A 283665-nucleotide genomic window follows, 5' to 3' on the forward strand; every position below is an offset into this window, starting at 1 on the left:
ATTACACTGTTTTCTACTCCGGAAACTCTCAAAGGACAAACTGATAGCATGACACAGCTGGGCCTCCTCATGATGAGCAGCTCATTCATCTGCATTTGTGAGAGCGTGCTTCTCATAGAATGAAGCGATTGCGGGACACTCGCTGAAAAATCTGTCTTCATTGAAACTGTGACTATAGAACTATTGAGTTGCATAAGGCACAGAGCCATTGACAAGTGCTCACTCGGATTGAGTGGGTGAATCATACATCGTTGTCATCATCAGCTTTAACCTCTTCTTCTTCCCAAATTGTATCGTGGACATGAGTGGTCCGCTCTAAATCCCAAGCCATAAAATACTGAATATAATGACTTAATATTTTCACTTAAGAATGAATTATGTTGGGGTTTTTTTCTGCTTGATTTGAGTGCTTGATTTGTTAAGCCAGAAACAACTAGAGATAAATGCGTGAAGCAGATGTCTTTGTGACCTTCTGCAACCTTGAACAAACCCTGATGGGAAAAAAATAAAACATTCATTCTGTATACCAGCACTATCTATGAGATATGAGCTTAAGAATGCATGCTCTTTGTCACAATTCTACAATAGCACCATCATGGCTCTTCCATCTTTATTGTCATCTATTTCAAAGAACACAAAACAAATGCATTTTTTAGTAAATTATTATGTTTAGGTTCCAAACTTTAAAAGAACACCAAAAGTTTCACTAACTTATCCATATCACAAATAAGCCTAATGGTAGTTTTTTTTTTTTCTTTAACCCAAATTTGAAGGACTATATATTTTTTTTAAAGACGGTTTTATGCAAGTAATATTGAAAGGAGCGATCCAGAGGACACATTAAAAAACGTTAAAATCCATGCTGATCTATGCATATAAGGAGGAATTTGAGAGCATCTGATGAATAAATGTATCCTGATTAACCCCCCTCTCCCTCTAGCTCTCTCTCACTCTCTCTCTCGCTCACTCTCTCTCTCTCTCTCTCGCCCACTACCAGTGCAAATGCGAACAGCGTGCCACAACATCTCTTCGCTTCACAGCTCGCGGTGGCGCAAAGGGGACAGCAAGAATCACGTCTGAGGGGCATTTGGGACGTTTGCAGAGTTTGTGGAGGATCAACCTACGCAGCAAGGCGCGCGTCATGGCCTCCAAAGAGACCACAGCGTCGGGCTTTGCCAGTATCAGCAGGGAAATGACAGGTGAGCTAAAAATGACTTTTCCCTTGGGTTAAGCGTGTTGTTTAATCTCCCAATCATAACACCGCTCCGGAAGTGAAAGCTGTCAAGATTGTTTTGCAGGACACGATTAGTTTTACATGCTTGTCTAGTTAAGAATTACAATTTTGATTTAATGATATGTGCATCTTGAAAGGCTGCAGGTTTTTTTTTTCTTCCCCCTTTTTATCCACTTTCAGAGTGATTCCATCTTTATTTATTTATCTAAAGTTTGCTTTCACCGGTGAGCTGCTGCAGAGCACGCACACAATCGCATGTTTGGTTGTTGAAGTGTTGCACAAGAAACGCATCTCTCATTGCTAATTAACCTGACGGGGTTTGCCACTTTAATCTAGTTGTCAACCAGCTCATCCTAGCCAAGCCCCTTCTGTCTGACCATGCTGCATTAAGTCATTAACACACCTGACAGATTCCAACCAACCTATGCAAAAAAAAAAAAAAAAAAAATCTGTCTGTTTGCTTGATCCACAGTATGAGAGCAAACTTTTTTTGGTTTCTTGCAGGAAAATGACAGGTCTATTTATAGAGAGCCTGCAGAAAGGCATCTGCAAAACACATTTCCATTAGCCAGGCCACTCGAGTACACTTACAATATGTGCAAGCCCCTTGATGCATCTTTGAAGAATATATTTTTGTATGTGCATTGGTATAGCGAGTAGGTGGAGGACATCAAACTAGCTGTGGCTATTCCAGGCCTTCAAGATCGCAGCATCTTTCCAGGTTTTACTGGAGTAAGCCGTGTTGTTTCTATTGGGCTGAGATGCTAAAAATAGCCCAGATACAGTAGGAGTCCTTGTTTAGAGGTTCTCTGTGTTGACAATGTGTGCTGGTTTATAGCTCAGTCTTTGAAATTACGGATTTTTGTGATTACGTCAATGGTTTTAATGGTTGCACACATCTGCTTTGTATTTCTTTCATTTACTCATTTATTATGCTGAAATGAGTCATGGGTGATGCCAACATTATGATAACAGCAAAATGCCACCAAACATAAGAAAATAGTCATTGGAATGTTAATAAAGTTAAGGGATGCATAATTCATTCATTTGTTCTTGATTTAAGATGCCCTCACTAACATTTATCATCATCATAGTTATCATTATTAATACATCGGCTTCCTGTTCTCCATATTTGTTCATGTTTCTTTTTAATAGGGGACTAAAGAGAGACATTTTCTTTACAATAATCTTTGCTATTCACCCCCCACTAGTTTAAACACAGTTAATATTGCAGGGTTTTTTTTTTTATATTAATGAAGCAGGAAAATCCACCCAATTTTATCCTAGGTGGCCATTATGCAACTTGCTGTACTGAAAATGACACCACATCTCTGCCCATAGAAACACACAGCTCACAAATTTGCATGCATGCTAGCGATATTGCTAACATGACTTACTCCTGATTAGTATTGCCCAACTTTTTTTTTTTTTCTTCTAGCATGAGTGAAATTAATTGCTGCAGCTAACTGGCTGTTTTTTAAAAAAAAATATTTATCCTAATTACAGTATATGAGGCATTGTTGATTATATTTTATTATTATTATTTTTCTTTTTCTTTTTATTTTTTACATTTATTTATATATCTTTTAAAAATGTTTTACATACCGGTCTTTTCTTCCTCCTCCCAGAGAATATCAAGAAGTTGCTGGAGAAACAGGCCATTAAATTTATGAGAGCCATCAAACTGGACACCAAAAGCGGGAAATCGGAAGACAGGATTCTGGTAAGAGAGCCTGATAAAGAGTCACTTTCAGTCCCCCTATTACTCTACCTTCTTGTCAAATCATCTGAATGAGCTATTGCTGATTGCATCTTTTAGGTGCGACTTGATGAATATGGACTTGAATGACACAAACGTCTTAGAAGCCAAGCACAAATCAATCGAGCTTGATTGAAACAAATTGAGAGACCCGTAAGAAGTCACAGATTAGGCATCTTGCCACATGAGACAGACGCGTTGAAAATCAGGGCTTAAGGCAGATGCTTCCTAAGCAGAGCAAAGTGGACACCGTGTCATGGCCTACTGAATCCAAACCACAGAGTTTATTAGATGTGGCAGGATGGCCTTAATGCCACAGGCATAAGTTTGCTGTGTGTATGTGTGAGCCTGACATTGTACTGTACACTACGTCCCGTATTATTTATTTATTTCTTACAAAGAACTGTATGGGGAGTGCATCAGATGGGCTGTGATGCGTTCAAGGTACAAATGATGACTTGGTCAACCACATTAGTAACTGATCACATAATTACGGTTGCATGGCTTGATTCTTCTAAAGAAGGCAAAAGAAGCTTCAAATTATCATATCCAATTATCAGTATTTTTTTTTTTTCCATCCACATCTTTTGTCTTATGCCACCCCCCCCCCCACCACCTCCTTTGCCATCATTACCCCTCCCCACTATTTCTGTCATGTCATCTCTTTGTTTCCTCGCGACCTCCCTCTTTCCCTGTCATTCCAATCACTTTCCTCCTCATCATCGCCCTCGATTGTTCTCCTCCCCCCCGGCATGCCAGTTGCCTCTTACTTTCCGCTGCTTCTCCCTCGTGTCCTTCCCTCTATCTTTAATACAACCATTAAAAAGTATCGGGGTCCTCTTTTTATCACAGGCAATTCAATTAGTTCCAAGATTTTTTATTTTTTTTTACTGTCCATATGGGCCTTGGCTACTGCTCTAAATTTATTCAAGGAAGAAAAGAGATGAAGGGATTCATTCTTGTTTCAATCTGGAAATTTTCTCCACTTTTGAATGTTATATTCACAAAACTTGAAAACTAAGCACTAAGACTCAACAGAAGGCCTGTGATGGTTCTTCCCCCTAAGCAGGCGTGTGGTTACCTTTGAGCTGAATCTCCAAGTTGATTAAGTTTGCGGATATATTTAGCACATCATTTTATATGTTCCAATTTGCTGTTCTCTCTTTTTATTGCCTGGCCCCTTTCTGCCCTCTGGAGATTGATAGTATCCAGCTGTCTGTATGTGTTGAGTGTACCAGCCATCACGCTATGACACACATCTACATCGACATGGTTGAGCCACCACCCCTGTTACTATTCCAGACACAAAGCAAGGGTGTAGCATCGCAAACAAGAGCCACCCAGGGCAAAATCCTTTTTGTGGAGCATCCACATATATGGTTCAGTGACACAAAACCTCCTCAAATTCTTCTCCTCATTATTAGATCACCCTAATTTAGGGACAACTTCAAAAACAAAGCACATCTTCAAAGGCAGAGGGGGAGGTGGAGATGGTGCACAAGGGTGGGGTTACTCGAGGAAAAGGAACAGAGGGAAAGAAGGGATGATGGCGATGTGATGCCCCAGTTGTCGATTTGGCTCTTCCGCCACTTATTTGTCCTGATTGGTTGCTATGTTTTCATCCGGTGCTGTTCCATTGCTCCAAAATATGGTTCAATGGAGGTCCTGCTAGTGAGACTTCAGCTGGGGGATGTATGAGGGAAAGTTTGTGGTGTCAAATATTTCAGTCTGCTTTGTGGTCTTGCCAAATTGAGTCTCACTTGGAGTTCCCGCATCAACCTTTAGTGTGATTTGCTCAGTTCCAGATGCTCTTGTTTTCAGGGCCTCATTTATCGACATTAAAGGTGTAAACAATATGTAAACCAGACAGCGAGCTGGAAAACAATAATTGTAAAGCTGCGTGATGAAAACCTAATCAGACTCATTGCACAAATTGGCTACATAAGACAGCCATTCAAAATGTCATGAACAAAAAAAAAAAATCACTTAATTTGCATAGAAAGTTCATCAAAGAACGCAGGAGCAGCAGGTTGGGATGAAGCCAATTGGAGAACTGTTTAAAAAAAAAAAAAAAAAGACCAGAAACGGCTGCTAGTTACATTAGAAACTACTTACTTAATTGATAAATGCAACATTTTTGAGAAATACAGGCTGGAGTATTCTTCTTGAACATATAAAACAAACGCTTGTCCTGGATTTGAATGCATTTGTGCGTGGGTGCTACAAAACAAAGGGAAAGAAAACTACTGAATTTCAAAAGCAAGTTTGCACCTTTATCGTGGAAAACAAGGTCTTTCAGGGCTGTGAAAAAAAACATAGAGCAATAAAATCAGAGACAACTTACGCTAGTGGCAGAGTGCTACGTTTTCATGTTTGCACCATTCTGTCAACACTCTATTTCTCTGTCGAAGATGCTTGCGTAATGGTGTGTATTACCACTTCTCTGTTAGGATTCGCGCTTCCACTGCGTGTGATGCTCACTGTGACTATCCATATTTACCATCTGACAGTGCGTGATATCAGCCCTCACTGCTGTAATTAGAATTTGGGTTTAATACGATTAACATACCACATGTTGGTTGCCCCTGGCGGTGAGTCTATGAAGTGTGACTGCTGACCTTCTCTCCTCCCCCCATGAGGAGACAAATAAGTGTTGCCCTGCAGTCCTACACATCACACCAAGTATTTCATCTTTTATCTCTTAGTCGTTTCCTTTCTTTTAGTTTAGCGTCACTTTGATGGAATTTTTGGAATGTGGGAGGAAATCGATGTACCTAGAGAAAACCCACGCATGCAAACTCCACACAAGAAGGCAGGATCTGGGATCAAACCCTTCAACTCGGAACTGTGAGGCAAACGTGCTAACCAGTGCTCCACCGAGCGGCTTAAAGTACAAAAAATGTTGAATTGCTTTTGTACAAGTCAAGCCTCTAGGGCATTCCCACGTGCGAGTGAGCAATTTGGAATTGTGACATCACAATTATATAATCCACCCTCAAACATAATTTATGAATTACTGTGCAAAGATCCAGATACGAATTGACAAGTGTGTAATGTAGAGCCTTCACAAGTTAAAATGCTTTTGTTGTCCTTGCCAAGTCTGGTTGCAACCTATTTTACAGGTCATAATAGAAATGAAAGACGTACTCGCCACTGGCAGAGAACTTTATAGGGTGAGCTGAGCCCTGGCTCAAATACTTGAGACTAGACCAGTCCTGGAAAAGGCAGCAATGCTATTATTATTGTTATTATTGTCATCCAACCCTGATATGTGCTCAAGAGGCATGTATATGTTTTTCTATAAGCTCGCATGCTGTACCGAAGCAAGCAGCCATGTCAGATCGGTCCGTGTTTTGTTCTTTCTGTCTATTGTTTACAATTTGTATCATTTATATGTCCTTGTGCTTGAGCTCCAAATACCACAAGTGACCAAATCTGGCTCTGATCTGCAGCTTGTTGCCTTAGAGGTTTCGCTGCAATGTACACGGCCCACAGACTTATAATGTGATTTGCGCCATGTCGTTTGAAGTACAAGAAGCGGATCCTGACAGTTTATGATTAATATTCCCACTCCCCAACCCCTGCCCTCAACTGACTGCAACACACACGAGAGGAACCATTATTTCTGTTTACAGCTTGTACTTGCACTCTAACATTGCCTTGACATTTTGCTATTGGGCCTACCGGTTCTTTAAACTAGTGCAATCTCAGCAAGGGCATGACTGTTATCTCTTCCCACCTTCATCTCTCAGCTCCTTTATTTTTATTCATCTTTTGGTTACACAGACGCTGACGAGGCGTGTCTGACTAAGTCTGGTGGTTTAAAAATAAAAAAAATAAAAAAAATTCAAGTCTAGGAGAATTTCTGATGCAAAACTGAAGCTTTTCAACCTGCAACAAATGAATTCAACTTGACAGGATGGGAAATGAAACGTGGTAGCTAAATATGCTCTATGAAAAAGTTTGACTTTGATACTATACTAGCATAAAGTACCTTGAAACCTGTACTGAAATGGTATACCTAGACAAAAATCTGAAAATGAGCAAAAAGTGCAAAAATAAAACTGGCACAAAACTTAAAAAAAAAAAAAAGAATAATTCAGAATATTAGGATAAGCTTCATCTGAAAATCACAACACAACAAAAAGAACAGTGCTGAAAATAAATAGCATTGAGACGTTTTTATGAAGGTATGGTACTGGTATTCCACGCAACACGATTCTCATGCGAGCTTTATGTGATCTAATATACTTCATGGCAAAGGTCTTTGGACACAATTCAGCCCATTCAGATCAAATATTGGATGCAGGCTCAGACACTTAAATTCCCCATTAAATCTTAACTCCAGCTTTCAGCTTGGACAGTTATTTGATCCTGACATTAAGGGAAGGCCCTTTTCTATTCCAGCATGACTTGTCCCAATGCACAAAGCAAGGTCCATTTAGGGATGGTTGAATAATTTTCTTGTGAGAAAAACTCAGAAAACAATTGCAAGTCAGGACATCTTCTGACCATTCAAATGTTCAACCACAGCAGGATTAGACTTTAGGAAGTGACTACAAGCATGTGCTTGTTAATAGTTGTAGGTAAACACATTGTATTGGAAATTATAATATCATAAAGAATAGTGCAGAGTGGTTCGAAGTCTATGACAAAGCTTGCATATCAATTAATCTCCTTCAAAATTGCCATACTGCTCACATGTCCATGTATTATCGGCTTATGTCTAAAAAGAATTCCTGCCAAAACACACGGTTGATCAAATCTAACTCATCTGAAGGCCTGAATTATTGATGCCTCTATTAATACGAGGAGAGCTGCCAGATTGTCTTTGAAGGAAGGAGATTCCCAGTCTGTCTCTTGTTCTTATTCCGAGACCATATGCTTTGTACTGGTTTTATACTGGTGCCGTGTCGGAACGACAGTATACTGCAAGTATATTGCATTGTTGCAATAGAAATTATATTTTCCATACCTTTCTAATTGCCAAGGTTTTTTTTCAACTCATTGCTTGGATGTATCAATAAAAGTTGGGTTTCTTGAGTGCTCGGTAGTGGAAGAGAATAAGAAGGCTATATTATCAGGATGCAAATCTCTCCCTCCCACCCTGTCTCACTCGCTCGCTTTGTACGTTTGGTTTTTCTTTCTTCTTCGTACCACCTCTCAGCAGGGCGCCATTAACCATTCAGTCCAGAGAGGCCTTGAGGAATTGTAAGCGACAGAGCAGAAAAAGAATAGAAAATACTAAAGCTCAAAAAGGAGATGGGGGGAGTTGAGAAAAAGAGAGAGTTGAATGGTAAGGATAGGATGAGATACAGACAGGACACTGTCACACATTAGGAGATGGAGGGATTAGGGATTAGGCGTCCGTAAACGAATTTCCATGGAAATGAAAAGCGAAATCTGCGGAATGACAGAGGGCACTATACTTGGGTTTTACGGTCAAGACGGATACAAATGGATACACACAACATGTAGAATAGACAAAGTGGTATTTGTCTGTGTAGGTATTATTGCTTACAAATTTTGCATTGTGAATTAGGTCAAGACTCATGACTGTATTGACATGACCAGTACTGGTATCGGTATCGGTATCGGTATCAGTGTGGATGTGTGAATGTGTCTATACTGCGACAGAAATACATATATTTTCCAGGCAGTTGTAGTTGGAGTGTCAGCTACGTGGAGATACTCAAATGTAAAACAACTGGGCTGACTGCATATCATCCGCAAAAATGAATTTCTTGAGCTCAGTCAGGCTCTCTGCTCAACAGCGGGGTATCTGTCATGAAGCCATAGCGGAGAAAGCCAAGCGAGGGCTGGCACTTTAAATAGTGAAGTAAGCAATCCTGTGACAAACACTTCAGTTCTCCTTTCAGGTTTTTTTTTTTTTTTTTTCTCGTTCTTGAAAACACTCAATAAAAACTTGTACTGGTGCTCGATTGCAGCAGCCGTCATGAGTTACATCAGTGAAAATTGACCCCATTTCCAGATGAAGCCATGCAAGCCTGTGCCGTGATGTTACATCTTATTTTTTTGTATCTGTCCTTACAGCTCTCATACATTATTATTATCATTATTATTACTATTGTTCGTTTTTTTGAATATTGTTTTCTCCCCACAGGTCCTTGCGACATGGAGACTGTATCTCTTTGCTGTCAAAGTGCCTGCAAAGGTAAATATTTCTCCTCTAGCTCTTGAATTTTATGGCTTTCACTCTCTAACCTTGATTCGTTGATATAAATTTCTGTTTGAAGTCGAGAAGATAATTACAATGACTCCAAGGCCTAAAATGGCAGCTGGTTGAAAGAATTTGGGCCAGATTTTTGGCAACCAACTAAAGTTGCTTTTGTTGTTAAATTGAATTCGAACTATATGAAGTCATCAGCTGTTAATCCTCCCTTATGTTTTTTGCTGTTTAGAAAATATGGCAGTCTGTTCCTAGTCTTAATACTTTAAACCATAGGTTTCAAACACAAGGCCCGGGGGCCAGATATGGCCCACCACATCTTTTTATGTGGTCCCGCAAAGACAAATTGTGCATCAACTTCATGTGTCAATACTAAAATTATAAATTGTCTTTTCTCCAATTTTTACAACATTCATCTTTTTAAAACATTTGAACAATGGCCCTCCGAAGGAAACAATAACTATGATGCGGTCCGTGATAAAAATGAATTTGACACCCCTGCTTGAAGCTATCCATGATGCACGATTTATGTGACCAAATGTAATCATAGTTTAATCAGTCTTCAAGCTCATTGTAAAAAGAGTGATCTGATTATGAATATGGATTATAATTAATTTACCGTATTTTCTGCACCGTGTGAGTGTTAAGAATGTATTGAAAACAAAGAACCATGAAAGTTCTAAACAATATGACAACGATCTGTTCTCTTCAAGGTGGAGGTCACGTTCAACTTCTTGGAAATACGTGCAATGAACACTTATCAAGAACATCAGGTACCGTTGTTGGAGAGGTTTCCTATTCCTCCTTGGCCTGACTAAAGATGAACACAAACACTATCTTGTCTACATCCTGTAGGTTATAATCGATACAGACAAGACCACTTATTCGCTGAGACTGGAGAGCCAGGACCAGTTGGATCACATGGTCAGTCACATCAACTACGCCCTCTCCCGAGTCTTCAACAACTCCATTTATGCGTAAGCATGCAAGACTCCCTTTTGCCTGAAGGAAAGAAGTCTTCCTGTTTTTGTGTTGTGTAAGCTGAAAAGCAAAGACAAGTTGGCCAACAGTAAGTGTGCTCGACAGAGCTTTGGGATGTTGGCAGCTTCACTTTTTGGCCGGCTTTCCATTTCATCAGCCAAGTGAATCCTTGTATCTCTGTAGTTTGCATCCAACCCATTTTGGTGTCATACTACATTTTAACACCAAGCAATCATTGTGGACTAATTTATCCGGCTGACACTGAGGAGCTGAGACCTTAAGATAAAGCCTTGGCTCATTTTTACTTGGTGACAGACTTGATGCTTTACCTCAACATCATATGTGGGGCATCCATAGAAGATTGGCTTAGGATGGATCAATTGTTCTGAGCAACATTGTCACTCATGATTAGAATTTAAATGGTATGAAAATTGCACATCACGATTCATACGGAATACACTTTTTTTCCTTTTCTTTTACAATTCTACGCAATATTCCACAATACCTGCAAAACAGCATTATTTTATACAAGAATCTAACTCAATCTTATGTACATACACAGCCTTTGCTCAATACTTTATTGATGCACCTTTGGCAAGTGTGTGAATATGATGCCACAAGCTATTTTTACCTACTAGGCAATTTTGCATGTTCCTCTTTTGCTGCACTTCTTAAGACCCATCAGGTTCGATAGGGAGGTGCACAGCCATTTTGAAATCTCTTTGGAAGCTTTCATTTGAATTCCAGTCTGGCTGGGGCCACTCAAAGATATTCGCAGAGGCATCCTGAAATCACTCCACTGATAATCTTGGCTGTGTTACACCCAGGATGTCTCTGTACAGTGTTGCCTTTATATACTATATATATATATATATATATATATAAGCAATATATATATATATATATCTTTTTAACATTGATTCTACATGCATTTTTAGTAATGTTAATCTGCATAGCAGTTAAATTTGAGCTGAAGTGGTACACCCCTTCCATTTTTTTGAAGCGGTTTACTTGTTTTGTATGCATGAGGATAGTGTTCATACTCAAGCCGCACCAGCAGAGCAATTAAACTTTCCTTTCAACCAAACTAAACATGACATGTGTGCACTACCCCATTTATCTCAACTGCGGTTGTCTAGTACCCTTCCAAACCTTTGGCACTGAACTCAGAATATTAAATGACATTTATTCTTATATCACAACGCACAATTTATTAAAAAGTCAGGTTTTTTTTTTTCTTTTTAATTCTTTAGTATAAAACTATCACACTGTATGATGTGCATATTACAGTTGCAAAATATTTTTCAGCCCACCTATTTGTCGAGCGGAAGGAGACATGGCTGATGGGATTCACCAATATTCACCAATTTCAGAGTCATCGTTAGACCCCCAGAAAACCTGTGGTAAATCGCTCATCTCTTTTTGCTGCTCCAGTACATGATGAACACTCATAGTGTCCATCTGATTATTGGCTCGGTGAGCCACTAAGTAATCAGATGTGCGTTTTTAATCGTTTTAAACTACAAGCAACAAAAGTCAGTCACGGTGCACGCACCTCTTTGTTTATAACTGTAATCGGTTCGCTTTCATCTTTTTATCTTTGTGCTCGGGATTAACTTCTTCTTATCTGTTTTATCGTTCAGGAGGTTTTTCAGAGACGTATGCAGCTCTTTGTGACTATAATGGAATTGGGTGCAAAGAGGAAGTGCAGTGGGTAAGGAAAATGTACAAGAGACGTCTTTTGCATTGTCAGTGGTGGTTGTCATTGATTCTATCAGTCTGTGCAGTGTTATGCATTGTTTATATGATTTCTATTTGTTAAATTTCAAAAATGATTCTGTGTGTTGCTCATGCATGCAGACAGTACTCGTATGTCTATTGAAATACTTTTGTATTAGCAGCTGGTATTGGTTTTCTGTCCTTTTGTACTAAGTGGTTGTAGACGTGTAAAACCTTAGCCTGTAAAATGGTTTGATTTTTATTTTTTTTATTTATTTTTTTAGGATCTGTATTGTCCTATTGAATACTGCAGTGAGAAATGGCTTTTTACTAGAGATGGGAAAATAAAGCTTCAAATTAGCGTAATAAACCAGTTCTCGAGATGACATTGTTGGTTTTAATAAAGGGGTTTAAGAAATGCTAAGTCAGTGAGCTTTTACCCCAATATTGAACAGTGTGTCGTTAAAAAATATTACTGGTTCATGAAGCAAATTTGAAGCTTCATGTTCCCATCATTGTCTTTTACATGGTAACCCATATTAAAAGTGTTTGTTTTTCATAATATTGACGACGAGAGTGAGTGAGTGAGTGAGTGAGTGAGTGAGTGAGTGAGTGAGTGAGTGAGTGAGTGAGTGAGTGAGTGAGTGAGTGAGTGAGTGAGTGAGTGAGTGAGTGAGTGAGTGAGTGAGTGAGTGAGTGAGTGAGTGAGTGAGTGAGTGAGTGAGTGAGTGTTCTTGTTTGCCGCCTACTCGTTTGTCGGAAGGCCACCTAAATGTTTTTCTCAATCTTATGTTTCTTCTTCAGGATGTTGACACTATCTACCACTCTCAGGATAACCGGGAGTTAAATTTACTGGATTTCAGTCATCTTGACAGCAGGTGACACAATTTTCATCTCTGCGTGTAATGGTTGTTCGTTTAAATATATTTTCATAATGGACTATGGTGGAAAGGAAACATGAAGTCATTTCTTAATTATCGAAGCCACACTTTTATATCCCATCTAAGTTTTAGCTGGTGAAAATCCTATAGCCCTTCAGATTGTAAATATTTTTATTTAAAGATTTTTTTTTGGGGGTCAAAATGGTTATTTGCAAGTGTTTCAGTGCAAGAATCTCATCAGCTGTCACTTCATATCCAACATCGTCTTACGTTAAGTGGTTGTCTAAGAAGAACATCGCAGGGTCTGATGTTGAGTGCCTTAGTCTGTCATTTCTTTCTCGGGCTGCTCAATTCCAGTTCTCCTTTTTATTCTCTTGTTCCAGCCAATCGCTAGGGAGGAGGATGGTTGGCTGGGGTGATAGGGAGATGAATGATATGCTTGTCAATGTCTGAACACAGGAAGGGAGAACAACTGTGAAATGTCATGTCTTCACTTGAGGTATCTTTTGCCCCCCCCCCCCTACGTAAAAATATGCAATCATTCAAAATGTTAACGGACAGCAGCTGAATTACAAAAAGAAGATTTAACCTTCCCTTTTTTCACCCTCATGATTGAAAGCAACACTTTTTATGTCGTGCATCCATCCAATGCTTTCAAATTTTTGAAAATGCTTACATAATCAGGAGGGGAGGACTTGCCATGTGGGTATACAACAAAGCCATTCTTCGAAGCACAATTGCAGCAATTCATGCATATATTAATGCGTTAAATGGTGAGCACCAAAAAAAAAAAAAAAAACATCATTTGAACTTTTTGCCCCCAATTATTTATTTGGTATGTGACTTTTCTGGGGGAAGTTGTTGGGCGTCATAAATTTTCAAGACCCCTCTTGATTGATTTGTCATTTGATGTGTCACAGTCTATTTCTGGCACATGAACTTTTTCTGCCCCTTTTGAGTCTTTCCAAATTCACATTCTCTTCATGTTGCCATGATTGGAGCGATTATTGCAAACTACAAGGTGATCATTCTTTGGCTGACTGATGACAGACCAAACAGCGTCAAAGCTCATTACCCTTCAATGAATGTGCAAGCTCTTTTCTCATCCATTTTCTATAGCGTGTCCTGTTTTTTCTCACCTCATCTCCTCCTTCCTTTGTCTCTGAAACACCGCCTGTGATGAAACTCCAAATGCTGTGCTTTATACAGTAAATTCTACTTTATATTTCTGTAACTGTGTTTTGCCGCTGCTCGTCTTAGCCAGGTCTCTCGTAAAAAGAGGTGGTTTCTCAATCGGACTAACGTGGTAGAATTGAGGCTAAATAAATTGAATAAAAAAAATAAAGATTCTCCCTTATTGTATAGTATTGTATTCCACTTCTTTTCAACATCTTCCAAAATCAATGACCGACTTGCTGCACTTCAAGAACAAGATGGACCATCAGACCGAATGAGTATAAGACATCAGAGGTTAATTACACACCCCCGCTGTCAAAACATGAATCGAGAGTGAGCGCCCGATGATAAATCTTGACACCACCCATCATGTTTCACATTGAGACTCAGCTGTTGTAGTCTGGTGTGACGCACGGCCTGTCGCTTGGCGGTTGCAGTCACGAGCAACAGGACCGCCTCTGGCTACATCGCACTTTCAATCCCCTTGTCTTTGATTCGGTTAGCTTTCCTTGTCTTCCTCTGGGCTTATTGTCTTGTCACTATTTGTTGGCACAGTGATGTACGGCAGGTATTGTTGAGCTTTGGTTGGACGGACACCTTGGTGAGGAGGGGCGGGGCTTAATCATGCACAACACAGACTCTGGGAGAGATGGCCTCTCAGTTTTCTTATTTTGTTATTTTTATGTGTGCAGGATTGTGCTGAAAATATTTTAAGGCCATTGACCTTTTTATTACTGCTCAAAGGTTAAAATGAAAATCCTGGATCCACGCTGTCTATTTCGATTTGCATCAACATGCGTTTTTCGACCATAGTCTTTAAAAATGTTTGGAGGACCCTGGATACATGGATTATTGAGCCTTAACATACACATTACACACATGCAGAGTAACAAGGAGCTTAGCTGCAATAATGTGACTGCATGAATCTGTGACTGATGTTTGGAGGAGATTGATTTGGCCTATTTATATGTCTGCTTTGTGTGATGTGTGTTCCAGGGATCTGGCTGTGATTGTGGCATCCATTGCGTACAATACTTGGTTCACCAAGCTCTACTGCAAAGACATGCGTATTGTAATTATTATTTTTAAATTATTTTATTTTTTATTATTATTATTTTTTTAAATATTATTTTTTTTTATCTTCTTTACTTGACTAACAGTGAGCAGTGATGTTTTAATCAAGAGAATTGCTCAACTCTTTTACTTTGTAGGGGTCAGAAGTGGTGGACCAGGTCCTTCACGCAGTCAGCAAGTCCAACAGCCTGGAAGAACTCACTCTGGAAAATGCCGGACTGAAATCGTAGGTTTCTCCGTGTCCTCCTCCCACCTGCCCGGTCACCTTTGCATTAAAAAAGTGCCTTTGTTAGACTACTCTTGTTCTTTTTTGCACCCTCACGCTTCATAGAATTTTCTTCTTTTGTCCTCCCACTGCTCCCAAGTTTTTTTCTCCTCTTTGCTTTGCTCTTTTATTTTCCATCTCTGCCTGGCCTTTCACCTTACCTCATCTCTGTATCTCACCTCAGCTACCACGCTTGGCATGACCTTTTTAGTGCCATTTTCTTTGTGTGTTCTACAAATTTCAAACCATAGTATTGACGTGGTCTCTCCCCCACCTGCCTGCAGACGATGGGTTATTTATCTGTTGAAATGTTTTGGCAGAGGAAGTTCCACATTTTGGAATACTTCAAATGAAATGGATGTCTCAGGGAGAAAAAGAAGTTGAGATGCTTTTCACAAGCTAAAAATATCATCAAATATGCTTTAACATCTTTGGATGAAAAAAGTATGACTTGTGATGATACTCAAACATGAAATATATTTTTTTTGTTACTGCATGGTTTTGTTTTCCATCACAGTTTCCAGGAGGTGGTCAACTTAACAAATCTGTGTCATTTTTGCTTAATGTTGTATTCACAATGCCCATGAAGTTTTTTTTATTTATTTATTTTTTTTTCTCCGCTGGGTAGCTTCATGTCTGAGCTACAAACATATCACAGCAAGTTGTAGGCGAGCTCTTGGTTTGTTTATGTAACATGTTTTGAAATTGTCAAACTCTTTACCAAATTTGACACGTTGATTTGGTAGAAACATAAAGCAATTTTTTTAATTTTAAAAAGAAGATCAGTATCAAAAAATACAAACACGAGTAAAGAACTTTCCAATAAATAATAAAAGTTTGGAGTGGTAATTTGCCCATAGTTAATCCAATTTTTTTTAATTATAATTATAAATAATAAAAATTAAATAAAATTATTCATGGATGGAACTGCATTCCATTTTTTGCTTTTATTCTTTCAGAGATTTCCCTCAGAAAATGGCAACGGCCCTGTCAGAGAACCCAGCCTCTGTGATTCACTCTCTAAACCTGGCACACAACACGCTTGACAACCAAGGTATCAGCCTGAGCTTCTCCTCCACATCACACTCTCTCGGGCCACCTCTAATCTTTTTACCTCATCCTGGCTTTTGGACGCTTTTGAAGAATTCTAACCAACGGTTCTCAGTGATCCCTCATTTTCACCTACTACTTTTTTTTTTTTTAACTATATTTAGCTGCTCTTGATGCCCCACACATTGATGCAAGAATGGTCACACTGATTTCTTTGTGAATCTGAACGCATTTATTGCTGACATATTACGGAACCCTTTTCATGATCTGCTGACAATAGGGCTGAACAATTACAGAAAAAAAATTGTCTCTGGTTTCATAAATGAAACCCACAGCCAAATTTACATCTTAACCTTCACTTTCTCGTGAGAACGAAAGATAGCATGGGCTAGCATTGCCCACTCCCTCATGATCTTCAAATTTCTTATCTCATTGTAACTATGCATGCATGGCACCATACTTCCCCGAAGAGGCCAACGCGTGCACAACAGGAATTTTATTTATTAATTTTGATTTTTTTTTAGCATCTCTTAACTTTGTAAATAATTTTGTGGTTGTTCTTTAAAGTTATATTTCAAGTTGAGTCTTCAAGGATTTAAGTCATTTCTGTCATCGCGCCAACACACATTTCCACAAGACACGGCATGAAATACGATACCCGAGGTCCCAGGATAGCTCGATAAGTCCCAAGATTTGTGAATAGGAAACTAGACCAATAAAATTGGATTAAATAAATATGATATGAGTACAGGGGGGGGGGGAAATGCTTATTCACGGTTTGAATGTGTGCAAAGATACATGCGGCATAAATTTTGCTGCAGTAGAATGATAATGCAAGAAGTGCTCAATCCACGCTCACCAATTCCGTATCATCTTCAAAAAAGATGTGACACATGAAAAAACGCTTTACGTGTTAACATCTTTGTTTTTTTGTTTTTTTTACCATGCAACACTCTCGGTTACCATTGTTTTCACATTTGTTTTGTATTTGACTTTTTGGCAATGTATGGGGGGGGTGAGGCAATTTAGTTTGATAATAGGCAGCAGAGATGTGCGTGGGCTACTATTTTCATAGTATGCTTCATTAGTGGATGTGATTTTTTATTTTTTTTCCTTTTATTCGGGGGGGGGGGGAAATGAAAGCCATATTAGTCACCCGCTTGTTGTTTTCTCGCTTATTTCCACAGCCAAGCAACTGAGAGGTATTGTTTTAATTGCTCTTTGTTATGTTAGCGGGATTCTGAAATAACAAAGAACAGTTTGGCACAAATATTCGTTTATTTTGGCCCTAATCTATGATTTAAAAAAATGTGGGTGGAATATTTTGTTTCCTCTCTTTTGGTTGTTAGTAGCAACAGAACCATTCCCGACTCCAACTGTTTGTGTTGAGTTAATAACTCAACTTGCTTTGCACTTTGTTAACGTTGTTCTTGTCTTGCCTTCCATCAGGAGTTTCCAATCTGATTCAACAAGTGTGCCGTCTAAACAAGGGCCTACGCCTCCTCAATCTCTCAAAGACTTCACTCTCTTCCAAAGGTAAGAAGCAATTATGTTTAGACATTCGCAAATTCATCACCCAAATTCACCTCATAAATCGTTCTGCTGATCAGTTTGATAACTTGCTCGTCCACCAGTTTAAGGCATCTGTGTGGATTTCTCTTTATATCTCGAAGAGTGGGAATATGTGAAATGTTTAATTTACAAAAAGAGGCAAATTTGTCATCATGGCATCCTTTTAGATACCATCGTTTTTATTTGTTCCTAAAACTAGACAACCGACTTTGTTTGTGCTAATTCTCGTCAGATACTGACTGACACAGAGCCAGGACAGAACTGCAACGATAACCAGGTCAAAATCATAAGTTGATCTTTTTTTTCCCCCTGAAATCCCACATGGATATAAGGACAGTGTCCCAGTATTATTGCTTTTATCCCAGACAATACACAAATCTTTTCACGTTCCAGCTGATTTGATTTCATCCACTGCCAGTCAAAGGTCACTTTTTATGCAGTGAGGAGGGCAAAATAAATTTCCTCATCAGCAAATGCTTTCAATATTTAAGAGCTCACTACCATTTTCAGCTTTCAATTCTCCCAATGAACATCTCAAACAGCTGACCTTGAACAGTCAAGTTTATTGACTGTCCGTGCTAAATACTTTTTTTTTAAGTATCTACAAGATGTCTCTCATTCCCGCCCTCTTCTACTTCAGATATCCTTGTCTGTTAGATATTTTTAGTCTTTCAGACTTTATAAACCTCTTTTTTTCCCTCATCCTTAATCTTTCACTTCTGTATCAGAATCGTTCACACGAATAGCTGACTTATAAAGAGGGTATCACACGTCCCCTCATTTCATTTTGAATTACTAAAGATAAAGTAAACACACGCACACACATGCTCACACACTAATTAGGCTCAAAATAATTATTATAATGGTTTTAGAGATTCCATTTTTTTTTTTTTGCAAATCAATGGCTTCATTTTAGGCACAACATTTCAAAACACAATATCTATTTATTTATTTATTTATTTATTTATCTGCAAATCAATTCCAGGGTGCTGGAGTGAGGGTTTTATTTAGCAATACAAAGATGACAAATGTGTCAAATCTATTCTCTTTACTCAAAAACAAGATTTTAAATTGACAGTACCTAAATTATCTGGATTGGGCCGTAGCATGACCGGAAATAAACAAAAATGTCGATCATTGTCCTCCTGTGAAAATACTAATTAGGTATCAGGTCATACATCATAATGATGATCGATATAGACTTGTATCTTGCTTTTCTCTCATTATATTGCTACATTTATTCCACGTTGCACTTTTGTGGCTGGATGATCATTTTAATGAGCTCTCTCATTGATGCTATGTCTGTAATGTGAAGTGAGCTCCATTGAGAGAATGCTTTTTCTTTGTTCCAGCTTTCAGGGGACTCTTTTGAAAAGACGATAGGGTTGGTATGGGTTGGTGGGCCCGTTTAATATTAGCCTGCCGTATTAGCTCAGCTATCCCGGGAGTATGAAGTGCTGCAGAGCTTCTCTTCCATTACTCGATTTTGAATTTGCAGATGATTTCAGATGATTCATTGAGTGAAAAGCGTTTGCAGTTTGGTCATACAAATAATCAAATTCCCTTTCCTTCGTCTCTCCCCACTCTAGGTGTAGTTTCTCTTTCCCAGGCATTGTGCTCAAGTGACGATTACTCCAATTCTTTGCTGCACCTGGACCTTAGTAAAAATCCAGGCGTTCTATCTGGAGAGGATGCCACGGTGAGACCTCTGCATGAAAGCACAGTTAAATGTATTGTTGCATTTACAATTTTCTCCCGTCTGTGCAGAATCTGTACCTCTTCCTCGCCCAACCCAACTGTCTGGTCCATTTGGATCTGTCTGGGACGGACTGCACGGTGGACTCGGTTTGTACCTTTACTAAACATATGCTGTCATTTTGATTCAGGTAAAAAAAATCAAAACAGACCAGGGATGGCAAGGAGAATATGAAACAGTAACTTACTAAAAATAAATAAGATATACCTCAGAGATGGACTGAAAGGCTCAATGGACTCCACTTGGGTTGTTTCACTGGCCATCTTAGTTGAGTGGATGTAGCCCATTGTGATAAGAGCTGACTGGGCAGGCGGGCTGTATGTGTTGTTTATGACCAGTGTTCTAACTTTACCATAAAGCTGACATATCACACTGCGGAAATGAAGGATGGAGATTCACAAAATAGAATTTATCCTCAGTAGATACCGGTCTCAGTTGAGTGGGTACTCTCACTGGCCATAACATTAGCCTCATCTGCAAATTATTGTAAACTCAACAACAATTTCTGCATCAAACGTTTTGTCTTTTATAGATAATGCTACAGAATCCTGACTAGGAGAAATGTTGATATTGACCAATGTTTAGTAGTTAGACTGAACAAAAATATAAACGCAGAACTTGGTTTTGCTCCCAGCTTGACTCAAAGACGAGAAGAGCCCCATTGGAAGACGTGTCAGTGAAAATAAGAAAGTCTTGAAAGTTTTCAAATGATTATTAGCTCTTAATTTACAGTGTTGGGAACTCACTACTTGTTCAAAATCGAAACTGAGTTATTGGCCGTAAAATAACACGTTACCAGGGAAAGTGTTGCAGTTAAAAAAAAAAAAAAAAAAATGTACCTGCGTTTTCTACATTTGGATCCTTGCCGCGAGTACTTTGCATCGTTTAAGCAAAATAACTAATGACTGCATTTTTAATCTTGACAGGACAAAAAGCGCCACAGGCGAGACACTATTCAATTTTTAGCCTTTGATATATTTAGACCAGCAAAAATTGTCTGCAGTGCACAAAACGGTTAATTCAGCAATTTACTGAATCAGTCATCCAAATAGCTTTGCATCAAGGTGTACATTTTTTAATGGCTATAAGAGATGACTAATGCACATTTGCAGCCATTTTATGGTGTTCTCAACTGAAATAATTGAATGGACACCACCCCCCACCCCAGAACAGTTTTAATGCCCCTTGAAATGGATTCTACAAGTGTGGAACTCTGCTCCCTTACTAATTTATTTTGTTTTGTTTATCTAATTGTGAGGAATTTGCTCAAACACGGTCCATGAAAACATCTCGTTTACAGTGTAGCAGTGTTACTACTGCATTTCTTACATCCAAATCAAATGTATTAAATGCATTCATGTATGTATTAAGAAGTAGAATAATATTACCTAATTTTCTGACTTCTTTACCCCACACAGGGATGGATGGATGGATGGATGGATCTTTTTTTACTTATGTCTAATAATCATGCACTTCTTCCAATGAGGCTAAAACAGAAAAATGAGACATTATTGCTTTTATTATTCCCATTATTATTCCCATTACTTTGAGGTGACCCTTGTGCACAGTTATTAACAAAATGGCGCATAAACTAATTTTACTCAGGAGAGACTCCAATAGCCTCGGCTCACTCCATCAGGTTCAGCCTCACCCTTGATTACTCATAATTATCTGAAACACTTCCTCATTTGTTCACGGTTTGCAGCCCGCTGTTGATAACATGAAAATGACAAATAGTCGTTGGAGAAATGCTAGTTTTCTTCCTGACTATTTTCAAGGTGCCCTTGAGAAAGCCACTGATTCTTCTTCACTCTTTTCGCATCACTTCACTCTGAGACCACTCATTGATCGTGCATGCAGGTGCACGCATCCAGGTTACTGCGGGAAATCATTTTATAGTTTCAAAATCTGGTCAAGAATCCACTGCAATCGCAGCACGTAACATTTGCCCATCAAATATATATGTAAAAAAAAAAATTGGCACATCATTTTTTGTAAGCAAATTGCTTTTTTTATTAAGTATTAAGTCATCATGCACATGGGCCCTTTGCACAGAAAGCTATGTAAAACTGGTACATGTACCAGATGTTATTTCATCATTAAGTCATGTGATTGAAATTTGAATATGATCCTGGAACGACTGCAAGAGGCAGCCTTGTCCTAATCTGACCAAGAGGATTATCTGTTTTTCTTCTAATTCTATTCAGTCATGCATATTACAGGATGCAGCCTTCTTGTTTTTAATATTTCAATGTGTTCTGTGAAATTCTTCTGTGATGGCTTTTTAAGCTGAATTTCAGTAGTCAGCATTAGTGTTAAAATATTATTGTGCTAAAATTGCGCAGAACAAAATACCGTGAACATATCAGATTCTGTCTGTGCAGTTATTTGGGGCCTTGCTGAGAGGCTGCTGTGCTGATCTTTCTTACCTGAACCTGTCCAAGAATTGCTTCTCTAACAGGTGGGTAAAACAGTCAACTTTTCTTTTCCTCTACCAAGAAAACTGTTTCTTTTTTTTTCCCTGACTCAGCAAAATATATATATATATATATATATATATATATATATATATATATATATATATATATATATATATATATATATATATATATATATATATATATATATATATATATATATATATATATATATATATATATTTATTTATTTATTTATTTATTTATTTTTGTTCCTCACAACCAAATCATTATGCTGGCTAAACACTGCAGGTTCGACTGTTGCAATATTCTGGAACAATATAGCCAAAGCTTGAAGCGAGCTGATAAGTGGCTGGCTCATGACTAAGGAATAGTCCACCTCACCGCCTCCCCTCTCTCACCCATCACGCAAGCCGCAGCCTCGACACTTACGAGAAGTAATAAACAGTGACACAGACTCGGTAATATGTTGCTGACGCAGCTCGCTGGCGGCTGCGACGTAAGAAAGGCACCGATGTTGGATTGGCTTGTGTGCTATCTGCAGAGGTTTCATAGGCTCAGTCTTAATTAACACAAATGGGTCATAGACGAGCTGTTGACAGTGCGAGACTACGTCAGCGGTAATGACGGGACTTTTATGTAGCGGACTGACCTTCCTTCACTAATTACCATCATTTACTCCACTTCTATTTCCTTTCTTATCTTTTATTTTTTCACCTCTCAATTATATATTTATCATGTTGTGAATAGTGTGACTCACCCAATGTTTGTTCATGTACCCGAAAGAATACCCAGAGCACTGTTATGCATTGAGATATGAAACATCTTCATAAGTCTGAATAATTGGCCTTTTGCTGTCTACGATCGCTATATATTTGTAAAACATCACGTTTGAACTATTTCTTTTATTTCCAGGAAAGCGAGAGATTCTCTACCAACTTTCCGGCAATTTTTCAGCTCAGCATTCAGTCTGACTCATGTCAGTCTGGCCTCAATGAAGGTTCCTCCTGATTGGCTGAGGTGAGGTGAAGACAGTAAATTAAATCTTTGAATTTAATGTGTTGAAAATGTACACATCTTGTGAAGTATAAGTTTTATTTTAAGATTTTAAGAAAAAAAAAACACATTCAGCACTTGTATGCCCTGAGAAATTTTCCACTTGGCAACAGAAACATATCGCCAAGTTGCTCATAGGATAAATAATTAAAAATTCTAGATGGATGAATGATTGCCAATTAACCAGATGATGCCTAAATTTAACCAAATAATGGAAGTAACTTCTGGTAAGAATGTTAATCATTCATTTTCATGTATCACAAAACATTGTTGGCAGCCATTTAATTGAATACCATCAGATCAAATTTATAAGGACTGAACAGATTTTATGGGTTTAATTGCAGCATGGTCATAAATAAGGATTGTCTCCTGTGATTTCTTACTTTAAAAAAAAAAAATTGCTCAGTTGCAATGCATTGAGATAAAATACCATCTATTACATATAGTATATCATTTTTATTATAATCATCTTTCTTGTCATATCACACACATACATGCATCTACAGGAATATTTAAATTCTAAACCCCGGCCTCAAGCAAAATGTAATTTAAGCACCCGAGGAGCACTTGGCTTATTGTTTGTACCTTGAGCTCTTGAATAGCTAAACCACAAGGAATTGGGCTTGAATTCACACCACAGCTGAGTGTTTTTCCTGGTGGCTCGCAAGATGTGATACTCATTAATATTAAATTAATAGAGCGGTTTTTAAATTAAGGACACAGATGGAAGCTCCTGTGTTGGTTGGCATGCCCGCATAACCAAATGTGTTGCAAGATAAGCTCTGTGAAAAATGACTTTCCCTACAGACACAGACTTCAATATTACCGTCTCGCCTGCTGTTTTCACACAAAGTAAATAAGGAAACCCACACAGCACCAAAAGCTGAGTAACATACTAAACTGCCAAAAGCTGAGATGATTTTGTGTCTGATGGATTGTGTCGCCAAAATGGAAAGAACAGGCTCCCCACTTAAAAATACTTTTCAGGACCTCATCATATAGCAAGTGACCAAAACATTTTCTCGATTTCTTTAAGTGTTTCTTAAAGCCAGTGTGCCCATTTGAAATTACTTTAGTTTTATGTCTATAATCTTTTTTTTTGGGCTGGTGATTCTGACATTTTTGCCAGGGGATGTCTATGTGTTTTTAATGTATAGATATTATTTTCAAGTGCAGAAATTCTAACCTGCCATTTCTGTTTCATTTTTAAACGTCTATTTCTCTCCAGAGCGCTCTTCCTTGGTCTGTCTAATAATCCCCATATCACCGATTTGCAGTTGGACATCAGCGCCTGTGAAGTATGTTCTCTGTCAGCCTACGCTGCAAAGGCTAGATTCATTCATGTCGTTGGTTATTGATGCTTGTGTCCTTCCTGTCATGTTCCACGTCTTTGTGTCTTTCCTTGACAGTTAAGATCTGCAGGTGCTGCGGTTATTCAGGAGCTCTTTCCTAGGGTTTCATGCGTTGGGACTTTAGATATTTCTGATAATGGTAAGACACACACAGGAAATTCATGCTTTGACTTAAAAAAAAAAATCATTAATTTATTTATGTCTGATGTTTACGTGATCAGATTTTTTATTATTTTATTTATTTTATTTTATTTCATTTAAAATTAAAGTTAGAAAACAATGGGAAAAATATTTCATATATATTATTATAATATATATATTAGACAGCTAAATTACATTTTAAAAAATTGAAGTGATTTAAATTTATGGAGGTGCACCTGTATGAGTTCAGTAAGAAGCGCAATGTTCTCTTCCAAGGAGACTAATTAAAGAAAGGAAAAGTATTCTAAACCCCAAATATCTTTCCAGGCTTGGATTCTGACTTGCAAGCTGTCATCCCAGCATTCTCAAGACACCCCTCTCTCAAACACCTGATGCTGGGAAAGAACTTCAACATCAAGGGCAGGTATGAACCTCGCAGTGTTCGTGGTGAAGACGATCTCGATGATGAATGCTTTCTTTTTTCCCTGTTTCCTCAGGTTGCTGGATGAAATACTGCAGAAACTGGTTCATTTGGTTCAAGAGGAAGAGTGTGTGAGTTGGATTATGTAACATTCCACACATGGGTGCACACAAATCTGCAGTAGCATCACTATCAAAATGCACACTCATGCGCTAATTCAAAAGCTCACGTCTAAATGGCCACAAATATGAGCTTGTCACAATTTATAAAGTTATTTCCTCGTGTGTGTGATGTTAAACACAATCTCCCTGTCACGTATACAAAATGAAATCATGCATGACAGCTGTGGGCCCAACAGATGATTAATCTGGTCTCGTTTTATTTCGACACCCAATTCCCGGCGGCCTGCTTTCCTCCTCACGTCGCGAGTGACGAATACATTAAGTATTTACTCCAGTGATGTTGAGAATGCCTCTAAGCACATGTATCTATGACTTGAATTTGACAGGAATTTGCTGAAAGAATTATTTCCCAACACAAATTACATTTTCATGATTTATCCCGAAACTGCGTGCATGCGCTCACACACCTTCACCTTCATCTCACAGGTTTTGCAGGCTCTCTCTTTGGCTGACTCGAGACTACGCCAGCGAGGCACCATGTTTGTAAATGCTCTGGGCTCTAACACATGCCTACGGAAAGTGGACTTGAGTGGCAACGGACTGGAGGATTCGGGAGCAAAGATGCTTAGCAAAGCACTGCAAATTAACACGACACTCAGGTGGGAGCCCAAATATTTACTCTAAGGAGGAAAGAAAGGGCAAACTGGGGTCCTTGGAGGTGATGCGAGGATCATTATGGTGGTTTTAGACGGTAGAAAGGAAGAATAAGGTCAAAAAGAGAACAATGTTATGTTTGAAAGTGTTTGAAGAGATGAGCCCTTAGAGGCAGAGCTGGGAGACAACGAGTGAACAATGCTGCAAATACGTTGCCATTCGCCAGTCGGGCAAAGCTCAGAGAGAAGAAGAGAGCTTTGATGAATGCTTGGGATCCTTGTGACCTTGATTCTTCTTTTAAGCCTTCCCTCCCTGTTCGGCTGCATAGTCATGCAGTATGGTGGATCTGTATGTCGTTATTATGCTGGATTTCTTTTTTCTTCTGAGCTATAATGCTTGTGGTTATTTGTTTTGTGATAGTTCTTGGAATAAAGCCGTCTGTAATTATGGCAACTTCATTTTTCTACTTCTATATATATATATATTAGTGTTGTTAGTACGTAACTTCGGAATAAACGAATATTGGTGTTGAATTGGGAATAAATGGAATCTAAAATTGGATGAGTGATTGACAGGCAGCTTTCAAGGCATCTAAATAGAGGAACTACATAGAGAGCTCGATTGTTTTTTTGTTTTTTTTCCCTGATTACATTTCAAGGGCATAGATGGAAGCAGGGGACGGAAAAGAGGAGTTGAAATGACAGCTTTATTAAAAATCAGGTGGAGAAAGTGCAAGTGTAGGTGAAAGATCCCGCAACAGAAGCTCATTAGAATCATGGCAGTTGGATATATGAATTCATTGGAATATGCATAAAGCAAAGACAAATTGGGCATTTCTAAATTGATCAACACAACCTCATAAATACTGTGTTCCTGTGATTTTCATCTTCAACCACCTCTGTGGCTGTTTTTTTTTTTTTTTTTCGTTATTGGTTCCATCCCCCCGCAGAAGTGTTACATGGGATCGCAACAACACCACGGCGACGGGCTTCCAAGATGTGGCAAGAGCATTGGAGCAGTAAGATGAACATAATAACATATGTACACCAAGCATATTTTGCAGGCAAGATGCACCCCATAAAGCAATGAGTCACACATTTGAAAGACACATCATTATAATGCATCAGTCTTACACAATATTTCATCAGTCCTAGGATGTATCCAAAAAAAATAAAAAATACATGTGAAATTTGATGTTTTGTCAGTACAAAGATGTGTGGGAGCACAAGCTTACATTTTTACACCCAAAACAAGCGCTAGGATGATTTAAAAATGTAATAATTATTTGCCAAATGCCGCCCACAGCGTGCAGCGGTGTAATTCCCAGAGGGAAGGCGAGTTCTCTCTTTTTCTCTCTTTCTCTTTCTCTCTTTTTCTCTCTCTCTCTCTCTGTCTTTCATGTTTCCCTTTTGAACAGATCAAGCTCTAATTGTAGTTTCTAATTGTAGTTACTCTAATTGCCAGTGAAAAATATGACTCTTACATAATATCTCCCCCCAAATAAATCTACATGAAAATCAATTTTTACATACTAATAAAACTTAAATATTTTCAAACTATGCTCTGCATACCATCCAAGTCATTCAAAGCCTAAATGAACTCAGATTTTTCTCAACATGATTTTTGAGGTAGCACAGTATTTACAGACCTACGTGTTTGTTTTATGAATGTTTTTCATTTTTCTGTCATTTAATGAAATGAAATTGATTTTTCTAGCGTGGTAACTCAATTATTCATTGATGAAACGTCTCTACTTTTCAGCAACTTTACACTGCAGTACATGCCCCTCCCCCTCAGTGATGCCACACAGGCGTACCGCAGTGCCCCAGAGAAGACCGACCAAGCTCTGACCAAGGTACAGCGAGAGAAAACCAAAAAAAAAACATTTGAAATGTACAAAGCAGGGACGTAAAAGGTAGTGAAGAATCACGATGCCTTTGAGATCAAAGAGAGACATGGGTCTGATTAATGACTTCAATTTCTTTTTGCATTTGTAATTAAGATGAAAGTTTGCCTCTGACAGTGCAGACTTTACACCTTTCTGTTGACTAATTTGAATTCGAGTGACTCATTCGTGCACAGCACGAAATATTTAAAATTGGTACGTCTCATAAGTACTTTTCTGCTATTCTTTTCTGTTATGAAACACTAAATGTTTTTAAATATAGTCAATTGCCCGGTAACAGTCGCACTTTTTTTTTTTTTTTGCATTCAACCTCAATAATAAAATAATTTAACCTTGTTAAACATTAGCTTACAGTTTTGTCAACATTGATAATTCACAAATTTTAAAATGACAGTTTTCGGGTGGCTTTTGCTAATGATGATAAAACGCAACAGGAAATTAAACACTATTCATTATTGCACAGCTATAATGTGTAGATGCTGTCTAATTTCAAATGAAATGGCATAGAGCAGTAAACATTTCCCATGTCTCGATTTCAGATATGCTTCATTTGTTACACTTGCCAGCACAGCAGTATCTGCTCACAAATCATTTCTTTTAACTCTAGGCACACAATATTCTTCTCATCCAAATCATTTAGTTCATAAATTAAGTTTTTGTAGCAGTGATTATTTTTCGGGTTGTCACTCCTACGATCCACCACAGACTTGAATGCATTCCAAACAATATTGAAATAATCTTCCAGACAATCTATTCTTTGATAAAACTCAAAATATTCCGTATAGTTTGTCATTAATCAGCTCACTTAGGATATCATTTGGCTGACATCCCTTCCTCTGTGAACACTTCCATCTACAATTACATAATTCTATTAGACAGCGAGCATACCCACCTGCGAAAAGGCTCATTTGCAAGGATCAAAGTTCTCCTCAGTCTCCTTATTACCATGCAAATTGCCTTTTTTTTTTTATCCTCTCACAGTCACAAACTATGCTCTGTAAACATCTGCTATCCTCCGTGTGTGTGTTTTATGACAGATCCAACGTGCCCTCCTTAGAAATAACCAGACACAACGTTTCTCTCAAAAGCAAGCTCTAAGGTTGCACCAGGGTCTCGTCACCAGTACGGCCGAACAGGTCTGTTTCTGCGTCTGGATTTGCGTAACGGCTCAAATTTCAAGTCTGGGTTACAGAGATTCCAAAATAAATATTCATGTTTTTATTCATCTTTGTGCGTAGGTGATGGAACGTTTGTGCGTGCGTGTGCAACAGCAGGTTGGTGTTCTGAAAGGCTGTGAGGAAGCAGAGGAGGTCCAAACAGCCAGGCAGATTCTTAAAGAAGCCAGAAACTCCAGAGCTGTAAGTGGGAAGAAGATGAAGAAGAAGAAAAAAAAACATCATTCAATTTGAAGCCCTTTTTCTCTTGGTCCATGCCTATTAAATGTGTTTGATAGCCTCGGGATGTACTTACACTCGGCAATCCGTATCGTGCTGGGGCCGTTTGACACGTAAACCCCAGACTGTTAAACCAGATTGAGCACACCAATGCCTGCTTGAAGTTTGACAAACTCCCTTGGCCCTAGCAGCAATTGTTCCTGCCCTAGCAGCAATTGTTCCTGCCTAAGCTACTAACAGCCACTTTGGGGGAAAAAAAAAAATAATAATAATCAGATAAACAATGTCACATGACCAATTTGTGAGAACACATACAACATCTATCCATTCATTTTCTGTACCGCTTTGTCCGCACGGGGGTCACCGGCGTGCTGGAGCCTATCCCAGCCGTCGTCAGGCAGTAGGCGGGGCACACCCTGAACAGGTTGCCAGCCAATCGCAGGGCACACAGAGACGAACAACCATCCGCACTCGCACTCACACCTAGGGACAATTTGGAGAGCCCAATTGGCCTACCAAGCATGTTTTTGGGATGTGGGAGGAACCGGAGTGCCCGGAGAAAACCCATGCAGACACGGGGAGAACATGCAAACTCCACACAGGGAGGGCTGGAGGTGGAATCGAACCCGCACCCTCCTAACTGTGAGGCGGTCGTGCTACCCAGTGCGTCACCGTGCATACAACATATTACAGGAATTTAAAGAAACGTTTTGACTTCCCTTTGACCTAACTGTATCTGAGATCTAGTGGATTTGAAATGTAGTTTTTTTTTGCCATGATTAAATCTTACCTTCTCTCTCCTGTGGCTTGTTTGTTAGCTGTATCCTTCCCTGTGCGAACTGGCTCATGTTTTGTCAGTGGATGGTCCAGTCAGACAACGACTGGATACTCTGGCTGGGGAGTTAGCAAGGGCTGCTGACAAAGAGCTGCAGGTAGGCTGGCTGTGAATTTCTAACCTTAAGAAATGGAAATATGTCATTTATAATACAACTTATCGCATTTCATTTTCATAAAAATTCATTAAAAAAAATTTCTCCCATTGTGTTCGTAACGGAATTTATAAATGGGATGTCGTACACCATGCCGAGCATTTGGACCAACTGTCGCTTTAAATTTCAACTTCCAGAATTGTAAAGGAATTGTGAAATGAAAGTATGATCATATCGGAAACCTCAAATGCCTGATCCACAATTTGGTTCACAGGTGGTCGTAGACTCGATGGTGTCTCTGTGCCGCGAGTTGTGTCCCATGTCCTGCTCAGCTGCCGAGAGACTCAGCCCACCCTTGTCGTCCATCTCTGAGCAGGTTTCCATCCCTCGCTCTTCCATACGTAACGCCCTCACGGAGAGAGCGTCCGAGGATATTAACATAGCCCTCGAGTAAGGATCGAACTTTATTTAAAACAATCTGCTCTCCCAGTACCATCTCACCCTTTCTCTGTGTTTCAGGGAGGTCAAGTTGTCCGTGGTATCCTATTTAACCAACTCCATCGTAGATCAGATTTTACAAGAACTCTACACGACCCATAAAACACTGGTACTGGTAATACCACTTTTCTGCATGATTTCTTTGTCGAGCTCTAGTAAGTAATGTGTGTTGTCGTTATATAATCATATACTATTAGTTTTCGAAAGCAAATTATAAAAGTGGTCAGTACTTCAAAATCCTCAAGTTCCCAAATAATGCACTATACAACACTGCCAAATTTATAACAAATATTTTTTTCTTGTTCAAAATCTTCCTGAGTAATAAAATTTTTAAGAATCAAAAATCCATTCATAGAAATTTCCTGCTCATACCGCATTTGCAGGGCGGCGTTGAAATAATACATGACACTCAAGTCCAAGAGACCAATTTTACATGCATTCTACAACTAAAACATTGCACAATTCGCCATATTTTTACAAGCCTATAAATATGCAAAATTATTCCGGACTTTTGCACACAGAAGGAGAAAATATCCAATTAATCTTCCCAGCATTGCAGCACTTAAGAACCAATGTGAGTGTAAGAATTATTCTCCAGTCGAAGCAATAACACATTTTATTGATTGCCCACCAGAGCTGCAGTAGAAAAAGTTGCTTTTAAAATAAATAGGTGGCATTGCTTTAGTGTTTTTAAAGCATGCACATATTTTTCAGGTTGATAGGTGAAGCATGTCAACTTGTACTGGTAACAAGTAAGAAAACAACAAGATTGGCTGTGAGGCCAATCAAACAAAAATAGTGAGGGACGACGTTAAAATGATTGTATTCAGTCCCTCAGAGTATACCTCAAGTGAGCACACTCTATAGAGGTTTGTTTGTTTAAAATATTTAATTATGAATTCTGCCCAAATACAATCAGTATAGTAACCCAAATTTGGAACTCTGGTGGCAATACCTTCCACGTTCCTTTTTTTTTTTTTTTTGCATTCTGTTCACTCTTTGCTTGCCTTATACTTTATTTTCAACTGTCTCTTTTGCTGCAATCTATCTCCCCTCGTGATTCGCACCCTTTTGATTGTCATGAAATTGCTTTTCCCCGTAGGTCAGCCCAACAGCAGTTTTTATCATTACCCTTGTGGGCAGATTTCTCCCCCCCCCCCCAATAGTGTCGTTCCAGTTGCTACTAAAGGTGTAATGATATACTACAGTATAATGTTTGCATGTGTTGCATCAGCTGCGGCAGGTGTCCCAGGTGAAGCGTTGGGATGAGGTGGGGACAGGAAGACATACAATCAGACATTCCAGAGTTGTGGAGTCTCTGGAATTCACAGATGAAGACGCGGGTGTCAACCTGGGAATAGTAAGTGTACAATAGATTGATTGCAGTGACAAAAAAAACCCAACATATGTTTGAATTTGAAAGATGTCTACTGATTGAATTGTGAAAAGCCTCTTTTTCTTATGTTTTGTATTAACATCTGCATCACTGGAAGAATTTTGGTTGGAATCCAGGTTCTCCTTACGATTTGATTGACACTAGTTTTTAAATATTACCAAAAAAATTAAAGTGCAAATACAATTACTGCAAATAAAAAATATAAAAAATTGAATTTTTCTTTGTAATAATCTGTGTTTGATCCTTAGTACGCAGTTTTAATTCATATTGAAAGATTATGTTTTGAGAACCACACTTAATCAGCCCTTTTTTCATGATGAGCAATGAAATCGGTTTCAAAGTACATACTGTAACAGTCGGTATAAATTGTGAACAAAAATGACTTGTGTTATGTGCTGTTAAGATTTGAGTAACTATTGCAATTGAACTGCAAATTAAAGACACAATTCTTTGCCTCAAGGACACCATGGCTATAAAGAAGCGGAGCTCCAGAACCAGAAGAATCCGTCCCGTCTCCACCAGACCAAGTGAGTCTTTTAGCCAAAGGTCTTCTTTATGCCATTACCGATTTGGGTTAAAAATTACTCTTATTACTTCAATGTATTAGAAATGAAGCAGGATATTGAATAAATATCAATATCAATTGTTCCAACTTTGCTTTCTTGTAGGTCTCGGAGACGAGCCCAGTTCCTCCCCTACCCCCTCTGCTCCTCCACCCTCCACCCATCTCTCCCACTCTGCATCATGGGAGTGTCTCTCCACCCTTCCCACCAATGGCTCACCTTTGCGCCATGTGACCCATGTAAGGCCCCGTCCTCCACGGAAACACAGAGCAGTTCACCTTCCCCCAGAATCTGTGAGTTCATGGCAAATGACATGGCAGTGACCTTTAAAACTTTATTGAGCTTGCAACAGCTTTGCCTTGAGCTTCTTGCAGAATTTCTGAAGGGGAATCATCATCGTCACTAATAATATTGAATGATGATAACTTGAGCTGTGCACAGCGTCTCTTTCCACAGGTCCATTATCGTGAGAAAGAAAATGTTGTTCAAACTGTGTTAGCTTTCAGAAATTCAATTCTGGGTACCAGCGGTCTTTTCAAAGAATAAGCTTCTTTTGAATTCAGAAGCTGTTGCCTAGCTCATTGTGTAAGTTGTCTCCTGGAAAGCCAACAGGCAGCTTCAAACATTTCAACACAAATTACTTCAAAAAAAAATTAGGCAGTCCTGATTCAAGTTTGTTCAGAAAATGATTACGTATTTCATTTTATCTATTTATTTATTTATTTATTTATTTATTTATTTTTCATTTATTTATTAGTTGATTTTGTTTGGTTAGTAAAGCTAATGGGAGCCTTTCAGCTGCCAAGGTTGTTCCTTTGATATGTTCTTCTTTCTTTTGCTTGTAGCATTACTTTGAAAACGGAGGCGTCAATACACTAGAGGATGGACTGCCAGACTTTTACAGCAAGAGAGTTCTCCCTGACAGGTAGCATTTTTTTGTGTGTGCACATGAAGTCATTCAAAATATATCATAGAAATAAAATGTCTCTGATTTCAAAACTAGTTATTCATCGGTTTGTTAACTTACTGTATGTAATATAAGCCGTTGACAGTCATAATGGCCCTCCGAAGGAAATTATTACAATGCGGCCCGTGCCAAAAAAAAAAAAGTTTTGACACCCCTGCTCTAAGGCAATAAACTAGTTGGGTTTGAAATAATTGCTCCCACCGCTGGTTGCTGCCAGCTAATGAACTTTATTATGCCTGCAATGCTTCAAGTTGGCGGCAACTGGATGAGTGATTGTCACCCAGTGTGCCGCGGTACGTTTGTGTTTTGTAAATTCCACTTGCCGGCTCCGGTTTGTTTCAATTAGCAAGGTAACACATTCTAAATGACCCTTTGTACGTTTGTCTCATTCTCTTTCAGTCAACTGTCATCCATCCATCAGGCCCAGTCACTGAGGCGGAAAAAAAGACGCAGCGTGTTGTCCATTTTCTCTGGTTTCCGCAAGAACCGCAACTCTACCATATCTAACCAGGATTTAGAGTAAGGCTTGACTGAATGCAAAAATACTCTTCATTTACTCAATGTTATTTTGTAAATACTTGGAAGAAATCGCCGCCTCTAACTTTTTCCTGTTTCGCTTAGATAGCTCTTAGGACATTTAAGTTGCGTAATGTGGCCGAAAATCGAACAAAATACGGCAGGAGGGAGGGAGGCTCGTAATCTGTGGCGAGATAATTCAGAATAATTATATAGACTAATAATAGAAATGAGGAGAATCACTTGAAAAGGTATAAATATAAAAAAATGCTACATGCTGATTCATTCAGTCTAACTAGTTTTCTTGTCTGTTGCAGCAGCACGTCAGAGAACGTCTACTCGATGATTCAGCACCCAAAGGATGCTGGGAGAGCCGATAATTCCGTGCACGGAGCAAACGGGACCGTGCCATCACCTCAGGTCGGTCAGGGTATTCCTGTGCAAGGCTTGAGGCCCGCCAGCCCTACTTGCCTCATTCAGAGACAGGTACAGTAGCTGTTTCCAAGTTTTTCCCATACATTTATGGAGTGAATTTGTTGCTTTCCACCACTGATGGTCTAATCTGTCTTCATGTTTTGGTTTAGCCCACGGATCTGGTTAGTATGGTGTACAGCTGCATCGGTGCTGACATCGAGGAATCGGATACCAGCAGCACTTGTGACACTAAAGCGATGGAGGAAGTTAATGTCAGGCCAACGGGCATCTCTGAGGCCCCGACAAACAATCACACGAATGGACATGAGGGGGCGTCGTCTAAGCAGCAAGGAGAAAGGCTGCCGGAGACGGGCAGACAGGAGAGGATCGTACCTCTGACTGGATTGCGGACTGACTCGGACGAGGACGCTCAACGTAGCGACCAAGGTGCAAGAGTGAGGCCTGAGCCGCCACCCCAGAACGCCAAACCAAGTATTACGGTCATGAGGCAGAGACATCTTCAGGAGAGTTTAGGTACTGTCACTGTTGTGTATGTGCTCTGTGAAAGTAGGTCGTCTGTCATTTTGATGTTTGACATCAATGTTGGGTAGAAATACTGAAAATGAAATATTGATATATATATTGTTTTGTTTTTTCAAGTATCTAAATTTGATTATTTTTTTTTTACTACAACTATATGTTGTAGAAGAGATTTTTGAGATGAAAATATTTTATTGTATTTTTCTTTTTGGGATCTCCAGTCTATATCTACACACTCCTAACTGCGTATGAGGAGTTTGTCATTGTTTTGGAATTTGGCACAAAGACGCGGCATTCAACAATTGACTTAATAATGTGCATTGTGTGGCAAACTGCTGTGTTGTGCTTTCTTTGTGAGAGCTGTTTTGTTTTCCAGCAGAGGCAGGAAGGTTGGTGGTACAAGAAGAGCAGAATGAAAGGAAACGTGAGGAAAAAGAGAAGACGCGAGGACCCGAGGGGCAGCGTCCCCTCATTCCTGTCAAGGTGTGTATTTACAAGTGTTTGACTTTATTTTTTTTATTTTATTTTTTTATGTTCCTTCTGCTATCATTCCATCAAACATTTAATCCCACATTCAGCCTACTCTTGACATTGCGAGAGACAAAGCCTCTCCAGAAAGCGCCAAGATTTCTTCCAAAATCTCACCCATCAGTCAAGAAGGAAGTGATGCCCAAAGGAGTGTGCCTCTCGCAGAGTCTGTCAGTCACCAAGAAGTCACCAGTAGAGAGTGGAAAAGCCCGCCAGCAACTGCCAAGCTTGAAATAGATTCCGATGCAGAAAGTGTTCTTGCTGAAGGTATGAAAAGTTTTTAAAAAAAATAGAACATTCCACTACACAATACTTCTCAAACTACTGATTATCTTTTTATTAATGGCCATGTTTACATTCGTGTCGATAGGCCGTGAATTGTTGACGTAAAAAAATAAACTAAATCCAAATCAGATTAATATAATTACAAGTACTTATCACAGTTAATGGTCATGTTTTTCTAAAAAGCTATTCAAGCCCATTCAGGCAAGCAATTGTCTTATTAAAGCCCCATTTTGTGGTTAGAAACTGCTCCCAAAATGATCCATAGTCACAAAGACACTGGCTTCCTGCAGGCTTTTTGCATTAGGTAAAATTGCCTCACAAATGTTTTTGTGTTTTATGTTATGCAGTAGTTTTCTTACTGCAGGTTTCTTATGAAATCAAAATGAAACATTTAAATGGAGATTGTCCGTGCATTTTGCTATTGGCACATACCTGACCATTGCTTTTGTTTATGGCGATAATTTTTTTTTTGGTAAGGGTGGCATTTTTGTGGTGAATTTGTCTACAGAAGAAAAGCTCGTTTTTTTTCATTTTAACGCTGCATGAATTTCTTTATCATAATAATTGTCACACGTATCAGGTAAAAATGAAGACCGCAATGGATTTCCAGCCCCATCACGTGGCACGAGAAAGTCCACCTCATTTGACACAGGTATTGCTTGTTCAACACTTTAAGTTACTGCACCATGGTGATTGTGCATGTTGTGCATTTTTATTTTTATTGTTTATTTTTTTTTATTTCCTTTTTTTTTTTAACTCCTACATTTATAAAGCATGTTGGCTGTGTCCCATTCTATCTATACCATGTCATTTCCCCTCAGGCATGGAGCGGGGCAGTCACTCTGATCCAGAGAGGTTTTCAGATCCCAGACTCCCTGTGAAAAAATATTATTTCCCCCAGAACAGAAACAGATCTTTGGACTACCCCGCTGGGACAAAGTGTATGTACTATGTGGCAATGAAAGGTTTCTCACAAAAACGTTTTATTTATGATTTACCATCTGAGTGATTCCTATATAATGGTTTCACTGCTGCAGTGGCAGGCATGGTTTGATGATTTGCCATCACTAAACTGTCAGCCCGAGAAGATGAAAAGCCCTCAGCAGTAAAATTATCAGGCAAAAGTATTGCAAATGATCTCTGCCAGGAATCTGGAAGTACACATGCAAATGCTGCAGGGAACTCAATTAGCATTAATTGGAGAATGATGAAAGTCGACATGCCGCAAAGGATGGCATCAAAGCTGTTATCAAAGAATGTGTGGAACATGCTAAGCGATGCTCTGTCAAGTTCCGTTTTCTGTAGGGTGATGTTTGTGGTTGGGCCCCCACTTTGGACTGGAAACTGAATATTACATTTACGTTTGTTTAGCCTTTTGGGCAATGCAAAATGGACGAACGTAAAACTCTTGTTTTTTTGTTTCTTTGTTGCTGTGTTTGTTTAAAAATAAAAAATAAACTGTAGCAGAAGTTAAGATGAAAAGAAAGAAAACTTAAATCAAAGAAAAAGAAAATTCTGCTGCCCTCTATAATTCCCATCTGTGGTCGACTTGTGCTCTGGTTTGATCACAGGTGACAAACCCAAGGCCTGGGGGCCAGATCTGCCCCACAACATTTTCTTATGCGGCCCGTTAAGGCAAATCATGCTTTGTTTCTTGCATGTTGTCGACACACTTATAACACGGAGATGAAATATTGCAAGATTTTTGTTACTGCCCCCCCCCTATTTTAAATTGAAAAGTAGAAACCACTACAAAAACTAATTTGACGCATTTTGAGTCTACAGTATAAATAAAATCACATTTTTACTCAAAGTTCAACTTCCACTGACATTTTATTTGCTTTCTAGGCTACGAAAGTCCACCCCATGGTAACAACGATGCTTTATGACGTCACACAAGGACCAGGCAAAATTTGCATGGAAAACAAAAGTGGAAAACTGAGGACTGGAGTGAAACGAGTTTTTAAATGGCACTGTCAATTGTTTTGATTAATGCAAAGATCCGTTGCTGAGTGTGCATGTACTGTATAGTTTTTAGTTTAAGGCGATTGCACTTATTAAGTGGCATTTTAAATGCACCTTTCATACAACAAAACAGTACCATATCTCCCATATTTGCTGCAACTGTTGTTTTATGCACTCAAGCTAAATTATTTCAAAGTATCCTGTATTCGTGTCCCCTGCTTGTTCTTCACAGACAATCGTCTCGAAAAAAAAGTTTGTACTGTATTTATTCAAATGCAAATTTACATATTTAATATAAATCTGCACTAACCTTTTGTGGCAAATCTACCGGTGAACAATCATGCTTTTTCTTTTTTGTGATAATTAATCATTTCTTACATGTGATCAATATGCGCTACTGTATGCAAATGATTGAGAAATGTTTTTAATGCACTAACAATTCCATCTCTTTGAAGCTATTCATTCATTTTGATCAGTTAGCCTTTGAATCTGATCATACCAGAAGGGAAATGTGTATTTTTTCTAAAGATGCTTCTGTTAATCAGAATAAATAAAGTCTTTACACACACATGAGGATTCTCATGCATCATTTGCATTTGAATCATTGAATGTTTACGATCTAATGATGTCATAAAGTGTGCGTGCGTGCGTGCGTGCGTGCGTGCGTGCGTGCGTGCGTGCGTACGTGCGTGTGTATATATGTGTGCATGACTAAATGTGTAAATGTGTGTATGTATATGTGTGCATGTATATATGTGTGCATAGTTGTTTTAGGATATTCAGAACAGCAGAGGGCAGCAGAGTCTGAATGCTTCGTGTACTTGTGTAAAAAGTGAGGCCTATGCATGACCATTATGGTCTGTATCTGCAGCTGAGCTCCATGAAAGGTGGTTGCCTTGGGAGAGCGGGGCCAGCGGATCTCGAGGAGATTTACTAATGAGCGAGTTGATTGCTTAATTGTGTGCCTATTCATTATTTTTGTCGCTTTGCATTTTAAGTGGGGAAATTAGGCTCTGTTGGATGTTTCCAGGCCTGCCTTGTAAACAGATAAGTCAGGTTTTGGAACGCCCATCAGCTTTTACACAGAATGACAACTTGAGGTTTGTAACCTGATCACTCACATTGAGTACAGAAAGGCGAGAGATGCTGCAGGTTTAGAATAATCACTCATCCCATGTTGGATTTCCCCCCAGACACTTAACAGAACACCATATGCCCCGTTTTTTTCACCGTACACCATTAAGTCCATTGTGACTCTCCATGGTCATTTCCTGAAAAATTCATACTGACGTATACAAGGCAAGTGCACGCACACTTGCACAAGCCGCCTTATCTCTTGCACCATGTCTCCACTTGTAGAAGCGTGTGTTCTGTCGCCTGTGGATGCATGCTGATGTGTATATTTTGTGTGCACAGCACTGGCAGATGGGTCAGCAGTAAGCCACTTGACTGCTGTGTCAACAGTGGAGGGGTGGTAATGAGTTGATATGAGCTTGCATGCATCACACTGTTCCCACAGAGAGAGAAAGAAAAAAAGCGCAGTGTGTGAATATGAGTTTTACTTGGAATGTTAAGAAATAATTATGAATTCAATTTTGTAGTGGAGTAACATTGTTGGAGATGCCTTAGAATAAAGGATGAGGTGGATTTAGATGTCGACGATTCAATAATGCTGTTATGTGGGCTACAAAAGGGGTCTTGCTCAAGGACACTTTGACAATTTGTGGAAGGCTGCAATTATTCGAGAGAGGCATTAACCTCTGGGCCCACAATGTTAACCTTCAGGGCGTACTCACACAAGGCCAGTAGGTAAACAATCTCAATACACTGAGCCAATTCAGGCATCTAGCACAGACAAAAAAAAAAATAAACTAAGCCACAAAATGTTTTGGACATGTAAAGTGACCACTTGCCAGGTTCTCTTATCTAACAGACACTCTAAATTTTGAAGACTGCACGTTTAAGCCGGATAATGGTCTTTGTGTGTAATGGCCTAAATATCTTTTAGTCCATCTGTCATGATTCAGCATCTGTTGAAAAAAATATATATATTTGTGCATCTGCTGGACTGCAAGTGACAGGGAAGCAAACAAAGCATTAAATTAATGAGACAAATGACACGCCGTGTGGCATTTAGTGTCGTGTAGTGTCGTGCCTTTGTCTGTGTTATTTGGGTTGCCAGAGGGGATGGATTGGTAATTAAGGTTCCTGCACAATGCTGGCAGTAATTACGATCTTGGACATGATGCTATTTTTGGGAAGAGCATTTTTTGGGTATCATGGCATTTACTGAAGCATTAGTGGCTTGTAGAAATAAATAACACCATGGACTTTGACACGTTGAGTCACATTGCGACTGAAAATATACAATGTTAAAAATGTGGCATGTAAAGGAATGTGGCATGGCCCTTTTCTGGAATGTTTTGAGGTTCTGAATGTCATTTGATGAACTTTTTTGCAAGCTAATGCTGAGAGCGCTCACTTAATGCTGAAATTATTTGATGTCAAATCACGTTTTTATTCGTATGTGTAACGTTTCAAAGAATAATTTAGAGTAAATTGATGCCATTTCAACATTGAGTGGCAGGAAGTCCCAAGTTGCCAAGGAAACAGCATGTAGTGTTTTGAGTACTCTTTAATGCAGAATACATGATTGGAAAAAATAGTTAAAAGAGGATGAGCTTTAAAATAAAACTCAATATGCTCAGTTTGAGTGACATGATTAGGGAAGTGAGTATAAAAGTTGTAATTGCTGAGGAGACATCATATTAAGAGCTCTGTTAAATGTCTTATCTCTGATGGAGCTCAATAAGGAAATGCATTATTTAAAAAACTTCAGTAAAAAAAAAACATTGTCTTTGTAAAGGCAAAATAAACAGTTCTCAGCTCAGATTGTGTAATTTTACGGCTGTCAAGTTTATTTGAGGCAAAGATTTGAACTTTAACTGCGGCTCTGGTCTCATATAAGCTGCTTCTATATCTTCAACTGAAGCAATGAACCAAAAAACTGTCCCAGCCTCCTCCAGAGCTTATGTGCCTGGCATACTTGTATTCACTCTTTAAAAGGGAAGGAATACGAGACGCAAGCGAGCAGCACACACTTGACAAGTTTCCTCCGGCTCCATTCTGGGTTCCGCTTGGAGCAGATGTGTTTTATTTCCTCCATTACGATTCATAAAAGCTATCTATTCACTTTTTTTTGTCTTTTTTCTATGTGAGGAGGCGTGTTAAGATTGAGCGGTGATAGTGAGGTTGTGGGGCAGAAGCTGAGTCAGAGTGAGATTGAGTGGGTGTGATAGATGAGACATTTTGCAGACAACATACCCGGGAGCTGAATGGCTAAAAGCAGAGACGAGGGTTGTATAATGAAGATGCAACTTTGTCATAATTGTTTGGGGGGGGGGGGGGGGGGAGGTGGTGATTTTCTGCTATAACAGCCTGGAGACTTTCTCGCTGTTTTCTTTCTTTTCACGCTTTGGCATTTGACTGCACGAATTTGCTCCTATTCACGGTCGAATGGTTTCGTAAGGTCATGGTTACTGATTGTGCATGGAATGAAGCATCCATCCATTCATTTGCTATCCTGCTCATTAGGGTTGCGGGTAAGCTGGAACCAATCTCGGCTATGGGTCGTACGCATCGGCGACAACCTCCATTTACTCTTTTCAGAGATAAATTAGGGGTGAAAAGGTTAGCCCACATTAAAAAAAAGAAAAAAGCTCTATTCATTTCCACCTTGTTTGACAGAGCACGACTCACCATTCTTTCATGAGTGGAATCACCTAGCTCATTCTCGTTTGATCAATAACCACTTTTCTCTTCCGAAGCATCTCTATCTACATCCACCTCTTGTTTTTGATTGATATTTTTTGCTGGACTAATTTAATCTGGACATACTCTATTTGCTTGCAATTGTTTATGACATATCAATGTGTGCTTCTTGGGCCTTGAAGCTGTGTAGGTTTTATATATGTATATATAGTATGTATTATTATTATTATAAATGGACAAATATACGTTGAAAAATATTGCAGAGGCCAGGTTTAGGGCAGCAATAAGCCTGAGTGATTGTGTTTGAATGTTTTTGTATTATGTCGGTGGATTTCATTTCATTTTTATCTATTTTAGTATTTAATATTTATTTTATTATATTACGATAAAATAAATTGTATTATATTCTTTATCATTTTATATTTTTTCTTTATTTTAATGTTATTTAAATGTGTTAAAAGGAATCCCTTAAAAAGTAGACAATGCATCTCAAGGGGATATCTTTTAAAGGAATAATCGAAAAAGATAATACAAAGCAAGATGGTAGTTCAAATTCCAAAGTTGTGAGCAACTTCAAAGACAAATCTTTTTGCATCATTTTTTTGTTGAGGATAAAATTACTGGTGTTTGTTTGACTTCAGGGTGTGATGTTGCACTGCATTTGCTATCATCTTTACCGTCAGTTTTATTTGCACTGTTTTCTCTAAATAAGCCTATTAATGTCAAGGTTTTATACTCCGGGGGATCCACAAGTATTAAAATACTTAAAAGAAAAAGAAGAAGCTACACAGCAGGTGAAAGCTGAAGATTGCAGTGTCTTGTTTATCTTGTTTTATCGTCCCCTCTGTGGAACAAAATGAATTTGAGCATCTAATTACCAGACAGCAACTCAACCTCCTGAGCTATGTTGTCATTACTTGCCAAACAAGTATAAATTCAAAACAACCTCAAAACAATTCCTTAAGGATGCAGCTTAGAATTAAGATGAAATATGTGTCAGTGGAATCTAAATTAGAATGGGCAAAAAATAAAAAAATTGTTAAGCGAGTGAAGTTAAGCGCACAAATTTATAAGCAAAGAGGAGGAGCACAGGTTTTCCTCTCTTCACCCATCGCATCATGTGATGGTGAGCAGAGGGTTGTTCCTGGGAGCAGATTGCTGTGCACAGTAAGTTTTTCTATCTCTCTGTACCAAAATTTTAAAAGCCAACATTTTAAATCTTATTTTTCATTATTATTATTTATATATATTTTATTATTATTTTGTATTTCCCTGTACAACGAATGAAAAAATGAATTACAAGCACGATTATTTCGAGACACCAACTGCAAATGAGTTCAGCCAGAGGCTTCTGTGTCTAAATTTAACTCAGCCTTTGGCCTTATGCTCACTTTTTTTCTTTCTAGCATCATGTCTGTGTTCCAGGTTGTCTTTAGAGGCCCAAGAGCAAAAGTCTTAAAATGAACCATAGATTTTTCAGCAATGTAATGAAAAAAATTAATCAAGAGTCTTTCACCCCAGATGACAGTTTGGTGTGGGTTGTGTGGAGATGGACTTTTTATTGTTCTATTTTTATGTGATTTGTTCTCTGTGTTAAAAAAAAAAAAAAAAGAGGCAAAATGGACTGGTTTAATATAAAAGTTTTTAGAGGCCCAAAACTTTAGTTTTATTCAAATGAAAAAAAAAGAAATACCCATTACATGAATATTGAACCCACTTTATTTTTATTTTATTTATTTTTTTTGCTCTCATGTTTACCTGCATATTGTACAGACTGTACAAAAAAATGGACAGAATAAGCAATTGAAAACAAAAAAAGACATTTTTCTTATCAACTTGCAGTGTGTAAGACAAGAAAAAGGGCTTTAAAGTTGTAGTCCATAATGACATTTTATATTAATATTTAAAATACAGCACACAGAGCATAATATTGCCCTCATTATCTACACTAAAACTGCTTGAATAATTATAATTGCACATTTAATCACAGTGGTTAGGTTTCACTGACTCAGTAATGTGGCGTGATGGACCAGCAGAAATATTAATATGCAGATTCCAATTTGGAAAATCCAGAGCCAGTTGGCTAATTTGCTTTTTCCTTCCTGTGAATCTGCCTTCCTGACTTTTGCCAAGTCCACATGCATAAAATGAAAGGTACATGATGAAACGGGGAGTTTAGGCTTTAATGAGTGGCTGCAGGACAGGCACAGATGGGTAAAGAACAAAAACAAAGATTTGTTCATTTTGCTTGTCCATCTGTGCCACACACACACACCACAGAGACATACTTGATCAGATTTTGACAAATGGGAGTAATGCAGTCATCATTTTAACATTTGGATCCGTCACGAGCAAACCTATAGAAAAGCTAGTTTGGTACTAATCCGACCAAAATTAAACAACATCAAAAGACATTATGCACAGCATTTCTGATCTTCTTCACAACATCCCAAAGCAACATCATTGTTTGTGATGATAAGACATGAGAGATGTTTCATCTCATTCACTATTACCATATAAGTGTGTTGCCTCTATGGATGCATAAAGCCCGTGGTAACATGAGTAACAAATGAGTCGTGCAGGCTTGTTTATTTACTTGACTCATGGGGAAAAGGTTATGGCAGGCCGGACTGTGCTCGGATAAAGATGAGGCAGCACTTACTCAGCAACTTTCACTTACATTTTGAGGTATTAGGCTCCTTGACTTGAATAGAAATGCTCCTCAATTTTTCAAAGTAACTGTTCACCCTTCCATTTCTTGTCCGTGCATGTTGACAAGCTCCCCCGCCGCTGCCTTTGAGGTGAACTACCTTGTTTGTGCGGTGATGCAGTCCCAGTTGTTCATGTCTCGAAGGGTTTGCTTGTCTCCTGAGAGAAGGGGCTGTTTGTGAAAGAGTTGCGGCTAGACCGTCACATCTGAATCATCAGGCCTGTCAGTCATTGCCTACTGAGCGCTGAATAGCAGGTGATTTCGATGCCAAGTAGTGCAACTATTATCGGCATGAATAATGTATGGGATGAGTTGTCCAAAAAAAATTGATCTCTAGGAATTTGATCTGGCTTGTTTGCATTACATTTATATTTCTTGCCTATTATGGTAGTTTATCTTTTGCTGTCTCTCCCAAGATGTTTCAACCTCCATATTTATTTATTTATTTATTTATTATTTATTCATCATTTTTATATATATATATATATATATATATATATATATATATATATATATATATATATATATATATATATATATATATATATGAAAGAATGACTGATGAGGGAAAAAGCATCAAATTTGCTTCATGAACCAGTTGTTGTATTTTATGACTCCCATCCTGTGCGCAACGTGGGTCCAAAAGCCCACTGACTCAAATCCCTTTAATTAAACCAACTGCGCCATCTACAGGAGCCAAAAAATACAACAAATGGTTCATGAAGCAAATTTGAAGCTTCATTTTCCCATCTGTAGCTGTGGTTGTAGTCAAAGTAAACAAGGAAGTCGATCGACGTACGATCAGGATTGTTTGAGGGGGGAGATTAAAACGTCAAAATAAACATGTAAAAATAATAATGGTTTTAACTCAAGTCAAACTTTAGGAATGAGTTAAGCCTTGATTTTGAGCCAAGAGCTGTGTCTGTCTTCAGTGAACATTTTTTTTCCCAAAAGCTTTGATTCATTTATTTTTTTCATTTTGGCTTACGTGTCAAGTGTTGGGTTTCGCATTCAATATATGTATCACAGTTCTATTACTGTGTGAAGCACTCTTTTTGTGAAATTGCTAGATAAGAATTAGTTACTTTTATGTGCTGTACAAAAACCCATTCCTTTCCTCGACTTCTAAGCTGTGTTTCATTGATTGCTTCTTTACAGGAACAACTTTCCCCACACCTGACCTCCATTATGCCCGCCATCGTCAATCTTCTTTTCAATGTCGTTTCAACCAACACCACCATCTCGTTTAATGTGGTGCTGCCCTTGGTCAGCCTGGTATCTCTCCTTTGGGGGTTGGTGGGTCACCTTCTCGTGTGGTTGGTTCTGATAAAAAATCGTCGGAGTCGCTCAAAGCCGAGCTCCGTCCTGCTCCTGAATCTAAGCCTGGCAGATATGGGTGCTCTGCTAACCTTGCCCTGCGTGCTTCTGAGTGCTGCCTTCCAGGACTGGCAGCTAGGGGATACCAGCTGCATCTTGCTGGGATTCATGACTTCCATAACAGTGGGAGTGGAAATTTTCAGCCTGGCTACTTTGTCTGTGCTTCGGTACCATATTGTTGCACCGGGGACAAGACGACCTGTGAACTTGACATATGTGTAAGTAGAATTTGATGATTTGAGAATATTTGAGTCCAGTTCATTTAAGCTTCAAGTTTAATTCATCTCTTCTACTCAAACCTTTCCATAAATAATAGGTCAAGCAATGTCACATGGTTTGTTGTATTCAAAAAACACACCAACCAGGGGAACAGACAAGTTTACACATCCATTAATGGAGAATTGAGAAAGCAGCCTGTCTTTAAAGCCACCGTTAATGCTCTCCTCTTCTCTTCCACAGGTTATCAGTCGTTGCGGCTATTTGGCTCATCTCAGTAGCCATGGCTTTACCCAAAGTCACCTACATTGATTTTAATGGCGGTTGCACATGGTCAATAGGCCGAGATGACTGGCTGTTTTTTCTGGTCCCGGCCTTCCTTGTCTATTACGTCGGCCCTCTCCTTTGTATTGCCATCAACTGTGGCCTTATCATCTTGCACCTTCATGGCTACAGAGGATCTTTAGCCGCGCACAGGCGTAACAAAAAGGCTACTGCTCTACTAATTGCTTCAACTCTAGTATTTATTGTGAGCTGGTTGCCCTATTATGCACTTGAGTTTGTTAACGTCATGTCTCCTCATATTAGTTCTGTCGCTTCTCCCCACACCACATTTACCCATGAATTTTTCGCTCCTTCATATTTATTAGGCACAACACCTGAGCCAAGTGTAGAAACGAAGACAAATGTCTCCCTGCTATGGGAAGTGTCATCTTTGAGCGCCATATTGTTAGTGTGTCTCGCACCGTGCTGGAACCCGCCACTTTATTTTCTGTTATCTCGGCCTGCCGTGCGTCAGCTTCGTGCTCTGCTGCCTTCCTTTTTCCGCCAGCATCACCCCACTTCCCAAATCACGCCCATTCCCTACACTCGATCGCAGCCTCCTGTACTGACTCACAAAAGGGTTACCGAGTCATTCAAAGTTAAGAGACAATGTGACAAACTATTCACAGCAAGAAAATAAATACTATTACAAACACTTAAGTCCTCGCCTTACTGCAGTAAATGTGAAAAAATATTCACATTAACAGTGTTTGACTGGTAACAGGGCCATTTGGAAAATGCATTGCGTGCCATAAAAACAAATACCAGACTCACTAAGCAACACACCTGAGAAGCTGTGAGAGCATACCTGAAATGAACGAATGACCTTAGAACTCAGTGTAAACAAGCATATTTTTATTTGCATGGAACAAACACAAACTACATCATTTGTAAATCAAGGTCACTGATCTCTTATAGTGACGCCCCCCCCCCCCACCCCACCCCTTTCCCACTTCTACATGAGCCACCAGAGCAAACAACTCTCCACACAATGTTTAAACAACCTTCCCAGAGGTAGGGTTAAAATAAAATGTGTGAATACAACAAAGAGACAGAACATGGACGCAGCATGAATACATATGCATATCCTCTATCTGATATACCATTGTCAGTCACATCACTCTTAAATAATATTCATGGAGTTAATAGAGTAAAACTTAAAATAAAGGGATTTCTATGCATTAGTTATTATTATTATCATCATCATTCATAAAATAATGGGAAAAAAAACTAAATAAAAAAAACGGGAGAGTGTTTTGTTCGGGCATTAGTCCTTGAGGTTATAAATTATGATGGGCAACAGAGCAGAGGCACAGGAGGGGTGTTTCTCCAAGGTCAGATTACAGCTAAATGGTTAAAAAAAAAAAGGCCTCTGAGTTTTTCTAGCATTTAACTATAATAAAAGTGATTCTTGGAAGACCGTCATTTCACCCAGGTGAATCCCTATGAATCTAAAATGATGTATATTTTTAAGAAAAAGAAAAAGTATACAACCAATATGAAATATAACAAGTGAAGGTTGTGGTTTATGGAATTAATGGGGGGGGTATCGAATCATTGCGAATATATTATCTACAAAGAGGACTGATTGTACGTTTGGTGGACAACCGTTTTTTGAAATATGATTGCGGAGACTCCTGTAACCGTTCATATCAGCTGGCCTGGCTCAAATGGTCTTTTAATGGCACCTATGAAAATGAGTGAAATGTGAGAGCAAAAAAGACCAAAGCCATGCAAATTGTATCACGAGGACATTTTCGTTCGAGTTTTGATTCCCTCAAAGGGCTTTTTTTGTCACCCGCCTCCCAAACCAAAGGTCACCATTGTGATCATTTAGCCGAATGTTCTTTGCTTTCCACGTGTGTGCGTGCGATGCCATCTTGACATCATTTTAGGCAAGCACGCTACAATGCATGATGCAATTTGATCCAACGTGCTTTACATGTGTGCGTCTTCGCCACTCTTTTTCCTTAAAAAAAAAAGCAAATGCAAAACTTTTCATATGAACTCTTATTTGCATGCCGCATCAATCGTAAAATAAGGAAGTGACGTCATCCCAACATCTACAGTTCTCGTATTTGGCCGATGCTGATGGATTCCTTTCTTTGAGTATGTTTGCCTATGCAAAAATAACAAAGCTAAATCAAAACGCTCGTATTCTTAGGAGTGGCAATGGCAGGCCAAGCGTTGTGGGAATACAACAAATTTAAAGGACACGTGGGTATATTGCGGACAAGTGGTCGTCTTCCAACCGGCCAAGACACCGAAGCCTTGCTTGCTCCCGATGACCTGTTCGGCATTTAGATTAAAGGAGGAAAAGCCATTCTTGTGTCAGGCGTGTGCATAGAACAGACGGTGCAAACTCGTTCTAATGTTTTCTTTTAATGAAGTTGGAGCGCACCAACTGGGCGTTAGGCCTTTTTGTGCCTTTATGCTTGCGCGTACGGTACGGCAATTGGGAAAGGACAAATCTGGTGGATGGCCGGCTCGCGGGTGCTCAGCTGCGCCCTGCAGGCCACCTCTTCCGGGCTATGGTGGAACAACGAGCACGTGGGCTCCTGCTCGCCGTCTGCGAGCGGCTCGGTATTCTGCGGGCGACAAAGAACCACAGTGAGGCGCGCGGAAATGTCACATCTGCTCTCGGCGGGTGGGGACTTACTTTGGGGGAATAATGTTCGCACTGGAGTTCTCCCACTTCTGCGTTACTGTGCGAGTAGTAGGTCTTGCAGAAGACGTGGTGCTTGAAAAGGAAGTCAAACCATCAGTCCATAGGATGGACGAGCCCGCCGCCATCAAAACACCCGGGCAACAAGACGTCGCCTCGTTTCGCGTTATATTGGCCTTTGCCAAACGAGCCAGCCGACTCCGTTGCTGTGGTTTAACGCCGCTACAAGTTTCCCCGGCTCAACAGACAATGCAATGCACACATTTTGGTTCTTCCAAAATCATCTTCGGCGAATAAGAAGCCTTCTGCCCACGGCCTCTCGAGGTCGACTGAGTCCAGGTGCAAGTTTAGCTCTCGGAACGTGTTCGCCATTAGCATTAGCACAAAACCTAACTCACAGCTCTGTCCGGGCAGCGCAGCGTGCAGGCCTCATGCACAATCTTGGAATCTTTGCGGCAGGTGGACTCCACCAGGGCGAATTTCATAAAGGACCTCATGCCGGTGCCTGGGATGTACTGGAAGAACACAAACCATGATGAGAAAGACGTACGCTGCTGCGTCGCCAAAGAGAAAGCCGTGGAAAGTCGGTATTCACCCCAACTGTCAGAAGAGACATTTCCATCAGGGCATAATAAATCATGTTGTTGCTCTCACGGTTGAACTTCTTCACCGCCTCCTCCACCCCCTTGACACCCGTCTCGTCATTCAGAGGCACCAACGCTGGGCAGTCGGGACAAATCCTCACCATCTCTGCGTTGCTGAGTTCTGCGCGTACATCAACGGGAAAAAAGCATGTTACGGCAGAGAGCGTCGTCAGAAAAGCACGTTTGCCCAGGTCTTTGGGCTTTCTGCCCCAGAGGGATTTTTTTCCTGCCCTGATGCAACTTCCATTTGTGATATTACATTGTGAAACAACATGAACAGAAATGTCTGTGTTCCACTTTTGGGCAAATTAAATTTGGGATCAGGCAGGAAAAAAAAAGTGTCGGCAATTTGTTTACAATCAGTATTGACCTGGTTTGGTGATGCAATTGTGACTGGTGACTGTGGCCACGCCTCCTAACACGTTCAACTTGCTGCTGCAGTTGGCAACTGCGCTCTAGAGTCCACATGCAAACGCACACACACACAGGCTGTGAGCGCATGTGAGCGACCAGCACGATACGACACGATGCCTGATCTGTACCCTTTCCGTCTGCGTCATGAAATCGCACTGGTCTTCCAGTTTGGGGTTGGTGATGTGACAGTTGCTCTGCTTCAGCTCCATGTCGATGTCAACTTGGCATCCTCCCTCCACCTGCGCGCACAGACAAACAAAGAAATCCATGAACGTGTTCTCCTTGCAAGATTTATTTTGGTTGAGAATAACGGCGATGCGTGCCAACGCAAAGCATCCTTTTGAAACCTGGCGCCGGGCTCACCGCTTGGTATTTGCTGCTGCGGACTTCCTGCAGCTTAAACTTATAGCCGTGCTTGTGATGCTCGTTGATGTGTCGAACAGCCAAGTTGGCCGCCGCCGTCGCAGTGTCCTCGCTGCACGTCACCTCCGCCGACACCCCCAGGAGGCCCGCAGGGGCCAGGGCGCAGCAAATCACAACAGCCAACAGATGAGCCACCATTGTCGCAATGAAAGACGAGGAAGAATCGCCACCGGTGCAATCGGGATGAGCCGACGGTGTGCTTTTAAGGCCCTTGGTGAATAGGCGGTCGGTAACAGAAGAGGCGGACTGGGGACAAACAAACACAGACTTTGCCCATGCTAACCGTCTCCGAGGGGCTCTGCCGACCAATCGCAGAGGACAAAATGGGTCACGTTTGTGCTCGAGACCTTCACCTGTCCTAACGTCAATTATCGGAAAAATATATCCAAATATGCAAACAGACTTTTTATTGACTTGGCAGTCACGAGGGAATGTTAGACAAAAGTTGTACTAAATTCATTTTGTTTTCACTTGTCAATTATTTTACTGGTTATCTGATGAAGGCGGAAGTACAAGCCGAAACATGTCAGGTCATGCAACCTAAAATATCTTGTGTTAGACAAAAGGTCAACACGAGGACAACAAACCAAAACCGGTGGAAGAAAAGTCACAGTTTAAGGAAATCATTCAAAGGAATAATAATAGGCCGAGTCTCAGCCAAATATTTCAAACCCGCTATCCTTTATCACCCAGAAACTTAAAATGCAAACCATTTTCCGCACATTGGAATGTTTGTCCCGGTTCCAATTGAATCTATGCGCACGTAAAAATGGTTTCACCCTCTCATCGAAACCTCCATTCGTCACGTGGCTCACCTAATTTGGCCTCAAAATAGCATATTTGCTCAAAAGCTGAGTTGGTTTCTTGATTGTTAGTGGCAAGGAGGAGGCGGACGGTTCCAGGAAGGCCAAATGAGGACAAACAAATTCGGGCTTTAACTGGCAATGTGCAATGGTCTCAGACGACCAATCGCAGCTCAGGGGACCAGTTCATGCGTGTGCCCGGGGCTCGTAACCTTTTGCTGAGAGTGCAGGAATCATCACAAAAATCAATCTGAGCACACAAAGTCACAGACATTTTGGTGAGCCGGTAGTCACTGGGCAAAGTTTAGAAATAAAAATAAACACTTTGAGAATTGTTCTGTTTCTCTTAAATGGCTCCAGCACGTGAAAAGTGAAGAACATTCGGCTAAATGAACACAATGGTCCCCTTTGGTTTGAGAGGGGGCGACAAAAAAAGCCCTTTGAGGGAATCAAAACTTGAACGAAAATGTCCTCGTGATGCAATTTGCATGGCTTTGGTCTTTTTTGCTCTCACATTTCACTCATTTTCATAGGTGCCAATAAAAGACTGTTTGAGCCAGGCCGGCTGATATCCGCAATCATATTTCAAATATATTCACAATGATTCGATACTTCCCCCTTAATTGCCAAAACCACACCCTTCTGTGTCACGTGTTATATTTCTTCTTGGTTGGATACTTTTTCTTAAAAATATATATAATTTTAGATTCACAGAGATTTACCCGGATGAAATGACGCTCTTCCATCAGCCATAATGTTTCGCTCAGGGTCCACTATCATCTCATGCCTTTGATATGAGTGATTCATTAACCGTAAATCATATTTTATGACATCATACACTTTGATATTTAAAGCGTTTGATGTGTGAGCCATCAATCAAATGTTTGACAGCTTGACCTTTGACCCCATCAATCAAAGTTTATCACTAAGCGCATTTTCCCTCTCTCTCTAATGATTCTACCAAAAACCAGAATCTAAAGAAAAAGTCAAGTCTTAAAAACATGCATGCAATGCCAACTTGTTACCTTGATTTTTTTTTTTTTTTTTAATGCTGGCGACAGACAGTGCTGTCCCCAAGCCATGTCTGCAAAGCAATTGACCATCCCAGAATGTTAGACTGTAAGATTTGAAAACAGACTGAGTATTAAATACAAGAATCAAATCAGACAAAGGCTAAGGGAAATGACTTTTTAACAAGTGGAGCCCATCTACTTTCAGGTGATGGTTCAGATAGGGACAGGGCAGGTTATGGAAATGTCTTTGGCCTTTCGATCTCATCTGAATGTAAAATAGCTGTAATTAATTTTGCTTCACTATTTGACTGCTCTCGATCCTCCAGCAAACCTTCTGTATTTTAAATAAGCTAGTCCACGCTAGTATTCCTGGGAGATATACCATTAAATTGGTATATCAGCCAAGAAATAGTACTACTTCATGTTATACTTGTATATTTATACTTAGGTACTCATCAGTCAGTCACAGAGCTGTCACACTGAAAATCAGTATGAACATTCACACGTGAATCGGGTCATTGTCGGTCACCCATCCATCAATTTTCTATCACGCTTATCTTGTTCAGGGTTGCGTGCAGCTGAAGTTTATCGTATCATACTTTAGGCAAATCGTAGACAATGCCCATAGCAGGTCACCAGGTCAATTTAGAGACCGACAACCATTCGCATTAACATTCACAATGTATTGGAGTGGGAAGTGATTTGTGTTTTTGCAAAAATCCAGGGAAAGGCCACTTTAAATTTGGATTTATTTAAAAAATATATGAATATTTAAAAATATTTTTAATGACTTGGGTATTTTTCATACGGTGCCAGAACCAGGCATGAACACCAATTATTGGTCTTCCTTTTCTTTTCGAATTTGTACTGTAAATGCTCAGATGTATGATGGATAAAAATTTGATTCATGGGAGGGTTTGTGTGTCTTTGTTGGAAATGCATTATGAAGGTCATAATCTTCTGCAGCAAGACATGGACACCATAATGAATGACACTGATGTACTGGCACCTGGTTTCCACGTTTCCCTGCTGCAATACAATTGACCTTGATGATGCTGATCATTTCAATTAAGTGTAGTGCTGTAAGGACAAACATAAAACAGGCAGAATATAGCTCTCATGAGATCAGAGTTTCCTTTCCCTGGTTTAAACTGTGAAATAAGTCTTGTTTTTGTTACAGGGAGAAGTACAGTTTGACCAAATATTGTAATGAACTGTAATTAGAAATGATGACAATGTTTCAAAGTAAAACAATGCACACAATAATTAAGGTAAATCTCAAGAGCCGACCACCAATTTTTTTTTTTAAGGAGCCTAAATTCCCGCCAGTGACGAACAAAAGCCGTGCTAAAAGATGAGAAATACATTTGGAACAAAAAAAATATTAATTTCAGTTAATTGGGGCTACTCCGACTCGTTGTCTATCCCTTTGGCTCCCTCTCCCGGTAGAGAGAGAGAGAGAGAGAGAGAGAGAGAGAGAGAGAGAGAGAGAGAGAGAGAGAGAGAGAGAGAGAGAGAGAGAGAGATCCAGAGAGAGCAAGAGGCAGCGAGAGAGGGAGAGAGATGGGTGGAGGGAGGGGGGGAGAAGAAAGAGATGGATGGAGGGAGGGAGGGGGAGAGAGGGAGACAGGTAGAGAGTATTGGCAGAGGTGGGGAGGGATGCGTGGTTGCTCGTTGGGACACATGAAAAAAGGTCAACTAGAAGATGTGATGGATTGCTGATGGCTTTGTGTCCTTTCCATCATCCTATTCCACACAGAGAAGCAGGTGGTGCCTTGTCGTCTCCTCCAGCCTACTACAAGCTTCCCTACCTCCGTTTCCACGCGCCGCGCCGCGCCTTTTCTTCCGCCACTGGATTTTACGCGCCGTAGTAGGAAGAAAGACATCATGATAAATGAGACGTGGAGCGTCTTTTTATTGCAGCGCGTGATGACGCCGATGTGCTTGTGTTATCGGGACTGCATTTAAGAGCAGATGACTTGAGCCGGTCCCGCGAGGTTGCAACTACTACAGCACTTGTTTCCTCCAAAGATCATTCCTGCAAACCATGGCTGACCAGGTAAGGCGACACCTATTATTTTTTTCATCATTTTTACCATCAATGATTCAATCATCTTTATCGGTAACCCGCGCACACACACACGCCCATTGTCTTGTCTCTGTCTTAATGTGGTAATTAAACAACAGTTTATTGTCTGCAGATGAACTCATTTAAGGCTTGTTCATTTTTTTTAAAGTATGCTACTACATGTGTCACTACTCATATATAACTCTTCAACTGTGATATCAAACCGTTAATAACAATAGATAAAAGATAATAAATGCTGCTTTAAACATTTCTTTCCTAGCACTTATTATATGGAAGCATTGCATAGCTGGCTTTTGGAGAGATCCAGCTGGCTGTGTAAAAGCAGAAGCACAAAAAAAACATTGACTGGAGAATTAAATTTGCATCACGCACTGTTGTTTGGCCTAGTTTCTCTCCAGCCTGCAGAGAGAAGCAGATTAACCCCTGACAACTGGCTCAGTCTGCGGTCAGGGTTACCTTAGCCTACATATAGGGCTCCCCTGAGTCTGTTGACAATGGAGGCCATGCTTAATTGATTAGCGCTTTCAATTAACGTAATTGAGGCAGCTGAGTAAGCTTCTCCATGTGTAATAAATAAATAATATATTAGAACTTAATACGCAGCACCATATTGCACAATACTATATGTATATATCATATATCTGTAACTTTATTATCTAACTTTAGAAAGCAATATAAATTAGACACAGTGTCAATGCGGTTCCTAATATTTTAAGATGAACTATAAATAGAAGTTATGCAGTAGTAAATAAAAATGAACACCTGATACTATGTTCACACTTTGTAAGGCAGCTGTTGATTCAATATTGTAGCGTATAAGTGAAAGGAAAAAATGATATTAGGTTCTATTTCCTCTAAATTAAGTGTCACTTGAGTATTATAGGCAAATGCAATTTCACACACAGCCTGCGGGTTCTGCATGACAAAGATTGATTTTTGTGTTAATATTGATGAGCATCTCTTTCGCCTGAGCTGCAACGGCATCACATACTACTTTTATATTAGTATTTTTTTCACTCATGGTATAATTTTCCTTCTATTTTTTATAAACCAGCCATGCTATCACACAAATGCCTATTGTATAAAGTGAGTAAGGCATCTTACATACTTTTTCCCTTTTTTTTTTTTGTACCTGTCTAGTACAGTATGTTTCTAACCACGGCACCCCCCCTCCGACGAGGAAGCACACCTCTTCCTGTCAAGCATCAGCTTCGCAGAGAAGAAGCTGTGTCTGAGGATTGCGATTGGATCCCGGGATTGGAGGAACCTACCACATTGCCTATCAGTGACACATTACCTCGTGATGAATCCTTCAGTCAAACGTCAGCAGCCCAGTCAACCTACCACAGTCACGGAGGGGCACTAAAGATTGTGCTACTGGGACAGAATGGCGTCGGCAAGTCATCACTGGCCTTGTCACTGGCTGGCCAATCAGACAGATCCCTCTCTGTAGACTCTGAGACCCAAGCTTGTGGTAATGGCTCATACCTGTGTTGCTCAGTTTGCATACATGGCATCGGTGTTCTCCCTCAGATTACATTTTGAAAGGATTTGCTAAGAAATTGCAAAAACCAATCTCCAAGGATATTAAATCATTCACCCAGTTTGTACCCAGAAACTGACTAGGAATCTGTAAGATATATTTTGCACATATCACTACCTAAATTATTTAGTGTTCAATTTCCATTCTGGTAGACTTGCTGAAATCCCCCCCCAGCTCCTTCTCGAGTGACCTCACTTAGTCAATAGAACTGTGTTGTCAAATTTATCGTTAATCATTAGTCCTCAATCACCCATTCGCCCAATCCCTCCATCACTGTCACTAAGGGGCATCTACCAACTTGCACAGTACTCACAATCAAAGCATAAAGCATTTTTTACTTTAAGCTTGATAAATGGACAAATGTCAGCTTCATCTATGTGTAACGGTTTATTGATTTGGCTTATCTTCTGCAAATGTATTCTAGAGTGCTCAGTCCTCCTCTGAACATCCAACAGGATAAAGAAAGAGCAAATTGTACTTAATTATCACTTTGCAATGACTGGTGTACCACCATATCAGCTTTGTGAGTGGATTAACACTTTCTGCTAATTAAAACATGGCCTGACCGAGTAATTGCCAACACAAGTCAGCAGTGTTTAACAGCAGAAGGTTGAACCTGAAAATAGAATGTATGTATGCATCCATGCATGTATGTATGTATGTATGTATGTATGTATGTATGTATGTATGTATGTACCGTATTTTCCGGACTACAAGGCGCACCTAAAAACCCATAATTTTCTCAAAAGCCGACAGTACGCCTTATCGTTGGACCAAATTCCTAAATTTAAACTGGCCCGAAGCATTATGACATGAAATCAATCATAAGTGGCCGCTGAAGACTACGAATCATGAATCAAAAAGACTATGGATCATTATTTTGTGATTATAAAGTAATTTGTTGCATCTGAAGTTGAAATAAAAAAGATAAAATGGACAAGGATTTGATTTGGATTAAAAATCTGACATGATGCATTAATGGTGTGCCTTATAGTCCGGTGTGCCTTATATAAGGATAAAATTTTAAAATGGGCCATTCATTGAAGGTGCGCGTTATAGTCCGGTGCGCCTTATACTCCGGAAAATACCGTATGTATGTCTCTAACAACAATATAACTTATTTCGCAAATTTCAGTATTGTGCAAAGAAGGTTAATGTCACTCACCACCTACCTCCCAGATATTCTCACTTTTTTTTTTTTATTCTGGCCCAAGTGACAAACTCTCTTGATAGCGTATCCACTCCAAGTTCATTCACACCTTAACAACACCTGCTCATCACCAAATTTAGAATATGACGTTTTCTTTTTTTTTTTTATGTTTGGACTTCCTCCCACTAAAATTGGCATTTTCTGAAATGTTAATGCAGCCTGGAAAATATTGTTTTCATGTAGCTGATGAGACAGTTGACATTTCAGTCAAGTTCAAATTCCTTTATCGTGCTCTTTGTTCTGCTGGCTATTATTTTATAGATTGACATACCATTCGGCGGATATTCACTGCTTGCTTGAATATTTGCTTGCAGGTGAGGGCTACGAGAACACAGTCACAGTTGACGACGAGGACAGCAAAATCATCATTTTTGACAATTGGAAACAAGTGAGTCATACAATTTTTTCTTCATATACCAGTCTGAAAACACTTAGTCCTTTCCCTAACTGAAAATGTGCTTTGTTCTTTATTTAACAAGAACAATCAAATTAACCGCAACGTAAAAGATGGGAACGTGAGCACACTGCTTATTTGCACAATCCACCACATTTTAAGATACTCAAAAATGTACTGTGCTAAATATGCTGAGGCAGATTCCATGATGTTCTTGCCTAGATTATTAACGTACTTAGTTCTGAATTCAACATCTGTTTGATGAGTATTTTATTACTACATCTAGTCTGCTTGAATTAAAAGAACCAAAACAACCAGCATTGGTGTAAAGCTGGAATACATAAAAGATATTGAACAATTTGCAAATAAAAATCACCAGTGAAATTATGAAAAAATAAAAAAAAGCAAGAAGTTATCAATGCCAGTTAATAATCTAATTAGCAATTTCTACAGATAAATCTGTATGTATCCTAGTCTAGATGTCTACTCTGGCCTTCAGGGGATTCCCCTTGAGTTGAAATTATTCATACTCATCTTTGAGAACACCACTGAAATCACGCTCGCTGTGCTTTTGAGCGTGGCCTTCCGTCTCTCTAATTATTTTGACATTCCTTTTTCTTCTTGCTATCCTTCCCCAAATCAACTGCTACAACTTTGCAGCTTTGTTCCGCTGGCCTTTTTCTGCCGTCAACCCTCACTGGGTGTTGATTACATTCATTATTCTGTGCGTGTTAATTCAAGGCCAGGGTATTAAGGCTGAAGTGACAGACGCGGGGGCCAGCAGGACACATGGACAGACTCCAGAGCCTGAATCAGTTGGCGAGGACGGGATGGTGCCCTAAATAATCCACCAATGCATGCTCGTGTTTGTTTATTTCTTTTATTTTGATGAGAAGCGTGCACATGTATAATCCCAATTCACAAACAGACGGCTGTGTGAGGTAGATACTGCACAGCTGCATGACAAATGATGTGGCCTCCACCCCTCGTGAACTCCATGTGTGCTTCGTTGGACACCCTAACCCATAGGTGTCAAACCCAAGGTCCAGGGTCCAGATGAGGCCCACCACATCATTTTATGTGGCCCGCAAAGACAAATTTTGCATCGACTTTGTGTCATTACTAAAATTACAAATAGTCTTCACTTTTAAAAAATAGAGATGTTTAAGTCACCTAACAACATACACACGTACACACACACACACACACACACACACACGCATGCGCCTTTGCTTTTGTTTACATAAACACACACAATACAAAGCTGGCTCAATAATGTGTAAGCTCCTGCTCATCATCCAAATCTTGACTGTATTGTAGGGCGTCATTTTCTCCCAAGCCAGTGTGAGCAGCACCTTTGTTTTGCCATGTAAACTGCAAACAGAGCTGTCAGATTCTCCCTTCGTGATTGTTCCTTCCAGTACTTTCTTATATAGCACTGATTACCAAAGGGAAGACAGCTATGTAGCCATTAAGATTACAATCATAGTTGCTGGGATGACACAACTAAACACTTAACGGCCACACACGTGTTTGCATGTTTGAGCGACGCTGGCATGTGTAAGAGACATCACTTAAATGGAGGTCAACCAGAACTGTGAGCTGCTTAGAGTATTGTTGACGTCACAAGGCGGGAACGATTTAAATAAGTCATCCGTGGGACTAAAATAGAAACAACAAGACCTGGCCTTGACCTGGCCAGACAATCTTGTCCTCTGCATGTAGATTAACTTTACTCGTGTGATGTGGTTCTTCAAAACGGGAACATTTGCAGCCAGTTATGGAATGGACCAAGAAATTGAGGTCACCGAAGACCAGAAGGGTTCCTCGGCTGTGTTTGTTTTTCATTCGCATTATCATCATTTGCCATCGTTTATAGTTCTGTACAGTGTTCAAATTATTATTTGATGGATTCAAATTTCAATATTTATTTATGCCAACTAAAAAGGGACAATGCTGATTTGTAGCAGGAGAGAAGAGTAGAAAACTAATTATCTACCCTTAAGGACCAGACTGTTCATTCTGATGAAGACAATTACATTGGGCAAAGGCAGAACTTGGAGGGAGTTAATTGCTGCTTCAGTGCATTTTTTGGTTGTTTGGGTGGAAATAAAAGAAGGAAAAAAACAAAGCATTGTTTTACCACTTGGGGCAGGAACAAATTGTGCATTTTAAATGTGGAGGGAGTGCCGTCTTTGGGCCTGGTTTTTCTTTTTCCTGCTTTGCATCTTTGTATGTGACTGCCCAGTTTCTGCCCCTAATCCACAGAAACTTAATCTCTTTGTCTTAGTCTCAAATGGGAGGTTGAATCTTTCCACTTGGGTGTTCTGTATAAGTTAAAAAGTTCAAGATATCGACTGTCAACTGAAGCACTTTGCTGTTCAATTCGATGTAACTTGTTAGTCAATCAGGAAAATAATCATTTCGTTTAAATGAGGTCATTAGTGTTTGGCAAACGTAATGAAAAGGTGTTTTGTTTTTTTTAAAACGAATTTCAAACAACCATTTGTGTGTTCTTTAAATTGTGTCACAAAATATTTTAATTTTAGAGATAAGGCAAAGTGAACAGTTGATAGTATATTTTTAATGCCAATGGCTATTTGGTTGGGATACAATGGAGATTTATTTAAGGCCTTTTTTTTTTTTTCTTTCCCATCCCAAATGTTAATGCTTTAAACTGAAAATGTTCATACGTAACTGGTAAAATCATAATACCTTGCACTAAGCTTAAGTCAGCTTAACCCGACACTGTAAATCAAATTTTATATCTTTCTTCAAAGCTCTGGTGTTTTCTTGTATTATGGGGTCAGCATGGTTAAGTAGTGATTTACAGATCGGCCTTTCAGTCGAGGGGTTCTGAGTTCAAACCTCTGTGTGGGGTCTACATGTTGTTTTTATTTTCCCATGGGGGTCTGGCACTATGACTCTGAGTCTGGTCAACATTCTGGTCAACTGGAGATTAATAACTTGTCCATTGGTGTGAATGTGAATATTGTTTGTCTATATATGCCCTGCCAATGACTGGCGACCAGTCCAGGATGCTGCCCTTTGTGTAAAAAATGTGAATAGATTGAATTGAAATCCACCTGAAGCTCCTTCCACAATTGAACCAAAGGTCAATCATCTTTTTTTGATAGTGGTAGGGATTTACTGCTCCTACAGGAAGATGGGGGGAGGGAGGAAGGGAGGGCAGGTGATGAGTCAGTGCAGGCCAGATGGCCTCGAGCATTATACTCCCTCAGGGGGGTGTTTTCTCTGCAGCAGTAAACAAGACAGAGAAAAAGAACAAGATATAAACTCAAAGATTTGTCATCCAATTATGAGATGTTAGCTGTGTGAATACAGCATGAGCCTTTTCTCATTTGGGCTTCTTGTCACTCCTGATCTCTCTTTTTCTGGGTTTCCATCCTTTGTAAACTTAATTCACCTATTTTATCACCCTCACAACTTTGTTGCTTTTTTTTTTACTTTTTCACATGATCTATATTTTATTATTATTTGTATGTATTTATTTATTTATTTTATTATTGTAGCTGAATTATAGTTAGTCTAATGGAGGAATTATATGGAATGCAAATAATGTCAGATAATTGATATATTGTCCTCAATTGAAGTTTGTGCGTCACTGTGATAGATTGCGCATGGGTGCTTGGGACTTTGCTGTGGATCACTTCATTATTTGCAAGAAAAAAAAGACTGTATTTGTCCCCGGATTGGAAAGAAAATTATTCTCTCACATTTGATGGGCTTCTTTGAAGCTGGGAGCGACTGCAGTACAGCAGTGACAAGAGCTTCTTCCTTCAAGCTTATAAAAATGTAAATATTCGAGTAACCACTCATTTAAAAAGTCTGTTTTTTTCTCACAATGACAACATTGATATTTTTCTGAATATCAAGTAGAGTATTTTTTAAATAGAGCCATATGGTGTAAATAAATCCTACTTGGATGTTTTCTTAGCTTTGTCTACAGCAAAAACAGACCCATTTTTGAACCATTTCTACTGATAGAAGAAATTGGCTTGTCTGACTCCAATGTGAGCCTTTCATTATGAGAACATTTTTCTTCAAATTGGAAGGCCAGAGCAATTTCTCCACAATGACAACAATGATAAAAAACAAACAAACATCAATCTATCTAGCTATCTTGCTATAGCCTGTATCGATTTGACACAATTGGGGACTGTACCGCATTGAGCAAACTTCAAAGATTCTATTCAACTATATTTCAATGAAACACTCGCACAATTCGTCTTGGCCATTACTAATAATTGATGCATTCATTTGGAAAATATGGTCCAATAATCAGCATTTCAGGGCATAGCAGCAATTTTCATCAAAAAATATGATTTATTCATAGAAGTCATTTAATGTAGCCGCTGTATTGCTAACCAGAATGTACTAGGAATATGTAAAGAATGTGTTATGAAAAAATATGAAACCTTACAATTATTAAATAAAGTACATTCAATAGGGAACTCTAACCCAATTTGAACAATCAAAATTTGGATCATACATCTTCATCAGAGAGTAAAACCAGGTACGGTGCAATACACTGAGTGACCTCATTTTTTTTCCTGCACTATTTCTTAACGTAACATTTTTATTTTTTTTTCCTGTCTGTGAACTGGTTCTTCATGAGGGAGTAGTAGCTGACAGATGGCCTGCTCTTAGTGAACAGAGAGAAGGTTCTTTATTGAGATAAAAAAAAATACCAAGTGTCGCCACAGTCTGAAGTTCCTCTGCCTATGATTGCATTTACTTGGCTCCCTACTGAGCGCTCCATCAAACTCCTTCGTTATATTTGTACATGGAAAATGCACACTGCTTCATCTCTGTGTGGTTCCCTTTGCTTAGCTTATTTTCATTCCTCTTCCTTCCTCATTGAGACTGTGACAGGTGGCTGGTGGCTGGTGGCTCCCTCCCTTTTGCTCCTCTTGTCCTTTCTTGTACTCCATCAAACAGATTGCCAATACACTCCCCACAAATATCCTGCTGCGGGGTCTGATCTGATACTACTTGGCCATTTGGAAGATGGTGAATTTTTCAAGCGTCAGGAGCTCTCTTGGGGGCAAAGATTTACCTCGGGGACAAGGGATGTAGGGCAAGGGCAGTTACATACTTGTACACTTAGTATACAGTCAAAATGTAGTCCAAAGCTTTAGTTTTCTACGCTAAGGATGATAGATTTTTATTATTTGTTTGTGTTTATTTTTACAAACTTGTTCAGTAAGCAAAATTAGACAGCTTTTACATTTTGATTTCATTGTTAACATTTATCACGTATTCCTGATTGTCTAGTGCAGGAGTGTCAAACTCATTTTGGTCAAGGGCCGCATCCTAGTCGTAGTTTCCTTCGAAGGGCCATTATGATTGTCAACGCCTAAATTATATACAGTACATGCCACGCAACAAATTGCTGAATAATTGGTTTTAAAATCTGAGAGTAGTAAAATATTTTGAAATGATAAATGGTAATAAATACTGCCAGCAATATATATATTTTTTTTAAAGTGGACAATTTGTAATGTTAGTATTGACACAAAGTTGATGCAATTTCTGTCCTTGCGGGCCACATAAAATGATGTAGTGGACCGTATCTGGCCCACGTGCCTTGAGTTTTAGACTTATGGGCTAGTGAGTTTGAAACTTGGATCAAGCCCTCTTATATGGATTTGGCCTGTTCTCCAAACGCCTATATGGGTTTTCTTTCTAAATTGCCCTGAATATGTGTGTAAATCGTTATTTGTCCGTAAGAATAATGTGAATATTGTCTCGTCGTGTTCACCGTCCAAATCCCCAAGTCAGCTGGGATACGCTCCATCTCACTCATGACCCTAATGAGCAAAAGTACGAAAAACAGATGGCTGGATGAGTGTGTAAGGTGTAAGATTTGCTGCTGACCCAAATTAGAATTGTTCATCCTTGGCCAATGTTTGTGTTTTTCTATGTGAGTCTGCTCTGTTTGTACCATTTAAGATATAGAAGTGTTTATGACAATTTGAAAACCATACGAAATATGATGTGATTGTTTTTGTGCCTGGCATTACCTTATGGAGTCTACTCTCGGGTTTCCATCAATGGGAAGAAATGTGTTTGCATCGACCATGATGCTTTGAGAATCATTTGAAGTTAAAGAGGATTTTTTTTCCTTCTGAGGAAGAGAAATAGATGTTCTCACTAAATCCTCCATGCATTACCTAGCTTGATCTCCTATTCCTTGTCGGCAGAGGTGAGAATGAGTCATGCAATGCCTGCTATTCATGAAGACACCAAAATAAAGTGAAAAAAAAAAAAACGGCTCTATGTATAGGATATCATATCACATCCAGTAACATGTTAACATGATCATTTATTTATATCCAAGTAAATCGAATGTAGATGTACTGTTTTGTTTGTGGTGTGCTGTGTTAGTCTTCTTGAGTTAATAGCAGTAGGCAGACTCATGAAGATTTTGTCTTTTCATGTGTTTGGCACTCATGTTGGCACAAATCTGTTCAAATGAATTTAATGAGCTCAAAATTGGTATGAGCGTATGACCTCTGGTGTCGCTGCTCCAAGACAATAACGTAAGCAATTTTACAACGGCCCGCTAATATACGCCTACATTCAGTCGCTCATCGATTCAGTTCCAGAAAGCAAGAAAAATAGCCTTGAGCAAGTCCGAGATGTTTTTTTTCTGCTCGAACTATTCTGGCTAATTGAACCTCTATGACAGGAAAGCCCATCGGGATGTTAGCGCTGGCTGCTAAAAGGGTCAGGAGATTCAAAACGAAGCGTGATGCATGCACGGCCGGCCGTCAAGTTGAACAAAACTTCTTTTGCCTCTTGACATAACGGCAGCGATGCAAAACTTCAGCACCACCCACAAACTGCCTTCCAGTGGCTAAGTTGTAATGAAGCAAGAAAGTCAAGGTCAAATTTCCAATTACGCTGATTGCTTTTATGAGATCTTTTTTTACAACGCATCTTAGCCAAGTAATCTGCTCATATCCATCTGCCATTGAAGATCAACTTCATTCCCTTTATAGTAGGCCTACATCATGCTAATGCCGTTTTAATAATGCACACTTGCGTATTCACAGGACCTCTCCACTCTACAGTGTGATGTGTGCATCCTGGTCTTCTCCGTGACCGACAGGCGTAGCTTCCATCGTACCGCACAGCTCCGCCTTCTCCTCAGGGAGTCCCAGCCTCACACACCAATCATCCTGGTGGGCAACAAGAGCGACCTTGTTCGCTCTCGTGAAATCAGCACCGAGGGTAGGTACAGCAGATAGAATCTCTTGCGTCTACCTACACACAAACGCAAAAACCCACCCCTCCCGCTAAAAGCCATTATCCAGCCATGGTTTAGTGTGGTATCTCTCTTCATCCAGGCGCCTCATGCTTTGTTTATCTCCACATGTAGCAACAATGCACTTTTTCTTTTTTTTTGGGTTCAACAGATACACAGATATGATAGGAAACTGAAACACATGGTTATAATGTATATATATATATATATATATATATATATATATATATATATATATATATATATATATATATATATATATATATATATATATATATATATATATATATATATATATATATATATATATATATATATATATATATATATTCTTTTTTTTTCCTCCCTGAAAATTGTACTAATGCTTTTTCCTATCTGTCATTGTCCCTCCTGTATCACTATAACACAATTACCTCTAGTCTAAATTAAACGATGCTATAAAGTGTGCATCAGAGGCTTTCCTTAATAGATCTCTCATTGTAAAATGAGGCCATAAAAAAGTCAGCTGGTTACTCATGAAATCTACCAGTAACTTTAATTTCATCTCTATCTTTAACACTTACAGTCACCAGACTGAGTGGGATGCAATTGTAAACCAAGTGGCCATTTAATATCTGCTCTCCGTATTAAGTTTTCAAATCAAGACCAGACTAGTGATAAACGTTTTCATTGTGAGAATAAACCCATATGCATGTTTGTAAATAATAGTTTATGAATTAGTATGTTGTCATAAGTTGAGTATTTGTAGTCAGCTATTTTCTATTTTGTGTCTATTACATTAATTTGGTTTGAGACATGAGACAGAATGTGAGATGTTTGGTCCTGTTTCATTTCATATTTCTTCAAAATCACAACGTAAATAAATCTTTATTGCTAAACTGAAACATGGACATTTCCGTCACTCAAAGAGATGTGTCAAACAAATTTGTTTTTAATTTCCTTTTATTTGGTAGTAGTTAGATAGTCCTGTTCTATGCTGTACTTTATTCCACTCTGGCAGGATTAATTGATGCTGTTACAAGTGGTTGGTGGATGGACCCTTCACTGTAAATCTTGTTAACACACAAGGCGCTCGGCTCGCTTCTTTGTTAGGCTAGTAGAATTCTGCCGTTTCTCTTTCTGCCCAAATTTAATTCCTGTTTCGAAGGGAGACGCACATCGTCAATCTTCCTACACTAGCGTCTTCGACTGCTCTGGAAAAAAAAAAAAAAAAACACTTCCACTGAACAGATGAGCAGATGGAGCACTGGAACAAGCAATTACGGGATGGATAGCTGTCACGCTGTTCTTTTCTTTTTTTACTCTTCGGTTACTTATTTCCGTATCGTTTTTTTTCTCTTAAGTTAAGTATCGAGATGAAACGTCATTCCTCGAGACAATAAGACAAAGTAGGGAGACTTCTTTGCAATTTATCACGGATGAGCCGAATCAATGTATTTCTGTTTACAAGACAAATCCTAATTCGATTATATGTTGGGCTGGACATTCATTTGATCTATAAAATGAATCTCCTCTCTGAATGCTCATTAATTTGGCAAATTACGTACTCAATTAAAAGTTGACATTGTTTGCCTCAGAGGGGAGCCAGCCTTTTCGAGTTTGTTGCGTTTTTTTTTTTTTTTTTCCCATACAGAAAATAACAAATGATGTTTGACCTGGATAAGCACAAAGTGCCTTACACTTTTTTTTTATTTCATTGAGAAATAAAAACATATCTTTCTGCAGGTGCAATAAATTTCATCCCTATTAACTCCTCTCTTTTTTTTCCCCCCTTCCAGATTATTTCCCTTTTAAGGGGCATTGCTGTGCCTGCTATCTTTATGAATGTTTGTGTTCATGGTATGTGCACATTTGTCTGACTCTGTGCGAGAGGCAGAGTACATGCCGGCCAATCAATCGCAAGACAAATACAGTATCGACAAACCACCATCTCTTATTGACTTAAGCCAAGATTTGTTCAGATTTGTTTTTCCAATCAGTGGTAGATGTTCCAATTGTACTCATGCTGATTAGTAGGGGAAAAAAACAAGTAGCATGAAAGTGTCTTTGTCTTTAAACATATCAATCTTTGGTTGAATCATGCTTGGCTTTATTTTTTAAAACCTCAACAGCACTTGGAGTTGCAAAATGTTTCTGTTGGCCTTTGTCAGTCGAAGCTTTGGTGTAACTTCAGTGGATGGACGAGGAGCAATGTTAGATTTGAATAATGAGAAATGACTTTACTGTACTCAGCATTTTCACACCACTAGAAACTAAAAACAACCTAGGAACATGGATGAGGTCAGCAATATGAAAATATATTTTTTATATTCCCCTTGGCACCTGACAAGGAAGTTCTATGTTCTCTTAGGGCAACGTATGCACATTCCCGTATTGATGTGTGAGTCTGACACAGGGAGAGAGCATTTTAAACATCTTCCTTACGGAATTATTGGTCAGGCTAAAAGAGCTGAAGTCATAAACTCTATTTATGGCATGCACAGTGACACTTTTATTCCGTCATACCATTGGTTCCTTCTCTCTCCCTCATCTTAGTGCATGGCCACACACACACACACATTTATCACTGACTCGATATGGGCTTTGATTAAATTGTACTTTAGCTTCATGGGCTTAGTTGTCATTCTCATTGGCTGTCTCCTTTCTTGTCAAAACCTTATCATTTCAAACAACTTTTCTATGTATGTACTAAGCAACAATTTTATTTCTTAAATTCACACGGTCAATATTAGTAAACTGTATTTTGTTCAGAAACATTTTGGGTGGGGCAATTTCTAGGGCAGCTTTGTTCACTTATGTAGTTGACCATGAGTGTGAATGTGTGAATGTATCAATAATACATCTACTGTGAGCGCTTTGAGTATACTAAAGAAAAGCGTGATATTATTTATTATTAATGTGAAACGGCTTATTCCGAGCCTTGCCATTAACACTGTCTCACCCCGGCTCTAAGTTGATGGATTTCAACTGTCATGTACAACCTGGTGCCGAGAGCATCGTTCTAAAATTGAGTCAACATCAACTCATTTCTTGTTTGTTGTGCCTGCCTGGGCCCAAGGGCTGTAGTACACGCGTCTGGACTCGACACGTCTTTTTTGTTCTTTCTGACTTGACTCGTTCCCCTAGGCATTTATCTCGGACTCAAGTCATTCCACAAGATTTTGAATATGTTTCTATGACTGAAAATTAAGAAACTTGACATAAAGCTTATCAAAATATGTCCGCCAACAGCAAGGTTATAAAATGTGTTTTTAGCCACAGAATCGAGGTGGGAATTGGGGACAGCCAACCCCGCCAAAGGACATGTTGGTGTTCATTTATTGAGTTTGAGTTCCACGTTGTTTTGTAGCTCCCCTGTGTCCAATCTCGTCTCTCCCTCGAGGCTGACCGCCAATAATAAAGCAACATTGTTTTGGAAATGCTTTTTGTTCTTTATCTGCACATACGCTTAATGAACATCAAATCGAGACTCGGGCTTGGACTTGACTTGGACTCGGAGCATTGTGACTCTAACTTGGATTCAAACTTGACTTGAACTGTAGGGTTGATGCGTGCCTTTTCCCCTCCACTTCCCAAAGATACACTTTCCAACATAGGAGACATTTTTAATCAGTTAACACGACTTTATCTGTCTTCTCTCGTCCTTCATTTTGTGCCCTTCTATTCAGTTGTCTTGTCTCCTCCCCCCAGTTTCATCTCCCTTTAGCCTTGTATTTCCTCTTTTGATTTCTTTCTTTTACACTTCTCCACCCCCTCCTACTATTCTATTCAGCTCATCAATGTTTGGCTCCTCCTTCACTTCTATATTCACTTTCCACTCCAACAATAAATCCCAAATGCTGTGATAAACTATTTATAAGATTCAATTCAATTGAATCATGATGGATTGGGATCTTGCTTCCCTGTATTAAGTGATGCTGCTGAGGTTTGACAGCTGCTGTAATGCTTCAATATTGAACAAAGATTAAGATTTATTCTTTAATGTTATATATATATATATATATATATATATATATATATATATATATATATATATATATATATATATATATATATATATATATATATATATATAAATTCTTTTTTTATTATTTTAATATTATGCCTTTTTTATTTACTATTATGCCTTTTATCTTTATTTATTTATTTATTTATTTATCTATTTATTGTTTTTCTATGATATCTGAAATTCAATGGTTAACCTTATTCATTCACAGCTTACTGCTTTCCGCCAACATTTGTAAGATCACTTTCTCCTCTTTTGTCACCAGAAGCCCAATCCAGCGCCATGATGTTCGACTGCCACTACCTGGAACTCTCAGCCTCGCTGGAACACGGCACCAATGAGCTGCTAGAAGCGGCTGTTCGAGCTGCGAGGGGCGACTGTGTGGGACCCAACTGGGCAGACGGTGACCCCGGTTCAGGACGCAGGGAAAGCTTGACCAGCCGGGCCAAGCGCTTTCTGGCAGGCCTCGTGCCACGTTCCTATGGACGAGAGCGTGACAGAGGACGCTACCGAGAGATGAGTCGCCACCGGGGCAGCAAGATCCTTCGCCAGAAATCTCGTTCCTGCCACGACCTCAGCGCACTGTGACATCCATTACATGCATACAAGCTCAAGACACACTCCAACACTTGTAGGTACACACATCAGACATGCTGGATGGGGGGGCTACGTATGGAATGTCAAATGAAAGAGGATAAGTAGGAGCCGGAATGACAGGGAGACAGAGAAGGCACAATTGTGCATGCTCTCTCAGCTTGAAAGGCACATTCTGCATGTCCTTCAACACACCATCCGGAGATAAAGCATTTGATTTAGACTACTGATGAAACAAAATAAAAAAAATCCAGGAAACAGTACACAGTTGGCTGGCTAGATATTACAGATGAACGTTGAACCTTGATTTACAAAACCCAAATCAGAAACAGTTGCTGTGACAAGTGAGGATGGTGGGGTAAGGACTCAGAAGTGAACAGGGATGTAAAAGTAACAAATACATTTTATTAAATAGAGGGAAAAAATCAACACATTGAGGCTGTAAAAAAATAAAAATAAAAAATAAGAGACCAACACAGGAAACAAAACTGCTATTGTTAACAATATGATGGAATAGTAAATGACTCAAAATATGTTTAACACTATGATATATATAATTACTGGAGTTAAGATCCATCACATAGCAAACAACAAAATACAAGCACATTTCATGTTTCACCTCAGGAGGTTTCATTTTTATGATTAGATTTTTATTATTATTTAGATTACTGCAATACTATGTATTTTACAAAGCATAACTATTTTGCAAATTTTCAGGAACGGGAGATAAGTGGTGAAGTTTTTTGGGTGTGATTACTTTTGTTCCTTTCTTCAGGAGTGCAGGGGTCTTTACAGTATTTGTATTTCTTTTTTATTATTACTTTTTTATTTTTCATTTTTAACACGTAAGATTTCAACTTTCCCGACTTTTCCCGATTTAATGATCCGTAAAGGATAGAATTAAATTACCAACGACCACATACCACATGCTTTATATAACCGAATGGGGATGCAGACAGAAGGACACAGAAAGCCGGATTGATGGACGGGGGGGGTGGATGTCACAAATAGACACACAATCAAGTAGCACGCACTGATGACGTAGACTGATAGAAACCTAATGTAAATATTTTTGTGGATCCTATTTTATAGCATGCTAAGTAGGTGGCTGGCCCTGTAGGTTAATGGATTTACTGTACCTCACTGGCCAATAGGTAACGCACAATCTAGCTAGCAAAACCATCGCAAAGGCAAGACCCTTTATTTCACATCACCCATTGATACATTTGTATGCCTTTCTGTTTCCTTACCGAGCTGAAAAAGGTGTTCGTCATCCTCTTCATGTTGCTCAAGCCATATGATTGCAACATAAGCAATCAGCACAGAGAACCCTTTACTGCAGGAAGAGGAGTCAAAGGTCAAAGGTGACACGGGACACTTAATTTGTTCATTGAGGGGGGGAAAAAAAAGAAGAACAAATCTGAACTTCCTGTGGACGTTTGATGTTTTCATGTTACTCTTTCCATCTACTGGCATTATTATTATTATGTATGCAGCCACGCAGGTGACGTTCCGGAAATAATATCTCAAGAGATGTTCGGCACTCACATTGGCCTATTTGTTTGTCATAGTCTGCTGAGCACTCACACATCTTTCCACTGAGAATAAACTTTTGTTTGACATTCCAATGTTGCTATTGTGTGTTTTCTTTTGAAATCATTCTCCTTTATAAATTTGATTTAGATGACAAAATTAGCAATTTTGAGAAAACTCCACAACGTGTGGATGACCCATGTCTTGGAAAATGTCCGTTTTATCCGAAATGTTTTCAACTCAACTTTATAAATTAACAAAAAAAATGGTGGCATCAAACATAATTCCAAGATGACAAATCGAATACATCTTGTGAGTTAGCATTTAAAACTGTTATGACTTCATCACATACAGTAGACTCTCGTTGATTCTCCAAACAGTGAACTTCTTCTGACCTCATGGAAATTGACAGCCAGCATAAAAACATAAAAATCCCATTACATAAATAGTCGAGGATCTGTCAGCTGCTTAGAGAAGCTATCCCATTCCTGTCAGTCTGTAAAAATATTACGATAAATAGACATGAGCAATTGAAGGTTTGTGAGTCAAACTAGCAAAGGGCTCCCGTATCGGACACTTTTTTATTTCCCTACTACATCCTGGAAGGTCAGAAGAATTGTTGAATAGTAAAACGTCGGTCAACCACATCCATAACCACAGCACAAGCTACTATTCTGAGTTGACATATATATCAACTATCAAGGGGATCCATAAGAGGACTCTTGAGAGGAAGAAAAAAACTGGCAAAGAGACTGATTTGAAAAAAGTGAGTGAGAGGTAGAGAGAGTGAGAGATGAGGTTAGAGAAATGCTTTGAGGAGTAATGGTTGCTTGGAGACTGTTGTCTAGGAGATCATGAGTCCCTAAGTCCTTTGCTATCTCGATTGTCCTATATACACTAATGTTGAGCTTCTCATGTTTTACTTTTTCAACCAGTAGATGAATACAACATAATGAGAGCTCAAGAAAGAATGGCTGCTTTTTATTTATTTATTTATTTATTTTTTTAGGTTGGATTTGATTTCGCAAACAATAAGATCCAATTTCATTTTGTGACACCAGTTCACTCTCTCACTGTGACAGCACACCTCCTTGTCACTGTCTTTGTCTCTGACTCATTCGGTGGGCATATACACTGTAATTTTTCTGCTGTAGATGAAAAGGACTTTTTAGGATGTGGGAAGAAAGCGCCAATTGTTGGCCAGTGAATTCTTTTTTTGGGAATAATTTCTCACTTGTAACCAAAGAAGGACTATTTTCAGTGCTCTTTATGCATAACCAATGAGAATTTTTCCCTGAGATGTGGGTGTTGGAGTGTTGATGACATCACTGTGGTGGGCATAGATAACATGCAAGGTTCAGATAAGAAAGATAGAATGGGGAAAAGGTCTTATTGCGATGAAGGTGATTCCATTAGGTCATTGTGTTTGGTCAAAGGTCATTGTGTCATGCCATTTGCTTGCTACATAGCAACTAGAGAGAGAGGGACAGCAATCAATTGAATCTGGTAACAGAAGAGATGAAAAGCCCAAACTGCCTCGGGACATTTCTAACGAGACTCAACTGGGTCTCATTTAAAATAAAAACATAACGATGTGTTTAGACTGAGGCTCCAAAGCCCATCACTTGTTTAATGCAATGACAACAAAAGTGAAAGAGAAGATGCCGATGATGCTGCCCAGTCGCACTTGAGAAGTGCATCAAGGTGAATCATCATCCAGTTTGATTAAATGATTAATTGTGTAGCCCATCTTAGAGACAATTCAGCACATTATGTTCATGTTAATTGTATTGAATAATTTGACAGTGAGCTTAATTGAATTCATTTCCCATGTGAAATACCCACAATACATAAACTGATTAGGAACTTCATTTCTTTGTTGTGAAGGTTAATTGAACTAGTTGTTTGAACTTTCAAAAAGGTCTCTGAACAATTACTTGATTATCCAAAATTTAATGATCGGTTAAATGGATAATCAATTCGTTGTGAATTAATTGCACCTATAAATTAATATTCACAGATGGCTGCACTGGGGGAGGTGGAGGCAGTACCTGCCTCGCCTGCATGTAGAATAAGAAAATCAAATATAAAAACAACTTTCATTTTAGTTGTGATCGGTGATTTTCAATGATGTTCAATTGGAATTTAATAATCATTGATTCCATCATCAAAACTACTATATTTGCATATTTCCAATTAGAATAAATGGGCGAGGCAGGAAGTGCAAGCATCCAGTCTTATCTCAGATCGTGCAAGCCCTCACAAAAACTGCACAAAGCAACATCACCATCTACTGGTAAATTTAAAGTACTACAACAGAGGATGGGGAGTGACTTCTTTTTTAATATTGCCACTTGTAATATGCTTTATTGATTTTCTGTTGTCAGGTTAATATTTGTAATACAAATTTTGCTGATCACATAAAAAGTTGTGCTAGGTTTGCTCAACTGGGAAATTTTCATTTGTGGTGTGTTTGATTAATATTCATGGATTATTTGTATGCTTTGGTACTAATGCCATTGGTTTGGAAGATGATGAAATTCAAGAAAAAAAAAATCAAACCATCAGAGACTCCTTGTGATTCTTTCCGTACTTTATACACAAGTAATGGACTTTATTGAAGTGATTTTATTTTCAAATGTTTGAATCATTGAAGGGCAAAAAGTAAAACAATTACGAAAACCCTTTTCACTCGAGTAAATCACTGAATAGCTTGCGTTTGTTAAATTCGCCGGTTTGAATCTCCTTCCAGACGTCTGGTCTGTTGCAAAAGTTGAAAAGAGCAAATTTGGTCCACACATGGCGAGCAAATTGATCTGACCTCAGCTGGTGTTCATTTGGCACTGTAAGTGAAAAAAGGACAGAAGTTCAATAACATAGGCAAACACTGTAAATCCATAAACTGTTGTACATGAATCATATTACCAAGCTCGTGTGCGATGTTCTGCCTATGCTTGACAGACGCACTGCTCCATATGGCCTCCAGTACTCGACTACCCACCTTGGAGCATGCCATTGGGACAAAATGACCCTGGGAGGAAATAAGAAAAGAAAATAAGAATAAATGATCACAATGTTTGGAGACAAGCAAAAGACTTTAAGAAACACTCAAGTTAAAGGGTGCCAGATGCACATAGAGGCAGTTCTTCACTTCTACTTTTACCTCAGAGCAGGTCAATAACAATCAATACGGGCAACGTGCTCGTACCTTCAGCTTCTGGAGGATCTTGGCTTTTGTGGTGTCGCTGGATGTGGTGAAGAGCGCCTGGAGGACGTGGCTACCAAAGGAGTCGGACGCCAGTGTCAGGAGGTCCGCTGCGGTTAGTGTGTGCAGACTGCCGAAGAGAATGGAGCGCTCCCGGAACCTGGCTAGTGCCTGGACCAGCCGGGAGCCGTGATAGCAGATGGATGACAGAGGGACCTAGACGACACGAGCCGTATTGGAAACCTGCTGTGCGTCTGACATTTATGCAACAGGAAAAAAATGCCTGAAGGACTATATAGTACTGTTATTCACAGCTTGGAGGTTTTCCACTTGAGACTGAAAAACATTTTTAAGTTCACCTCTGTCTGTACACCGCCCTCTGCTGTGTCAGAGTGGTAGTACACATCGTAGGTGAGCAGGGACATAAAGAGAGGCAGGCAGTGGAGGTGCCGGCTGCCAGGTTCTGCACAGTGGAATGCCTGAGGGCGTGACAATTCTATTTAGCAAAAACGAATATTTGATTGTGTTCAAAATAAGTGTTTGAGAACAACATCAAAACTTACAGTGAGTAAACACTGCATCAGTTCTGCTTGCCGCTCTTCAGCTTCTGCACAGCTTTCTACCAGCTGCACAATCACACCCATGTGACCTGCAGCCAAGATGGCCTCCACGCCTTGGACTAACTCGTCGAATAACTTTGGAAACTTCAACGATAGAGAAACACATCGGTCATCCTTGCTGTTGTACAACTTTTTCTCCGAAACCCACCAGTTTCAATTTAGCTGACGTTGCTGTCAGTCTCTGTACAGGGAAGTTGGCAAATGGATGGAGAGCAAGTTCAACCAGTTGACCCTTGAGGTGATTTTTGTAAAGGTCTTTCAGTTGACCTTTGGAGGACAGCTGAAAAACGGTCTCAACGAGGCGACTAGAAGTTTGGTCCTTCAGGAATACCAGGAGCGGACTAAAACAAAAGCAAAGCAAAGTGAGAAATTGTTTCCCTTTCTTTGGTTCTGTGGCTATAAAAAGACATTTCAAGTCAGACCTAACTCCTGGACCAGCGGGGCAACTTTTCAAATATTCCATGATGCCCTTGATTAGCTGTTTACAAAGTTTGGGCCGTTTCCTGTGACATACAGTCAACATGGTCTGGAATACTGCACTGGACACCAAGCTTGTGATGCTTACTAGCAAGAGAAACAGTTCAAGACAAAAGACACTAGAATGACCCATCCATCCAAAAGATAACTCAATCCCGCAAATAACGGTGCAGCGAACTTACATTTAACGTCGACCATCAAAGCCTCTGTGAGGCTTTTTAGCTCATACCAAAAAGATGTAGGAATCTCAAAGTCAATCAGCTGAGGAGAAACATGGCGGTCTTTTGCGGCTTGTAAAAAATATGAAAGAAATATATCAATAACAGAAACAAATTGTACGTAAACTTGTACGTGTGTGCGTTTACCTGGACGTGACGGGATGCGGGGAGGACCCAGGCAGCCTGCCAGCACATGCAAAAGTGTGCGGACGACGTGAGAACCATAGACATGTTTGAGGAACTCTGTGCTGTTGTCTCTCACCACCTGACTTAAGGATAATACTTGGACCACCAGAGGGTCTTCACTCTCTTCTTCTTCCTCTTTTGCTGATTTGATTAAACACATTGAAAACATTATATAAAAAATTGTCAGAGTCAGTCCTGTTTGGTGTTACCAAATTGTTGCGTATTGCTAAGAAAGCCCCAGGCGCATACATTTTGTTACAATAACCCCTATTTGAGGATGGCACACATCAAACGAAGGAATATTTCAAAGAATGATGAGAACCACTCCGAAGCTAAACAATTCAACATACCTGACAACGAAGCCACCTTTCTGAGTGCACTCTCCACAACATGGCTGCCGCGAGAGTCACAACAGATGCCTTTAAAGTCGGACCCTGATTCTCCACCCAGTTCAGCCATTACTTCTGCCACCTGATCAGGGCTTGACTGCTCAAACAGGCGGTGCAGCGTGAAGCTTCCAGTGCTATCCATTGCCACCGTGCTTGCTTCACCTTTGACTTCACTCAGAACATTTTTTACAAACACATCTGCAGAAGAAAACATGTCAAACGCAGTCAACGCTGTGTATTGTTACATGACAATGTCTAAAAGGAGCCATAGGGGAAATTCATTGTTTGGAGTCATTGTTTTATCAATCATAAAATCAATCCGTGAGCAAACGGCTATAAATTTGGCCATACTCTGATGGCGCAAATCGGCAATTGGACTTATTCCGTCCCCACATTGTTTGTTTGCTCATGACTTGAAAACTAGACTGGGTGAAGACCTGTAAATGCAGATTACCCATAGTGACGCTACTGAAGTTGTAGTTAGTGACAAATGTGGAGCTGCACTGTAAGATAATTAGTTGCTATTTGTAATTTGCCTAATCTAACAACATTTGAGAGAATCTCAGAAGATCTAAAATGATTCAATTGCATGGATGTACTATACGAGTAGGCCAATTCATCAGAATACACTCGCAACTTGAAGCATACTTCACCCTTACCTCTATCCTCAACATTTTCAAAGTCTTCTTGCAGTCTTTCTCCAACACGCCGGTAATAGCCAACGTTGGCACCATCGAGTCGCTTTTTACAGTCATCTCCTTCTGTCTTTGACTGATCTTGAAGTTTTTTCTTCTTGCGTTCTCCTGTATGGTCTGCTTCCTGGGCTCTCTTTTTATCACCTTTTTTCCATGGCTTCTTGACCTCTGCCTTTTCCTTCATCTTTTAAGTCAGCACAATATGCAGTTTAGTGTCATGACAACTGACAACAAAATCCTTAAGAGGTTTTTTACCTTTTCAAATTATTTGGCCAAAGAAGTTGACGGATGAAGTCTGGCGGTATTAATTTAGGATGTCACTGCTCTGGTCACCTTAACTAGACGATAATGAGAAACACTTTAGGGAGAGCATGCAAAATATATGAGATGGGAAACGTATAACAAGAGCAATTCAAGTGTGAAAGTAATAAATCCATGCCATCGATCAAAAAGTAATCTCCTAGAAACAATTTTAATCTCCCTTGATGTTGCGCATACGTCCTAAAATATTGAGTCTGATAGATTTCTGAAAATGTATAAAATTGCAACATATTGACAGAAAGTTAACTATGTGCGATAACTTACCAACTTGGTCATATTAAGTATTTTGGAACGAAATTTAACATGGGCTTCAAACGCAAAGAAAAATATATACTCACGTGCAGTGCATGGGCGAAACAATTCCACTTCCGGATATACAGAGTACGTCACATCCGTTACATTTTCTTCTTCTGCGATTTGTCAGAGCACAATTTTGTACGCTAACGCCACCTACAGAGTGGCACCCACTATAAAACATGCATCTAAAAAACTAATTGCGATTGCATGTATTCTCAAACAATTGATTTATTTTGCTTAAGCCGGTGTCATCATTTTCTCCCAAACCCTGAAAAAGTACTTTTATTTTGCTTAACTGTTTTGAGTGTACAACATTCAATTTCTGAGAGGTTAGAGAAAAGAATCACACACGACATTCTTTTATTTTGAAAACGAATTGAAGACAAAAAGCACTTTAAGATAGTCACCAACAAAGAACTCTTGTTCAATGCACAGATTTTCAAAATGGAATGCTATTTTAGATCAAAAGTAACAGCGGTGAGAGTAGTGCCAGTCATAACCAGTGTTTAATGGATGTCAACGGTGTGAGTTTAGGGATGCAACCATTCAAGTAAAAATATCACACGGGGTTTGGTGGAACAAAAGTGGCAGGTTAAAACTAATGACTTGCCATCAGTATTCATACACTAAACCCTGGAGGGCATTTTGCCTGCGTGCCGATAGTCAAATTATTCATCATCATGCAGATTCATGGCGGACAAATGGCATCACTAAATCATGGGAAATACAAGAGAACAATGACGCACTTCTGGTCTTCCGAGACTGAATTACTGTGACATTTGCTGAACCGTTTAACCCCGACATATGCACATAAATAGAAAGCTGTACCATTTTATGAAGCTACATCTATACACTATATTCATATCGTAAAGCTGCTCACTGCGGCAGCCATGTTGGCTCTTCTGTCTTGTTATTGAATTGTGGCTGAAAGGAGGTTTGTCCCCCTCATGAGGTCAGTAATGTTTATAGTGAAAAATTGCTGGCCATACAAAAGCCTGACCAAATGACCAGTGTCTGTTAGGCTCCAACTAATTATTAGTCTTCCGTTTTGACAGCTTCTTTATAATGGCCTGATGGTCAACACCTACACTGGCCACCAGTCCTCCTTCATTCAGCGGATGCTCACTGTAGTCAATTTCCTCTCCCTCCAGAGTTGTCATGTGGCCGCCTACAAAAGATGCTTAAATGTTAGTGTATTGTAGAGCCCATTGGAACACACATTACAGGGTCCAACATGAAGCCCTTTTGGGTGGTAGCCCAAGAACAATGTTTTCACATCGAAGGGTCAAAAAGGTCAAGATAGTTCGAAGATTACCGAGTGCAGAAAGTAGTGCTGCACCAGCGCATATGTCCCACTTCTTAATAATGGTGATGTGGACGTAAACATCTGCTTGATCCATGGGCTCTTTATCACCTGAAGCCATCTGTAAGAGTGACAGGACCTTATACCCTGTGGGGAGAAAAGACCACCATGGTTGCAGTACAATACATATACAATATTAATATTCATTCATATAGATTTATGTTCAATGGTACAGAGAAGAATATCCCTTGACATATGGTTATTTGAAAAGCGCTTTACTCACCTGCTCCTCCTGCTTCTACAATTGTGGTACTGTTTCCAAAAACATCATGAATGAAGTTTTTAACTTGTCCCGAGTGGGAACGGGACACGATTACTTTCGGAGGGTTAATGTTGTAGGATGAGCGAGGAAGCATATTGGTTCCCTCATTCACAGCTGCCCAGGCTATGAGAGACAGGGAAAAAAAAAATGATAAAATAAACAGAAAGCCTTTCTCACTGGTAGTAGTATGATTGTGTATAATTTTTGGCGTGTCATTTTTTTCAATACACTTACCAGTGAAACCAGTGAATGGCTGGTGTATGACACCAATGACTGGTTGACCGCCAACAGCCACGCATACCATTGTCGTCACATACTGGACCAGGGTTTCTGGGAAGTGGAGGAGTAGTTACTAAAAGTGATGCTAGGATATCAACCAAAAGACTATTTCAGGAAAAAAAAGTGGAGCGAAAGACGAACAATACATTTTTATGCAAGTTTCAATAATCTAGACCATTTTGAATGGATGTTTATTAACAATACCTTAAAGATGAATAATTGTACAGTATTCTCCATAAACTGCTTGACGTGCTAATGACCGCAGTTTGAAATACACGAATTCTAAAACATGAAGATACTGAACCTGTATATTCCTGTGTGGCATCTAATGGATCGATCCACACAGTGATGCTCTCAGGAGGAACTTCCCTGTGTCCGCCGATCTTTTCTAATATGTCTGCTGGAACGTCCCGACTCCATAATGCAGTCTTATCCACAAAGTTGTCATGTTCCTCACTGTTCACCTGGGATAAAAAAAACAACAACACACAATCCAAGTTTATCCATTTCTGTGAAGAAGGAGCAAAATTTCTAGTGTTTTTAGTTTAAATACTAACTGCAAGTTTTATTTTATCAACAAAATATTGATATATTATAAACAAACAAAAAACAACCAAAAAGCATACCTTGATCTCTGGGAAGGTGTTCTTAATAAGGTTGTACATTTTTCTGTGTGAGAGCAAGTCCCCCATGGTCAGAAGCTCAATGGCCCCCTCCTTTGTCTTCCCCTTCGATTTCTCCTTCAGACTGTTTTCTTCACGCACTTTCTTCACCTATGTAACAAAACACAAATATGTCCATTATGCTTATCACTGTCATAACCAACAGTTTAGGGGTACTTTTTGTTCATTTGGGCGGGAAACAAAAACTTGTTTTGAACCTCTTTGCCTCCGAGAACTGCCGCCTCCACCGATACAGCCAGAAGTTCTCTCAGATTTATGTTCCTCCTCTGGCTGCAAAAAAAAAAACATTACAATAAAATTTAAAAAAAAGCTCTTTTTTTCTAACCGCTATGAGCTAGCAGAAAATAAATCCACAAAAAAGTTACATGTATCTGGGAGTGGAACTGACATCCTGGAAAAGACACACCCATACGTTTTGACACGTTTTTTTGTCAGAGAATTTGAAATAAAAGTAGAATATATTATAATAATATATATCTGTACGACAGTCCCTCTTGTTAATAGCAAAGAGAATCAATCTGATCATTCCATCCTGATTTCTTAATCCTAGAATAAAATGAGATACATCTTTTGAGTTGTATCCAGCCTTAGTTTGTAGGACAACGGTGGATAAGAGACTCACCTGAAAGCAGCCAGTCTGCTGGAGATGACACCGGCGTAAAGGTGGTATAAAACGCCCAGTGCTAGAAGGCAGAACACGGCCACACCGAAAGGAGACAACCGTATACCCATCGGAGACATAATTATCTATATGCTCGTGATTTATCCGAGAAAGCTGAGCAATCCGATCACTAGCTACGTGGCGTGGCTATTGCGGCCGATGCGGAACCTTTAGATTAGAAACGAAGGCTCCGTCGCGCATTAATTAAAATTTGGAGTTGGACATGTAAAGTTACTACATACATACTACGACATACCAAATTGTTAGTGAAGGGCTGCCAAAAAAAAAGACACGCGTGTCTTCCATTCAAAGGGTCGATCATTTATCGTTAAGCAAGATTGCACAGATTAAATTCTTCAAATTTGCGATCGTGTCTTTTGCTGAAATCGACATTGGCGTTCAATTGAAGCTCCGAAAAGTAGACATGGTTTCTGGAGTGACGAATAGAAAGCTGAACAATCCCGTCTCTGTTCGCGCATCCTCCTCTTCAAAAAACACCAGGGTCAGCTAACGCAAACATCTTTTCCGGGTTGATATAATGTCGTCATCACTGTGGGACAGCTATCGAATAAACAAACACGCTTCATTATTCAGTCTTATTTAATAAAAATGTCAAAACTAAGATTGAAAGTTATTTAAAGTCTTTGTACAAATACATACTGCAGTTAACACAAGACCAGAAAAAAAGAGAGACCAGGGAGCATCCTGCAGTGATTACAATTTTGCATTTTACTACTGTGAAAGAATTGAGAATTTTCAAACTAAATTCACTTTTGTATAACCACATTTGAGTCTCATTGGGCCTCTGAAAATTATTATTTCTGTATCGAGTATTCTTTCTGTTCAGGACTTGAAATAAATGTTTTTCTTTTATTTATTTATTTATTTATTTATTTTTATTTATTTATTTTTTTTCATTACGCTTTTTCGCCCCAGTCATTTTTTTTTTTATTAATCAGTATCAATGACGATACTAGTCTTGTTTCAAAGTATCAGTGCAGTTGCCCTTTTGTGACTGTTTTACCATCATGTCTTTGTGCAGATGGCCTTTTCCTCTGGAGTGTACTGTCCATCTAGCTTTGTTCTAAATCTTCACACTTCCCATCCTGTTCTACTCCAGTCTCTGTTGTCTTCTTGACTGAAATATGGTAGGAATTCAGCACCTCCTCTGACACAAAGTCTGGAGCGCGACTCATAAGGTCATGACCCCGAAATGACTTTGGGAAGGCGATGACATCACGTATGCTGGAAGCAGCCACCATGATGGAAACCAGCCGGTCCAAACCTAAAAGAATGCAAGTATTATCATTTATTTGTATTTCAGTTGTGATAAAATGCCTCAAAAACTTAGTCATAGAATCTTACCAAGAGCAATACCACCATGTGGCGGCGCGCCAGAATCCAAAGCCTCAAGCAGGTGAGAAAGGATAGTGAGATCCTCCTGAGGAGAAAAATGTCACTACTGTGAGTTGAGAAGCCTAACAAATGATTGTAATTGTGTTACTTCTACTTCCACAAGTAAGCAAAGAAACTTTTCTATATCAGCTGGATATGTGTGTATCATTTCACCTTGAGGATATTCTTTAAAACGTGACGTTGCTCTGAAGCCTTGTGGATACGAATTGAACCTCCTCCAATCTCACAGCCGTTCAACACAAGGTCGTAGTGTTGGCCACGAACCTGGAATAACAAAAAAAAAAGTCTAAACACATCCCTTACAACAAAATGATTTAGCTTATCATCCATAAATGAATACAAATTACGCAGCAACATACTTTTTCTGGCTCCGTGTAAAGCAACTGGGTGTCTTCCGGCATTGGAGCAGTAAATGGATGATGGGCTGACTCAAGCTCTTCTGGATTGTCTTCTTTAGGCAAGAAGAGAGGAAAATCCACAACCCACAGAAAATGAAAGGCCGATGAGCCACGGACTGTCAAGCCATGAGACTCCAGGAGCTCTGCACACTGCAAACGAAGACTACCAAGCATCGGGCGCTGAAAACAAAACATTACATTTAATTTAAAAAAAAAAATGCTTCATACAGCAATAACACTTATTAAAATCTATTTTTATATCGTAACTTGTTGATGCCTACTAATGTATGTTTTTTTTTATGAGGAACATGTTTCATACCAGAACTTCACAGGGACCAGCAGCTATCAGTAGCAGGTCGCCTGGTTTGGCGGCAGTCTTCCTCAGTAGAGCATCAGTGTCAGAGGCAGACAACAACTTCTTCAGAGGAGACTTTAACGTTCCATCTTCTCTGACCAGCACCACACTCACCTCCTTGAGACATCGTTGACATGATATCATCATTAATGTGGTTTTACTCGCCTTATTGGTGCCACTGTGATGTGCGCACAATCATTCACTCACTCTCAACTAACTTATATGAATTTCACATGATTTAAATTAGCCATCATGTGCAAGTGTTTTTTTTTAGAAACAGACGATAATTATTTTTTCCCCTTTCACTTCATTTGTTAAGTATGATTTACTTTCAGGTCTCCAGTGGTAAAACGGATATTGAAAGACATTATTAAGCTATAAGAGAACCAAAACCTCTGTGGATTCATATAATTTTCATCCCCACAATGTGCGCCAAAAGAGATAAAAGTACAATCTATAAAACGCATTTTAGATACTTAAATTATTTTACTACACTACACAGAAAAAAAAACCAAGCAATTATTCACTTACCTGGTTAAAATTAGTCTTTGATGATTGTTTCAGTTCTTCTAAATCTTTCCCAGTAAATAGTTTCTAAAATTAAAAAGTATGAACATTGCAAAGTCAACAATAATAGAAATGTATTGCTTTCTACCAAAAGAATGAGGTTTGCTCTTACACTCCCACTGGGGACACAGATAGCCAAAACTGAGCTTCCTGGTTTGCTAACAGCTGATTTGAAGAAACCAATATCTGTGGACAGGAAAACATCTCTGAGGTCCATCAGCTGAATACAAAGGAATGGCAGAGGTTCAATGTTAGTTGTGCAGAATGAACGTGACTGCAAACATCTTTAGAAACACTAAACCAGCTTTTTTGAAGGCAATGATAACATAAAATCCTGGTCAACATTATTGCTTTGTGTTCTATTATGTGATATTATACCTTCATGTCAAATCTGGTATCAGGTTTGTCCACCCCATAGTCCCTCATGGCCTCTTTGTAAGTCATGGTTGGGAAAGGAACCGGGAGAGGGCCTTTCTCTGCAGGCCACGAGTATTTCAACAAACCTTCCACGAGGGACATGATGCCCGTCTGGTCCACAAAAGACATTTCGATATCAACCTGTAGAGTCACAATCACAATAAGGCTGCGGAAAAAAAAAAATACTGCTTCCAGCAACGGAACTCACTGTTATGTCAACATACTATGTAGAAGGGCAAGAAGTTACCTGGGTGAACTCAGGCTGCCTATCTGGTTTGGAGCCTTCGTCTCGATAGCAGCGAGCAACCTGGAAGTACCTGGGGGCAGTAATGACGGCCATTTTATTTGACTTGATTTGCATGAGCAAATATTAGAAGAAAAAGTATTTACACTGTACCAGTCAAAAGTTTCAAGTTGATTTTAAATTCAGTACAAATTCTAGCAAGACTGTGAACTCATAGTCATTCCAGGTCATGAACAATCTTCCACATTATAAAACTCACTTAGAACATACCAAGAAGTGCAACGCTACTATCTGGGCTAAATGTGCCTACTGTGAAGAATATAAATTACGGAACATATTCTGTTTTGATCTTGTTGTTATTGAAGGAATTATTTAAATCATCAAAAACAGTGGGGGGTTTTTTCAAACTCATTATTTATTATATAAATGTTGAGAGAGTGGGTCATGAAAAGAATTGTTGATGAAGACAAATAACTGCATTGTCCCACCTGTCAATTCCAGCCACCATGAGAAGCTGCTTGAACTGCTGTGGACTCTGAGGGAGGGCATAGAAACGACCCGGGTCTCTGGATGGAACCACAAACTCTTTGGCTCCCTAATACCAGCAGAAACAGTAGACAGTTAGATGCCTCAAGATTTGTAAGATAACAAATCTCACAAAACTGCAGATTACCATTGCTGATTTTGGGCATTGTGCTTGACTCGGTCAGGTACGCAAAGCTGGTAGTTCAATGTACGCAAAAGGCTGTTCTATGAAAGGGCGATTTCACTCTTCACTTAAATTGCTTAGATTAGAGATACTGGCTGTCTGTCAAACTTGCATTGTGTGATCTCATGCTCTATTTCTGTTCTGGTTTTAATGGTTATACCAGGTTTGTCTGCTTCTGGGCCATATGACAAGTCATTTTTATAGTAGAGCCAATAATCTGCAGTCACTGTACACATTGAGTCCATAATATTGTAAACAAATACAGTCTTTACATTCGACTAAAACACACAATGTCTAGAAACCCATTTTTGTTGCAACTCTACAGAAAACAAATGGTATTGCCCTTACTATTCCTATATGGACAGGAGAGTAAAGCAAACTTATACTTACCCCTGGTGTTCTTTTAAACAATGTTGGTGTTTCTACATCAACAAAATCTAAAAAGACAAAAGTAGATTGAAAGAATAATTTCAGAAGCATGTAATAGATGGACGGACAGACGGGAACGTGAATAAATGTCTGCTTGTTTTTTTTTTTATGCATGCAAAGAACGTATAACAGTCATTTTCCATACCGTGTACATTACAAAGATATTCCCTCATCTTCATCACTAGTTGGGACCTCAGTCGGAGGTTCTTCTGTAAGCGGGAAGACCTCAGGTCCAGATAACGAAACTGCATGCGTAAAGACTCTGATTTCTGGGGAACGGACAACATAGCGACATTAACATCATTAAGAGTGCGAGAAGCAACGTGTAGTCACTTACTTTCACAAAGTCTTTGATTTCAAACGGCAACTTCTGGCACACATTGAAAACTTCCACATGCTCAGCAAGGACCTCAATGTCACCAGTTGGCATCCCCTGTCACAACCACATCATGATTACTAGAGCATCTCTAAAACCACTTCTGAAGCCTAAAATCAATTATCTTCAACACGGGTGTGGTTAAAAACAGTTAATAATTCTTGTAGGTTTTTGGGAGGAGCCAGTAGCTCATCTATTTGGACTTGGAAACAACAAATTGGTGGCTGGAGAAGATGCTAGTCTGCATGCTGAAAAGACTTGAGGTGCCCTTGGGTACCCAACAAGCCTCTGTGAAACTCGGGGGGGGGGGGGAGAATTATTTCACAACATGAAATTATTGAATCCAGTACATTTACCGCACCTTGTTTTCATGTCCCGCTGGCCGCTGCTTAACTGTCCCAGTAACTTTGATGACAGATTCAGCTGTGAGATTACACAGTACTTCTTTAAGACGGTGTGCACTCTACAAACAAGAAAAGACTTGTTTATTTTTGTTTTAAGTAGCAGACAGCAGGAATCTAAAAGCCATCGGCAGACAAGGAAGATAATACCAAATAGGATCACGGTGAATACTTACTTCCTGCTGAGGTATAAGTATTTGGGTGAGACCACTGAAGTCTCGTAGAATGACAAACAGGTCCTGTCTGTGGAAGACAATTATTCCAATTGTCACAGCAGGAAAAAAAAACATTTATATGTTCATTTATATGCACCTTTTTCTTGTGATTACTTAGAAGGGCCCTGACATGAAATTCTCTAAATATGCAGCCCAGCCCAGCCTGACTATGTCCCCAAAGTTGTGAGAAAAACGACCCATGTTTCCCTTGCCTATGGCTATTGATTTAGAAATAGTTCTGATTACTGTCATTAGAATGTTGTAATTACACATGTTGTGATGCTATTTCATACATAATGGAACAATTTGGTAACAACCTCTTGAGTGGAAAGCATGTGTCAATATTTGTTTATGTGCAGCCGTGATACGTGAACTGTGAGTTTGTGTTAACTTAGATAATAATAATTTTAAAAAAAAAGCACCTCAGGTATTGGACCCATCCACACAATGTGACCTTGTTACCAACATGTTCAGATCTTAGTTGTCCACAGGTATGGCTCCTAAAAGACAAAGAGCTGCTTCCTGAGGATTAAAAAAAGTAATAGAGACTGTTGACACACATTTTTATTTCTATCAAACAGCTACTGTTTTTTTTTTAATAACAAATGGTTATATCAGACGATGCAAATGTATTTGGTCAAGCACCAAATATGTTCTTTTATCAAAACTATAACGTCCCTACGCAGTTATCACTTTATGATTATTATTATTAAAACAAGGAAGAAAAAAATAATCGTAAAAAAAATGCTACTGACAATCGCATTTGTTATGGATGCACTACAGCTATATCAGATTGCTTGTACTAGATCCCAATAAACATGGAGTAGACTTTCCACGTACTTCAGCATGCTGATGTAGGCTACCTGTAATCGAAGAGGTAGATAAGCGGGAATTGTCAGGAGAGCTCAGGTGTCTGGCTTGTGGTCTCCGAATGAGGTTTCTTTGACTTGAAGGTGAAATGAAGTGCCGATAAGAAACTCCACGAGCTCCAAGTGTACAGAGTGTTCTCCGCACCATGTATCTGCACGTTGTTGCCATTGTGTCGTTATTTAATTGAAGTACATTAGGATAATTTGATGCGTGGGATGAGCCTCGTTGCTGGAGCAGACTCTTGCAAAAAATGAGTCTGCCTCTCGAGGAAAAAGAACAATAAAATAAAAAGTAGCAGGACAAAGTGCTCGCTAACACATTTTTGTCTATTTCCGATTCAATAAAATTCGACGATCGGTCTTTTTAATACACATTTAAGGACACCGGTAGACGGAAAAGAAACCGGTCAGTTTACTTCCTGTCTTATGCCGGATGTACAAAACGGTTGCCGTCTTGTGGTTGACGCCAGATGGCAGCCATCTTACGTTGCCACCGTAATTGACTTTCTGCAGTTTCCAGTGCGTGTGTTAGTAATGTGCTTTCCATTTCTTCTGAGTGAACTGAATGTTTAGAATCAGTTCACTCAAAAGAATCGTTCACCGAATCGTTCGCAAACATGGGTTAGTTAGTCCAATGTCTCCTCCTCTGGAGTGCATTCGCAAATACACCGACAGCGCCTCCGAATGGCAACAAGTCCGTTTTTTTTTTATTTGACAGCATCTTAAGAGTTTAACCAGTGACAACAACTTTTGCCACAAATAATGCATTTAAGTTTGTTGTAATATGCCAAATTTGGTTCTTCTACAGACATCTGTAGTATTTGATCATCGGGTAGCGTTAAAATGCTTGAGGCTCAATTTTATTATGCGAGAACGGTCCACTCCAAAGGTAAATAGTACGACAGCAGCAGTAATCCTAAAGTCAATTTTACGACAGTAGTTGTAGTCATCGTAGTAATAGTCATACTAGAGGAAGTCAAAAGAGTACAGTATGTCGGGCTTTAAGTTGATGAGGGCAATCCGAGTGAGTCAATTTGGACCTCCATCTGTCCTTGAACTGTGCGCCAATGTGAAAGTTCAACTGCCTGGAAGGGGAGAAGTAAGTCTGAGCAGCTACTTTAAACTTGCAAAACCTTCTCACCCATGGGAGGTGCAACTCTTTTAAAGCATGCAAATGTATAGTAATATTGCAAAGCAAGCTACAAAATACTCTGACTGCTTTGTAATGTAAAGTGTGGACGCTTTCATTTTGTTATGCAAAACATGTTTACATTGGAGGACTGTTATTTTTGAACTCGGTCAGTGTGTTCAAGCAGCTCTATAAATTAGAATAAATAAATAAAATGGAGAAAAAAAAACTGCAAAGTACTGCAACTGTCCACTAGTAATTGTTTTGACATTACATGTGCACTACTGAGAAGGAAATTGAAAGCCCATTTTAATGTTTAATATATTTATATATATTAATATATATATTTAATATATATTTCTACACAGTTATTTACAGAAGTCTATTTCTGAATACTATACCATGATAACAAATTCTCTAAAAATAAAATTCAACGATCCCCACCTATGTTTAAAAACTTGTAATAATTGCTATAATAATATAATAATCCAGGTAATAATTGCTCAAATTATTTCTTATACATTCATGGCATGATAGAAAAATTATTTAAAAATAAACGAAAAAAGAGAAAAAAATTCTCCTGAATGTACTTTTGCACCTCCCAATGTAATAGTTTTTAATCATTGAATTTGCTTCTTTATATTTTCACACACTTTTGTCCATGCATGTGGTGTGTAGGTATTAATCCGTGTCCATGCATGTGGAGTGAACCCTGTGGAAACGTACATCCGAGCTGGGACCTTCAGCCGAAAACCGTCACTTCCGTACACACCTGGCTCCGACATAGCCGGCGTGGTGGAAAGTGTCGGCGAGGGTGTCACAGCAGTGAAGGTTGATGAACACATCAGTATTATGCATACATGGTTGGCCACATGCAATGAGTTTAATTACTATTTACTATTTATTTAAGTAAAGTTGTGTGAACATTAAGCTAAACTGATCTGTTTTCAAATCAAATGTATTCAAATTAAAACTGACTACTAATGACAATGCTATAATTTGAGAAGCCCAAGTATTTTTCTTCTACGATGGCTTTCTAGGCAGGAGATCGTGTTTTTACTACATCCACCCAGTCTGGAGGCTATGCAGAATTTGCTGTAGCCACAGATGAGAATGTCCACAAGCTACCTGATACTTTAGATTTCTGCCAGGGAGCAGCCATCGGCATCCCGTACTTCACTGCCTACAGAGCTTTGGTTCACAAGTGAGACACAGCTACAACATATTTTTGAATTATTAATCCTAAATTGTCAATATGGGCTTGGCTATTTGCTGGCACCCACCTTTCACCCAAATCAGCCGGGATGGATCACAGTTTACCTGCGACCCACATAAAGATAAATGAATGGATTTGAACTATAACCCCAGTTGACAAATTAAATGAATTGCATTTTTTGTTGTGTGTTTTGCAGGGCTCATGTAAAGGCTGGAGAGACTGTCCTGGTCCATGGAGCCAGTGGAGGGGTCAGAATAAAAATTGAACATGCATGATTTAGTTAAAAAATACAAACTTTTAACAAAAGATCCTTATTTGCGCTCATAGGTTGGTCTGGCAACTTGTCAGCTCTCCCGTATGATGGGCCTCAGGATAATGGGGACTGCTGGGACCAAAGAGGGAATGGAGCTAGCGGCCCAAAATGGAGCTCACCTGATGTTTAATCACAGGGAGAAGGACTACGTTGGCAAAATAATGGTACTGTCAGATACACATTAAAGACCCTAAAATAAAATTCAAAAAACATCTCATTTTGGTATAACATTATTATTTGATGTGTATAGAAACATTTTTTTTCTCTTTGACCTTCATAATCATGGGATCCAGTCTGACAGTTCGACGGGCCAGATTGGGCACACAGGCCGCAAGTTGATCACATGGGATCTCATGTGTTGTCATTTTGTTGCAGGAAGCCACAGAAGGCCGTGGAGTGGATGTGATTGTGGAGATGTTGGCTAATGTCAACCTCAACAACGATCTCCAGATGATGGCATCTGGAGGACGTGTTGCGGTGAGTATCATCAGTCGTCATCTCAGTACCCGAAGCTCACAGAAGAGTTCTTGATTTGGAGATGTATTTTTTATTTTTTTTTAGTTAATGTACAGGTCTCTCCATATACAAACATGTTCTCTTGTTCTCCTCCTTAGATTGTCGGCTCCAGAGGCTCAGTTGAAATTAACCCCAGGGCCACAATGTCAAAAGAGAGCAGCATCATAGGGGTTGCCCTCTTCTCTGCCACACTGGTAAACATCCATCAGATGAACCATCAAATGTCCTGTGGTCAATTTAGGTTAAAACAACTTTTTGTCCTTACTCAGGCGGAGACAAAGGAGTGTGCAGCTTTCCTCTTTCGTGGGATGGAAGCTGGTTGGCTGCGTCCAGTTGTCGGTGATCAATATCCACTGGACAAGGCCGCTCAGGCCCACCATGATATTATCGAATCTCAAGGGGCCACTGGGAAGATTGTGCTGACCATGTGATCACATAACCGAATTATAGGAAAGGGGTTTAATTGCATTATAAATCAAGAAATGTTGTGTTATTACCATATATTATACTCCAACTGACCTGTTCAGAGGATAATATGTTAAGATTCTCCCATATTTTTGCAGATTCATTTTTTAAGGCTCGCTTTCAAGGGAAATTGAGGGAAATTAATTTGGAATGCTGATGAATTTATTCTTTTTAATCAGTGCTTGATAGCGCTAATTGATATTCTTATTCTGTGCTAAAAATGTTTGTTCTAAATGTTTTTTATGATCAAATTGCTATATCAATGTTTTCACGGTAGAAAATTTACTAACAATAAACAACTAAAATATGAAACTGCCTGCATTTATCTTAATGAATTTTAGGATGAAAAACGGTTTTGTTTTGTCCGACACAATATCCTCTCGGGTGACATTTGGTGGCATTGAGTGTACGCCGCAGTTTAGGTAACCTAAGCTACACACAAACAGTGACAGCACAGAATTGAATAGATTGTGCTCTCGCTTCCTTACCAATCTTTCGTGATAGATAATCTCGTTATTGCTTCATGTGTGTTTTTAGAACATAATCAGCTATACCGTCTCATTATCAGGTGAGTTTCTTATTTTTTTTTTTGCTCATCCAACCAGTTTGTTTCAGGAAACGCTTTTGTGTTTAGGGAATAAAGCATAGATACATTTAATCCTTCATTATATTTGCATATATTTCCCCATAATAACTGAATATTAATATGATGGCCTGTAACAAAACAAATCCAATGTATAATTATAGAAGATATAAATATATTTTTGTAAACATGAGGATTATGAATCATGAAGCTCAAAAGTAGGTGCTCCATTTCCCTTAATGTAACAGAATAGTGTTTCTGATCTTATTTAAATATGAATGGCATTATCCCCTCCATGAGTACAATGATCCTGGGAGCTAAATTGTCTGGGGCTTATTGCATCTTGTCAAGCTGTCTTTTTGAACAGTTTATTTTATTTTTGGGTGGGTGCAACTTTATAGCTTTTCCTAATTCCCAAACTTTATCTGTAGAAAGTGTTAGGAATGAAATCCCCAAAACACTTGGTGATCTGAAGCACTTAATTTCAGCTAAAAGTAATAAGCCTTGATAGTGCAGCTGGGAATTTCAAAACGAATAATGTTGTTGGTATTTCTTGTAATCAAAATTCATTCTCACCAATTTTATTCCCTTTCAGCCTCAGTGGGAACGATGGCGATGTTAATGGCTAAGCTTTGTTTTGTGTTGACAATAATGGTACCGTATTAGGGTGCAACCTGATTGACGAAATGTTACCTCGCCATCCCCGAACATCCACTGTAATGCAACATGACAAGTAAGTATCCTATACTATCTTGTGTCATTATCAAAAACACAATTCAAATGTTTTGCAAAGGAAGGCAATTTCCCACACAATTGAAATGGAATGTTTCCAGGTACTATCTTGCTGATGTTGATGTTGTTACTCATCATTGTCCAGCGATGCATCCCTATATCATCATGCCCTGCTTCGTGTATGGTTTGTTCTGACAATGCTGTCATCTGTCACAGACTGGCTTATATTATAGGTATTGCACATGCATCTATTTGTGCTTGGAAAGTTCTCCTTAATAAATGCCGCAAATATTTTGATGTATAGATAAGAGGCCTAAAATAGAAAATGTACCTGTGTGTGTGTATGACCAGATGCTCCAGACACGACCGAGGCGCTACTTCTCACACAGGGCTCCATCGTCACGGTCCAGTCAGCCCCATTATCTGTCCTCGGCAACATCACTGTCATAGGTTATCATTTTATTTCTCTTGAATATGGAAAGATATAGGAATTGACAAGATTTTAACATCAATAAATTGCATATTTGAAGCAATGTAGTTCGTAAGTTTGCCCCACACTGAGGTCAATCACGGAAAGCCCCAGTTTATCTGCGACCCTAATGTTGACAATCTGTAGTGTTAATTTTATCAGCTATGTTTTAATTTAGTCTCAGTTTTAGTCTGAGGAAAAAAATGACAAGTACGTACATTTGAAATGTTTTCCTCCTTTGCAATTGTGGACTGTCATCCAACAGGTCTTAGCCATAATCGCATTTCTGTGATGGATGAATTATCCTTCAGAAATCTGCCCTTTCTGCATACATTACTGCTAGACCACAACCTCCTCACCAGTCAGGCCTTGCAGGGTGATGCTCTGTCCAACCTTTCTCATCTCCAGGTTCTCACATTGGGCCACAACCTTATCAACCATGTGAGTCTCCACCCATCACCCTTCAATGACTTGATAAGAAAACCAAAATAAAATTTGTAGCTCAGACAGAAAAAATATTTTTGATTGATTTCCAGATCCAAGCTGACTGGTTCAAAGGTACCATGGCACTTAGGACCTTAAACCTAGAGGGAAACAGGATCACCAGATTAGATTCTGATTCACTACCTCTAAATGATCTCAAATATCTGGAGAATCTGGATCTGTCTGATAATTTAATACAGAGCCTGGACATAAACAGGTTAGTGCATATTATTTAGAAGTTCCATATAAATGGCACCAACAAATATTATCCTGTATATAGCTTCCATGGTTTGGTCCATCTTGGAAATTTGGATATATCCAGGAATCGTCTCAGTTCAGCTCCTTCTCAGGCTTTTTCCTACCTCAGCTGGTTGACCAACCTCAACCTTGATCTCAACTTATGGAATTGTTCTTGTCAGCTACTGGATCTAGCTGCCTTCCTTTCAGCCTTCATCCAACAACCTGACAAAGTATGAACTCGTAATCTGGTCGACATGTAAAATATATTACAAGCTGGCTCGACTTTGAACACAATTTTTTCCCGTTGCCCACAGACATTGTATAACGGACGCAAGATGGTGTGTGTAAGCGCTGACAATCCGGCTGTAACTACAGTGTTAGAGCTAACTGATGCTAACTGTGTCCCATCCAATCAAAACATCACAGTGCAGATAGAGACAAGAGATAGTGTGACACCTCAAGTTTATGCTCGGGATTTGGCCATTACAGCTGTCCTCTGCTTTGTTGGTGAGTATGTCGTACGTCACACCGAAATATTCAAAGCTGAATTAAGGGCTCCTTTAATATGCCACAGAATTGTAAAACAAGAAGAAAAAAAAGGTAAATAATGTCATTAAAATATATTGCTGTTTATCAGGTGGCATTGGCTTGACACTGCTGGTAGTCCTGATCTGCTATCAAGTTTCTCGCAGACAAAAAAGAAAAGAAATTCCAAAACAGCGGGACACGGAAGAAGGCAACGGACCAGTCACTAACTTTTCTGCTAAACATCGTGATGTCGGTGAGAAGTCGAGGGAATTATTTTTGCAAGCCCACCAGCTATTGGATAATGAAAGCATACCATGGGACTCAAGAACAGAGAACTATAGAAGCCAATTTCATAATAGAGCTGATGAAGATGACCCATATTTCATGTGTTCGGATTGCAAGGTCGAAGGGTTAAAGGTGAATCGGTGGGACAACAGGAGGAATGGTGTAATGGAGAAAGCGCATGAGGGAGACAGGAGAATGAGCCAGCAAGACATTTTGGGTCGAGACATTCCTCACAACTCTCGTGATGGCTTCAGATCATCTCATCAACGAAAACACAATTTAATTCCTACACAAGAAGCCCTTGCTACTTGTTATGCAAATAATGAGATGAGAGCTGATATGGGGATTGAAAGAAGGCAACTTGCAATATTGCATTGCGACACTTGCCATCGGACATTCAATAGGAACGAAAGTAAAAATCACCCTCACGTGAGAGCCGCTTCTATGTTTGATCAATCAGTTTCTCACATCAGCAATAGAAGGAGGATTTCAGATTACGACCGGTTTGATGCAATGAATAACATGAACATTAGAAAGCAAAGAAGAAATGTAACCTTCAATACTGAAAGAAGGGATCAAGGAAAGTCAAGGAGGATCGATCCGGCAAAGAAGCCCAGGAACGTGGCGAGAGGAACAGAAAAGAACCACAAAGGAAAGCTACACTTACCATTTCGAAAGACAAAGGTCAATCCAAAAAGGAAACCTGAACAGGATAGGCAGAACTCCAAGAGGAAGAAAGACAGAAAGGAGAGTGAAGGTTCAGGTGAATATTCAAAAAGAAGCAGCAAGAACGGGAAGAAAGCATCAGAAAGTGATGATGGTGAGGATAAGAATGATGTAGGAAAAAATCAGAAGGTCAGTAGTCTTTCCCTCCAGGAAGAAAATCTTTTAATCAACACCACAACCTCAACGGGTGGCTCATTGGTACCTACTGCTCCTATGTCACTTAAGATGGTAGGTAGTAGTAGGTCCATGTCTTTAAGTGGAGCTTCAAATAGTTTCCAAGAAGGCTTCATATCAGGAAATGCAAATGCTTTGCAGACTACTCCACTTCACGATTCCCTGCCTGGAGGACTTGAACCCAATGTATCAGTAAATTCTTCTCTTAAACAAGTTCTCTCCCAAAGCCCATTGTTTCTTGACAGCTCTACTCTTGAACCAAGAGTGAAGTCGGATGAAGATGGTGATAGACAATCTCCTCTGGCTTCTGAATCTGAATTGCCAATAAAGGCATCTCAAAGTCTAGATTGTTTTAATCCCAGTCAGACCGAGAATGGAACTGCAACAGGTGGTCTGCTAGACAACAAATATGCTGAAACTGAAGTTCAAGCCGTTTCTGGAGTAAGCACGCTAGCTGCAGATGTCTTTCCAGAAGGTGCAACCACACAAAGCACATCATCATCAGGCAGTGCAAAGGCCACCTCTCCTCTGCTGCAACAGGAGTACCTTTCGGAGGAAAGCGGCTCCTCTTCAAGGAGGAAGTTGAGGCTGGTGCTCCCTGAGAAAACTTCCAGCCGAGAACCTACAGCACTGGAAAAGAAGATCCGTTAGTTGTTCAAACCTCGAGAAAGATACAGAAAATATGATCAAAATGGTCAGAAAGAATATTTGTAAAAGGGAAGAATGGGGAGGAGGAATTTGCAAGAAATTGTTATTAATCTGTGGCACTCCACATACCTGATGGATGAATGTGGAATGGATGGAACAATCGATTCAGGAGTTGCAGTATCTACCTTTTACCACTAGAAGGCAGTGTGTTCCTCTTTGTACATGAACTGGAGCTCTGGATGGATGATTCCAGTTAAAAACCTGTCAAATAAACCTATAAAAATACCGTGTAAAAATATGCTGGATAAAGCTGTGGGTTATCTTTAACCCCCGTGACAAATAAAATCTAAGGGTATGAAATTTTTAGATAATGTTTACAACAGCAACAATTCAACAATCTCGTGGTCAATCCCATCTTAATTTCAATGAGCAAATCAGTGTTATTTTGTATAAAAACAGGTATAATTGTGTTTAATCTTTGTATGTAGGTTATCTCACTTGTATTTTTTTGTACCTTCTTATGATATATGTCACACTTCATACAGCATTATTTATTGTGCTCATCTTCACTGACATTCATGGATATGGACCAAAATACATTGGAAGCATATTTCATCCTGCCAAGAAGATGTGGAGGTATCTGAATTAAACTGATGTATTAACTTTGCATTCCATTGGAGCAACATACATAATGTAATGTTTTCTATTTATCTACCGATGAGTGCAAAAGCTAAAATAAAAAAAAACAAAATGAATATACTATTGCTACTGTGATATTGTTAACAAATACTATAAGAAAAACAAGTACAAAAAAAACAACATCAAGAGTTGGGAGTAATGACTGCACATCAATGCAGCACTGACTTTATTCTCAAACACATTTTTAGAATCTAAAAATAAGAAAATCTTCATGTTTGTTGCCCAGAGTCCTTTTATCTGCCAAAACCCCCACATAAAATACAAAAAGATACAAGGTGAGCAAGAGAGAAAGAGTCACTCTCTTCATCATTAACACTAAAACATAACGTGATTAAAAACATTTAAACACAGCCAACAAAGCAATAGTTATAGGTTCATAAATAGCCTCTGTGCACAGAGAAGTAGCGATGCCAAAAGAGACCATGCAGCACTATCAACCACTCCACTCCACTTCAATTCAATTCACTCGCTCACTCGCCAACACACACACATTTTGGGTCCAAATCAATTTTGGAAACAGACAGACATATACATGGAGAAGGAGCTGTCATCATATAAACCTTTGAATTCACCTCATAATTATTTGACATTTCATCATTTCAAGGACTTAAAATACACTGGATTTGTGCCCAACAGATGTGAGCAGTAATGTGAGAGAACAACGTGGGCTTGTGTGTGCTGTGCTCTTTTTTTACTTTGGCTGCAGCGGTACAGTATACTATGGAGGGAAAGAAAACTAATTAACGGGATTTAAAAGGGACACCGTGAACAATTACATTACAGTTTTATACAAGCGCTCTTCAGAGCTTTTCTTTTAAGAACTGCTAGTCCAGTCCGACTATACAAAAAGAAAGACAAAAGTAAGTAGAAAGATTTTTTTTTTTTTGTCGTAGGATTGAGTATTATAGAGTATCAGGGCCACACTGAAAATACAAAAATATAATACAAGAAATGTCATAAAATAAAGACACAATTTAACAATAATGAAGTTGGAGTGTAGCAAGGGAAAAGTATTCAATTGTGATGGAAAATTGCCACATAATTCTAGTAATATTCTCAGAGATTAATTGTAAAGTCATTTCCCTTTTTTTTTTTTTTTTTCTTTTAAACAGTGTGACCCTAATATTCCTTTGAAGCGGTTTGCTAGAACAATCGTTTTGTAAGGGCTCATCTATTCCATTATATACATCAACCTTCACTCTTGTGAGCCCAGACTGAAAACCTCTCCTTTGTGGAACATATCCTTTCAGTCCAAATCAATATACATTTAAGTAGCAGATAAAATTCAACCATTCTAAGTAATCTATGTGCAGGAGCAGGAAGTCTTCTTGTTTTGACCTGTCCTCTGCCCTACCTCTCAAGGATACGGGAAAGTGGCGCTATACACTATGCTCCATTAAGTTTCTCATATTTGCTGTCAGCTGGATTGTATGTACTGTATATCATTCCGGCGAAACAAATATTTAGTTAGGATTTTTGTCTGTTTTGCGGGGGGCCGTGCTGCAAGTTCACTTGAGTGTCTGGCTCTCGTTGAGGTCCCGCACTGGCCAAAGCAGGATGTGAATGACGTTTTGGTCTCACTTTGTTCTGAAATTAACTCTGGTACAAAGTTTTATCTCGCTGAGGACCTCTGGAGGACAGAAGACAACATTGAGGAAAAAAAAAAAAAAAGTAAGCAAACATTCATATGGTATATCTTAGAAAAAGAACTTGATTTAATTTGACAATCTGACATGTTTTTGGAATGTGGCAATGCTCGTAATGCATTGTGCATGCATATTCAACTTTTGAGTGAGCATCGATGATCACTAATTTTCCAAGTGCATTGTGGGTGATTCTGAGTGTCCTACATTTAGGCTCCCCGGACATTTGGACACCCCTACAAAATGGAGTGACCACTTCATAGAGCACTATATAGGGCATAGTGTGCATATGCATATATATATATATATATATTTTTTTTTTTTTTAATTCTACCTTGGGCTGAAACACTTTGATGTAGACAATGACGTGTTGGCCCAGTTTTCACGTGTTTACGAACGTCCATTAAAAATAAATAAGAAAAATATTAGCCGCGGTTTCATTTTTTTTTCCCCTGTCAAAAAAAGGAATCGGCATCCATCTCCCATATCGGTCGGGCTCTACTGTGTATCTTACTTTCTGGGTAGCAGTGTGAAATGCAACAATAGACGAAGAAGAAACCAAGGCACACTTCCTTGGACTTGTGATGTTCCTCGAATACTTACCCGTTGCCATGGTAATCAGTGCTCCAGTCAAGAGATGGGTGATGGTTGGCCATGTGTCGACTCAGTTGGTGGTAGTCCACTGATGATGACATTACCGCTCCGCTATTCATCAGACCCCCTCCGATTGGCTGATACTCCGGCTGGAGGGAGTAGGCCTGGAATGGAATAAAATAAAAAGAAGGGAGTGAACAATCATTCAGAGAAACGGCAGTGAGCGGTGGACGTCGAGATTCGTATTCCTGAGGCTGTTGCAAAGTTGACTGAGTACATGCATAATGGGACTTAGTAGATTTGTGGGTGTAAAATAGCTGCCATCAAGTTGATCAATTACACAGTTTGGAGTGTCTTGCCGACTGCGGGATGAGAGCCACGAGGAGATAAGAGAGGGAGGTGAACAGGAGCTCATGTCTCTAATGGCGAGATACTTGAAGAGTAAAATCAGCCAATGCGGTGAAATATATGTGCGTGTGTGTTTGTGTGTGTGCACGGATAGAGAAAGGAAGCTGAAAAGGAAGTTAATCGGAGTGTTGTGTGTGAAAGAGGAGGACAGCAGGTGGTTGGGGTCTCCCCCTCTCCTTCTCTACCTCACCTATTCATCCTTTGTTGAGCAAATTCTTCTCCTTCACTCCTTCACAAAGACCCCATCTGCCTCTTTTGTCTCTCTGTCTTTCCCTCCCCCCACACAATTCCCCTCACTCGCCACTCAGAGAAGAAGAAAAAGTTTGGAGCTCTGCAACATTGTTCTCTTCCTCTTTTTGGGGGGGCAATACATACACACGCACACATGATTTTCCCCAAAAAGTGACAGAAAATTTGATTTTTTTTGTCACATTAGGAAAAATAAACATGGTTTGAAGCTAATGTGTACGCTGGGGAATCGCTGTCGGCAAGCAAGCAAGAAAAAACAAAGATGGATACCTTAATCGATTTGATGCTGCAATGGTTAAATCTTGCCCAATTTATCTAATTTGGAAAATCTTATGAAAAAAATTCGGAGCGCTTTTTTGATGTTCGTTCATCGCAAAACCTGACATCTCTTGTGTGCAAGAATTTGACCCAACTCCAAAATGACACTGAACTGGTATTATGCTTTGTGAATCAAAATCAATAACTGAGTCTACTTGAGTCTCTTGAACTAACCCTTAGCCTTAACTTATACAGTAAGTTTACGCTCGATCGTAACACTTCAAAGTCACATTGATTTTTTTTTACCTCCTTCATTGCGGCTATCCTTATGCTCCAGTTAAGATTCTCCAACACCATAAAATGCACAAAGCTTCTCACAAAAGGTGTTTCATGACATCATTTCTGTTGAATTGTGCCATGCAATAAATCATATATAATACACATGAAAGTGATTACAAACATTTGACGCTATTTTGGAAGCTCCAGATTTTTTTTTTTTACTTTCCCAGGGGCTCAAGATGGCATAGGGTAGCAGTGAAAAATATTCAAAGTATTTTTTTGGAATATGTAAGCAAAAGCTGGAGGCTCTTAACTGGGGCTTTATAGATTTGTGATGGAATTATAGCTCCCCCCCATATAACGCTATTTCTGTCGAGGATATATATGACAAATGACAAGTACATGATGACGTGATTGGCTTTCAAGGAGAATGATACAAGCTGAAGTGAAATGTATTTAGCACTTAAAGGTCACGGGGGGGTTAGGAGATTGTACGATACCGTGATAGGCAAGTCTACTTAAGGCAGTCTAAATGGTGCTTGTTTCCTTTTTGAAAATTAACTCCTCATACGGTTGGCAAAGTGGTCTATAATAACGGTGGACCAGCTGAGGCACCTTGCGTTGTTTTAGTATTGTAAAGCTAGTGTTAAAAGTCGTGTTACATGTGGAAATGAATATCGTTACATGATGTTAACAGCCACTGACCTGCGTGATGGCTGGAGAGTGCGTCATTCCCAGTGAGTGAGCGCTGAGTTGCTGGTGCTGCTGATGCGGACTGTGCAGCCCCCCCAGGTGAGCCTGGCTGTGGAGCGGGGGGCTAACCTGGTGAGGCGGGGTGGAGGCTTGCACCACGCCGCCGAGGGACAGACCTCCCTGGTGAGGCAAACTGTGCCGTGGTACAGTCCCGCTTGTGGACAGGGCATGCAATTGCGGGTGAATCTGAGTGTGAGGCGGGGGCAGGTGAGGGTGTCCGAGGCTGGGGCTCGAGGGGTGGTGGGTGAGGTTGGACGGGTGAGGGTACGCCATGTAAATGCCCGGGTGCTGGTGGGGAGGGAGTGGGTGGGCGAGCGAGCCGGAGGAAGGGTGCGGGCCTTCGTAGACAGACGCCTTGGATGTGAACATTGAGGCAGAGGAGGAGGAGGAGGAGGAAGAGTGGGGCGGCTTCATCTCAGGATCGTTGTAACTCTGAAGAACGAAAGAGACAATCAGTTCGTTGTCATGTCCGGAAGGCATCGCAATGTGTGTGTGTGTGTGTGTGTGTGTGTGTGTGTGTGTGTGTGTGTGTGTGTGTGTGTGTGTGTGTGTGTGTGTGTGTGTGTGTGTGTGTGTGTGTGTGTGTGTGTGTGCTATACCTGAGAGACCAGACTGGCCCTGTAGGCAGCCAATTGTTTCAGATACTCCTTCTTTGCTGTCTCCGTCTTCTTCTTATATACCTTCAGGCACAAACATAACATTTCATTTTGACACCACTGCTTCCACTCAAATCAGTTTTTTGCATGTAATTGAACTAATAAGCACGCCACATAAAATATTGTACAATGACAGAAATATAAGTGTCGGTGTTTACATGCGTATTCTCAAATTAATCGGCAACTATTTCAATTATTGAGTAATGAATTACAGACTTTAATTAAAATTGTCCAAATCTTCAAATGTCAACTTCTCAACAGAAATTATCCATTATTATGTGCAATGGAAGGTAAACAGACTTACATTATGATTTCTAATTAGTACAAGACATTTTTTGCTCGGGCAATAACCACCATACCTGTTTCTGTTCCTCTCCCAGGCCATCCCACATGGAGGCCACGATCTTGGATACCTCCCCAAAGGTGGCGTTGGGGTTCTGGGCTTTAATGTTGGCCTGTGTGTCTCGAAAGAACAAGGCGTAGGCAGAAACTGGCTTCACTGGCTCATTGGGATCCTTTCGCTTCTTCTTCTTTGGTGTCTTCGGTTTCTTGATGTCAAACGATGCTGGCCGTTTCTCACCTCCATTGCCCTGCTAAACAAGGATGACGTTTATATATATATATATATATATATATATATATATATATATATATATATATATATATATATATATATATATATATATATATATATATATATATATATATATATATGTATATAATATACTTTCTCCGGAACCTTTTTTATTCAAATATTTTCCGAAGGATATCCAGTAATTACATGTACTGTGAAATTTTTAATGACAAGGTACTAGAAAAATATTTCCTGGTAATCTAATCAAAAAGTAATAATTAAAATGTGAGCAAATAACTCCATAACTTGACGTAAGGTGCCACCTTTTAAAGGTGTGGAAGTGATTTTTTTTTTTAAAAAGCAATTTCCCACCTTGCCTAAAGCCAATATTACCTTCACGTTTTTCCCATAATACCCAAGGAGAACAGAGGAGGAAAAAAGCTGGTAAATATTATTCCACAGAACTGTAATTGTTTCATTTCCTCAGAATATCAGCAATAACATGTCTTTTTTTGGTATGACTCACCCAAGAGGGAGGGAGTTGATTTACATTTATTTCATGTGCAGTGCCAGTGAGCGTATTATCTCACGCGTGCATGGCTGCATGCGCACGAGCACACACATTGCTATAAAAAAAGAGCTGATTGGTGTTGTCACTATTCCGTGTATGTGGTTTTTTTATTTTTTACCCTGAATCCATCATCATTGTCGTCCTCATGTACTGAGCTGGACGGAGATGGCGTAGCCGATTTACTTCCAGGCGGGGATGGAGAATTGTGGGTAACTGAGTTCCCACTGAGTCCCAACTGGGTTTGGTTGATCGTCGACAGCTGACTCGGTTGATTCATGCCTGATTGGTTTTTGGGTCCGAGCGCCGCTTCAATGGGCTGTTGGCTGCTCGTAAACCGTGAATCGGAATTTACCATCTGCTGCATCTGCGTGAAGACAACAAGTTTCAAGTTTACACTTTGGCTTAGTAGTGTTTTGACATGAATTTGTGATTTATGATAAAACTTCAGTTGATTAAAAACAATTGTTTCGATTATTTTTCCAGTCACTCGTTTATATGGTGCGATCATAACTACATTTAAAATGTCACTATGCAGCCCCACCCACTCAACTCTTTGAATGTCATGCCCCGGGACAAAGAGTTCATGAAAACAGGAAGTCAGACATAACATATAAATGACCAATACATATGTTGCATTTCTTTGAACTAAATATGAACTAGGGAACTGCCTGAGCACGGCCCCTTATTGGTCTGTTATACTTGTTATATATGATTCATTCATCTTCCAAAACACCCTGAACTGGTCACCAGCCAATCGCAGGGCTACTTGAAATCCATTCAATTTAAAAAGGAATCAAATTGGGTTGGTGTTGTGGATTGGGCTTCGTTTCTGGTCTTCTTTTGTCTGAGCTCCAAGTCCTTTTTAAAGTGCCTCCCACTTTTCACATAAGCTGTGAATGAATGTGCAGGTATGATTCAAAACATGTCCTTTTCTCAAAACGTGTGAATAACATTGAAATCTGGGAAAAAAAGATAAAGAACAAAAGTGCTCAAGTCGACAAGGAGAATACACAAAAGACCAGATTTGACAGGGAATGCCCACATTTTAGCTTTTCTCCACTCAGAGCGCATAGCTGTAACAAAAGAACAGAAATGACAGACTTGGGTGGATGTGAAAATCTGCACGGACAGAAAAATGCACAACTGTGCGCCTTTCTGCACGCATGACCCGAAATGAGCGGCGCTTCAGATACATAACGATAAAATCATTCAAGAAATGATTTAAAGCTGGGCTAGTTTACATTCAAATCAAACAGAAAATCTCAAACAAACTTAAAGTACAAATACAAGTGCAACATGTACTATATGATATCAAACGGCAATATACTGACTGAGGCTTAACAAAATTCTATTGAAGCCACATCAAATGTGGCTCATCCTGACCTCTCGAACAGAAACTAATGACATCTGATGTAACCATGGCAACACGGCAAACTGGTGAGAAGACAAGCTATCTAAAGTAATTTATTTCATCTGTTAATAGTCATTCGCAAGTACATCAATATAGGTTTATTACTCACTGGAGAAGTCGCTATAATTACTCCCTATGCAATGCATCTACCTTCTTTAAAATTTGTTTGACTGCTATTTACATGGGTTAATACACTTTTATTGCCCCACCTGTGTCAAGACAGTAATATTTTATTGCGTGGTGTTGTCTTTCAAAACAACTGCCTCCCTCAGAGACAATGAATTTAATAATAAATCTTGACAACAAAGGAATAAAATGTCAGCACGTCTGAACTCATTGATACACAAGAGACCGGTTTCACCACTACCCATTTTGACAATAAAGTGAAAGACAAGGTGTTAATAAAAGGTTAGAAATAATAATAATAATAAATCCCTTTCAAGAACTTAAAATAGATCGTAGCCTCGTGAATTGGTTTAGCACTACAATGGCATAAGTTAGTCATCACCGCATTACATTTCTGAGGAAAACAAAAGTTATGGTGGAACTTTGACACCTCATATCACATATATTTAGACGAATGTAGGTCGATGCAAACGTTCGCACTTACTAAGCTTACACCTAATAGCGGATGCATGGTGTGCTGTGCCCCTTTTGGGAACACATTACCAGAACTTGATTACCAGCTGCGGTCTCTGAATACATATGTGGTATTTAGATGGAACGCCAAGCGTCAGTGGTCTAGCAAAAGAGGAGTCACAATGACACATTTGAAAGCTATAATGTAGTGAAGAAATTAGATGTGGTTTGGGTGGCTTGAGCCTCAGATTTGGCCAAAACACACATTGAGTGCTCAATTTATTCCATTGTAAAGATTATTACAGTTGACTGTCATCTTGTCAAACACATACACAACATGTTATTAAATAAAATGGTATATGTGTTCTTTTTTTTTTGGTAAAATTGCCTTGGTGGCTTTTGAAAAGGTGATGGTAACATTTTGAGATTCAGGGGCATGAAACCAGTCTTAGATACAATAGATAAAAAAAAAAAATGCATCAATTAATTAATTGTTAAAAATATCAATATCTCTAAAACTGTGAACATTTATAAAAAAATAAATAAATGACTGAACATGACCATAAAAATATCTTTAATTTGATGGTTCGCTCTTCCTCCTTCTGTCAAAGTATCAAAAATGCCCTTGAGCTTCTCCCAATTTGTAGGTCAGCACCTTGCACTGGTGCTCTGCTGGTTGTTATATTTCAGCATGAATGTGGGGTAATTCGGTCAAGTGCTTTTAGTTCACAACACAATTATCTCTGAATCGTTACAAATAAGTCAAAGCCCTTCAAAAGAGCAACTGGGCTCTTAATATGAACTGTCTTACCTTCGCTCTATAAGAAACATACATGCACACACAATGACTCGAATCTCTATACTGCTCTCTCTACCTCGATTAGGCTGAGCCAGGCATAGTTGCTAGGCAACCATAAATCATAGACTGGCAGTAAATGTATAGTAGCAAGGGGATATAAAAGCAAGAAATGAAAGAAAGACAGAAAAGGGAAGGAACTCAGATAAACAGTCATGGAAAAAAGTGTCAAGCCAATACAATAAATGTGGATTTAAAGGTGAGACAGTGAAATGAAAATAAACTATCAATGAAAGAAAAGACCATCACATAACCTAATTCAAAATTATGTTGTGTTTTTTTTTTCCCCACAATAAAGGGTTCTCACAAATGGAAAACTGTACAAATGTACTATAGCTTAGGGATTCTTGCATGTTGCCACATCACATTTGTAGATATTTAACTGACCTGTCGCCGCATCGACTTTGCCACTGGGCAATGACAACTATATTGACTAATGACCACTTCAATGTTTTAGTCAGGGACGCATTGCCCAAAATCATCAAGTGTTGGGTTGGTTGTGCCCAAAGTGAGTGGCAATATTTTACGAAATTGAAACAATGAGCACGGTCTCTTACAAATTATACAAGACAATAAATGGTCGATCATTCAGGGGGGGGGGGAAGCCTCAATGAGTGGTTCATATTTAAAAGAGAACATCAAACTGGTATTTCTCCAGTCTTCTAAGCTCTGCTTGGCTGCAGCACAGATGCTTGTGATTCATAGATGCCTTCGGGGTCTCAAAGAAAATCAGCACTTATAAAACTCTTGCAGTTATCCACATAACGAGATAAATGTTAGGATACACTTTCAAGACTATTATTTTTTTACGGGGACCACTATAGTCCTGTTTAGCCACGCCAGCCAGCCAGCCAGCCAGCCAAGATTGCACGCACAGTTTTTTTATTTTTTATTATTTAAAATATTTTGCTTATATCCTCTACTTCTATTTAATTAATTACTACATCTAATATGGAGACTGAGACAGCAAGCAGAGACGGAAAGTTTAAAAGTGACAGGTGAGAAAGTTTCCTTTTCGCTAAGATGGAAGAAACCTTTTACACACACACACACACACACACACACACACACACACACACACACACACACACACACACACACACACACACACACGTGCTTCTGTCAGCCCAAAAACTTCAGTTTCAGTGACAGCCAAACTACTTGTTTCATGCATCTCATTGTCACAGTGGAAAACACCTTTATACCTAATTTGAAATGCATATTGTTAAAATTCAGTCTAAACATTTCTTCCTACGAGTGTAGGAAGATGACGGTACCCTAAAAATATTATTAGTATGATACTAACTCCTAAATTGTACTTCATCTTATCAGCAGCAGCATTCATCATGGACTAAAATGAGTTTGTTAATGAGTTCACGGCTAGTAAATGTATAAAGATAATAACAATAATAATGAAAATAATAGCATCAATCAAACACAAACTTTAAAATTTGTTCACAGTGGTCCATCCATCCACTTTCTAGACTGCATTTTCTTTTCAGGGTCACAGAAGTTTTGAATCATATAATAAGAGTTATCACAATGAAACTTGTATTTTTTTTAAAATATACACAAAAATGTTATTGTTCCACTCACCACTGATAGAGTATTGGTCATGGCTGACCCATCTGGGCTGTATGTACCCCCATCTTGTTTGAGCATGGACGCTCCTTCCTGACTGGCAGGCATTCCGGCCAGATTCATACCCTGCAGCTGGTAGGGGTGGTGTGGAGCTGAGCTGGTGTTGCTATCCAGAGGTCGATAGGGTCCAGTGGAGGAATCGTGGGGCAGATGAGGAGGCAGCATGTGGTCTGGAAGTGTAGGGGGGGTGATAGGTGGAATGTTGAAGTCTTCATCACCCAAACCACCCATTGAGTAGGACTGAAGACAAGAGATTAGATGGAATATGTTAAAAATATGTGAAATATGTTCAATCCATTTTTTTTTACAATCCAGTTGTAAACAACGATGCAAAACAACATTTACAGTACACACACAAAGCGCAAAAATCCATTTTAATTACTACATAAATACAGATACATTTTTCAATTAAGCATCAAATATTCAGGTAACCCCTCACATGTCCATATTAAGTTGTTAATGTTTGACTTTCGGCTGAATACAAACAAACATAGCTTGTCGTTTCACTGTTACAACTATCTTTCAATGTATGTATGTATTTACAGTCCGAATCATAATAAACAGTCAGAATTCACAATGATTTCCTTTCCAACAAACAGTATTACCGGTGTGAATTTAAAACTTTATAGAATTTATTTAGACTCAAAAGATGTATTCATTGAAACTTGGGGGAGAAGGGGAATCACCACCTATTCATCAGCCTCGGGCATATGCTTTTGTAGGGTGAGAAAAGAAACCACGACCCCTCAGTCAAGGAAGTCCTTAACCACAGCAGACCTGATTTTGTCGACAATCTGAATTTCATCTTTCACTTGATCCAAACCCATTATTCTTATTTAATTGTATTTTTGAAGGGAAAATGGATTCTTTTCCTACTTCTATAAAACCACCACAAATAGTTAGGTTGATAGGAAAGCTTGCAGATGACTGTAAAATCACTTGGGGCATTGGTTTTCGGGTTCTATCATGAGAGAAATGAACATTTCCAAGACAGACTAGAAAATTGCATATGAGAAGTGACCACACTGTCAAGAAACATTACTGTCAGAAACAATAACTAGCGGGATGTAAACATTGTCCGTTGCGATTATAACAATGTGTATATGTACTATACAGTATCTTTGTAGTTTTGTCTTGTATTTGTCTTTCTCCCAGTAATTATCACTAATGACGTTACCGTCCTTAAGACAAAAACATTCATTTATATGTACAAAAGCAGTTCTAACAAAAAAAAAAAGAAAATAGATTCAAGTTCTGACACGCTGAAGGAGAACTATATATGCGTAATTATTCGGAGAGCTACGACACAAGTGAAATGGAGTGAGAGAATTGTGCAAGAGAGGAGTGAGAGACACGAGGGTTAAAAGAAAGAGGCAGCGTTCGAGAAGCCCTCTCATACTAATCTGACAGAGGAGATCTTTTATAGAGACTGACAGCTTTTCTGCTTGGCTGGCCACACCAGTCTCTCTCTTGGACTCTTTTGCTCCTCATCTCTCACCATCCTTCTCCTTCTACCCCTCGTTGGCTCTCTTGCTCTTCTAATCTCATCCATGATTTCTCTTTCATCTCTCTCACGCTTTTGCCAAAGCAAATGCAATGTTGACTGCTGAGATGCATGACTTGCGTGTTGTCAGTTGAATGATGGATATGCTTACTGTGTAATAAATGCTCACATTGGTAAGATGAGATTTCTCATCTTTCAATGAAAGCTGAAAGATACATAAAAAAAAAAAGAAAGCAAAAGAAAACCCACAAAATCTAAAATGTATGTTTATAGTGGAGCTGTGTGGAGATATCACATTTTGTAACTTCAGTTGCTATTCATAAACAGTCAACCTCATTATGAGGAAGTTGAACTGTATCTGGCCCCGGTTTCATGCATCTAATTTGCTTTTTTTGTTTTTTCCTAAACTTGTCACGTTGTGACAAAGATGGCCAGTCAGAGATTGAAGAGATGGAAGGCGAGACTAAATGATGTGTCAATCATTTTTAAGCACTCAGCCTGCTTATCGTGGATTCAGCACCCAGTCCTGTTGCGCTTAGTTATTTTCGGCTGATTATTGAACTCCGGTCAGGAAGAAAAAACAGCCCTCGAGACAAATCAAGGGTTAATTAATGTAATAGTATGTGAACTGAGCCCTGGCAATCGTGATGTTTTCAGTTGACAGCAAGTGGCAGCAAAATTTTGCTGTTTAACTCATATTCTACAAATGTCAACAACATATTCATCAAAATGTTGTGTTTAGATGAGTGGAGGCACATACAACATAATATGATAAAGAATTATTCAAAAATGTAAAGAAAATCTTTGTGTTGACTTCCCTTTAACAGTGAGGTCATTTAAGTTAATCATCTCTGTTATAGCTTCACATTCCCTTAAAAAAATCAAAACTTTGACATATTTGGCCACTTTACAACAGAAATAAAAGATTGTTAATTTACCATTTGTGGGACAGTGTGTTGAAATTTGAGTGTTGAACTAATAGAATGCAATGACCTAAGTTAAACTTGTCAACCTGGTCACTCATCAGTTGAACAATCTTGACAAGTTCACCCTGTCCTCTTTTCATTCTCCTTCCTCCCCTTCCATGTCATTTCTGAGCTTAAAAGCCCCGTGATGTGGGTGAGGTCTTTGCAAAGAAACAAATCTAACTGTAATGTAGTTTTCAAAAACTATTTGAGCTCAGAGAGCTGCATAAATTACACTTTTTGTCTGTCTGTCGACTGTGTGCGTTCAATCACTTCTTCATGTTCTGCATAAATTACTGCCCCTTGTGTCTCTCCTCTTCCATTCATTTTGACACAAAAGCCAATGCTGGGAGCTTCGAGAAAGACTAATGTAGTCAGGATTAAGTCCTTTTACTTATGTTGTGTTCTCATTATTTGCACATTTCCCACAATTCCATGTTTTCAGTACGAGAATGCATTTACAAATATAGCGTTTCAGCCGTTTTGACCGTCTTGCACAAAACTGCACTTTTCACTGCGTTTTAGATCTGATCAAGTGAATGTTGTTTATGTTGGACTAAAAAAAAAAAAAATGTCCATCTGATTTTGTCAGTGTGTGTCTCGTTCTCAAGGGAATATACTTTATTTAAAACTGATGGTAAAGGCTGATTAGCCTCAGGGTGGACCTCAAAGCATTCTTTGAAGCTCAACAAAATTGTTTGTGCATAGAGAAGCTGTGCGTTTGATGAAAGCCTGATTGACATTTCTTTCATTCTATTGTCAACACCATTCTCTGCTGTCAAATAATTTGTTTGAGGTAAACTACAGGCTAGAAACAGCAAACTCATGAGAGCTTGCTAGAGAAAATTATTTCTTGCAAGCAAGTTGCAAAAAACTAGGGATGGGCAAAATAACCCGTCAATTTATGTATTGTCGAATTGAATTGTGACAATTGTGTAAACTGCGTTGATTAATTGCATCTTGTAGTAAATGAGGCTAAATGGAGCTTTAATAACTTATGACATATTACATTGTGGACTGTACATTGTGAAGTAGGTATAAATATATATAAATGTGTTTTTTGAATGGCGTGATATCAAACAGGTACGAGAGCATCAATTAAAAAAAAAATGCTTTGCTTTCAAGTACAGTTATGCATTGACTCGTGGCACAAATCTTTGGAGATACAAGCTGCCGCTTTGTCAATTGTTTTTTTTTCATGCTAGCCAGAATTTGACATATGAACTTAAATCATCTCACTTGGCAACAAGCAGCAATTTGGCACATGGTAAACTATTCTTCAAAAAGAGGTTTCAAGCTTTCTCCCAGTTGATATTTACTGTCAAACTACTCTAAAATGAATAAAACACAAAATAATTTACACATAGCGTATTCAAAGTAACCACATCATAGGAGCGTGGTTGCAAAACAAAATTCCTATGTCAAAGGCACCACGACTGTACAGAAGAAAAACACGTCATACCTACACTACAGTCGTTCTTAAAAACTCATTTGTGCTTGAGTCAAAAAATGGATTTGTTGAGTTTTTTATGCTTTCTGTATTCAATTACTTTTGGTATTTAGGTTATTTGTAAAGGATTCCATCTTCATAGGGTTGATTCACTCATAACACCATCATCAAATATTATGATACTGGTTCATGACTGTTTGTGTGTGTCTGTGCGTGCGTGCGTGCGTGCGTGCGGGGTGGAGGGTCAGCACGCATTTGTGTGTGTGTGTGTGTGTGTGTGTGTGTGTGTGTGTGTGTGTGTGTGTGTGTGTGTGTGTGTGTGTGTGTGTGTGTGTGTGTGTGTGTGTGTGTGTGTGTGCAATCACCCAAGGCAGACGGTGTGTCTCGGGCAAGTGCGCGTCTCTCCGCCAGTGCTGCGAGGAAGGGTTAGGAGGTGTCACCTTGCTCAGGGGCTGAGGGGGCTGCGGCACACGAAACTATAGGAGTCACAAAGCAAAAAAATAAAAAATAATGCATCAGTTGGGCCAAGAGGCCAGAAGAGGGTCAAAGGTCAAATAAAAACACCAAGTGGAATAGCAAGTACGAAGTGCACATCTCAAATTTATCAAGTATGTTTCGATTCGAACAGTACACATCTTTTGACTTTTTCTGAACTGGATGTTAACTCTTTGGTTAATATAAAACTATCACGGAATTACTTTTAGATCATAAAAACCAATAAGTACAGTAATACGAACCTGGTTGTTTGAAACATAGTCAAGGCCCGTTTCTTGCATATTCAGGAACATGGTGTCTCCTTCCAACTGGAGAGAAGACAGGATAAGCAAGAATGTCATATCATGAAAACTCACACACACATTATTGGAGTGATCAAATAAATACAGATATATACAGGTACTTAAAAAATTCATTTTGAATTAAAAAGCATTTTTTGCATATTACCAAGTGTAAAGCAGGAAGAACTTAAATAACAAGGCACCACAAAATGTGTTCAGGATAATGACAGCTTTTATGGAGATGAAGATCTGTGTTGCCCCCCCCCCCCCCTTCACAGAGACGTTTTCCTCCATTTGCTGTTTATAGGGACTATATCTTGAATTATTTTTCCTCTTGTCTTATAAAAACTGAAATGCTCTCACACTTCTGGCCAGTAGATTATATTGTCATCACCTAGGTTGAACTATTTGCATTTGCATCTTCTATAGTTTTTTTTTTTCTGTTTTGGTGTATACCAGATGTGAGAAGCCAAAAGTCTACTAGAAACACAAAATATTGCAGTTGCAATTTGATCTGGTATTTGTTGTCATGTAAACCATTTCATTAGCCATAGAGTAAATACATGTATGTTCAAAATAAGCAAACCACATATAATTATGATATGAAATTACACCCATCAAATTTCAATGCCGTCTCTACTTTCTTATTTTCCTATTTTTTACCACATCTATTTATTGTGTTACTGTGGCAATATTTGACTTCTCCTTTCCTGGGCCAGCAGTGCAGTAAAACTTTTATGTAACTATGTGTGACACACTGTGGCAAGCACTGAACAGCCTCACAAAAACTGCCAGGACAACTCAGAGTTACGTGGATTAAGGTTACTTTCCCTACACAAGCAGGGAAGATGTAAAAATATTGCTTCAAATTTGCTCGCACAGCAAAAATTCAAACTACGACACAAAACGATCAATCATTTGATTGTCATGACTCTTTACATAACAGCATTTGATCAAGTGAAAATATTCAAACTCAAATATTTGATAGTTGCTTGGGTACTAGATTACTTATTGTTTTGCTTCTAAAACAGACACGTGGATCCTAGTTTGAACAGGTGGGGAGAAGTAAAACAATTTAATGTGCGTGTTCATACACAAACACACACACACACACAGGTAGACAGGTGTAACTGCCTCATCCATTTGCCAACTGCCAGGTATTATGCAAATAGGGTGTAGGTTTACAGAGAAACCCCAATGAGTATTGTTATGAGGCTTATACATAACTGGGAAAATGACTTACAGTTAAGAATTACTCGAACATATCACTTGCCAAAATAACGTTCCCCGTGAGATGAAAAAGAGAGACAAAGAGCTGAAAATGTAGATAGATGAATAGACAGACACATCGATCATTGAACAGCTTCAAAATTAAACTAGAAAATATAAAATAATAAAAATAAATGTACATTTTTGCTGCTTTCTTTGGGGGGGGGGGGGGGCATTTATGAAATGTTTACACGAATGGAAACGTTCTCCACATGCCACTCAGCTGGCTTGCGCTGGACACCGGTTGCAGCTGCCTTTGGGAAAGGCTATTTTAAGATGCAAAAGCAGGCGGTGCGATTCGTCGCAGGTTTGATAAATCCCATTGTGTCTAATGTTTGTGGAAAGCTCTTACGTCCAGATTTGCTGGATTTGATATTTTGAACAAATCTACAGCTCCTATTTGAAGGGGATATTTTCAAGTTATTTTTCAGATTATTTATCAGTCAAAAGATGTCATGTTAATGAGTTGACTTCTTTTTTTTTTTTTTCCTGAAAGGTGATACTTCCACAATTAACATTTTGCGAGTTTGGCAGATGCATTCCTGGTTACTATATGAGTTTCCCCATTTATATGCACATGTTTTTGCATGTGCAAAAATTTCAAAGTAGAGGATCATTTATTTAGTCAGCACCAAGTCATTATCATATTCTGGCATTAATTAAAAAAAAAAAAAAAAAAGTAGCATATTGTCCTCTAGTTTGAATGCACCCATACAATTAATTATATTAGCATGGACCTACAAACAAATTTCTTTCTTTAAAATGTTCTTTTTCCTGAAACATGACAGTGGAAAGGATGTAGGTTTGTGTTTATGTCTCTTTCTGTCTTCATGCCAGCCTTTCATCATCTGTGTGCACGTCAATGTGTGTGTGTGCATTTGTGCGTGTGTGTGGGAAAGCAAAGGTTTGAATAACAAGCAGCCAGTTAAGTGGGTCAGGGTCGGAGTTAAGGGGGAGAAAAGGGGGAGAAAGGTGGAGAGAGACTATTAGGATGACAAAGAAGGACAATGGAAAAGAGAGAAATGGGGAAGGTTTTGATACATGAAACATACACCTGATAAATAGTCGGATCGGGAAAGCACTGCAAAATACAACTTTGGAGTCAAGTAGCAAAATATAAAAGAACATTCGTCCAACAGTCTCAACTTCACTTAAAATGGGGAATCTAATTCAATTTCAACCTTGTTTTTTTTTTCTCAAACAGATGCAAATCTAGTGTTAAATATGTACCCCCCCCCTCCCCACCCACCAACCATAATGATGTTGTTGTCAAGCTGGGTCCTGAAATGAAACCAGGATCATACATGTAAATAGCCTGAGACCAAGTTTAACCCTCAAGGGTTTGTCTGAATTTATTTGGCTGGTCTGGATTGCATAGATTTCAGTTTACTCTAAAGTGCATTAGAGAACATAAATCAACTTAGCCCAGGCAGAAATGGCTGACTGAGTGTGTGTGTGCGTGCAAATGAGTGAGTGAGTGACTGACTGAGAGAGAGAAAGAGATTCACACAGCTGTGATAGGTCAACTCAACATTTTGTTTAGCTTTCTTGTCACCATGGCAACAATATAAACACAATTTTTATTTGCCAACTCCGATTCACTGTTTGAGCGTAGTGTGTAATGTGTGTGCAATTTAGATGTGCTCTTCGGATATTTATGATGTTTATCCTTCAATATGTGCGAATGGAAAATGGACATATGAAACAGCGGTATATTTATGGGGAGATCAAAATTATTCACACATATCCACCCGTGATTTTCATGTGTTTTTCCACCCCACAAATATGTTTGTGATTTTCACGTGTTTTTCAAATCCATAAATACGGTTGCGGTTTTCACATGTGTTTTTTTTATCGTTGTGCGTGCATTTAATATTTGTAAATATTTAATTCTGCATGCGAATCGTTGCTATGCGTTTGTGAATCAGCGTGTGTTTCTTTTGACACAAACATAACGCCATTTTACTCGAGATTCTCAAGTTCTCCAACAATCTAACTGATGCAAGTTATTGTCACTAATACACACTCACACAGCAAAATGCACCAATGATTGCGTTACATGATTTGATTGCAATATGTTTGTTTTGGAAATTAAATTCAGATAATTAGTCTCTTCTGGCAAAGCTCTGTCTCCCTCCATCTGTTCCCTTTGGCATATCTCCGCCAACTATAAGACCCTCATCTCTGCATCTCTGCATCCTTGCCCTTCAACTAAAAATAAAAAAAACAAATTTTTTAGTTACTCAGAGTCACCCAGTCATCAATGAACATTTGTAGTGTGGGTGGGGCTTTGTGGAGGGATTCTTGGCGTTACGCTTCCTTACAAAAATCCCAGCCAACGTGGACAGACGGGTTGTAATTTAGTTTGGACTATGAGGGTTTGTGATAAAGACAAAAATACTATGTGGGATTGGCATTTAGGGTAAGGTCACGTTAACAGCTGGGACTTAACTACCGCACTTCCTCAAAAAGTGGCCTACATTCTAATAAACACCGGGCCCAACCAGAGATACTTCATTTTTTTCCTTCATGAAAAAAATGGTGACAACAATGTATCACTAAAATGTAAAAAAAAAAAAATAAATAAGGTTATGGCCCTTAGTGTTTCAAAACTACTAGAAGGAACTCTAAATATATACAAAAGTACAATAAGACATGCTGCAAAACCAAAGCTGCCTGACTCACTTGAACTATTCGACCTAAAACAACCATTTTTCTGAAAACAAAGATAGTTGACAAAGTCTGGCAGTTTTCATTATAGAAATTACTATCCTATTTAAACGATTTCTGCTTGCCATCTCCTAATGTACAGTAAATTCACAGGCCCAAGCATGAACAGATTTATATTAGTATCCACAAATGAATGATGAAGTAGATACAGCAGTGTGTGTGTGTAACTTACACAGAAGAGTGATCATCACATAGCAGCAGAATAAAGGATTTGCAGAACCCAGCTATTTTTTTAAGGGTTGGAACTAGGTCAGATTTTTACAAGCCTTCACTAGAGTCAGGGTTATTTTGATTTCCATGTAGGGGATACAAAAAGAAATAGTTGAACTATATTCATGTTTATGACCTTGTCAGGTCATTTGTCATGTGATTCAGCAGATACACAGTAGACCATGTCTACCATATGTACGACCCTGGAGAACCCGTAGAGATATCCTGCATGATGCATAACGATTATTTCAATGATTCTACCAAAGGTAAGCAGAGCGACCCGAGCCAATCATGTTGAGTTTTGTGATGGTTTTGGTGGAATGAAAAAAACCCTAATCCATCGCCATGGTTTCATTCACCATATTTACATTATACCTTCTCCCTATTTCTATCCCTTCTGTCTCACTTGATCTACGTTTCACAAAGTTTTTTTTTTTTTTTTTCCAGACAGTAGCTGTGCGTTTACTGCCACGCCAGAAATGACGACTAAAATTGCATTGCTTTAATCTATCAAGCTAACAGATTCTTTTCTACATTTGCGTCCAATCATCGCTTAATGCGGTTGACTCGCTTCTGTTCGTGCCGCTGGTTCTCTGAATGACGAAAATGTGCTCAAGCACACTGAGCTGGCTTCTGGCCACATAGTCAACTGCTCTCATCCTTTTTTTTTTTTTATCACAATTTCTTGTGTTTATAACCGTGGTAACAGATGCGTACCAAAGAGGAAGGCAATCTGTTATCCTAGACACTATTGCTACCCTAAAAAAAAAAGAAAAAATGAAAGAATGCACTGGCACTGTCAGTCAGAATTATTATGATATGGTCTGAATCCATTAAGTATTCAAAGAGCAATAACCTACGCTTCAGAAAACATTCCCATTAAAACAGTGAGCTCCATTTATTTTCACTCTTTTTAACGAAAAGCATTTGGGTATGACATTAAAAAAAGAATATGGGACAAGAGATAACATTTCAGTTTTATTTTCCAGGTACAGGTTGTTTACATCTGCACAATTTTAGGTGAGCTAAACTATTGGGAATTTTAAATATAAGCTTTAAGTCTTGATTCTTGAGATTGATTTGACTCGTCTCAAACTTTTTTCCTTTTTTCCCTCCTTGGTAACTCTTTGATTCGGCAGTGTATTTTGGGTCAATATCACGCTGCATGATGAAAAATCTCCCAAACCGTTTGGTTGCATCTGTCTTTCAATGTTTCTGAGTTCATTTTGCTGCTGCCATCTTGAGTTTCATAAAATGAAAATAAATGAGCCTGTCCAAGAAGAGGCAATGTGAGCCCAAACCATGTCATTACCTCCACTGGGGCTTCCCTTCTCTTTGGTAAAAGTTCATCTTTGCCCCATCAATTCATAAATCTTGTCCAAGATTTTTTTTATTAGTACTAGGCCTGTGTACTTTTTCCTCTTCAATTCCAGCCTGGTATATAGAGTACAGTACTTATAAGTAAGTATCTGTGCTTTTGTGCTGTTTTGTGTGTCAAAATAATAGATGAAATGCTGTCACATGTCAAATCCAAATATTTTCAGTCCACAGCAAAAATAGAAATGGAAATCTACCTGTTCCAAAATTTTAAGATTATATGTTAGACAAATATTTACCGTCAATATGATTTAAAATATGTTAAATGTTCATTAATGTTTCACTGGTTTGATCTAAAGATGCCTTGAGAAGTCTGCTTTAGTTAGTTAGTTAGTTAGTTAGTTAGTTAGTTAGTTAGTTAGTTAGTTAGTTAGTTAGTTAGTTAGTTAGTTAGTTAGTTAGTTAGTTAGTTAGTTAGTTAGTTAGTCATCATTCAAATAAGTACATAGTAACTTCTTTGGTTACGAAAAACCTTTTTTTACACGTCATTTTTCTTCTGAACTCACTGAAAAGTATTCCAATGAAAATATTTCCTATGCACACACAACTAAAGATGAAATGTTATTAAAAAGCTTCTAATATAAATATTCCAGAACACTCCACATATTGTTATCTTTTGCGCAATGAAGTATTGCCTATATATATGTATTGAGGAAACACAATAAGACTCTGTAGTTGAACCAAGATAACACGATGCAGGTTTTGAGTAGATCTTTATCTCAGGTTGAGAACCCTGTAATAATCTAATATGTAATGTTCCAAGAATGCTATTAATGCAAAGCCATCTCAGGAAGTCTAAACAATGTCCGGAGAAGCAGGACCAGAGTTGCCCTTTCACACATGTAGCACACAGGAAATTGCCTCTATCAGATGTGTTCTCATGTATTGGAGCTACTCTGTTTAGTTTATGGGGAAGGGGGGTGTGATTCACAAAGAGAGCTGCAGCCACATACAGTAAGTAGAAATTACTCCAATTTTTGGGATCTGATTCTTAACTATTCTGAAATTCTGCAGAAGCATCACAATGTTGCCAATTAAAAACTCTGGCAAAAAAAAAATGGAAGGATGTTGACGTTACGGTTCAATTAATGCAATGACGGTACATTTCAAAACTATTTTTCCCCAATCAGATTTTGTGAAATGAGAAAATTGCACTGTAGAGACCATTTTGAAGGACGCCTTTTCCTACTATCATATGAACAGTGAGCAGGCACACAAACAAGTGAGAAATAATACAGTTGGATATGAATCAATTAGCAAAGTAAATTCACTCTTAATCATACTTGCAACCGTAGCCAGTGGTGCAAACTCAGTGCTTTATTAAATGGCTAAATGCAACTAGCGTAACCTCTGACTGTGACACTGTGAGTCTTACTGCTTTGAATATTAGCCAATTGTTAATTCATGATATTGTCAGATTGATAACGTCTGAGCCTTGTAATTGAAGAAAAATGATTATTGTCCTAAATGGCGCAATGTGTATTTGCAAGTTCCTACGTACTAATGCCATTACAAGCAGTCATTGACATGCTAATAGAAAATTAGCAAGGAGGTCTGGGAGTGATACAGTATTCGGTTGAGTCACAACTTTTTTTTTATACTTTTATTTAATGGAAGCGCGTATCTTCATGCATATGTGGCACTACACTGCCCCTGAGGCCAAGGAGCACATGACAGGCCGGTGTTTGTTTGTGGATTTATTTATTTATAATTTACTATTATTTTAAATTATTTTGATGTATTGTGAATTTATTTGCTAGTAGTTAATTCAATAAATAGTTGAGTTTTACCTGAAAGTTTTGAAATAAATGTATATGAATTGTGATTTCAATAAAAATAAAAATGCTAAATGATGATTATTATATTGACCATATTCTGCCAGCCCTAGTTTGTGCAACCTTTCTTTTTTCTTTTTTTTCTTTTTTTTTTGCAAGAATCTTGATTGAATACCAAATACCAACCAGATTGGGAGACGATTTTCTGTACCAGCTGAGTCAAGCCTGATACAACACAGTAAATTGCTTTTTTTTTTTCTTCGTCTTTTTCTGACACTAGAGGTTGAATTGCAGAAAAGGGCTGGAAAGTCTGCTCTGTGCACACATTATTTTGACATTGCACAGACTTTGTGCATGGCACCTGGCAAAGTAAAATCTGTTTAAAATCCAGCCGCTTTCGACATTCGTATTTCCACATTCATCTCGTCATCTAAAAGACAAGTAGAATGTTGCTGTACATGTGCAGCCTCAGCTTCAGATTGGTTGTCATGGTTAATAATCACATGCATGATACTGAGTTGAATCTTGTAATTGTGTTGAGGATTGTCTGCACTCAAATGAAATGGAAAATCTCCCTCTGCAGCTTTACATGAACACATCTGGAGGTCACGCCTTTCTATTATTTTCTTTTCTAGCTTTTTCTTTTTAAAACAAAAACCTTTTTTCGCTTGTTCACCTCTGATTTAGTTTCTTATTCTTCCGACTTCTCCTCTCTTCCTGTCTCACCGCCTCTGTGCTTGGCTGTTCTTTTCCTGTCCCTCTCCCTCCTCTATATTTTCTCGCTCTCTGTTCCCCCCACACAGTAATATGATCTCGTCTATCAGACCGACAGAGCCATGAATCAAAAGACACACAGAGAGAAATATAGTACAAACCTTAGTGGCCCCACCCCCACTACAACCACACTCATCTGCAACATCCCTACCCCCAACAACCCGCTCTCACTCTCTCAATCTCTCTCTCTCGTTCTCTCGATTTCTCTCTTTCTCTCCATTCCCTACCCCCAACCACACAGCCCGCTCTCTATCCACAGCCTCTATCTTCCATCTCTATCTTTTCTCAAATACGCACTCACTAACAACACTGGGGCACGGTGGCATAGCTTTGTGCATGAGATCCTGCCCACTCCTCAGAATAAAAGCAGCAGGTTGAAAGGATTTAAAGTGTCAACTGAGTGCATTGCTATCATCTGAGATGATAACTACAATAATGTGGCATTCTATTAATGCCCACATCTCCAGGTCAGGGGTCAAGATTGGTTAATGTACAGTTGCTGTGTCCCAATCAGGAATGGCAGCCACCAACCAGTATGTCATTGCATAGTCTTCATTCCACCATGCCTCTCTTGAGGTCTGTACATATTAGTTACACATGTAAGAGTGCAATAATACAACATTGAACAGATGCTCCAATTGGTGCATATAGCTAAAACCATAGTGGTGGCACCTCAGATGATGCTTGCTTGCACATATTGGTCTTGGAGAGTATAGAGTACACTCTTAAGAACGCAAGGTTAAAAACAACCCAATTTGAGTTCAAAATTGGACCAACAGAACAATGCATTTTTATTGTAAAATAACCCAAAGCTGGGTCAAATTGACTCAACTCCTTGGGTGCTTCAAATTTTTAACCCAGTAGTTTTACGTGTGTCACTTTGACTGGGACTTATTTGAAGAGCGAGAAATAAAACTCTGCAGCTCACTTTTGCTTCCTCAATCCCAAAGTGACTAGTGTGATAAGAGATTACCATAAATTAAAGCCTGATAAATTTATTACAGGGGTTAACGAGAATATGTTTGTTTTTCTTCTAGACTGCTGTTTCTTGTTTTAAGCATAGAGTTGTGTTTTTTTTTCCTTCATAAAACATCCACAGTATATTTATTTATTTATTTATTTATTTATTTATTTAATTTATTTATTTAGGGAAAAACAGCACAAACTTGACATGATTTTGATTTCTGGTAGAATGGTGGCATGCATGTATGGCTGAGTACATGCACTTATTTTTCTGGCTGCAAAACTTTCACAAGAATCTCCTGCAAAATGACTCTGTGGCATGAGGACTGAAGGTTTATGCTCTGTTAGCTGTATTCTTCTGTTGCACTTAATTACAGTACATAATCACAGTTAACCACAGTCTAATGACGGACAGACAAGCAGACAGACAGACACAGACAGACATCCGACCTCAGTCAATAACAGGTTTCTGACCCTGCCCGACCTTTCACCTCGCCTAAGAGGGAGATAAAACTCCTCAGACAAGTTAACCAACCTAAATGCCAATGGAAATGATGTGCTCCAAAATCCCAAACCACTTGAATCTATCATACTGCAATACTGTTTCAAGCATAATAGCCCTAAAATCTAACAAAATCGTCAATAGACAGTGGTAGCAGTAGCTGCTTTAATTAACTTCAGGCTAATAAAGCAATTAATTACCATTTAATTGGCAGGGCAAGAGAGATGAATGCACCCACAGTTAATTAAAGTGGAGGGCAACACAAAGGTTACTTTCATCTGCTAGACAATGAGCAACACAAGAAGGTTGCTGCTCTAGTGTCCCCCTACCTTGTTGGTTCCGAAGGTTGGGTCAGGGTAGGAGAGCTGTCCCAGTCTGCTGTGCTCTGACGCGGACAGGGGCTGAGGAGGTGGTGGGTAAACTGTCACATCCATGGCCCAATATACATCCACTTCTCCCGCTGTTCTATTCTTCTGGTTGCTTTCTTCTTTCAGCTAAAATAAACTGATGACTTGATTTGTTCTGTTCTTTTACAAAGTTGGAGGTCCCTGAGCAACCGTAAGGGGAAACATCTAAGAGACTCTCCGGAAACCCCAACGCCTTTCTCGGTGATTTTTTTTTTTAGGAGGGAGAAATGAAGCATTCACAGAATCCTGCAAGTTTTGGAACAAGGGCTTCTCCCCACGCTGGTTTTCATGCTCCAATGACTGGCTGAACTTCCAAGTCTATGCAATTCTCCGCTGACAATGAATGAATTGAAAATGCAAAACTGCCAGAATAACTCACTGCAAGATGCGTCTCCACCTGTTTTCTTGATGGTCGCGATGTTTTGTCTTGCCAGGATGAGATGCGACTGAAACTGGCTCAATGCTGTTCCCCGCTGCTTACCACAACTGTGCTGCTCTGCTGCTGGACTGCTGCTGCTGGACTGCTGCTGCTGCTGTCGCGCGCTGCTCGGAGCTCCGGCAGAGCACTCATACAAAGGGAGCCCTGTCATCAAGCCAACAGGGGTTATCATAAACGGATGTGGAAATCGCTTTGTTTTTACCAAAATAAAAGCAAATTGTCAGTGGCATTTCCTTCGAATTGGGAAAATACAGGTTGGACCAACTGTAAATTAGACTGAAACCAACTGTATTTCATTTTCTTAATTTTGTAACGTTTCTCCTTCTGAAACAAATCAGTTTAGCAATAAAGAATGCTATTTTCTGAATGTGCAGACAGAATTTAACTTAGCCAACTTGATAAATTTGTGGGCTTTTTATTTGCACTACACTGAAATATTACGTTTGATCTAATTTTAGATGGAATTTAAAAAGTCGAAAAGCTGTCTGAAAGTTTTGTGCTCATTTTTCACCATTTTTGAGCAACACAGTACGATCAGATCAACCTTTAGTCAAAGAACAGGCTCGCATGTATCAAATCATGATTCATCACTGTATAGGTCAAATACATCATTTATGACGACAAAGCTGTTTCAAAAAAAGGTTCACATGGCTAGGTGATTAATGAAGTGACAAGAAATAGAGCGTAATGGATACACAGAAATTTTGTGTTAGATGTCCTGCTGGAAATTGGCAAATACGATGGAAATACGATTCGTGGAGTCTGCTTGAAAAAAAACAAAAATAGCCCATATTACATAGATTGCTTTGAGTAGCTCTTTAGGATATCACATCATGTCCTTGGATCCATGTCATGATAATGGTACTAGTCGTGACGGTATTTCATAACTTCCTAATTTTTGTCCCAATACTACATTTGAAGTATTTTGTTACAGCAGCTACACACAGCAAAATTATTATTGTACTGGTAGCAGAATTTTGATACAGCTAAGATCAACTTCATCAGTCTTCATCTATTTCCATACTTTAATGCATCTTTCATATTATTATATGGTTTAGACGTGACATCATCATGTGAAGATTCAATGAAGATGCATCATCAGCACAGTATGACAAAGGAATGACCAGATGGATGAACTTAACACATCAGGTCTTTAATCATCAAAAAGATTCAAGACGCTGATTCGTGCTGTGGGTTTCTTAGCACATAATATTGCCTTGGACAATTCCTTTCTTTGACTGACCTACAAGCATCCACTATGAGGAGATTGTGCTGCTCGGGCAACTTTTCCCTGAACCCTCTGTTGCCTCTGCTAATCAATGGAAAGCTTGTACACTCTGTTCTCCATATTCTGTAGTGTATGTGTGTGTGCATGCATGTTCAGCTATTAATGGATGGTGAAAGGATTACCAATCACAACAATGTGTCTGTGTGTCTGTACTGAACTGTCTTCCCCTGTTTCTTTCATTGGAGTCCATGCTGGTATAGAAAATCACAATGTGATAATAATTGATAATGAGCGGTGCTACTTTGTTGTATCATTTCAACACCAGGTCTAATATATGGACAACCATGAACATATAAAGCGCAAATTTCAAAATAAAAGATTTCATATTTGAAGTTTGACTTTGTCAAAGAAGAGAATGGCTGAATAAGAACTCCAGAATGAAACAAAGAGAAACAGCACAATTCATTTCAAGCTAACATAGAAGGTTAGTTCCCCCGACACAGATGTGCACGTTCTGACTCATACACACTCAGTGCACCGTTAAACAGATGGTCAAACACGCACATAAAATACAGATTTACTTCTTTCATACAGAGCATTACACTATGTTGGAGCAGAGCCACATGACATATGTATACAATATATGCACACACATGCACACACACATACACATATACACAAACACACATAAACATACACACAAACATGCACACAGACACGGGAAAAATAGCAGCTCATGCATATTAGTGTTTATTGCCTACACCCATTAAAGTATCATTAAAATGCATGTCCTTAGATTTTCAATCTCCATATATATACTCTCTCTCTCTCTCTCTCTCTCTCTCTCTCTCTCTCTCTCTCTCTCTCTCTCTCTCTCTCTCTCTCTCTCTCTCTCTCTCTCTCTCTCTCTCTCTCTCTCTCTCTCTCTCTCTCTCTCTCTCTCTCTCTCTCTGAACTGAACATACATAGTGTGCTTGCCCATCCCCCACATATACGCATACATATATGCACTCCTCCCCTCTGAAAAAGGCATAATTCACTTCTACAGTCTCCACCCCCACACATATTTCCTCTATATAAAATGCCACACACACCAAGGCACATACACACGAAGCCAATCAAATGCATTCGTACATTGAGGTGCTTGCACACGCACACACACACACACACAGACACACACACACACACACACACACACACACACACTATAAACTCATGCACTCACTAAACTATGCTTGTGCTGCACCTACTGTATCCTAATGCATGTCAACGAACAAAAACACATTCCCAAGCAAAGTAGTACGCGCGCACACACACACACACACACACACACACACACACACACACACACACACACACACTCGCAGAACACTTCCACTCCTTCTCCATGTCATATAGTGCTCAGATTTCAATGTATGAGCTTTCCAACATATCTGATGGGTTGAAAATGTAATGCACTGTAACATTTGAATGATGGGTGTCTCCTCATGTTGGAGGATTACATTATAGATTCATAGCAGAGCAATCCACTCCAGGGTAAAAACACTCTGTCCTCCAGGAATAAAACAGCCCTATTGGTATCTCGAGTGTGACAGAAGATTAAAGAAAAAAAAAAAAAGTGGCTGGGCCAAAAAAAGAAGAAATGGTCTTAATTCCAAATGCTTCTGACTTTTTTTTTTTCGAAAAGAAACAGATTTCAAATAGCTTTAGAGTTGCCCAATCATTGAGAAAAAAAATGCATATTGTACTGCATATGACAATAATTGTCAAACTGAATAGATTGAGTCAGGAGTGCTTTTCTGACAATGACACATGTGGAAAGCTGAGACATGATTTTGATATTGAGCCTTTGCTTTGTTTCGTTTTGAATACCGACTGTTATACAGTATTATATATCACTCCATATGAATAGCTGTCTTTGTGGGGAAAATGGAAAGATATTATTACATGCTCCTGTAGCAATGGCCAAATGAAAAAAAAAGATGTAACAAATGCTACTCAGTAGAGTCCAAATCTCAACCGAGGATTAACAATCACAAATACAAAAGTGGTTCTCAAACTTTGACAATAAGTACCACCTTTGAAATTGCTTTCCCAATGTTAAAATACAGTAGCATAGGAGACACAAGTGTTTACCCCAAAAAAATGAGTTAGAGTTTTTTTTTTTATCCCAAATGTATGTTTAATATTATTGTAAACCACAGTTAGATTATTTTCTATTCAATTCATCCATCCTGTAACATTATGCACAATTTCAATAATTTATTTAATCTTTGGAATTTCACTAGAACGAACTTGCGTACCACTATACATTTTGTAGCCGTATCATTGCTTTATTCGTAAACCTTCTTTGACTGTAAAAAAGACATATGGACCAATATTGTTCCACCAGCAGAGGAATGTCAGTAGCTTTGAAAACATGCAATATGATATTCTGCCTTGGAGAGGCGCTAAGTGCAACCTTGGACAGGACGACTGTGCCCGCTGACAAATTTCCTTCATGTGGTCATCTGCTTTAAAGCAGGACACAATATTCTATGCAACACATATAATATTTTCAGTTTGCGCATTCCAAACATGAAACATGTCTTTGTAGCATCATGAATGTAGCGTGTAGCACTTAATTTTTCCACATTGTAGCTGCCATCGCAGTCCACTCCTCCACACACACAATTCAATAATTGATGTGTTTCTTTAAAGTAAAACCTTTCAAGTCTATTATACATATTTTAAGATTCAGGCTTTTGTTTTTTACTTCTATCTTGTACTTTGTATTGGTTGAGCAGATGCTTGGCCACGAGTCCACTGTGCAGATTTCAACTGTGGACTGAATGGGCTAATCATTTCATAATGAAAGTTTATTTTTCTTGACAACAATTCAAAAAGGCTTTAGAAAGTTGAAGTATTTTAATGAATTAAAAAGTTGTTTTATTTTTATATTCTATAAATGCAGACAAGCTTATTTCCCTTTCCCTTAACAAATTGTGAAACAAATTGGAAAAACAAATAATTATATTTTGGTATCATGAATTCATTTGAAGACAAGATTATATCAGAAAAATGAAGGACACGTGCACGCACGCACACACACACAAACACAAGTGTTCTCTGTTCTGACAGTCTTATACTCAGTGAATGGCAGTGCCATTGAATTCATTTGCACATTTTTAGCTGAGGGTTGATGCATCATTCAGGGCTATTTTTCCCTGCTGTCACAGTTTTACACCCAGTCTCATCATTATTTCATACGGGGCTATTTATTATGCTACTGTGATGCATACACACGAACATACACATACACACATCAAATTTCTTGGAAAAAAAAAAAAATCAATGCACACTTACGATCAAGTAGGCATGTATTTATAATCTGTTGTGCTCTAGTTTATGCATGGGTGCTGGTCAGTGTGTGGAAGGATTAAAGGGAAAAACTGACTTGACAATCCAATCGTGATGGTAAATAACAGACACTGTCACAGATGCCATATCCACAATTTATTGATAAAAATAAAAACATAAAAAAAAAACTGTCATGGTAATTGTGTAGCAACTCTGTTAACCAACCCTGTTTTTGTGATTTAAAATCTAATAACATGGTCGATCATTTTAAAAAATAATGAATTGAATGAAACAATTGCAATTAAATCGATGACTGTAAATATATTTTACGCATTTTGGGTGGAGATTATTAAGTCATGGGGGTCTACAAAGAATTTCCAAAGACTTTCCAAAGCGTTGTTGTTATTAAAGCAGGATACAAAACATTGATGTAAAGATAAGAAGAAAACTAATTGCCAAGCACTCGAGACAAATTCAATCAAGCAAAAAAAAAAAAAAAAAAATGAAATGGGAATGACTTGGCTTGGGCTTGCACGGGTGCTTCTGGAACAGATTCACCGGTCTTTATTAATGATGAAAGAAGAAGCTTAATCATGCAATGAGACAATAAGCCAAAAGTTTTTTCTTCACATAAGTTTTAAGGTTAGTACAAGGCTAGCACATTTATAGAGCGCCTCCAAATATTCAAAGTGCTGCAAATCTAATTGGTACATCAAATGAATCCTTCATTCAAATCTGGGTCTCAGTTGGAAATGGATGTTTGCACGTGTGTGTGTGTGTGTGTGCGTGCATGTGCGTGTGTGTGTGATAGAGATAGACCGAAAGAAAGAAGAGACAGCATTGCTGACAGCCTGTCAGTTTGCGTTGAGTCCAGTATGACAATAAACTGTACACTGTTTTGACAAGTTGCTCCACACACACACACACACACACACACACACACACACACACACACACACACACACACACACACACACACACACACACACACACACGCATGCGCATTCACTTACAGTATTTGAAGTGACTTAGATTTCCTCAAGACTCTAATCCTTGACCTCAATATCAGCGTTATGGCGACTTAAGTGTTTCTTTGGTTAGAAATAATCCACGTGGTAGGTAAACAACAGAGTAGTAATTTCTTGAAGCAATGATGGCTTCTATTGTGACAGAATTGTTCGGAATTGTTGAAAACACGTATAAAATTGCCAGACACAGCGTGGAAAATGTTTATTATTATTATGATTATTACTATCTATGGACTGTAATTTTAAATCCAGCAACTGAAATCATAGACAATCCCCATTTTTAAACGATGAGATTATGACCACAATCCACAATCTAAAATTATGTAACGCAAAAAGTTTGATGGCTATTGTCAGAAGCCTGAGCATCGCTATTGTTTGCAAGGCAGATTTGATATCTAATCCAACTTTCGTAATGGGTTTTATTCGATTGTTTTATCTCGGCTGTGTACTTGGGAGGCGGCACAGCATTCGTTGAGGCGGAGTAATCTTCCAAACTGACACTCGGCATGCATTAGCGCTTGAAGTAGGAAGCCTGACTGCAATAAAAAGGTACTACATGCACAGTCATTTATAGAGACAGTGCTTATGGCCACTTCCTTCCTGATTGGAATTGTGCAGCTACACGCTTACAAATGACAAATATATATTTATACATATACATACAATATTCATAAATGTAAGAGTTAGAAAATACACCAAAATGTAAAGCACGAAAGGATTATAAATGAGAATTCCAATGATTCACGTTAACCCAAAGTTAGAGATGACAGTTAACGTTCATCTAAATGGAGCGTGGGAGTCAAATTGCTGTAACAGCTTCAGTATTTTCAAAGTGCAAGCAGTGCTGCAGAAGGCGAACACTAAAAGGTTTGTATTATTTAGTAGTGTCTTTTTGCTACAAAACTACCAACCCGTTTCTTCCAATTCTACCTGTGCAAAAATCCAGCAGAATATCAAAAGAAAGAAAAACTTGCCCACAGTTAGACTGCGACCATCATGACTTACATCATCAAGAAAGAGAAGTATGGAAAAAAAGAAAGGATTGGCTTTATGATCTAAACTACTTTCTAGCCCATATAGTGTGGTATTATACATTAAAGTTATTTTGAAGAAATAAGATGATACATGATCCTTTCATCATCTTTGTTCCAATACTTTTGCTCACTTAAGAAGTGGGTGGGTTCAAACAGAAGGTAATCACATCTAATAGGTGCATGAAATAAAAGCTGGACTTCTGAACTTTTGTCGCATATTCATCTTTTGATACCAAACCTAAACACAACAAAAATAAAAATAAAAATAAAAAATGGTTCCGATACTTTTGGAAGGGATTGTATGTTGGGAAGTATTCCGAATATTAGAATGGGGAAAAGGTCTGTGTGTAAACTGACCAATTGTCTTTCCAGCAGGATTTCGATTAACATCTGTTTTGCGCTTGTTTGTTTGTATGGTGAAATATTGGCACCGACACAAAGATAAAAAAAAAATAGGGCATGATGACTTAAAACAGACAGACAGAGAGAGGAAGTGAGAAACCGAAAGACAGACAGACACACAGAGAAAAGAGACAGACAGAGTTCAAATGAGAAGAAATGGAGCGCAGCACATCAATCATTAGGATGATTATTATGGCAGTTGGCATGGCAACAACGTCCCATCCCCCCCCCTGCTCTTCTACTCTCCAATCGTTCCCTGTTTTTCTTTCTCAAATCAATTCAAATGCCCTTAAATGCCATGGTAGGTACGGAAAAAAAAATACTTTCTGAAAGTGTAGATTAGTATGAGTAACAAAGAAACCAGGATAACAATAAAGCCCATAGCAGTAAAATAGTACAAATAAAAGCATTGCTCATTTCATTATGTTAATTTCAAATGCCAGATGTTGGAGGTTCTCTAAATCTAATCTGTATTGTGATAATCGTAACCAGTCTATTTGAGGAATTTATCAGCTGTAGGAGTATATTAGTGTAACAAGGTTACGGTTCTCTCACTGCTGCTAAAGCTACAGTGTTGTTTTTTTTCTGATGCTAACAGATGGTGAAAGGATTGCGAATGAGAACTACATAAGAAGCAGCAGCAGATGTAACATGAGAGAAAAAGCGAGAGACTAAAAAAAAAAAATCACCAGCTTCTTTCTGTTTTTATGATTTCCACTTGACATTTGGAGCCAGCTGCAAAAATTTGCAATTGAACCACACCAGCGTTAGTGAGTTCTAACTCTGATCTATGGTATTCAAAGGCATCAAATTTACTCCTCAAAATATCTTTGTAAAATCAATGGGACCTTGAACGGTCAAATACAATCTGTAGTGATGATCTTTATTCTGATTTATAGTTGTATTGCACCCACAAAAGTTGCTTTTCAAATCAGGTAATCGGGAAAGTCAATCACTTACTTTTTTCAAGATAACAATAGCAACACTGGTGTTGGATGGATGGATGGATGGATGGATGGATGGATGGATGGATGGATGGATGGATGGATGGATGGATGGATGGATGGATGGATGGATGGATGGATGGATGGATGGATGGATGGATGGATGGATGGATGGATCTCATGAAATGAACTAATTACACAAGTTAGAAATCAGCATTGGCATTCAATAGAAAATGATCCTGCACTGTACCTGCAAATGACTTACTGGCATTTGCATTTATCAGATAAAAGCTCAATTTGGATGTTGGGGGGAAATGGGTGATGTTATTAGTTACGAGCAGCTGCAGTCTGGATGATGGACCAGGTGGGAGGCCGGTGAGTTAAACAGAAATGTTCTATGTGCAGCAGACTGAAGCGGCAAATAATAAAATATCTTTATGGATGACATTTAGCTAAGTTCAGGGTGATGTGCGGAACTCTGCCCCGCTTTCTCTTCCTGTCTCTATCTATCTGTCTGTCTCTCTGTATTTTCTGGGTCTTTGCTCTGACACAATTACACTTCAGCTCCTATCAGCTCGCTGGATGCTCCACTGCACCCCAGGAATGGATGGATGCACACACACACACACACACACACACACACACACACACACACACACACACACACACACACACACACACATGCACACGCTTTAGAATGTGTGTTTATTCGTGATTGTAATTTGTGATGAGTACAGTGTACAACCAGTGTTAAGGTAACAAAACCAGAAAGAAATCCAGTAAAATCTTTATTATCTGAACTGGAATAGTAGAAATGATGGTGTTGCATTTCAATTCATTGTTTTAGTAAGAGAAATAAGATGTTCTGTAAGTATAAGGCAAAACAATATGGAGAGATAACATTTAATGACATCACATTATTAGACTTTGAACACTTTGATATATAAAACTAACCAACTGTATTACAGTCTGTATGCATTTCAATATTTCTGCACCATATAGAAGTCATTGCCAATGATATGGGCTAGTGGTCACTCCTTATCCGACGATTCACCGATACATTGAATCAACTATCAAATGCAAAACACATGCAGTACAAAAAATTCATATTTCAATATATTGATACGTCGTGTTATTGTGTATCATTTCTAGCTGGATGAGTCAGTTCGAAGATAGTGAGACAAGCTTGATAGTAATTTGCTCCTCAAGGGGCAGTGTTGAGTCACTGCTGATGCCTTATGATGACCTTCTTTTATAGCTAAACTTAAACTTCATCTTTGTCGTTAATCTATCATGCTATCAAAATTGAATCTTTGAAACTAAAGAAGCTGTAATTAGTTACAACAATCCATAATATAATTTTGTGTGATTTCCCTCACAGCTTTATCATGAAGTCCAAATTCTGCCACTACTGCTAAAGGCCTATAATCCCACCCTCATGTTTAATGACAGCCTGCATTTAATTACTTCCCCACATCTCGATCTTACCTTTTTCATCTTTCTTTCTTCCTATACGCGACACATAAAGTTTCAAAAGCGGGTTAGTGGCAAACAGAAAGCCTGCAGTATATCAAGTTAACAAGAAACATAAAACTTGACGTGTTAATGCCACATGTGCAAATGAATCAATTATAGCCTCAAAAAAGGATCAATAAACACAGGCTAGCCATTACCTAAAGTCAAGCATGCACATTTATAAGAGAGCTATATATATATATATATATATATATTTAAATTGTTCATTGGTACCTTTGCAGTTCTTGCTCAATTTGTACAAGGATTATTCTTATTTTTGTGTAATTTCTACCTTTTCTAATTTCTATATATATATATATATATATATATAATTTGGGTGTTTTTCCCCTAAGCCTACCCTTCAATTGTGCAGTGTAATTTTCTTGCGAGGTTAATAGAACCTGATAGCAGTAACTATGCATTTGCAAAGACATGGCTAGAAGACAAAGAAGGCAATTATTATTTATTCATAGCACAAGCAAAACATGATTGGAGAATAAAACAAAATAATGATGGATCGTGAAACAGGTTTTCTGCTGACTTTGGACAAGAGAAAGAAAAGCTACCTGATGTATCGATCACCAGTTAATTACTTTGGTACAATGTCAATGTGTTTTTCTGGAGGTGACAGTGAAGTGTTTTTCTATATTTATTTGTCATATATTTAGTTTTTTTTTTTTATGTATTCTGTCTTGCAGTTGCAAGGTTGCTTACGGTAGACAGAGTATTTCAGTTCCTAGTTTGACCGAAAAATGCTTGCTGAAGATGGCAGTGTCCCAAAACAAGAAATCAAGGCAAGAATATTTTCTTCGTTGTGGTTATGGGTCCTGTTTTTTTTTTTTCTCCCCACAGCAGAGCTGAGAGTTTTTAAAGCTTTTCTTTCACGTCATCACAGAGCTCTCTACTGGCCATCAAGAGATACTGTCACTTTCTGCAAAAAACATCCAATCATTTTCTATACTGCTCATCCTGTTGTCCAGGGTTGCTTGGGGCTGGAGTTCCCAACAGACTTCCATATGTGGTTTCCTCATATATATTTTCTTCAGGAGTTTGTCAGAGTGATTGAAGGAGATGCACCTAGTTGTAAGTTGCAGTGTTTCCTTTTAACAGCAGGTGGCAGCATAATGTATGTCTTTTCTTTTCTAATAACACATTTTGTTATGCACATGATCACCACTAGATAGCAGAAATAATTGTACTTTATGCTTGTGTCTAACTTGTATATGCAAAAGTATATCTAATCAAATAGTTGGAATATCCTATAGAAAATGATGAGAGAAAAGATAAGTGTATTTTATGAAGATTGTTAAGTACAAATTAAATAAGTCAACCGCCATTTACATATACTGGAGCAGAGTCCAGACTCCAGAGTGTTGAAAAATAAGACAATAAAAAGATTTTATTTATGGGGGCAACATTTCATACATTACACGGGCACCTCATCAAACACAAACATCTCTCCATCCGACTGTCCCACCATCACTGCCTTGACATTCTCACCCAGCAAACAAGTATGTGTCAGTTGACAAAAGGGCAAACGCTAATCAGTGCAGACAAAAAAGCAACTTGGGGTGGAGGCGATTATTATGTGAGGTGCAGAACAGCTCACTAATCACAAACAGGTAGGCAATAACAAATCATTTATTCAACTTGATGGGTCGGCTAGAACTCAAAAGACCCAAGAATTTGTGTACAAACACTTAAAAAGTCTGATTTTCCTTTAAGATAGCGGGTGAGTTACTCGTCATTATATTAAATTAGTTTTAGTTTCAAATATTAGCACACTAGCCTTAGCGGAAACTATTTACTACATATCACACAGACTTTATCTTTATGACCTTTACATCATTAAGTAATTTCAAATATTTCAGATACAGCATATTGTCATATGCAAATGAGCTGCCTCATCTTTTTAAAGATCTCTACTCCGTTTAAGTGAACATATGATGACACATTACGGGAGTTGAGTACTGTATTTTCGAAATTGGTTCTACCGTTTGTATTTTTGTACTCTATGGTCAAACTTCTTCAGCTCTCTCCATCCCTTCTGTTCTTGCTGTTCTTCACATCGTCTCATTTTTCCCTGTTTGCCAAAAAACAAAATAATTAAGATATGCATCAGACTTGGAAAGTAAAAAGTGAAACTAGATGTGAAATGAAGCATATAAAGAGAGGGAACACTGGAAACATTTATTGCTATGTGGTTCTGGTACTTCAATTATAGTGATGGCAGATTTAAATTTAAAGGGTACTGCAGTATTTCAAAAGCGAGTCGGACAGTAATAAGCTTTGGTGGTGAAAAAAAAAAAAGTGTTCAGTCATGCAACATTTATATAAGTGGATTTGAATACTTTTGTATAGTTTATGTTGAAGCAATAAGTTGATCATCCCCTATGGATTAATGTTATGCAATACAGTGATGTAAAAGTATACAAACGTTCCCTTTAAGGCAACTTCTCTTTCCCCTTTACTTCCTATTTATACAAACTCTTCACTTGACAGGTGCAGTTGTTCTACTGCAACCAGATCAGTATCCACTTGCAGTAAAAACAACAACGTTCTCTGTTTTCCTCCACCTTTTCCCTTACCTCACACGGTTTTCCATCATATGGTATTTCCCCTTTAGACTGCAGAAACCTACAAGTTATTTCTCCAAATCATCTCACTTCAATTTAGGTCGTTCTGCATATAAGTTTCTTACCATTGACACATTTTTGGGTTATGAATTAGCACTAAAGAGAGAATTTTGCCAAAAATGCATTGCTGTGCATTCAGTAACTGTCCGTACCCCAAGGATTGTATATAGGCTAGTGCCAGATTAGTAAGTGAACTGGGCTAGATCTTTTGGGACTTGATCCATTATAATGTGGTTCCAGAGGAATAGATAGCTCAGGGACAAAATTCCAACATTTATCAAAAGATTGTATAAATATAAAGACTCAAATATTTGTTACCTTCCATGTTTGCGTTTGAAGGTCTTTTTTTTTTTTTAGTTTGCAGAGCAAAATGCAAATCACTGGAATGCCGCCCTAACAGTTCGATCACTCAGTGGTTGGGTTGGACGGAAATTGTCCCCCAATATCCCATCATTCCCCTCTGGCAGTTCTGCGCCTTTTATATGTGAACGAAGCCTCCGAAATTCTTCAATCTGCAGAGACAGAAATGGAAAAAAATTACATGCGGGGACGAATAAAATTATAGGTTACTGCCTGACGGACTTAAATGCTGGGTCCGTATGAAACTCCAGTTAAAATAGTCAAATCACACCTCTTTAATAAATATAAAATAAATCTAGAAACAAAGAATTGTCAATACTTGACGGAATGAGAAGGTGCCAACATTCTGGCCTATGTAAGAAGATAACACAATGTTTATTTGTCTTCACAAAGAGCATGACCTTCCTCACTCCAAATATTTGCAGTACACTCGGAATCTCCTTAGGCTGTCGTTACTGCCGCTGAGTGTTTATGTACGAATGTAAGAGAAGCTGTGAGAAAATAAGAGGACCCATGCAGATTGCATACAGTGCACGGCACGCTGACTTAAAGATGAGCATGGGAACGTAATGTGATCACCGACCTGAACGCAGCAGGCACGCCATGCGTACAGAAATTGTATTTGTTCGCGTCTTCGTAAGTGAAGTAAGCTGAACCGAGCAGATTTGAAATGTGTAGCAAAAGCTCCTCACAGTTCCAAACAGTGACACTGGCAAAAAGAAAACACATCTGGCAACGCATGCATTTTACCTGTAAGGCATTGCGTAAGACTCCCATATAATGGATGGGGGGGAAAAAAATCTCCAAGCAAACACTTTTGGTTTACAAGTGAATTTATGGCCTCTATAAATATAGTTAGCGTCTATAGCAACTAATATATGTGAACTGCGCACACACACACACACTTTCATGTATTAGGCCCACACACTTAAAGACTATAAATAGTAGACTATAAATAGTAGATGGATGTTTATATTGTTTGACATAGAGTCTCTACTCTAGAATAGCTGGAAATGTTGTTTAAATCATTTCATAGAAAACTGTTGAACATAAAGTAGACATCAAAATAGATCAGTAAATTTGGAATAATAATTAACATCTTGTCGTGGTAGTTCTTCATTTTTAAGGAATGATTCACTTTACCTTGTAATAAACAATCAAATAAATATAATATAATATAATATAATATAATATAATATAATATAATATAATATAATATTTACCTGTAATTGTGATATGGTAAGTGGGTAGCGATAGAGGATCCATATTACATTTTCACTACAAGGTGGTGTTGTCAGAGATCCTGTATACACCCAGTAGTCCCTCAATAATGGATCTGAGGGCAAATGGAAAAATTATATTCACATAAAGGTTTTAATAAGTGAAGGTGGGGGTAATCTACATGCTAAATATGATTTGTATATTTATCTTACCAGGCAGCAAAGTGTTTGGATTAAAGCAGGGTATTATCTTGCTCTTCCCCTAATGAAAAAAAAACAAACAGTAAATCCATAATTAGCATCACAAAATAATTATGTCTATTTGAAGAGCTCTTTGCGAAACTGGAGTGAAGTCATGGTTGTAAAATGAGCAAGTGTGGTTAAATATTTGTAACAATCATTAGAACGGTTTAATAGGGTTTTGGAAAATAGTTTTTCATTGTTTCTTTATCAGTTCCAACATGGCATTTAATCTGCTATGACCCTTTGTGTGTTAGTTTTACTTTGTACTGCAGGTCCTGTAGAACTTCTGTGATGGCCTTCAGACCCAGATGCTCTTTGCCAATCTGTTGGCACAATTTTGATTTGAGAGGTCAACAGAGAAACACTATTGCAATTGTAAAATGATTCCCGCTAATCACAAAGTGAAAACATTTTCTCTTCCTCGAGTAAGCAAAACTTAAACAATTGAAGGAAGGAAAAACCCCACATTATAAAATAAAATACCAGCCCTCTCTTCTTATAGTTAATAGAATGGATTGTGTTTTGAATGACTTTTATGTTTTTGGTCACCTGCACAAAAAGAGCAATGATAAGAACTCCATTCTTCTTCCCCAGAGCATCCTCCAGAGAGTTGAACAGTGTGCTGTTCCAGTGAATCAAATGGAGCTTGAAAGAGAAACAATAGAATGCAAGCTGAATTTGAAAGGTCATTGTCATCAGCAGGTGTGCAGAGCAATAATGGCCGAACACGTTGGGCGCCATCAGCTGGAGATGACTAAAGACTCTTATTCAAGAACAGTTGGACACAAAAAACCTAACTGGACATGATCAAATGAAGTCCACCCAAAACAGAATCCTCAACTCAGCAACACAAGCTTCAAAGTTTGGATAAGAACAGCTACAGCTAAATTTGGCGACTTGAAAAAGCCCGTCATGGAATAGTCAACTCACATAAGAAAAGCGCCACTTGAAAGTTGCAGTAATGGCACACCTCCATTAAAAAGCTGAATGGTTTCATTGTTTCTCATTTCCTCTCTCACTTTGCCATATAACCTTTTGACCCTTTTCTCAGCCAGATGGAAAGTGTTGTTTTTTTTTTTTTAATAGATTTTCCAACAAAATAGGCTACTAAAATCAAAACACTTGAAGTACTCGTAATTCACGATGGTGATGTGCGTATACCTCCATAGGAAAAGCCTTAAAGTTGACCGTGTGCTCTGATCCTCTCTGATTCTCTTTGCCCCAGTGGAATCGAACCTCGTGAAGCTCATACTCGTGATCGCTCGGTAATGGACCACCACTGACCACTAAACACAGTACATCGTTAGTAAATACATATTAGGCAAGTGTGTTTGTGTGTGTGTGTGTGTTTGCATATACCTGACTTTGACTTGAGAAGGATGCGAACAGTGTGTCCATCATTTATAACTTCACAGTCACGACACACCACATAGTTTGGTGACAGGCGGACATCCAAGAGGGATGGGTCATATTGAGCCTCCCTGGAGTTCAAGTTGATGGGAGACTGGTACTCACCATTGGCTGTTGGGTAATGGAGTCCCCACTCTACACCTATATGCATGCATAAAAAAAAAATTAAAAAAAAACATTATATGAGAAGTACAGTTATAGCTGCAGCCATGTTTTATTGACTGAACCATCAAATGTAATCAAGTTTAGTTTAGTTTTAGCTGGCTAATTGTAAAAAATAAATCAGCCCTACCTTCAGATGATATTAAGAAATTTAACAGCCCAAAAAGCTTTGCTCAAGTCTGTCTTCTCAAAACATTTTGTCTAAAAAAAAAACCAACATAAACAAGGTGGGGGCAGAAGCTACAAAACACTTGTCAAATGTGTTTGGAAAACACACGGACAATTCACAGTGCTCGGTTTAAAATTCAAGGGAACGAGTGCGATGGAAGCAAAACACTTTTAATTTAGACACTTTTAACAAAAAGACATGCAACCCTGTTTTTTGTCACGACTGTAGTCAAACAAAATCACTGTAGAGAGATTATTATTTATTTATTATTTAGTTTTATTATTATTATTATTATTATTGTTATTATTATTCGGTAAAAGGAGGTCCAATTTCACGGTCCATAAATATCAGCATGCACCAAATACTGTCCTGGAAGTAAAACCCTTGGCCTCTTAGAAAACCAAAAGTGATCCCGAACACATTTTGGTGTCCAGATTTCCCGTATCTTGCAAAAGCATGAATGCCCCACTGACACTACTCCTTTTGGCTGTAACCACAGCCAAGGCAGACAGTGAGTGACTGTGAAGAGTAAGGGGCGCCTTCACATTCCCTCTTTCCTCAGCAACTAAGCTCTTGACAACTTATTCAACGTTTGAACAATTTCTTAATAGCCATTTAAAAAGGCTGCACAAACTTTTGTTTGGGCTTTGTTTGGGAAGGCACAGCAACTGTTCATTCCGTTTTTTTTCGTGTAACATTACAGCAGTGGCTATTTTGTTGTTTTGATAAATTCATACGTTTTCAAATTTGACAATAGACAAGATTGCCTTTTAATTCATTTTTTGAGTCAGCTGTGTGTTTATCGATAATGTTTCAAAAGTCCTAGGTCACAAAAATAGTAGAAAAAGTTTGAAATGATTTGTCTTGGTTGCTTTTTTTTTTTTAATATCAGAAAACCCCAGCATTTGAACAAGGGTGTGTAGTCCACTGCATCTCCCTGAAGGCTAAGTTTTGTTTGCTTGGAAATGCAGCTGTTTGTTAAAGCAAATATTCAAACAAATACCACTAGGAACAAACTTTATTGCTGGCTTGGTCATTGATATGAAATAATAATAACAAGAAATCCTGACAGCAAAATATACGGTATGGTTTTGTAAAAAACAAAAACAAAACGTGTGTTAGTAACAGATGGAAAATTCTTCTAAATTTGAAATCGAGCCAACTTTTATCAGTGGGCCAACCATACACATTATTACTGTAACAATGCTGTGGGAAACCACATATTAATATCTATATTTCATCACCAATTATACTTACAGTGAGAGTTTTACAGATTAAGCACGCAGTATAGTCCTCAGTAAAGGTTGCAAGCAAAGGGACAGAGTAAGACAAAAATATTCACTCATCTCATCTTATTGGCAAGTTGAATTAAGCTAAACAAAAATTGCTCAAATATTATATATATAATATTATCAAATATGAATATACTAATTCTCCCTTCACATAATGAAGAGTAGCTCACCTTCTTCATAACCCCAGTCCAGGTCAGTTTTCTTTGGATTATTAGTCAAGTCCTCATTCAGTTTGTCAGCCATGCTGTTTGTCAGTCTGCTCACTGTGGATGGAAACCAGTCTGTACTTCCACTTCACTCCCTGTCACACTGTTCACTTACTCTCTTGTGCCCGAGATGGATTTCCAACTGACCCTTTTTCCACACCAACCTGTCTCAATCTAAAGCTTCTTCTTTTCTCTCTTGATTTAAACGTTACTATGCTCTTGTTGCTGTGCTTCACTAAGTTCCAAGTTTCTGCCTAATATATGTTGAGCTGTCGTTCTCTGCATTTTTCTTGACTCTGTACGCTCCTCCCCCCTCTGTGTTGCTTTGCTGTCATCCCCCTCTCCCTTCTTCCTTTCTGTCTTTCTCTGCAGGTGCACACATTCACTTTGGCTTCCCTCCAACACATATTTCATTCCTTTCACAACTTGAGTTTTCATTACAGAACCGTTAACTACAGTACATATAATAAATCTATATTACAATGACTGTGAAACTACTGTGTTTGTATTACTATATTGCTTTTGTTTCTCTGTTCCATGCACGTGTGTGTGTGTGTGTGCGTGCGTGTGTGTGTGTGTGTGTGTGTGTGTGTGTGTGTGTGTGTGTGTGTGTGTGTGTGTGTGTGTGTGTGTGCGCGTGTGTGTGTGTGTGTGTGTGTTGGTAAGCTGGTTAGAAGGTCATGCTGGTATGTTTCTTTTGGAGGCCATAGAAAGACACTCCCTTGAGCAAAAAGACAAACGTGGCTGAGAAAACAGAACTGCAGGCAAAAGAAAACACAAGGTCAAATTGTTGTTATTTGGCGCTGATGCCATTGTGACTATTTATTGTAGTACTTTAGAATTAAATCAAGCAATTTGACATCAGCAACTTGCTCCTACCCCAGTTGTTCCACTCCTATAGTATATTTGTCTTTTTTTTTTTTTTTTTTTTTTTTTACTACAGATCCTCCAGGACACTGATGTTAATTGCCCTAGATTCTTTATAAAGACATTGACTTTGGGATGCAGATGAAATCCCTTGTTTCCAACTTGTGAAAGCAGGACTAGCTTCTCTTTGTGATATCTGATTTTGCAAAAGTCATGTGATCAGACACGTGGTTACATCACTTCAGAAACCATGCATCCGTCCATCCGTTCATCCATCCATCCATCCATCCATCCATCCATCCATCCATCCATCCATCCATCCATCCATCCATCCATCCATCCATCCATCCATCCATCCATCCATCCACTTTCCATAACCTTTGTCCTCATTAGGGTGAAGGCAGGCAGCCTATCCAGTTGGCAGGGTACTTTTAAGGAAGTGTGAAGATAGAGGTGGACTCCATCCAAGAATCAATTTATAGACTTTGCTTGTTGCACTTGGGCAGTCGCTCCCCAAATTATTCCCAGTTCTCAGAAGGATAGAAGTATTGTGAGAAAAAAAGTTTTGGTTAAACTAATAACTAAGAGTTATGGTGGGAAAGAATGATTTAGTTTAACTCCCTCTACAGTTTATTATACTTACAGATTTGACAGAATCGCAACATTTTCCCACCTCCTCCTACGTGACACTTTACTCCCCTCTACTGGAAAAGACAAGTCACTACACTTCATCTGAAGCAGCAAATTGTTTGTGTGGGTATGTTTGATTGTTGTCATAATTAGGAGGAAAAAAAGCGCACCAGAATTTTTCATGAAATCTTATGTGCAGCAGTGGTCAAAAGTTTGGCCAGTTTATAGGCAGTGAAACAGGTTTTATATTTCAGCTTCAGTGCCACAACTTTGAAGAATATTAATAATTATACAACTTAAAATAATAATCATCATCATCGCCGATGATAATCATCATCATCATCATGACATCATCATCATCATATTATTATTATTATATAATATTACCTTCTATAATATTTCCTTCTAATATTATATAGCCTTTCACGTCCCTGAATGAGAAAATATCAAAAGTACACGATGTATGTATCAAAGACAGACTAAGATACATGCAAAGAGTTGCAGACTAAAAGCTTCAGTAAATTTAAAACACGACATTCATTGTAATTTCCGAGGACACGTGAAGTACACATTGTGTAGCGTGGCGAGGGCGGACCTAGTGACGTAGAGCTGAGGCTCTGGCTGTTTATTGTTCCTTCTCCGGCGCCGATAGAAAAACAGGTTGACAACCAGCATTTCCACGCAGTTTACAATCGGGTTTACGAAGGTGTGATAGTCTGGACAGCTAACTGCGCAAATTGGGGGCCATGGCATACGCTTACCTCTTCAAATACATCATCATTGGAGACACAGGTAGGTTGCAACAAGCGAGACTTGATGTTAGCATGCAGCTAGCGGTTAGCATGTTGCTAGCGGTCCATTTCCGCAGTGTTGGATGTCCAATGACGTGGTAAAAGTAGAGACGCAGAGGTGGGATGACAGTTCCCGTGCTTTGCTGTTATCGCATCCATACAAAATTGTTTGAAAAACAGTTATGCTCATCAAGTGTCCACATGTCATGTAAAACTATGTCGGTAAAAAAAAAAAATGTAGCGGTAGCTGTTTACATTAGCCGAAACAATACGGGCCTCTGGTCCAATTGCGTCCAGGGTGGGGGTGTTAGCTATAGCCAGCTAGCTCAGTTGAACTGTCTAGCCAACGTTTTGGAGTTAAACCAAATTATTACGCAAGCGACTATCACATATCAGTAAACATGCATGCGTAACATTAGTAATATGGTGCAATCGAAATAGAAATGTCGATGACAAAATTCCAGCGGGCAGCAAGCCAGTTCGGAAAGCTACGCCTCAAATATTCCCTGGAATGGCGTAGATCGTTTGTTTTTCTTAATCACGTTTATTGATTGAGTGCAGGCGTCTCGATGCTGTCTATTTTCTTTCCATAGAGAGTTTCTTCTTGTCCACTCCTTTGCGTGTGTACTACGTGGTTGAACTGATTTATATTTTCATCTGGACAGTTGCCTGCCCTCATGAGAGGCCGAGTCAGTTCGCTTAGATTGTGGAAGATACAGCAGCTTCCACAATTCTCCTGTCTCAATATTTGGAGCCATCAACATTTTACAAATAAAACTGGTTGCTTATTATGAACTCAAAATAGGTCGGTGGAATTAACAACTATTTTGATAACTGATCAATTGCACTGTTTATCCTAATGGTCCAACTCTTTTCAGCCTCACAAAAGTAAATATTGTCTGATTGCTGCATTTTGTCATGGTAGATAAATTGATTAGCTTTGTGTTTAATGACAATAAGACATTTGGAAAATAACTGATTTTACTTTGAGAGTAGTGATTAGCGTTTTCCTCTGTTTTCTGACCAAACCAGATCAAGTCATAATCAATTGATAGAAATAAAGTAATAGTTAGTGGACTCTCACATATTACAAAGTAATTCGTGTTTGCATTCATAGTGTAAATAACCTGTGATTGAGATGTAGTTGAACCTGAATATATTTAATAATTTAAACCGATAAAGAACTACAATTATTCTATAGTGACAGCCTAAATTTTTCGTGTAGTGTCTTGGCTGCGACACACACAGATTTTAAATCAGGCTGAATTAGTACATGTCTGAAGAAGACAATGATGATGACATCACACCATCAGATTAAAACCATATGAGTATTGCTGTACCAAAACTACCACATGGTAAAGTAGGGGTCATAGTTTTTTCGTTGGGGGATCAGGTCCCACAACAGACCAATTTGTATGCAAATTGGAATGAGAATCTAATCCAGCAATAAAGTTATAATCACGGTCAGTAAATATTTAGGCAAAAAAACTTTACGAGGCCATAAATGCAAAACAATCAGGTAAACTGTGAAGGTTTGTTTGTTTTCTAGTTAGTTGTGTTGTGTTGTTGGAACATCTTAAAAAATGTTTTTTTTTTTTTTTCAAATTACAAACTTTCAGTATCCTCTAAATAGCCAATAAAATATAAATAATCATAAAAAGTGTCTAATCTTACACAGCAGAGGCTAGTTTGTAATGAGTAAACTGGAACGCACCATAAGCAGTAGTAGAATTATAATCGCCCCCCCTTCCATAAAAACAGTCCAGTATTCTATTTTTACAAAATCATGTCATTCCTCAGCATATGTTGCACTGTTCACCCAAGCGTCGCTTATTCAAAGTTTACAACATATCAATTGACCGACATTGATTGACATCGTATAGATAGTAATCGTATAGATATCTATGTTGTAAAATACAAACGAGATCATCGTTATCTGTGTACATTGTTTTATGTTAGGGTAGATAAAAGGGAAAAAAACAAAAGGCTATTTGATTTCTGACGATTTTAAAAGGGTCAGCCTATAATTGGTTGGTCCCGAATCAGATGAAAAAGACGATAATCTACATAGTTGGAAAGCAGGCACCGTAAACGAGTCTCCCGAGTGAATCATGGAGACGCAACTGAGAATTGGTGGAATGGTGCATGAAATGAACATCAACTGTGATCTTCACTTACTAAGTAGAGAAGCTTGATTATCCAGTCTGTTTTGCCAATGGGAAAACTGCTTGTTATGTGACAAAAGTTTAGTCAAAGGTTTAGTCAAATTAAAATCAGATTAAATTTAATCAAATAAAAAAAACCAAATACAGTACACCGTCACCCACACACGTCAAAGTCTGTTGACATTTTATTAAAAGAGAATCAATACACAGATGAGAATATCAAGCAGATTGAGTAAATCATTTTGATGCTATGTGAATTGGATGGAAGAGACAATAAAGCAGCCACTTATTCTACTACTACTGTGTCCCCCCACACTCTTTGACTTGTGAGTGTGTGGATGAGGTGCTTCCGGGAACGTTCTCCTTTCCAAATCAAAAACAATCCTAGCTATCCGTAACACTGTAATAAAGCAGTCATAAAACCGGATTTCTTATTATCAAGCGCCTTTGAATTGATCACGAAAATGCGTCAAATTTCTAGCGCTAATGTTTATCTGTTTATCTCATTCCTTATCCTTATATTACGACAAAGAAAATTGGGGTCCATGACCAAACTGTATTAGTTAGGAAGTCATGGAAATTGAGGTTTAGGTTTACATATATTTTTGTATAAATATTACACATTGAGCTAATTTACCATTCTCCCCCCGCCGCTCTTTTATTTATTTATTTTTTAAATTTCAATGCTATGTCATTCTATAGTATTTAATAACGGTGATTATCTGTGTGTGTCTTTTCAGGTGTCGGAAAGTCATGTCTATTACTACAGTTCACAGACAAGAGGTTTCAGCCTGTTCACGACCTTACTATTGGTGAGATTCTCTGCTTTTGTACATTCTGTAGTTTCCAATAAAGTTAAGCAGTAAAGAATATAGATTGATAGATGCAACCACACGCAATGCTGGTATATTGTAAGGATTTGTTGTAGGCCATTAATAGTTGACTCTTATATGCTCCTGAATTATTGTGAAATATCCTTAACACAATCAGTGTCTACACATAAGTGTTAACATCATTAAAGGAAATTTGAGCAAATTGGGTGTTTCCGAAGCATCAAAATGGTTGCCGAAGCCCCCCCAAAAATCCAATAATTGGATAATCACTAACTTAATTAACCGTTGGTCCTAAACTCAAGATGTCAGAGAGCATTTCTGAACTATCTCACCCTAAATGCAGGGGTGGAGTTTGGAGCGAGGATGATCACTATAGACGGCAAACAGATTAAACTGCAGATCTGGGATACGGTAAAGTATATATTTTTTATCAATGTGTGGATTCACATGAATTATCGTCATCTTTTTTACACATGAAAAATTGAGTGTTTTGATACTGTTAATTTAAAAAGTATACACTTGTTTAAGTGTCGAATTTGCAGGTTGTAATGGAACATTAACGAGCCATTAGGCAAACTACTTTGTTGTTCTTAGTCATTAAGAGCATACTTATTACTGTTGTTTACACTGCTGTGCAATTAACCTATTTAGCTATTCCAGTGGACAAAATATCCTGGAAACACTTTGATCAATTATTCATTCCTTTAGTAATAATCCAAACCACTATTGTATGCTGTTTTATTCAGTGCGCAATCTGACCAGCAGGGTGCGCCAGAACTCCATTACAAAAATCTGTAAAAGACTAACAAGAAGCAGCCAAGCAGTGGTTGTCAGCCATGATGACACACGTCAGCCTGCTGCAAACCAACCTGAAGACAAGTTGAAACATGTCACCTGTCCATGTTTTCTGTAGTTCAAAGGACAAACTACTGTTTGTATCTGGGCATGATATATATAACACTTACCAGTGTGTTTTCATCAGGCTACTTCCAGACTGCGAGTATACAGAGCAAAGCTACAAATCTGGGGTTGAGTTCCCTGTATAGATGGATTTTGGGTGACTCGTTAGTTCTCTGACTCAGTGACTGATTGCCTCATCCCACCGCAAGACAGGCTGACAAAGTTGGATGACTGGGCGAGTGATTCACCCACAGCCTGCCCGTTGGGTTTAACAGCTGAGCTCTACCCAGTGCCGAACCGCAGCTGCTGGCACTGAGAGCATTTTGTTTGTGTGTGTGGCCCAGATGACACACAGGCAACATTGTGACTGTACATTGAGCGGAGACAGGGCATGAATAGACATGGCTCGGAGCTCGGTAGGAACGTTTACTAGTGGGGAGAGAATGAAACGATGAGTGACGTAAGGAACAGACGGTGAAGGTGACAATGAAAGGGGAATATTAGAAGGCGGTGTAAATGAACAAGATGGCCTGCTGGCCTGTCCTTTAATGGTTACATCAGTACTAGTTAGTGGGAATGTTCTCATTGTTTTTGTTTGGACAAAAGTGAGTTATGACGCAGGCCTGAAGAAACAGAAAGAAATTGTGAAAGATAGGGGGAGCAAGAAAGAGAGAACTCCATTGTATCCAGTTACAAATACGTCTCTGTCCTGTCTTCGCCACAACTGGACAAAATCCTGGAACTGGAATCTGGTTGGCGAATCAGGACTGGACAATCGAATTGGTTATAGTGAATTTCGATCTAAATCACCAAAATAGAAAACCAAATGATCGGCCTTTTGTCTACACCCAGTTGAATTATTAAGAGTTCGATTTATCTTGATGAATATTATGTATATTATTATTATATAATATATGTATGTCTCTCTCTAGGCTGGTCAAGAGTCGTTCCGGTCCATCACCAGGTCTTATTACAGAGGAGCAGCAGGAGCACTGCTCGTCTATGACATCACAAGGTACATGTCACAGACTCCGTGCACTATTAAGATTCAGTTTGTATTCAGTGTGTTTGATTAAAATAAGTCTTTTGGACATTTTTTTTTTCTTTGCAAAATGTTGTTTGCTTGCTTGTTTAAGTACTGGCCTACTTCTGTGGACGTATTTAGTGTCTCTTAAAATGTACTTTGTATTAATTCTAGAAGGAAACTCAAGGTTTTTGAACAAATCTCTTGATTTACTCATTTATGCTAGGTACAGTAGCTATGAATGTCAAGTCATGATCCACATTTTATTTCAGGAGGGACACTTTTAACCACTTGACGACCTGGTTAGAGGATGCTCGTCAACATTCCAACTCCAATATGGTCATCATGCTCATTGGCAACAAGAGGTTTGTTTTGGATGGAGATAGACTGCATGTTTGAAAGATTTTCCCGTCAATCCTATAAGGGATTGGTTAGAAAGTTTGTCAACTAGATTTATCTTCTGAGCCAGATTAAAGATAGCATGGACATTTTAAGAAAGAAAAAAAAAAATGTCATGAGAGACTTGCTTTCATAAGACGATTGACTCACTTTGTACCTGAACTTAAGTAATGTGTTTTGTAAGATAGATGCCGGTCAAGGGACAGCTTGTCAGTGTAATTGCGGACAACAATGCTCTTGCGCTTTGCTTGATATGCGTTCTCGTTACATCAAAATGAGGAAGTTGCAGCAAACCGTACAAATGCTGTTTTTTTTTTTTATATACTAACTTTGTCAATGTCAAACTCTTGCGTTGCTCTTTGGGTGGACTCGATCGAAAGAAATATGTAACTCGATGAAGATGAATACATTGCACACCCCAAGACCAAAAAAATAAATCAAAATCTGTAATCATACGCGCAATTGTTAACTGACGGGTTGCTTCCTCATTTCAAACGATTGATTACACCATTCCACGTTTGTGCCTTTCAGTGACCTAGAGTCACGGAGAGAGGTAAAGAAAGAGGAAGGGGAAGCATTCGCCAGAGAACACGGCCTCATATTTATGGAGACCTCAGCCAAGACGGCCTCAAACGTAGAGGAGGTAATAACACACATTCTCACGCAAGAAACTGTCCTTTAAATTGTTACATAACCAAAATCTCATCCTGCCTTACACAATACAAACCTACTGACATCCCTAAAAAAAAATCGGTGGCGTTATTTTAGACATTAGTCTTGCCTATTGACGTCTGATCTCTATTTTCAGCCCACAAGCCCCTTTTCCAAAAACACCAGATATTTATCAAACTTTACAGTACCCATCAAGATTTCAATATGGGAACTCCGGAGCTATACATGAATCATCTCCACGCAATTCCAAATGATTTACATCGATGTGAAATATCAAGATGTTAGCACTGCGCTGCCTTCTAGAGACACCCCTGGTGTTGGTGTCTAATGAATGCACAGTGTTGTCTTCTGGGACTTTTTTCTCACTTACCCAATCACATAAATAATCCCATCCTACACTCCATAGCATGCCAGCCCCAGGCGTGTGCGTGCGTGTGCGTTTACATTGATTTTTTTTTGTTTTTTTTGCACCCCATTTTCTTTCCTAACACACATACACATACACACACGCTTTCGAGAGCTCTCAGGGGTTAAAATGAGAAGAGGGTGTGCACACGTGCCTTGTGTGTGCGGTATGATTAATTTGTCTCATTAGTGTCCTCTGAATCCTCTTGATACCGCTCCTCTTCTCAGCTCCCTTCATCTGCACTCGCTCCATCCCTCCTCAACCACCGACGTCCATCCTTTCCTCCTTATCCCCCCCCTCCCCCTTGCTTCCTCGAGCTATCAGGTTTTTTTTTTTTTTCCCTCGTCATCAAGCAGCCACCCTCTGCCCCCTCTGTCCTTCCCACCATTCATGTCTTGGTCTCCTTCAACCCTTCCCCTCCTCCTTTCTCCCTGGTTGCCATCAAGCCTTTTCTCCAGCAGTATATCAGCCAGTTAAAGTTCATACATATTCATAGCCTTCGCCCCGCCTCCTCGGCCCAACAGCCAATCAGTGTCGAGGGTTTGACATCAGGCTCTGTGGGTGGACACTGGGTTGATGGAAGGAGACATTTCTGGAAGCATCCTCTCCTCATCTTTGTCCATTTTCCCCATTCCTTATTCTCCTGTCTTTTGCTCTTTTTACTTCTGCTCCTCCTTTTTGGCATTGTCAAGTTTTCTCTATCCTCCTCAAATCCCTTTGCCGCCTCCCTAGCTCATCTTTACAATGCATCTGAATTAAAGTCATGGGAGTCAAGGCAAGTAATGAGAACAAAAGTGAATAGGTGTGCACCCGAGAACATTCCCTGGGTACGTTAGTCTATTTTTACAGGGTGCCAGACGAAGAAGATAATTTTTTTTTTTAAAAAGACAAAAAAGACGTTGCTTTTGCCTGTTTAATTCATATTCCACAAACAAGACATTTATCAGAACAATGTGTTGCGACTAGTTGGGCTGCACAAAACGAAGCAAATGTTGCTTCTAATTCATTGGGAGCAGTGACATTTTTGGGGAAATTGGAAAGATGAAAAGATCAATGCAACATTGCATAGTGCACTGTCATAATCATTTTAAAACCTGTTTTTCAGTCAAACTGTTCTCCTGAAATACAAATTCTTCCTTTTACCGAAATATTAGTTTTTTATTTTTTTATTTTTTTATTATTTGTTTACTTGATGGTGTAGCATCATCATCATGCAAGGTCCATCAAGAAACATCTCTGTTCTTTTTTTTCTGTTGTTGGGTTGTGACCCACCCAGCATTTCTTAAAATATCCATTCAGTCAAACTAAGGCTGTGGTGAATCTTTTGTCTCCATTTCAGGCTTTCATCAACACAGCCAAGGAGATTTATGAGAAGATCCAAGAGGGTGTTTTTGATATCAACAATGAGGTAAGAGACTGCCAGGTCACTTTTTTTTTTTTCTTTTTTTGTCATTGTCACTTTCTCTTCCATCCAAGGCGTTCTCTCGCCAAACGAAACTCCCGACATTCTGCCGCTTTTCAGTTTTACCCGCTTAATTCTTGAGATTTCCTCTCTCTCTTTCTCGCAGCAGTTTGCCAACTCATAAATTCCTCACACTCCAACAATGTCACAGTCATTTAGAAGAAGACAAACATTCATCCAGTCAGCCACAGGCCAGTTCACCATCATCTAGTCAAACAGATGGTAATCTTTGTTGTGGAACAGTTGCCCAGACAGGAATGTTGGTATGTGTAATCGGGGGAAATCAAGAAATTGTGTGCAAAAGTACGCTAGCAACAGTTTTTTTTATGTTTCAATAGGCAGTGAAGCTTCTACTATCACTTAAACTTTTCTTATTTTAATCATACTGCGTTTTTTTTTCTTCTGTTGTCTGTTGTTTGCCATTGCAATCCGTGGAGCTAAAGATTACCAGTTGACAAAACAAAATGTCATATCCACACATCTTAGATTTCAGTTTTTTTTCTTTGAAACAATGCTAATATGATAAGTCACTGAATATAGTGGAATGCCCTAAGCTGAATTTTTTGGGTTGTTGTTTGGCAAGGACTTTATGGATCCTCACGACTGCGTACTGCTTCCTACTTTGAGCAGCATCGAATTCTCTCTTCATTGTGTAGCTTACATAATGAGAATCATTCTCAGGCATTTGGCTCCGTGGACTTTCACAGACTGTACTTGCCAGAAACCCTTGCGAACATGCCCGTTAATATCGACAGAATGTGTTGCATCTAAACACAAAATCCCGTGCCAGTGTGCGTCCATGTCCACATATCGTGTACGAGCCAACCAGTAAGTCCATGATAGTCCGTTAGCCAGCCGTGAGTGGTTTTGTTCAAAACAGCAAGATGGAATGAAGGCAGGCCAGCCAAACCACATCAGCTGACTGACTGAGAGAGAGAGGGAGGAAGGAAAGGGAAGCCCCACCAGAAATCTTGGCAGCCACTATGAGAAAACACTCACACACATGGCCTTAGCTCAATAAACGTGATTTAAAGGCATACAGTGTTTCCCAGAGGCACGTCTGCTACTGAACGTAGGAGGGTGAGTTACGCTATAAATGAAGGAGATAAATAAATACAGAAGGAGAGGGAGAGAGAGAGTGAGCTGGCCACACAGAGGGGAAGTCGGCACATTAATGGTAAGTGAAGGGGAGTGTGTGTGAGCGTGTGTGTGTGTGGGGGGGGGGGATCAATTGAACAGAAGAGAGCGAGACTTGAAAGTGATATGTCTCTCAGCCGTCCGCCCACTTGCCTTTCTCTCTCTCTCTCTCTCGAAGGTTGTCTTTTTATTCATGCCATTCATTTCTCATGGTATCTTTGAGAGCTTGTGTTTCTTCTGCAACACCTGGTGCTCCTTCTATGTTGTGATCTTAAGAGTCCCTGCAGTCACTAAAAAAGCAATGACATATTTATTGGGCAGGATTTGTTTTTGTTTTTTTCCCCCTGTTTGTATTACAAGTCACTTTGTTCCTGCTATTGTTTTTGTTGTTTTTTTATGTTTTGTATATATTTTAATCATGGACATGTGAGTCCATGTCGTAAGGGTGATGCGCTAGCGTTAGCTTGCCCCGTTGCAAAGTCCGAGCCTCTAATTTGCTGCCGACCGATGCCCTAAGTTTTGCACGGGTAATCATTCCATATGTTGTAAACGCTTATCGTGATGCCACTTTCATTCTCACTGTCTCCATTCAGGCGAACGGTATTAAGATTGGACCTCAACACCCTACCACCAACTCAACACTGCCTGGTAGCCAGGGAGGCCAACAGGCTGGAGGCGGCTGCTGCTGAAGGCCCCAAAAAAGACCTCTTCATCCTCCTCCTTTAACCCCTCTCCAATCCCCCCCACCCCCCACCCCCACCCCACTTGCGTTTCTGCAGAACTTTGCAGGCTCAGTAACAGTTTGTTAATCTGTCTCTCTCCATCTTGTCATCCATCCATCCCTTTGTGTCTTTCTTGCTTTCCTTCTGTCACACCACCCCTTTTTTTTTTTTTTTTTTTTTTTTTTCTTCTTGCTAAAAATCATACCCGAGAGTCTCATGGCAGCAATTCGTGATCTCAACCCGTACAAGAATGGTGTCAGCTTTACCTCACTAAATTTCTAAACTTCACATTTTCCTTGGGAAGATGCATTGGTTTTAACTGGGTTATTTTTTTTTTTTTAATTGACACCGAGAGGATGATTATAAGCTGTACTGGGGATGATGGTAGTGAATTTGTCCAGCCAGAGACATGCCTGTGGGTAGAGGTTGGGGGGGGGGGGGGGGGGGGGCGAGAGATATACCATCTGACATTGACTGGATGGAATAATAAACCATGTGTTGCCTATATACTCACATCTCATGTTTTTAAAGAAAACGATGCAGCACATTGGTAGCAAGGCATGTTTGTACATGTAGGGCCTTGCGTGTATATGATATAGACATTCCAATGAAGTCAGTCTTTGAAATCACTACCCTCTGCTTATAAAACTGCTCCCCCTCTCCTTCGTTTTGTCTTCATGTCAACTTGCAGGTGAAATGTATTTAATGAACACTAAATAATCATGTGGCTGTTTTAAATTGTCCTGGAGAGAGAATAAAAGACCAAACTGTCGAGTGTGAGAATGAATCCTTTTGGAGTGGTAGGAAAATGAAGAAAGTTTAAGAAATGTGAAGGGGATGTTGAGAGCAGTGGCTGTCATAATGAAGTTGAGAATCAAACAAACAAAACAAAAAAAGGAATAATTGGAAACGTTTTGTTAACTGTATTTATCATTCGCTATTCTGTGTATATATGGCTGTTTAGATTTTTCTCTAGCTTCTTTGGCTGTTAAAAAGTGGAACTTTGGCAAGTTGCGGTCTTCACCGGGGATTTAATATTTAAAAGAAATGTTAAAAACATTTAAAAAATAAAAAGACCTTTGTGGACCTTCAACCATTCTCGTTTAAATCCAGTTGCTCACCAACCCTGTTGAAAAGGTTGATGATGCCCTTTTCTTTTAAATGACAAGTGTGAATGATAACGGGCAGTTAACAAGATCACGCAGTGTCCCCCGGTGGAGAATCGACTCAAATGTCAAGGCATCTCCCTTTTAAGCAAGCTTTGACTCCAACCATGAAAATAGTTGGCAGATATATCACGTGTTGTTTAGAGCTAGATCAATGACTCCTGCTTTGCAATGTAACGGGCATCATTTTACTCTTTTGAGCGTTGTTTACTTATTCTGTTCATATTTCCCCTGCATCCCTATTTCTCTGACTGTGTGGTAATTTTTTTTTTCTTTTTTTTTTTTTTTTCTCATCGCCAAAACAGCATGTTTACCATCAGGATCAGCTGTCTGCCTTAACTCCACCCCCCCCTTTCGTGAGATTTGGACAGTTGCTAAAATGAATTAGCTGCAAACAAACATGCTTTACCACAAACCTGTGAGATGGATTACATTAGACACACGTTGTGGGGACTGTTTGGGGTGTTTGATTTAAATGGTCATCAATAACTCCCACCCATTCCCTGTGCGCACACACGTGCCCTCCAACACAATATATAATGTACAATCTTTTAAGACCTGTAAAGATATGGGGAAGGATCTCTGTTGTTTTTTTGTCATTTTAGATATATATCAGATATTAATCAAATCAATTGAAGATTATTCTTTGTAAAGCAACATGTAGGACTTGTGTGTCGACAAACAGCCCCACAGTGGTTACAGGGGGAGGATCAAGCCAAACCTGATGCATCTATTTATCTATCTATGGATTGATCTATCTTACCTGTGTGCCCCCTTTCCCTTTCAATTTTCATTTTCCCGCTTCTCCTCTTGCCCCCCCAAAAGTTATTTGTTGTGTTTGTTCTTTGGAAGAAAATAAAATGAAAAATGAAGAAAAAAAAGAATGCTATCACAATAAACTGTAATAAAACACTCTAAACGCAACATGTCACTTTTGTTTGTCAAGGTGGGAAAATATGGTGTTTAAAAAAAAAAAAAAAAAAATGTTTTTACTGAGTCTGTTACTCGCTTTGTCATTGAAAATTGTACTGGTGTTTGCTTTTCTGTATTGTAAAGCAAATAACAGTGTTCTTTATATTGTATTTTGTGTTCTACTGGCAATTAGTCCACGTTGTTACAGGCTAATGATGAGAAATATAAAAAAAAATATGGAGTGACCATGGCAGTTTTCTTTATAGTGATTTAGATGAGCACTTAATTGCATTTCATGATTCTTGTTTGAGCTTACTTTTGTATGACTTATTGATCCCTGTGTACATTACAGGGATGTTATTTTTTCTAACCTGATCAATCATAATGAAGTAGACATCAAAGGTTGTATATGTAATTTTGGTCACCATGCTAAACCAATAGGGGGCAGCGTATTCCTATGAATTTATTATTTTTGTGGGATACAGATTGCACGTTCTAGTTCTAATTTGGTCTTGCTTAGCTGAGATGTGCAAGTTATTTTGTTAAGAATATTAATTATGTGGTTGGTAAATTTTGGTCAAAACTATTGAACATGTTTGGCTAAAGATGCTATATAATGATCACCATTGACAAACAACCATTCACACCTATGGACGATTTAGAATCGTAGATTAACCTAATATGCATATTTGGATTGGATATTAGGATTGGTTGTCAATAATTACTTAAAAATTATATTTTTAAATAATTATTAACAATTAAGGTGAGTGAACCACTACCCAAGTAAAAAAAAAAACATGTTTTGCATAATTTAAAGACAAAATTAAAACGGGTTGAATCAAAAATGGGTCAGTTAATTTGACCAATTGACCCAAGTTTAAGTTTCATAATTTGACTGTGATGAATGAATGTTAATTTAATTTATACCGTGAGGAAACTGTGATCCTAAAAACCTTTTTGCGCAAATGTGTTTTATTTTGTAAAGATTTCTCCATTCATTCACATGTTCCATTCAACACACAGTGCCTTGAAAGCACACAGTTCTCTTGGTGGTGGCTAATTGTTAACTTGGGGAGGGTGCAAAAAACGTTGTTTTTGTGCGTACAATTAAAATAAAACAATGTGCACGTACCACTTTATGTTTGCCACCACTGAACGAGTCTCACAGAGCGTCACACTGGCACGACGGGGTCAGTGACCGCGCACGCTGACTGTTTATCTGTGTGAGAGATCCTCGGGAGCGCGCACCCCCCGGCCGAGGAAGGTGAGCGAGTGTCTGGAGGGGAGGACTCGGGAACGCGACCGACCAGCCGAGGGATCGATCGGATTAAACTCGATTTGAGTGAAATTAACACAAAGGAGAGAAGCGCATCGCGCACTTGTCGGCGAGGTCGCTGAAGCGAGACCCACCGGAGATACATTTCATGGTAAACATTCAAATTCAACTTTTTTCCCCCTTCATTCTGTTTATTGAAAGCCAGAAAGGACCACGGTTATACCCCCCCGAGCAAACGGAGATACTAACGCCACTAACGAGGAGTTGATTTGATTTTAAAAAAAAAAAAAAGAAAAAGAAAAGAAAAAGGAGCCTGAAGTGGTCAAGCTTGTTTGGTAAGATGATTTTAAATTCACATTTGTAATGAAAATTTTGAGAGCATCATTGGCACCCAGTGTAGTAGTTAATGTGAAATCAGTATTCGTGTATTAGGAGCGTTTTCATTTTGGTGAATGGCAAGTTTTTGATACTTTTGAACGCAATCGCGCTCGCTGAGTGTGAGGGAGATTGATGTTGGATTCCGGGATAACTCGCGGGAAATCGTATAATTCGGGCGACGACTATATTCTCTCCCAGGGTTATTTCTCATTATGGTAGAAAGTCATTGAAGGTCTGCGTATCAGCCATGCCGACATGCTAACAATAGCAAGTTTAGCTTTGGCACCCGCTAATCGCACACTCGCACACATACACACGCACACAAGCCACTTTCCGATAGTTACTTGGAAAGTGGAAAGCTTTTTACGCCGGGACGCCACAGCGAACCGCTCTTGTTTTGTGTCAGTTTTTTCCGACTTGTTGAGGTTTTTTTTTTTCATTGTGAAATTTCTACTTTAGTTAGTAGAGAAGTGTGGGTGTTAGCATAGTTAGCTAATTGTGTTGAGCTTTCAGGAGACACGAGGTGGCTTGAGCGTAGAGGTGAGTCACTGGCCGACTGAATGAGCCAATCTCCCAGGGAGCTTCCCGGCGGACAAAACACCGCAGATAAATGCCAAACTGGCTTCCATTAACACATTGAAGTAAAGTTTGGCTCACACCAGTACAATTTTCATCGAATTCACCTTTGCAGAAGACTGGGACATCGTGAAGTGCCCGTAGTAGTCGCTAGTTTTATTGGACGGGAGGGACAGAGGACAGGAGGGGGAATTGTGAGGCCAGGCGGTCATCTACATTAACCGCGTCGTTCGCGTTGTTTTGTCTCACATTTGACCAATTTAAACGGCGTTAATATTACGTGAAACATATAAACTAGTGTTGTTAGTCGTCAAAGTGCGCACTAAACAGTTTTTGTGCGTAAATAAAACCCACAAATGGCGCTCACTCCTCTGTCGGGAACGACGTGCGAAACGCCACTGATAGGCTAATTAGCCTCGCTAGCCGCTGGAGGTTAGCCCAGTGCTAGGACACACAAGTTCAGCTAGCGTGTTAGCCAGCCCTCATCTTCATTGTGTACTTATTAGCCCCGGAGCTAGTGACTAACCTGCTCGGGGCGGTTATCAGAGGATGCTTCGCTCTAGGCCGAGTAAAGTTAATTTAACCATCACATTTACTTTGGGTAAGTTAAACGAACCACGTATTCGTGGCGATTTTCATGTTGCTTTTTGTTATTTGTCTGACCCGGTGAACAACTTTTATTATGATTTTAAAATTCCACCCGTCGATTAAGTTTGGCGATCACTACAGTTGAGTTACACTTGTTACTCGACATGATCGGGAGTAAACTGCGGCTCCAAACACCTGCCGACACCCCCGGTGCTCCTCGGTTGTTGGAGTAACTCTTTCGACTACTTTGAATTGGCGCATTTTATTCGGCATTTTGAACTAGCGTTGTTTTATTTCGAGTGCCGCCCGTGCTATCGTGCCCTCTTTTCCATTATGTTCTGTAATCGCTCTACTTGCGTAATGGTCACCCTGTGGCGCTCGCGTAACTTTGCCTCCGCGAGAAAAAAAAAGTATCACCGAAACAAACTTGGGTATTAAATATGACGCCAAAGTTCTGTTCTTCATAGTCTAATTGTGCCGCATGGTTGTTTTTCCGCCTCCTGTCTGCCGTCGAGCTTGGAGCCGCTACCCCCACTCTCTCACTACCTTGTGTCTGTGAGCCAAGATGGCAGCTCGTCATGTTTAGCGGGCCACAGAGGGAGAGATAAGAGGCCCCGACCACACACACATACACACAACAGATGTTCACCACCATTGCTCTTTCTCCCGTTGTCTTTTCTTGTGGTTAGAATAGAGACCCTTTTAAACTACGGTTTGTTAGGGGGGGGGGGTCTGAGTTAAAAAGAAACTTTGAGAAAGAGTTAAGCATCTCCTGTTATTTGCATTTGTTATGGCGACTCATCAAAGTTATGTTTTGTGACCTTGCAGTCAGGAAAAAAATGGCGTTAGTCACATTGAGAAGACATGGAAAAGTAACAATTTGAGAAATGTGAATATTTTCTCAATTGTATGTCACTATTGTCTTGAGTTATTACCTGGAGCTAATTATTTCTAAGGATTGCGTGTAATGCAACCTGTCAACTCCAGTTTTTTATTTTTCTCTCCTTACCAGAGAACACTGCTTCAAGCATAGGGGTAAACTTCCCTTACGTCACTAGTGGTGGTTTTACAGGTTGGCAAGGGGTGAAAACTGTCATCCCACTTGACACCCTTTTGAAAATTAATATTTAAATGCCAACTTCTACATTTTAATATGAATACTCTGTTTTCTCCATAGTATGTAGAAAAACGGTTTCGAGTGTGTTTACTCTTTTGCTCAGGCATCGTTTAAGCTTGCTCAGTATCGAATGTTTACCAACATCTCAGAATTTATAAGTACCAAAGTATTGAACATCTAATCTAAGCATTACAATAAAAATCAATTCATATTATTACATGTATGTGTTTCCCCCTTTCCTTTTGCATTTCAATGTCGATGTTGCTTGTTGCTGCATCTCGTCGCCTAGGGAGGTCAGGGTCCGTCTTTAGGGTCATGCATCCCTTTTTGTGGCCATATCTTTAAAATGTATTGAGAAATCTGAAACATCTTGGGTCTTATGATAATGTATTTGTAGAGGGAAGGGACAAGATGAGATGTAAATGGGGTGATGTTGAGATTGAGCCATAATATTTCAGACAAGCAATGCCACGCTTGCCTGAAGGGCTGCCACAGGCTTGCGGGGAAGCTAGTTCCATCGCTGCGGATGGGCTAGGAGGGGATGCCGATGAGGCGGTGGGCTCCATGGCATGGTGGGTCATGAAGCGTCATGGCCTCGCTGTTGAGAGAGAGCCTATTGGATGGAGAAGCACTGGCGGGCTCGCCCACGGCATCTCTGGGGCTTGAAAGAAAACAGCGGCAAGGAGTAGCTGTCCATTGGAATGGCTACCGCCATGTTATAGCTAAAACCATAACCATATTATTGTGAGTGCGGGAGAAGCATATACATGCTTTAAATTTGATTGTTAAGAATAGTAATTCAATAAGTGAGATATTTTTCTTCATAAATATTAAAGTATAAAACTCAAGACTTTAAATCATTCACCCCGTTTTTTTTTACTTCACAATCCAGAACTTTGAGAGATCACTGTGTTTGACTGGTGCCAGTGGCCTACACAACATTTAGATGGCAGTCATTATTAAAATGGTGACCTGACCATTCTGCAAGTGATAGATTACACCCTGACGATCCTGTCAGGGCTGATGTGCGCTACCAATCAACCGGCCTGCGGGCGCCGTTGCGCCAGCGAAAGGCGGTAACGACGCCGAGCGATGTGGCTAAATCACTTTTCACGTCTTGTCTGATTTAGCCTCATCAACTGTGTTTCCAAATTTCATTGTTTAGCGTTGTTATCGGGGCTAGTAAGGTTAGAGCACAGATTTAATTAATGTAGAGTTAACAAATATTTTTCCTGCCCCAGCAACCAATCGGATGAAAGTCAACCAAGATTTTTTGAGCTTGACTAGAGCCCTGGTCCCACTGAGCACCGTGTGGGATGGCACATGCCATAGTCATTTGTGAAGCAAAGCAAAACAAAGTTTTGGATAAATAAAGGATGCATAAGAACCAAAACAAATGTTTGTTGTTATAGTATAGTTTTGTGTACATTGTAATACAGTTAAATGTGTGAAGTTGCTCCTCCAGCAGTGCACTGTAAATTCTTGAAGACATTACGTCAAAGCAGTTTCGTTGGTGAAGGATTAACCTTCATTCAATGTTCATAAAGTGTAAATGTAGTCAACTAATACGCATTACCGGTGACCAACCCTTTAGGACTAATTTAGGTCATTAGGTCATTCTTGCCATAGTTCTTTCATAACTTACTTGCTGGTAACTGCCTGATTGGAATCTGACTGCGGTGCCAAGTTTCTGAAATGGTTTCATGACACTGGCGTTGTAGCACGTTTGACACGGAACTCCTTCACATGTACACCACATAGCCTTCCAAAGGTGTTTAATTTTAGCTGTTGCTTCTTTTGTGGTTAGCAGTAGTTGCGTCTTAGTTGTCGTCGTCTTTTTTTTTTTTTTTTTTTCGGGGTGGAGAGGCTGCTTGCTGTTTACATCAAGCACAATTAAACTTTATTAAACGCATATTGTATTTATCGATTACTTCTACAATGATACTTATATTACTAAACTATCAGCCAGCACTATTAATCATTGCACCTCTAAATCAAATATTTGCAAAGCTTAGTAATTAACACAAACAGTCTTCTTTCAGGAATGGGCTACATAAATATTTATTTTTGTCAAACTGTAATGAGGGAATGAAATAATGGCTGTCAGGGAAACAACTTCATTTTTTCCCCAAATTCATTCATTTCCATACCAATTAGAAAAACGGCACTGCTTCGGTGATCGCTCTCCATCGTGCCTCTTGTCAAATGGACTTTCCTTGCCTGACTCCTCCACCGTACGCTGCATTTTAGCAAGAGTTTGTTGCTTGTTGCGGTCTTGTTCCCCCTCGTAAAGCTCTCTGCTTGATGCTTCTGTTCTAAAAGCTAAAAAGGGTTTGTTGTGTTGCTGCCTTGTTGCAATGCACTTTAAAAACAAACTTAGCCGTAGGGGTGGGCGATATGTATCGTTTGCAGAATCATCGTGACTGTTGTTTTGACAATATGAGAGACTGAAATATCTTAGGATCTGGACAATTCTAGGTCTCTATATGATAAATTATCATCGATTAATTTGATAATCTTATTCACCGTAAATTCAGCTATTTAGAAGGCACCACAGCATTAATGATCGTTAATGATGGGTGGCAAAATAGTCTTTCTAATTGTCTTTCATCCAATTCTTTGCCATTTTGTTTACTTGCAGCCATTTTGTCTATTGTGGCCATGTGTAGAGGTTGACTGCCCCGGTGGCGGCGATGAGAAGCAGGGCGGTTGTTTTCCTCCATCACTTTCATCCTGTCATCTATCGCTGCACATCCACCCACTCGGTCCTTCTGTCACTGCCCATGTGCTTTCTTTTATGTCTTTTTCTTTCCCTCATTCTTATGATTATCATATCTCCATCTTGGTCTGGTGTCCACCCTCTCATTTCCAACCAAAAGGTTAGTGAGGGGGTCTTGAGCACCACTGTGACATTCAGAAGTGAGTGTCATTGCTGTCTCTGTCATCTCTCTCTACCACCATCCCCCACAATCACCATCCCTTCTCCTGCAGGGAAGACCTTCTGGACTGAGTGCTGTGCCTAGAAAAAAAAAAAGAGGCTGGCATTGAGAGCTTTCATTTGCTTGTGTGTTTTCTGCGTCAAGACATGTCAAATACATCTCTAGCTCGTGTGTGCGCAATCGTGCAGGTCTTGTAATCTAGCCCGGTTTTGATGTTTCTCATCCTGTTGTTCTTCCTCATCCCTTTCAAAGCTTTCATTCACATCAACGCATTTTTGTGAAAGACACGGCTGTACGTTATCTGGAAAATAGGTCTATGAATCAACATCCTGTTAGCTGGCAATGGGGGCAAGGCCCACCGTGGTCACATCACATTAGATGTGAATACATGTTGAGTAGGCCCCAAAAGTGAATTTTGGAGCCTTCGCTTGGGACTTCAGTGCTCTTAAAATGAGTCAGGAAGTTAATTGGCTTTTGGCATCAAGGCAGGCGGAGTTGGAACAGGAACTATCCAATCTCTGGGGGACATATTTCATGCCTTTCGCACCCATTGGTCTTAAAGTGCATGTCAATTAGATATTAAAATAGATGGCAGTATGAGGAATAATAGTGGGCGGGTTCACAATCTTCACTTTTTCTTCATGCAACTACTTGAAGGATATGGAATGGAATCTTAACTGTCCAGCCAACCCAGCTGCACACTGAATTGTGGACAAAATGCAATTTGGTTTTTTTCTGAGCACCACTTTGACTACAGCAATGCAAACACAGCCGTGATTAAGAAACTATTTGCAGATGATTGGCAATTAATAAAAAAAACTATTACAGGAGCATTCACGCAGCACCTTAGTCTTGCCGCTTTGCATATGGCTGCCGTTGTTCCGACTCAGGTTTCGAACTTTAGTGGCGCATCTTGAAACGGTCGAGTATCTAAGCTCATACCCCCAACTTTAAATGAGGCAGGCAAGAAGATCCACTCCCATATAAAAACGCTGAAGGAGAAGCTGATGAATTTCTGTGGAGCTCATGTCAAAGTTTCAAATCTTTTCAAACTTGACTAATTCACTGGGGTTACTTGACCTACTTCATCCTACATGCACTGGCATGTATGCATCTCTAGGATCAGTCTGAGGTGGCCAGTGGTTTTAAGGGAACAGATTAGATCAACACAACCCTTTCCTGGTAACACACACACACACACACACACACACACACACACACACACACACACACACACACACACACACACACTGGAAGCGCACTCACATACTGTCCATTAACGAGGCAGCCGCGTGTAAAATAACCAGATTTTCCCCCTGCCTCGCTGCTTTTCTCTTCTCCTGCGCTCTTGAACTCCTCCACCCACCATCACCACCCCTCCTGGCCTCCTCCTTTTCTCTCTTCCTTCCTTCCGGGTCTTAAATCCCAGCCTCAAGCACACAGGCCAGCATCCCCTCACTTGAGCATAATTACACCCACAGCTAGCCAGCTACTGCCTGATGTTCTCCATTTGGGAACAAAGGTATAAATTATAGCGGCTTAAACCCCAAGGGGTAATGGGAGATCGGCGGGTGCTCACGTGTTCACCAGAGGAAATTCACGACTTTGGTTTTGCGTATGAAGCGTTTTTTGTAGTCTATTGCACTTTTGTTTTGTTTGTCTGTTCCTGTCGCAGAGGAAACACGGTGTTGTTGACATGGCAGAGATTTCCTGTCGTACTGCCTGGAGGCCACATGCAGTTTAGTTGCCAAACTGGTGACTCCGCAGACAACGCCTGCCTGCAATGACCTGCTGTTTGCTAATCGCTACAGAAATGCAGTGCATACATGAAGTGTCCGGTTGAAGGCTAAATCTATCAGAACAAATTCATACCAAATTTTGAGAAATAATAAAATCAGCTTCTGGTGCAAGTAGGAACTGTATTTACCGAAATATATAGTATGCTTTTTATTTAGAAATGTATCGCCACCACTACCCAGCTATAAAGCTATTTTTCTTATGACCGTGAGTTTATTCCATCTCGGCAGAACAGAAATCTTGAAGTACAACTGTATTCTTTGATTGTGCACCAATAACCAAACAAGAGACAATGGGGCTGTCGTTTGTCAGGAACTGCGGAGTGCTCTGCCGGTAGACATGTTGGCGTGAATACTGATTCATTAAGAATGTCTTTGCGTTTGCAAAATTGGCAAATTGTTGTCTTCACGCTGATGGTATGCTGTTGGCCTCTGTTGGACGGTGTTGGTGTGTCTTCTGATTCGTTTAAGAAGTAGCCAATCCTCGTTGGAGATGCACATTAAAGTTTCTGTCTGGCTGTTTGATAAGCATACAATTCCAAGCGAGTAACTTATTGGCCCTCATCACAATATTTGTATTTAATATTATGCAGCTCTTATATTTAGGTATCCCACAGGATTTGTTTATTTACGTTCATCTGTAATGTACAAGATGTCTCTTCTGAGTTCACTCCAGATCAGTAAAACCAAAGAAATTTGGTAGGGGAATTAAAAAATAAAATAATAAAGACTGTCTATTACACATCGATGCTTGGGATACAGGATTGGCCCAATATTAGGAATTAAGATGTTATAGCAATAAATGTGACAACATAAAAAAAAAAAACCTGAAAAAAATCTTACGATGAAGCTGTAGTTTGCTGTTGGTGCGCTATATTTTATTAAAAAAAAAAAATGCTGGGGTTACATCTAACAATTCCAAAAACTGAAAGTCTTAAGGAATTTTAAGAATTTTATGCGGAAAAAAAAGTGAAATAAGAAGACGTGCCTTTTTCTAATTGTATTCTTCCTGAAGTTGAACAAATATTGCACAACAGAGAAAGTATGTTACAATCGGGACAAAGGGACTGTCTCGCCACTCACTTGAGTTTATTGAGGCTACAGGGTGTGTATAAATATTTGACATTTGGTTACCTGTTATTGCTGGCTGGATGACAGCTGCTGCTGTTCAAATAGGTGAAGCTACTGGTCCTGTATTTTTTCTCCACTAGGTTGGTTTCACCTCCATTCATGTATGCCCATTAATCATGAGGTCATGTAGAGAACCAATTAAGCTCGCTCTTTTTTTTTTTTTTTTTGGGCCACTAGATTTGTGATAACGGAGGATTAGGAACCTTATTGTTGTGTGAATGTCATGCTTTGAATGTGAATAATATCACACATGATGAAAAACAAATTTCACTCAATTTCCCATATGCTAGGAATTTTATTTTAATTCATGAGTTGGTGATGCTTTTTGATAGTAAAGTATAGAAGTGTAAATATATTTCTGCTCTGCATTTACTGCGCCATTCGCGATTGCTATCCTGTCCTAAAATTGTGCCTCCCCCCCCATTTCTTGTCAGGAACCTTTAAAGAGGACCATGGAGTAGCAAGATAGGAGCTGCAAAGGGCTTTCCTGCACTAACACATCCCTTCTGTGGGCCTCCACCCAGCCATGGCGGACCCAGGGATGTTGAGTTTATTTGGGGATGATGCAGGGCTGTTCTCAGATGGATTGGACGGTTTAGGAGACTGTTTTCCTCAGCAGCCAACGCCGGGCCAATCCAACACTCTACCCCGGCAGACGAATCCCCCGCTCAACCACGAACACCAGGGAAACAGGGCATACAACCAGGGGCTGGTCCTTGGTACTGGAGCAGCACAGCCTAAATTGGGCCAAATGTACGACCACAGCACCTACGCAGGTTATGAACAGGCCGGTGCTCCCGGAGGAAGAATGATGTCACAGAATGGTCCTAGCCAGGGGCCACCAAATGTCAACGCAACTATGAACGGCATGGCTTCCCACTACCATAATACTGCTAACTCAAGCAACACCCATCACGGTTACCCAGGTGAGACTGGGGGCGGAGCGGGCGGAGCTGGTGTTTGGGGGCAACCGCATCAAAGTAGATCACCATACCAGCAGGCAGCATCGCAAGCGGGGAGCGGACCCAACCAGATAGGAACTTTCCAAATGTCTCAAAGTAACTACGGCGGGATGCAAGGTCAACAACCCACAGCCAACGCAGCATGCATAACTCAACATTACCCACAACAGAGCATGGCTCACCAATCTACTCAAGAAGCGTCTCACTACATGGGGCATGTTGGAATGGTGGGGGGTCAAATGAGACATCCGCAACCACAAAGCCAAGGTTACCCCAATGTGAGCCACCCACCTAGATTCCCACATTCTCCCTCACGACAACCTCCGCATCCTCATCAACATCAGCAAGGTATGGGCGGTTTTGGGGCTGGACAATACCCCGGTTATCAGGCCCAGTATGGTGCCATGGGTTCTGGGATTGGCCAGGGTACAAATGCTACAGTCAGTAGCAACGCAAGCCCCGCTATGGGACCTGGGCAGCTTGGCCAAAGGTTTAACCAGGGATCAGGCCCAGCCTCTGGACAGCCGGGGCAGCGATACCCCTCCGGGCCGTCCCATCAGACACATTCTGTCCCACTGCCACCGCAGCCGACAGGGCAACAGGGCCAGCCTATGCACCCCCTTATCCACTCCCAGCCCCCTAATCAACCCCAGTCCCACCTTCCACCCCCAGCTCAGGGATCCTACCCTTCTCCCTCATCAATGTCCCCCATGCGGGTTTTGGGAACCCCAACCCCGCCTCCTCCACAGGTCAGGCCTCCTAGTGCAGGACTAGCAGTTCCCACAGAGGTTACAGGGTACACGGCCCTGAAGTCTCCACCAAATTCTATCGCACATCCTCAGAGACCTCTCCAAACATCATTGTCTGCTCCACACCAACACCAGCAGACCCACAATTTAACACCCAATGCAGGGCAGATGTATTCTGGCATGGGACAACAACGTTGTCCCCAAATCGGCCCAAATCGGCCTCCGCTCCAGCCACAAGGTAAACAAAGTGGTACTTTATACTCCGTATGACTCTGATGATAAAACTTAGCAATTCTTATTTTGATGCTGATTAGATGTAACTGATTGTCCCGCCTCTCTGTTCAGGGCCTCTTGAAGCACCAGTTAGCCAAGGAGATCCGCATCTCCTCCATTCCCAGCAACAAGCCTCTAGAAGCGGCCAGCCCATGCAGCCTTCTCCTGTCGGTTTCCAGGGTCCATCTGTCAGTCTGCCTATGAACCACGGTTTATTGCCACCCAACCAAAATGTTCAGACCCAGCACACTCACCTGTCCCCCCACCCTTTACAGAGCACGCCCCCTCCCCCCAACCAGGCCACCCACCATTGGGCACCGCCACCTTCTGCCTCCCACCCACTTTCCTCACCCCCCACCACCCCACAGAAAGTGCCTAATATACAGGTGAGTCTCCACCAAAAAAATGCTTTGAAGAAGTTTCATTGCTATGTGCCTGTAGGAGCAACACTGTTTTTTTTTTTGGTTTTTTTTTTTGGCCTCGTGCAAGTATGCACTATATGTGAATGTTTTTTTTTTTTTTTTTTTCGTGTGGGTGGAGTCATTTCTGTGTTTGGAGTACAAGGAAAGTTTGCCGTGTTTGTGTGTACATGACATACGAGAACACAGCGGTACATTGGGTACTGTTCAGTGAGGCTCTGTGGGTATTTTTTTTTTTCTTCATGCTGGTGTCACTTTGTGCTTCAGGTCTTTTGTGTCTGCTCTTGGCCATGTGTGGTTGTGCCTCTATGTGTGTGGGGAAATGGATTTTTTGCAACACGCACACATAAGCTACCACACACGTATAGAGGCGCCACCACCATAATCTCTCCTCCCCCTTGCTCCCACTTCACCCCCGCCTCTTTAGAGGAAACCTCCCTTCCTGTCTCTGCCTCCTCCCTGTCTCCTCTCTTTCCGCTCCCTCTGCAGGTCTCTTTCCCAGTCTTATTTATTTCTTTTCATTATTGTTATGTAGCCAGATGTTCAGGGAGATAGTTGAAGACCGAGAGGGTGACGGGGGGAAAAAAAAGAGAAGCCCATGAGGGCCCCTTAAGAGGAAGTACGTGGAGAAAACAAGCAAGATGGCATCCAAGATGGTGACATTAGTGTTTTTCATGATGATTTTTGCATCATTGCTCCTGCTAGTGGTGCCGTCTGCTCCATTAGCTTGTTTAGTAGCTCAAAGCCTCCTTTCTCCACGGACTCGTTCACAAACAATGGCAGCCCTGTGGGCTCACGTGCTTAGATTCAATCGCCTTTCCCCCCCTCTGCATTCTCATTCACTCTGCTTACCACTCCAACAGACCATCACCCACCCTACCTCTAGCTTTTGTGACCTGTGTTTTGTGGTTGACATTTAAGTCGTCACAGTCAATTTATCTAACGCTCCTGACCTAGATGCTAGTTTGGCTGGCGAACGCCGCTCGTCGCCTTTTGCGCGTCGCATGCACCATCCCAAGTCTAGCTGCCTGCAGGCCCCACAGCCTCCCATCCACACTGAGATGCCCACACAAACCACATTGTGGTCTGGAATGAGATGTGCCCGGGGATATAGGATATATGGAGCCTAGTGGTGGAAAAAGCTTTTCCTGTGTGTGTGCATGTTTTCGGAACTATAGTTCTACATAACTTACTGATGAATGATTCTTGTGATGGCACTTGTTTGGGGAAAAACACCCAACCACTACAACATGTTTGCACACACAGACTGGGCAGTCAGTTGTGATTACGGTGTGTCTCCTAGACTAAGCTCCATCTGTTCGCTAAGCATAGTTATTACACATACGTATGCACATACACACGCACGTGGGCTTTCGTCAGCTGCTCAAGGTCAGCGCTCTGGCACAGCACTGTTCTATGACCTTTATTCTACATCACACGCACACGCACGTGCACGCGCTGTTGCGTGCGCCACTCTAGTTGACATATAACATGCCCATCTCACCCCTCCCCCGCTTATGAATGCCATCAGCAAGCTGCCAAACCATCTAACTCGCCCTATCTCTGCAGCTTCTAGGAAATGGCTCTCTAATGGCCTTTTTTTTTTTTTTTGTGGGGGTTTAAATGCAAAAATTGAGGATGGCTTTGAAATAAATAGATAGAAATGAATGAATCAGTTATGTCAAGCAAATGCCTTATGACATAATTCAATTATTCCCCCCCCCCCTTCTGTCACCCACGTGCCCAATCGGCACCACAAACAGACGCAGCATCACTTGTGCATTTGGCCACAATCTTGTTTTCAAGTCACCTGTCCAGCGTATTTTGTTTTTCACGTTTGCATTTTCACGGTCAGGCAGGAGGAGAGCAAATCCGTGTCAAAAGCATAAAATGGCGTTACAAAGAAGCAAGAGTTTTTAACTCCTCAATAAAGTGGACATGAATAAATTGCTTAGATGATTCGTATTAATTGTAACTGATATTTATAGCTTCTAACTCCTTTCACTTTAGCGATTAGCATGCTTAGCGACCCCTCGTCAGCCTCCTCGGTCAAAGCAATGGTGGGATAGTTTGTCACCATGTGGATCCACATCTGGTCGAGTCAATGAAAAGGGAAACCCCAGTTACATCTTCGGATTATCCTTAGCCAAACCCTTGCCAGATACTCATCAAGCCCCACGTCTACCTTTAGCTTCAGTGGAAGGAATTCGACATGATAGGTTCGGATTGTCATAACCTATTTTGGAGGTGTTTCTCTTAAACACGCAGCATGGTAGAGCTGTTTAACCCAAATATCTCTCTCCCTGTCTCTATTTCTGTTTTTCCCTTGCTTATCCCTCTCAGCCCCATTTTTTTTTTCTAGGTGGCTGTATTTCCGTGTGTCAGCAAGTGTTTGCGTGCAGTGTTTAGTGCAATGTGTGACCTTGCGGTGCTTGGGTGTGACATGTGCATTAGCTTTCACCTGATGCAAGTGGACTTGGGAGTGATTGCACCTCCTCCCCCATCTCCACGTGAAGCCACATCCAAGCTGGGCTATAGTTTTTGTTTTACTTGTTAAATTTACTGACGCTCACACACTCCTGAACATATTTAGACACACATTTCTTCCCCCCCCCCCATATACATTTAAACACTCTGAGGCATAATCTCTTCTGCTCGAATGACACGGATACTCCTAAAAACACACACTGTGACTTTTTGAAGTATGGAGATAATTTATTCGTGTCATGATGCCTGATTTCCCATCTGCTACTGGGACCCTGAGCAGCTGGAGCAAGAAAGAAAGGAGGAGGGAGCAATGGAAGAGAGGCAGGGGGGGGAGAGGCAGCTGGAGTGGCTCTCAACAGCTGGTAACCAGTTTCCTTTCACAGAAAGCATATATTGGAGCAATAAGGAGGAGGTGGTGTCGAGAGAAGGAAAGAGGATTGAAATTGCAGGAGTGCAAAAAAGGAAAAATGAGGTGTCAGCTAGTTTGTTTACTAAGGTTAGAATGGTGATGCTGAAGAGGGGGGAGGAAATTACAGTATAGCACACAGGAGTAAGTAGCACTGGTGAGTTTACGTGTATGTGGATAGCAAGGCTTGAAATGACTTTTTCTTTCTGTGAGAAGACATTTTGCTATTCAATGAATTATTTTGACAGCAGGTTTTGAGGATTTCTTATTTTTTTTGCAGGCTAAATCTGTGGCCCTAAACCAAAACATAAGTACACTATATGATGTAATTACGTTCGGGGACATACGCGTCACCTGTTCTCTTGGTAATATAATACATAAACTACAAATTTGACGATAGTCATTATTAAGAGACCTGGCTCTCTGCGGGGATAATGTTACATTAGTAAGGGACGTTACTAGATTTGTAATTGATGCGCTGGAGTCAGAAGCCGGACAACTAGCCACGGGCTCTCAAATAGAACGGCACTCCCGTGCTGTTACAAGAATGATTATCGCTTAGTTAAAGTAATATTAAGTTGAAACATAACTACACATTTCAATGTGCTATTAAATTTTTATAACCGTATGTAATATAGTATAACATCATCCTCGACTGTAGTGGCTGTAACTGACTGCAGGATCTCATCTGCGTATTTGTCTGCGTTGAGATTGCATCCAATGATGACAAGCCTAGTTTTTCCAGTTTGCCGCTCGGCCCCACCAAAAGATGTAACTTTATCAATGCAGCAATCGACAAAGTATTCTGTCTTCTCTGCATTTTGATGTTATGTCTCGTGACATAACATCACCTCTTGAAGTCCTGAGATTTTAGTTTTGTTGTAAAGAATGAAATGTTTACACTAGTTTGTTTTGGGGGGGAATCGCTTGAGACTAACTTCCATTTTTCTCCTTGCCCCTTCAGCATTCCCAGTTGGACCCATCTGCTGATGCTTCAGTAATGGTTCCTGATAGACTGGCTGTCAGCACTGGTGACACTAGACAGCCTGTCAGCTCAGAGCAGCCCAGTGACCAGGAAACTAAGCCAAAAAAGAAGAAGAAAAAGAAAACAAAAGTAGACGATGGAGAAGAGGAAGGAAAAAAGTCCATGACAAAATTAAAGGAAGACATCAAGTCAGAGTTTCCTTTAATAGGGTGTGAGCAGGGTACTGGCACAGAAATTGGAGATGGAGGTTCCCAACCTGTTGAGAAGAAAAAGAGGAAAAAGAAACCAAAGGATAAGGCAGAGGGCACTGAGGTCAAAGAGCCTAAGACCCCTAAAATGCCTAAAACACCCAAGACCCCCAAGACTCCCAAAGAGCCCAAGGAGAAGAAAGTTAAGAACTCCACACCCAAGGCCAAGATCTCCAAAAAGTCCAGGTAGGAATTGTATGATAACCACTTGAAAAAGGAATATTTCACATTATTGTCCCTAAAAAAAAAAATCCACTGTATGACACAGATTGTTTGTCTGATTACACTATTTTCCGAGGAAGCACCTATGTGTCGAAATCGAATTGTGTAAAATAGTATCGAATCATATCAACGTACAGATTGTATTTTCATTTTACACCGACGCCAAATAAAAGCAGCAATGTGATTATTTGCCTGATAAAGTCAGAGTTGGTTTCATTGTGAAGGTGGAAACTTGATCAGACAGAGGAATGTGTCAGGACGGCCCCCATTTTTCTCTCGCTCCTTTCTCGGCCTTCAGTCTCATTCCCTTCCCTTCTTTTTCTCCTTCCTTCCTTGCTCGGCCCTTTTATCCTGAGGAAGAGGGCGGGCCAAAGCTGCAGGCAAGGGTCAACGCTGGGGGAGGTGGGCTTATGCGTATGCATGCTTACATCGGCCACTAGCAAAGAAAGGGGGAGGGGGGGGGGCGACGGGGTGGGGTAAATTGTCAGCGAGGCGATGAGGGGGCAGGCATTTTTGTATGTGGATTGGGGGAGGGATTTTTTTTTTTTTTTCTTTGTGGCAGAAAATGGCGTCTAATGATAATGAAGGCCATGCTGCTGACCACTCGACAGCCACAGATCAGTGTCTGCTAGAAGAAATGGAGGGAAGGGTGAGTGAGTGAGTGAGTGAGTGAGTGAGTGAGTGAGTGAGTGAGTGAGTGAGTGAGTGAGTGAGTGAGTGAGTGAGTGAGTGAGTGAGTGAGTGAGTGAGTGAGTGAGTGAGTGAGTGAGTGAGTGAGTGAGTGAGTGAGTGAGTGAGTGAGTGAGTGAGTGAGTGAGTGAGTGAGTGAGTGAGTGAGTGAGTGAGTGAGTGAGTGAGACAAACTAGCTGTTAAATGTTCTCTGGCTTTCCTCCATCTTGAGTGGCATCCTGCAGCTCCCAGGTTAATTTAGCATAATAATAGCTGCCGACCATTCACTGCTACTCTAAAATGGTGGACCAACCTCACCCAAGCATCATCCCTTTATTTGCCTTTTGCACCATTCAATTTCACTGCCAACTCTTCTCATCTTGCATCTTTTTTTTTTTTACTAAACACTAAGAAATTAGCAAAATAGATGATGGGTTCTGGAGATAGGTTTTATTTTTTTTGGGCCATAATAAAATGGCATCCAATTTACATAAGAAATACTGTATCAGACGGCACACCACCAAACAAATATGTCGAAAAAGTCCGATCGCTGTAATAATGATTGTATGATTATCGTTTCACGTTACTCATGAATCAGTGTGAAAAGTGGGCCTTTCTAATTGATCACGACTTGTTCTGCCCTATGAGTAGCAACAGGTGGATGGATACATGGCCATGGAGACCTGGTTTGGAATCACTGGTCAAATAGTATTTGTGGAGTGATGTTTTCTAATGGATAAACAAACGACAATAACTTCACTTTTATGACTCATCTTGTGACCCTTATCCTGAGTAATTCAATGATGCGGGCCTATGCCCTCTTGTTGCAAACTGAAAGAATGAGATGTTTTACTTTGCCAAGTCAGCTCAATTTGCTCCTTTGACCTTCTCTCTACGTCCTGTTCGCTCGCACCGCCTCTCTGTCTACTTGTCTCAGGAAGTGCAACTATAAATAACCCAGCTCTTTGCTGCCACTCCCTTCCCAGTGTGTGTGTGTGTATGTGTGTGTGTACATGTGCTCTGTGGGGATTTTGTTTGCAGTACACACACGCAGACACACATTCTAGTACTGTGCTAGGAAATATGGCTGAAAAATGTATCGCAATATATTTCATATCAGTCAATACGATAATTCTTTGCTTACCCGTTCACCACCTCGCCAATGAGAAGTACAAATGAGGAGTTGCGAGGTAAATGTTTCCTACACTTGCCGCATTGGACTAACCTGGTTACATGCAAAAAAAAAAAAAAAAAAGTTTGTAAATTGTATGCAATAATCCTGCAATCTTTCATGCAGCCAGTGACGCACATGATTGGTTACAGTATAATCACAACATTGCTTGTAGGCCAATGACGCATTGTTTACGTCTGCAGGTGATGGCATGCTCGCCACCGTGAACAACTTCTGTTGGGATCTTAAGTATGGATGAGAACGCATCCTTGGCCAAAATGGTCATCACTTTCATTTCATTGATACTTGTATGACTGTTTTATGTTTTGCATGACTATTTTTAGGTACGATTCCATTTCTTGCTATTAAAACCGAATTGTTTCAATCTTTCATGGTCCATATACAAGAGCATAATTTTTTTTTTTAAGGATAACTGGTGGGATACATTGTGATGATCTCCAATCTTGCATTTACTTTTTAAGTGATAAGAGCAAAAGACATTTCTGCAGAAGATGAAGTGTGATTGGGTGATAACCCAGGAAGTTGGGGAAGCAAGACCACGGCGAAGGAGGGAGAGAAGCAGCCAAGTAGAGAAGAGCGTGCATGCGCGTGTGGTGTGTGGCCAGATGGCTCCAGCGTGTGGCAACCAGCCAGAGGAACAGGTGCAGGTCACATGACCAGCCGTTACCACGGAGATGGTTATTGCTCTTGGCATGAGGATGAAAGGAGAAGGGCCCCAGGGACAGCAAGGGAGTGAGCAAGCAGGAGGGACTAGCAGAGAGCCATAGAGCAGGAGAGATGCACATCCATGCTGTGATGCAGAAGGGCAGGCTGGGAGATACTGTATGTCATTTGAATTGGGTCTCAAACGATGAAGTTCAGTGCACACGGCTCCCTCGGCGTCCCCTTTTTCATTTTGATTCTTTCTTTAGGTCTTGACAAAAATCATACCATTACTGTGTTTTTTTTTTTCCATAGACTCCATGTCATTCAACATCATTTAAAAAAAACTGAAGGAAAATCTGGAGGACACATTGTCGTGATTCTGTCGCCACGCCAATCGAGTTTAACTTATTTTTGCAACCGAGTAGCACTATTTCGTTGAATTATGACACCTTCAAAAGCTGAACTTTGGGATTTGACCAATTGTAAAAACAATAGTAATTTGCTTGTCCGTGGAAATGCAAGTTTGTGTTGCAGTTATAAATCATGTTTAGGAAAAGTTCAAATGTGCACCGAAGCCAATTAGCTTTTGCCGTTTGTATTCTTTTGTCAAGAACTATCTTCTGCTACAACTGATTTTGAATGTATGCAGTGCTGCGTGTACACATGCTGAATTGCATGGTACATGGGTGTCCTCTGGACTTCCTGTTTAGTGCGTCCACGCACACACACACACACGCGCGCACACACGCGCGCACGCGCACACACGCAAGCTCGTCTTTCTTTCCATGCCAGAGATTAGAGGAAGCATGGGAGCCTCTCAATCTCACCCCTCCCTTTTGCGCTCTCTCTGGGCCCTCGTGTGCTTCCTCTCTGCTTACATCTCTCCATCTTACCCCCCCCCTCTCCACCCCCTTGCAGTCTTTCATCATATTAACCCCCTGTGTTCCGGAGCCTGAGGCACACTAATGATTTCTAAATGGGTAAATCAAACATGGCGACTGCCCTGGGACAGGAATATGCGCACACATACACACACGCATTGACACACATACGTGCCTTGTTAGTTTAGGGCCATGACAAAAGAGCATCGTTGTCTTGTGTTTGGAATTTTTTTTCCAAGAGATAGTAATATTTTTTTCCTCTTCGACCTCAACCCCACCCCAATGTCACCCCCCCCAATAGCAGTAAGAAGGCGGAGTCCGAAGATGGCGCCATTGCTGCCAAGAAGGATTCCAAGAGGAAGCGACAGTCATCAATCAGTGAAGATGTGGAGGTGAAGTCTCCGCCTCCCTCGCCCACAGAAGAGGAGGATGAGGATGGTATTCAGGTACAGAACTCCTTGAAAGCATTCTTTATAGTAGTGTTCATGCTGCACCAATCAAATGTACAAATGTTAAGAACCATTCGTGTGAAATTCACACACACACACACACACTTCCATTTTATCCCGTATCAAATATATTCAGTTTTGTGGGATACAGTAGGAATGACCTAGCGAACATGATTTCTGATCGAAGACACAACAGTTGACTCCTAAAAGGTTAAAGTGGCTATGATGCTTAAGAAACACTTCACACATCTCCTCTGACCTCCAGAAGCGGCGCTCCAGCCGACAAGTGAAGAGGAAGCGGTATACAGAGGACCTGGAGTTCCGAATCTCTGATGACGATGACACTGGAGATGATTCACCAGCACCAAAGTCCCCATCGACACAGCTGCAGGTATAGTCCGAGCGGAGCTCCGTCTCGCTTATAAGGTTACAAGTTTTTGTGCAACTACAGTAATGTGATATTCAAGTATCTCTAAACTCTACACCAGGCTATTCAGTGTTGTTCATAACTCAACATGTACAAGGCTTTATAAGGACGCAATTATTTTGGGGTTCTAGGATGTAGCTGATGCTGATGGACCAGTTGTGGAGAAGATCATGGGTGTGCGTACCACCAAGAAACAGGTGAGCTCAATGCAGACATGCACACATATCTCATCATGATAGTTGTGGCCAACAAGCTTAATCCCCTCCAAAGTCTTAGCTTAAGTTACCCCGGAAGTCACTTAATATGCAATTGTTAGCTAGGGTGAGTTTCCAACTATAGATTAAGCGAAACTATATTTTTTACCTGTATTTTTTTGATTGATTAAACTTCTAAATGAAACCCAGTGTACACCAGGCATTATTCGACGCGGCTTGTTCTAAAGAAAGCCTGTCACTTGGCGAACACATGTACTGCGCTTAAACAGTAGTAAGCAGCCAACTTTGCTTTTGCCGGCTGTCTTGCCAATTGCCTCTCTCGCGCACCCAAGCATGCACGCGCGTGCACAACTCCATTCAGTTTTTGTCCCTAGGCTTGGCACACAGCCAAAACCACAACACGAGCAACGCCAGACACCAAGCTAGCATTTCCTCAGGCTGCATGTGTGAGTGTGATTGATGATTCATGGCATTACAGTAGTAGTGGTAGGCTGCTGCAGAAGCAGCATGGTGGAGTCCGTGCTCATTTGTGGATTTGTTTGCGTTGAATAAGTTACGGTTAATGGAAGAGCAGTTTCGTCCAGTGATTTGTCTCTTTTCGATCGCACTGAATGGGAATGGAAATAAATGTATTTGAACTTTTATTGAAAGCACCTTTCTGTTATTATTTTTATGCATTTATGTGGATGGTTATGAAATCAGTCGTGCCAGTTCAACGTAATTTCATAGGAACTGACAAGCAAATGAAGGGCAACATTTAAACCAGTCTATGATTCCATTTTCTTCTTTTTGTCAATTTTACAGTTTTCTAAAATCCTCTCCGCATGTCCATATTCTCTAGTAATATGCTTGACTGATCTTTTTTTTTTTTTCCCTCATTTGCCTTTTAGCTGGAGTCACGGGAAGAAGTGGAAGTGGAGGAGTTCTATGTCAAGTTCAAGGGCTTGTGAGTGACACTTAGCATTTTTCCCCGACCGTGTCGAAACCTACTTTTCCACATTCTCTCTTTCCGTCTCAGTTGTTCCATATGTATTTTGTTTCATGCTTATCCCAAGTCACCTTAAAATTAAGACACTTGCATTTAGAATAAAATGAGTTTTAACAATGTGTTATTTCTCTCTCTTTTTTCTTTTCCTCCAGTTCTTACCTCCATTGCCGTTGGGCAGAGTTAGAAGAACTAGAGAAAGACAAGAGAATACAGCAGAAGGTCAAAAGGTTCAAGGCCAAGCAATTACTTAACACCTTTATCACCGAGGTCAGACTCGAATCCTATCCGACAATCAGCCCGTCACTAACATTCCGCTGCTCGCAGGCTGGCTTTACATTGCAAGTTCCAAGTGACCCATTTCAATTGAATACCGATATCGTACCGTTTGCACGTATCTTTCTATGGAACACATGAAACGATACAAATAGCACTGGGCAGCAAAAACATTGGACAAAACAATAATCCAATCGTAAATGCCAATTATTAAAACCTCGCATATGGTTGCATTGGCAGATTTCCGATACAAATCGGGTTTGTTCACGTTTGACAGAAGCTATCAGATTCCATGTGCTGTTTTTATTTTTAGGCTGCCTCCATGGCTTGCATCTACATTGTCACTTGAACCATGCAGTGTACATCCAGCCGCTTTCAAGTACTGTGTAATGTCATTTACCGACAGCAACAATGACCATATGTTATTAACGATTATTGTCTAATTGAAGTTTGTCTCCTTCCCAATCAAGTGCAACTTAACTCGCAATGGTAAACTCATTCTTTGGTTTCCGTCCAGATGGATGACGAGCCTTTCAACCCTGACTATGTGGAGGTAGATCGCGTCCTGGACATTTCAGAGAGCACAGATGAAAACGGAGAGGTACTTTGATCTCAGCTTGATATTTTATATCAGTTTGAAGCTCTCTAACACACATACTCACTAAGCACACACATCTCTCTCATTGTGTGCATTTGAATCAGCGGGTGACCTTATATTTGGTGAAATGGTGCAGTCTACCCTACGAAGACTCCACCTGGGAACTCAAGGCGGATATTGACCAATCCAAGATAGAGGAATACGAACGTATTGCTGCACGCACACCCAACACTAACAAAGTGGTAAGTATCTCCCATTATATTGGTTAATCAAATCAAATTACACTGTTTTTTACATCTTTTTTTTTATTTTTAAAGCCTTCAATATGACAGTCTGTAACTTTAGGCTATTTCCACACATGAGACGGCAGAGTTGCTTTTTAGTAGTCTTGAGGGTTTTTCTTTCCATAACTGGGATGCACTGGTACATTTTTCAATTGGACATTTACTAGGAAATGACAATAGAGTGTGACCATCATGGATAAATATTGACACTGAGCATTTTAGCAAGAAGAATAAAATACTAGCGTCTTCACACACATTGTGAAGTCTACCGCAGGTTGAACCCACAACACTCAAGTCACCAAAGCTCCTCCTAAGATGATGCCAGTGTTTGTGTGTGGGTTGGCCTGCCGCCTGTGCCTCCCTTGCTACAGATTTACAGCCCCCTTAACTGCTCTCCACGGGGCAGCGTTCTTGTGGTCGCCCGTGCGCGCGCGCGCACACGTACACGCCCCGCTCTTGTGGCCTGGCCAAACCACTAACAGTGTGTTTAATGGTGAACAGAAGCAGCTGTCTAGTTGTGGCCTTTTTTATCACTTATTCCTCAACTTGTGTCCATCCCCTGTAATTACTGCCTACTGCATCTTCTGAAGCACTCTTGTTACAATGTTGCTCAATGAAATTGCAAAACACTATCCAGAGATGCACAAAAAAAATTCGGCAACTAAAAATATTCATCTGAAAAGTTTATAGAGGGTAGAACTTGGGGATAAGTCAAGGGTCATCCTAGTTACGTAAAAGGCATTATAAAAAAAAAATGTATTTGTATTATTAATATTATTATTTATGTCCCTTTTTTTTAGGATCGGCCTTTGGCGGCTGAATGGAAAAAATTAGAAGGGTCAAGAGATTACAGGAACGGCAACGCACTCAGGGAATACCAACTAGAAGGTCTCAACTGGCTTACCTTCAACTGGTACAATTCGTGAGTAAAACCATTTTTTTTTTCTTTTTCGAATGTTACAATTCATCCATCATCTCTCATAGTTAGCAATGTCAACACAAATGTATGTGGGTTTTAATTTTTTTTCTTTTTTGCCATTTACTTATTGTGACTCTGTCTCTCTCCGTCTCAACATAATTTCATGGTTTGCTACGGTTTCCTAAATTTGAATCGTCTCTAATGTTCAGCAATGTTGCACAAAATACATGTGATCTTCTCATTGTTGCTTTCTCCTATTAAATAGTTAGTTGCCAGCCGCATTTAGCCTCTTGGGGAAAGCTGCATTAATAAATGTGGATGGCAAAGACCCTTCAGATCACAAGCGGACTTTTGACCAAGTTCCTCCTCTCTTGTCCTTCACAGACGTAACTGTATACTGGCTGATGAGATGGGTCTCGGAAAAACTATCCAGTCCATTACATTCCTCTATGAAATTTACCTGAAGGGCATTCAGGGACCATTCTTGGTTATTGCCCCACTCTCTACAATTCCTAACTGGGAGAGAGAGTTCAGGACTTGGACTGAGCTTAATGCTGTGGTCTACCATGGCAGCCAGGCTAGCCGCAGAACTATCCAGGCCTATGAGATGTACTACAGAGATACACAGGTAACTAAATTTGTTGAAAGGTTTCTGTAAAGTTAATTTTTTCCTTCCATTTCATATGGGTTGATGAATTGATTAATTGAAATTATGTTGATCTATCGCTTTTGCCGATCCGTCGTGCTTTTCAGGGTAAAATAATAAAGGGAGCGTATCGGTTTGACGCCGTTATAACCACCTTTGAGATGATTCTGGCCGACTGTCCAGAGCTTCGCGGCATCCCGTGGCGCTGTGTGGTCATAGATGAAGCCCATCGGCTGAAAAACCGAAACTGCAAACTACTTGAAGGACTCAAGTTGATGGACATGGTGAGCATGAGCGTTGCTGATGTTTTAGGGAATTAGATTTTGACTTTTTTTTTTTTTTTTTTTTTTTCCCTCTCACTGAATTTCTTGTTACTTGCTACCTTCTCATCCAGGAACACAAAGTTCTGTTGACAGGGACTCCGCTTCAAAACACAGTGGAGGAGCTCTTTAGCTTGCTTAACTTTCTGGAGCCAGAACGTTTTCCATCTGAACTGACATTCATGACTGAATTTGGAGACCTTAAGACTGAAGAACAGGTAAGAATGTGATTGATTTGTCATTTATATACTTTTCTTAAAAATCCCAATTCTGAGTTCACTAAACACTTAAACACCATGTCTGGACCAAAGGTTCAGAATCTACAAGGAATTCTGAAGCCCATGATGTTGAGAAGACTAAAGGAGGATGTCGAAAAGAATCTGGCACCTAAGGAGGAGACTATCATTGAGGTAACATTCAGGCTTCATCATTTGAATCTGTTTGCTTTGTTTATGCTTTTGGAATGTAATAATAATAATATACACGCATTGTTGTTTAAATTATCTTCTGGAGAAATAAAAATTGTCATCTCTTTCCGGTAGGTGGAACTCACCAACATCCAGAAGAAATACTATCGAGCAATTCTAGAGAAGAACTTCTCGTTCTTGTCAAAAGGAGGTGCGGGAGGAGGAGGTGGTGGTGGCAGTGGTAGCGGAGGAGGAGGTGGAGGTGTCCCCAATCTCCTCAACACCATGATGGAGCTGAGAAAATGTTGTAACCATCCTTATCTCATTAATGGTATACATTCGAAATCCGAGATGAATATTACACAGCAAAGCTGCTGTTCCGGTTGATCATTTTAAAAAAATATATATATTTAATGCAGGAGCAGAAGAAAAGATCATTGAGGAATTTCGGGACTCCCACAGTGGAATGGACATGCCAGATATGCCCCTCCAAGCGATGGTCCATGCTGCTGGCAAGCTGGTGCTCATTGACAAACTATTGCCCAAACTGAAGGCCGGTGGTCACAGAGTCCTGGTTTTCAGTCAGATGGTTCGCTGCCTGGACATTTTGGAAGATTATCTCATCCAAAAACGGTGAGATGGGTTGTTGATAGTTCCAAAGGGCTCAACGACAGTCATTTCTCACATGCGGTATTACTAAAACCTGGACAATTTTTGTGTCCAGTTATCCCTATGAGCGTATTGATGGCAGAGTTCGTGGTAATCTGCGGCAGGCAGCCATAGACCGCTTCTCCAGACCAGATTCTGACCGGTTTGTCTTCCTGCTGTGTACAAGAGCTGGGGGACTTGGCATTAACCTGACTGCAGCAGATACTTGCATTATCTTTGATTCTGACTGGAACCCTCAAAATGACTTGCAGGTATGAACAAGGTGGAGAGACCCTACGATCTTCAGGGAATCGTGTTTCTCTGGCATTTTTTTTATTTTATTTTTTTGCATTACGTTTATCAGTCGTCTTACGATTCTAATGCTTAATTGTGGTATATTGTGATGTGCTTCTAAAAATGTTCCTTTTTCAGGCCCAGGCAAGATGTCATCGTATCGGCCAGTCCAAAGCTGTCAAAATCTACCGGCTAATCACCAGAAACAGTTACGAGCGAGAGATGTTTGATAAGGCCAGTCTTAAGCTGGGTCTTGACAAGGCTGTCCTCCAGAGCATGAGTGGGCGCGAGAATGCCAACAGTGGGGTAAGCAACATAACTGGCAACATGCTGAATGATCTCAGATGTGTGTATATCTCATCCACCATCTGGCATGATTGCCAGTTATATTTCAATATTTTTAGAAAACAAAAAACTACATTTTTAGAACACACAGTGGTATTTTTTTATTGGGTCTTTTTGTTCATCCATCTCGTTAAAGTTTTTGTTACAATATCCACATTTTTGTTTTCCATAAACATTGAAATATGACGGGCAATTATGTTATGTAGCCAATGAGCTCCTCCTTTTTGGCATCTAATGCAGGTTATCTTGAGATGAAATTTCTCAGACTCAACCATTCTCTGATAAACACCGTAGCAGCACAAATAATTTGTTGTGTAGTAAAAAGTTTTGATTTCTTGTCCAGGTTCAGCAATTGTCCAAGAAGGAGATTGAAGACTTACTAAGAAAGGGAGCATATGGGGCACTCATGGATGAGGAGGATGAAGGCTCCAAATTCTGTGAGGAAGACATTGACCAGATCCTTCAGAGGCGGACCCATACCATCACCATAGAGTCTGAGGGCAAAGGCTCTACTTTTGCCAAGGTGAAGATTTTACTTATCCAAACATTCACGTTCGTATACTACTGTAAATGTCTGCTCCATGATTGTCACCAATTAACTTTTGTTCCATCTCAATAGGCCAGTTTTGTTGCTCCCGGTAATAGAACAGACATTTCTCTCGAGGATCCCGACTTTTGGCAGAAATGGGCCAAGAAGGCAGAACTGGACCTGGATGCCATCAATGGACGGGTATAAATTCAGTTTTTTTTTTCCCCCCATATACTGATGATGTCATCAAACACGATATGCCAGTCTAGAAAATGTGGCAGAAAAATCTGAAAAAGAATGATATATTGTTTTTTAGAGGCCTCTCATGCTCTTCTTTAATTACCTGTTTCCCATGTTCCTGTTGTCAACGTCCCAGTGTTTGTCCTTGTGTGTTTGAGATCGAGAGTGTAAGCCGCTTAGGTCTACTTAACAAAAAAGCAGATGCCCAGAGGGTTCACAGATATCACTCAGGGATTTGCTCACAAAACCAAGCTCAGTCATCATAATCATTAATACGCACACTCAAACGCAGGAACTGTCTGCTTAATATTCTTATTATCATTCCCGCCTCACCATTAATTTGTTCCATTAATTGTGTATTTGTAATTGTGCCTCCGGGTTTATTTTATGTCCTCCCTGTTGCCTCTCTTTGAGAAGCCTCCATTAGAACATTTAATCCAGCTCGAAGAGAGTGAATATGCTCCACTTGGCCTGCTCCCCTGGGATTTCTCATTGTGAGATGTTAAAATGGAAGTGTCTGTAGCCCTCAGTGATAATGGTTGCGCTAACTACTGCCCAGCTTGCGCATTTTTATCGTAAGCAGGAGGCATTTAAATTAATTAAACGAAATGTCATTCATTAGACAGCATAATTATTGGCAGTTTATATGAACTGCAATTTTCCCACCATCAGGAATGGAGCACATGAAAAAATATCCAATTATTCTAATTTGGTACAGAACAGGTCGTGTTTAACGGGCTGCATCTTCAATGAGACGGATTCATTTACATGAATGAAACCCTCAGTAAACTCAGTATCGGGTGGACTTTGGACCTTCTGGACTTGAAGATTGTTTCCTATTTCATATTGACCGTAAATTGTCATAGAACTGAATCAATGGAGATTGGAGATTCCAGTACATTCCAAATGCGGCAACACCCTTTGACAAATGAAAAGCAATCTTTTGTAGGCGGTCATGCGCCATGACCATGCACAAATCCTAACGCCACTACCTTTTTAAAACTGAATGGAATATTAAGGAGAGTTTTCAACGGCTCCCCGACAGTTGACGGACAGAGGCTTCTGCGAGTCCTAACGACGTTGTTTTGCATTCCAGATGAATGATACTATTTGTGGTTGGGGCATGCCTCCAACTCAAATAGTTGAACTACACTAACTTAAAGTAGTCCTAACTTGTGCTAACTGATGATATCCAAGGAAAAAGTTGTCAGAAGTTGCCTTCATTTCTGTGGGCGCTGACCCACATCTCATATCAAGGACATATTCCCTTCACAATTAACATTTTCCATTTTGTTTTTGTTTCCAGAACACGCTGGTGATCGACACACCAAGAGTAAGAAAGCAGACGCGTCACTATAGCAGTGTGAAAGAGGACGAGATGATGGAGTTTTCAGAGCTGGAGAGTGACGAGGATGAACCCAGCAGACCTTTGTCCAAACCACGACGACCCCAAGACAAAGTCCAGGGCTACCCTCGATCTGAGTGCTTCAGAGTAGAGAAGAACCTGCTAGTCTATGGGTTTGTGAAACACTTAAATGTGAATATATCAAAAAGGGTTGCTGCATGATTATGAAGTGAAACAAAACTCGCTATTTCGATATAGTTTCTAGAAGCTAGACTAGTATACTGAAATTACTTGCAGCATTTTCTAACAGCCTCTATGTTTGTTCGCTCAATGCTGTACAGTGCACACGAGCAAATTGACACACTTGCAGATAGATGGTCATTATACTGAGCATGTCCATTTTCATGGCTGACTTGGCGTGACTGTATGTGCAAGGAAGAACAGTGGGGCTAGTGAGATGCGGGCATTGTTATTGTTACAGTCTAGCCTTGTGGCCCGAGGCTGTAGGACACAAAAACAAACCGTCTTTATTGGCTCTGTCCTTGCTAGGGAATGCTCGTCGTCTTTTCCTGTCATTCATGTCACTCCCACTCACTTGTCCATAATTTTAACCGGTCTTGAATCGGAGTAAGGTCAGATGACGTGGTTCAGTGAGCACTGAAATTTTACAGAATGGAGATTTTTTTACTCAGAGCAGTGTGAAGACTGCCACGCCACTCTGTAATGTTTAGGTGCTGTTTGTCTGAATCACACACACTCACACACGAGCTAGGTGGGTTGCAAGTGAAAGTGGGGTCAACAATCCTGTTCCGCTAGCGTGCGTGTGTCTGAGCTGTTAGACACCATGATGTGGACGTTCATGAAAGAATGAGGTCACGCCAGCTATCTAGGTAGCTTCGTTTTCATATTACAAGCTTTCTAAATGATTTGAATGCTGTGCGAGTTCTTTTGCATAATATGCAAATGTATTCTGGCTCTATAATTGTATTCAGCATACATTAGTTTTCCAGATTATTTTGTTTAACAATAGATTTAGATTTTTCCACCTCCTTCTTCAAAGTTAAATTAGTGGTCAATATGGAACAGTATTATAAAGTTGAATCTATCCACATACATAAATGATTAAAAGATAATCATTTTTTTTTTTCTGTTTTCAAGCTGGGGCAGATGGAGTGACATCCTGGCTCACGGCCGCTTCAAGCGCCCCCTGAAGGAGGCTGATGTGGAAACGATCTGCCGAGCGCTCCTAGCATACTGTCTATTGCATTACCGTGGCGACGAAAACATCAAAAGTTTTATATGGGATCTGATCACCCCAAGTGAAGATGGAACAACCAAGACATTGAGCAACCATTCTGGTAACTATGAAAATGAACATATTACTGGATGGATGTACTGTGCATTTATGTATATTCCTGATCAAACATACAAATATTTTCTTTCCCTTTGATCAGGTACACAAAGACAATCCATTTTTGTTCCAATCTTTCTCTTTTATTCTATTATTATGTCTGAGGTGTTAGGCATGTCTTTGCCCTGATAATAAATTCCAAAACAAGACCGGCCCAACAATCTTAAAATATTAAAACGCGTTCAATATGAATGGCCAACAACCTTTATGTGGGGAAATCCAACATCTCCCAGAGGCATTTCACTCTGTGGACATTGACCTGGTCTGCAATAAAGCAGTCTTTTTTTTCCCCCCCCCTCGCTCCAAAAGTGTGTTTTTTCTGCCGCATCTCTGTGCTCCGCCATGATTGTTTACATCTGCTCATATGATTGGCGCACCACAAGTACGGCCGCTATATACCATAAACACCGCTTCCCCCTTTTTCTTCAGGACTGTCAACACCAGTTCCGCGAGGCAGAAAGGGCAAAAAAGGAAAACCCACAGCACCAGCCCCTCAGACACCAAGAGCCGATTGGCTTGCCAGCTGTAATCCTGACCATTTACTGCAAGAGGATAGCTACAAAAGGCACTTGAAGCATCACTGTAACAAGTAAGTCATACTGTGAACACGCTGCATTCAAATGTAGGTTTTGTCACTGGATAGTATACCAGTGATTTATTTTTTTCAACTGGGACGGAGCATGAGACAGGTAATAATGTCTCGAGGCCACCTGCCTGTTTTTCCAGTTTAGTTAACAGAAACATTTACAACCTCTAATAGCAAAAGTGGGAATACAGCAGCGCTACATACAGGATATCAATCAAACGAAAAGTTTTTGGAGGCACTTGTTAAACGCCTTGATACTAAGCTCCATTTAACAAATGTCCTTCACGGGCCTCCGTTGTAAAAGATGTGTATGCTTTACATACTTTCTGTGGCTCACTAAAAGTGGAACTTGTTTGTACGTGCTTATGAATGTTTGTTTCGGAGTACACACGTGTGCGCATACGCCAGGTAAGGCAGGCCGACCTGTTGGGACTAGGTGAAAGGTGTACATGCACATACAGGTACACACTCCGATACATGCATGTGTGTACACCCGCTCACACACACGCACGCACACACACACTTGGGGGTGATTATGTGGTGCCATCTGCTAGGCTGGAGCACAGTGTTGTGTGGCTAATCAGGCCTGGCACATTGATGGATGAGCATAGAGAGACTGCCAGCAAACACACACACACACACGCGCGCACCGCTACTTGTGATGCCATTGGTGCGCGTGTACTAACACACACACACACTGCAGAATTAATACCAAGTTCCATACTTGCTTTATGCCCTTCCCCCTCATTGCTGCAAATTTGTGTTCCTTCATGATGAGCAAGATGTCCTGTGCTCTCTGCTCTTAACAGCGTCACAGGGTAGACATGAAGCGATCAAATATACAATGCGCATATTTCACAATAATACATCACGACAGGTGAACCGCTACAGCTACTATATAAACCTAACGTCGGCCTGATGAAAAATGTATGTACGACGTGGAGCAAATAAATCCCATGATGCCAGAAAACATAATTCTTTATTCCTTAAGTGAAAGAGGAACTGATCCACAGATATGGTCCTCGTGAGCACCAGGTAGCCCCCCCCCCCCCCCCCCCCCCAGGACCATATGAGTAGCCTGTGGGCCTGCTCTAAATATAGCTCACTGGTGGAGGGAAGATTGTGATTTTTGTCAGAATGTTTCAAAAGCCGGCATAAAAACTGGTAGAGATGGATAGAAAGTCTTGCATATTGATATGTTTCCCATTTGATATATTAACATGTTCAATGTCTTCACCTTAATCAAAGTCATTAATTAGCCAATATCTTTGAATCATAACATTATTCAAGGAATCCAGCAAAGTATTCAGGACTGTCCACGAGCCTCTTTTAGGGAGTTGAATTGTAGTTAATACATGCTGTCCCACTGCTTCATGGCCATTTAGACTTTTTTTTTTCCCCCATGTCTTTGTTAGAGTGTTGCTGAGGGTGAGAATGCTGTATTATCTGAGACAAGAAGTCATTGGAGATCAGGCAGAACGCATCCTGGATGGAGCTGACTCCAGGTTGGTGTACTTTCAATTATTTCATCATAATTAAAAAAAAAAATAAAAATCCTCTCGAGGCACCATTTCTTCTCTTTGTCACTGTTGTCCCGGTATTGTTTTTAATTCCCTTTTAACATTACTCCATATTCAACAAGTCGTCCTAATTCAAATTCATTCAGCACTTATAATTGGACAGTTATCCCAAGAAAAGATCATGTTTTGAAGTGGTTTATGGAACAAAGCCAATCAAGAGGTAGCAATGTAGGATATTTAATAGTAATATTAAATCAGTTGAAAATAAATTCCAATTTTATGTTTTATATTACAATGGTAAGATATGTGATCACAAACGTGATATGATTTGCACCACTTCTCACAGATTACAATCTCTGCATATAAATCAGATGCCTATGGAGGCATCTTGACAGTGAGCCGCAAAAGAGTTATTTATGACCATGGCATGAATTATTACTCGACTGTATTTTCGGCTCTTCAAGTGGCCTCTTTGGCAGCTTCTGTTCCTAACACAAGGTCTTCATAAAATTATTCGGGGAAGTATTTTTATTTTATTTTTTGACCCATTTTATTTTCAATGGGTTAGGGTTGGTAATTTTTCTGCCCTCAACTTGTTGCTTTTACCGTCTCTTTTGTCCATATTATACTTTTGCAGACCACTTTGGCCTCATCAATTCTCATCCTCCTCTTAGAACCTTTTCACCCAGATGTGAATGTATTTATAATCTGCAGCATGTCTATTTTGTGTTGATCCCCACCCCACCCCCCAAATCCCCCTACTCACACGATGGTTACTTTGCCATAGCCACGCATGTGTTCGAGCGAGAGAGAGCAAGTGCAGGCATACGGGATGCCATCGTGCCAACATATGCCAGAGGGATTTAGCACGTCCGCCTTGGCACACTCTCGCGTGTACGTTGCCAAAGAGCGGGCATGCTGCTGTTTTCCGAGATAAGGGACAATTTCCCTACGTTGTTCTCTTCTCTTGTCACCCTCTGTTTCTCGCCGTCCATTGTCCATATTGTGTATTGTGGTCTCTTTCCATAATCGAGGATTTTGTATTTTGGTGCCATAATGCAGAAGATATCTGTGGAGCAGGTTGTATGGAAAATATTGTCTTAATTTCATACATGATGAACCTGTTTTTCTGGTAAATTTATGTATTTGGCCATTGCACACATCTATTAAATAACTTCCTACGCTATCAATAGAGGCAACAGTGACTACATGTGTAGGTGATTAACTAGTAAAGATGATGACATGGTCTTGCTTACCAGCAGCAGCCAGCCACTCATTATCATGCAAATCTGATTCCCTTTTCCCCTCCAGTGAGTCTTAATGCTCTAAGTATGAATGATTTCTGGTCATTTTTTTGTGCTTCTTTAAGATAAATGAAATTGCTTCAGAAGATATTGTTTTACTAAACATGTATTTGGATCAAAATACGAGTTTTATTTCACTTAATGGTGATGATGTGGGTTTTATCTGCTCTTCAGTGAGTTGGATTTCTGGATTCCTCAGCCGTTCCATGCAGAGGTCCCCACAGACTGGTGGGATAGTGAAGCAGACAAATCCCTGCTCATAGGTGTCTTCAAACATGGTAAGAAACAATCTTGACGCAAAAAAAACTAAAACTGCTGCAAAATCAAATATTTTGTCAATACTTTTACTACCATGTACAAATGCACATGTAAAGCATTCCAAAGCCTGCAGACATATTCAAATAAAAACATAAACAATAAATCCACCTATCTCACCGCATCCAAACCGCTTGGCCAGTCGGCAGTTGATTGGTGTTTCTATGGCGACAGCGGCATGCAGCTGTCAGCCTCAGTGTGCTGTGGTGTGTGTGATTGATGGCTCGTGTTCAACATTGATGTGGTTTGTTTTCCTCTCCGTTCTGTTAGAGAAGTTAATGTTGCAAATACATCAATGTAAAAATATGCTAACAGATTTTCGTGGAAATTATTTTTTTTGTATGCAGTGTTAATAAACCAGTAACCTAACCTTTGCTCACTACATGCTGATGATGTCTATTATTATTATTATTATTATTTGTGATTTGTCAAATGGAGGCTTCCATTCATATTAATTTGCTCTAATCGTCGTAATTTTTCCATGATTGCCGCCCTCTATGATTCAATTAGGACTGACACACACTCAAACACACATAGAGGAATACAAAAGGGCTCACCCGTAGTTAATCATAATCCCCATTCACCAGGGAGGCTCTTGAGGAGGAGGGGGACTGACACACACGCACATCCACACGCACGCGTAGTGTACAGTGTGTGTGCAAAAAAACACAAAAGTGCACAAAGCATGGCATGGCGCACACTAAGAAGGCCTCCACTGATTAACATTTTGCTGTGAATGTGACAGAGGTTAGGATCAATTTTCAACTCACACTTTTTCGAATCGAAACATGAACAGAAGCAAACGGAATAGGACGCTAAAGTCACAATGTTTTGTTTGTCCTCGAAACTACTATTTCCACATCTCATCTATTTTTTAGTTTTCACTTACTACCTACCTTCTCCCACCCCGCCCCTTGTATTTTACTTTCCCCTCCCCTTTTTTGTTTTTCTTCTTTTCGATGTAGCTCTGTAGGATCCTGCACATCTAATAAGTTCTGCCTCAATGCCCCTAACGGACAAACACACGCGCGTACTGTTCCTCGACCCCGCTCACTTTCAAAGACGCCATGACACACATTTTCTTCTTCCTCTTGTTCCACTCACAACAGAGCACCTGCAGACTCACATGGATACAAGCTTACATGGATACAAAAACACTCGGACAACATTCACAAACGTACTCGTGCACAAGCTGCCTGTCTTGGCGGCAGCTGGTTCCTCTTGTCAGGCCTTCTGCTACTGTTTTTGGCTTTTCATTCATTTAACATTGATGCTGATTGCATATTGGCTATAGCGTCGACGTACAAAGCAAATTGATTTTGCCAGAAGGATTGATTTTTGTGGTAAATCGAGAGCCTGGTAGCATTTTACTTTTAAAAATTCAGACTTACATGTCTTCTATTTTCTCTTCAGGTTATGAAAAGTATAACTCCATGAGAGCCGACCCCACCCTGTGTTTTTTGGAGAGGGTGGGTATGCCCGACGCCAAGGCTATTGCCGCTGAGCAGAGGGGCAACGATATGATGGCAGATGGCGTCGAAGGGTAAGATGGGACAGTCATCTATGCTCACCCCCCTCTGTCTGTTTGGCATTTTCCATATGCCTGTAATTCATAGAAGGAAAATGTTTTTTAAGTTTGAAACAAATCAACAGTTTCTTTTAGACGATGGTCTTTTGTTAACTGGCGGGATTTCATCACCTCTTCAATCTTGTTCTAGCATTTATCCAAATAATAATGACTATAATAAAATTGTTGCTTGTCTCTCCAACGCCTCTACAGTGAGGATGAGGATCCAGAATACAAGCCTCTTCGGATGCCTTTTAAGGATGAAATGGATGATTTCACCAACTCTCCTCTCGATGACACCGGGGATGGAGAAGCAGAGGGTATTTATTGTGTTGTTTTAATCAAAAGGGAAAAACATTTCCTAATAGCACAACTATAAATAAATCTATCAAAACCTTATTCTGACCCAAAAAGATGTCAATCAATATGAATCCTCATACTCCTCACTAAATTTCAAAGTTGAAACGAGCAAACAATCTCGTGACAAAATTAAATGGATGAACTTGAATCCTGTGCTTTTCCTCACAGGTCAACTTCATGAGTGTCAACCTGAAACATTTTATTGTAAAAATTTAGCAAGTGTATTGGTATATGGTTTTGTTTTTTTTTCCCCCCCATTTTTATTTGAGGTTCATCTCAAATTCAAATTTTTTTTATCCTCTCACTCTTAAAGGAAAATCTGATGAAAATGGCCAAGGTGTGCCTTCCATGGGCGGCGCCGCAGGTTCCAACGAGCGACTCTATTGGCCGGCCGCGTCGGCTCTGACAGCCCGTCTACGCCGCCTCATCACTGCCTACCAACGTTCCAATCGCAGAGAGCAGCTTCGCCAGGAGGCCCTCAACAGGCCCGATGGGCGCAGAAGACGACGTCGGGACTTCCTACCAACCATTACAATGGTTACAGATGCGACAGGAGGAGGAGCAGCCTACATCCAAGATCCGGCAACAGTCTTCATCGCTGAAGGAACCCCGTACCTAACTAAAGGAAGTGCTTATTTTGCTAAAGGGGGGCAATTCATAACCGATGAGTCACCAGTCATGACCACAAGTACCTTGTTGACTGATGGAGCCATGTACTATAAGGAAAGACGACAAAGGTGAAATTATTTCTCACATTTTTATTCCTTTGTCGTGTCACCAATACAGAATTTACATGAAAGGATTTTTTTTTGTTTGTTTTTAGATGGACTCGTCGTGAGGAGGCTGACTTTTACCGTGTCGTGTCCACGTTTGGAGTCGTCTTTGACACCCAGCGTCAGAAATTTGATTGGACACAATTTAGAGCCTTTGCCCGACTGGACAAAAAGACAGACGAAAGCCTGGAGAAATATTACTATTCCTTCATTGCAATGTGCAAACGTGTCTGTCGCATGCAGGTCAAAACCGACACAGGTGAGAAATGACTAGCGCGTCCACATCTGACTGTATTTATCGTTTCCCTCCTTCATAAATGTTAGTGCATTACGGTTTTGACATTCCCACCTGTTCAACGCCCGAACGTATCTTTCTGCCTCGGCAGAACTCCCCGACCCGACGCTGATCATCGACCCCATCACAGAAGAACGTGCTTCTCGTACATTGTATCGTATTGAATTGCTTCGCCGCATCAGAGAACAAGTTCTCCCTCATCCGCTGTTGTCGGAACGCCTCAAACTCTGTCAGCCTTCCCAAGACCTTCCAGAGTGGTGGGAGTGTGGCCGCCACGACAGGGACCTCCTCCTCGGAGCCTCAAAGCACGGTGTGAGTCGAACAGATTATCACATCCAAAATGATCCTACCTTGTCCTTTCTGGAGGCACACCAGCGCGTTACTAACCAGCGAGGAACTCTTCTCGGCATGGGAGACCTCTGCAAAAGTGGAATAGGAACAGCAGAGAGCAGTCCTTCAGCTCTCCTCACGCCCGCAGAGCTGGCGAGTGTTGCAGCTTCTGCTGAAATAGCCATTGATAGTGCTAAAGTGGAAGCAGAGGAAACCCAGGTGAAAACTGAGGAAGAAGATGCCAAGCCTGAAGTTAAACTAGAGGATGCCAGTGATGACATAGAGACTGAAACTCATGAAAAACTGGAGGAAAACGAGGTAGCTGTTAAAGTTGAGAATGCGGCCACAGCTTCACCAGTGTCAGATTTGAAAGAAGAAACGCAACTCACCTCAGAAAAAGAGACGAGCGAGGAGATGACAGAGAACACTCAAAATGTTTCTCAGGAAACCGAACAAGACAAAGAAATAAATGAAGACGAGACAAGTGCGGCTCCCGTTGAGACTGCCGGCGACCAGATCATATCAAAAGTCTCTGAAGATCTTGAAGCACAAACATGTCACAATGCTACAGAGGAGGAAGATGGAGTGGAGAGGGAAGACAGCAAGTCTCCAAAATCGCCAAAGTCACCTGATGCCGACAAAAGCCCGGAAGAGGAGGAGAGGATGGATGAAGATGACAAATCAGAGAAATCATCGCAGGCTGAAGGTACGAGAATTTGTTTATTGATTTAGAAACATTTTTGATTCAAATGAAGTTTTCATAAAGTCTCAGTGTTCATTTATTGGTTCAAATAATTACTATAACATGTTCTATTGTGTGTTAACTACAGTGTATATATTTTGAATAATCTTTTTCCTGGTTGCCTACTTCATATGATTTGACATCACTTGCTCAGAGGCCTATTTTTGGTTTCTCCCTCAAGACTTGACAGAGTTTAAATGGGTCCTCAGTACCAGGGGCAGATCATAAAATGAGCTTGCATCCCTTGATGACAATTTTGAAGCCCTCTTTAATTAAGCCTTAAATATGACTCTCCCTATCTTTTCTTAGCGAGCGCTGTTTCGGAGCAGAAGAACTTTGACGAGGAGAGCATTGCATCTTTGAGCACATCTGTTCGAGATGAAACCAGAGATGGCTTTTGTCCTGATGACCTGATGGAAACTTCGGCCTTGCAGGCCTTACAGGACCGAACGTATGCCTTCACACTCTGGCCTAAGGTGCGTCTTGTGAAAATTCATCATTCTGTTTGCCAGAGTCTATGTTGGTTAGGAAATGACTAATGTCAACATTTTTGTGGTAGGACTCAAAAATGCCGAGGTGATATTTCTATTTACGAATTTGTAACCTGTGCTATTTAAACATCAGCAATGAAGTACACATGTATGACGCCGTCATCGAACTCTGCTTTTCTTCACATCTCAGGATCGAGTGATGATTAACAGGATGGACAACATCTGTGAGGCTGTCCTGAAGGGCAAGTGGCCTGTCAACCGACGGCACATCTTTGACTTTCCTAGCAACCTCATGCCAGGTCATGGCTCCACAATTCCCGCAGCAGCAGTAGCCACAGCAAGCGAGAGCCCGCTGCAGAGGCGAAGTTTGGGCGAGCTGACAATAAGCGGGATCCACACCCCTTATGGCGGGATGGAGGATAAAACTCTTTCACCGCATGTTCATGTGAGTTCTTCAAACCTGACCTTCACTGATAAGTCACTATGTTTTTTTTTCTTTCGACAGAAATGAAGTTTGTCTGGAGACTGAATGGCTGCTCTCCCTTCATTATCAGCGGTAATAGTTGATTTTTATATTTTAGGATGATCCTCTGGGTCTAACGGTGCCTCGACAAAGGAGGAGGAGAAGGAGGAAGATCGAGATTGAGGCAGAAAGAGCAGCCAAGAGGCGCAACCTGATGGAGATGGTTGCTCAACTCCGAGAGAGCCACGCAACCCTGGAGTCCCAGAGTCAGGCTATGGATCTCACCAAGGTGTGCTCCTCTATTAGAAGCTCTCTTGCTTGTCGAGCCTTTACTCTCATAGAGGAAGAAAGAAAAAAAAAATGTTTGCGTCCTTTTGCTACCCAGGGTATGCACCATCAACACAAGAGCTCTCCCTCATTGGCTGGCTTCCCCAGCGCTCTGGTGACCAACCCCTCCCTAAAGGCCCAAATGGAGCTGCTGCAGCAAGCCCCGCCTTCCGGACACCGAGCCAACGGTTCGCTGGAAGCTGACCTGCCGATGATGAGGAGGAGGCGGGGACGCAGGAAAAATGTCGAGGGCATGGAGCTGCTCTTTATGGGCAACAAAAGAGCTGCGGGGGTGCGTTTGTTAGCAAATAAACTGCACAGTCAAGTTACACAAATCCAAATGATATTCTCTCTCTTCTCAGGATGATGCTGATGGGACCAAGGTATCAGGTGCAGAAGGCGGCCATGATGCTGCCCGTGCGCACAGACCCATAGCAGTGTCAGAACAGAGCCCCAGTGGAAGATCGCTTGCGTCTGGTAGTATGGAGGAAGAAGAGGCAACCGTTTCCAACAAAGAACTCGGCGAGTGGCTGAGACAGCATCCTACGTACACCATGGACATGTCTGGATTTACACCAGTACGTTTTAGTGTCATGGATTTTGTCTGCCTTGATTTCTTTCTTTCTTTTTAAATCGTGCTTTTCTTCGATGCTACTCTAGAAGAATGAAGAGTTGATGTCGCAGTTCTCAAAGCCCAAGCAAAAGCGTCATCGCTGTCGAAACCCCAACAAGATTGACATCAACACTCTGACAGGAGATGAGAGAGTGCCCGTGGTCAACCGACGGAATGGGCGCAAGGTAAGAATTCCAGTCTTCACTTTGTGTTATTTTGAAGTTCCATTGATGATATGAAACTAAGTCAGTCTTCCTTTCTTCCAGATGGGTGGGGCCATGGCTCCCCCGATGAAAGAACTTCCTAGATGGCTATTGGAAAACCCTGAATTTTCAATTGCACCTGATTGGACAGATATTGTCAAACAGTCGGTGAGTGCCACCACCTTCATTTTTTAACCAACCGATAGAAATTTCGAAATGTTCGACGGTCTTCTCGACCTACAATTACACCATAGAAATTGATGTCATTGGTCACAATCATTTTCTAACCCAACATACAAATGCGCCTAGGGTTTTCTCCCAGAAGCCATGTTTGATCGGCTGCTGACGGGTCCCGTCATTCGGGAAGAGGGAGTCCGACGTCGGGGACGACGGCCCAAATCTGAGATCGCCAAAGCGGCCGCCGCCCAGGCAGCGGCGGCTGCGCAGGCCGCCCAAGCTTCGTTAGCCACCGCCGCTTCGTCGGCTGGTAAGAAAGCAGCATCTATTCGGCATACTAGCTTTTTTGATGTCATAACCGGGTTATGTTTTCAAAGTTACGACGCATGCCGTGTGTGAGATTTTGTCCTTTTCCAAGTCTTATGAGGTTGTGACTGTGTATTTGATAGGAGGCATCAACCCTCTACTGCTGAACAGCCTCTTCGGAGGAATGGATCTGTCCTCCCTCCAGAGCCTCCAGTCCCTCCAGTTGGCCGCCGGTCTCATGGCCTTTCCCACCACCACTGACCCCAAGCAGGCCGCTGCCAGTGCCGCCGCCGCCTCCATGCTACCCCTCATGCTTCCCGGCATGGGGGGCTTACCCAACATGGCCGCGGCTATCCCAAATATGTTCAGCCTCGGGGGGCTCTTTGGTGCAAACTTGGCGACGGCCGCCGCCGCTTCCAACGCCGCTGTGGCCTCTGCATCAGGGAATACCAATGGCACGGTGGAAGGAGACGGGGCAGACGGTGAGGAAGTTAAACGGAAGACAAAAAAAAAGGACAATGATGGTGATGAAGGTGGAGACGAAGAGGACGAGGAGGAAGCCGGTGGTGCTGAAGGTGGACGTCTTGTCAAAAAGATGAAAATTGACAAGGAGGATGAGGAAGGTGGAGAGAAGATGGAGAAATCCCAAAGCAATAGGAGTGCAACCCCTCAGATGCCAGCCACAGATTCCCCGGCCGATTCCTCCATCAACGGCGAAGCCGCCGCACTGCTCGCCGCCGCCGGCATGTCGGCCAATTCTCTGGCGTTCAACCCTTTCCTCCTCTCCACCATGGCCCCCGGCCTCCTCTACCCCTCAATGTTCCTACCTCCCGGCCTCGGGGGTCTCGGCCTTCCCGGCTTCCCCTCCGCCTCCACCTTGGCTGAGCTTCAGGGCGCCGCAGGAGCGCCAGAGGCCAACAGCGCGGCCGCAAAGCCTTCAAGAGACGACGACAAGGCAGAGGAGCCAAAAATGGCGGACGAGGAGAATGAGGACGAGGAGGCCAGAGAAGGAGCGAGTGACTTGGCTGAGGAGAGCGCAGCCGCAAAGGAGAACAGAAGTGAAGCCGAGGAATCGCTTGTGGAGGACGGAGGGATGATCGGAGATGAGGAAGACGACGATTAGAGTGACTGATGGACTGAAATCAACCCAAAACTGACAGTGGCAGTGGACATTTCTTCACCTTCCCCCTCCTTCCTCCTTTCCGCCCCACCTCTTTTACATGCTTCCACCAACACAACAATACCCCCCCCCCCCCTCCCTCCGGCTCGTATTGCCTCTGTGCCAGAAAGGCAGAAGGTCTGTGTGTGTTAAGTTAAATCGGATTGTTAGCGTAGTCACAGTTCACCTCGTGTTCAAAGACTATTGGCCAGTTTGCATCTCCACTTGTTCTTCACAGAGTTCCAGTAGTGCTATTATTTCTACTATCGTCATTCATATTATTATTATTATCATGATTGCTGCTGCTTTCAGCTCTCGAACCTTGTTTTAGTTCAACTTCTCGTGCTTGTACCGACTGCTCGACGTTAGCCAAGAAAAGTCAGCTAAAACTTCTCCAAAATTGGAAATGGAGTTGATGTAGCATATTACTGTAGGTTGCCCATGTCAGACTCTTAAGGAGGCACACCAACATGACTAGCACATGTACACACACACACACACAACCGACCAGCCTACCACTACACACCCACTGTAGCCCTAAATAGCCTCCCACCCCACCCCCTCCCTTCAGCTGTGTGTGCGTGTAAAGTGTGTGTCTACACACAAGCTGACCTCGCTTGTACTGGTAAGCCCCATGTCCCACACTGTTTGTATGCCAGTTTTTGAGTCTTTCCACTGCCAGTCTCCAAATCCTGTCTTGAGCTAGTTTTGGAGCACAGCAAAGGCAGACGGGGCTGGATCTGCCGTCCGCTGAGCTCTGATTGGTCAGTTTGGCGCGGGGGGTGGGCTGGGGTCATATGAAAGGATTTGGAGCCACACGGGGATGTTTCAGGTAGATTGATGGTGGTAGACGCCTGTCACACCCTGCTGGTTGGAAAACCACCCGCTGCTCCCCTCTTTTTAAATAAGACTGTTGCTCTAGTCACACACACTGACACCAGACCTGGCCAGAACAGGACTGAATCATGTTCTTCTAACTATATGAAGGTCAACATTGAATTTTGAGTTGGCATTTTTTGTTGTTGTTATTATTATTTTGAATACTTGAAAAGCAACAGTAGTGCCTGATTTGTTTCGATTTCCAAATAATGGCTTAAGCGACACGAGATAAATCAAGCGCCACAAGTGCTTCAAATATTTGAAAGTGCAGATCCGATCTTAACATTCACTATCACAGCCAGACCAGCACACACACACACTCACGGACACACACACACACACACACTCACAGACACACACACACGCACATTCAACTTGTCACATCTCTGTGATGCTGAGACAGCAATAACTATGGCAGCTTTTGAATGTTCCATCGTAACTCGCCCAACACACAGACTCTATGAATTAAACCACAAGTGTCGTATTAATAGAAAAAAAAAAGAAGAAAAAAAAAAAACTAAAACTGTAACTGATGACAAATAAGTTCTGCAATCAGTTTTTGTCTCACTCTGTTCCTGTTGATGCACTGGTGTTAAAGAGTTAAAGTAATCAGGTACCTTTATTACTTAGCGACTTTTTTTGAAAGAAAATGGACTTGTTACTTTTAGCCAGCAAGCTGAAGAGCATTACCTCAAAATTCTTATCTAGCCTTGAAGTTTACAGACTTACAATGTAAATGTTTTGTTTTTTTTTCCTTGTTTTTCTTGGGTGTGTCTTTTTTTTTTTTTTCTTCCCCCAGACATCATATATTGATGAGTTGTAGCTATGATGCTTTTAATAAAAGTGAATCTTGACATTCGCCTAGGAAACCAAACCTCAACTTGTCACTACCTACTTTATTTGGGGGGGGGAATGCTATTTCTGCATTGACTGACTGGTCAAGAGTGAAAAAGAAAAAAAACGTGTGTGTGTGATTGTAGTCAAATGGCCTCCCTCTCACAGGAGCGGTTCACGAAATAGAAATTGACAGCCAGACTAAGTGTGTGCGCGCATGCACGCTCGTATTTGTGTGTGTCACTGTGTGTGTGTGTGTGTGTGTGTGTGTGTGTGTGTGTGTGTGTGTGTGTGTGTGTGTGTGTGTGTGTGTGTGTGTGTGTGTGTGTGTGTGTGTGTGTGTGTGTGTGTGTGTGTGTGTGTGTGTGTGTGTGTGTGTGTGTGTGTGTGTGTGTGTGTGTGTGTGTGTGTGTGTGTGTGTGTGTGTGTGTGTGTGTGTGTGTGTGTGTGTGTGTGTGTGTGTGTGTGTGTGTGTGTGTGTGTGTGTGTGTGTGTGTGTGTGTGTGTGTGTGTGTTTCAGGGCGGGGTCCAGGAAAATGGAGATTCTCTTGAGCAGTACTCTAAAGCAAACACTGTACTTAATGTCACTTGAAAATATCACATGATCTCCTTCAAATCTACTTGAGGAGCAAATGCATCATGCAACTTTGGCCGATTTCTACTGGAATGTTCCAATGCGATGAAAGTGATGACTCCATGTGGGCTTGCTCATGTCTCAGCGTCATGCCGTAATTCATTGATAACAGATGGACGTTGCATCACTTTTTAAAGGCCACTGACAAGACCAAATTAAGGCAAACTATATCAGACCATCTTTCTCGGGGCTCTTCAACTTGTACCAAACAAGGCATTTGGAAAAACCCTATTTAAAATTTGGCATTAATGCTTTGGAATAGATGAACTTTAAATATGTATTTTTATCTTTTTGGAAAACTGCACCACAGCCAGGGTAAATTATATCGCTTGGGAATACTTATTTACCTTGTATTTATGTAATTGCACCTTGACATCATAAATTGGAGCCGTTATTGAGGCCAGGATTTGAACCACCAACCTCAAAACTGAGATGGATGCTAACCACTCTTTGCCTGAACTGATCAATAAATTTGATTTATTTTTAGTTTTACGAATCACATTCACTTTTTGCTACTGTAATTTTCTGTTGCTATTGGAAAACAATTTAAATTACAGCTCAACAAATCATACAGAATGTTGTCCGTTTTCTAAACATTGTGTATGCAAGTGTTTCTTTGAGTGTAGGAGTGTGTGTTTATCCCAGGAGACGGTGGGGAGCGCCATTGTGTGTGTGTGTGTCTGTGTGTCTGTGTGTGTGACAGACGTCTGGCCTAATCGCCTTGCTAGAGGAAGTGGAACGTGAAATCCACCAGCCGCCACAGACACACACTCAGACACACACACACACACCCATGTGTGTACCCTAGTTCCTTTCTTAGGAATCCTTCGACCTTTTCGGTCTTTTCTTCTAGTCATCTATCCATCAGCGTCTTCTATTGGTATCTTCTAATTCCCCTCCAATAATCCAACTCACCCCAAACTGCATTTGATATTTATTATGTTAAACATCCAAGTGGGAAAAGTGCAAAAAAAGTGAGAACTTGCCCCTTTGGCAAATACTTTTTAGCACAGCACTATGGATAGATGTCCAGATCGGGCTGCGTGCGCACGCACGCACGCAGCGCCCTGTCAACACGAATCTCTCCACTCTGCTGGACGTGTCACTTCCTGCTCTCTGTGGTTGTCATGGCGAGGCCGGGGCCCAAGCGATAAAGAGCCATCTGCCGTCGGCATGACCACCTACAGTCTGGCTGCCGTCACAGCCTCCATGATTGATAGCCCCCAGAGAGTGACACAGTGAGGAGAATATGAAAAAAAAAATGGAGGGAGGGCAGAGGAACGAAAGAGAAGAGACAGACAAGTTTGAGAGGGAGACGAACAAAGGAGGAAGCGAGAAGCAGGTCCAGATGTCCTCCTGTTTGCTCCGAGGTTGTGACTATCTCCCTCTGTTACCAAGGGAGACAAATGGAAGAAACGTGAGCCAATGCCCTCGTCCACCCCCCCCCCCCCCTCACCCCTCCCTCCTTCCTCCACATACATTCACAACACAATGACATTCATTCAACCTCACTTCCGCCTATGCCTAAATGGAGGATGTGTGCTTTTTCTGCCATCATGGCAGAATGAGCGCCTTCATGATTGGACACATTGTTGGAGACAGGTGCCCAGACTCCAATTTGAATTGTTAAATGGGTATTGTATTAAATTGGAAACAATTATTTCATTTGTACTTTTTATTTCATTATTTGGGTATTGTCAATCTTGGGTAAAAATGAGTGGGTTGTGTCATGAAGGGCCCTCATCTGGTTCCAAAACTGTGACAAACTAAATCAGCAAACCTCTGCCAGCAAAAAACTGAAAATCACGTGTGTGTGTGTGTGTGTGTGTGTGTGTGTGTGTGTGTGTGTGTGTGTGTGTGTGTGTGTGTGTGTGTGTGTGTGTGTGTGTGTGTGTGTCTGTGTGTGTGTGTGTGTGTGTGTGTGTGTGTGTGTGTGTGTGTGTGTGTGTGTGTGTGTGTGTGTGTGTGTGTGTGTGTGTGTGTGTGTGTGTGTGTGTGTGTGTGTGTGTGTGTGTGTGTGTGTGTGTGTGTGTGTGTGTTCCAGCTGGAGTTTGTGTTCCTGATGACCTTCATCCCACTTTTTGTTTTGTATCTCATCATTCATGTGAGATTTGACTTCCCTGCTGTAGCAATGGCTTTCTTTCTGGTGTAACTGAATATCTCTTGAACATTTGTAACCTTTTCTATCTCTGTATCTTCAATAGATTAATTTGATTAATTTGCAATTTACTTCTCAGGCTGATCTCATTTGATTCCTTTCAGTTCATCACCACATCTAAATCAATAGAGATATGAATCCACCCTGTGTGGTCTGCTGGGGGAAAAATCCATTTCTGTGGCAGGAGATATGGGATGCTTACTGTGTGTGTGTGTCTGTGTGTGTGTCTGTGTATGTGTGTTAGATGCGTGTTTGTGTTTGTGTGCGCGCATGTGCACGAGAGAGGGAGAAATGAGTGAAATATGAACCCGAATTCTAGGCTCCATCAATTTCCAGCCGCAGCTGCTGATGGCGCTGTGTCAGCCTATCATGTGGCTTTATGACTCTGAACTCATCACTTACCTCATCCTGACATCACGTATTGATTGGCTCACTGTAAGAAGGATGATGGATGGATGAGCCCAGACCAAAAGACGGACAGATGGCCGACCGGACGGACGGACATTGGAGGAAGCTTATCAGAATGAATATATGCGACTGCGTCTGTGGCAGCATGCAATAAAAGAAAGATGGATTCATTTCAAAGCTTTCTTTATTCATAATAATGTTCACTTCAGATTAGCGTGTTAGCATATGTAGGTTTGAATTTGGACTCCTGTGGAGAATTTGTTTTCTTTGTGCTTATGTGTGTTTTTCTCTAGGTTCCTCCTACTTGCGTGTTTAGGTGTGAGTGTAAATGGCCGCAGATGTGACATGTCAGCTCCATCTCACCCATCAAGCTAATCAAGACAAGCGCTGGAAATGAAAAGATGAATGTTTACATCACTTCCCAATTTAAGAGAGCTAGACGCTCCACCCTATCTATCTATCTATCAATCAATCTGTCATTTTTGTCAGATTGGAATCTGCTAGAATGCAACACTGCCATGCTGCTGTAAAGCTTTTTGGTCCAAATGTGCTTTGGACAGATGAGACAAAATCAGCATATTTATATTTCTGAAAATCAGCATACAGTTATGGATTTTAAAATGATGAAATCACTTTGCATCTTCACATTTCCAGTATTGAAACCTGTTTATCAACAGAATTGATCATATTTGTATTTTTCTTTTTATACCATTTGCCTCATTAGGTGAGCGGGAGTCTATCTGAGTTGACAAATAGCTACTTTATTATTTTCACTATATTGCAGGTTGGATATTTTAATTAAATCATACTAGCAAACTGAACTGAACCATATTTAGTGTAGTAAATGTTCCTTATACTGAATCCTCAAGGTGACCAGGATACAAAATTGGATAGACAAAGCATGAAGATGGTTTATCTTGCAAAAACAAGGAACTAATCGTCTCTCCATGATGTCATCCAAAACAGCGAGCCAGCGGTGTCTCTTTTAGCCATATACTATAAACCCTTGTGAGTATGTGTACAAGTGTGTGTGGCTGCTTCTTCATGCTCTTTTTTTTTTTTCCCCACTTCAGTCCCCACCCGTCTGACCCCACCCATCACCACAGACCGAGAGGAACTAAGAGGAAAATGGAGTATTGCAAAAAGGGGGAGGGGATGTACCGCATCAATCACAGATCAGTGGATCATCTGCATCATTGAACACACACACACACACATGGACGGACGGACGGACGGGGATGGGGCTATGAGGTCATCATAGAGGCGGCAGGCTACTGGTGGAAATGGGAGATGTTAGAACTAGGTCAACAGGTGTAATCCTATTTTAATTCACTTTTAATTTCATTTATTATACTGATTAGAATCCCACAAGGGGACATTCAGATTTCACTTGGCTGTATTTTTATTGACCACCCACCACACATAGAAACGGATTGCATACATGCAAGGAATGATGTCAGAATGCTTTAGCTTGGGTTCAAGGGGAGGGCTAGGGTTTTGGTGCCTTGCTCAAGGGCACAATAACAATTTAACAGAACTCAAAGAATTGCACACATTTGTATTGATGGTTGATATAATTGTGAGGTTATAGTGGTGATATTAAGTCGTGGATTAAGTTTGGCCCCCAAAGGCCCATGTGCTAATTGTGCCCCCCCGTTGTGCATGTGTGTGCGTTTGTGTGCACCTATTTGTGTGTCTGTCTAAGATCCTGCTGACTCTTCCTTGGGGAGTTTGCCATTTAGGAAACCTGGTGGGTGTGGCTGGCATATGCTAATTCTCTTGTCAACCTTAGGACAATTATGAGTGCCTCTCCAAATTCTGCCTGGCAACAAGTCATTTAATGATAGTCCCATAAGACATAAGGGAAATTATATTTGATGGTTGTGACCCACAGTTTTTTTTGTTGTTGTTTGTGATATTAAAACGCCACTGTGGTTTTGTATATTTGTACAATACAGAACTTTGACAAAACATCGATTGTCATTATAGATCGATCCATCCGGTGAATAAAACACCTGGTAGAAAAAGCAGCTCCACTGATCTGCATGAGGCGACAGTTATCTGATGACCTAATTGTTTATGCAGTCGCCCTTTCGCTGAAATTCAGTCCTCTTTCATTTATTGTTTGTGAGTGAAGTGGGTTGTTATTAAAAACATAGAGGACCAAGACTGACAGAGAGTACAATACAAAATATAAATGTACCTAAGCTGATTTAGTCAGTTAGACGTAGTTATTTATACGTGGAATTTTGTCCCAATTCATTTATTGTCTGTTTAGGTTAGAGGCCGCATAACCGATGCTGAGTTGAAGTGGCCAATATCATCACGGTGCCCTCTTGTGGATCATCAGAGAAGTGCACTTTAACTACAGATGCGGCCCTATTTTTCATATAAAGGTCGGTGTACTCGTTATAGTTATGGGTCACTGCTAACGACGGTGTCCTTGGTGCAATTATTAATGAAACTAGAAAAAGCACAAAAGGGGATGACAACCAAGCATCGCTTTCCTATTTTCACTTTTGACTTTTGTAGATCAAGCAACTCAAGGATGCAGAAGTGGAGAGATCAAAATGTTCCTTTGTTGGATGCATTAATCCACACAACTCATTACACCGCAGGTAACAAACTTCAGTCCTCGGGGGCCGCATTCCTACATGTTTTCCAACTTGACTGCAGTGCTTGTTTACAAGACTTGTTCATAAGTATTGTGAGGGGATTTATTGTTACATGTATTTATGTATGTATGATAAGTCTTCTGCTGTTGACAGCTTTTAATCAATCAAAAATTTTGCAAGTAAACTCTACTTTGGCTAAAAAACTACAAATATGTCCGACCAGAAAGAGAAAGGAGAGCAAAGATAAGTTTATTGACAGGCAAGACAGAGAGGATAGACATCCTGATTTGAAAACACATACAACACAATTTAAATTTAATTGCTGATAGGACAAAATAAATGTGCTAATCTGATTTTTTTTTCACAAATTATAAGTATAAAATGGTAGGATTCCCTAAAATAAAAATTGGATGCGCACAACAGAAACAGATGAGCTACAAAAAAAAAAAAACACAAAACACAAAAAAAGCTGACATCAGCTGCAACACAAATGGTTGGTCATTTAAAAAACAACAGAATGTAAAAACTAAGTAATGCATGGGGATATACTAATGCTAAAATAATCTGTTGAAATTGTCAAGAAAAGTGTTAGATCCAAATGAACTAAAGGCACATGTACTTCGATCTAAACAGTCTCCTCTAAAACCAGAGACACAGACCATGAACACGTGATGAAACGTCATCCAGAAGAGTTTTACAAAAAGACTTGAACAAAACATTATAGTTGACTATGTCACAGGTGTTAAACTCAAGGCCCGGGGGCCAGATACAGCCCGCCACATCATTTTATGTGGCCCGCAAAGACAAATTGTGCATCAAATTTGTGTGTCATTACTAGAATTTAGGGTTGGGAAGATTCACCGATATGCATTGGAAAAATCGATACGACCTGTAAGATGCAGTTGCATCGTATCGCACTGGATCGCATTGTTTTAAAATTAAATCGTACCGTATTGCAGGAGATAGGAGAATCATATCGCATCTTATCATTGGCAATTCCGTGAATCGTGAATGCATCGAATCGTTGGCAGTGTATCTAGATGTGTATCGTATCGCTTTGATGGTGAAGATTCCCATCCCGACTAGAATTGCAAATTGTCTTCACTTTTAATCTTTTATTTTTATTTTACATTTGACCAGTTTTTACTCGTCTGATTTGAAAAGTTGTTTGTTTTGTAGCTTTTACTGTACATCTACTGCTCCTACATTTATTTGGGTTGAAAGTCATAATGGCTCTCTGAAAGAAGCTATGACTACAATGCGGCCCGTGGAAAAAAAAAAGTTTGACACCCGTGATCTATGTCAACTTCATTCATGTAATACACGTAACTCCCATGTACTGTATTCCCCTTTTGTTTCATTTGTGGTTGTTCACTAGATTAACAGCAAACCCTGCCTGCTAGAAAGACTTGAAAACGCCAAGTGATTTTCATTGCCGACCTGGCTAAACGTTGAATCACTCGGGGAGGGCTGAGAAGTTCAAGTTACAACATGACATACATGTCCATCATACAGTTTACTGACATGGGCATGGCGTCTACTCAGACTGCAGGCCTGGCTCAAACTGTTGTGATGCTGGATCACACTTTAGGAAGGAGCACGGCACTAGCAAGGCAGGCACAACATCACTAGTATTGACTTTTAATAATGTTAACAACATTCTGGCCTTCTACTGGTCAAAAAAACGGAAGAAATCTTAAATTTGACGCTCTTTGTGTGGATTTGATAATAATGTACAATGAGAGCGACCTCCTTGTTCGGCACGGCACTTTCAAGTCTGCTCTCAAGTTTAGATGGTAGACTTTGAGAAGGAAACTTTGAGGTGGTGATTTCCGCCCATGTCATAATTATGAAGATCCATCAGCGTCTGGATGGCCTCTTCTACTGACGACATCTGGATCAAGGCCATCTTGCGGTCCCTAGAGGACGATGGACACAGATTAAAATGTGACTATTATCAAAACAAGGAACATTAAGGCTGGATTTACACTGTCTCGATTAATTCAAAAGATTCAGTGGAAACTTCCCAAGGCCTTCTCACACAGGATTGCTGGCCCTGTACAATTCAAACGACATTCAGAATTTTTTTTTTTAAGACTATTAACCAATCAGATTTTGGATTCTACATAGCGGTCCATGGCCTTCTCGGAATGATTTGATTGATCTATTTGAACAGAGACAATGCAGATTAATTCAAAGGCTTCTTACTGGAAGAATTTGAAGGCCTTGACCGTCCCCCCGCCATTGGAGAATAAGAGACGCAGGTCCTCCTCTCCGATGCCGTCCCTGGACAAAGACGATGCGTTGTAAACAGGAGAATACAACAATGTCCCACGCAAACAGCGACTTAAGTCAACATCCGGAAACCCAAACATTAGGTACACACCATTGTATTGGGTTTCATTGATCTGTGCATTTGTAGCAAATGTAGGTGAATGAAAACAGAAAGAATGCTGGATTCTATGAGCTCTACCGGATGTTGGAGAGATGTAGCGTTGCAGAAGGAGGAAAGATGTTCTGAAAGTTTTTGGATCCTGGTTTCTTGAAGCGATGTAGCGGTGATCCAGCAAAATCTAAGGAAAGAAAAAACAACAACATTTAAGTCTATTGTCACAGGTTCTAGGAACATAGTATAAAGTGTCAGCATGTGTGGTCCAAGTGTCTGTGCTCTTACCTTTGGTAAGCAGCTGGTCATCCAGCCCTTCTCTGGGTAGAGCAACAGTTTGATGTTTGGACAATGTCACTCGCATCACTTTACCAAACACCTTCTGACCATTCAGGTGGCTCATGGCTACAGACAAAGCGAGACAAATACAGACATTTGGGGGAAAAAATGTGTGTATGTGTCAAATTATTTACAATCTTTCATGCCTGTTTAATGAGTATTTTTTTAAATAATTCTAAATTATGATGAACTGCTCAACGGGGACAAAATATCAATATGTATATGAAGAAACAGCCTGGAGAATAAAAACTTACCCAGTTGAGCCTGGTTGCCATCTGATAACTGTATAAGTGCACTGTCCTTTTTATTGTAGAGGATCTTCACCCGTTGCACATCACCATAGACACCTAAACAAATGGAGACATAAAGAGAGACAGAGAGAGAGGTGGACCAAGACAGGGAGAGAGAAAGACAGACAGAGAGAGAGAGCACAAAGTGTAGAAGAGAGAGTATGAGGACAGAAAAGACAGAGCAGGAGAGGAGGAGCCGACGTAGATAAAAGTGTGAAGGATGGAAGGAATTCAGTTAGTGCTAGAGAGACAAAGGATCAGAAAGGACAGGATCTTCCCAATTGTCTGCCACTTGAATACAACACTTTAAATAGGACTGTCAACCACGACGTATTTTGCACGTGTGTGTGTGTAAAAAAAAAAAAAAAAAAAAAAAGAGCAGCTTTGAAATATAATATGATGAATGGTGAAAGCCAAAAACGTCCTTTTAGAAACACAGATGTGCACTGACCTAAAGCAGAAAAAGCTGCACAGGAACTTTGGAGAGTAAATTCAGAATGACATACACGTACAGCAATAATTTAAGAAGAGAAAAATGTCAGAGGGGCTGGTTGACAGTCTTTAAGATTGTAAGAACATTCAGTTTGGGAGTAGCTCCAACTTCACAATTTCACTGTTTGAATGGAGATAAGAAATGAAAAGTAGAGGAAGCAATTTCATACATTTTTTCCCCCCCCAAAAGACATGGGAAAGTCTAACTGAATGCCGTGGTCTGTGTGATCAATGAATCTTTTCTTGTGATGAGAACCAACACACAACTCATCCCATGTAGCAACTTAAGATTGAAGCAAAGACCTTGCTTGATTTGGAGTGTAATGTAATATAAATGTTTTCAAAATAATAGTACATGACAAACATTTGATTTGCTAAATCTGATCGCTTCATGTAATCGTTCACATTACAGAAACAAATGCAAAAAAAAAATCTGTATTGAGCTGCTGTGTGAATAAGTGACAGCCATTGAAATGGATTGGGGGGGGGAAATGAAATCATTATTTAAAATAAAAAATAAAATAAAAATAAACCTCCCAAACCACCAACATCTGTTTTGCACAAAAAATGGGTTTAGGTGGCCGAAACTGGAAAAAAAAAAATCCACAAATCTGTGAATCTGCAGGTGCTTGCCCCACTATATATAGTTGATCAATGCGTGTAATTTAGAAGTTTTGTTCTCATTAGGTAATAAAGACCACCAGACCACGTATACACTTGCTAATCTTCTAATATTGAGAGCGCAGTAATAGATAAATGGGTATCATTATTGAGAGATTACGAGAAACAAGTATGTCCGCGATATGACTGAAGAAAAAGTAGAGCAAACTGGATAAACAGAGAGAGATAAACAGATTGAAAAGTAGAGATTGAACATACCGAAGAGGGTAAAGAGACTTTGAGGCGTGACCATCTTTACAGAGAGAGACCGCAGAGTAGAGGACAGGAAGAGGAGGAGCAGAGGAGGAAGAAGAGGAGAGACGAAGGTAGAGATCAGACCACCCAGCATTGGACGAAGGGGAGATGATGGTTTCCATGATGATGACGATTGGAGCAAAGATTGTTTGGGGGAGATGTTGACAATGGCACAAGTTGGGTGAGACCGCATTACAAAAATGGAAAAATAAAAATGGGGGGGGACGTACAATAGTAAAGGATGCAGGGACAAATAAACACAATATGTGGTTGAAGGGGAGGAGCAGAGAAGGAAAGAAAGGAGGCAGGGAAAGGAGATAGGAGAGGAGGACAAAAACCAAAGCAGAGGTCAGTAAACAGCATCAGTGGAACATCAACGGAGTGAATGAGTGCTGGCTTGATTCACAACAGGCACACACACACGCACAAAAATCCCCAGGCGTGCGCACGCACACGCACACAAAAACATAAACTGCTGAATGAATTAATCAGTGTAGGAAAAGAACATGGAAACAAACAAGAGGAAATAAATACGGTACACGAATGAAAGATGGGCGGAACAGATCAAACCAAAAGGGAGCGGCAATAAATAACTGGAAGTCAGTAATCAGGGTATTGGCAGGTGACAATTCTGACAGACAAAGATACATATGTATGTAAAAATGCTACTTAAAAAGCATAAGACAAGCATTTTCTATTTTCCAATACAAACATTAACAATCAAATGATTGGTAAATATATAATATAAAATATGATGTCCATGTAAATTTTGGTGCTGTTTTTTTTAAGTGATGATTTCCAATGAGGAATTGTGATCGCTTCCTTCCGTGACATAGTCAGGCTGATGTCAAATCAAGCAAACTCCGCCCAAAAAGTGAGCGTCAGTCAGTATACCACCCTTCTGGTCCAAAATACCATTAAATCTCTTCTGAGCTTTTTTCAAAGGTGAATCGTAGTAATGAAATAATGTCTAATAGTCCTATCACATAAGTGCCAATGTTGTCTCGCTTTACCGGCCCTCTAAATTGTAACTCCAACAATGAGAACAATTTGCGTTCAATCTTAGAGGTTCTGCTACCATGTGCCGATTTGTCGCTAGGCGGCGATGAAGACAGTTGGCAGTTGCACAAAGACATTGACAAATGGGGACAAATGTGAAAACCACCACTCCACTATAAAGGCGCTCGTAATAGGGAGATGAGCAAAGATGGATTGGAATAGTAGAAAGAAAGTCTCGGACAGAAAGGTCATTCAAACAAGAGATTGTTGTTACAGATATAACAATGTAGCAAATTTGAGGGGTAATTGACAGTTAACAGATAACTAAGTACAAAATACATGTAAGATTGTGTTCAGAAATAGTAGAATAAATGTCTTGTATTTCATGATCATTTGTGTTAGTTTAATATTCAGAAATATACTAAAAATTGAGAAGACACATTTTAGACATACCGTATTTTTCGGACCACAAAGCGCACCACTCGATTGCGGGTTATAATTTGGGGCTCATTATGGGAAATGTAGTCGTACTCGCGTAATGCTCCAGTCAGACTGAAAGTGAGCTGAGCATTTCCGCCGAAAGGTAAATGACAGCCTGCTTCCAATATCGTACAGAAATAATAATGCGCCTTATAATCCGGTGTAATTTATGTATGAAAACAGTCCCGTTTATTGATACGGTACCAAATAATCTGGTGTATTATAGTTAGAAAAATACGGTACTTAACCAAAGACGGTACTTAACCAAAGATACCATACTAAGAGTAAAATTAGCACTCAAGATAATATGCATGGCCAAATGTACCTCTTCATTGAGGTTGGATGCCAATAGAACTCCTGAAACTCCAGACCCGGACAGAGCGACTCGTCCTGCAGCGGCTGCCGCAGCTGCTGCGGCGCTCAGAGGGCTAATGGCTCCTGTTAGCAAGCAAAATATATTCTTGAAAATGTCATACACCATCAAACTATGAATGGTGATATGTTCAATGTCACAGGAACATGTTAGGCGTCTTTTTATTTATTTTTTTAAAGCAGAGGAGTTAAAACACAAACCAAACCGTATTCATACCCAACATTCACCAACATATAAAAGTGACATGCAGACGACATTTTGCAATTAAACAAATTTTGTATCACTAAAGGAATACTGAACAATTTTACAGGCTCGGACCTATGTAAAAATATCATCATCAAAAAAGTGACAACAAAAATAGACGGAACGCAGTACCTGCACCCTGCGAGAGGGAGAGAGAGGACGAGTAACCCGCCCCACTTGAGTACGATGCTAGCGCTCCAGATGGTGTACCTTCAAGAAAAAAACAAATCTAGAATGGTACCAAAAATCAGTCATACTATAAAGCATAGATGATAGTCATTAAAAGTCAGTATACCTTGCCTGTAAATGTAAATAGATGAGCAAATACATAATTGCAGTTGTTCTAATTACCCAATAAAGAATGATCCTTGTTTGAATCTCCATCTCCAGTAGGTAGGTCTGGTCGGGTGTAATCTCGACTCTTATCATTGTTGTATTTGACGTTCAGATTGACCAGTTTACTGAAATCGATCCTCAAAGTACAGCATGAATTATAGATGTTCTGTCCATCAAGAGACTGTGGAAGAATGCAAAAGACAACATTGTTTTACTGTACAGTTAAATCGTCCTTGCAATCAAACTGAGCTATATGTTGTGATAGATTAAATGGGATTAACTCTGCATTTTAATGGAAAATATTTACGTTTCACACATATAACTTGGATGATGGATGAATGGATTACATCACTTGATATTCACATAATAACTTTTTACACTGGTTTATATTATGACAGTGCACACAGTTTGTCATTATACTGTGCTATTGGTCACAAGCTTTAACATATAAACCAAGACCTACCAGTTTAGCCTGCTGGGCGTTGACAGGATCACTGAACTGCAGGAGTGCTTGAAATTGGTTGTTCTTGGTGAACGTAATTATCTTCATCACAGTCCCAAACTTACTGAATATCTGAAAATTATTTTTAAAACAACAAAAGGAATTTAGTCTCTCCAGTCTAGTTAAAAATCTATGAACAACAATCAACAAACTATGAGCAAAAGATCAACAATTGAGTGTCAAAAAATGAATTGTGATGATACAACCAAAACTATCAGGAAAAAAAAATATGTTTTCATATTTTACAAGCATGCAATGTGCGTGCGATGCTCGGTTCAAAATGTAATACCTGTTGTAAAACATCGAGAGTCACGGGATAAAACATGTTGTCTATTATAATACGCAGAACAGGACTGGGAGGTGGAGCAAGGTCCAGAACGCCATGGTCAGATGATGGAGAACTTCCATCTTGAACTGCTGAGACTGCCTGCAGCACTGCCTGAGCTCTCTGGGAGAACATGAGAAAATCCAACATCAGATTAAGGTTGGTAATGCTGAGAGCTGTTTTATTGTTTTTAACAATGTGAATACCTGATTTAGCGCAGAGTCTGTTTTCAGTTCCTTATGGTTAGAATATTGGATGAAAACAGGACTGTTTCTGACCTAAAGAAAACAATCCGGAGATTATAAAATGCATTCACATTATGGCTAAGCAAAAATGGAAAATATTAATTGTGTCATGTGTGACAGTAATTCACATGAATGCATTTCAAACCTGTGGTGTAACAGCTGCGTAGTAGTTCACCATTGTAATGGCAGCTTCTGCTGTACTGAGCTCCAGAAATGCCTTGAAGGGAAAATAAAAATCAGTGAATCACAAATAAATTCATTTTACTTGACAATAACAGGGGGAAACCATGTCATGGTTCAAACCTGGTTTTTCCCCTTTAGCATCAGTATATTGGTCACTTTTCCAAAGGGAAGACCCAGTGCAATGACTTCTGTCTCGGATACTTCATTGGGAAGTTTTCTGATGTGAAGAACTCTCGATGGAGGTGACTCATCCAGACGCTGTTTCTTCGTGTCACTGCCATTTGCTGCAAAAACACATATATGCAAGCACCTTACCCAAAAGTAGGAATACACAACAGTGCAAAAAATATTTAACAGCACTAGTCTACTACATGTTATGTTAGCTTTAAATTTAACAAGAAAACAAATGCTTTTCTTACCTGCCATAGAGCTAGGGTTGCTAGCGTACATACTGAGCTCATCTGAGCCTCTCTGGAAAAAATGATCAGAGAAACAAGTGAAGATACCCGCAAGGATTTTATCAATATGAATACACAAAATGGTTATAATTTTGTATCTGAGTAGCAGGAATAACAAATTCACTCATGCACAATATTATTGCTTACTGTATGATATGTAACAGTAAAAAAATAAGGATCAAATAGTAAATAAGAATGCTTGCCTTCACACCAACCGCAACATCACTGAAGAGTGCATTGATAAGGGGGGAAGAAAAGTAGTTGGATAAATAGATTAGATGAATAGATTGTAATAATTTCGACTAAATAAATATAATATTCCATAAAGTTACGCCCTCTGTTACACCTTCTGTAAGCCTGCGACTACCACTGCTAACACTGAAATTAATAGGAAACTTCTGATAAAACGTAGTGTTAAACATCAGACTTGAGTAAGTTACAGTTCCTTACAATATCGTTCTAACTATAAAATCACAAGTAATACCTCATAAAACCAGTCCAGTTCATGTTTGGACTTTTAGTTTAGCTAGCTGTCATAAGGTCCTGCAACAGTACAATGTCGGGCTTTACAGCTCAACTAACAGTTAGCACGTCTAAAATTAAGAACGCAATTTTGCGTCACATTAGATATATCTCATGCATTACTGAGACGCGAGCGTTCAGACGTATACGTCCACAATTGAGGACATTTTACCCGTCCATTGCAGCTCTTTGTCCTCTTCTGCGCGAACGTACGTCAAACACAACGCCCGAATCAGTGGAAGCAAAATGGGCGTCTTCTAATCAACAGGACAGAGGGCTCAGTATCGCCACCTTTTGTATTGGAGGGTAATGACAGCCATCTCATACTGTTTTTACAGTATCTATCCTCACTAACAATAGTGGAATGACTCGACAAGTCAAAGTAGATATTTTATTGATCCCGAAGGAAACTCTGGCTGCTGTATATTGTCTATTTAAAACAATATAAATACAATATAATTATACATTCTCATCATTTCAGATTGTTAATTTTTTTAAAAACTATAATCACTACCAATGTTGATTGGTCACAATCAATTGGGTATCACAAATGATAAGTTGGCCCACAAAATACCAATCACAATAGTTAATGCATGTAAATTTCTCAAAATGTATGTATGAGATTTTGCTCAGTGCAGTCATGTAATGAGGTGTCTCAAACTGCAGGCTAAAAACTACAAGCTACAGTACAGGATGAATATGCAACCATCGTATGACTTCCATAAATCACAGTTTTACAGAGACACGACAATAAAAGTAGGCAGACAAAAAATGGATGTTTCAGGATGCTGCTTAGACTAAAACAACATCAACATGCAACACATAAAAGAAGTATATACTGCATTGTCCAAGTCTGATGATCAAAAGGGAACAGAATTGGTTTGATAAAGAATTGCACAATTAAATATGAGTAAATACAGATCTCGTGACAGATTTCATCCATGTGTTAAAAGCCAGACAGGGTGAATGACTTTTGCTTCAGCAGACTGGATTAATTGGCACACCCCTCTTGGGTTGATACGGTGTTGTCCTGTTCACCATCTTGATGCAGTCTATGATTGGACAGACACTCAGGCATAGAGTACATCCAGTACAGCTGTCAGTCACAAATGGAAGATGGGTCTCTGGGTCAAACGTTATAGCCTGTAGAGATAAGAAGTAATGTCATTAAGACACAAATGTTGGTGAAAAGAGGCAGGATAAATAGATAATGACACTAATTCTTTCAAATCTGCCAAGCCAGCATCAATCCATTTTTTGACTGCCTACTCTGTTAAGGGTCAAAAGTGAGCATGGCATGTACCCTGAACCTGTCGCCTGTCACTCGCCCTTGCTTTCACACCGGTGGGCTGTGAGTCTTCAGTTATCTTACCAAGCATGTTTTTAAAACATGAGAGGAAACCAGAGTACAAGAAAACATTAACGAGAAGTGTTTGGGCTGAAGTTCAAACTAAGATCCTCTGAGTATGAGACTGTGCTGCCCACTTCAGTTACTTGTTAAAGGTAAGGGGAAGCAGGATAACAATAAGAATATATAAATTTATAAAAAAAACATTTTACTGCTTATCTTCACTGGTTAACATGTCATCTCATAGTTGAATTCTGTGTGAATTTATTGTATATACCTGATAACCAGAGTCGTTGCAGGTCATGTAACATTTCCCACAGTTGATACACATCTCCTCATCAATCAGAGCCTGAACCTGATGAGTAGGACAAAAGAAATATCATAATGAGACCAACATTTTAAAATGAATTGTTTAAATGTTTCCAAAATGTAATGTTATCCTAGTTTGACGCAAGTAAATGCGACATCAATAAATACCTGCTCCATGTTGTTAAGCTCTTGATAGGCTCCAATGTGGCGCAACGCTCTTGCTATCACATCCTGCAAACAAAGAGCCAGAAAATAAATATTCATGAAAAAAAACATGCATTTATGTGGAGCGTACACAAAGCTTTGTTTTTACATTTCATTAGAACAAAGTATACCAAACTATAGTTTTGTATGTGTTTCTGCACACACAATACCTTGACAGCTGGAACAGATTTTTTAGGCGTGTTCATTTTGGACACGGTGGCTTCCATCACATCAGCACCCTCAGCTTCTCTGAGATGTTTTTTATATTGTGCAATGGCCTCTGTCCTCTTCTGAAGGTATGGTCCAAAACTTGGGAGACTCTACACAAGCATTTCCTCATTTCAATCAATTCAATCAAATCAATTTCTATCAATTTTATCATTTTAAAGTCACCAGAGTTAATAAACAATACCTGTCCGACAAGGTCTTCCAGTCTCGGAATGGGTTTTCCTTTCTGATGTCTCTCTGTTGGAGGAGACTGTCCCTCCCAGTCCTTCATCTCAAGGCTCTTCAAGTAGAGCAAGGTCTTCAAACCTATGCATACACAGAACACTCAACATGATGAGTTCACAAATCATAGCAAATACAAAAATATTGTTTCATACCCACACAGTAGTCCTCAATCAAAGTGAAGTCTTGGTTCTGAACAGCACTGCACACCTGTGTATACACTTTTTTAGTCAAACAAACCATATAAAAAAAAGATGCTATTAAATTGAAATGAAAATTATGTGCATAACTGTAAGGTAGTAAAACCATGTGACTTATTATGGCCAACCAGCAAATTATAAATTAGCACAAAAACATGTCATGATATTGTCACCTGTAGCACTGAGGCACCAGTATGAAGAAACTGTAAACCGGTTTCTGCTGAGTCAATTCCCCCAGTGGCCAAAATTGGAAAACCGGGAATTGCCCTGGCGATGGCGGATACAGCTCGGAGAGCAATTGGTCTGATGGCATTGCCTGCACAAATGATCATACAAATCCATTCATGTGGCAGTGATTCATAAATTTCTATTAATGTTTATTCATCCATACCTCAAAAAGTAAAAAAATAGACTCAAACGAGAATGTTTAGCTTTATTATGATCCAATGATGAATTTCATTTGAATTAGAATGTAGAGCTGGAAATTTGAGACTGATCCAATATTGTAACTGGCTAAATTTGAATTCTCAACTTAATGATGTTCATACAACTTTGACTTGGATCATGAATTCAAGATGGGTTTTTGGCATTGCATTATTACAAATGTGTCAGGTACCTTTACAAGAAACTGCAAACTAAAAATATGTGGCACGTTTGTTGATACGTATATGTTTTTACCTGACACCCCTCCATATGTGGTGCGTTTGGCAGCTCCAACACCTGGCCAGGGTGAACCATCTGCCTTCAGTCCCATCATACCCGAAACTGTATTTGTGGCTGTAACGCCATCTGCCCCACCTGAATTACACATTTGTTTTAGGTTATGGAGCCACAAGTCATGCAAGAAGTGGATTGGAGTAGGAAAATATATGCATACCTTCATAGGCAGCCTTGGCGATATCGACAATGTTGGTAACATTTGGTGTCAGTTTGGCAAAGAATGGGATGGAAGAAGCAGCTCGCACCCAGCGACAAATGTTACGCACCAGCACAGGGTCCTAATGTTTGATGTACATTCTAAATGACCAACGCTTCCAAAGTGAGTGAGTGAGTGAGTGAGTGAGTGAGTGAGTGAGTGAGTGAGTGAGTGAGTGAGTGAGTGTACCTGCCCGCAGGCCAGCCCCATGCCTCTCTCTCCCATCCCATGAGGACAGGACAGGTTCAACTCCAAAGCATCAGCACCTGATTTCTGAAAAGATATGTACGTGTCAATTTTATCTTCAAACCAACAAATCTGTAACATGACATGTATAACACCTACCACAGCCATCTGAGCTAGTTCTGTCCAGTCTTCCTTGTTGTAACCGCACATGATGCTGGAGATCACAACCTGATTGAAAAAACATGTTCCAAAATTGATTGCAATAGAAAAATATAAAGCCCGAAATTAAAATATAATAAGTAGTGATGAAAACTTGCATTATTTGGAAAGTCTTGCTTAAGCTCAGTAACTGACTGACACCAGTAGGCTGCTGTCTTTTCACTGATCAGCTCGATGTTGAGGAATGATCCCTGACCTGGTCCAAATACATGACCAGAAGTGGTGCCACGTACAATACGGGGAGAAACATTAGTAACCAGGTCCTGCAGAGACAGAAGAAAATAATCTGGCTATTAATTATATCATCAACTCACTGCAAAGGATCTTTGTATATTATGTATCTATACACAATTCGGCATTTTGAAGCAAGTATGCACTTACTTTATCCAATCCAAAGGTTTTGGTTAGCGCAAAACCCCATCCTTGTTCAAAAGCTCTTCGGATCATGGCTGCACTAGTGGTGGGAGGGGCAGAGGCCAAGCCGAATGGGTTGGGAAACTTTATTCCACAAACATCGACACTGATGTCCACCTGATCAATAGCACTGTAGAACAATGGCATCTTTGGAATTGTATCAACTGTCTGGCCATGGAGGGACTGCAGAATGAAAACAGAAAGGATTATACAAATACTCTATATAATAAATAGCTCATTAATTAACCCATAATTTTACACTCGTTCTTTGCTCCAATGAAGTTGTTTACTTTGAATATTTTTTTTTCTCTGATTAATTGAAATAAAATTTAAATTTTAGGGTTAGACAGAAAGACAAAAAGATAGAAGCAGTGGTTCACTACCTGTATGTATCTATGAATATGCCATGAGGCTTGTTTGCCATCATTGACTGATTCCACGGTGGTGTTTGCCAGTCCAGCAATGTCTCCCCCTGCAAACACCCAGGGCTCACTAGTTTGCATGGTTTCAGAGTTGATCTCGGGAGTACCCCAACGAGTCATCTTGACTGGAGACATAGCTTCACTCACTGCAGATAGAATAAACATGCAACAAACACACACAAAAAATAATAAATTGAAATCTAAATTATGAAGGTGCACTTTAGTGGATCATGTTGCAAAGGCATTAGGGCTGACAAAAAATGATGACCCCTTCCATCCGTCTGATTACCTGCCGGCTCACTAAGCATGGAACCAAAAGCACTGATGATGTAATCTGCCTTCAACCGTACAACTTGGTCCTCATCTTCCAACCAATTTCCATCCTCTGTCTCCTCAGTGCGACAAAACTGTAATCCGGCGACATGTCCGTTCTTCATAATGACCTCTCGGGGAGAGAGGAAGGGGAGGAACTCGCATTTCTCCTCCTTAGCCAACTCCATCTGACCAAAAAGCGACATTAATCACTCTCTGCTTATCCACATCCATTCGTCAATGCACACCCATACCTCCTCGGGAACAGCCCTGATGTTGGTGAATCCCTTCCTGAAACAGACAAACACTTTCCTGGCTCCACAGCGGAGGGCAGAGGTCGCACAGTCGAAAGCAGTGTCGCCGGCACCCAGAACAATCACCACTCCTCGTAACTCGGGGAGGGTGGAGCGACACTGGCACATCCCTGGAGAGAGAGAGAGAGAGAGAGAGAGAGAGAGAGAGAGAGAGAGAGAGAGAGAGAGAGAGAGAGAGAGAGAGAGAGAGAGAGAGAGAGAGAGAGAGAGAGAGAGAGAGGGTGAGTGAGTGTGTATACGTTTACATGTGTGCGGACTGCAAAACCTTTTTTGCTTGCTGTGGCCACCATGGGCAGAAAATCTTTGGATGTGAAGAAGCCTTGATCCATGGATAAACCCTGAAAGATATTTGCTCTGTTGGCCTGAGGTAGACCTAAAATCACACACAAAACCCATAATTACTTTACAAAAAAGTTTTATTGTGTTACAAAGCCATCTCTGCACAGTTGTTGAAATAATTGGAAATTTTAAAGTTTAATGATATAAATTATTAAAATTATTACTGTAGTTATTATCAAAGTAAAAATGTCATATTTTTATCATAAATTTCATAATTTTGCCATCCTGGGATAATACACGGTACAGTTTTATTTTCATTATTTTGCTTTTTTTTTTTTTTTATTAAATATGTCTTGCTTTGCAAAGCATCTCTTAAAGCAACCTAATTTAATTTCCCCATTGGAAAATACATTTCTCGTTGAAGTTGAAGAGGACTCACCAATTCCAATGAAGATTGCTTTGAATCCATCTTCTTTCAGAGAAGTCAGAGTCATTCCGTTTATACCAAGACCCTTCTCACATACGACCTGGTATGGATCACAAAGCAAGACCTCTTTAGGAAGCGTGTAGAAAAGACTTAAAATACTATACAAATAGCAAGATATATTTTTAAAATCCTATTACTTGTACCACATTTCTATTTTGCGTGGCAGAATATTTTCTCAAAAATTTTATTTATTTTTTATTTTTGGTGGCTGTATGTTGGTGGAGGTATCTTTACTGTACATGCTTAAGAACATAGCAAACAGTTATCAAAGATCATACCTTAACTCCAAGGTCCTTCATCAAGTCTATTTCAAATTGGACAACCTCATATGGGAGACGGAATTGGGGGATTTCTGCTGTGCTGCATGAGAGGACAAAGGTCATTTGGTTTTTCCATTATGTTGTTGATAGACTTCCTGTAATTTTTTTTCTCAAAATGTGTGCTGTATATAAATATGCCTCACACATGTCAAAGTATGAATACTAGCCAGAATGGAAAAACTAAACCTTAACAACAAACAGTAAGTTTTAGCTTTTAATTGAGACACTAGTTTTATGCAGGACTGAAGATGTGTGATTGACTTTTCTCCGTTAATATTATACAACTCACAACAAACTGCACCGGTCAATATAATAGAGTATCAATACCTTAGCCCTCCAGTGTATTTCTGTTTCTCAAATATGGTAATTTTATCATATCCGAGGCGGCCGAGAAAAGAGGCACAGCTAACGGAAGCAGGGCCGCAGCCAATAAGAGCAATTGGCTCATGGTAAGACTGTGGCATCTCATCGGGTGGTGGTAGCTCAGGATTTCGAATCTGAGGGATGCCCATCTTACTAAACACCTGTGAAAATACGCATATATAACATATTAGGCTAGCCTCCAAATCCATCCAGCTTATTTGCACTTGGATGGTAGATTGCCTCTAAATTGCTAAAACCAGCAGTAGAACATTATTAGTGTCTTTGTGCTCATTCAGTGCAAATATTTTTTTTTGTTTGCAACTTTGTGTTTGTTTTTACCTCAGTAGCAAATTGCTGCAACCCTCCGATGTTAATGGGACCTTCCTCAGAGGCATACAGGTTGCAGCCCCCAACACACAGCTCTGATGTGGGACAGACCATTCCGCAGGTTAGACCAAGAGGGTTGTCAGACAGGATGGCCCGCGCTGCTCCATAGTAGTTCTGACATGTAGGATATACAGTAAACACGCACATTGAACTTCACAATTATCAGAGCGGTTTTTACACTCAAATGCAGCCCTGAGTTTGTACAGTACCTTATTAGAGATACTTGTAATAAATGATTTGATGTCCAAGTTAGTGGGACAGCTCTTCTGACAAGGAGCATCCACACATTTGAGGCACCTAATCACAAAATTGACACAATTGGCAACGTAGTCATTTGATTGTATAGTTCGGCCAATCGAAGTGCTGATCGAGTTAATCAAAGTTACATGTTTGGATGGAATGTCACATTTATTAATGTCATTTGTAATATGTGGTCAATAATAGGACTTATTCGATTCTCACCTCAGAGCTTCTCGAAGAGCTCCACGCTCACTCAGGGTTGTGTGTTTTATATCATCAAAGTTGTTCTCTAACTTAACACAGGACTGAGAAAAGAAATGAAAAAAAAAATTCTTGAGGAATTAAGGTAAATGCTTTTAGAGTTGTTAACACAACATTATGTTAAAGTCAAACACATACGTCGCAACTTCTGTCAGGATTACGTTTCCAGTGTTTCTTTTCTTTCTTCTTGCTGGCCGTGGACATGATCTGAGCATGAGTCTTGACCCTTGGATTCAGAGCCAAGATGCTCTAAAAAAAGTTAAACAATCAAACAATTGTCAGTTCTTATCTTTTACGAGTTATGAGTTAATGTGACATGTTTATTTTGTGCATAATGTACGCTTATACACATTCTGTCATACCGTTATGATTTGTGGGTTGTTGTCTTTTTTGTTGGATTGTCACTTCCCATTTTATTTTGATAAATAACTCTCCTCCTTTGTAGTCTAGCTTTGCTCAGAGAATTTCAATTTCGTTTTGCCACCTTGTTTTCCCTCTTTGAGGTGTTTTTGGTATTTGCCGGCTCAAGCCTGTCAGAATAAATTCCTATTTTGGTCACTTTGCATCCGAGTCCTCATCTTGATCCTAGCCTGACACATTCTTGTTTTTCCCCTTGCGCCTTTTTTTATATAACTTTTTATTTTTGCATTGTTTTTTTGCTCACATACCTGTTATCTCTCTTCAGGGCAAAACACTGACTTTATGGAACATTCTGAGAAGTTGGCTTGTTTGAATGGTTGGGGTCGAGTAGATAAGATACCAAAGAGCTATCAGGTCATTGCACTGTGGTTTTGGGACCAGTTGAGGATTCACACACACAAAAAAAGTAATGAATGTTTTGATCTGCAACTAAAAGAGCCATTCTGACACAAGTGAATATAGTAAGAGAAAACCCCACATAATCATTTCAATCAATTTAGATTTGGAGATTATTATACAATTTGTTGTTCAGTTGTACTGGGATAAATGTATTTTGCAAATGCATTTTCACATAGTCATGTTGTTAACAAAGTACTTAAATCAGAGGTGTCCAAACTTTTTTCTTAGAGGGCCGCATACAGAAAAAAATGCAATGGAAACTTTCAAATGCTTTAACTTTTAAACAGTCAAATGAATCAATTATACAATGTTTATATTAGTGATTTAGAAAAAAAAACAGCTACTCAAGGCTTTCTAGTAAAATTGATAAGGCAACAGCTGAGGATATTATTTGGGTTAGAAACAAAACAAGAACAATCTAAAGTAAGGCGACCTTGACACTAAGCAGAAAGTGTAAGAAAACATTTTTGAAGGCTGCTCACCCTAATGCCATCCCCCCCAAATAAACAATCTTGTTTACCTGCAAGTTGAGTAGAAACACTAAAGCCAAAATGTGTCAGTGTTTTTACTTTGCGGACCTGGATTTGCCAACTTTGACAGGTTTAGATGAGGTCAATCCACAATCTCAGTGCATTCCTCAACAACTCATGTGACTTGCCATGATTATTAGGGAACAATCTTAGCACAACACATCGTTTATCCAAAGAATATAACCCAAATGCGTGCATAGTTAAAAAAATAAAAACGATCACACAATTTTTTAGATGGACAACAAATAATTTTGATTTTGTAGTAGAGTGACCATCAACAACAGTATTTGTAGTTGTGCAGAGAGAAAACACAAGCCGTTACCTCAATATCTGGAAGATCTTTACTTAGCATGACCCCTTTTTTTTGTTTTTGTTTCAGCAGCAAAGATTTCCTGTAGTTTCAAGCTACTTCTGGATTCTGTAAATCAGAGAGCTCTCTCAACTCTATCAGCTTCTTCTTACACCAGTCATTTGAAGCCTCTTCTATTACACTTGGCAATATAAACTACTGGGTGGAGCTTATTGGAGGCTCCAGTGCTCAAAGTTTAGCACTGCTGAGCAGGGGTTAGATTCAAATGTGCATTGCAACAACACTCTGGAAAGATTAAACAATAACCATAACAGACCGTCGGTTCCAAATTCCTTTACTGAGATCTTTATCGTATATATTTTACCATGGTTTTTAACTCACTCTGAAACATTGAAACGTCCAGTTGTAATGTTTGACAATGACGTGAAGGTGCAAAACAAATTAATTGAGCAATATCGATTTAGAGCTGCTTATACAAATTTTTAAACAGGAAAAAAATGAGGCAGTGTTTCATTTCAGCAATTAGTCTTTATGTGTGTCTAAAAACATTACAAATGTCTGATACAGAAATTATTTCATCTGGATTTGACAATATCTTATTTTTGGTATGTATGTCAAATGTCATTGAGGTAGAGCATTGAAGCAGCAGTGGCGAGTAGGGCGACAACAGTGGCCATGGCAACACCTAAAAAAAAAAAAAAAAGCAGAATCAGAACAGTGCATACGTTAATACAGTAACACCATAGCGATGTGCAATGGTTGACATTATGTACTAGAATTCAAAATTTCAAAAGTATAGCGGTTAATACTAAAGCAGCTTTAACAACAAACAGATGAGAGAAAATATTGCTGTAGTTCACCTATGTAGTTGTTTCTCTTGGGTTCTTGCACTTCAACAATTTCTACAGCGGAATCTAAAAACACAACACAATCTTTTAATCACCCTCAACATAATAAAATGATGTGCAGTAACTGACTTTAAAAACTGGTGCAATGTTGCGAAGAAAAACACATTTAGAACCACAAAATTTGACTTCATAAAAAGAACGAATCACCTTCGAGTTGTTCGCTTTCTATGATTTCAGCAGCAATTTCCTGCTTGGAATCCAAGTTTTGATCAGTTGTTTCGATGTCTAACATTTCTTTCAACCTGTCAATGACCTCAGACGGGTCCTCGTCATTGAATTTGTAGTCAGACACACATAGAGTTCCATTAACTTTTGCAGGACAAAAGACACGATGAGGGAGGCAGAATTGCTCTGAAAGACATGAACAATTAGTGTTCATTTTCATACAATCAAGCCTGGAATGGTTCTTAACAACTGAAACAAGCTTCCACGGTCTAAGTACCTGTCCCTTGTTTGTCTCCGCTGACTCCTTTGCTCTCTTTTTCTGTAGCCACAAACTCATCAAGCAGCATCTGAACTCTCGTGACCATTGTAGAAACCACATCTCTCTTCAGCATCTATGAATATTGGATATTTTAAGACAAAATTTTCCTGTTGGAAAAACATCTACCGTGTTAAAAGCTACCTTCTCAGCCAGTTTGGCTTTTGGTTTATTGTTGTGTATGTAAGCTCGACTATGGATGGCTCCGCTGATTGACAAGCAGCCGCCACACTGCTGGACCGCATCTCTTGAACTGTCCTGTTGTTCCTGCCATACAGAAAGATAACGCCTCAGACTTTGACCAAACTGTAGAGGAGACTTTTGCATACTAAGACCAAGTAGGGGGACAACATAACTTTTAATTCATTGCAGAATAATTGCATAATGTTGTGTTAATGTTACAGTGTGGTTGTAACTTACCGGAGTGACTAGAAGCTGAGCAGCGAGCGTCTGTCTCACATTCCTCTTCTGCAAAATGTGTACCAAACACAATTTTAGAATTTTATTCCCCAGATCTATCTTTGTATGTACTGAATGTGTGTCTTGGTGTAAAAGTCAAAAACTTTATGTTGACGTTTAACCTGTCCTGTTGTAAGTTCTGCATCTTCAGGTAGATGTACGCCATCAATCAAACAGACTGCATTCTCAATCTGGTTCGTCCAGACATTCAGTCCCTCCTGAAACATAGGAAGTACTTAGAATAAATCCATAAACATTCTACTTTGTGGAGGAAGACTGATTTAGTGTCACGACACGTACCTTAAGACACTTATCCATGCTCTTTGAACAGGTTGCGTTTTCCGGTAGCGGAACACATAAGTCCACATTTACACAACAACTCATTGTGGACCAGGATGAATATACGCCTGACTGATATTTCCAATCAGCAGGCTTGGCCAAACTCTGGAAGAGGTTCAGAAAAATCCTTGAGTGCCATGGAAAGGTAATTTGCACTTTAAGCCACATTTTCATTAACGACACAAAAATCACTAGTGGGAATAGTGGGGGCACATACAACAGAATATTGTAAAGAAAGTTTTTGGGTGGACTTACCCTTTAAATGTTATTTCCTATCACTCTACCACCCAAAATTTCTAAGGACATTCATTATAATAGCTGTAAAGAGAAACCGTGACTGAAAACTCACCTTGGGATCTTTTATATCAAATGTTCTGCAGCTAATTCTGATATAACAGAGTAAAGATATACAACAAGTAATTGTATGCAGTAATTGTAAGTAAATGCAGTGCCGAAGGATACTTTCGAGACTTGGGGCTGACGTGCAGTGTGACGCAGTCTGTGACTTCATCATCATCAGTTTTCCACAGTATTTCAGACGATATCAAACGCTGCACTGCAAACACCATCTTCGCACAAACACATGAAGATAATAGATGAGGAATAATAGGTAAGAGTCAATAATAAGTAAGAGGATGTTTATGGTCAATTCTATGCTTTGACGATCTAAGTGAATAAATGAACCTCACCTGACGAAGTGTGGCTAGTGTTTCTTTTGCATCGGCATCAGTAATGATAAACACTCCTAACACAGACAAGCCCCCTGGCAACATTCTGGAAACCTGTACAAACAAACCGATACAGATCATACATACAGTGGTGAAAACATCTGGTCTCCCATCACGCGTGAGTTTCTTTATGGTTCCTACTTGTCGAGCATGTTCACTGATCCATTCCTTGTCTAGAGACTTTCCTGCATCAACAAGAGGTTCATCTTTTGAGGGTGTTTGACATGCCATGACAACAAAATCCCTCTGAATTGAGTTCTGAAAAGCAAAATAATCAAGGGCATTAGGGCAATCTTAATTTCACAATTGTGCTAATGCAATATAGAGTGAGTCGCATAGTTTTTTCATCTTATTCCATTAAACTATTATAAATATCATAAAATCAAGACTAAGATATTTTACTGTATTATATAATCCATAATACATAAATCAACCATTCTCTTTTTTTCTCACTCTCTCTATTATTTAGAGTAAAATAGACATTTATGATCAGTAACTACAATGTAGTAGCAGATGCCAGCCTTTTGTTTTTAGATGATTGCAGGTCTGATGAATATCAAGCGCGAGCCAGCTCCAACAGATGTTGACGTACCTGTCCAATGACTAGGCCAGTGACATTATCCGATTGTTGCGCACATAGTTTGGACAGATATACCTCCACTGTGTCGTCTACGATGTAACCACGGCCCATTTTGCCTGTATATTAACACATACATTTCATATGAGAGGCTGGAATGCAATGAAGACGTGGCATAACAGAAAACAAACAAGAAGAGATTCGGCACTTTGAATCTAACAATGAGTCATGCACAATACAATTCACAAACACCTTTATGGTACTATCGTATGTAGTATATGTCTTAAATCAGCAAGCAAACAACAATAAAGTCATTTTAGCTAACGACAGATTTTCACCTGATCTTGGCATTTAACGGAGTGAAATACAGACTCAACAATGACCATTCAATATAGTGTGGGAGATACCTGCAGAAAGATGCTCACAAAATTATTAATCGAAATGCCGGGATTTAACTCCCGGGGTAACTACTTGTGACAGTTTGCAGTGGCTATCGAAATAAATAAAAACTATCTTTACCAGAATGCTTGGCGTGTGAGACTTCCGTCGCATGCCTCTGTCGTAGGAAGTAATTCTTGCTACATTACTGCAATCATTCGTTTCTGCTTTAGACATCAAAATAAAAACTCACACCACGAGAAAATAAAACTTTGTTTGTATCAAGTTGTCATATTCAGGTAACAGTCTATTGATATTATACATATTATGATATACGGAGTAACAAATACGCAGAAAAAACAACAGATCATTGTCAGCGGGTAGGATTTTGTTTTATTTTGAAATATAAAGTTATCCTCCAGCTGGTATATGACAGAAATTTGAAGCCTTTACGGATAAGCTTATCCGTGCTTTTCTAGAGCAGTTTTAGCACTTTATGTCTTTAGGATAAGTTTAATACATTTAGGATCTTTTTGTAGGATAGTCGGACATGGCGGCTGTCCTGCTGCAAGCGCTGGAGCGGGCAGAGTTGAATAAACTCCCTAAAGGTGTCCAAAACAAGCTGGAGAAGTTTGTAACGGAGCTGCAGAATGCTAACGAGGCGCTCAGGACACAACAGGAGAGATTCGACGCGGACAGTGGTACGTACGTACGTCGCTACATTTAGTTGGAATATAGTTTCTTAAGTATGTAAACTTCTATGGAAAAGCTTCATATTCATTATATTCCAAATGTGTCCTCTGATAAATTTGGGAATGGAATATTTTGCACATGATGCACACTTCACCGGCTAACCGTTAGCCGTTGCTAACTTTAGCAATAAGCTTTTTTAGATGTTTCAATTCGGCACACTAATCTGTTTACATCGTGTATGTGACAACAGTAATTATCTTTACATAATTTCAAGTTTATAAATATGTTTCAATTCGGCAGTCATTCGTTTACGTTGTGTATAGGAGGGCATACATATTGTAGTTCTACTTTCAGGTTAACAAATTAATTGGCATTTGTGCTAATGGCGAAACAGTAATTTGTGGCATTTGTGTTACGCTTATGGTTTCATGTTCTTTGTGTTCTCTCCAACAGAACAGCAATACTTTGACATTGAGAGGAAACTTGGAGAGGGTCAGGAGCAGATCCTGTCTGCCACGAGAGACTTGCAAACACTCAAGGATAAAAATAAGAAACTACGTGAGTTTTCACACAGGCTCATATATATACTTGGGAATTTTGTACGTTTTAATTCAATACTCATAGCTCTATGTATATTTTGTGACCCGTATCATAACAAGATTTATTAAAATGCTTACTTGTTGATGTTGTTCAGAGGATGTTGTCCTTTGTTTTCTTTGTACAGATGAAGAGCTGAGTGCTCTAAAGGAAATTGATGGAGACGCTCCCGAAGATAAAGCGCAGCAGCAGGTTTGTGTTAAGATTATTTGTCTAAAATATGTGGGGCTATAGCAAAAATCCATCTGCATGTGTGTATTCGAACACTGCAGTCCAAATCAAAGTATGAGATCGAGGCGGAAAAAAGAGAACTGGCGCGGCTGCTGGAGAAGAGAACACAAGAGGCGGAGAACCTTACTGGTATGTTTGCTAACATGACAAACACGGGTCTTCTTCATTAAGGACCTTTGCTGTACATATGAATAAGGTGATAATTTATACATTTCATTTTTTTGCTTTTCATTTTTTGTGTTTTAGAGGATGTAAAGCGCCTGAATGAGAAACTGTTGGAGATAGACAAAGTCAAATTGGAGTTGCAGTTAAAACTGGATGAGAGCCATTCCTCCGAGACCTCTGTGCAGGTAAACAATGAAACAATCTTTTGGTCAGAGTGCAAGAAAGTGTGGAACTGCTGTAAGATACTAATCTTACTGTTATCACATTCACCTGCAAACAAATTACGTATATGCTTATAAACATTTGTTTAAAATCTTAATTTGGGAAACACACCCCTTGTTATTCCTCTGACGGTCAGCTAACAATATAATGCAAAACGTGTCCATGTTTGTTGTCCATGTTCCTGTAGCACCGGGAAAAGCGCATGGAACAGGAAAAGGAGCTACTGGAAAAGAAAAACGAGTGGTTATCTGCAGAACTGAAGACCAAAACTGAGGAACTGCTGAGCAGTAACAGAGAAACAGGCAAAGAGATTCTGGAACTCCGGGGTAGTCTAATAACCAAGACCGAGCAGGTAACACACAAACAATGTAGGAATGAAAAAAAACTGAGCAATTTGTGTAAAATGTAAATCTGGATTCCTTCTTTATTAAAATCCATAACATCCATGTTTTTAAATGTCACAAGTCGATGCAATTCTATACATAGCCCAGTGTCTACTATTGATGGGGTTTTCTTCAATAGGTGACCAGGCTGGAAAGTCAACTCTGTTCTCTGAAGCAGTCCGGTGAAAACCAGCACAAACGAGCTGAAGACCTTAACAACAAACTGAAACGGGTAGGTAAACAAATCAATACGTCAGCGTTGTCCTTGAACTCTAGTTGTAAAACATAGTTGGTTCTGTTTGCATGAAAAGGCTACTGACAATCCATTACTTTTTACTGTTGTTGTCTCAACCTTAAGAGTTTATTTTTATAATAGCTTTAGTGGAAAAGGAGTCATAAAATGTGGTGATTGCATTTGATATACAGTATGCAGTTATTATTATGCAGCCCAGAATAACAACATGTAAAAAAAAAAAAAAAAAAAAATCTTTTAATTTTACTTTTTTTGGTCTGTGGAAAATGGGTAAGTTAATTATGAATAAAAAAAAATAATAATACTTGTTTAACGCTCTAGGCTAAGGATGAACTGACGACCATGGAGGAGAAATACCGGAATGAGCTCAATGCTCATGTCAAGTTGTCTTCTCTCTACAAGGTGAGACCAGAATCATCATATATTTAATATTCACTTGTCCTTATCAGTTTTATAGGTACATTGGAGACTATCCTATCTGATTTAAAGTGAGGATAAAGGCACTTATGTGATAGAACTGCATTAAAAAATTATGTCCGTGCTAAAATCCTCCCATGGGAAAAAAAATCAGAAGAGATTTAATGGTATTTTACGGTAATTCCTCATCACAATTGTGTCAATCTATATTTGTATATCAATCGATTGAATATTTTTACATTCCATTTTGCAGGGTGTAGCAGCAGACCTGGAAACTAAAAACCAAGAACTGAGCAGGGCTGTTGAAGAACTCAGCAGAATAGTTAAAAACACTGCAGAAGGTTTGAGTTTGTTTGCAATTTTTCCCCAAGATTATTACACATTCAAATTCCTGTTTTTAATGGAGTGTAATCATATGTCCATCTGGTCTTTTTTATTGAATTGACCAAAGTTTCATACGTACATACAGCAAGGTGCGCCACTATGGTTCCAGGACGGCTGTCACAAATGATATATTTTTAAGCACAAACAGCAACTAGTCTCCTTCAAAGTAATGCCCCTGAAGTCGAAGACGCCACAGAATTCAGGGTCAAGGGTGAAAAAATGACATGAAATTAGGTTGATAAGTAGGGACTTAAGTAGGTTGCTCCATCAATAGATATATGCTGATTGTTCCTCTGGTCCACATAGAATAGGAAAACTTGTACTTTGAATTCCAAATCTAACTTTAATGGCACTAGTCCTGGAATTGACACACCACATCTGAAAATACAGTGTGCTGAACCTTTTGTTTGATGTGAAAAACTTAAAGGCATTTAACGTACCTCAGCTTGAAAATATGAAAAACCTGTATGTTTGTCATAAATTCCTTTTGTATACTCTCTGTTACTGTGTACTGGTAGATAACAAAATGCTGGAAAAGAAGGTGTCTGAAGCAGAGGAGAAAAACACCCATTTAGAAGCAGAGTTTCAAGAGAAGATCAAGAAAATGGAGAAAGAGTTGGAAAATTCTATGCAGAAGGCCTCTGGCAAAAGTTGCTGTAAGAAAAGATGAGCGCTTTATTGTTTTCTTATTTCGATGTGTTGTCTCGTCAAAATGTAGAATAATTCTATTGAATATTAATTTACAATAGATCAATTGTATAATTATATTTGCTCATTAGTTAATATAAATTGATATTATTTGTTTAGTAGTCCACCTTATTGGAAAATCACTGGCTCATTAAGGATAGAACTTGTGGAATTAGGTTGTACTTAAAGTATAAATATAAATTATATTGTGATTTATCCTGAGCTACATCAGAATTTGGGAAATTTGTTGGCGAAATAGTAATACGAGGCCCCATTTCATGATCACTTGCAGTGAGTGTAGTCTTGACCATTGTTACAATTTTTTTTTTAACCCCCCCTTTAGGTGCACCCTCATTGACTGAGGAGCAGCTAGAGTCCATGTGTCCGTCTGCAGCCACCATTGCTGCCATTGTCAAGCCTGGAATGAAGTTCTTTGATGTAAGTTGGACAGAACAAACTTTTCTATTTTCCATATAATGTACATTTTGCCATATACTACTTGTATGTTGCTTCTTATTGCTGATTTGTGAAAATAAATAAAGGATAACAATAATAGATCAAGTTTGATATTCTGCTGCCTTTGGATGCTCTTTTTATTTCCTCTATGAAGTAACCATATCCATTTGACTGATTTCCCGTCCCTCCTATGTTTGTGTTCTATCAGCTGTATAACGCATATTCCGAGTGTCAGACTCAACTGCAACTGGAGAAGCAGGAGAACGCAAGGGTGAACAAAGTGTTGAATGAGGTTATCAAAGAGGTGGAATCCAAAGCACCTGTCCTCAGACGCCAGAGGGAGGAGTATGAGGCCATGCATAGCTCAATGGCATCCCTGTGGAATAAACTGGAACTGGCTCGAACGGTCTGAAACAAAGATATTCAATGCGTTCATCATTTCAATTAGTATGAAAACAGATTTCAATAACTTTGCATATTTCCTTAAGTACAACATGCATGTCATTATTAGGAGATCTACAGTTTAGAGAAAGAGAAGAACGAGACCAAGCAACGTTGTGACGATTTGGAGAAGGACAAGCTGAGGACAGAAAAACTACTAGATGATACATCTGCACAAGTAATTTGCATATAGCTACATACACTATACAGTGATCCCTCACTATTTTGCAATACTTCCTTTCTCATACACTATTTGCATGAATCAAATATTTTGGTATTTCATTTGGTATTTCATTCCAGGTGTGTGTACTGCTAGTTGAACTTGAAGAAACCCGAGGTAATCAAGTGACCAAAGATGAAGGCAGTACATCTAATATTTCTGGCCAGGTCATCGGGCCGCATGAGATTTCCTACCGAAGTGTAGAGGAGCTTCAAATGCAAAACAGAAGCCTGCTGGAAAGGTTGAGGAAGTTTGAGGAGGAGAACACATTGCAACAAACCCATACAACATCAGCACGGTAATATTGCTATTACTATGTCCTTTTGTTTTTTGTTTTTACTTTTAATAATGCAGCCTAGCTAATGCCATTCCTAAATGGTTAATGTGAGCAAACACTCCGAATTCTAGAGATATAGGATTTAAGATATTCGTATTTATAATTCAAGAATTAGAGATACATTTTCAAAATGTTATTGCACACATCACACATGAATCCCCTTCATCATTTTATGCATTTTTGTAATGACCTAATGCTGATGAACAATCTGTGGTAAATAAATGCTACTTTATTAATTAACTATTTGTGACTGTTTCCGTGCAGTGTGTTAGAGTTGGAGACGAGTGTGGATAAACTTCAAAAGGAGCTAGAGCAGCTGAGAGAGCAGAAGAACCAGCAGAAGCAACTTGCTGACTCCAGTGCAAGACAGAGAGACATGTACAAAGCCCTGCTATCACAAAGCACTGGATTTAACCTGCCCTCCCAAGGTGACCTCTAGAACCCCATTTTAGACCGTTTAATCATTTAATCAATTCATGCATCTTACATTATGTCATAAAGTAAGAGTATATTTCTACACACACAAAAAACCCAGGTCTCATTGTGAAGATTTAATTAAACCTGACTGACGTTTACGGTTGAATTTGTGAGAGCAAAACTCACATTCATCATTGGCAACATCCAGGCACAAAAATAATGAGAATAGATATTAAGGAAGAAATTCTAACCATGAAAGGGTACAAATAAATGTGTATAATTGACATTTTTCCCTGCGGTTCAGATATTTCCCACCCTGCACCCACTCGACCATCAGCCCCAGTAACTCGTTCAACACCTCATAGAGCTGCTGCTACTGCTGCTGCCGAGTCTGCACAAACCGCACAGGCTAAAGCTGCATTAAAGCAGGTAAAACAAACCGTTTTCTGGATAGACGTGGTATTAAAATTAAACATCTGTTTAACTCAATGTGTGTCTCCGCTCCTCTAGCTGAATGACTCCTTCACCTTGTATAAAAAAGAAAAGGCAGAGAACGACAAAATGGTGAATGACGCTCATGACAGACTGGAGCGACAGCTGACACAGGTTCGCTCCAGTAATGCCAAACTGACTTCTCAGTTGGAGTTCAGCAACAAGAGGTGTGGGGAAAATTACAGTCCTGATAAATATACCTTGTCTGACAGTGGTTAGAATTTTATAATGTCTTTATGAATTGCTTTTTCTGGTAGGTATGAGATGCTCCACGAAACTGTCACAGCGTTTCGTAGAGAGACGGCAGCTCTCCAAGACAGGAACCAAAAAATGGCTACCACAGTCCAACAGCATGAGCACGTTATCCACACTATGACGCAGGACCTGCGGCAAGCTAATGAAAAACTGGCACTTGAGGAGGTCAGCATCAACAGCATAAATGTTTATAATAGTTTGTTGTATGTGTAGTTTATCGTTTGTCCCCTCAACTGCTATTACATACGTATTTTTGTCTCTAGGTGCGTGTTGAGAACTTGACTAAAGAGAGAGACATGTTAAAACAAGCAGAGAGTCGATTCAACCGAGAGAAAGAGGCCATGTTTGCTGAGCAACGTAACCAAAACCTACTACTCACTAACCTCAAGAGCATACAGGTAATATTGCCTGACACGTTTCAACTTTGTTCAAAAATATGTCGCTGACTTGGTTGTGAAATTTCACACTTGATGACTGGCATACAAAACAAACTATATGTAAGCAAACCAAGTCCATTTCCTTTGTTTTCATTTTCACTTTTGGATGCTTTTTTCCCCCCCTCAATTGTATAGTTAACTATGGAGCGCACAGATGCAGACATTCGTCAACGACTAAACAGTAAGATTGAGAATCTGGAAACAGAACTTGCCTCAATGAAGACTCGACTGGAGCAGGAAGTAGCCCAGAGACATACCCTTGGACGCAGTATGGATGTACATAACCTTAATTACCTTGTTATATCTAAATTGAACAAAGCTGTTCAATGGTAATAATTTCTTTCGTATGCATTTCCTTTTTTTTTTCTTTTCTTTTTTTACAACTAGGCTCAGTTGGTCGAAGCTAAAAAACAACTTCAGACTCAAAACACCTTGCAGCAGAAGACAAGAGAGCTTTTGAGGAACTCTGAACAGCATGTGGCTGCTCTGAAAGCTCAACTGTCTTCCACCTCATCTGAGAGTGTTAGTACCCCAGCAACCAGAGCGGCAACTCTTAGAACAACTGTCAGAGGTAACAATTTCCTTTTAAGTGAAATATGTAGTCAATGCTATGTCCCCCCCCCCCCTTTTCACCATTCCTCCCTCTATATTTTCAGTGCGCTCTCCAGTTCCAACTTCTCAGCCTAGCCTGTTGGAGTTCACAGAGGTCAAACGTAATCTAAATGCTGCAGAGGAACAAAACAACAAACTAGCAGAGCACCTAAAAATTTCCAATGCTACTGTTGAGCAATACAGAGCTGTGGTACTGTCTTTGGAGGACAGTCTGAAGAATGAGAAAGAGGTAAAATTGATTTTGTTGTTTTTGCAAAAACACACGCACAGACTAGCATTCAGCCTTTGCTTGATGTCCCCTCAGCAACGCTCTCCTCTTGAGATGAGATTCAAGGAGTCACAAGACATTCAGAAGCAGCTGGAAAAGAGAATAATAGAGGTGGAGAAAAAGAATCAGCAAGCACAAGAGGAGAAAAGGAAGGCTTTGGACGCACTTGAGAAACAAGTAGGTCTTGTCTGTCACACACTTGAGAAAATAGGAAAGCCACACTCACATTCAACCATGTAGCCTTCAACAGTTATTGTAAGTTGACCTGGACAGGTTATTAAATGAAGCTCTTGTCAATAGCAATTGAACTGCAATTGCATGTGCAGTCGAATTTGCTTGATAACATTTGTACTGCCAGTATGAAGTTATAACTTTACAGTGGTTTTGTTCCATTCGCGCACTAACTTGCCAGAAAATAAAAACTAATTCTCACCCGTGTGGTAACGGGACCTGAACTTTAAGCATCGGTTGAGTTGAAAAGAAATGTAGTAAAAAGCGTTCTCTTTTCTTGTCTTTACCAGGTGAGTGACCTCCAGCGCAGTCTTAAAGCGAGCCAAGCAGAGTTGCAGGGGGCCCTGGAGAGAGCTGCTAAAGCTGTCACTCTGGAGCAGAAGGCCATACAAGAGAGCCTGCTGCAGGTCAATAATAAACACACATATACACACTGCCAGCAGAGCGCTGCATTTCTCATTGAGCATGGCCACAATATGTGGGAGGACTCCACTGCACTTTTACCCACAATTTCAATTTGCTTTGGCATTGTGTAATAGATTTGTTAGTCGACATGTTGCCAGTATAACTCAATTAAACCAAGTAGATTTGCTTGTTGTGCATATTTGTCTTTGTGCTGGTTTTACTATTACAAAGTTGTTTGTTCTCCCTCTTAGATTAAGCAAACTGGTGAGGCTCAAGCTAAGTACGAGCGAGAGTTGATGCTTCATGCAGCAGACGTGGAAGTCCTTAAGGAGTTAAAGAAAACATTACAACAAGAGGCAGCACGGAAGGGAGAGATGGAGGAGCAATTGAACAAGTCCAACTCACTTTTACAGGAGAAAACCACAAGCTGGACAACTTTGGAAAAGCAGCTGAAGGTGGGACTGTGGGAGGAATGACTCAGGAACTTATACTCCGAGAACTGTCACTAAATTGATTTCATTGAATTGCTGTTTCACTCATTGGCATTTACTTTGACTGCAACAGGATGAAGTGGCTAGTCAGAATCAGCGCTGCGAAGAGCTGGTACAACAAAACGCTCTCCTTCACCAACAGATGGATGAAATGGCTGCAAGGATTCGTGAAAAGCAACCACAACAGCAGCTTGACCTCTCATTTAATGAGGAAGAGAAGACACTTGAACAGATACAAGAAATACTCAGGTATATTGGTGTAACCTGCACATCAAAAAATGGTTGAGGAAGTGCCGTTCAAATTGACCAGTTCCCATGATTGAGTCAGATGGTTCATTTTGTTGAGCAGCAAGCAACTCAATTTGAAAAGCAAATGTATGCATAATGTAGGTTTGTGCGGAAAGAGAAGGAGATTGCTTTGGCCCGATGTGAGGCCTCTGAAGGAGAGGCTCTCCGCTACAAACAGCAAATGGAACACCAAAACCAGGAACTTAAGGAGCTTCAGGAAGCTCTGAATGCTGAGCGAGAGAAACTGCAGGTGGGAAATGAACATCTCATTTCTGATCAAAGCAGCCTATTAGTTTGAAAATTTGCAGCGTATGGTATGTGAGAAAGGGCTGTAAAAAAGATCCAAACACAAATTTTGTCATGCTCTCAGACCACGGCAAAGACTCTGTCTCTTAAAGAGACTCAGCTGAAGAACATGGCGAATATCAGCACACTCCAAGAGACCATCAAGATGCTGAAAATGGAGAGAGAGAAATTGGAACAAGAACTGCAGCATGCGCAGGCAAAAGTAAACTTTTCCCCTGGTTACTGTTTTGTCTTGTATACAGTATATGTTGCGTACCAAATTTATTTGATCAGATTTATGCCACAGTTGTCATTTATTTACTTAACTTTAATTTAGCCAATTGAAGACAGATTCTCATTGAAAATGACAAGCTAAATAATCAAAAAAGCGAATTTAGATTTCTGTAATGGTCCTGTAACAAAACTAGATTTTAGTTTGTAAGCATTGTCTTGATTTCTACTCTGCTGCATTCTGACTCCTCATTTTAATTTCCATCTGTCAATCAGGTAAAGAAACTGGAGTCCAACATTAGCCCACTGCATGAGTCATTGTCTCACCTTTCTGACAGAAACGGCTCTCTGCTGGCTGATAAAAGGTTGTTAGAAGAAGACATCAAACACTTGAAGGCCAAAGTACAGGTTGGTCTTGAGTACATTGTGCTGTTGGCTTTCGTTGTTATAGTGAATGACTAGTAGCTTTATCCCGTAGAGCAGAGGTTTCAAACTCAATTTACATGTGAGCCACTGGACATAACCTGGGCCGCATCAAATATTCAACAGTATAGGTGAAACAAACGAATCTTTGGTTCCCTCATCACCTTGTACTTTGCCAACTCCTCAGCATGCTTGGCTGAGTAGTGGCATCCAATTTCCAGAGAACCACAACTTTCTCAATACATTTAGTACATGTCACGGTTCTCCTGTTCTCAACGCTCCTATTTTTCTTGAAATTGGCTGTTCCCATTTCCAACCTCTTATTACAACGGGGTTTGATTATTACATGATAGTCCCAAATTCCTTCCGCTTTGTATCACGTCAGAATTAGGTTTTTCCCAAAACTGACATGAGCCTGCGCTATGGTAGTTTCGAATGTTTTTCTTAAAATGATCAACACACACCCAGAGCAATGTGAATTAAATCTGCATTTTCCATCCTTCCATCTCAACAGCAACTTGTTAGCCAGCAGAAAGATGGTGATGTTGAGGAAAAGCAAAAACTCAGCGCTGAGAGAGAAGCTCAGCAAAGGCGCATCACCCAGCTTGTTGAAGAGACAGCCAAGCTGAAGACGGAGCTAACCAGGTAAAAACAAACTCTGAGCTCTAGAATAATGTCGTCAACATGTACTTTTTGATACTATTATCAGATGAACCAAGTTGCGTATATCTACACACCTTACAGTTCCATTATTTGTGTAGTGGGGCTCTATTGGTCCAAATAAAAGTCCATTCTATATGTCTTAAATGATTTCACATCATCCCAGATCCAGCACCAGCCTTAATTCAGCCCAGACTCATCTGAAAAGCCTTAGAGAGTCTTCGACCCGCCTAACAGCAGAGAGAGACACGCTGAAGAAAGAACTAGGAACAAAAAACAATGATCTTCTTGAGAAAAACAGGACCATAACACAGGTGAAAAAGATCGGGCGGCGCTACAAGACCCAGTATGAAGAGCTAAAAGCCCAGCATGATAAGGTGAGTTAGCCCTTTGTAGCATTGCTTTTCATTTTGTAAATGGCTGTGGTAATACCTTTTCTGCATTTCAGCTGGTAGAGGAAACTTCAGCTAAAACACAAGGTGAAACAAGCCAAGTGGAGCAGCAGGAGCTCACTAAAAGTCAAGAAGAAATCACGAAGGTCAAAGAGGAGCTGACCACATTGAAACAAGCGATGCGGGAAGTAAGCAGCATTTTTAGCTCCTACATACAGCACTATCTGAAGTGTGGCGGTGCCTGTACAATTGGTTTACTTTCTTCAGGCCAAAAACTCTGAGCAGGAGCTTCAGAATGCCCAGAAGGAAAACCAGCAAACCAAGGAGAAGTTACAGGAGATCCAAAACCAATTGACACTGAACCAGAATCAGCTAACACAGGTATCCTAAGGAGAAGCTTAGTTTTGGTCTGAGCAGTAGCTGCAATCTGTATGTCCTTTAGAAAAGCACTTTGTGTGTGTGTTTTCTCTTCACTTATTTACATGGCTGTCAAAGCGGGTGGGATCCAAATGAGTCCTTAAACCACCATTTGCACTTTTTAATCTATGATTTCTGAGAAATAGTTTGAACTCATTATCAATTTTATTTTTGTTATTCTAGGTTCAAGCCCAGTTGTCCCAAACACAGACACAATTACAACAGAGTCAGAAAGAGCTTCAACAAGCAAAGACCCACACACAACAGGTAACAGGCACAGTGCTTGTCATATTTACTCCAAAATAATAGTTTGAGGAGTGTTGACACACAACCCGGTTTACATAAAGACTTTTTTTGTTGTTGTTCTCACTGAACATCCCTGAAAGAATCCCACAATAAATTCACACTAATCATCCTAATCTGTCTATATTACAGATACAAAACCAATTGAAATCATCTCAGTGTCAGTCACAGGCCCGTCAGAACCAGATTCAACAAATGCAGAAGGAGCTACAGCAGGCTAAAGATTCTCAACAGCAAAACCTTACAAATCAGAAAAAACTACAAGACTCCCACCAACAGGAGATTAACAATCTTAAAACCTCATTGAGCAAAGCAGAGGGTCAGGTGAGTTACTGGGGCGGCCCCTGTTTTTTCATTGTACACTAGCCCATTGGTTTCCTTTTGGTACCAGGTCGCACAGATATATTTGAACTATAGATATATTTGAAATATAAAACAAAAAACAACAGCATTTTGTATCTCCTTGTTTCTTTATAGTTGTCTGAGCTCAAAGGCCAGATGGACACTCGGCATAAGGTAAGAAATATAATAAACAACAGTGTAGTGTACATGAAATGCGGAATATACATTAAAGAAAGAATTTTGTTTGTCAGATGGTGTCTGCTCAAGAAGCGGAAAATAAACGCCTTCAAGAACAGCTACAGGAAGTAAACCAAGCTAATGAAGCTCTCAGGGCTTCACAGACTAACCAGAACCAGAACCTGTCTATCCAAGCCAGTGATGATAATGCTGCAACCGATGCAAATCAGCAATTAAAAGAGGAGCTTGCAAAACTTAGACAGGAGGTACAGTTTTGATTGCAGTTTAAAGATGTCAACTCAATTGTTACGTGGCCAATGTCATTAAATGATCTGTTAATTTCTTTTTGTGCTTAAAAAACATATCCACTGAAATACAGAGTCTTTAGTAATTATAGTAAGTCATTGTAATGCTTTGTTCCAGCTGTCTGAGACCAAAAGCAAGGAGGAACAGCTCAGAAAACAGATGGCTGACAAAGAGGAGAAGACTAAGAAGGCCTTTGTCGGAGCCAAGAGTAAAATTAACCAGCTAAATAGTAAGTTCCACTTATGACTGTACTCAGCTATAATATGTAAAAAAAATATTTTTTACTCATGGTGCGTTTTATTCAGCTGCAAAAGAGAATCTGAGCAAGGAGGTGGAAGAGCTCAAACAGTGTAAGGAGGAACTAGAAGTAAGGATGAATGCCTTGAAGTCACAGTATGAAGGAAGACTTCTTCGGCTTGACCGGGAACTGAGGGATACTCACACTGAGCCCAGAGAGGAATCCCAGGACCAGAGTGGGTCCAAGGTTAGCATCACAGTCTTAGTATCACATACATAGATGTATGAAATAGAATTGTGAAAACTAGTAATAGTCACATACGCTTAATCAGCTTTTGATTTGTCTTTTAATGTTGCTTCTGTGCTTAGGTGGGTGATCAGAACAGATCTGTAGACCAAAGACAGATCTCTTTGAAGAGTCCGGCCCAGGACAGGAGCAGGTCAGTGACTCCCAGATTCATGCCACAGTAGAAACGAGTGTTTTCTGTCAGCTTGACAAATATATTACCTTTCAGAACCTCCAGGGTCAAATGAAATTAGAGAACATCAACTTCAGATTGTTGTAGTTGTTCTCGGTCAGACTGATAAATCAAACTTTACAGGCCATTCAGGCATAATTTAATTTATAGAGCACTTTTAAACAACCATTGGCAGTGTGTCAAATTGTCGATTTAGCAATTGTCAGGTAGTGCTTTATAATTCAGAAATGTTTATTCATAGTGTCCTAATTTATCTAGCAGTTCAAACCTGTCTGAACCACCAACGGCCAATATCCGACCCACTCCAAGTACTCCTCCTAGCAACAAACCGACACCTTCCCCCGGCAGCAAGTCAACACCCCGTGCCAGCATCCGACCTATGGTTACTCCAGCAGCTGTCCCCATGCCAACACCCACTGCCACTGTCATGCCAACCACACAAACTGAAAGCCAAGAGGGTAAGAAAAAAGTAATTGATTTCCTTGGACCTGTAACAAGGCTGATGGAATAACTAGAAGGGTCAGGCCTAAAGTATGTCAATGGTTCTGATTGTAGTGTTGATGACTGCAGGAGCTGCTGCCAACACTGTCGTCTCCAGTCTTAACACACCCACAACCATAACACAACCAACCAGCACGCAGGCAACAGCATTTGTCCAGCCCACTCAGCAGCAGGCCACTTCTCAGGATGTAGGCAGCAGTATAGATGCAGAGCGACCATCGACGTCCTTTGCCGTCATTGGAGCCTGTAAGCAGCAGTGTGGTATCTTTGAGCCGAGCAATCGATGTATCAAACCATCCGTAACGGTGTGAAATGATACTGTGTTTGACTTTAGCGAGTTCAAAGCGAAATAGAGATGATGAGATTGAGGAAGAGGAGATGAGACCAGAGAGTTCTCACGCCCCTTCAACTGCCAAAAAACTCCGATTGAGACAAATGATTGCCCTCCAGGTAAATGCAACAAACACCCTGATTGTCTTCAAATTGCTGACCAAATGATTAGAATTATTTCTATAAAGTTGTGATGAGGTGAAGTAAAAATTTTACTTTGTGGTGTTTTTTCTTATATAAGTTAAGCACATGAAAAAGACTATTTAAAAATGCTGCAGGATGAAACATCAGCTTTCAGTTGAAAAAACAAAAACATGGTTTAAGTGATTTGTCATTAGAGATACAGATGATAGCTCTAAATCTATTCAAAAATGTTTTGCCCAGTTTTGTTTTTAGATAACCAAGAAATAGCACTGTATAATCTTTTGATTTATTTAAGCCCATCAGAGGAAAAAAAGGGGTCCAGCCTTGAAGAGAAGGACTGTCAATTTTTTGTATGATTTTACTTTATTCACTGCAATTAAAATGTTACAGATGGAAGGTGATCAGGAGGTAGAAGATCTAAGGGATGAAGGCCAAAGACAAGATTCGCCTGACAATAGTCAGGTGGGTTTACAGTGTTTTTCAATACTAAATTCTGTGTCAGACACTAACAATTAAGGGCAATTTCAGAATGTTGTGCCCTGAAATTAACCATACATTATCTCTGTTTGGTGCGTAGGAGCTTCCAGAAGATTTTTCTGCTATCCCCGAAGATGATGACATGGAGGAGGAAGGGATGTCTCAGTCTGTCCCTTCAGATCGGACGTCCCCTCAGGGGTCAGGTCTGACTCGTGAAGTTATCGTTATCGACACAGACAGCGAAAGCCGTGAGAGTAGAGGAGAGAAACCAGAGACCACGGGTGAAGAAGAGGAAGAGGAGGAGGAAGAGGAGGGTGATGATGAAGAAGAGGAGGAGGTGCACCCTGTTTTTTCTTTTTGTCAAAATATGAGCTGTCTGTTCTTCAAGCACTACTTTCCCATCCAAGGTGGAGGGGGCAGAGGAGGAGGAGGAGGAGGATGACGATGACGAGGAGGATGATGGTGATGATGTAAGTAACCTTGCCATGAAGGAAGGTGAGGAGAGCAATGAAGAAGATGGGGATGCTGAAGAGGCGGGACAGCAGCCATCTGTTCCCACGAGTGCTGATGACAATGACTCTCAGTGTCCCCCTGAGCCGTCCCACACCAGTGAGTAACATCAAAAAGACATTTTAGTCATTTGTTGAGTTTCTCTGTCCCTACTCTTGTATATGCTAATGAGAAGCTCTCCTCTCCTCCAGGTGAAGCCAGCAGCAACGAGTCGGAAGCCCAAAGAGAGGTCATCCACACTCACCCAACTCCCTCCCCTTCCTCTTCTTCACTTACACTCCGCCTACCCCAACCTCGAAGGCCCCCGCACTCCCTCCCACCACGGCTCTACATTCAACCCCCAGCTTCAGAGCTAGGCCCCCCCCACGCTCAGGTAAACGTTATAAACCAGAAATGAACGTCATCACAGCTCAATGTCACCTGTCAGAGATAAAGCAACACGGCTAACACAACTAAACTGTCTCTGTGGTATGATAAAAGGGTTCAATAAGTAGTAGGTAACAAAAACACCAATAATGTCAACATCCAACATGATGCTTTCTTTGAGTAAATGTTTGTGCATCACTGTGTGTTATCCAGAGACAGACCTCTCAACTCCGACGTCCATCAGTAGGTAGAGGACCACAGCTGACACCAGGAATAGGAAGTATGGTGAGGTGTTGTCTTTCTTGCTCTACAGATGATTTTAATGAATGCCTTCATTGGCTAATAGCATCCCAAGAAAAAAAAAAAAAAACCATACATTCAGTTATTCCTTCAGTTATTCAGTTTCTGCTGACTTCATTATTATTTTGGGCTGGAAGACTAAAGAACTGTTGGTTGCATAAACTAAGTCATGTATTTCATGTAATGTTCTGAGGTGATTCTTGACCAAGGTCTGTTTTCAATTGTGCTTTAAATTTGTGTATTTCAGCAACATTTTTTTGACGACGATGACAGGATGGTTCCAAGTACTCCCACTCTGGTTGTCCCGCACCGTACGGATGGCTTTGCCGAAGCGATACAGTAAAAAAGAATTTTTTTCTTGATTTCTTGCTGGAAAAACTGTTTGATACCAAAGCATCACAATGTTTCAGCTACAATTCACCACAAATGTCTGTGTGTCACCTCAGTTCTCCTCAGGTTGCTGGTCTGTCCACCAGGTTTAGATTTGGACCTCCTGAAGATCTTCTCCCTCAGGCTTCAGCGTCACACTCGGACCTGGGACAGCTAGCCTCGCAAGGAGGTACGGCACAACAAATACTTGTACTTGGTTTGGTCATAATTACAGTAAATGTTTGTATGTAACTTCCTGCGTCAGAATTTGGTAAACTTGATATTTTTTTCACAAATCTATACTATTTGTGCAATTTTTTTCTGAAATTATCGAGTGTTGAAAATGACTTGCTCGCTTTGACTAGGCTATGTTAAGCCATTAAGGGGGTCTCTTGAAAAAATGATTCTTGAAGTACAAAGATTTGTCCGGATTATGCGTGTGTTTATATACATTATTGTGAGTAAGTAAAGAGAGAGGAATGTCACGTGTTTTGTCCTGAGTAGAACCCGGGCTGTTTTACAAACAAGTCAACTGATTTGGAACAGAGCATGGAAATCTGCTATTGTGTGATTTAGGTCTGGGCATGTATGAGTCTCCACTATTCTTGCCTGCTCATGATGAGGATGGAGGAGGAAGAAGTGTCCCCACAACACCTCTACAGGTGGCTGCACCTGGTGAGGGACTCGTGCAATCATTTGTAATTGTGACTCCAAAAAAAAAAAAAAAATGCTTAACATTGTGTCTTCACATTATACGACAGTGACAGTCTTCACGGAGTCTCTGCCTTCAGACAGCGGGGACAATATGGCGTCTCAATCTGTTCCGATGGTAACTGCTTCTACTGGGATGTCCACACCAGGCGATGATGTAGATGAGGTCTTCATGGAACAAGAAGAAGGGTGAGCTTCACTTTTGCTAAATTTCCGAGTTGATGACTCATTCAATGTGTGCTTTGTACCGATGGTTCTTATCTCCTTGTATTTTAGTCAAACTGCTGAGGCTTCTTTGGACAGCCACACTGACATCGAGACTGCGGGACAGCAGAGTGAAGATGCATCACTTCCATCCACCAGTCAAGACCCTGATTCTTCTACAATTTTCAACACATTGTGCAGTAAGAATACTTACTCGTGCATTACTCTCGTCCTCCTAAAATGGATCATTACTAAGCAGGAAGTGTACTGTTAGGTGAAGGTGAGCGTTCAGTCCGAGGTTATGTCTCACCATCTCTTCTGTTTGCAGACACCAGCAGCGTCACTCAGAGGCGCACTGTGACCAGTCAACATGTGATGAGCAGAACCAGAGGGAGGGGTGAAGGACGCATGCTGATAAGCCGCAGAGGTGAGAAAATCAAGTGCTTCTTTGCACACTTTAAATAGATCAGCAGAGGTGTTTGTTTTAACAGTAACTTGAAACATGCACGAAACATTTTGAGAAATGTATACTGCTTCTATGCTCTAAAACCATTCTCCCCTCCCCACCCTTGTTTCAGGGGCAACTGGACGATCAAGAGGTGGAATGGGCAGAGGTAGTGCCATCTGAATATCAATTCACTGTTCCTTAAACACCACATAGATCAAAACACAAATCCATAATGATAAACCATTTATTCTTGAGTTTTTTTACACCCTAGCGGTTCACAAAAACACAAGATCAGGGTTTGAGCTTTGTTATTGTACAGTTAACTGTGATTTTGTTCGGATCAGTGTTTTTGTGCGTGTGTGGGTGCTTGCTGGTTCAATGACTTAAGTCATGCTGTATTAGTCTTATTTTTTCAATAATACCATGTTCTTATAATAAAGTTCATAACAAGCATTGTTGTTGATGTGAGTAATGTTTTATTTTTAAGGCACAGATGTGATTTAGCTATTTGAATCAAATGTCCTTGGTCGTCATGACAACAGAAACCATACTGTTTTTTTGTTTTTTTATAAATCTTTCCCGCTGTATGAGCCATAACTCTTTCAAAAACAAAGATGGTTACATACGATAATTATAGGTCAGCAGAATTCAAAGAGTTGATTGACGTTATAGAAAATCCCTTTAAATGGGAACTTTCGTGGTCGGAACGAAATATGTATGTGTATAGTACCCGGATAGTTGTCTTGAACGGACCAACCTCGGCGATCGTAAACTTATTCCATCAGAAGTGTTTTACCTTTTAATGGTATATTAGTCATAAAAAATCGAAATGGTAGAAGTGATGCTTTAGTACGCATCGTCTGGTGTTACCTAGTAAGGTATGTCGATTTAGTTCTTTATTTCTTTAATTTTACCCCAATGCGTGAGCCCGGGTAACACAAATAAAAAGTTAAGGATATGTCATTATTGTAATCTCACGATGAACTTAAAATGTTCAGCCAGTGAACTTAATTTGACCTCTTCCAAATATTTGAATGCACATGTCCCAATGTTCAACTGTTTGCACAGTTTGCTGTCCTTTCAAATAAAAGCGATTCATTTTACAGTGCAATTAGAATTGCTCCATCATCCTGTTCTCATTCCGACATGACACTGGATCGAAGTGAGCCGTTGAGCCTTGACATTGCGAGGTCTGGAATAGGTTCTCAGAAGGAAAGAGCCGCTGATCTTAGAGTATCACATCATCACAAACCCCGGCCGGGTCATACCAAAGACTATAAAAATGGAACCCATTGCCTCCCTGGTTGGCACTCAGCATTAAGGGTTGGAATTGGGGGGTTAGATCACCAAAAATGATTCCCGAGCGCGGCGCCGCTGCTGCTCACTGCTCCCCTCTCCCCCAGGGGATGGATCAAAATCACATGGGGATGGGTTAAATGCAGAGGACAGAGCCCTTTGAGACTGCTTGTGATTTAGGGCTATATAAACTTGACTTGATTGATTGATTGATTGATTGATTGATTGATTGATTGATCCAACATTTGTGAAGTTGATCATTCAGCTCCTTGTTAGAGAACAAGTTGAACGTAATGTAGTGAAACATCTAACAGATTTAATTAAAAATATTACAGAAGGTAACACTCTGTGACTTACAGCAGACAGGATAACGTATTTACTGCCATCTCTGTGTTAGTCATGTTCCTGGTGGATCCTGGTGTGTTTATTGGAACGGCGGCTGACCTTAATGACAGTCAGGGTTTGGAAGAAGCCGCAATCACTCACATTGTGTCTGTGGACTCTGTGGACCCGGGACCTCTACTTCCTGTGGGTTCTAGCTATCACAAGAAATGGATCAATGTCCTGGATGAGGTGACGACGGACCTCTTGAGCCACATGGACGATTGCTACCTATTTATTCAGGAGGCCATGGATGGAGGTGGGGCGGTGTTTGTCCACTGGTAAGAGAGAAGGCTGTATGTTGACATGATCAAATCTCTGTACGGCTCAGATATATATATATAAAAAAAAAGGCAAAACACCAGTAAGAAACAATGACACGTGTTTGTGTTTCAGTCAGGCTGGGCGAAGTCGCAGCGCCACTATTGTGACTGCTTACCTTATGAAGAGACACAAGCTGGGCTTCGCTGAGGCTTATGAGAGACTGAAGAATGTCAAACAGGATGTACAGTAAGCATCTCATCATTCCCTTGATGATTACAGTGTTGATTAGTATCAATAACCTCACTCCTATTATAAGGCAAGATATGTGATGGGTGTGGTTGTTTGTGCATTTCAGGGTTAACAGTGGTTTTGAGGAGCAATTATGTCTGTATGAGGCCTTACAGTGTCAAGTGGACACCACCAATCCGCTTTATAAACAATACAGATTGACAAAGATTACTGAGAAATATCCTGGTAAGGACACAGACAAATTGCTTATTGGATGTTCCCCCCCTGAGGTTCTTCTTTTCTTGTGGGTGCGTGTTTGTGAACAGAGTTGCAGCAGGTTCCCAGGGAAGTGTTTGCAGCTGACCCCGCTCAGTCCAATTCATCTGAAGCCTCCTATCGTTGCAGGAAGTGCAGGTAAACCATCGAATGGTTGTTTAATCTGGACGTGTGCTTCAAGTGACACAGTTCAGATTTGCCTTTTTCTTGTGGCACAATTGGCGTAAATGGAAAAGACAAAGCAAAGACAAAAGACATACCTGTCTGCTGCTGCTACGACTTTGAAAATATAACCTTGTAATACTGATCACTGATTTATTTTCTGTGCTGTGCAGAAGAACTCTCTTTCGCAGCTCTAGTCTCCTCAGTCACCCAGTGGGAGAAGGAGCATTAGCTTTCGGCCATAAGAAGTCCTCTAACCTGACTGGTAAGAAGACACTCATTGCAGGGTAGAGGTCACAAACAAATCTTTTTGAAACCGATTATGCTATTTATCTTACTGACGTTTTTTTTTTTAAATCTTGCATTCGACATATGATCTATATATTAAGAAAATATGTATATTTTTTTTGTATAGAAGGAGTCCGATGTACATCTTATTTCATTGAACCAGTGCAGTGGATGGAACAAGCTTTACTTGGTGTGACGGATGGACAGGTGCTGTAAAACCTTTGTCAACTCTGCATAGTACTTTCAAGTTTGTCTTTTGGCCACCTTCAATATTTTCCTCATGTCCAATTTCTTTTTGCAGCTTCTGTGTCCCAAATGTCATTCCAAACTGGGCTCGTTCAGCTGGTGCGGAGATCAGTGTTCATGCGGCCGCTGGATCACACCTTCCTTTCAGCTGCATCAAAACCGAGTGGACGAGATCCGACCCATTAAAATACACAGATGACAACACAACTTTCTTTGACAGTTGGAAAGAAATCACATCATGTAATCTGTGCATCGCTTTAAATGTAAAGAAAAGGTTAAAAGAAGTCATGTCTCAATGATATTTTTTATCTGTCTATAATGTATCCACTATCTTCTCTATATTATGAAGTTATTGCCATACGATAGCCTAAAAGGAGACACACCTTAAAAAAACAAAATGTATATCTTTATTCAGTGACAATCAGTCAGTCAGTACAAATGTTCTCTACCTCAGACAATTTGTTTCAACAGCAAAATCAGACATGATGGGGAAAAAACATGTAAGCAAACTTTCTTTGCCTGTTAGCGTGAGCACCACTATCAATACTTGCGGTGGGAAAACAATCCCTCATTTATTGCTCAAACAAAAAAAAAGACTAAATAAAAAATACAATTTTAACATGAACATAAAGGCACGGCTATATACATTCAAATTTAAAAGTGAATTCCAAAGTATATGTTGCAACAGTATAAATTAATACAAATCCGAAATGAATTGTAACTCAAATGCTAAAACAAAAAGTACACATGCTGAGGTTGAACTGTTGATATCACTGAATATCCTGAAATATTATGGATTTATGGGAACAAATTGTGATTAAAAATGGTTATAAGCAGGGTCACCTCTGTGAGGATTTTTTGTTTTGTTTTTTTGTTTGGTTTTCCTCAATGTTTATAACTGGCCTTTCTTTTGTTACCCAGCACGCCTGGTTAATATTATTAGCAATTTATTTTGGTGTTGTGATATTCCCTGAACAAGCTTGCTTGTTCTCTATTGAGCCTACTGAATCTATAGTACTTTATTCACAATTAATTTTCCCTTAATGTCCACCCACAGACATTTTCTAATCGAGTTTAGTTTAAACCTAGATTGTCACATTGTCAATACTACCATGCTGTAGGAATAACAATGAAAATCAACATACAAATATTTTATCCATTACATATAAAGAGAAAAGAAAAAAATGAATTAAAAGTCATGGGCTTGGCATATTTTTGTTATTTTCTATCTTTTACACCTCATACACAAGATGTAGATCAAATGTGAATAAGAAGGGATAAGAATAAATAACCTGACCTCTGCTGCATCCTTCAATTTATGTTGTATCAAAGTTCTATTTAAAAGCCAATAAAAAAAAAGATAAGCTAGTGAATGCAAATGTATTTGTAACAATTTCAATTCTGCAAATTAACCTGATCCTAATCATAATCTGTAAGAACACTGGTGCTTCTGTGTCTCTCTTCAGGTCCTCCCTTGATGTATATTCCCCACGTATGTGTTTTCTATACACAACACGATGTAATGGTTGGAGCACGAGCGGATGTGTTGACCTAAGAGTCGTCCGGTCTGAAGCAATGCGGCCTGACCCGTCACCGCCATATCGGCGGTCCTCCACGCTTCGCAGTAGTTCATAGTTGCACGAATTCCTACAGTGCTGGACCCGTGCCAAATCAATTTTTCTGGCCTAGAAAGAATGAAGAGAGACATACACAGTAAACTGACTGGACGTTGGAGTGGTTGCCGGTCGATCGGAAAATTGCAAACTTCTCCTTGAATTAAGATAGAGTTGTCACTATTGTCTATTTTTAGACTGAATAACTGTATTGATTATTCTACCGATGAATTGAATACAATTAAAGTGTATTACAAACCATTCCCCCGTTTACTGTTTATTTTGGTATTGTTTATTGATGAGAACAAGTAAATAAGAATCAAATCAAATCACAGAGGGATTAAAATTGATAATAAATCGTGAAAGTAGTTTGTAAATGTCTTGTTTTGATTACACACCAAAAATAATCAGTTTGGTTTCATGAATGATTATAAAAATAATGAATAATTGCTGTCGAGTGGCTCAACCCCTGTTACAGGGGCAACATTCCAAAAACTGTCACAAAAAAAACAATTTAAGACCAAAATAAACACCCCACATTTTTTAAAACCAAACAAACTCATTAGACATAGAAAGTGACACTTACCATGCTGAGTCAATCAGCACATTGCGTCCATCAAAGGAGTAAATGGGGACGGAGGGGTCAAATATGCCACCATTTCCAGAGAAAATGGACATCCAGCTTTTGAACAGCATCTCACCCTGATGAAATAAAGGGTTAGGGTGACACAGATGTCATCCCAGGTTATTGGATGAACTGACATTATTTGTGTTCTCATCATATCAAACATAGCTCACCCTGAGATTAACCACAGGCATGTTAACACGGTCTGCCTTCCTCACAATGGTGGCCAGGTCTTGAAGATGTGAGGACAGGAAGGCCCTGTATGTGCTGGTCAGTCCCATAGCCCGTGCCTGCTGGTAGCACTGGAAGTCGGCTCCACGGATCCCTCGCATATCTCCTTTCAACGGAGCGTTTAGAGCCACTAGATGAAGCTACATAGAACGAGAGAAAATATAAAACCCTATTTCTAATATCTGTTATTTATCAATGAAGTCATTCTTATATGTAAATGAATCGATGTCATAAATGATTTACACTCACCCCAGCTACAGCAGTGAAAGTTTGTTGCAGTTTGTTAAAACTGGGCTGATATCCTCTCCCGCCCTCATGCAGCTCCTGTCCAAACAATTACATAACAGGGTTTGCATTTTCAATATATTCATATATATATTTAAAACCCATTTTACTTGGCTGTGGCTTCTGTGTGGTCGGCTCCATTCGCCAGGTTTGTTGTGGGCTTGAGGACCTAATGAGGATGACGGTTCGGATTGGATCAAGTTTCCAAGCTGAAAGGAGATCACACATTTATTGACACACTGGAGCAGCAGCTTTGTCGGCCGCTTCAGTCACACCTGAACTTTGCGCCATCCACTCTGTGATCTGATGTAAAGCTCTCCTCCGCTCTCAGACACATATGCCAAAGTTCCCTCTGGAGCACGGTGGGTTTCTCTCGTCAGAGCATAAACTGTCTTGTAGATGGTTACCTGAGAACACAATTCAGTGTGAGATGAGCTGTACACATTTACATTGAAGAATTTTGACCATTTATCTTACCAGGTTGGAAATTCCTGGAGGTCCAGGAGGACCAGGAGGGCCTGGGACAACAACATCTGTTGACAATAAATGACAATATCACAAACCTTCCTTCGAAGAGATTATAGTTTTTATCTTGTTGTCTTGCGCTTTTCCACACCTTCTCCAAATGCAGGTTGTGGTCCTGGTGGTCCGGGAGGGCCGGCTGGCCCTCTGGGACCTGGGCGTCCAAATCCAGGGGTTCCACGTTGGCCTTGAGACCCAGGAGAACCTGGAGGGCCAATCACTGACTCGCCTTTAGGACCCTGAACAAACATTTATTTTAAAGTTGAAATTTAAAGAAAGGTGTCAGGGAAATGATGTGACACATAATTAAAGCACAATGAGGAAGACGATAATTATTCGGCTGCAGTGTGGTCATTCATCAGAACTCACCACAAGTCCTGACCGCCCTGGTAGACCCGGCGGACCGGGAGGGGCTGAGTCACCCTTTTCTCCTTTCTGACCTTTTGATCCCGGATCACCTTTAGCACCCTGAGCATTATTAAACAAAAACAAAGTCATCCCACCGGCCAGGAAAAAAAAAAGTTCGATGTGTTAAACCAGTTATACCATTGACCAAAGTGACTCAGATGCACTCACCACAATTCCATCGGGAAACACCGGGGCTGAAAACGACAACAAAATGTTCTTGAAAATGCTTAGGGGAAAAAAAATGCAATTCAATACAAATAGAAAAATATCTTACACTTACTAAGTGTCCCTGGCTCTCCGGGCATTCCGACCTCTCCTTTTTCTCCTTTAGTTTTCCCAATATTTAGCCCATTATTTGAATCCTACACAGAAAAATAAACAAACCATGTTTACTCACGTTGTCATGGACACAACTGAAATACCCTAAACTGTTAAATATTGTGTATGATGAACAGGAACATATTCATACTCAAGGTTAGGACATTCAAAACACAGCTTTGTTAACAGTAGCTTCTGTTAAGTGATATTTTCGGTTACAGAGATGTTGGATTAAAACGTTTTGTTGTTGTTTGGAAGTTATCTATCGTATACAGTCATGACTGACGGCTATCGAATAATTGCCGGCAAATATGCTATCCATAAAGTCTATATCTGCAGTATCCGTACGAGCAAAATCATCAGAAGTCTGACTTAATTGTATAACGTTGGTGCCAGACTATAATGGTGAAAACAACAGGTAAGAGTTATGTTGTTAGCTTGCACCAGCATTAGTGTGTAAGAACTCACACATATAAGACAAATAAATATATGGTTCAATTCATCAATACTGGCTTCCTGCATGGGGGTCATTTATTTGCAGTCTAGACAAGAATTCTGAATAGCTCATTGGAGTTTTAGAGCTAAAGTTGCTACTCATCACTTAAAATAAAAATAAAAATTCTGATAATATGCTGACAAAGTCTCAGTTGGTGACAAGTCCTTTTCATCACGTCCTCACGTCGGTCCTCATGGTAAAAAAGCAAAGTACGGCTTCTTTAAGGTTAGACACATTTGAAGAAGAGACCTTCCACCACACCAAAGACAGTAGATTAAATCATATTGGTTAAAAAAAATATGCTTGAATTCCAATATGCAATGTCATACATTTTTGAAACAAACTTGTTAATAATTCAATTTAGTTATTGGAATTCAGCAAAGCAAGGCTGTTGGAGCACGAAGAATAGTTTTCCCACGCACCACAAAAATTGAGTCTCATGAATGCAATAAGGAAAATGAGGTCAGGAAATGAAGGGGGCGACAACAAGGGATGACCAAAGAGCTGCCATGCTGCTCTATCCACTCCCCAACAGAACCATCAAATGATAAACCCATTTCAAAATGAAACGGACCAATCAGATGGTCTGACTCAGACTTACTGGTCCCTTTTTGCAATGCGGTCTGGGGCGCACTGGGAAGACTGTCTTTAAAAGAAGAGCACGTTATCAGCTTTGAATAATGGGGATGCATCACTTGGCACGGTGCCATAAATGGAACAAAAAAAATGGAACCGGAATGGATCAGCTGTTATCACAAAAAGAAGAATCAGTTAGAGTTTACAAAGTCTAAAATTTGGGCGTAAAAATTTATTGGTGTCGAATGATGTGAAAAGCAAAATAGTATAAGTGTAGTATTAAGTGTGAAATGACAAATGCTGGTTTGATTCTGTCAAATAAACAAGTCATGATGTCCCTCAAACCATTCACGATCGGTTTGACTCAAATATGTTGGAATTTTTATCTTCAGAGTCCATCTAGAAAATAAAACAACAACTCAAAGATGAACACTTACTCCGTTCAATCCAAGAATTCTTCCTGGAAGTCCAGGCGTACCAGGTGGACCAGGAAGTCCCTGAGAATATGAGATCAACAAAGTGTAAACGGTAAAATCCAATTGAGGATCTTTTCAGTTTTGCAAAAATTGTAATTGAAATTCCATATTGTACAGGTTGAAATATTTGCATACAATAAAGATTTACTAAATGTCCACTTGTATGTGTATGTAAAAAAAAAAACAACGGACTGTTATCTCTTACTGGCGAGCCGACAGAATCTCCTTTTTCTCCTTTTCTACCAGGCATACCAGGTCTTCCCTGTGAGAAGAGAATAATATATTTTTTTTTGTGTGCATATTTTAAAATCCAAAAAACATCAGGTATAAAGTACTTACAGAGCGACCAGGGAACCCATATTCTCCCTTTTGTCCAGGAGGTCCATTTGGGCCCTAAAAAAAAATGAAAGCAACACACAGCATACAACTAATGTCATTTTGTCACGAGAAATCAAGCAACATCAAACAATTGCTTCTGCTGTCAAAAAACAAAATAAATACAGACAGTATGCGTGCAAACAAAATAAATTGGACTGAATCACTTAAGTTCGGATAAACTCACAATGGGTCCTGCAGGTCCGGGCAATCCACGGGCACCCTGTCAAAAGATTAAATGGAATATTTTAAAATAGATCATTTTATCGATTGATTAATCGAATAATTGGATACAACTTTCCATGTATTCATGTGTATTTAAAAACATTGTTACCCTGATTACTTTTTATCAACCAATTATAAATGGGAAGATTTGGAATGTGTTAAGTTTCAAAGGGAAAAGGACAACCTTGATGCCTTTGGGTCCATGGGGGCCTCTTGGTACAGATAAAAGTGATCCATCTGCAGCAATGGTCACACCTGGCTCTCCCTTTGCTCCCTGTTAATATCGGGGAAATAGACACCATATTTGTCACCAATGTAAATCCCTGTGGTAATTAATGACTTAACACTTTTGTTTTGTTTTCCAAGAACCAGTCTGTTTCCGTCATTGCAATACTCATTAAGCAAGATTCTCTTACCTTGAGCCCTGCTGGCCCTTGGATGCCTGAAGGACCCTTGTCTCCCTTTGGTCCTCTGGGGCCCTAAACAAAAAATGACCAAGGGTGAAGTGAAATCGAAAAGTATTACGATAATGTCCTATACATGAAGCAGAATCACAGGTGGTAACGCTTGCAACCATTGCTTAGGTTTACCTACCCTGGAAATTGAAAGAGAGCAAACTCATTATTTAGTAAATATACTTTTGTACAAATGTGCAGCACATCTTTCTTCTTAGAATTATGTGGGTATGAAAATGTTCTTACAGGGAATCCAGCTTTGCCAGGCAAGCCCTCAGGTCCCTAAAACATGCACACAAACCAGCGCAAATGCATATATCAGTATATACACAAATAAAAGCAAAAGTATGAGAGAATTGTATTATCTTTTATGAGACGTGCAGGCTTACGCATTTAGTAACTGTTATGATTGGCTAAAAATTCAAGCATGCTAAGTACACATCATTCAAACACACACACAAGTTGACCCAAAGAAAAAAAAAAAAAAGATTTTCATCCTTGGAGAAGTGAGCAAGAAATCTAATAAAAATAATCACATCACATTTATATATTCTATATATTTTCCGACTTACCTTTGGCCCTGGTGGTCCTCTGAGCTCCGTGAAGTTGAATATACTCTCCGTGACATTGAGGAGTAACTGTAGATATATACAGGAGTAAGTTTGGATTAATTTTTTTTTGGAGCGGATTCAAGAACCTTTCAAGTGTTAATTGGCAAACACATGGTCAGGACGTAAAAGAATAAAATCAACAAAAATATTTTGTAGGCCTCTGATGTATACATAGATGGATAGACGGACGGATGAATGGACAGACAAAACAACATACAGATAGACAACTATGTGTAATAAGGAAAATGGATGGAGAAATGGTGTGCATACATCTGTCAAACTAATGACGGGTCCAGGAGGTCCAGGTGGCCCAGGTGGTCCTGTGATGTCAAGTCCATCGGCACCGCGATCACCCTTGCAGGATGCAGAGAGTTTGGTTTATTTGTGTGTACATACAAGTTAAGGCGATAATGTCGTCAAGTGAGTAAATCTATACCTTTTGCCCTGGCCTACCCTTTTCACCTTTAACCCCCTGTGCATAAAAAAGGAAAGTTAGTAAGCCTGTGTGTGACAGAGAGAACGATCACATTATAATAAAAGCCACAATTTGAATCTATTTTGGAATGATGCCGTAAGATAACAAAATGTGGAAAAGGTCAAGGGCTGTCAATATTTTCCAAATGTACTGTGATGGACTGCTTTATACATACCCTTGGACCTGGTAGTCCAGCAGGACCCTGCAAACCTTCGACTCCCTGGTCCCCTCTTTCACCCTACAATAAACCAATGAAAGAAACTGAAGCAGACTTTCATACTGTGTTATTTCATGATGTAGTACTTAGTTCAATAGACTAAAAATAAAAACAAATAAAGACAAAAACCAGCAAGATTGAAATGGAAGGCTAACATGAATGAGATGTACCTTGATGGAAGGCCCTGGTGGACCTGGAGCTCCATTCTCACCCTACAAAAGACATTGGAGAAAACAGATATTTTATGCTACAATATTTGCTAACGTCTCCATAATATCTAAAGTACTGCAAATATATACAACCTTGGGGCCTTGCAAACCAGGAAAACCAGGTGAACCCTAAACAATGGAATGAAATAATAAAGCACAGTGCAAACCTTTATCGACCCACTAAATCACACTTACTTGTGGGCCTGGGACTCTTGCTCCATGCAGCATGTCACTCTTGCCAGATCCCTCCATATCCTAAAAAAAACAAGGTCAGATGTTACATGAAGCGCTGAAATCAAAGTGGCATGGAGTGTGTGGATACAAATGAACAGAAATTAGGTCAGCACCTCAACAATGAATTTGGTTTCTGCAAGACTGGGGGGACCAGGAGGCCCTGGTGGACCCGGTGGGCCTCTTTTCCCTGGTGGACCGCTAGGCCCTTGAGGTCCCACTAACCCCGCATTGCCTGAAGTTCCACAGTCACCCTGAGAATATGCAGAGAAAATATGACTTACCAATTTAAGAATATTAAACGGTAGTACTCTATATACTCTGGAACTACCTTTGATCCAGGTGCTCCGGGTAAACCTCTGTCACCCTAAAGATTTAACGGGAAAGGACAAAAAAGATTTCTCTTTCAAAAAAAGAGAATTTGTGAAAATATCCAAAATATGGCAGAAATACATGTTTGGGAGTGTTTTTTTTTTTTTACATTCCATAGAAACACAAACACAATGTGCTGCTGCCTTTCGCTTACCTTCTCTCCCACAGGTCCAGGGAGACCTGGAGCACCATCTTTTCCTGCTAGACCCTAATCAAACAAACAAACAAACAAACAAACAAACAAACAAACAAACAAACAAACAAACAAACAAACAAACAAACAAACAAACAAACAGAGTGTCATGGACAATATTGTCATTAAAAAAAAGAAGAAGAAAATGAGGGGTGAGAAATGTGTCAACTCCCCTCCGGCCGGCCATTCCCATTTCGGGCCAAATCTAAATGCAACAGAGGAACACTCAACTTCCCGGTGATGAGATGATGCATGTCAAAATTTCCCACTGGAAATCGGATGTTTGATGCAACACTTGAACATAGAAAGCATTCAACAGTAGGCAAATTTCGTTATTACACAAAAAAAAGTTAAATGCAGCACTTGTTTTTGTTCTCATTTCTCATTAAACGAACCCTGTATACTGTATACTGTATGCAAGAGGTGTCAAACTTAAGGCCCGGGGGCCAAATACGGCTCATTACATAATTTTTTGTGGCCTGGGAAGCCAAATCGTATGTTGACTTTATGTAACTTGCAAATTTTCTTCACACACTGAGATGGGATATTGCAGATTTACTTTTTATATTTGCTCAGTATAGATTTCATGGTTTTCTTAATCGTTGCATCAAAGCATTTACCAAGTAAAATCCAGGTTGAAATGTTGCATGAAACACTGCATCATTTTTTATTCTCATCCCGCATGGAAAGCTGACAAGTCATCATTCAAGATTCTTTGTATTCCTCTTATGTTTTCAGAAACACTTAATTGCAAGGCAGACCTATACATTTGATGAATTATGAAATATTATTTTCTTTTTGGTTTGCCTCAGAACAATGTGTTCACTGAGAACATAAAATAAACCATTTGCGCAAACATTGAATTAGAGAAGCAAAAAGTGTTTCACAAAGATTGATAGCATGCATGTTTGTGCTGTACCGTTCAAGTGAGGCAGATAATGCTAAACCAGTCGCATCATCACAGGGTAGACAAATGATGTTGGTTTACACACATCTGCACGGATGCAGAAAAGTTAATATACCAATGCAAGAGAATGTACAAGTCATTAGCCAGAGCACTGAAGTGCGGCCTCTTTATATTTCATGGTAATATTTATGTACAAATGTAAATCTTTACTGTCTCAAACTAGCATATAAAAAAATAAAAACCATGCGAAGTCAATGCACTGGCTTCTGACTGTATTACGGTCTGCTGGTTTACCAAGCAAACCAAGAAATATATACCTCGCCCAAAACCCAAGCAGAGCCGATGTCAAGCCCAGACCCAGAAGCAAAACTGGACTCAGAATCAGAATTGAAACCAGAGCCAAGGTCAGAGGACAACTCTGTAGTCAAACCTGAACCACCAGACCCAGAACCATTAAACCAATCCTTAAACATCTGCAACAGAGTGAAGAGGGGGAGCAAATGTTCGATGTGGAAAATGGACAACGAGATTGAGGAGAAAGAAAGAAAAAGGAGCAATTTTTAAACACACTTGGACATCAACAATTTCTCTGACTTACTGGTGTTCCTGGCTGGCCTTCAAGTCCATTTTTACCAGGAGCACCATGTGGACCAGGATATGTGTGAGAGAGGTCTCCAGCAATGTTCATTGATGAAGAGTCAACCCCAGGAGGACCAGGTGGTCCTGGAGGCCCAGGTGGGCCAGGAGGACCCTGGGGAACACAGCGACATTTGCTCAATTGATCAACTATGTCTGCCGGATCTATTAGCTTTACCCTAATGAGCTCAGTATCACTGTCCAGGTCTTCAAACCCAGAACCCAGAGCATCTTCTCCATACTGCAGAAAAATACAGAACAACACAAAACACACACAAACACACCCACACACACAGTCAACAGATGTTAATTCAGTCGTCATGTTCATCAAGATTCACACAGCCTTGCCATAACTCATCTCAAAACTGAATTTGATTGCATTACTTCTTTGTTAACAATACTTACAGGTACACTGCGTGATCTAGGAGGTCCAGGAGGCCCGGGTAGACCCGGTGGGCCCGGTGAGCCAACCCCAGGGTTTCCCTGGAGGTAGAGATGCCAACCATATTGAGATATGAATGGAACCGGTCTAGAGTCAATAATATAATTTATGATTACAATTACCCATACCTTATCTCCTTTGACTCCAGGATCTCCATTCAAACCTGGAAATCCTTGAGGTCCTCTCTGACCCTAGAAGTACAACCAATATTTCATTACCGGTACTAGTTACATGATAACCAAAAAAAAAAAAAAAGTAATATGAATCTTACTGGGTCTCCATTGTCCCCTTTCATTCCCTGTCAAATATTTGGTAGCTGTAAGTTATGTTGCGAGAGCTGCAAAGTTATCTGTAAAGTACAAACCTGCTGTCCATCTCTTCCAGGCTTTCCAGGGATTCCTGGTGGTCCTGGTGAACCTCTTGACCCTGGCTCAGTGGGTCCAGGTGAGCCAGGTAAGCCTGGTAGTCCAGGCTCCCCTGGTTCACCTTTTAAAGCGTGCTTGATAAGAACCTAAGGGTTAAATGTTCACAGACTTTTAACCCTGATAGAAACGGAATAAATTGTAAAACAATATTCATGAATCAGAACTGACATCTTCAGATGCTTCTCCTGGCTCATCTGTCGGATGAGGTCCTGAAAAATGACATTTTACAAAATCAGGACCATAATGATGACAACTTTTTAATGACATTTGTGACTAATCAGAGTTGTTCAAAATAACACTTGGGACAATTATGAAATATGAAACAATTAAATAATATAAAGTTACAAAAAAAATTCAACCAATGCATAACATTTATTTATTTAACCTCTGAGGAAGACTTCTTCACTGTTCTTCATTGAAGTCCGGTAGCTTGAATTTTTGTCACTGTCCAGCGTTGAAGCTTGTGTGGGTGGCGCTCGAATCGGAGCAGTGTTTTCCTACAAGAGAGTATCAGTAGATATTTGTTATTCCAAGAAAAGAATGGCAAAGAAATATTCTACATTGTAACTTACATGTATTTAGAGATTGCAAAATTAAAATAGAAAAAAAAAACATTTTTATTCCGCTATTATCACAATGATGTGGTAGCATCTTCCAAGTGCCAGATTTCTATTGGCATAATGTTTCACTCAAGTTTAAAACATCCCTTTTGAGGGAAAATTATCTGGGCGGTGGGGCTGCACTGTATGACAAAATATCCGGAACTTCAGCTTTTGAAGAATTCAGAATTTCCTTTGTGGCTTCAAGGATAGAGTGGGTTCATGGGATGTTTAGGGTTAGCCTGACTTCCCAGAGTTGGGAGGAAGAAAGTTGACAAGCAGGCACATATTTTCTTCAGATAAAAGCAATGCATAGTAACGAGTCTTATTCAACGGAATTGACTATAAATATCATCATTCAAGCTTGTGTAAATAAGTTGAATTTCACAAAATTACTACTAGGACTGGTTATCGATTCAGACTTCCAGAATCCATCTAATTGGATTTCTTTAAATTTAGTTTAGATTCAGTTACCGATTGCACGCTGTACCAATTTTGCTTTCATAGGAAAGCAATGCTAAAAACAGTATAGAAATGTCTTGCCCTAACTTTTGATTATGTATGTTTTTTTTGAAGATCGTTTTTTTTTCCCCACATCAAAATAAACAGAGACTGACAGACTAATGGAATAATATTGCCTGTAAGCAAATTAACCCGAGTGACACACCTACTGTTACCCAGACTATACCTGTGCTGCTCCATGTTTCCGTCCCTCTCTTTTCTTTATCATTTCTTCTGTCTCTCTGTCATCCAGACCATTGTCACCACTGGCATACCCAGAAGCCTTCAACCATTGCATCATGTAAAAGGGGGGAAAACAAACAACGTTTCAAACCAACAATAAATACTTAATGTTGACGCCCCCTTCTCGTGCATTTATATTTTATATTTAGAAAAAAAGTCAAGATGGTATTATAATCTCATGCAACCTCACACAATATGATGGATGGATAATATTTCCATAAAGCACTTCATATGATTTGTCATTTAGGACTGGAGGAATCCAACATTTCATTATTCTTTTTGCAGGAAAATAGACATACTGTGCCCATTTCTTATTGAGAGAAAGATCATCATGCGTCAGATTGTCTGGCCACAGAGACACCTACTGTCAACATATATAAATAAGCGTGTGTATCGCTCACATCAGGATCGTCATCCTCACACTGTTCCTCGACTGCCCTTGGATCGTCTTTGATAACCAGCTGCTGAATGGCTCCCTGTAAAAAAAAATGTATCGGCTGCTCAAATGATGAAGGTTATGGCATGTAGCATTTGTGCATTGTTCATCAGAGAAGAGCAAGTGCTGCCATAATGACATAAATAGTTCTAGAGACCAACAAATTATACAACTCCTTAAAGACACAGGCCTTCAAGCTAATGCTATTGTGAAATAAAAATCAAGTTTTGTTTGAACGTGTTATAAGAACATCCTGAACTTGTCGCCAGTCATTCACAGGGTGTTGTTTTTCTTTGAAACATGAAAACACCATTCCCCAAACGTTCTTGGAGTTTCCGAATGGCAATGGTACAAAGCATTTTGTGCTGACCTAATCTAGGTCTTCATGGCATGTCTGACCTCCTCATCCGTTATCACCTTACTCCCTTATTCACTCCCTCTTTCCACATAAGAACCCATCCCACCCCTTACATCGTACTTCCTCTCAACGTTTGATCTTCAAAAATGTCAACAATTTCTCAATTATGCAATTTGGCATCCCTGAGGCTCTTTGGTGGTCATGACATATTTTTGGTCCTTTATAGTTACAATGGAAACGTGCTAGCCTATTTGATCCGTCCAATATAACCTAATATTTGATACATATGCACAGATGCAATGCATTGACACTTCATTAAGCTCTTCTCCACTTACCACAAAATTCTCAAGCCCTGTGCTCCCTGCATTTGCAACAAAAATGCCAGAGTTGTGTGAGAAATTGAGTCTTTCTGGCTTTCGATGGAAGGTTGTCCTCTCTGCTTCGCCGCAGTCCATGTAGAGACGCACCTCATTGTGTTCCACCACAACCTATCATGGCAAAAAGACACAGACTTAAAAATAGCATTAATAATGGCCTTGAATTTTAAAACTTGCTCAGAACTTTCAAATGATGTATGCTTAAAATATAATTGATAAGCAGCTGTTTTAATGGTGTCAAAATAAAATTGGTTTAGGTTCATTATTTATTAGATGTCCTTCAGTATAATTTCTCAAATAATAGTCCAACTTACAGTAAAGCGTGTCCACTGGTCCGTCATGTCTGGCACACTGAAGGCAGCAGCTTTTTGGCTATGAGATGGCTGTTCACTGTCAGTGTAGTATAATAGGATATTTTGAAGACCTTTGTGAACTGGGGTGAGGGCTAAGCCCAACTCAACCACTTTTTGACGGGCATCTGTGAAGGCAAAGAGCATGCCTCCTCTTTGGCTGGCTGGACGGATCTAAAATAAAATGGAATTGCAGATAATTACAATTTACAAGTGATGATGCAAATGGGAAAATTTTCATATTGCTTGTCACGAGCATAAAAAAAAAAATCAATAATTTTAGTGTGTGCTTGTGTCAAATCGATTTTAGAGACAAATAAAGTAGACCTTAGCAGAAACTAAACTAAATGAATGAAACTAAACTAAAATGGAAGGCAGTAAAGTTGCAAAGTAGCCTAATATGAAATGCAGAAAATTCTGATATTTTTTAACCATACAATACCACAAGGGAGCGCAATTTTCTTAGCCTTCTTGACAGTTGAGGATTTAAAGGTTGAATACGGCTTTCTGTTTAGTTAGGGAGTGTTTCAAATCCATATGTTTGTCTTCAAACTCTTTCGTATTACCGTGGCGATGATGGCAAAGTCGATGTAGAATGGGCCTGGCACAAAGGTCTTGGTGAGCCTGCCTATGTTGGCTTCGGGCCCAAAGTGGTACGCTGGAAAGCCCTCAAAGCCAGCAGTGAAGGAGACAGAAGGTGGAAGGGGCACGCCAATTAACTCTGTCAAATCCAGATGATTTCCGGAGCTTTGCTCTGATAAGACAGACAACACAAAACTTGAGGTGTGGGGTAAAAAAAATGTCAGAGAGGTGTTTACATATTCATGCAAAAGCTATTGTCGGAACATAAAACGGCGACTCGTCGATGGAAGGCGCTAGGCCGCATTGAAAGGCGTAAAAACTATACTGTAGTTATTGATGAGTAAAATCGATTTTGTTCATTTCTGGTGTCTTAATTTATGTAATTTATGGTTTTGACACAGAGAACAATGCTAATCGACGATTTCCCCCATTTTTATTTTATTATTCTATTGTTTTAACTGACTTTATATATGTATATTTATGTGTGTGTGTACTTATGATTCTTCCTGACTTTTATTCGACTCGATTTGATCCTGCCACTGTTCACCGCTCTGCCTCGCAAGGACATAATCCTCCATCCAAAACAGTATTTCACAATGTGTGGCAATTATACTATTTCATGCATATGAGTGTGAATACATGACCCCACATTCCCTTTATTTTCTACCATTCCAACTCTCACCTCAGCATTCCAGTCAACATCACCCCTGCTACAGTATTTATACTTCTAGTCATGCACACTCGTTCTCGGTTGCTCCCCAAGTGAGACATAAAACATCTCCTGAACCTTTGAGCATGACAAATGAACAATCGCAATGAGGCCAATGTTAACCCCAGAACTCGTCGTTGTGTTAGTTAGGGGCCACACACAATTTGTTTCACTCATATGAACAAAAGCTACAGATTACACCAGACACTCCAAAGATTTGGGGCTCTCTAATTTATCAGCCTGACCAACTGGAAACATACCCGATTAGAGGCTTTAGTATGGATGTGTGTGTAGGTATGCAATGAAGGAAGAGAGAATTTCTGACAGCAGATGTGCCTCTATACAAACCACGATACACTAAAGTGAATTTCAAACAAACAATTATCGGGACATGGACAGTCACCCTCTGGCTCCAAAGCCCAAGCTCTTGCCACACAAGCAACACAACTATGAAATTCTAAATCCCAACATGTACTTTAATCTTTTGTATTTTAGTCACCATCAGAAATTCACAAAAACTTCCCAAGACTTATCGATTCAGTCCTTTTAACTAAAGCTAAATGCTTAACGTGTAAAAGCGCAATACCAACTACACATCTTGGTCAATTAAACTAATTAGAGTTCATGCTTCATCAATAAAAGTCAGTTCAATCCGAATTAGCATCTTTTCAAGTGTGTCAGGCATTAAGCAAACTTTGTGCCACAATTTCTCCTCAACGTCTCTCAAATTCCACATAATCCTCATGGTCATGTTGGCCACATGAATGCTTGATCAGCTTGGCGAGATTTATAAAAGCCAGCCCCTCCTCCGTGTTGCCGAACATAACCTTTTAAACCCACCTTGACCCTGTCATGCCATACAAAAGCTTCCCGCTGTTTGGCCCACTCTCTTTAAGTTTCTCAGGCTCGCAAAGATTTAGTGCAACCTACATCTGGGTATGGCTATGTCACATACCAGCGTGCTACCAGAAAGTCTGCATGCAGAATTGTCAGCACTTTATTGAGATTAACGTAACAATCAAAATCAATAAAATTAGGGAATAATTTACTTTTGTCCAAAAGAGAATAAAAAAATGATATGACCTTGATCTGATAAATAGGCTCTTATTTTGTTTTTTATTTTATTACCTATGTAGGGTTCATAAATGTATACATTTTTATTGGATCAAGAAATCTTGGACTATAATAATTTGATGCATTTTGTTGATCATTCCGCTCATACACAAAATACTTTTTTTAAATTAACTTTTCTCTTGTGTAATCTTGATTTCTCCTTTACTATACAATTAACTACCCTATTGATTTAAGGTATTGATCAAAGTGAGAAAGCAAATTTCTAACTCGGGTCTTGATCTGAAAAACCAAATCCAAAGTAATCATTGTTAGTCGTAATATGCATTTGGAAGGTCTGTGAGATGCCTATATGAAGATTCACCCAGAACATTTCCTTCCTTCATAGGGCATTGAATCAATGGCAAGTGCACTAGCCTTGTGCATGAACGGAAGAAGCTTGTTAAGTTGAGAGGACAACCAGAACATTCCAGTTGCCATCGATCTAATGCCCTGAGAAACAACCTATGAAATGTGAAAATACGAAATCCAATTCATCAATCACTTTTTAACTGGTATATACTGTAATATGAATTCATTCATTTAATAGATGGAAAAATGCTAACGTAATAACAGTGCCCCCCCCAAAAAAATATACACTGTACATACATGCTGACCCGGACATCAACTTCTTCCCCAAATGTGACATAGATCTAAAATAGAATAGCTAATACCCTCCAATTTTTCCACTCACCACTCTTCCACTGTTTCAGTGGTTTGAAATGGGATCTGGCATTACTGATCATCCCAACTGTTGTCACAACTGGAGGTAGAGTCCCCTGGGAAGACCCCGCAAGGCTAAGACTAGACATCTCAGTCTGGATCACACCACTGAAAGCGGTCCCCGTTGTCTCGTCCTCACGTCCCACCCACGCTGTTGTCCCTGGTATTTCTGAAGAGCTCGGAGAAGTTACAGATGGAGGAGAGGGGCTAGGGCTACTCTTTGGGCTGGACCAGATGAAACTCCACCATTGAGCTTGCACAGATGTGGAGAAGAGTAGGCAAAGAGCAAGGGAGATGCAAAGGGTTCCCATTCTCCTCTCCCAGTGTTTGTAAAAAGATGGATCTTCTCAAGTGACACCAACTAGCTGCACATGATGCAGAGTCAAGAAAAAGTGGTCCAATCCAAAAAAAGTGAAGTCTTTCTACCTTCTTACTGTCTTTTCTCCATCCCCTCTCATGCTCTTTAACCTCGCTCTCTTTTGCTTCTTTCCCTCCGCCTCTTTTGGTAATTAGTGACTCCCCCCCTCCTCTGGCCCACACAGCAGACCTGATTTTCACTCCCTTGTCCCTTCACTTGGGTGGACGGGCAGATTAGAACGTATGCTCATTACTCCTTTCGCTTTCTCTCCAGCTTCAGCTATCGCTCCTCCTCTACAAAACACCAATGTCGCGACCTAACCCCATTCACATACGCATACACTATAATCTAAAGCGATTTATATGCTATGTAGATTTTATGGCTATATGGATGCTATATGGATTATATTTATATATATTTCTAGATGACCTCATTTTGGAACATATTGTCATAATGTAGGTAAAAAAAAAAAGATTTGGTTGATGAGTCATGTATAAACAACTATCCACACTTGCATACAGAGCTATTGACAATTTAGAGTCCTCAATTAACAAGCATGTTAGCAAGCATACCACTATGATCAATTCCTGCACAAATGTACAACTGACTCGACTTGAGGTAGCAATATGAGTTTCTGGATCATCTGTCAATGTGACAAGTACTGGTTATTGAAGTGATTAATTGTCTGAAAGGTGAAACCGGGGTTTCATTGTTGTTAGAATACACTATACATGATGGGAAGAATTGTCGGATACACTCTAATGGAGCAGATGATGGGTTTAGTGAGGCTGAGGAAACTGGCCTTTGGCATGAATCCTTGTGGATTAGTCAGAGAGGAGGGGTAGACAGATTTGGGGTGGTCTGCTAGACCTAGATTAGGAATTGATTAGCACAGATAGAAATGTGTGGATGAAAATGAAAATGTATTCCATTATGAATCATTCTTATCAAATCCATGCCAGCATTTCTATGCTTCAACCTCCCACAAGTGAGTAATGCATTGAAAGATTAGATTTTTTTTTACGAGTATATCTATTAAAGGGGCAAATAGTAATTACTGGACTTCAATATTATTTTAGAAAAACACAAGAAGAAGAAAATGCTCTTTTAGCATTATCACATCATCTACATAAATCAGATATCATTAATAGCACATCATTTCAATTAGCATTTGGAAGTAGCTTACTTTATAAATGTTTACATATTAATTCACACTCAGTGTCGATGCATGGTGACCCCTTTTAGGGCCTCTGGATTCCAGAAAAAGTAACCCCTTCACCTCCCTCTCACTTTTCACTATCCAACAATCCTAACAATAAACTCTAATTGGTTTACTGTCATAGCCAATTATAGTAGTTACTGTAAATTTATTATCACCTGTAAACTTCCTTGGGGCCCAAAGATTTAAAGCTAGTAATTGTGTTACGGCTCTATAGGATTTATGACATGACTGGCAGAGATTTGTAGTAATAGTGTTCCATATTGATATTGACCTTTTTTTTAATTATGATCAGTGCCTTCACATTAATGATCTATTTTCAGCACCAATTATCCTGTTCAGGGTTACTTCTGAATTCATCGCCTGCCAGTCACAAGACATATATAAGATTGTTAAAAGTAATTTGAGCAAACATTTTCTTTCAGAAGTGTGTATCAAAATGGCAGCCCTTCAAATTGGTCAGTACCTTGAAAAAAGTTCTCACTTTCAAGAGAACGCAATCCGAACCAATCTGATATTTTATCATCCTCTAGTGGTCATAGAACATATTGCAACATGTGAGTATAGTACTAGAAGTGTACAGTACTGATGAAAGTATGGTTGTTTTTGGCATATTAAATTAGTCTCAAAGATGCTAATTAAAGAGCGAATACACCCAAACTGTTATCCTAGTCCGTCCGTTCATCCATCCATCTTCTCTACCGTTTGTCCGAAGGGTCATAGGTCAGCCGGGTCCAATCCCACAATACTATGGATGAGAGGTGGAATGTGGACTACATGGTGAATTTAGACACTGTATCACTGCAAAGAATAAAAACAATGCAGAAACATGGGATGAAGTGTACAAAGGTCAAACAGAGAGCAGCTGTTCTCAGGTAATGGTACACCTCACTTTCTCTACTCTCCCTCTTGCTGTCGTGCATGTGCACACACACACGTGCTCACACACGCGCACACACACTAATCAATGACGCTAGTGTTGAAACTTTTCTCTTCCACTCCCCCCCTAGCTTCCTCTCACTCTTCCACTCCCCCTACGGTGTGTTTTCATTTCATATTTCTAGACCATGTTCAGTCAGGAAAGTAAGAAGAGCTCTTTTTTGGAAAGTCCAGTCCAGACAGCCCAGAGTTAGAAAGCATTAAATAGAAACAACTAAAATTGGCAAGCGGTACTTTATGTGAATCCATGAGAAATTCTATAACCATTTTTGGTTTAGTTGAATGAATAAATCTGCTTCTGGAAAGTCCCTCAAACATTTGCTGGACACAAGCTCAAGGTGACCTGTCACAAAACAATATAATAAACTTTGGATCGGTCACTAATAGACCCTGACTGTTGCTCTCGGTTGAAGCTTGAGATCGTCATCACGGAGTTGTAGGGAAACAAGATCTTTAGAATAAGTTTTCAAGTTTGAATTGTGGGAAAGTCACAAGACACTAACACAAAACAACTCTTTGCTTTCTCAGCAGAGAGCAAAGAGAGATGAAAAAATAAAAGCAAAGGTGAAAGCAGGAGAACAGTGGGAGTCAAAGAGGTTATCGCAAAAAGAGATTGCCCCGGGGGGGGCATTGACCCAAACGTTTGACCCTGCATACGTTGCTGCTTTGGATGCATCTAGGCCCTTCTTTTAAACTTAAAATTATTTGCACACCAACGTCGGCAGAAATCTGAGTGCAGGTTGCGTTCATCCAGAGTCACTTGAGCATGGATGGCAGAATTTAGATTGCCTGGTGTTGAATGATGTTAAATTATGTTCTCGGTTTTGGCTCCACATTGTCCAGGATCATACTTAAAAAGCAGTTCCGTTATTCAGAATGACTTGTTGATTAAGCAAGCAGAAAGCAATTTAAGATGTATTGTACTGCTTTGTTATAGAATTTGTTTTTTGGAAGGTCAGGTATTCATTCCTGGAAAATAGGTCAGTGGACATAATTCATTAAGAATCAATAAATGTATCCCTAGCTTTGGAACACAATAAAAACAAATCTTGAAAAAAAAAAAAAGACTTGTTTCTAGGTAGATTTGAGGTTTTAATAGCTTTCGAGCAGGTATGTGATATGTTATTAAGACAATTGTCTAAATTGTGATAAACATCTCATTTGCTTTCTCAACATTACACTGTAAGACCTCCAGCTACCGGAGATAAAGGGATGTATTGTTTGGACTTTGGAGATCAGAGGTGACCATCTGCAGAGGGCTTGTTTCCATGACATCGAGTGTCTCGGACTTTTACCCCATCCCGCTTCCCAAATCACCCTGCCATCCATCCCGTCACCCAAATTTCACCCCCGGAAGAGCACAAAGCGGTCATCCAGTGATGTTTTTGCATGGGCTTGTGCCTATGAACAAAGCTGCTTGGTGACAAGACATTTACTGTGTGGAATGAAAGACAACCTTCAGAAAAAATGTAACAGGAAAATATTATCTCATATTTTCTGCAGAGTGTCACTGGCAGAATACCATCCACCAATGTGCCCACTTGAGAACACTCGCTATTGTTTGGAGATCCAATAAAGATCGAAAGAGCTAGTTGAAGCAATATAAGTTTCTTTGCACTTTGTAAAATAAATATGCTATAGTACATGGCCCTTGCTAGTCTAGCTTCCCACACACACTCCTTTGTTAGTTTGGTAAGATAAGACCAATCAGTCAGTAAGCACTGGCTCTTGCCATCTGGTTTGTTATCGACACCCACTTTTTTCTATATTAGCCATCGATGGTTATAGAAGTCAAAGGTCCATTGTTTTAGCGGGGTTGGCGGTGAATGAGTTAAGCCGATGTAAAGTGCATTTTATGCTGAGGTTAATATAAAAATGACAGTGGTGCATAAATACTTGACAAGTTGACAACTACAGTATGATGTTGGAGTCCTTCAATTAGTAGACAGACATTCTTTGTAGCCTTTCCACCCCAAAGCATAGCTTGTGTGACACACACAATGATAATGATTCATGGTTAACGTTTCAAAGGTAACCATGGAAATGGAGATACAAATAACAGCCTCTCATTATTGTACAGTAGACTGAACGAACAACCAACCTCCAAAGCAAAAGTGGCCAAAACTCTTTTTTTTTTTTTTTCTAGTATGGTGCATCTGAAATTGTTTTTGACATTTTAAAATTGTGTTGGACATTTGACATTTTAAAGACTCATTTCTTCATCACAACAGTGGGAACGAAGGTTTTGCTTTGTCACATTCCATCATGAAAAACAACTCAATCCAGTCTTTTTGGATATTTAAGTTTCCAGTGAATATTTGTTGCCATTAAATCCCACACAGTTGAGTGGTAATTATCTTTACCTTTTACAGTTGTTCTACTGTTTTCAAATCAAAGTCACCGTTGCTCAATGAACACATTATAGACGTTACGTTGAATCAGTGTAGTTCTAATACAGTAAACTGACAGCATGTAGGTGGCACCTCTCTCATCTCATATGCGGACATGCTGTGTTTAGACTGCTGGCAATAAATGTCGATGGTGGGAACTGGTTGAACTGTGGGCGCAATGTGAAAGAAAAAATGGAGAACAACTACGATGGAAAAAGTGATGCAAGTTTTCACAAGCTCAACATGAATTCAAAATCATATAGCAAGTGGGTGGAGTAGTGAGTAGAAAACCTCCAACTCATCCATCCATCCATCCATCCATCCATCCATCCATCCATCCATCCATCCATCCATCCATCCATCCATCCATCCATCCATCCATCCATCCATCCATCCATCCATCCATCCATCCATCCATCCATCCGTATAAACTTTATATTTGCAGGGAGAACAATGCTTACATTGACTACGCAGAAAGTTTATAACTAATAACAGAAGTTTCCCCTCTCTATAGATCCAAACATTGGCAGTTACAAGGCGGTTCCTCGGAACTTGGCAACCTTTGTAATGAGCTATTTAGCGTGTAGAGAATAAATATTCTGACCATAAAAGCACTAATGTTTCCATTTAAGTCTGTATGAATATGTACCAAAAAAATTCTGAATGGAAAGTCATTTTCATCATCAATTGCCAAAACGCGTACAGCCATGCATGATGTCTAAAGAACTATACCTCCCACTTCAAATATCATCAGTAATGTTCTCTAACAAGTAACTTTCTGACTCTCATTTTGTGCAGCGTTTGGTTAGTCTGCCACCAGAGTGGAGACACATATGCACTTAAAAAGAAAGTTGCGTTGCTGCCAAACAATCTCTGCCACAGAGAAGTATAAGAGGCACACAACAGGAGGTAGCACAACCAAAATCACAATGTCAGAGGTGTTAACAATGGAAATGGAAAGTGGGATACGAGAATATGTTTGCTGATGTCATTTGGGGTCTTTGGAAGCAGATGTGTTGTTGTCGTCACTAATCACTATTAACTTGAAGGGACTTTTATTTTTAAATTGAAGAAATGTTTCAAGCAGGAGTGCGTTACGTTTTAAGCTAACAGTTGTTGGATTTTTTAAAATGGACGAATCGACTGGGACATTCCCAAATGGAATATAATAATAATAATAATAACAATAATAATAATATTATTAATAATAATACTTACCATATCATTATTTGATATATTCTGTTATTAAATAATTGTTATTAATAAGTGTTATTATTTACAATAAATCAGTTATAAAAATCAACAAAAAAACACATGATGAAATTCAATTATATGGGAATAAAAATAAGAATGAATGAAACTAATATTAAGATGATTCCTGATCATGTAAATTGATGGGATAGATTAAAGAACATGTGACACAGTCATGCTGTCACTGGTAAGGATCTTCCTGAAAAGATTTAGAAATGTTTTGGATAAAATGGGAATTAAGATCAATAGGGAAATGTCATTTTCTGTCCAGCCTCTGATTGATTCATGAGTAAAAGGTACTGCAGTCTAAAAAAGCGTAAAGATGCCAATGTTTCTGGCGTTTGACTTCAAAAGATATCTCAGAACAGTTTTGCTGCTTTTAACAAAAACAACAGACAGAAGATAATATTAAGTCTTGCGTCTCTAGGCAAGCGGATAATATGTATATTTCAGTATTTTAGTTAGATTTGTTTTATGATTGAGGTTTATAATAATTCAGATTCTCAAGATCGGAATAAATTGACAGCATTAGAATCAGCATGAACGTTACCTTCCAGAAACTGTGAAGCTGCAGTCCGACAGGACAGGATTACAAGATGCAAAACTACAGGCCACCTGAGGAGACAAATAAACCATTAGTTCCATTTTGGTATTAAGTTGACATTTTATTGAAAAAATAAACTAAAGTTGGAATGTTACACAAGACAGCTCCATATATTGTGAATTTTTTTCTTGAACAAAGAACTTGTCAAAGGTGCGCTGATATATGACTGAGTGCCTTTGAGAAGAAATCAGTGATGTCATCAAATGTAGCTTGCTTCATTTGTAAAAATCCACAGTTGCAAAGTTGTAAACGTCTTACCCAGGCAGCATTATGGAAGTCAAGTATTTAAAAATCCACCAGACAAATCCAAGTGCATGTGTGCAATGAAATTCTGGCTAAATTTGTGCTCCCCCGGTCCCACAGCTCCCGCTCTCCCTCTCTGCAGTACAAAAGCTCTCTCAGTTCTTAGCTGAGTCTTCAGGCCCACAGAGTTTGGAAATGTGATTCCCTTGGTGAGAAACCCCACCCTTAACCCACTCAATTGACCCTCCTGCCCCTCACTAGGTTACCGCTTCAGTCAGTTTTACTTCATTCATTTTAGCATGATGTCGTTGTACAGTGAAACAACTTCTCACCTTTGACTTGAATCTGTCACATAAGAGATGCTTCTACAACTCTTTTTGCAACCGTAGAAAATTATCTGATATGTTTAAAGACACAGGTGTTTGAGTTTTTTTCCGGCATTTGCCACAATCGCATGTCTGTTTTGTTATGGAGATTGTTTTTAATTCATAGTTTTGGTTATTAGAATTGAATTTAATACAATAAACCAAACTAATCTGTTCCCAACATAACCGTCACAAAAGACTTTTTTGTTTTTAATTTTTAAATGAACATTTTAATACTTTTATTTGTGGTATGCTATTGGTAAAAGGTAAAAACATAACAAAACACCCAATTGTTTGGAATCTCATTGCTTTAAACAGGAGTTGCATCAAAAACATAGAACAAAGTCTAAATTTAATTCCCCATTAAAAGTTCACAATGAGCAATGACAATTCTTCCCCCCAAGTACACATATTCAGTTTTACAGCAATTCCAAATTGTACACATCAGACATCTTTGATCATCAGTGTAAAGAAAATCAAATTTAATATTTAAGGAAAGTCATTATTTATCACAAACGTACTTATTGCTCAGGTGGACACCAGACTAACAAATGCAATGAAAGAAAAAGAAAGCCAAAGGGCTCAACAGGGGCGTGGCCCAGAGAATGCTCATGCTGTGATGTTAACAGCCCATTATTAGCAGAAGCAGGAATGATAATGGCCCTGAAGAAAATAAAATGTGCCCCCCACTTCCTCATCCTCTGGCTCTCTTCCTTTTTTTGTGGAAAACATTCCCTCACCAGGCAAAGCACTTTTGTTTGACCTTTTGAGCTCTTCGCCTAGATGTAGCTGTCAGATAAACAGTCTGCCTCAAGGAAAATGCTACTTAGCCAAACATCACATGCTGCAGAACAATCGAGACAAAGACACTACCTTCATCTTGGTATGCTGGGGGATATTTTCTTTCCCTCAGCATCAGTAACCGCTTATTACAAAATGCTCCCTTTGCTTGTTTGTTCATGTATGATATTGCTTCGTTAGTTGGTTTGAAATCATTCAACAAAAGTAGAAAGTACAAAAAAAACCATGATTGGATTAATCAATGGAATACTCAATCGATTCAAAAAATATTTGATTGTGCCAAACGTATCAATATATTTTAGTTATTATCGTGGCCCTTATTTCACATTGTTATATAAAAATCAGACACACAAGAGCTCTGCCTATCAAACAGGGATTCAAATGGTTGAAGCATGTGGCCGCAGATGAATTATTACCTCATTTGACTCCAAAGGGTCATCTCGGCTCTGCTCCGGTCCACTCGGTTCCACTCGACTTGGCTTAAGACGGTCAGGTTTCCACTTCAAAATAACGCCATGGGAATTTGGGAAAACCAAGCTGCAAGGGAAAGCCATAGTTACAAGACTACAATAGAGAAGAAGGTAACAAAGCACATTTGAGACACTTACCTGTACACTTCTGAGTTTGGGGGTTCTCTGATAAAGCTGACCCGACTCCAGATAAGCAATACAGAATGGATGGATGGATAAATGGTATACTTTTAAAAATGTTACGATTTATTCCAGGTGAATTTGTAACAACTCTTCTTTGTGTGCACTCGCACTCCATTTTAGCTTAAAGCAGAGATTGGCATCTCGCAGCCTGGGCACACAGTGAGTATTATATTATTCAAATACAATAACATATTATAATGATATATATATTATTATAGTATTCATTATAATATGAATAAATAAATAATACAATATGTGTAGTGTATTATGCCTGATCAGGTTCCCAATGTGGGTGTAAAAAATAAAATTAAATCCTGAGAGAGAGATTATAGGAAAGTTATAGATGAATACAGATTAATTTATTTTCACGTGATTACTGTCACATCAGTTTTTGGTGTTTTGTGCATGCTGACCCAGCAAACTAATGTGTCGCACTAACAAGAAAGCATTCATTCACAGCCAACTGTCCCCGGACACACAAGGGGGATTTGGGGGTGAACAATTGATTTTGGGAAAAGTGCATTTGCATGGGCTTGTTAGGTAAGAGATGACAATGATTATCAGGGACGTGTCACAGACTGTTAGAAAGTGAGAACAATTAAGAATCTCATCACTTATTTGATACAAAACAATTTGCATCAAAGAAACAGGAAGGGGAATCAGAGTTACAATCCAAGCATCTTGATGTCCAACCATTATTTAGATTCATTTCCTTTGTGTATACTGTACACTTCCTGTTATGCCATTTCCTGCCTTTTGTCTAAATGTGGGAACATATTTAAGTATGTCGTGCATCGGAAGTTCCTGCCAGCCTTGAATACTAGGAGAAGCTTTTTTTGGGGATGTTCGCCTGCAAACTATGTTTACCTATAGTTTCCTCACTCTGCTTGCTGGCAGGTTGCTATGAGCAAGATTCCATCTTTGTGATGACTCCTAGTAAAGTGTGATGAGAATAGATGAGAGCCTATGAGTCAGGCCAGTACAAAAGGGTTGTTGGGGCCATTCAAGGGAAACAACCCTGCAAACAGCAGGACAGTTATCTGCCGCTTTGTGATAGAATGCCAGAGCCTTACAAATTGACCTCCAGTAATCTACTCGTGTTTGTATTTCTGGCCAAATTGTAAGGAAAACACATCATGAGGATGGAATGGAGTGCTCTCAAACAGGCACCGCGAAATTTCTTTTGTATTCTCCTGAACATTTTACATCTCTTCACAATTGAAAACAAGTTCTTGCAATACAGTATACAACGCAATAGAGACATCTGAATCCAGTCCTGAATGGGTTAACAATTGGGGGTTCCATTTATTGTTCTTGTTTGTTCTCAACAGATGACAAATATTCACAATCATAATAATTCAATGATATCTACAGTCACAAATCAATGTGGAGTCAAATTAAATTGTAGCTTCCTGTATTTAACCTATTTCGGAGAAATGAAGACAAGCTTCGTTCTAATGAGAAGTTGTAAAAATGGTCTAATCTAAAACAATTTCAAATGTGACTATTTCTAATTGGCACACTTCATGAAAACACAAGATAACATAAAAAGCAAATAAAAGACATAAAGTTCACCCAAATTGGACATTCAAAATTTCGACATATTATGCACGCATAATAAAATAATCACAACTTTTCAGTGCTTGAAACATACACAATGAATGGACAAGGCCTTACACAAACATATAGCCCTTTTTACATCTTTTCTCAATACACACACATTCTCTTAAGACATACACATATACAGTATATAATATATACTATATAAAATACATACAAATGTTATGAACCAGTTTACAATACTGACAAACTATGACAGACTAAAACCAATGTCGTTGCTTCCACAACACCAACCAATTTGGTTTGAATTAAACCATCCCACTATAAATTAAAAGATGAAAAGTGACAACTGTTGTGCGGGTCTGAACACAGGACATATTCTGTCGTTGTTAAAGGGTATAAAACATGATAGTACTACCGATCTTTAAGTTTGTAGCTTCCATCAAACGATTACTTTATCTGTTCCTTTCAATACAATATTATGCAAACAAAACATAATTCCACAGGCAACACTTTTAATTAAAAAAAATATCACTATATTGACAACATAATAATTCATTAAATAGATAGCATGTGGCATTTGTTTCCTCCATGTGTCATGGACTTCATGGTGAATTGAAGTTTGCATTTGTAATCTTACGGTTTACACACTAGCTAGATGGTTCAACATCTACGGAATGGTGTGGTATTGAGATGATGCACTGACCTCAATTTGTTAGTTTTCCTAATTTCCAGTCTTTCCCACGGACTTGCAATGTCCAACAACATTGTCCATGGATTTCCTGTCCTCCATGGTTTTCCTTCCATTATTAGGAACCGCTTAGCACTAAGAGTAGATGGTGATGACCTCCCGACCACCTCCACGAACCAGTAGGACACGATCCAGTCCTTCCATGAGCACTTCTAGAAACTCCATATCTTATGGACAGTCCCTTAAGGAATACAGCAGCGATACAGTACACAATTATGATGTCCCCTTCAATCAAACTGAAGGCAAAATAATATAAATAATAAATATAAAGAAAAAGGATACAGTTCTCATCCCCTTTTTTATTCTTCGGCGGTCCTGGCATGTTTAGCAAGACCAGCTGTGAATCCTGAGATTTCTTGACCACCACTTCATTTAGTTTCACGGCTGTGTGCATCCTTCTCACGTTGGACTGGTTGCTAGATTACAACAACATGAAGAGTATCACAGACATTTATCCTTGGTACGTGTGACAATATCAGGAGAGTCTTACGTTATATCTAAGTTAGGCTATTACTTATGAGAATCATGCAAATACCCTTCTTGGAAAACTTATGAGAATCATGCAAATAATGCTGATAAAATCAGATTGCATGAGGGATTTTAACATGTCAAACTGGAATGTTTTCACTCATTGTGATTTGTTTTAAAAAAGATTTTTACAGTTGTTTTACTATATTTGAAATATGATGACTATTCTATAACGAAGTAAATCATTTGTGAGTCTTCTCTGTAAAAGTGCAATTCAGAATATACTTTTTGCTCGACTGAGCAACTGTATTTATCATGGTTGTACTAAGTTCATTCTGTTTCCTTTTTTTCAATCACTTTTTGGTTCTTTTATCACAAACAGGGCATTTTTAGGTATTTTTACAGGTAATACAACCTAAAAATACCCTGTTTGTGATAAAAGAACCAAAAAGTGATTGTATTTATCATGCGTTTTGGACAGAAAGATTATCATGCACATGCATATACTACAGTACAGCGGTCATGCGCATGTCAGTAAAGCAAAGTTGAATGCAAAACCACTTACAGATTCTCCCACTCACTGAAGGGGGGGGGGGGGTGGAGGTAGGAAGACAACATTAATGCAGGGAGACCGGTAAATGATTTATCTCAATTGTCAGAAAACATACTAATGAAGTTAGATTATATCAACACAAATGTACAACTACTTAATGTAAAAACTATTGATGGAGGCTACTTTTGTACAGCGTCAAATGTGTGAATTATAACAATAATAAAAAAACAATGTATTAATCCAAATATTAAACGTGAATCTGTATGGCAGCATACTTACGGTTTCATGTTAAACATATCTTTTACAACCATTCCTTCCCTCTGTTTATTTCTCTCATGAATGAGTTTATCCTTAGTCCAGGTCATGTGGACACGATCAGGTTTGTCCGTTGAAGCTTTGGCTTCCTTTGTAAAATGAGACGCTGTATTCCGATCATGGATCAGTTGGGCCTTACCATAAAAAAATTAAAAATACACGTGAGCAATCTGGGTATTGTCATCTGTCTTTCGTTTCGTATTTTTACTTTGATTTTTTTGCACAGGTCAGTGTACCTCTCTCTCCCGTTCGGTGCGGGATAACTGCATTTGCTTCAGCATTTGAGATCTCTGCTCCATCACCAGTGTCTTCTCATAGGTGAAAGCTGAGATGTCACTGTCGTGCTGGGGCGGAAAACACATTTTAATTTCAGCAAAAGTATATCCTGTAGATATGATACATATGATTTTATTAAAGTGACAGTGTGCATATTTTTTGCCATCTAGTGGTGAATTACAAAAATACAACAGTGTGTCCATAGTGTGTGGAATTTCAAGCAAGCAAGATGTCATCACAAAACACACGTGATATTACTAAAATTATTAGTGGCATTTTAAAATGAACCTTTTAAAAAAAAATCAAAACATTCTACACACTGTCCCTTTAACAGATGAGACAAATCACTCACCATCTCAACCACCTCTACCACTGCATCCAGACGTAACTGGTACAGGAACATTTGGAGATCTTTCTTCATCTGGATTGAATTGTCATCCATCTGTGCCACCGTGAATATGCGCATTTTACACTTCCTCCACACCTAGCACAGGAGACATGCTGGTTAATTTCCATTGAGAGCTACTATATAGTATAAGGAAAAATGCAAACCTTGTGCTGATTGATCAAAAATGGCAGCAACATAAGCAGTCCACCATCATGGACAATCCACCAAACATCAATGGTACCTTCCTTGAGTCGATCCTGGTTTTCTGGAAAGTGGTCGATGTTCTTAGCAACCAGCAGAGCCTGCTGGGCCTCTGTTGTCTCCCTCACAGTCTCTGAAGTTAAAGATAAAGTTGAAATGATTGAGCAGAAACAAAACATTTTACCAAAAGTTACTTTCAAGATTACCGATAAAATTCCTCCTTGCGGAGGAGTCTCGAGCCTGTTTCCATCCTGCTGGCCAAGCCATCAAAACCGCATTGTGCTTCATTCCTCCCAGTCCTGCTGACTGAATGAGCAGAGAAAAACCATCCCGCAGGTTGGAGGACACGACTACATGGGAGAAACCTTTTGTCCGTTCTGCGGCCATGACTGCTTTCAGGTTCTGCAGGTTGGAAATGGAAAGGTTGTAAATTGACTCAAGAGCAGAACAACAAAACTCATTTCACAGTTTCAACCCATCCAAAAGACGTAAAAAAACAATGATCAATTTGAAACAAGGGTTAATTTTGAACATTTATAAAATGTGGATTTATTTGCTCGAGTTCACTTTCGGGCTAGATTTCAGCAGGCAGATAAGAAGCGGTGGACCGAATATGTATCAAAATGATGATTGTGCAAATCCTTGAAGCTAAGGTGTGACTGAACCAGAACCATCTCTTATGTTTTGTCTACATGCATTCATTAATTTGGGCTGTGCATCACTGCACAGCGGAGAATCAACAGGCTGGAATGCAGGATCACACTTCACCCTGCCAATCGAATAGTCAAACCTGTTCTCCGGTCTTGGCATCAGTCCCTCGTTTCATGTAAGTTCCCTCCAGAACAGAACAGACGATGGTCAGCCCTTTTCCTGCTTTGAGCTGTGTAGTGAAAGACAGGAGGCGCGGATGTTTCACCGACAGCTGCGAGTCCAACTTGCACAACACTAATAGCTGGGGCCTGAGGGCATGAAAAAAAACAAAACAAAAACAAGTTTATTGATTATTCACTCCCAACTTCCTTTAGAAGTACAGAATATTTTTGGTTGCATTGTTCAGATGATAGTTTTGTGCATTGTACTACTGGTATACCATTATTTACATGACTATAATAAAAGAAAGAGTCTTCAACGACCCTAAAAATATGGGTGCTGTTATTGTATATTCATTGTTTCAATACTATTGATGACTTCTATGATTACAAAGTCTTAGTGGTGGTATTAACCGATGGTTGTCGGGTTAGTCGCTACCATACAAAACAAAGAACTCACCTCCAGTTTTTGGTATGTGGTGGGGATTCCTCAAGATGAGTTAGGGCAAAACGTGCTGCATTTAAAGACAAACCTCGGAGACCATCTCCCCATTCCTTCTCTGCCCTGTGCACAAAGTGGTTCAAGTCAAGGACAGGAACTTTTTTTTTTTTAAGAGGTCAACCTAACCTAAAGCCCTTGAACTCACCCTCTGTACTCAATGTACTTGTAGATGCAACCAGCTATCACCATGGCAACCAGGGCATAATACCAGGAGGAGATAAACATGAGAGACAAACACAGACTCATTCCTAAGAAAGACAAAGTCCTGGAAGACAGAGGGGAAAACAAAACAATATATATTTCTTGACACATTCTAGAGTTTATCATTATAATCCAGTCATTTGTAAATCATAAGGACTAAGTGGAGAAGTTACGAAATATGCTCACCAGTGATAGAATTTGAAGCGAGGCCTCCAGTTGGGTGTTCGGAGCAAAGTCTGGACAGCACAGGCCAGGTTAACAAACAGATAGCACATAAGAAAGAACCTGTGGATATCCAGTGACACAATAAGAAAGAGATATAATTTAAAAAAATAAAAATCAATTAAATTTGAGCCATTCAGCCATTTTCTCACTGTAATAATGCCCCGTTTTGAATGCCACAACTTGAGTAATTTATTTGACACTGTAGCGTAATTATCTAATTAAAGATTCGATATAGTTGATGTATTTGATCTCATTGTGTCTATAAAAATATTGTACAAACATTGAGAGAATGGGAGCCACGGCATCCAACGAGGCAATGAGTATTCCTATTTCACAGATTCCAACTGTCAGCAACAGAGCCCATGTGGGTTCGCCATTGGCTTTGCCGTGACCAAATATCTGAGAAAGAAAAAAAAAAAAGGAAAGAGAATAGTCATGAGATATTCTTCTTGAATATAAAAATATAACCAGGATTTTGGAATTGTCATAGCAATACTTTAGGAGAACTTATACCAGCTGATTAAAGCAAGATGTGGGATACACTTGGACCAGTCAATTCTATCTATTCAAATGGAAAGCGCTGACCTGCAAGAATGGTACGATCCCATCGCGAGCGATGGCCTGAAGAAGCCGGGGGGCTCCAGTTAGACTTTGAAGCCCAGCCCCACAACAGGAAAAGAATGATCCAATCACAATAACCCAAGGTGATGGCCAAGCCAGGATTCCAATTACTGGGTTTTTCTTGACTGAGTTGCCAAACCTGAAACAAACACAGCTGATGTTATGATACACACAAAAACACAACACTTCAACAATTTTAAGCTGTCAGTCAGGATGTAGATCTTTCATAATGCAATGACTTATAGTTTGAACATACACGTTGTACGTCTAACATTAAACATGTCATAAGGAACTACTTACTTGTCCCTCAGCACCACTCCCTCTATACATGCTCCAAAAAACAGCACACAGGAAATGTCTGATGATGAAATTAAGATAAAAAAAATCTTCACAATACAAACTCTATGCTGTACATTATCCTTCTCAGATTCAGCCGGAAACATTTTTGGCATGATAATATAAATTCAATTCAAAATATTAGTCTTTCCGAACTCTCGCTTGACCATATGACTATTCGTGTGACTATTATGATTGTAATGAGTTTTGAAAAAAAAATAATCTCTAGGCTTGAAATGTGGATTTATAAGGATACATAAGAAAGATGTGGTGAGAATAGCCATTATCGTTCCAATCGGTATTGACCTCTGGGCATCTCTGAGATCACCAGATCTGTTTGAGCCAGCCATTATACCTGGAATCAAGACAAAAATAAAATATTTAATTGCACATCATGCAATGGAACATATATTCTTGCAATATCATAGTAGTCACCTGTAACTGAAGGGAAATATATTCCCACCAGCAGTGTGAAGTAGGTGGCAATGTCATTGAAGACGTAAGGTTTGTAAATATCTCCGGATGTGTCTTGAGCTGGTACAGAATCCTGATTTTTCTTTTCTAAAACCGTATAGGCTGGACCATAGTCACCCCAAAGATTGTCTGATTCACAACAAAATAACCATTATTGAAAATCTACTGGGAATGAAACAATTGAAACTGGATAATTCTCACCTTTCAGAACCCCGCTCAAGACCCCGGGAATAGCCGGAATCTCTGTAACATTATTTAAACTGAAATAGTCATCACAGGTGGCGTTGAGATGTTCACTGTTACAGAAAAGTTTCCAGAGATCGGTGGTCAAAGTCTGGTTGTCCACGATCATAGTCTTTGCACACACTTCAAACTTGTCGTTCTTCAGAGAACGGTTTCCCAGAAGACACACACTAAACCAAAGAGAGCAGATACAAGCCACTAGTTAGACATTGGACTGTGACACAGATAAAAATATAATCAAAAAAATAAAAGAATAAAAAAATAAAAAAATAAAAATATCTGTTTACAAAAATATATATATCATGCCTCCAAATGACACACAAAAAGTATTTGGCCGAGTTACTTACGTAAACTCCGGTGGCTCAATGGCCGACTTGATGACTCCTGCATAGGTGGCCAGGATGGAGAGCATGACGCAAGTCAAAAATACCAGAGCCAGTTTGTTGACATACCTGTGCACAAGAGGGCAAAATATGAGAGTCTAATATGTCCACATGGTTCGTGCCACTCTGGATACATACTTAACCCCAACAAACACAATAAGTGCCATCAGAAGCAGGCAACAAGTTCCGTAGACACGCATATTGTTGAGGGCTGTTCCTTCACTCTCTATACTTGTAGCCTCAAACAGTGTTGCTGTCGGAACAATATATGTCTGGCAATGGAGAGTATGTATGAGTTAAGCACTCCTTGCAAGCATCACTGTTGCCACATACCAGCAGAATCTCAATGGTGCCGAGTATGTACAAAGATCCGGCAAAGGTGGTCCCGAGGTAGAAACAGAGACCAACTGCTCCACCAAACTCTGGTCCCAGTGATCTGGAGATCATGTAGTAGGAGCCGCCCGCTTTAGAGAAACTTTATCCTGGTTAGATTTCAGCAAACTCAAAAGACTTTGTTTTGCATTGCGACAGTCAGGTTTTACTGTAGACAGTTGAAGAACAAAAAACATTTGAATATTTTGGATAACAAATATCACGCAAACCACACTGATCGAATGGCTTTTGTGCAAGCACCCAATATATTTATTATATATATTTATTTATATTTCTATATTTCATATATTTATTAGGGGTGTTTGATTAACTGCAAAGAGGACCAGGTATTGAAAAATAAATGTATTCTAATAATACAGTGGGATCTTGGATTTCATATGCCCTAGTTTTTTAGACTTTTCATTTTTAGTTGAAAATATCCCAGTTTTCTTGTTGTTGCTCAAAACCACATGATTTGGACACCCATTTCCCAGAATTAATGCCCAAATAAAGCATCCCGTGTGTGTATAAAAATATAAACTATAAACATAATTTAATTATGACTGTATGCACTGTGATGTCATTCTTTTAACATTATATTAGGAAATGTCCCCCCAAAAATTTGTAGCAGCAATTTTGGTAAAATTCCATAAAAACTGTACGTGGGGGTGTGCAGTCATTTACCTGGTACGACACCATTTGTTGCTATGGCGCTCATCGATATAGCTGTGAGCAATGTCTGCAAAAGAGGAAAAAGAAACTCAGTTAGGTTGACTGGGAATGTCCTATTTTCATGACCTCAATTTGGCCGCGGGCTTCCTTTTTATTTGAATTTACGCTTTGTTACAGTGGTGCTTTTTTTGTGCCGTATTAATTCAGTTAAGTGTGTCAAAAGAAGCAGTGCCAGTCTATTTAAACACGGACCTGCAAGTATTACGAAACAGCAGATGGCTCACAAACTACAATATAGTGCTCTCATCGCTTAATCCGACACTTGGAAACTGGATTCCGTGTTCAAGGCTATTTGTAATGTATTTTAATTCTATTCATACGAGTGGATAATTATTGGAAGAGAGTGAAGTGCAAATGGTTCACATCACATGAATGTTGATGAACAATGATCTCCCTGTCTAGTTTCCTAGAGCTACTGACATACTTTATTGAAGTAAATCAAAACAATGCAATGCTTATTTCTCCTGAAACCTTAAAACTTAAATTGAATTCCATAAATAAAATCAATGAAAATATTCTGTCATTCTTTCATGGCTAAACATTTCAATTTCATGACAACGCATACCATCGTCCCAATTGTGTCGAAGTTTTAAATGACTTACACAAATGCAACACATGGACACAATGGCCAAGGATCCGAGAATTCCTGCCGTTCCGACTATCCAGGTGAGACGCAAGAAAAGGATCACACCCAGAATGTTTTGCAGGCAGGGCAGATACACCCCGATAAACGTTCCCATCTGGGGGAGCTTGAAAAACAAGAGACACATTTGTGAGACAACGGAAAGATGGACATTTTGCTTTTTCCACCTTAAGTGTAATCTTCCTCTTCATTTGTTTGTTTGATGTACAGATTATGCCAATTCCATTTTTTTTAACATTCCGATGGAAGCACAGAAAATTAATATGATACAGTAATCAACAACATAGTAGCGTTTACGTCCAAGTACTTAAAGCTATTAAAAACAAAAACAAATGGTGCGACATGCCTATATTCTATTTCAGTCACTTTCATAGACCACATCAAGGACCTAAAAAGGGCAGCGGGAAGGTCGCCAAAATAAAATGCTACACTAGAAAATTAAAAGCAAAATAGCATTTGCCATAATGTGCAGATGCCAGCCCCCAAAATTGTCTGAGAAAAATGTTATTAATTGAGAAGACAACATTTACTCTTCACAAATTGAGCTTCACACTGTCGTGTAGTAAGCTCATCTGTGGAACACGGGATATGCGGCTTGCTCCACTTCAGTGATGTCAACAACAACATGATCAAAGCAAATAAGAATGAATTACTTCAATGGAGACACGTTAAAGTATTAGTGACCTCTCTGTGAATTACCACGTTGAACAGGAGTGAGGAATTTCAAACTGAATCCTGCTTTATAACACTGACAAGTCAGACATAATTCAAGCATTCAACCAGCCAACTTGCTTAGGAATGCAAGAAAATGAATATAATTTAATTAAGAAATGATCATGTACTTTACAACAAAGATATGTTTTTCATTTTATATTTTGGAATTGTCAGATGAATAGGTTATCAGAATGTTATTCTGTCGCAGAACAATACCTAAACGTAGCCATAATAATAATAGTAATAATAATAATAATAATAATGCTATTTAAGGAATGCATTTCTGATCATGTCTGATGGTTTTTGGACACACCACAACAGGATGCTACCAAAATATATGTACATTGGGGTCAAAGTGCAAAATGATTTGTATGCAGTATCATTGCATGAACCCTTTGCATTTCAATATTACTGAAGAGGCAACACAAAAGCTGCACAATGCGTCAAATGCGGAAACATCTCTTGCTCCTGAATAAATAAAAAAAACCAACATGTTGTACATACCATTTTTTTAGTAGTCATAATAATGCTGTTCTGCATTTTCTCCATGACTTTGAGTTGTTTGTCAACATTCTGCAAAGGCCCCGATGTAGACTTCCAAATGTCCCACATCTTGCAGTTAAGCTCTCGCTTTAATTCCTTCCCCGCAGTTGGTTTGCATTGCTCTGTCCTATTTTTGAGTACCGAGCCAAAGATCTTAAGACTAGCGAAGAAAGAACAATGCTATCACTCAGGAGGAGGGATTTAGCAAGACCACTTAAGGCCACTTCACAAAGCAGCTCTTCACTTTTCAGTGTTCTTTCTTCCAGCCACTCCAGATAATTTGCACAGATGCTATTTAGAAAAATGTAAAGAATAAAAAAATAAAATAAAAATGTATTTACAATGATCCCAATTTGACCTCGACTTGCATTTACGCCCGCCACATACAATTTACTGAATAAAAAGAAATGTTACCAGTTAGTTAGACAGGAAAAAAAGGAAAGGAAGAGATTTGTTCGGCACTACAAAGTAGGTCGCTAACAAAAATGTGTTTGTCCAGTTTCCAGCATGCCCCTAAAACCATTTTGACATATGATTAATTATTTATTTTATATAGACAACTACTTGTATTTGATCAGATGTGCTGCTGTT

The 283665-nt window shown here is 39.8% G+C and overlaps 20 protein-coding genes across 52 annotated transcripts in view; 9 read left to right on the top strand and 11 right to left on the bottom strand.

Annotated features, from left to right (window-relative positions):
* The first annotated feature begins 938 nt into the window (after positions 1-938).
* carmil3 (capping protein regulator and myosin 1 linker 3) lies at positions 939-38299 on the top strand. Of its 8 annotated transcripts, none has more exons than XM_085930598.1 (40): positions 939-1199; positions 2863-2957; positions 9118-9168; positions 9897-9956; positions 10039-10160; positions 11473-11567; positions 11808-11878; positions 12688-12761; positions 14937-15012; positions 15152-15240; positions 16239-16333; positions 17779-17865; positions 19491-19600; positions 19669-19746; positions 22042-22118; positions 23011-23115; positions 24380-24449; positions 24561-24642; positions 24972-25068; positions 25142-25196; positions 25674-25846; positions 26791-26859; positions 27603-27696; positions 28785-28883; positions 28986-29105; positions 29960-30073; positions 30345-30520; positions 30590-30683; positions 31803-31928; positions 32425-32491; positions 32633-32820; positions 33373-33452; positions 33894-34013; positions 34328-34496; positions 34595-34958; positions 35341-35447; positions 35543-35759; positions 36358-36429; positions 36599-36718; positions 37626-38299. In XM_085930598.1, exons 1-40 carry the CDS (start codon positions 1142-1144, stop codon positions 37664-37666), a joined length of 4257 nt encoding a protein of 1418 aa, XP_085786724.1. In that variant the 5' UTR covers positions 939-1141; the 3' UTR covers positions 37667-38299. The 8 variants fall into 8 exon arrangements, with proteins under 8 accessions (XP_085786724.1, XP_085786726.1, XP_085786725.1 ...); XM_085930600.1 differs by having other exon boundaries at positions 35344-35447; XM_085930599.1 differs by having other exon boundaries at positions 34331-34496.
* A 7112-nt stretch (positions 38300-45411) lies between these two features.
* LOC147046330 (somatostatin receptor type 5) lies at positions 45412-46780 on the top strand. Its single transcript, XM_085930293.1, has 2 exons — positions 45412-45818; positions 46060-46780. The coding sequence occupies exons 1-2, from the start codon at positions 45412-45414 to the stop codon at positions 46778-46780; spliced, it is 1128 nt and encodes a 375-aa protein (XP_085786419.1).
* Positions 46781-48506: 1726 nt separating this feature from the next.
* On the bottom strand, positions 48507-50474 carry LOC147046331 (alpha-2-HS-glycoprotein-like). Its single transcript, XM_085930607.1, has 7 exons — positions 50227-50474; positions 49992-50102; positions 49820-49904; positions 49401-49570; positions 49204-49320; positions 48800-48880; positions 48507-48728 (listed from the first exon to the last, which is right to left on the bottom strand). Exons 1-7 carry the CDS (start codon positions 50422-50424, stop codon positions 48570-48572), a joined length of 921 nt encoding a protein of 306 aa, XP_085786733.1. The 5' UTR covers positions 50425-50474; the 3' UTR covers positions 48507-48569.
* A 3675-nt stretch (positions 50475-54149) lies between these two features.
* rem2 (RAS (RAD and GEM)-like GTP binding 2) lies at positions 54150-69226 on the top strand. Its single transcript, XM_085930526.1, has 5 exons — positions 54150-54161; positions 55332-55665; positions 57259-57332; positions 64421-64598; positions 68904-69226. The coding sequence occupies exons 1-5, from the start codon at positions 54150-54152 to the stop codon at positions 69224-69226; spliced, it is 921 nt and encodes a 306-aa protein (XP_085786652.1).
* Positions 69227-73340: 4114 nt separating this feature from the next.
* nop9 (NOP9 nucleolar protein) lies at positions 73341-77320 on the bottom strand. Of its 2 annotated transcripts, none has more exons than XM_085930321.1 (13): positions 77215-77320; positions 76811-76893; positions 76520-76739; positions 75822-76058; positions 75433-75612; positions 75250-75357; positions 75013-75154; positions 74739-74931; positions 74534-74674; positions 74330-74449; positions 73974-74186; positions 73691-73796; positions 73341-73608 (listed from the first exon to the last, which is right to left on the bottom strand). In XM_085930321.1, the coding sequence occupies exons 3-13, from the start codon at positions 76737-76739 to the stop codon at positions 73454-73456; spliced, it is 1815 nt and encodes a 604-aa protein (XP_085786447.1). In that variant the 5' UTR covers positions 76811-76893; positions 77215-77320; the 3' UTR covers positions 73341-73453. The 2 variants fall into 2 exon arrangements, with proteins under 2 accessions (XP_085786447.1, XP_085786448.1); XM_085930322.1 differs by having other exon boundaries at positions 77141-77221.
* Positions 77321-77511: 191 nt separating this feature from the next.
* bpnt2 (3'(2'), 5'-bisphosphate nucleotidase 2) lies at positions 77512-80925 on the bottom strand. The gene is made up of 8 exons (XM_085930323.1): positions 80383-80925; positions 79958-80030; positions 79704-79850; positions 79382-79541; positions 79033-79128; positions 78760-78921; positions 78489-78623; positions 77512-78341 (listed from the first exon to the last, which is right to left on the bottom strand). Exons 1-8 carry the CDS (start codon positions 80499-80501, stop codon positions 78202-78204), a joined length of 1032 nt encoding a protein of 343 aa, XP_085786449.1. The 5' UTR covers positions 80502-80925; the 3' UTR covers positions 77512-78201.
* Positions 80926-81044: 119 nt separating this feature from the next.
* On the bottom strand, positions 81045-87236 carry dars2 (aspartyl-tRNA synthetase 2, mitochondrial). Its single transcript, XM_085930320.1, has 17 exons — positions 86812-87236; positions 86371-86470; positions 85910-85976; positions 85694-85795; positions 85294-85389; positions 85102-85225; positions 84918-84964; positions 84307-84413; positions 83822-83891; positions 83536-83715; positions 83270-83377; positions 83122-83184; positions 82555-82707; positions 82197-82415; positions 81991-82101; positions 81787-81862; positions 81045-81706 (listed from the first exon to the last, which is right to left on the bottom strand). The coding sequence occupies exons 1-17, from the start codon at positions 86984-86986 to the stop codon at positions 81495-81497; spliced, it is 2010 nt and encodes a 669-aa protein (XP_085786446.1). The 5' UTR covers positions 86987-87236; the 3' UTR covers positions 81045-81494.
* Positions 87237-87481: 245 nt separating this feature from the next.
* cryz (crystallin, zeta (quinone reductase)) lies at positions 87482-90747 on the top strand. Its single transcript, XM_085930250.1, has 8 exons — positions 87482-87916; positions 88625-88777; positions 88987-89150; positions 89359-89410; positions 89490-89639; positions 89851-89952; positions 90090-90185; positions 90261-90747. Exons 1-8 carry the CDS (start codon positions 87809-87811, stop codon positions 90420-90422), a joined length of 987 nt encoding a protein of 328 aa, XP_085786376.1. The 5' UTR covers positions 87482-87808; the 3' UTR covers positions 90423-90747.
* A 1136-nt stretch (positions 90748-91883) lies between these two features.
* lrrc53 (leucine rich repeat containing 53) lies at positions 91884-95327 on the top strand. Its single transcript, XM_085930294.1, has 7 exons — positions 91884-92004; positions 92123-92221; positions 92506-92681; positions 92777-92940; positions 93004-93193; positions 93278-93470; positions 93601-95327. The coding sequence occupies exons 1-7, from the start codon at positions 91887-91889 to the stop codon at positions 95325-95327; spliced, it is 2667 nt and encodes an 888-aa protein (XP_085786420.1). The 5' UTR covers positions 91884-91886.
* Positions 95328-96152: 825 nt separating this feature from the next.
* tox (thymocyte selection-associated high mobility group box) lies at positions 96153-121679 on the bottom strand. Of its 4 annotated transcripts, none has more exons than XM_085930882.1 (11): positions 121577-121674; positions 121120-121191; positions 111152-111217; positions 110780-110890; positions 106451-106735; positions 102127-102372; positions 101223-101456; positions 100807-100887; positions 100160-100639; positions 98270-98424; positions 96153-97653 (listed from the first exon to the last, which is right to left on the bottom strand). In XM_085930882.1, exons 3-11 carry the CDS (start codon positions 111200-111202, stop codon positions 97617-97619), a joined length of 1680 nt encoding a protein of 559 aa, XP_085787008.1. In that variant the 5' UTR covers positions 111203-111217; positions 121120-121191; positions 121577-121674; the 3' UTR covers positions 96153-97616. The 4 variants fall into 4 exon arrangements, with proteins under 4 accessions (XP_085787008.1, XP_085787009.1, XP_085787007.1 ...); XM_085930883.1 differs by having other exon boundaries at positions 121595-121668; XM_085930881.1 differs by having other exon boundaries at positions 101223-101453; positions 121120-121679.
* Positions 121680-132507: 10828 nt separating this feature from the next.
* Positions 132508-139133, bottom strand: ca8 (carbonic anhydrase 8 (inactive)). 2 transcript variants are annotated; one of them, XM_085930867.1, is made up of 10 exons: positions 138940-139133; positions 138789-138881; positions 136945-137136; positions 136747-136871; positions 136135-136230; positions 135846-135908; positions 135556-135604; positions 135346-135458; positions 134081-134274; positions 132508-133209 (listed from the first exon to the last, which is right to left on the bottom strand). In XM_085930867.1, coding segments are annotated over exons 1-9 (867 nt in total). In that variant the 5' UTR covers positions 138941-139133; the 3' UTR covers positions 132508-133209; positions 134081-134139. The 2 variants fall into 2 exon arrangements, with proteins under 2 accessions (XP_085786993.1, XP_085786994.1); XM_085930868.1 differs by having other exon boundaries at positions 138789-139132.
* Positions 139134-140887: 1754 nt separating this feature from the next.
* rab2a (RAB2A, member RAS oncogene family) lies at positions 140888-151032 on the top strand. Its single transcript, XM_085930086.1, has 8 exons — positions 140888-141113; positions 144018-144089; positions 144454-144521; positions 145943-146025; positions 146307-146399; positions 146965-147076; positions 148851-148919; positions 150704-151032. Exons 1-8 carry the CDS (start codon positions 141068-141070, stop codon positions 150797-150799), a joined length of 639 nt encoding a protein of 212 aa, XP_085786212.1. The 5' UTR covers positions 140888-141067; the 3' UTR covers positions 150800-151032.
* A 3009-nt stretch (positions 151033-154041) lies between these two features.
* Positions 154042-196491, top strand: chd7 (chromodomain helicase DNA binding protein 7). Of its 6 annotated transcripts, XM_085931001.1 has the most exons (42): positions 154043-154521; positions 163146-164660; positions 164768-164883; positions 164971-165081; positions 168972-169426; positions 173152-173296; positions 173565-173690; positions 173858-173923; positions 174832-174887; positions 175082-175196; positions 175720-175803; positions 175905-176042; positions 176885-177006; positions 177388-177631; positions 177757-177933; positions 178044-178187; positions 178281-178379; positions 178512-178707; positions 178796-179009; positions 179101-179296; positions 179457-179624; positions 180007-180186; positions 180283-180393; positions 181739-181950; positions 182936-183135; positions 183618-183777; positions 185190-185279; positions 186773-186876; positions 188327-188456; positions 188694-188800; positions 189154-189577; positions 189664-189872; positions 190000-190944; positions 191290-191456; positions 191662-191916; positions 192053-192223; positions 192320-192553; positions 192624-192839; positions 192922-193059; positions 193141-193245; positions 193387-193564; positions 193704-196491. In XM_085931001.1, exons 2-42 carry the CDS (start codon positions 163238-163240, stop codon positions 194681-194683), a joined length of 9711 nt encoding a protein of 3236 aa, XP_085787127.1. In that variant the 5' UTR covers positions 154043-154521; positions 163146-163237; the 3' UTR covers positions 194684-196491. The 6 variants fall into 6 exon arrangements, with proteins under 6 accessions (XP_085787126.1, XP_085787127.1, XP_085787122.1 ...); XM_085931000.1 differs by having other exon boundaries at positions 154042-154521; positions 164768-165081; positions 173155-173296; XM_085930996.1 differs by having other exon boundaries at positions 164768-165081.
* Positions 196492-202483: 5992 nt separating this feature from the next.
* Positions 202484-211588, bottom strand: LOC147046342 (polypyrimidine tract-binding protein 2-like). 2 transcript variants are annotated; one of them, XM_085929656.1, is made up of 17 exons: positions 211508-211588; positions 211017-211038; positions 210775-210826; positions 210476-210639; positions 210318-210389; positions 210134-210205; positions 209892-210050; positions 209564-209674; positions 209116-209281; positions 208897-208974; positions 208474-208586; positions 206634-206667; positions 205227-205319; positions 204922-205038; positions 204721-204820; positions 204456-204533; positions 202484-204166 (listed from the first exon to the last, which is right to left on the bottom strand). In XM_085929656.1, exons 1-17 carry the CDS (start codon positions 211513-211515, stop codon positions 204037-204039), a joined length of 1569 nt encoding a protein of 522 aa, XP_085785782.1. In that variant the 5' UTR covers positions 211516-211588; the 3' UTR covers positions 202484-204036. The 2 variants fall into 2 exon arrangements, with proteins under 2 accessions (XP_085785782.1, XP_085785781.1); XM_085929655.1 differs by lacking the exon at positions 211508-211588 and adding an exon at positions 211298-211479.
* Positions 211589-211712: 124 nt separating this feature from the next.
* On the bottom strand, positions 211713-220794 carry dpydb (dihydropyrimidine dehydrogenase b). Its single transcript, XM_085929654.1, has 25 exons — positions 220638-220794; positions 219105-219215; positions 218928-219010; positions 218675-218762; positions 218418-218579; positions 218043-218239; positions 217674-217755; positions 217348-217435; positions 216895-217002; positions 216570-216739; positions 216293-216503; positions 215965-216149; positions 215549-215764; positions 215266-215430; positions 215108-215176; positions 214952-215035; positions 214724-214844; positions 214525-214644; positions 214020-214162; positions 213802-213856; positions 213609-213730; positions 213367-213516; positions 213161-213223; positions 212961-213038; positions 211713-212478 (listed from the first exon to the last, which is right to left on the bottom strand). The coding sequence occupies exons 1-25, from the start codon at positions 220665-220667 to the stop codon at positions 212314-212316; spliced, it is 3066 nt and encodes a 1021-aa protein (XP_085785780.1). The 5' UTR covers positions 220668-220794; the 3' UTR covers positions 211713-212313.
* A 212-nt stretch (positions 220795-221006) lies between these two features.
* On the bottom strand, positions 221007-224714 carry odr4 (odr-4 GPCR localization factor homolog). 3 transcript variants are annotated; one of them, XM_085930129.1, is made up of 14 exons: positions 224637-224714; positions 224133-224236; positions 223682-223798; positions 223502-223594; positions 223275-223381; positions 223162-223198; positions 222774-222917; positions 222596-222691; positions 222435-222482; positions 222159-222281; positions 221976-222090; positions 221681-221884; positions 221486-221539; positions 221007-221310 (listed from the first exon to the last, which is right to left on the bottom strand). In XM_085930129.1, exons 2-14 carry the CDS (start codon positions 224229-224231, stop codon positions 221240-221242), a joined length of 1308 nt encoding a protein of 435 aa, XP_085786255.1. In that variant the 5' UTR covers positions 224232-224236; positions 224637-224714; the 3' UTR covers positions 221007-221239. The 3 variants fall into 3 exon arrangements, with proteins under 3 accessions (XP_085786255.1, XP_085786253.1, XP_085786254.1); XM_085930127.1 differs by lacking the exon at positions 224637-224714 and adding an exon at positions 224456-224577; XM_085930128.1 differs by having other exon boundaries at positions 221010-221310; positions 224525-224663.
* Positions 224715-224945: 231 nt separating this feature from the next.
* LOC147046345 (nucleoprotein TPR-like) lies at positions 224946-242942 on the top strand. 5 transcript variants are annotated; one of them, XM_085929781.1, is made up of 55 exons: positions 224946-225196; positions 225642-225746; positions 225913-225977; positions 226058-226145; positions 226263-226366; positions 226591-226755; positions 226926-227018; positions 227361-227441; positions 227710-227797; positions 228359-228496; positions 228871-228965; positions 229192-229389; positions 229495-229602; positions 229725-229942; positions 230246-230409; positions 230703-230827; positions 230909-231057; positions 231148-231310; positions 231409-231543; positions 231718-231858; positions 231970-232153; positions 232239-232423; positions 232499-232639; positions 232984-233100; positions 233350-233553; positions 233663-233838; positions 233980-234127; positions 234248-234385; positions 234670-234801; positions 235331-235461; positions 235643-235853; positions 235925-236056; positions 236136-236249; positions 236469-236552; positions 236721-236912; positions 237066-237104; positions 237182-237373; positions 237531-237642; positions 237719-237897; positions 238020-238090; positions 238388-238587; positions 238685-238876; positions 238965-239080; positions 239495-239566; positions 239682-239918; positions 239989-240190; positions 240283-240464; positions 240671-240742; positions 241005-241096; positions 241204-241316; positions 241703-241801; positions 241888-242026; positions 242114-242241; positions 242370-242468; positions 242620-242942. In XM_085929781.1, the coding sequence occupies exons 1-55, from the start codon at positions 225046-225048 to the stop codon at positions 242667-242669; spliced, it is 7449 nt and encodes a 2482-aa protein (XP_085785907.1). In that variant the 5' UTR covers positions 224946-225045; the 3' UTR covers positions 242670-242942. The 5 variants fall into 5 exon arrangements, with proteins under 5 accessions (XP_085785907.1, XP_085785909.1, XP_085785908.1 ...); XM_085929783.1 differs by having other exon boundaries at positions 238700-238876; XM_085929782.1 differs by having other exon boundaries at positions 238391-238587.
* A 272-nt stretch (positions 242943-243214) lies between these two features.
* On the top strand, positions 243215-247490 carry dusp12 (dual specificity phosphatase 12). Of its 2 annotated transcripts, XR_015068209.1 has the most exons (9): positions 243215-243367; positions 244183-244447; positions 244563-244676; positions 244786-244904; positions 244985-245072; positions 245270-245361; positions 245512-245591; positions 245686-245893; positions 247097-247490. XR_015068209.1 is itself a non-coding variant. In XM_085930166.1 (8 exons), exons 2-8 carry the CDS (start codon positions 244185-244187, stop codon positions 245827-245829), a joined length of 900 nt encoding a protein of 299 aa, XP_085786292.1. In that variant the 5' UTR covers positions 243215-243367; positions 244183-244184; the 3' UTR covers positions 245830-246472. The 2 variants fall into 2 exon arrangements, 1 of the variants encoding a protein (XP_085786292.1); XM_085930166.1 differs by lacking the exon at positions 247097-247490 and having other exon boundaries at positions 245686-246472.
* Positions 246021-269986, bottom strand: col15a1b (collagen, type XV, alpha 1b). Of its 7 annotated transcripts, XM_085930165.1 has the most exons (45): positions 269961-269986; positions 269649-269713; positions 260384-260571; positions 259782-259991; positions 259426-259578; positions 258698-258772; positions 258241-258336; positions 257339-257450; positions 257122-257162; positions 256893-257039; positions 256800-256826; positions 256657-256719; positions 256492-256569; positions 256265-256327; positions 256049-256201; positions 255768-255923; positions 254505-254558; positions 254310-254345; positions 254095-254232; positions 253943-254002; positions 253841-253876; positions 253709-253750; positions 253497-253559; positions 253283-253318; positions 253117-253200; positions 252808-252873; positions 252482-252517; positions 252197-252259; positions 251965-252054; positions 251743-251778; positions 251520-251573; positions 251386-251442; positions 251142-251201; positions 250730-250774; positions 249589-249676; positions 249483-249508; positions 249276-249374; positions 249001-249145; positions 248862-248917; positions 248660-248791; positions 248495-248593; positions 248349-248423; positions 248042-248239; positions 247830-247945; positions 246021-247315 (listed from the first exon to the last, which is right to left on the bottom strand). In XM_085930165.1, the coding sequence occupies exons 1-45, from the start codon at positions 269969-269971 to the stop codon at positions 247093-247095; spliced, it is 3951 nt and encodes a 1316-aa protein (XP_085786291.1). In that variant the 5' UTR covers positions 269972-269986; the 3' UTR covers positions 246021-247092. The 7 variants fall into 7 exon arrangements, with proteins under 7 accessions (XP_085786291.1, XP_085786286.1, XP_085786285.1 ...); XM_085930160.1 differs by lacking the exons at positions 269649-269713; positions 269961-269986 and adding an exon at positions 262913-263289 and having other exon boundaries at positions 249595-249676; XM_085930159.1 differs by lacking the exons at positions 269649-269713; positions 269961-269986 and adding an exon at positions 262913-263289.
* Positions 269987-273015: 3029 nt separating this feature from the next.
* Positions 273016-283665, bottom strand: part of LOC147046348 (solute carrier family 12 member 7-like) — a 14844-nt gene continuing 4194 nt past the window's right edge. The window contains exons 5-27 of one of the 2 annotated variants that reach the window (XM_085929865.1): positions 281777-281923; positions 281127-281181; positions 280404-280534; positions 280209-280342; positions 280035-280139; positions 279646-279857; positions 279406-279573; positions 279227-279325; positions 278935-278992; positions 278599-278773; positions 278294-278412; positions 277975-278073; positions 277733-277852; positions 277546-277650; positions 277067-277235; positions 276483-276678; positions 276240-276409; positions 276040-276171; positions 275648-275755; positions 275376-275545; positions 275109-275123; positions 274358-274491; positions 273017-274242 (exon numbers count right to left, since the gene is read on the bottom strand). In XM_085929865.1, the coding sequence (XP_085785991.1) occupies positions 274151-274242; positions 274358-274491; positions 275109-275123; positions 275376-275545; positions 275648-275755; positions 276040-276171; positions 276240-276409; positions 276483-276678; positions 277067-277235; positions 277546-277650; positions 277733-277852; positions 277975-278073; positions 278294-278412; positions 278599-278773; positions 278935-278992; positions 279227-279325; positions 279406-279573; positions 279646-279857; positions 280035-280139; positions 280209-280342; positions 280404-280534; positions 281127-281181; positions 281777-281923 (2913 nt within the window). In that variant the 3' untranslated portion in view covers positions 273017-274150. Of the gene's footprint in view, positions 274243-274357; positions 274492-275108; positions 275124-275375; positions 275546-275647; positions 275756-276039; positions 276172-276239; positions 276410-276482; positions 276679-277066; positions 277236-277545; positions 277651-277732; positions 277853-277974; positions 278074-278293; positions 278413-278598; positions 278774-278934; positions 278993-279226; positions 279326-279405; positions 279574-279645; positions 279858-280034; positions 280140-280208; positions 280343-280403; positions 280535-281126; positions 281182-281776; positions 281924-283665 lie in introns of both variants that reach the window. The other variant, XM_085929866.1, reaches the window with a different exon arrangement.

This window comes from Syngnathus leptorhynchus, chromosome 14 (assembly GCF_054491065.1).
Source record: "Syngnathus leptorhynchus isolate UIUO chromosome 14, UIUO_Slep, whole genome shotgun sequence".
NCBI classification, from domain to species: domain Eukaryota; kingdom Metazoa; phylum Chordata; class Actinopteri; order Syngnathiformes; family Syngnathidae; genus Syngnathus; species Syngnathus leptorhynchus.

Bases quoted from the DNA above. Each gene is read 5' to 3' on its own strand.
- carmil3 (XM_085930598.1), top strand. From the start codon at position 1,142: ATGGCCTCCAAAGAGACCACAGCGTCGGGCTTTGCCAGTATCAGCAGG. The intron at 10,161-11,472 runs GTAAGCATGCAA...AATATTTTTCAG, and splicing joins TTCAACAACTCCATTTATGC to CCCACCTATTTGTCGAGCGG. The intron at 34,959-35,340 runs GTACTGTCACTG...TTTGTTTTCCAG, and splicing joins ACATCTTCAGGAGAGTTTAG to CAGAGGCAGGAAGGTTGGTG.
- LOC147046330 (XM_085930293.1), top strand. From the start codon at position 45,412: ATGCCCGCCATCGTCAATCTTCTTTTCAATGTCGTTTCAACCAACACC. The intron at 45,819-46,059 runs GTAAGTAGAATT...TCTCTTCCACAG, and splicing joins CCTGTGAACTTGACATATGT to GTTATCAGTCGTTGCGGCTA.
- LOC147046331 (XM_085930607.1), bottom strand. From the start codon at position 50,424: ATGGTGGCTCATCTGTTGGCTGTTGTGATTTGCTGCGCCCTGGCCCCT. The intron at 49,905-49,991 runs GTACAGATCAGG...TGTGGACTCTAG, and splicing joins TCATGACGCAGACGGAAAGG to AGCGCAGTTGCCAACTGCAG. The intron at 49,571-49,819 runs GTCAATACTGAT...ATGTACGCGCAG, and splicing joins CAATTGCATCACCAAACCAG to AACTCAGCAACGCAGAGATG.
- rem2 (XM_085930526.1), top strand. The intron at 57,333-64,420 runs GTGAGTCATACA...GCGTATTCACAG, and splicing joins TTTTTGACAATTGGAAACAA to GACCTCTCCACTCTACAGTG. The intron at 64,599-68,903 runs GTAGGTACAGCA...TTTTGTCACCAG, and splicing joins TCGTGAAATCAGCACCGAGG to AAGCCCAATCCAGCGCCATG.
- nop9 (XM_085930321.1), bottom strand. From the start codon at position 76,739: ATGAAGGAAAAGGCAGAGGTCAAGAAGCCATGGAAAAAAGGTGATAAA. The intron at 73,797-73,973 runs GTACGAGCACGT...ATTTCCTCCCAG, and splicing joins AGATCCTCCAGAAGCTGAAG to GGTCATTTTGTCCCAATGGC. The intron at 73,609-73,690 runs GTAATATGATTC...TTTCACTTACAG, and splicing joins GAACATCGCACACGAGCTTG to TGCCAAATGAACACCAGCTG.
- bpnt2 (XM_085930323.1), bottom strand. From the start codon at position 80,501: ATGTCTCCGATGGGTATACGGTTGTCTCCTTTCGGTGTGGCCGTGTTC. The intron at 79,851-79,957 runs GTTCAAAACAAG...TTTGTTACATAG, and splicing joins CAGTTCTCGGAGGCAAAGAG to GTGAAGAAAGTGCGTGAAGA. The intron at 79,542-79,703 runs GTATGCTTTTTG...TTTTTATCCCAG, and splicing joins ACACCTTCCCAGAGATCAAG to GTGAACAGTGAGGAACATGA.
- dars2 (XM_085930320.1), bottom strand. From the start codon at position 86,986: ATGGCAACAACGTGCAGATACATGGTGCGGAGAACACTCTGTACACTT. The intron at 83,185-83,269 runs GTAAGAGCAAAC...TTTTAATTTTAG, and splicing joins TCTGTGTCCCCAGTGGGAGT to AAACTATTTACTGGGAAAGA. The intron at 82,102-82,196 runs GTATGTTGCTGC...TTGTTATTCCAG, and splicing joins TTTACACGGAGCCAGAAAAA to GTTCGTGGCCAACACTACGA.
- cryz (XM_085930250.1), top strand. From the start codon at position 87,809: ATGTCGGGCTTTAAGTTGATGAGGGCAATCCGAGTGAGTCAATTTGGA. The intron at 88,778-88,986 runs GTTGATGAACAC...ATGGCTTTCTAG, and splicing joins AGGGTGTCACAGCAGTGAAG to GCAGGAGATCGTGTTTTTAC. The intron at 89,953-90,089 runs GTGAGTATCATC...TCTCCTCCTTAG, and splicing joins CATCTGGAGGACGTGTTGCG to ATTGTCGGCTCCAGAGGCTC.
- lrrc53 (XM_085930294.1), top strand. From the start codon at position 91,887: ATGTTGATGTTGTTACTCATCATTGTCCAGCGATGCATCCCTATATCA. The intron at 92,005-92,122 runs GTATTGCACATG...GTGTATGACCAG, and splicing joins CAGACTGGCTTATATTATAG to ATGCTCCAGACACGACCGAG. The intron at 92,682-92,776 runs GTGAGTCTCCAC...ATTGATTTCCAG, and splicing joins GCCACAACCTTATCAACCAT to ATCCAAGCTGACTGGTTCAA.
- tox (XM_085930880.1), bottom strand. From the start codon at position 121,224: ATGGATGTGACAGTTTACCCACCACCTCCTCAGCCCCTGTCCGCGTCA. The intron at 106,736-110,779 runs GTGATTGCACAC...TCTTGTCTTCAG, and splicing joins AGACACACCGTCTGCCTTGG to TCCTACTCAATGGGTGGTTT. The intron at 100,888-101,222 runs GTATGGTGGTTA...TTGTGCCTGAAG, and splicing joins TGGGAGAGGAACAGAAACAG to GTATATAAGAAGAAGACGGA.
- ca8 (XM_085930867.1), bottom strand. The intron at 135,909-136,134 runs GTGACCAAAAAC...TTGTGCCAACAG, and splicing joins TCATTGCTCTTTTTGTGCAG to ATTGGCAAAGAGCATCTGGG. The intron at 135,459-135,555 runs GTAAGATAAATA...ATTTGCCCTCAG, and splicing joins TCCAAACACTTTGCTGCCTG to ATCCATTATTGAGGGACTAC.
- rab2a (XM_085930086.1), top strand. From the start codon at position 141,068: ATGGCATACGCTTACCTCTTCAAATACATCATCATTGGAGACACAG. The intron at 144,522-145,942 runs GTAAAGTATATA...GTCTCTCTCTAG, and splicing joins AACTGCAGATCTGGGATACG to GCTGGTCAAGAGTCGTTCCG. The intron at 148,920-150,703 runs GTAAGAGACTGC...GTCTCCATTCAG, and splicing joins TTTTTGATATCAACAATGAG to GCGAACGGTATTAAGATTGG.
- chd7 (XM_085930996.1), top strand. From the start codon at position 163,238: ATGGCGGACCCAGGGATGTTGAGTTTATTTGGGGATGATGCAGGGCTG. The intron at 178,708-178,795 runs GTATACATTCGA...TATTTAATGCAG, and splicing joins CCATCCTTATCTCATTAATG to GAGCAGAAGAAAAGATCATT. The intron at 189,873-189,999 runs GTGAGAAATGAC...CTGCCTCGGCAG, and splicing joins GCAGGTCAAAACCGACACAG to AACTCCCCGACCCGACGCTG.
- LOC147046342 (XM_085929655.1), bottom strand. From the start codon at position 211,320: ATGAACTGGACTGGTTTTATGAG. The intron at 209,675-209,891 runs GTATTACATTTT...AATAATTTTCAG, and splicing joins CTCTCGATGTTTTACAACAG to ATATTCAGTAAGTTTGGGAC. The intron at 208,587-208,896 runs GTACTGCGTTCC...GCTTGCTAACAG, and splicing joins CTCCCTCTCGCAGGGTGCAG to GAGCCATTAGCCCTCTGAGC.
- dpydb (XM_085929654.1), bottom strand. From the start codon at position 220,667: ATGCTAAGTAAAGATCTTCCAGATATTGAG. The intron at 214,163-214,524 runs GTAAAAACATAT...TCATTTGTGCAG, and splicing joins CACATATGGAGGGGTGTCAG to GCAATGCCATCAGACCAATT. The intron at 213,517-213,608 runs GTATTGTTTATT...ATGCTTGTGTAG, and splicing joins TGGAAGACCTTGTCGGACAG to AGTCTCCCAAGTTTTGGACC.
- odr4 (XM_085930127.1), bottom strand. The intron at 222,282-222,434 runs GTAAGTTACAAC...TCTGTATGGCAG, and splicing joins CTCAGCTTCTAGTCACTCCG to GAACAACAGGACAGTTCAAG. The intron at 222,091-222,158 runs GTAGCTTTTAAC...CAATATTCATAG, and splicing joins AAGCCAAACTGGCTGAGAAG to ATGCTGAAGAGAGATGTGGT.
- LOC147046345 (XM_085929781.1), top strand. From the start codon at position 225,046: ATGGCGGCTGTCCTGCTGCAAGCGCTGGAGCGGGCAGAGTTGAATAAA. The intron at 229,943-230,245 runs GTAATATTGCTA...GTTTCCGTGCAG, and splicing joins ACCCATACAACATCAGCACG to TGTGTTAGAGTTGGAGACGA. The intron at 233,101-233,349 runs GTCAATAATAAA...TCTCCCTCTTAG, and splicing joins TACAAGAGAGCCTGCTGCAG to ATTAAGCAAACTGGTGAGGC.
- dusp12 (XM_085930166.1), top strand. From the start codon at position 244,185: ATGTTCCTGGTGGATCCTGGTGTGTTTATTGGAACGGCGGCTGACCTT. The intron at 244,448-244,562 runs GTAAGAGAGAAG...TTTGTGTTTCAG, and splicing joins GGGGCGGTGTTTGTCCACTG to TCAGGCTGGGCGAAGTCGCA. The intron at 244,905-244,984 runs GTAAGGACACAG...GTTTGTGAACAG, and splicing joins GATTACTGAGAAATATCCTG to AGTTGCAGCAGGTTCCCAGG.
- col15a1b (XM_085930159.1), bottom strand. From the start codon at position 263,252: ATGGGAACCCTTTGCATCTCCCTTGCTCTTTGCCTACTCTTCTCCACA. The intron at 254,346-254,504 runs GTAAGCGAAAGG...TTAAATCTTTAG, and splicing joins CTGGACCTGTGGGAGAGAAG to GGTGACAGAGGTTTACCCGG. The intron at 249,509-249,588 runs GTAAGATATTTT...TGTCGTTTTCAG, and splicing joins GCCAGGGACACTTAGTAAGT to CCCCGGTGTTTCCCGATGGA.